At 56.1% G+C, this 232,848-nt stretch overlaps 9 protein-coding genes across 35 annotated transcripts; 2 read left to right on the top strand and 7 right to left on the bottom strand.

Annotated features, from left to right (window-relative positions):
- Window positions 1–5,138: 5,138 nt before the first annotated feature.
- TRIM56 (tripartite motif containing 56) lies at window positions 5,139–14,362 on the bottom strand. Of its 2 annotated transcripts, none has more exons than XM_081552251.1 (3): window positions 13,815–14,362; window positions 12,832–12,974; window positions 5,139–12,722 (listed from the first exon to the last, which is right to left on the bottom strand). In XM_081552251.1, the coding sequence occupies exon 3, from the start codon at window positions 12,719–12,721 to the stop codon at window positions 10,454–10,456; it is 2,268 nt and encodes a 755-aa protein (XP_081408377.1). In that variant the 5' UTR covers window position 12,722; window positions 12,832–12,974; window positions 13,815–14,362; the 3' UTR covers window positions 5,139–10,453. The 2 variants fall into 2 exon arrangements, with proteins under 2 accessions (XP_081408377.1, XP_081408376.1); XM_081552250.1 differs by having other exon boundaries at window positions 12,832–12,942; window positions 13,815–14,164.
- Window positions 14,363–40,291: 25,929 nt separating this feature from the next.
- LOC145532008 (mucin-12-like) lies at window positions 40,292–57,765 on the bottom strand. The gene is made up of 12 exons (XM_081556216.1): window positions 57,666–57,765; window positions 49,092–49,587; window positions 48,577–48,678; window positions 47,990–48,117; window positions 47,725–47,789; window positions 44,771–44,922; window positions 44,339–44,410; window positions 44,058–44,220; window positions 43,185–43,346; window positions 42,473–42,549; window positions 40,836–40,924; window positions 40,292–40,651 (listed from the first exon to the last, which is right to left on the bottom strand). The coding sequence occupies exons 2-12, from the start codon at window positions 49,366–49,368 to the stop codon at window positions 40,610–40,612; spliced, it is 1,329 nt and encodes a 442-aa protein (XP_081412342.1). The 5' UTR covers window positions 49,369–49,587; window positions 57,666–57,765; the 3' UTR covers window positions 40,292–40,609.
- A 15,077-nt stretch (window positions 57,766–72,842) lies between these two features.
- Window positions 72,843–97,234, bottom strand: LOC145532260 (mucin-3A-like). The gene is made up of 13 exons (XM_081556910.1): window positions 97,097–97,234; window positions 92,793–92,875; window positions 77,349–78,115; window positions 77,143–77,244; window positions 76,101–76,216; window positions 75,938–75,996; window positions 75,165–75,313; window positions 74,717–74,782; window positions 74,191–74,353; window positions 73,829–74,005; window positions 73,662–73,744; window positions 73,327–73,379; window positions 72,843–73,158 (listed from the first exon to the last, which is right to left on the bottom strand). The coding sequence occupies exons 1-13, from the start codon at window positions 97,232–97,234 to the stop codon at window positions 73,117–73,119; spliced, it is 1,998 nt and encodes a 665-aa protein (XP_081413036.1). The 3' UTR covers window positions 72,843–73,116.
- Window positions 97,235–104,115: 6,881 nt separating this feature from the next.
- LOC145532006 (mucin-3A-like) lies at window positions 104,116–190,742 on the bottom strand. The gene is made up of 13 exons (XM_081556213.1): window positions 190,478–190,742; window positions 170,023–170,296; window positions 109,606–110,369; window positions 109,403–109,504; window positions 108,319–108,434; window positions 108,146–108,204; window positions 107,373–107,521; window positions 106,925–106,990; window positions 106,377–106,539; window positions 106,024–106,206; window positions 105,849–105,937; window positions 105,497–105,549; window positions 104,116–105,327 (listed from the first exon to the last, which is right to left on the bottom strand). The coding sequence occupies exons 3-13, from the start codon at window positions 110,315–110,317 to the stop codon at window positions 105,286–105,288; spliced, it is 1,734 nt and encodes a 577-aa protein (XP_081412339.1). The 5' UTR covers window positions 110,318–110,369; window positions 170,023–170,296; window positions 190,478–190,742; the 3' UTR covers window positions 104,116–105,285.
- Window positions 190,194–196,056, top strand: ACHE (acetylcholinesterase (Yt blood group)). Of its 15 annotated transcripts, none has more exons than XM_081556208.1 (6): window positions 190,194–190,277; window positions 191,388–191,548; window positions 191,887–192,973; window positions 193,598–193,818; window positions 194,619–194,788; window positions 195,711–196,056. In XM_081556208.1, exons 2-6 carry the CDS (start codon window positions 191,505–191,507, stop codon window positions 195,830–195,832), a joined length of 1,644 nt encoding a protein of 547 aa, XP_081412334.1. In that variant the 5' UTR covers window positions 190,194–190,277; window positions 191,388–191,504; the 3' UTR covers window positions 195,833–196,056. The 15 variants fall into 15 exon arrangements, with proteins under 15 accessions (XP_081412334.1, XP_081412326.1, XP_081412324.1 ...); XM_081556200.1 differs by having other exon boundaries at window positions 193,334–193,818; XM_081556198.1 differs by having other exon boundaries at window positions 193,334–193,818; window positions 194,920–196,056.
- Window positions 196,057–196,339: 283 nt separating this feature from the next.
- On the top strand, window positions 196,340–197,296 carry UFSP1 (UFM1 specific peptidase 1). Its single transcript, XM_081556214.1, has one exon. It carries the CDS (start codon window positions 196,340–196,342, stop codon window positions 197,144–197,146), a length of 807 nt encoding a protein of 268 aa, XP_081412340.1. The 3' UTR covers window positions 197,147–197,296.
- A 248-nt stretch (window positions 197,297–197,544) lies between these two features.
- On the bottom strand, window positions 197,545–211,260 carry SRRT (serrate, RNA effector molecule). 6 transcript variants are annotated; one of them, XR_014072911.1, is made up of 20 exons: window positions 210,986–211,260; window positions 210,579–210,718; window positions 204,952–205,080; window positions 204,565–204,711; window positions 204,124–204,312; window positions 202,126–202,295; window positions 201,814–201,998; window positions 201,529–201,627; window positions 201,332–201,449; window positions 200,966–201,123; window positions 200,582–200,643; window positions 200,394–200,472; window positions 199,908–200,096; window positions 199,354–199,527; window positions 199,106–199,259; window positions 198,751–198,944; window positions 198,391–198,561; window positions 198,122–198,211; window positions 197,890–198,016; window positions 197,545–197,752 (listed from the first exon to the last, which is right to left on the bottom strand). XR_014072911.1 is itself a non-coding variant. In XM_081556187.1 (20 exons), the coding sequence occupies exons 2-20, from the start codon at window positions 210,698–210,700 to the stop codon at window positions 197,677–197,679; spliced, it is 2,655 nt and encodes an 884-aa protein (XP_081412313.1). In that variant the 5' UTR covers window positions 210,701–210,718; window positions 210,986–211,260; the 3' UTR covers window positions 197,545–197,676. The 6 variants fall into 6 exon arrangements, 5 of the variants coding, with proteins under 5 accessions (XP_081412313.1, XP_081412316.1, XP_081412314.1 ...); XM_081556187.1 differs by having other exon boundaries at window positions 198,122–198,247; window positions 198,405–198,561; XM_081556190.1 differs by having other exon boundaries at window positions 197,545–197,696; window positions 198,122–198,247; window positions 198,405–198,561.
- A 914-nt stretch (window positions 211,261–212,174) lies between these two features.
- TRIP6 (thyroid hormone receptor interactor 6) lies at window positions 212,175–215,972 on the bottom strand. Of its 4 annotated transcripts, none has more exons than XM_081556192.1 (9): window positions 215,762–215,972; window positions 215,384–215,649; window positions 215,167–215,292; window positions 214,535–214,921; window positions 214,126–214,219; window positions 213,849–214,018; window positions 212,960–213,138; window positions 212,578–212,698; window positions 212,175–212,445 (listed from the first exon to the last, which is right to left on the bottom strand). In XM_081556192.1, exons 1-9 carry the CDS (start codon window positions 215,868–215,870, stop codon window positions 212,314–212,316), a joined length of 1,584 nt encoding a protein of 527 aa, XP_081412318.1. In that variant the 5' UTR covers window positions 215,871–215,972; the 3' UTR covers window positions 212,175–212,313. The 4 variants fall into 4 exon arrangements, with proteins under 4 accessions (XP_081412318.1, XP_081412319.1, XP_081412322.1 ...); XM_081556193.1 differs by having other exon boundaries at window positions 215,384–215,511; XM_081556196.1 differs by lacking the exon at window positions 214,535–214,921 and having other exon boundaries at window positions 215,384–215,511.
- A 390-nt stretch (window positions 215,973–216,362) lies between these two features.
- Window positions 216,363–229,717, bottom strand: SLC12A9 (solute carrier family 12 member 9). Of its 4 annotated transcripts, XM_081552966.1 has the most exons (16): window positions 229,050–229,717; window positions 227,387–227,433; window positions 225,068–225,266; window positions 224,727–224,949; window positions 224,384–224,518; window positions 223,929–224,060; window positions 222,999–223,307; window positions 222,057–222,164; window positions 221,827–221,938; window positions 221,145–221,302; window positions 220,950–221,032; window positions 220,659–220,783; window positions 220,310–220,502; window positions 219,974–220,148; window positions 219,601–219,747; window positions 216,363–217,641 (listed from the first exon to the last, which is right to left on the bottom strand). In XM_081552966.1, exons 4-16 carry the CDS (start codon window positions 224,905–224,907, stop codon window positions 216,755–216,757), a joined length of 2,745 nt encoding a protein of 914 aa, XP_081409092.1. In that variant the 5' UTR covers window positions 224,908–224,949; window positions 225,068–225,266; window positions 227,387–227,433; window positions 229,050–229,717; the 3' UTR covers window positions 216,363–216,754. The 4 variants fall into 4 exon arrangements, with proteins under 4 accessions (XP_081409092.1, XP_081409093.1, XP_081409091.1 ...); XM_081552967.1 differs by lacking the exons at window positions 227,387–227,433; window positions 229,050–229,717 and having other exon boundaries at window positions 225,068–225,825; XM_081552965.1 differs by lacking the exons at window positions 225,068–225,266; window positions 227,387–227,433; window positions 229,050–229,717 and adding an exon at window positions 225,704–225,825.
- Between the last annotated feature and the right edge of the window lie 3,131 nt (window positions 229,718–232,848).

Genomic DNA, 232,848 nt, shown 5'->3' with positions numbered 1-232,848 from the left:
TTATTTATTTTTATACGTTCTTCATCTTGCTTATTCACCCAAGAGCCCCCGTGCTCTCATACCACATCCATATTACAGATGAGGGACGGCGGTTCAGAGAGGTGAAGGAGCCTCTGCAGAGGTCACCTGCTTAGCCAGCGGAGAGCTGGGGTTAAATGGGGATCTCCTCGCCTTGACTCCCGTTCTTTTAGGAGAGGGAGGAAGAAGCCAGGAGGGAATGCACATGTGATTGTGTGTTAGGAGAGGGGCCTCGGGGTGGAGAGGTGGACGGGGACTCTCCTGGAGGGCTCTGCTGCTCGCCCACGCCCAGCATCTGCCCTCGGGGCGGGGGACAGACTTGCCCACTGTGATCCTCTGCTAAGGATTAAATAGTAGGAAATGAGCTTCAGGGAAATTCCAGGCTTGATTCTCTAATGAGGCAAAAGTTGGCATGATGCCCTTCCCAGGAACACCCTGACAGCAAGTCCCCCACCCCTGTGTACTTGGCTAGAGAGCGGGCATACACCTCACGTAAACAAACCGGCACAGATGCCCGGCAGGCCCGGCCACAGGCACAAACCACACGTGGGGCGTGGCACTGCTTCTCAACATCTGGGCACAGATTCTTCGTGACACACCTCAATCCAGCTTCCATCTCCCCCGATGAACCACTTCCAGCTGATACTCAGACATCCCAGTGTCCTTCCCTTCCTCTCCAGCCGCCTCCCCCAGGCCTCCGATGAAGGAGACCAACGGCGCAGGGTCTCCCTGAGCATGGATGCATGTGTTCTCAAGTCTCTGCCGCCTTTCCCCTGCTGCCTGGTGTTCTCCGGTCTCGATTCTCTTCTCCTGGGATCTCACAGGAGCCAGCGGCTGGCCTGGGGCCAACTCCCAGCACTCTCCCTGGGGGTGATGATGCTCACAATCCCTTCCCGGGAACCATACCCCAGTCCATCTCTCCCTGGAGATGTTTTACTTTCTATCTGCCTTTCCACTAACTTCCCATGTGACACCACTGCACCCCTCCAAGACATACCTCTGGCCCCGAGTACAGCTTCTTTTCAGCTCTAAAAGACTTTTCCTGGAAGAGATCCACGGAGGCACAGGAGCTGAGAAGGGAACTGGGGAGCCTGGCCCCCCTGCCTGTGCCCATCAGGGCCGGCCTGGAAAGGAGACAGTGCCTGGAGCCCTCATGCCTAGGGTTGCGTAGGGCCTTCCCTAGGTTCTAGCTCAGCTCCCACAGACAATTGACCTGGGGAGTTCCGCCTGCCCTGGGCTTGGGCCTGGGAGCCTCCCACGTGGTCTGAGGGGTGTTAGTGGTGGGGGCCAGCTGCAGGAACAGTACAGCCCTGGGCCGGGTCTGCAGGTCCCAGGCAGGGAGAGCCAGAACCAGGCTCCTCCATGGCCTGCCCTCTGCTCCCGTGTCTCCATGGTTCTCCTGCCAGGAAAAGTCTATCTGCTGACAAGAAGCTGTACTTTGGGTGGGAATGGAGTCGTGTAGGAAGTTGGTGGGAAGGGAGAGAAAGAAAAAAAGCCTCACCCAGGAAAGATGGACTGGGATGGGTTGCAGCGAAACGTAAAAAAGAGAAATGAGTTGTTTTTTTCTTTCCCTTTCCTGAGAACAAAGTCGATAAAGAGAACAATGATCAGGCCTGAATAATCCTAGTTGTTGTTGTTGTTTTTTAACTTTGGACTTCCCCAGTGGCTCAGGCGGTAAAGAATCTGCCTGCAATGCAGGAGACTCCGGTTCGATTCCTGAGTCAGGAAGAGCCCCTGGAGAAGGAAAGGCAACCCACTCCAGTATTCTTGCTGGGAGAATCCCATGAACAGAGCAACCTGGCAGGCTACAGTCCATACTTCAACTGCTCCTAACTCAGCTTGTCTATAACTAAGTTTGCTTTTCTGCCCTCTAACTCTGCAGGAGCTACACTTTGCACCTATTTTCCTTTGACTCTATGCCTAATACATCCTGTATCTGGTGTTTACCCTTACAACATCCTTCCCCTTACGTCAGAAAGAAGGCCACAGAGCCATGGAACTGCCAGACTCAATTACTGGGTTACTGATATCAGCCTATGACTGTTTTTTGACAAGATCCAAACATCTTTGTTCCTCTTCACTGACCCCCCACTGCGAGCCCTCATCTTATATAAGACCCCTAGACTCCTCCCCTAAAGGACTTCCCTGTAGCTCAAACGGGTAAAGAATCTGCCTGCAATGCAGGGTTCGATTTCTGGGTCGGGAAGATCAACTGGAGAAGGGAATGACAAGCCACTCCAGTATGCTTCCCTGGAGAATCCCGTGGACAGAGGAGCCTGTCGGACTACAGTCTGTGGAGTTGCAAAGAGTCAGGCATGACTGAGCGACTAACACACACACACACACACACACACACACACACACACACAGACTCCTCATGGAAGGTGGGCACAGTTCTTGAGGCACATGAGCCTTCTGGGTTCCCCTTTCCTCTGGCTGAGAGTTAAAACCAACTTTCTATTTCCTCCAAAGCTTGTCTCCATATTTTTTATTCAGCTTCAGTGGGTAGAGAAAGCCAAGATTTCAGCCAGCAACAGATGTGGCTCCCAGGAAGGCGTCGTGTGCCTCACCTCGCCAGGGAGTGGTAGATAGTTGGCCCCAGGCCAGCCGTAGGTGGAATTGACCTCTGGCCAGCTCCTGGTGATCCCGTTTACATAATCTAACCTCACCATCCCCATCTTTAAATCAAGGGTGATAATAATATGTACCTGCTGGACTTTAATACACGTAAATGCAGAGCAGATGGAGAGAGACATGCCTCTCAGAGGAAATGTTCACACATAACCATTCATGTGTGCATTTATTCACTCATTCAGAGTCTACTGCATCCCAGGCACTACTCTACAGGCATAGGACGTGTTAGTGCCAAAACAGGCAAAATGCCCCGTCCTGGGGCTTGCACTGTATCTGGGGCAGAAACTGGGGAAGGGGACAAAACAGTAAACCATTAGCGGGATAAACAATCCGATGAAACAGCGTGCTGGGAGGTCAAAGTGCTATGAAACAAAGACAAAGTACCGAGGAGTGAGATTACCATCTTTTTTTTCCAGAATTTGGATCATTTCAGTGTTACTCACGCTTCCTCTTAAGGAAAAGGGATAAATTCTTTCTGCCTCCGGGGCTGCCCCAGCAGCATTTCCAGCTCCTCCCCTTGTTCGATCCAAAGATGTGAGTGACAGGGATGAGGTTTTAGCGCAAATTCACTCATTCATTCTTTTCCCTCACCAGTATTTACAGAACAACTGATTATGGAATGTTCAGTGTGAATCAGAAGTTCTTGACCTGAAGGGTTTTGCAGGTGAGAATGTGTATGAATAATCGAGGTGAGAAAGTGGTCAGGGCGGCCAGAGATGAGAGGGAAGCGGGCGCTGGAGGGGAGAAGCAGGCGGTCTGAGTACAGCCACCCTGTGCGTGGACCTCCGGCCTCCACGCTGGTTTCGGGGCCTGTTCATTGGCTCCTTGCTTTGGCTCTGTTCTTCCAATGAGACTGTCCCTAATGCAGGGTTCAAGGCAGAGGAAATAGACGCTACTCTTTCTGAAGGGGAAGAGACATTTTCTGAGTTGACCCGGAAGCAAAAGCAAGACCCCGGAGCCCTGCTCCCCTGACTGTAGTGACGAAGAGAGATGCTGTGACCATCTGTCCAGCTGTGTACCCGGCCCTGCTTCCCCGCCCTGCAGAGTCTGTGGCTTGGCCACTCGCAGATGGGCCCACGGCCGTGAGCAGAGGCAACGGGCCTGCTGCCTCCAGGTCGGTGACTTCTCCAGTGCAGAGACCCAGGTTTGAGGGAGGAGGCTCGGCCACATGGCTGGGGACCGAGGCCACACGTTTCTGACCACAGGCGCAGACGCTCCGCCTTGGGGCTTTGGAGCTAGAACAAGCTGTTCTCCCAACACTCAGCGCTCACGTGGACCTGCAGGCCCTCCTGCGCCCGGCCCCCTCAGCTGCTGAGTCACCCTCCCCAGGGTTCACAGAGGCGCCGGTCCAAAGCCAGGCTGAGTCACTAGATGATGAATTGCAGAATTCCCATTCAGGCTGTCACCGCAGCAGTGGTGGTGGGCCCTCATCCCCACCTCCTGCTTCCCCACCGGCCACTTAGAGCATTCTCTTGTCACGTGTCATGCCTGCTCCATCTTGGGGAGTGGGTGCTCTGGCAATGAGCACAAGATGGTTTTGGGGTGCATGGGGCATTTCCATGCTTCCCTTTCTGTGTCTAGATTCTGGACCTGTTTGGGGATGGGTCCTGGCATGTTAGCTCAGGGAAGAACCTCGGATCTCGTTTCGTTCAGCTCTCTCATCAATGAACGAGGAAACAGACACGGGCTTAGGATTCAGAGGTGTTCGAAAGGGCAGCTTTGGGGTCAGACACAAAATCTGCTTCTAATGAGCAAACCCTCCCAGGTCTAGGGTTCTGCGTCTGTTAACGGTGTTGGTGGTGGCCACTTCCATTCCGGTGGTCGATGGACATGAAGCACAGGGAGGCGACACTCGGTAACTGCTGTTTGATCCCTGCATTTGATGGAGAGGACAGAGGTTGAGTGAATTAGAAGGACGGACCGGAGATCTTCCTTCTTCCTGCTCAGGACTCAAGAGGGGAGGGTCAGGGATTCCTGGAGGGACTTTGGACAGCAGGTCAGAGAGGGTAGGTTTAGCCAGTAGGCAGATATTCCTAGAGCCTGGATACCTCCCAGCCCGGCAGGGGCCACTGTGGAGTCAGACACGCAGCGGGTCAGATGGAGTCCGCAAACCAGAAAACAAGCAGAGACAAGTGATGGGCAGAGCCACCCTGACCTGTGCCCTCACTCACCTCCTTCACACACAACTTCAGGGGTCCTGCTGGGCCAGATCACCTGCTGAGTCCCTCCCACGGAACGTGAGCCTGGAAGATGCAAACTTCTCCCCAGAGGGCCAAGGGCCCCTCTGTCCTACAGAGGCAGGAGTGGCCCAGGATGAGGACGGGGGACCACAGATGATGACAGGGCCTATATTCGTGAGCCTGAAATGTCTCCAAGGACTCCGGGTAGCATCTTTGCAGTTACAGCAGCGAGGGCCATAGTATCTGATTCCCTTCCCTACCTGGGTGTTGATCGTTCCCCACATGCATGAACCACCTGAGAAAAGGTTCACATTTTTCAAAAGACTTTATTAAGAAACAGGAAAAAAAAAGATATAAAGTACACAATCAAAGGAATGCAAGAGTTCACAACATAGCTTCTTCAGGCCAGTGGCAACTAAGAAATATTTGCTGGGCCGACACCAAGGGTACAGAGGCCCCAATTCCATTTTCAATCCCATTTCTCTTGGCTGCTAACCCAACCAGTTCAAAACTTCCTCCAAAGAGAAGTCAGATTGCCTTCCAAAACCTCCCCAAACTACTTCCCAATTGCCTTTACGGCCCTTCTCTGCCTGGTCCCAGACTCCTCACCTAGGCTTCGGGTGAGATCAGCCAGACCCTGCTGAGCCTTCTCCACTCTACCAGTCACTCTGTGGTCCCCAAATCTATTTCTGTTCCCATCTGGATTCATTTAACTAAACTACATTCATGAACCAGTTGGGCTGGCTTGTTCTGTTGCCTTTGGTCAAGTTACCTATTTTTCTAAGCCTACATCTGAACTTGATCTTTCTCCTGCTGGGAACAACTTCTTGAGCAGTGTCTCTGGCAGCTCCCTGCCCGTTAGTCCAAGGCTACTTTCTCCCCCAGACAGAACTCTGCACCCCTGTCCAACCTCCACTTAACTTCCAGGTGGCTCTAGGTATCAGCTAACCCATCTGGGTGGTGGTTTAGTTGCTAAGTTGTGTCTTGACTCTTGAGGCCTCATGGACTGTAGCCCACCAGGCTCCTCTGTCTATGGGATTCTCCGGGCAAGAATACTGGAGTGGGTTGCCGTTGCCTTCTCCAGGGGAATCTTCCTGACCCAGGAAGTGAACTCTTCACCACTGAGCCACCAGGGAAGCTCGGGAGAGATGATCAAAATACTTTGATACTGGTACACACTTATCACAACCTGTCCAGCTCAGGTCACCAACCTCATCAACTTCCTTGGAAGATTTCTGACTTCTCTCGGACATCGGCCCCACTGGAATATTATCTCTATAGATTATTCTATGAATGGCTTTATAGATACAGTAATAATAAGACTATGGCAAAAGGAGACCAACTCCCTCCCAAATTGTTATCTTCTCTTACAAAAAAAACACACAAAAAACTGGGTTACTCTTGCCATTTCTTCTACATGTTAGTATACAGGTTAGTACAGCCTGATTCTCAGCTGGCTTTTAGGAGCAGAACTGAGCCTTAGCAAGCTGGCCATTGGTCCCTTCTGCACCTACAGTCACTGTTGAGTCTTAGCAAATGGCTTCTTCAAATCAACGCTGGAAAGCAGAACTGAAGAGTCTCCTCCAACAGAGAAGCAGGTAACAGCTCTACCCAGACATTCTCGAGCCTTTCCTCACAATACATGCATGCAACATCCCCTTTCAGGCTTACCCTGACAGAAAAGCATTAAGTCAGTACTATGAATACAAGTCGGTTAAAGTTTTTTCCAACCAAGACCTCCAGTTTGAGCTTTAGGGAGTACAAAATTCTTCTCCATGCCTCTCAGCCAGTCCTCACGACAACCCTGTGAGGTGGGCACGGTGGATATTATGATGGGGATTTTACTGATGTAGAAACAGGTCCAGAGAGGTTAGGGAGCTCGACCAATACCACACAGTTGTTTAGCTAGAAGAAGGTGAACGTGAAAGCCGCTCAGTCCTGTCCAACCCTTTGCAACCCCATGGACTATACAGGCCATGGAATTCTCCAGGCCAGAATCCTGGAGTGGGTAGCCTTTCCCTTCTCCAGGGGATCTTTCCAATCCAGGGATTGAACCCAGGTCTCCCGCATTGCAGGCAGATTCTTTACCAGCTGAGCCACCAGGGAAGCCAGCACTCAACCCAGATCTCCACTGCTTCACTCATTTTCCTTTTTTAGGCACAAAAATATGAAGGAGGTTCTCTACTGCCTTTTTCTCTACCCAAATGGCATCCTCCTTTTGTACACAATCTGGGGAGTCCCAAACAGGAAAAGGAATGATGGATCAAGTTAACTGTCACAGTCCCATGCGGGGGTGGGATGGCGGGATGTCATATCTTTCATGATGTTCCTGATTTCTTAACATCTGTAGTTGAACCAAGAACTCTTTCTCCCAGTGCTGGGTGGTGCTTTCACCACCAGGATTTGTTAGGATCCCCAGGTCACAGTTGGGAGGCTGGGGATTTTCCTTCCAAAATGATGCTCAATGCTGGACTTCCCGTCCATTTCACATTTCCCCAGTGCCGTGTGCCTTCCCACCTCGACCGCGCCCTTCACCGGGAAAACGCAATACTTCTGTCAATCGTCCCAAGCCCGACTTCCCAGGACTCTCATAGTGTCCCCTGCAACTGCTTCATCTTTAGAACATCTGTGGGATTCTCTTCCTGTATCCAGGTGGTGTTTCCCCTCTGAAGTTCTCTATTCCCACCTCCTGGCTGGAGCCATTCCACCAGCCCGGCTCTCTGCACGCGGTTCCCATGCAGCACTGCAAAACTGTTGTCCTAACCTGAAGGTATTTATCCCTTAGAGGCCAGAATGCCCCAGGACACATAAGCAGGACACCCCGATTTCATCTCTTTTGTGACTCAGAGCTGAGTCATGCTCCCGGAGGTTTAGGATAGGCTGAGTCCACAGTGCCCCCTACTGGAGACTTCCCACAAGCCAAGGTTTTGGACACCTTGGTGGGTCCCATTGTTTACTAGACATCAATTCGCTCCACAGATGTTTACTGAGCACCTACTAGGAGCCGTCACCGTGCTGACTCTGTAGAGAGGGCTGCAAAGAAGACAGAAACAGTCTCCCCACTGGCGCAACTCATCCTATACCACCTGGTTGCAGTTGATCTGAATGAGTTGGTGAACTCAATAAGACCGTCTCCTGCCTCTGGACACTCCACAATGACAGATCATCCACGGGGATCGCCTGACCATGCAAACCTTCCCAGGGCAGATTCCATGGTCAGTCACCAAACAGGCCCCTGAGCTGCTGGCCTTTCCTCCGTGCTGGGTCCAGACCCACTGGGCTTCTCCCCCTCGCTCCTGCTCCACCTCTACTCCCACCACAACAGTCTCATTTATTCTGACATTCATTCACAAATCCAGGAGTTATGCTTGAATATCATTTATAGAGGTGTATTTTTCTGCAGTAAACAGTTAAGCATATATGTTATCTAACAGACAACAGTAACTGAAGTAGAAATGTGCATATGTGAATAACAGCATGAAATAACTCAAAAAGAACCCAAACTCCCCTGTCACTATTTACACATTTTGAACCTGTTTACACTCAGTAAACTATTCAGACATGCTTTTACCTTATTGCTATAATGATGTGATCAGAAATCCAAAAGCTTTTTTTTTTTTGCTTATGATTGCATCACAGAACATCATACTCGTCTAAATAGTTCTCATAGTTGTCATACGTGAAGGCAGTAACTCACTGTCCTGCTAGACCACAATCAACTTGGCTATGCCTTCCAGAGCTGTTTCCTGTCAATGACTATAATATACAGCGTGGTCACAAATACCTATCTGCAAATCCTTTTTCTTTTTCAATTCTTTTCCCAGAATGTATTCCCCAATGTGAAGTAACTTCATCCTACAATCATTTCTTTGACTCCTGTCAAGTCCTGCCAAACCGATCTCCAGGAAGCAGCATTTATCATGCCAGGAGCCTATTTCCCCATGACATAGCTTCAAAAATATGGTTTTGATGAATGCAAGTGGTTGATTTTATTTTTCATTTTATGTGTCCTGGCCTGTGTGGATTCCCTTCTGGGGACCCAACTTATTTGGTCCTTTGACCAAATAGATCTCTTTAAGTCACTGTATACCCTGGAGACTCAGCTCTCAGATCAACGCTCTGTAATTTCCTCCCCTCATCGATTTTTCCTTTAATCTTCATTATTATTTGCTGTGCACACATCTCAAAATTTTATATAATTGAATCCCTCCACTCGACATTGATTATGTCCCCCTTCACTTCATGAAACAAACCAATGACTTCCCTGGAAAAAGATTTTCTTTTCCTTCCACCTAAAGTCCTATACTTCCCATCTGGACTTGTCCAAAATCTCTCTGGTTCCTGTGACCACTCACGGTCCCCATGATCCTTACATTAAGATTCCCTTTGGTCATCTCTCAACAGCCCCTGGCTAATCATGGCCACCTCAGTTCCACCACTGCCACGGCCCATGCAAAGGGCCTGTGGTCATGGCTCACTTCTGACACCATCTCTCCATGCGATTTCCACTCCTCCGCCCATCTCAGCCCCACTATTGACTTCTCAGGTCTTCCAACTGGTTTGGCCCCTGAGTTCCACACCTAGCCTCTAGGATTAGGTGTTCCCCACCCATAATAGCAATACAGACAAATGCTTTTAACACCTTAGTTCAGCCAGAATTTCTCAAAAGGAATTATGCTGGGAAACTAAGAAGGGGCTAAAAATAAACTCCAGGAAGTATTAAGATATCAAAACAGAAGAGACTTTATATTCTTCAGAGGTCTGACCTCAGGCTGGCTTGGAGGTGAGGGGTGGGGAAGTTGAGGGGTAAGCCCCAGGGTGTCCCCTTCTCTCACACTAGGAACCCTGTGTTTTAAACTCCAGCCCTACCAGGCTCCATTTTCTAACAGCACATTCCCTTCGTGGGCTTTAAGGTAAACATCCATTGCCCTAGGGCAGTGTCTGTACTTGGTTCCCCATGAAGCCCACCCCATTATTCACTGGGGGATGCCACTATCGGAGGAGGAGCCTCAATTTCCCGGCTGTGGCTGAAGGCAATGAATGACCTCAGCCCTTCCATCTCTGCAGTGAAAGATGCCATTGACTGCCGGGTTCAAAATCTCAGGCCCCTGCTCACCTAGCCTGTCCCCTTCCAGTTGGAGAAGAAAGGGTTCTCAGCTCTCTTCTGCAAAATACATAATCGACATACCCTGAGCCCTTCTTGGCTCCAAGGACAATCTCTACCCACCTCCCCAAGCTTCTCCCTGGGCCACCCCATCAGGAATGGTTTTGAAGAAGAACGCAAATAAGAACTAGTTTACACATCTTGGAAACCTACAGTCTATAGTAGCGGCAGTGGCAGTCACCCTCCCCCCCACAATCCAAAAGCAGGAGGCGTTAATGCCCAGCACCTCTCCAACCTCTCCTCCTCTGCTTCTGAGAATTATGGTCATGCCAACCCTGCTTGGTCCCTATCCCTGCACCCGAATAGGGTCTGGCACTTCACATTGTGAAAAGCTGTCCACCCCTGCCCTCTGAGAAAATGCCCTTGGCCGCCACATCTCCTGGGCGGCCGTGCCTGCCTTCTCCCCACCTCATTTCCTTCCCCCCACCACCCAGTCCCCCCCCCCAGTCCCAGCCCTTTAACTGTCAAGAGGGCGGACCCGAAAGACATGGATGGTACCATTACTGAGGGACACGACCAGGTACCTGCCATCCACCATGGTGGTCACCCGGGGCTTTTCCAGGCCGTGATAGGCCGTCAGGAAGTCGCCAAGCAGCGAGCCCTTCGGATCGAGGATCACCACCTTGTTGACCTCGCGAAGGGTCAGAAAGATGTAGCCTTTCTTATCCACGGACACGGAGCCCGGCTGGCAGCCATGTAGGCCGGGCCCTCGGTACTCCCCAACCACCTGACCCAGCCCATCACAGACCACCAAGCTATTCTGCTGCCAATCGGACCCTACAAAATGGCCCTGGGGGCTGGTGGTCAGGAACACCAGTGCCCGAAGGCCCCGGTTGGCCTTGCCCCCGGGGATGAACCGTGTGGCCAGGCTGCCTTCCATGTTGTACACCTCCACGTGGCCGGACACGCTCACCGCCACCCGGTCTCCGCTCGGCATGGCAGCCACAGCGTGGCTGGCCTGGCAGAGGCTCAGCGCCCGGCGCCACTGCACCTCGCCGTTGTGGTTGATGAGATAGAGCCGCGCAGCCGCTGAGAAGGCCACGGCGTCCTGCAGGGCGGCCACGCTGCAGGGAGAGCAGCCCTCGGGCACGGGCACCGCGCCCCTGTAGTCACCATTGAGGGAAAAGCGCTTCAGGGCCCTGTTCTGCTCATCCGCCACCAGGATCTCCCGGGAGCCAAAGGGACAGAGCCCAGTGATCCGGGGGGCGCGCTTGTCCCCCGGCATCCGCGTGGGGAAGCTGCAGAAAAAGATAGGCCTGGAGAGGAGGCCAGAGCCCTCCAGGTTTGGCCCGGGGGCAGGGCTGGGCTCCCGGGAGATGGACTTGAGCCTGCCTTTGAACTTCCTCTTCTTGTTGGATCTGCCACCCCTCGGGGACTGGGTTCCTCCATCTTCCTGGGGTGTCTGGGCTCTGCCCTCTTTTGGGGCCTTGGCTCCATCTTCTTGGGGAGTCTCAGCTCTCTCCGCCTTGAAGGGCTGGGCTTCATCTTCTTGGGGTGTCTGCGCTCTGTCCTGATTTGGGGTCTGAACTCCATCCCTGCTCTGGGGCTGGGTTGCATCACCTCCCTGGCTTCGGGCTCCATCCTTCCCGCTGTCCTTCTGCAGCTGCTGCTCCTCAAAGGAGAGCGTCAGCAGGTGGCAGTTCTTGTCTAGGAGCCCAGGATGCAGTTCCAGCTGGGGCAGCAGGCAGGGAGCGGGCCCAGGCACCCAGGGACAGCCCTGCAGCTGCCGGAGCCGCTGGGCGATCGCACCCTCCAGCGAGAGGATCTCAGCCTCGCGCCCCAGGCTGAGCACCCGACGGGCAAAGGCGGCTGCCTCCCTGGCCACCTGCTCCTGGCCCTCCAGCTCCCCCAGCCGCTCCCGAGCAGCCTCCTCGGCAGCTTCCACGTGGGCCCGCAGCTGCCCAAGCACCTCCTGCTTCTGGGCCAGGAGGGCCCTGAGGACCCCCTCGGCCGCCTCCTCCACCTGTGTGACTACCTTGGCCGCCTGCTCCCGCAGCCGGGCCAAGGCTTCCTTTTCGGCCAGCCGGGTGGCCTCCAGCTCGGCCAGGTTGCTGTCCACGCCGGCCAGCAGCTCCTCGAGGCCTGGCCTCCGGGCGCGCACAGCCTCAGCCAGGGGCAGGCAGGGGTGGTCCAGGTGGGGGTCCAGGCGACACTCTCGGCACAGCAGCTGGGAGCACGGCTGGCACAGGAAGCGCAGGGCCTCCCCCGGGTGCTGGGGACACTGGGCCGCCTGGCGCTCCCGGGCCTCCTCGTCATACCAGCCCGCCCTGTAGCCCACTAGATCCACCACCCGGTGGCTGTGGGTCTGCCGGGTGCACCGGTGCCCATCGGCACAGGCCTGGCACAGGTCGTCGGCGCAGTCCAGGCAGCGGGCAGTGGCTGGCCCCCCGGCGCTGGCGCCCCCCATCAGGGGGCACAGGGCGCAGGCCGGCTTCCCTGCCCTCAGGTCGCCACCGGCCCGGGCCTTCACCAAATCCAGGAGTCCGTTGACGAAGAAGTTGGTCTTGAAGGCGGCCACGCCCGTGGGCGGCACAGGCACAGACTCGCGGCACTCGGGGCATCGGAGGTGGCCACCCTCGGCCAGCTGTGCCAGGCAGTCCTGGCAGTAGGTGTGCAGGCAGGGCAGCGTTTTGGGCACCTGCAGTTGCTCCAGGCAGATTTTACAGGCCAGGAAGTCACTGCTCAGGGCCTCCAGGAGGGAGGGTGAGGAGCCCTGGGAAACCATTCTGCAAGCAAGAGGTCGAGGTCAGAGGTCAGAGGGCACTCCTGAAGTGGCTGCCCTCTGCCCTCCCACCTCTCCCCCATACTCAAGCCCCACCAGGTCTGGGGTCTCACCTGAATGGCCAGGAATTTTATTACCGTCTCTGGAGCTAAAGAACCGCCTCCCTCCTCTGTACAGACATTCAGAAATGTGAAAAGGTAAAGGTTGCCTTCGCTGGTCAGGCCCTGCAAGATCCAAAGAGACCCAGAGGCTGGGCCTGAGAGAGCCCATGGGGTAATGATGGGTGCCCCTGCCCGACCACCCCACTCCGCCGTTGACGGGCCTTGTGGCACATGGGGTGAGAGTCTGGTGTGAACAGATCCTGGGGACCCTGCTGGGTGTGAGCTGCTGGGTGGGGGGGGGGGCAAGGAGGACACAGCTGAGGGTCCAGGTGGGCAGAGTCCCCTTGACTCCTGGCAGGTGGGGCAGAATAATGGGCTTCAATTGCTGGGGCCCCAAGTCCCAGGGCCGGGAACACCTGCCTCCTGGACCCACCCCCTCCCCCACAGCAGCATCACAGGAACTGGGGGCCCCCCACTTCCTGCCCCGACTGCCCCACAATGGGCTCTGGAGAAGTCAGAGGGGCGGCTGAGGGCAAGGGGCTGTCAGGCTCTTTCCTTCCAGCTGCTCAAACTCGGGTCCGAGCCCCGGCTCCCCCAGCCCTTTTCTTTCCGCCTGTCTTGCTGCTGGAGGCCTCCTCCTTTCCGAGGAGCCTCTGGAGGGTCGGAGTCACGTGAGGCTCCGTCTGTGAATGCCCCCAGCATCCGGCACAGTGGCCAGTGAAATACTTGATAAAGAAACTTGGGGCGTTTTCCCTAAACTTCCAGAAAGTAGGGGCCGGGGTTGGAGGGGGGACCGGGCAGCGCTGAGAGAGTGGGAAGGGGGTCTTCCCAGGGAGACCTCAGCTCTCCGGCCCCGGAGAGGGAGCCTCCCCTCTCCTCCCGCTCTCTGGGTCTCCGTCCCCCTCCCCTCCCTTCCTCTTCCTCCGGCCGTCTCCCTTCCCCCACCCCCTCCAGTCCACCCCTCCCTGCAGCCGCCCCCCAAGCCCCCTCCTTACCTAGCTTGGGCTCCAGGACCCAGAGCTGGGGGACCCCCCCGCCCCGCCCCTCAGAGGCCCTGATGCGGCCGTTGCCGGGCTCCTGAAAGAGAAACAAAACTGAAACTAACTGTACTTCTGCAACTTCCGTCCCAGGCCCGGGACACGGACTAGAACGGCCGCAGGCCCCGCCCTCTTCCCTCCCCAGCCTGGACCTCTTCCTCGGGGGGCCCTCCCCCACCGGCGGGGCACAGTCCCCGCCCGCAGGCTCCCGGGCTTCGTGGGGGCCGGGTCAGCTTTCGCGGCTGGAGTCTCCGAGGTCTGCCTTCCGTTTGAGCCTGGGGATTTGCTCAGCCTGCTGAGTGTCTGTCGCAAGGGCAGGGCAGCTGCCTGAGGATATATCCTCTGAGGGAAGAAATGAGAGATCTTAGGTGATTCTTGGAGACGCCGGGTAACCAGAGCCCCGGCCTCAGGCCAGGCTTCCAGGGCTGACGCATATTTGCAAATCCAGCCCTAGGTGAGGTCCTTCTACCACAATTCTCTGCTGAGATTCGGAAGGGGGTCGAACTGAGGAATGGGCGAGGGCTTCCTGGAGGAGGTGTCCCTTGAGCTGCGTCAGAAGAGTGCAAAGGGGTTGGGGATCGCCAGAGAAGAACTCAGGGAAGGGCATTCCAGGAACTGGGAACAGCAAGTTCGTGGGCCCGAAGGAGTGAGATACCACATACTCTGCTGGGGCTCCCAAGTAATTCAGGATGATTTGTGGGAGAACTTATGGTTGCCAGGGGGAAGGATGGGGGAAGAGATAGGGAGTTTGGGCACAAACATGTATACACTGCCATGTTTAAAATGGATAACCAACAAGGTCCTACTGTATAGCATAGGGAATTCAATGTTAGGTGGCAGCCTGGATTGGAAGGGAGTTTAGGAGAGATTAGATACATGTATATGGGCTTCCCAGGTGGAGCAGTGGTAAGTAAAGAATCCACCTGCCAATGCTGGAGATGCAGGAGATGCAGGTTCTATCTTCCAGGGAAGATCCCGTGGAGTAGGAAATGGCAACCTACTCCAGTACTCTTGCTTGGAGAATTCCATGGACAGAGGAGCCTGGCAGGCCACAGTCCATGGGGTCACAAAGAATCAGACATGACTGAGCACGCACGCACAGATACATGTATATTTATTACTGAGTCCCTTTGCAGTCCACCTGAAGTTATCACAACATTGCTAATTGGCTGTACCCCAATACAAAATTTAAAAAGTTAAAAAATAAAAAAGGAACGATGTGTGGGAAAGGGACATGTCAGTAGTAGCAGATGATGTCACCAAGGAGGCAGCGGCTGGATCATAGAGAGTCTTAATGGTCTACATGACAGAGTCTGAGACTTATCCCCAAAGCCAAAAGAAGCCATTGAAGGATATTTCCCCCAACACCTTCTGGAAATTATGAAGCACAAAGGAGTCGAAAGAATTGCAACAAACACTCCCATGTCTATCCCCTAGTTTCTGCAGTTAACACCTTGCCATAGTTGATTTGTTACACAGCTACCCAGGTAGGCATCCATTATTCACAGGGACGGGATTTCAGGAAGAAACACAACCGGTGAGAACTCACTCTGGCATCAGCCAAGAGAACAGAGGGGCGCTTGTTTTCCAGGTGGAAAGCGGAGGGGTCTAAGCTGACACAGCGCCACTAGGGGCAGGGTGGGGTTGGAGGAGGGGAGCCTCAGGTGTGAGCAAGCTGGTGCAGGTGACAACAGCTTGGGTCTTGTAATTGGCCCTGTGAGGGAAATGACAAAAGGAGAGTAGGAAGCCCTTCGGGTTTTGCAGGCCTGGAGGTCAACACAGAGGGCTCAGCGGGTGATAACCCGGGCTTGTGACTTTTCCTGACTTTTCCAGTGAATCTGTGGTTTTGATGAAGTTCGCCCAACAGGGTCCAAAGTGAGAAGAGCAGGGCTGAGATGGCACTAGGAAAACATGTTCAAGGGCAAGTGGGGGAAGGGCCTCGGGCGAGAAGAGGCTGAAGGGTACTTCCAGAGACGTAGGTGGAAATCCAAGAGAGAGAAGGCCCCATGAGCCTTGGCTGGAGGATGCTGCATCTCCAGAAGGGGGAGGCAGTCATCGCGGCCGAATGCTGCAGACTGGACGGTCAGCCATGACGAGCACAGAAAAACATACTGACCACGTGTGTCCCTAAGTGTGTGTACACGCCTGCACATGCGTACAGACCCCGTGTGTGCTTGTCTGTGCACAGTCAAGGAAGATTTTCTGGATGGCTACCTAGTGGCTCAGTGGTAAAGAGCCAGCCTGCCAATGTAGGAGACGTGGATTCGATCCCTGGGTCTGGAAGATCCCCCGGAGGACAGCATGGCAACCCACTCCAGTATTTTTGCCTGGGAAATCCCATGGACAGAGGAGCCTGGTAGGCTACAGTCCATGGGGCTGCAGAAGAGTCGGACATGAAACAGCAACAGCTGCTAGATAGCATGCCATATACATGTGCAATAAACAAAGATCAACAAGATAGTTTGCCCACCCATGGGCAGTTTATAATCTCTGGTGATCCAGTGGTTAGGACTCTGTGCTTCCACTGCAGGCAGCATGGGTCCAATCTTTGGTTGGGGAACTAAGATACTCCTGGAGTGGGTTGCCATTTCCTTCTCCAGGGGATCTTCCCAACCCAGGGATCAAACCCACATCTCCTTCATTGGCAGGTGAGTTCTTTACCCCTAAGGCACCAAACATAACCCGATTTAATCCTCACAGTAACCTCATTAGGTAGAGTGTTCTTGCCACACAAAGTGCTGCGGCAACACAGAGGGAAAGTCTGATTTCTCCTGGAATAGTGGAGGTGGTGATGGTGGTTGTGTGGGAATCAGGAAGACTTCATGAAAGAAGCAGCATTATAATGACTGCTCTCCCCTCACCCCAAACATTGAACAATTGTTGAAAGTGCCTACAGTGTGCAGCAGACCCCAGGAAATTGGTTTCTTCTCCTTGAAATCAGGCATCAAAAGCAAGGGATAACTCAGCTTTCAAATGAGTGATTAAGCGTTACCATGGAGACCTGTGGAGAAGGAGGAGTTCCTGCCAGATGCTGGGGGTTCCTCAAGAAGCGTTGTTCTGATAAGATGGGAGTGCGGGTGGGTGGAGGGATGTGGCAGGAGATGGGAGCATGCAGGCAGAACAAACTTCACAATTTCTTGTTGAGAATCCTGAAAGATCTTAAGGTAACGGGGAGCCATTATAGAATTTCTATTAGGCAAGTTTGCATTTTGTTCTGCAGGCACTTGGGGGTGAGATTAAAAGCAAACGTTTTTGATCTTAATTTACACAAATATGCATAATTTAAAATAAAATTTAAAAGACTCATATCATCATTATAACAAAATAACTTTTTTTTCCTATGTGCATTTCCTCTGGTCTCTGCCCATGTAAGTATGTTTTACACAACTGTATATATATATTTATACATATTTGACACAGTTGTATTTATACTGTACATGTACCTTTTGTCTACGTGTCAATCACAGCACACATGCGTCTCAGGGTTGGGAAATTCTCCTGAAGCATTTTGTTGATTCTCTCCCCTCTGCTTTCTCCGTTTTCCCATCTGGAACTTCCATCATTCAGATGTTGCATCTTCCAGATGGTCTTCTAATTTTATATTTAATCTTTTTTTTTTTGTACTACGTTCTGGGAGGTTTCCTCTAACTTAAACGTTCAGTCCTTGTGCTTTTTCAAATGTGCTGTCACAACGCTAATTCATGAGTTCCTTTCATCGGTTACTTCTCTGAAGATGTAAATGATAGTGTTGTTAGTGTCGCTGCTGTGGTTGGTGGTGGTGCTGGGTGTGATGTGTGTGTGTGAGACAGTTTTCTTCGTCTTGCACAGCATCTGTTACTTCCAAGTGGCGGTTTCCTTCCCCCCTCTTTCCCTTCCTTCCTCCTTCTTTAGGTGACTGTAGTATTTATTGTTTTATAGTTTCTTTTGTTTGTTTTTTAAATTGTTTTATATTTTTAAATTAGCTTTCTGAGGGATAATTTACGTACAATGAAAATCATCAATTTAAATGTAGAGCTCAATGAGTCTTGCCAATGTGTACAGTTAAATAATTACCAACACAATTACACTATGCAATAGTACAATATAAAAATAAGGAAATTGACATTGGCATGATGCTGTGAACTTGACTACAGACCTTATTCAGATTTCACCAATTTTCACATGTACTCAAGTGTGTGTGCACATGTTGTGTACGTGTGTGCTCAGTTGCTCAGTCGTGTCCGACTCTTTATGACCTCAAGGACTGTAGCCTGCCAGGCTCCTCTGTCCATGGAATTTTCCAGGCAAGAATACTGGATTGGGTTGCCATTTCTTATTCCAGGGGATCTTCCCAACCCAGGAATAGAGCCCCCATCTCTTGCGTCCCCTGCATTGGCAGGCGAATTCTTTACCACTGCACCACCTGGGTATTGTGTATTAATTCTATGCAATTTTATCACAAGTATAACCACCATGCAACCACCACAGTAATCAAGACACAGAACTGTCCCATTAACACAAAGAAACTGTTCCTTCTGTACTGCCTTCTCTCGTGTTAAAAATATTTTTATTGGGACTTCCCAGATGGTCCAGTGGGTAAGAATCCACCTTCCAATGCAGAGGGCACAGGTTCTATCCCTGGTCAGGGAACTAAGAGCTCACATTTAGTGGGGCAACTGAGCCCAGGGGCTACAACTAGAGAACCCAATTAGAGAAGCCCCTGCACGCAGCAGCAAAGACCCAGAGCAGCCAAAATATATATATATAAGGTGTAACTGATAAATTTTTTAAAGTATTTCTGTTGTATTATTTTAATTCCACGTTTCTATGTTTCTAAGCTCATTTCTTAGTGATTGCTCTAGGAACTGCAATACACATATTTAATTTATGAGAAACTATTTCAGATTTATAATGACTTAAATCCAATAAAATATAACAATGTAGTTCTATTTCTTCCCCTTCTTTATTCTATTTTTGTCAAATCTATTACATCTACGTGTGTTAAAAACCCAACAATACAGCCCTATAATAATTATTTAAACAACTTCATTTTTAAAAGACAGTAAGGGAAGGAAAGGTATAGATCAGTGTTTTGTATTTACCCACGAGTTTACCATTTCCTGTATTCTTCTTTCCTGCAAGTTAAACCTACCATCCAGGGTCCTTCCTTCTCAATCTGAAGGACTTCCTTCTGTAAAATAGGATGGCTAGCAACGATTTCTGTTTGTATTTATCTGAGAATGTCTTTATTTTTTTAATTAAATTTTAAATGAGAAATTTATTTAAATGTGTTTAACTCAAAGAGAAAACCTTTCCTTAAAAGGAGTTTATCACTAAAGACACATTACCGTACATGTAACAGCTACATACTTTAAAAAGTTACAAAGTGGCCCTTGATTTTTATAATGACAAACGAAAAACACTGAAATTCTCCAAACAAGTTATGCGGATTTTATTATTATTATTATTTTTTGTTGAATATCAAAAGCTAATAACCTTTTGAAATATGAAGATGTCTCCCCTGGTTTTTACTTTCTGCCAGCTCCCCTCAGTTTGCCAGAGGAAACGGACACGCAGGTCTCACAGGACATTGTTGTTCAGTCGCTAAGTCGTGTCCAACTCTTTGTGACCCCAAGCTTCCCTTTCCTTCACTATCTCCCCGAGTTTCCTCAAATTCATGACCATTGAGTCAGTGATTCTATCTAACCATCTCATCTCACAGAATACTTAGCAATATTTCCCAGAAAAGTATCATTAAAAAGAACCATTCCATTCTGGAAGTAGTTATGCTTCCAAAATAGTTTCAAATGAAATTATTGGATAATAGTCACTTAAAAGTAAAATTATAGAGGCAGATCCCACCTGGGGCCCTGCGACAACGCGGGCTGGCTGTCTGCTTTAGGTTTGCGTGCATCCTAAACCCACCAGGCTGGAGGTGTCCCCTTTCTCTGAGAAACATGACTGATGCTTATCTCTTGCTCCAAAGGAATCCTTCCTCCCACTGTCCAAGCAAGTCAGGTCGCAGTCTCCAGATGCCTGCTCACCCTCTGTATGTCAAGCTGCCAACACAGTCCCAATTTTCTTGTTGGTGTGAGTCTTGAAGTCACTCAGTCTTATAGCAACCAAAGTTGCTCTGAGTCATTCAAACTCCATCTGATCACTGATCAGCCAGCCATGGTAGCCCAGCACCAAAGACCCTGGGATCAGATGCCCAGTGACAGCAAAACCTGCCTGGCAACCCAGGTTGATAGTCGGTTCCTTTTACCTTTCACACTCCTCGACTTCAGTAATACTTTTTTTTTTTTAATCTATTTTTTTTTTTAAAAAGGTCCCAGCCTCACAGTGATAAAGAAGACTGCTCCTTGATAGTCAGAACCTTGTAAAATGTCGGGAGCATCTCTAAGATAGAACTTCACTTCCAGTCATAGGCGCTGCAGGCGACATGTGTGAAGGGACTTTCTTGGCCTTGATCCTAGACTCAGGAGAAAAGGGCAAATAATCAAGACTTTTAGATGTCCAAGCCAAGATTCCTCTAGAACATTTGCACATAAAAGTTAAGCTTTTCATCTTATTTTGTGCAATACCGCATACTTGAAGAGGTTCATTCGCTTAAATGTTCACCTCTTGCTGCACCTATGCAAACAGTCAGGCCAAAATTCAAGGAGGGACCTATGACTATTCTGACTATTCAAACTGTTGATCACTCCTTTCTCAGAACTTGCTCTGCTCTCGACTGCTCCTCCCCTTCCCTCTGGGGCCACGCCCCTTCTCGGGGAGGGAGCGGGGTGGTCCATTCTGGTCTCTGCGAGCCGGGGCGAGCCCTCGGCTCCCCGCCCCATCCATGCTGAGCTGCCGTTCCCGCCTAGGCCCACCAGGGGGAGCTCTATCCCTGCTGAAGCAGCATTCTGGACACGGTCCATCGCCTCGCGGTGGGTACAAACCACCTCTCCTTGTTTCTGGGCTTTGCTAGTGTCTGTCAACCTGTGGGCTGCCCTTGCCAATCATCAGAGGCCCTTACCCCCTTATTCTTATACACCCCTTCCTGCATACTCCCTCTTATACTAGATTCTCTCTCTCAAAGATTCCTTTCTCAGATGCGAAATCTAAAAGAACCCCCCAAATGTCATTAATCAACATATATGATATTTTAATAATTATAATGAATGCAAAAATACATCATGAACAAATTATCAAAAATTTAAGTCAAGACGGAATCGGTATTACTGATTTTTTTCCTTGGGTCTCAGGCTTCAGTCTGGCTCAGCCGGCACGGCTGGGTTTCACCCCCCACCACTTAGTGAAGGACGTGGCTTCTGTTTTTGCCTCTCCCCTGCAGAATCACCTTTCTTCCCGCCCATGGATGCTTCTTGAGCATATTTCCTGTCTTAAAAGAAAACCAGTCCCCCGCCTGCCCTCGCCTGCCCTACCATTCTCTGCCTTGTTTTCCTTTTTCTCTGGAACTGACTACAATTGGGCTTTTGTTCTCAACACTCCCTGGGAAGCGGCTATGGTCAAGGTCACCAACGACCTTCACCTCGTCTGTGCTCCTGTTATTCCGCGTCTGGCAGAGTAGATCCACGCTCCTTGAAACTCTTTCCTCTTGGCGTGTCCGCCTCCTGGATCCCTGGCTGTCTTCCTACTCCCTTCGCCACGTCTTCTCTGGATTTTCCTATCTTCCTGACCCTAAACGTCAGAGGCACTTGCAACCATTCCCTCACACTGCCCAGGGCAGAGGGAGAAGAGTCATAAATCTCAGTATTTAAAGCCTTTAATGGTTAGCCCGATCATTCAAGAGATTCAGACAAATAGCTGTCACTCACCATTCCAAGTGTGAGAAGGTGGTAAGATCCAGGAAAAGTACCTAGTGGAAAAACAAGTGGGAAATGCCCACCCAGTGTTCGCATTAATGAGATTTATGTGACCTCTTGCGATGTGATTTAGATGGAGAAATATATATTGGATCTTTGTCCACAGTTCCAGGGACAGAGCTCCTAAAATCTTTGGAATTTCCTAAGTGATTAGAGCCTTGAAAGTGTCTTTTGTTAGGTTCCAAAGATAACTGTTGGACCTCACCTAAGGTTGGGGGCTGGTTGCCTGAAGAACCAACCAGGTGGTTAAAGGGTTGAAACTTTCAGTCCCACCTCCCTGACCTCCAGGGAGGGGAAAGGGGCTGGAGGTTGAATCAACTGTCAATGGCAGTGATTCAATCAATGATGCCTACGTAATGGAACTTCCATAAAAACCCCAAAGGACATGGTTTGGAGAGCTTCCAAGTTGGTGAACCAGAACTCTTCCACATGCTGCTGTGCCAGCCCCAAATTTCATGGGGACAGAAGCTCCTTTATTCAAGAACTTGTCCTGCGTATCTCTTCATTTGGCTATTGATTCATATCTTCTATTATCCTTTGTAATAAACCAGTAATCTATTGAATAAATATTTCCTGAGTTCCTTGAGCTACTCTAGCAAGTTAATTGAACCTAAGGAGTAAGTCATGGGAACCTCTGATTTATACCTAGTTGATGAGAAGTATAGATGACAACCTGGACTTGGGATTAGCATCCGAAGTGGAGGGTAGCCTTGTGGGAGTGAACACTTTACCTGCAGAATCAGACACTGTCTGTCTCCAGGTAGACAGTGTCAGAATTGAACTGAATAGTAAGACACACCCAGTTGGTGTCAAAGAATTGCTTGTTGATATGGGGAAAGCTCAACACACACACATCGGAGGTTGATGCTCAAAACCTTTACTCCTTAGAGAAAAGGCTTAAACTCCCTTGAGGGACTTTAAAGAAGATTTAAATAAAAGGCAAAATATACTATCTTCATGGATATGATGACTTAGCACTGCATAGATGACAATACTCCCCAAGTTAATCTATTAAATGTAATCCTAAATTTATATGGCAGAATAAAGTCCTTATATGGTTAAGAAAATGTTGAAAAGGAGGACTCACTTTACTAGTTTAAAAAAATATTTTATAAAACTGAGGTTAAAAAAAAATAAAAAACAACAACCAACACCACACTGATACTTGTGTTGGCAATGGAATAGAAGTGAGAAGTCAGAATTAGATCTGTGTGAATGCAGCTACTTGGCATATGGAAGATATGACACCAAAAATCGATAGGGGAGTTAGCTGTTGGCAGATGCCACTGGGAACACCGTCTCACCAAATGTAGGAAAAATCAAGCTGGATCCCATGCTCACTGAATAATGGTCTCCCAAAAATGTCCGTGGGCTTCCCTGCTGGCTCAGATGGTAAAGAATCTGCCTGCAATACAGGAGACCTGGGTTTGATCCCTAGGTCAGGAACATCCCCTGGAGAAGGGAATGGCAACCCACTCCAATATTCTTGCCTGGAGAATTCCATAGAGGAGCCTGGTGGCCTACAGTCCATGGGGTTGCAAAGAGTCGGACACAACTGAATGACTAACATCTTCACTTTCACTTCAAAGATGTCCACATCCTAATTCCCAGAACCTGTGACAATGTTACTTTCCATGGCAGATGGGATTTTGTAGAAGTGATTAAGTTGTAAAAGTGAGAGATTATCTTGGAGAAGGGAAAGGCTACCCTCTCCAGTATTCTGGCCTGGAGAATTCCATGGACTAGATAGTCCATGGGGTGGAAAAGAATCAGACACGACTGAGCAACTTTCACTTCACTTCTTATCTTGGGTCCAGTCTAATCACATGATTCCTTCAAAGTGGAAAACCTTACCTGTGGTCAGAGGGAGAGAAGCATGGCATCCTTTTTTCTTTTATTTGGAATAGAGGAAAGGGCCACAGGCCAAGGAATGCAGGTGGCCTCTAGAAATTGAAAAATGCAAGCAAATAGATTCTCCTTAAAATCTTTAGAAGAGAATAGCCCTGCTAATACCTAGGTTATAGCCCCCCAAAAAACTCATTTTGGACTTTTGAGCACCAGAACTGTAAAATAATTAATGTGCACGGTTTTTAAGTCACTAAATTTATGGTAACTTGTTACAGCAGCAATGGGAAGCTAATGTAGACCTCTTACTCACCATATACAGAAGTGAACTCCCAATAGGTCCCAACCTAAATGTGAAAAATAAAATTACAAAACTAACAGAAGATTGTGCAGGAAAGCATCTTTGAGATTTTTGTTTAGGAGGAGACTTTTTGAACTGGAGCTTCAAAACACAAACCAGGTATAGGACAAAAAATTTTTTTCTGTTCAACAAAGGGCACTGTAGAGACAATTAAGATATAGGCATCCAGCTGGAAAAAGACACCTGCAATATCTGAAATTGATGGAGGGTTCGTAATCAATAAACTCCTGCAAATCAATTTTAAAATGACAAACAACCCAAAGAAAAATAGGCAAAGATTATGAGAGTGGGAGGCCCCTGATGGTGATTCTGATCCTCACCCAAGTGTGTTGCAAGAGAAGAGCTGTGCTGTGGATTGAATTGTGCCTCCTACCCCATTCCTATTTGGACTCCGCCCTAAGTTCCACTACCCCAGCGTGGGACCTTGTTTGGAAATAGGGTCTTGCAAATATAGTTAGTTAAACTGAGATGAAGTTACAGTGGAGTTCACTGGGCCCTCATCCAATAGGACCGGTGCCCTTATACAAATGGGAAATTTTGGATGCACACAGGGAGAATGCCATCTGAAGACAAAGGCAGAAGGGGTGATGCTTCTACAAGCCTAGAAATGCCAAGGTTGCCAGCCAACCATCAGAAACCAGGAGAGAAGCAGGGAACAGATTCTTCCCCAAGGCTCGCAGAAGAAAACAACTCTGCCAACACCTCAATCTTGACACCACTTCTGAACTCCAGAATTGCTACAGAACACATTTCTGTGTGTTAGCTGCTCACTTTGTGGTGCTTTGTTATGGCAGCCCTGGGAAACAAATACAGGGGAGTTAGCCTCTCCTTGGAGTGCTTGTGGGGAGGCATCTTGATCTGGTGCCTGGTGAATGAGTCTTGGGGGATTAACCGGGCTGAGGGAGGGGCTGTTCCCAAGAAGAACATCAGGCTTCCTGGGCTCAGCCTGCTCTCCAAGTTTAAGAGGGGAGGAAGGCACAGGAAATGCTTGGTTGCTCTAGCATCAAATCAGGCGTCCCTGACTTATTGGACCAAATCCCAGGCCTGGATATTCTCAGCATCAGTCTCTGCAGTGCAGACAGCCCCATTCCAGTAAGGGAGGAAGATGAGGAGAAAACAGCTGAATATCTGTACCTTCCTCCCCTTCCTCAGCTCTGGGCATGAGAGAGCCAGCAGCTGAAGAAGACTCTTGAGAGTTCCTTGGACAGCAAGGAGATCAGACCAGTCAATCCTAAAGGAAATCAACCCTGAATGCACATTGGAAGGACTGGTGTTGAAGCTGAAACTCCAATACTTTGGCCACCTGATGTGAAAAGCCAACTCGTTGGAAAAGACCTTGATGCTGGGAAAGATTGAGGGCAGGAGGAGAAGGGGACGACAGAGGATGAGATGGTTGGATGGCATCACCGACTCAATGGACATGAGTTTGAGCAAACTCCGGGAGATGGTGAAGGACAGGGAAGCCTGGTGTGCTGCAGTCCATGGGATTTCAGAGTCAGACACCACTGAGTGACTGAACAACAGCAAGAAACAGGATGGGAGGGAGAGAGCAGAGTCAGCAGCCTGCCATTTTATCTTGCAAACCAGAGCTGCTGGGGTTCCTGCAGCCACAGCACAAGAACCTCGTGACCTCCCCCAAGATCAGTGCTGGTGATCTCTACTCTAAACACACACAGGGGTCTCCGAGGGTGGGGTCTGAGGCTGGGGGGTTGCTGATGGTGGACTGTCAGCCTTTAACTTGGCCAGGAGCGGCCGCTCGACCAGGGCCCAGTGAGAGGGTGCTATGGGTACTCCGCCTCTGCCCGCTGTCCTCCTGCTCCGTCCTGGCTGCCCCACCACCACACCCACACATCCCCACTCCTCGCCTTCAGCCTGATTGCTGCTCTTGAGTCACCCCCACTCCCATGACTGGGCATGGGGCTTGTTTTCTCTGAATTTCCTGCTCCATACACTTCTCCGGGCCCCAGTTGCTCCTGACCTTAGCAAACTCCAGCCCTTGGGGCTCCATCTTGGTGCTGGCTGACCTGTCCTCCCCACCCCCACCCTCCACTGCCTCCCCGCCCTTGGCTCTCTCCAGGAGGCACTGAGCTAATCAGGCTGATTATCGCCCAGGTCCAATTCCACTTTTCTTGGCTACGACACGCAGTAAATTTCCTCAGCCGCCAGGCTCCCCTGCGAGCCCTGCCTCTTGTCAGGCAGCCCGACTTAGGAAGCCGCCAGCTCCCCGCCTGCTGCCTGCCGTATCATCACAGATGAATCAGGCTTGCCCAACCTGGGGGTGTAATCTAAACGCCATCGACAGTCACATCACCCTCAGCAGCAAAACACAACTGTCACGTCTTCCCGGGCCTAGTAAAATCTCTGGGATTCTAAATGCCAGACCCTTGCTATTATTCTAAAGATTATACTATAATCTTTTAGAGCTGCATTTTAGAGGAAGCTTTGGAAAATCTCCCTCGTCTCTACACATTCTGAGAGTGAGCTAGTTTGGCGCTAGTCTTAGTTTATCATCAGGAGATAGTCTTTGAACTTCCAGCTTTATTTTATACTTGACCCATTCCCAGGGTCTCTGAGTATCTGAAAGTGATCTGGAAAGATCCAGAGAAGGAGAAAGAAGGAGATGAGGATGTTTACTTATCCCCAAACCCCAGCCCCCACTGTGATGAAAGAAGAAGCTCTTCTGACCGTTCCTTCTTTTCCAGTGAGGGCATGTCTTGGCTGTGAGAGTGAAGGAAGTACAAGTGCCCTGTACTTGCATGGCCTGAATTGGTTCTAGGGCTTCATTTCAAACACGGTGCTTTCTGTAAGATGGGCGATACCTATGTATGATGCGATCAGAAAACAAAGAAGAATTCCGGTTTGTCACGTTGACACAAGTCCAGAAGGAGGCTGAAGAAGGATGGATGAATGCGGCAGGAGATGCTTTTAAAGACTTTGTGGAGATGGGTCTTGATTCAATTAAATTTAACAAGCATTAATAGCATCTTCTGTGCACATGGCACAGTGTCAGGCATTGTGGGAGCAGAGAGGGGAACAAAGACACGACCTCACCCTGAGGGGACAGACATAAGGGAAAATTATGAATGTGATGTAAGAAGTATATATAGCAGTGTTAGGGAGTGCTGTAGATTGAAAACTTGTGCACCCCCTGCCCCAACCCCCAGTGTGATGCTTTTTGGAGATAGGGCCTTTGGGAGGTGGAGTGAGATGAGGTCATGAGGGTAGGGCCTTGGCCTGGTGGGATTAGAGCTCTTAGAAGAAGAGACACCAGACAGCTTGCTTTTTTGCTCCCTCCCCCACCTCTGGTGTGGGCATGCACAGAAAAAGTGGTCATGTGAGCATATGGCTAGCAAGGGGCCTTCTGCAAGCCAGGAAGAGAGCCTTCACCAGAAAGCGATCTTGTCAACCCCCTGATCTTGGACTTCCAGCCTCAGAATTGTGGGAGAATCAAACTTTGTTGTTATAGCCACCCAGTGTATGGTATTTTGTTGTAGCAGCCAGAGCTAAGACAGAAAGACATAGATGAGAGCTATTAATTGTGAAGTTGTATCAAAAAGGGCTTCCTGGAGGAAGTGGAGCTGGAGTTTCAGGATGAGTCAGGTCCTAGAGAGGAAGATGTGGGAAGGTTTGCAAAAAGATAGCTGTCTTTGAACCAGGAAGTGGGCCCTCACCAGACACAGAATCTGTCAGCTCCTTGATCTTGGATTCCCCAGCCTTAATGTCTGTTGTTTTTAAGTCACCCAGTTCCATGGAATTGTGTTATAGAAGTCAGAATGGACTAAGACAGCCCAGTTTTAGGAGCTAGGTAGTTTGATGGCAAATATGAAAAAGAATCAAGTGAAGGCTCAAGATCTCTCATGGGGGAGAAACTGAAAGATGCTTGCAGATGCTCCAAATGTCCACGAGGGGGCAGCAGAGCTTAGCCTCTTTCTTAGGTTAAGGTCTAACTGGTATGGCCTGTGGGAGACACCTTCCATAACAAAATGAATCCTGAGCTGTATGGCAGGAACAGTAATAAAACATTCTAAAAATGTTACAAATGACATCCTTAAGGGATGCTTTACCAGCAACCTAGTTTTTAAACAACAGAAGGCAAAATTGTGTCAAATATAATTCCCAAATGTAACTCAGGGAGTTGATGAGAAAGCTGGAAAGAGAACCCAAGACTCTATCTTTTCAGATCTATGCAAAGACACACGAGCCCATTTCCAGAAAGAGAACTTAGTTCTCTTGCATGAGGAAGTGCATATCTGTATCATGTGAGTATGTGTGGTCCTGCTTCACTTGTGGCATCCTTGGGGCTCAGCAAATGATGATGGGGGAGGTCAGGGACTGGCATGCTTCCTGGCTTTAGACTTCCTTCTTGTCATCTTGAGGCCAAACTTATCAGAATCTATATCCCAGAGGAGAGGAGGAGAGAGAGACTGGCAGGTGAGAAACAGAAGCTTGCATAGGGCATTGACTGGAGAATGGTCTGGGAACCATGAAAAATTTAATGAAGTTGTTTTTCTTGTTTTTATTTATTCAATAGAGATTATGATATGTACTAACAAAAAAATCAGAACTTGCAGATAAAAATAAGAACTTAAAAATACTCATAATACTATATATTAAAAGAAAATGTTCTATGCTTAAAAACATATGTTTTACATAACAATGGAATGCAGTGACTCTTACACGAGCATTTGGTTTAATGGCAAGTTCAGTCCAGTGTTTAAGCGATCTCGGCTCTAAGCAAAAGTGATTGGGGCGCTGTCCTTGGTGCTGAAACTGAGCTGGCCAGGTGGAACAACCTTCCTGGAATGAGTGTGAAGGCTGCACCTATCGGAGCTTCCGTGGTGTTTCTGTTTGAGAGTTTCCCAGCACTGTGGTTTATCTCCTCTTCCCCCTTGGTAAGTACAAGCGGAGAACAGAAAGACAGGTCGGACCATCACCTTCAGAAAGATGACCAACACCAGTTGTGGCCCCTGCAGTCACGGCCTTTGCCGTGAGAGTAATTGTTCCAGGCATATTTGGGTCTCTCTTGCCTTTTCTTCTAATCTGTTTTGAATTGAGATGAGTCTGAAATCCCTTTCACAGACCCTGGTTGCTTCCCTTCCACCCTTGAAGGATCTTTCTTAAGGCCCCAGAAGGCAAGTAGTCATGGACTATAAAATCTGGTTCCTTTGCTAGCCTACTGAGGGTTGTTCCAATCCCTTTGCATGAATGTGCCCCCTTCTCAGTACCTCCAGAGCCTCAGTACCTCACTTTATAGCTCTTCCATAGCTACTGGCACTGGGGGTCCTCTTGGGATACACACCCTCCTCCATCCCAGACACTCTGTCCTCCCTGAGATCTGAAGGAGAGAAAGGGAAGTTAGTCTCCTGAAACTATAATTCTCCTTCCTATTCTAGGTAGTCCTTCAATCTCTCACAACTTCCATGAGTTCACCCACTTTTCTCTAGAAGGGCCTTGGTGCCTCAACCACATCGCTTGTCTAACAGCCTAGAAATTTGGCATCAGGACTTAATACAAATAGAAGCAAAGCAAGAAGCTAAGGGTAGGGGATGAGGTCTTATAAGTGTTCAGGGGGGTGGAGATAATGTCCAATTGTGCAGCTGTAAGAAAGGGAGCTCATGCCCAATTCAGGAGCTGGATTTCAGGGAAGTTAGTAAATACACATGACTAAGTCCCTTCCAATGGAATGTGAGCAAAATGATGGATGCCACTTCCAGACCTGATCCATACAACTTCCTTGATGGTACTGATTGCCCTTCCAAGTAGAGACACATGGTGAGGAGACCCAAGGGAATAGTGAAGACTCTGAAGAAGGAACCTAGATCCCAGAATCACCACATGGAGGAAAGCTACCTGCCAATCAGGAGCACGGTTACAGAAGCAAGAAAAAAAATCTTCTATTATGGTTGAGCAATTGTATATTTGGGGCATATTTGTTGCAGCATATTTTAAAATATCCTAACTGGGGTGAAGTTTAACCCCAGGAACAAGTATTCAATAGAATTACTCTTGTCTTGTCCTTGATCATGTCCAACTCTTTGTAACCCTTTGGACTGTAGCTGGTCAGGCTCTTCTGTCCATGGGATTTTTAAGCAAGAATACTGAAGTGGGTTGCCATTTCCTCCTCCAGGAGATCTTCCTGATCCAGAGATCGAACTTGCGTCTCCTTTGACTCCTGCATTGTAAACAGATTCTTTACCTGCTGAGCCATCAGTCATCCTAAAGAAGTTCAGATCTTTAGTATTAATATTTTTGGATCAAATAATCTCCTTACATTGGGATTTAATATGTTTGTAACACTCAAGAGAATTTAGCCTATTGGAATGTCCACCTTGATTTAGTTTATAACTGAGTGATTGATTTAGACTTCTAATTTTACATTAAAATCTTGCTGAGGTTGTAAACAGTGTTAGAACACTTAAGAGAACTTGAGATTCATCATGCTGTTCTGTGCTGTGCAGGTGCTCAGTTGTGTCTGACTCTTGGTGACCCCGTGGACTGTAGCCTGCCAGGCTCCTATGTCCATGAGGTTTTCCAGGCAAGGATACTGGAGTGGTTGCCATTTCCTTCTCCAAGGGTCATCATATAGGTGCATTTAATTTATTGGGTTTGTAAAATTAAGTGTGGAGAAAGCTTTAAAAAATACATTTAATTATATTAGATTTATGGAGTTTCTTGGGTAGTTGGAAAGCTTTTGCTTATTCATCAAAAAAGATGGAAATCTTTAAATAGGAAATGTAATGTATTAATTTTATAAATGCAACTGAAAACGTTTCATGGAATTTGACTAGCCAAGAATGTGCTCAGTTGCTTCAGTCTTTTCAGTCGTGTCCAACTCTTTGCAACCCTATGGACTCCAGCCCGCCAGGCTCCTCTGTCCAGAGGATTCTCCAGGCAAGAATACTGGAGTGGGTTGCCATGCCCTTCTCCAGGGGATCTTCCTGACCCAAGGATTGAACCTGTGTCTCTTTTGTCTCCTGCATTGCAGGCAAGTTCTTTACCCACTAAGCCACTTGGGAAGCCCAAGAATGTAAAATAGATTAAACATTAAGCAAAGGCTTTCACCAACGTGATTGTCCTTCTGCTTCTGGCCAAAATAGAGTAACAAGATTCCTGTCACTAGTCAGCTGGCTAATCAGTTAAAATAGTGAGATTATCCTGGATTATCAGCGCAGGCTCAGTATTATCACATGAGTCCTTAAAAGCAGAGGAAAGAGCAGAAAGGAAATCAGAAAAATTCAAAGCATGAGGGCACGCCGATGCTGGCTCTGCAGGTGGAGGGAACCTCCTGGCAAACTCACTCCTGCCAATAGCCTGAATCAGTTTGGAAGTGGATTCCTCCACGGAGCCCCCAGCAATGAACATGGCCTGGCTGACTCCTTAATTTCAGCCTGATGAGTGTCTAAGCTAAGAACTCAGCGGAACCACCCCTGTGCCCAGAATTCTGACCCACAAAACTATTGGATAGTCAAAGGGTGTTGTTTGAACTAAATGTGTGGTACTTTGTCAGGGTAGAGATCGACAACCAATAGGGTCAGGTCTTGTCCTTTGTTAAAGGGAATCTGAATTTCCTTGTACAAGCGACCTTGGATGGGTTTTTGAATGTACCTGTGGGGTAAATTCCTAAACATCAGAATTGCCCAGTGAAAGAGCATAAGTAATACTGTGTTACTTCTTTCTATAGAATGGTACCAGTTGCACTGCCTCTACCCCTCTATGGCCGTGCCTGTTTCCCACACCCAGTATGCTAGCTAGCTTTTTGATTCTTGGGAACCGTTACATATTGAAATGCCCCTTCACCCCTCAAAAAAGGATGAATTGAAATTCTAGCCCTCAGTACCTCAGGATGTGACCTTCTTTGGAGACAGGTCTTACAGAAGTAATGAAGTTAAAATGAGGTCATTAGGATAAACCCCATCAACTTAAAAAAAATATTCACAACCTAAAAGTTGAGAGTTATGTTTTATTCGGTGGGAATTTTTAGGACTTCAAGTCTGGAGGCAGCATCTCTAGTAACTCTGGGAGAACTGCTCTGAGGAGATTGTTATAGCCACGCGCTCCGGGAAACAAGCTCACTCAGAAGGACGATGCAGATAGTGAAGTGCAGTTTATTACCCCGGCGGGCCCAAGGCAGAGTCTCCTCTTAGCCAAGGACCCCGACCAGCATTTGTGAAAATCTTTTATACCCCATGTGTACGTGTCTGAACCCACCACCCCAAATTCCTTGTGACTTACATAAGCAAAAGAAAGGTAAATACAATCACAATAACCCCATCATTCATGTGTTATGTGTTCGGTCAGTAATCAATAAGCCCTAGGTTACATTCCAAACAGTCAATAATCAATAAGCCCGAGGTTACAGAAAAAAATTTATGACCTGTCCGGAGGTAGGGGGATCAGTGTATGTTTTCTCTTAGGTGATGAGTAACCTGGATACGATCTTCAAGATTCCCCTGTCCAGCGGGGGTCTTATCCTTCTATTGTCGTTTCCACAGGCACTAAGCACAGAGTTCTGAGTCCATTGGAGAGGTGGCCGAACGTGATCAGCATGAACAGGCCTAAGATGGAGTCCAGGCCCCATGAATTCCTTCTTCAAGATGAAAGCAGGAGCCAGGTTGCACAAAAGTTTTGTGACAAAGGGCAGCTAGTCTGAACATCAAAAGATGATTGATAATTAAAGAAAACCAGATACCTCAGTTTAAGGAATTTAGCACTTTTCTATGTATGGGAATGGCTTCCCTGATAGCTCAGTTGGTAAAGAATCTGCCTGCAGTGCAGGAGACCCCAGTTCAATTCCTGGATTGGGAAGATCCCTTAAAGAAAGGAATACCCACTCCAGTATTCTGGCCTGGAGAATTCCATGGACTGTATACTCTATGAGGTCGCAAAGAGTTGGACACAACTGAGTGAATTTCACTATGTATGGGAAGGGCTTCTCGGGTAGCTCAGTGGTAAAGAATCCACCTGTCAATGCTGGAGACGCAGGAGACACATGTTGTATCTAGGAAGCTCCCCTGGAGAAGGAAAGGGGACCCCGCTCCAGTATTCTTACCTGGAGAATCCCATGGAGAGAGAGGTCTGGCGGGCTACAGTCTATGGGATCACAAAGAGTCAGACGTGACTGTGCCAGAGTCCAGCTCCGACAGCCAGGGAAGCACTGAAGGGATGAACGGGGTTGGCAGAGAAAATGATGCAGTCTCTCACTCAAAGCAATGGGCTGCATGTTTATTTTAAGCATCAGGTTTTCTTTTATACTTTTACAAAAGCATTAGGTCAGAGGTATGACATCTTCAGTTTCCCCTCACCCATATTTACTGTCTCCATAAATCATTGATGTCCTTCAGAGTTCCCTCTTAAGTGTCCTTGTGATAACATTGTAACTCAAGTTTGTCTCTGGGCTGTATATCACATTCCTCAGTTTATTTCTTATCTCTCTAAATCCTGTTATCCCCTAGTAACTTAAGCTCATCATCTCCTAAAAAGGCTTTCAGCTATTAGTATCTCTAAAATATCTAGTTTCCATAAGCTATAGTAAAATATGCCAACACTACAACATATCTTAAACTTTTAGCTTCTAACTATTCTTTATTATTCCTAACCCCTAAACTCAGCAAACTTGTTTTGCCATAAACATTCCCCTTACAAGCAGGTTTCAGATAACAATGTTTCCCATGGCCTCAGGCTGCAGCCTATGTGCTCATCCTGGAACATTCTTTGTAAAGATCCTTGAACAAATGTCAATAGTTAACTTTATGGATTATAACATTCTTTCCAGCCAACTCAACCAGAGGAAGGAAAGGACAAGTCAGAATCACAAGACCTAACTCCTTCATCCCGGGACCGTGCCTGCGGGATGAGGAGAGGGGGTTGGGGCCGTGCCTCCATTTTGTCAGTAATGCCTAACGCGGCTCCCGACATGACTGAGCCACAGAGCATGTATGGGAAGATGCAAGAGTCTGGGCTCACTAAAATCATTCCTTTCATATGCATCTCAGCTGTTGGGACCAGTGTCCTGCGTTTTTCACATCCTGTGCCTCCTTTCTCAGGGTTACTGTAGGGGTAGGGAGGGCTGCAGCCTGATGGCTGCCGGATAGCAGGTATTTCCTGAGGTATCTCTTTCCTGAGGACTCAGGAGCTCACAACTGAGAGCTGCTATCTCTGATGCCTGTGACATCCTTGTGTACTGAGAAATACTCCATTTCTCAGTTCAGTTCAGTTCAGTCACTCAGTCGTGTCCAACTCTTTGCAACCTCATGGACTGTTGCACACCAGGCTTCCCTGTCCATCACCAACTTCCAGAGCTTGCTCAAACTCATGTCCATTGAATCGGTGATGTCATCCAACCATCTTATCCTCTGTGTCACCCTTCTCCTCCTGCCTTCAATCTTTCCCAGCTTCAGGGTCATCTCTAATAAGTCAACTCTTGGCACCAGGTGGCCAAAGTATTGGAGCTTCAGCTTCAGCATCAGTCCTGCCAATGAATATTCAGGACTGATTTCCTTTAGGATTGACAAATGATCTCCTTGCAGTCCAAGGGACTCTAAAGAGCAACACCACAGTTCAAAAGCATCAGTTCTTCGGTGCTCAGCTTTCTTTATGGTCCAATTCTCATATCCATACATGGCTACTGGAAAAACCATAGCTTTGACTAGATGGACCTTCGTCAGCAAAGTAATGTCTCTGCTTTTTAATATGCTGTCTAGGCTGGTCATAACTTTTCTTCCAAGGAGCAAGCATCTTTTAATTTCATGGCTGCAGTCACCATCTGCAGTGATTTTGGAGACCAAGAAAATAAAGTCTGTCACTGTTTCCATTGTTTCCCCATCTATTTGCCACGAAGTGATGGGATTGGATGCCATGATCTTTGTTTTCTCAATGTTGAGTTTTAAGCTAGCTTTTTCACTCTCCTCTTTCACTTTCATCAAGAAGTTCTTTAGTCCTTCTTCACTTTCTGCCATAAGGGTGGTGTCATCTGCATATCTGAGGTTATTAACATTTCTCCCATCGATCTTGATTCCAGCTTGTGCTTCATCCATTTCTCACCATAGTCCAAAATGACTGGTGTCCTTCTCAAAAGGGAAAGTTTGGACACACACAGGCACACGGAGAAGGATGAGAAGATGGAGACAGAGATCAAAGTGATATGGCTGCAAGCCAAGGAACACCAGAAGTGAAAGTGTTACTTGCTCAATTGTGTCTGACTCTTTGCAACCCCAAGGACTGTAGCCCGCCAGGCTCAGGCTTCTCTGCCCATGGGATTCTCCAGGCAAGAATCCTGGAGTGGGTTGCCATTTCCTCCTCCAGGAGATCTTCCCGACCCAGGAATTGCAGGTAGATTCTTGACTGAGCCACCAGGGAAGCCCTAAGATCGAATCACCAGAAGCCAGGGGAGCAGATCCTTCTCTGCTGCCTTTGGAGGAAGCACAGCCCTGCTGACACCTTGGCTTTGGACTTTTGGCCTCTGTAACTGTGAGCCAATAAGTTTCTGTTATTTTAAGTCATCTGTTTGTGATACTTCGTTGCTACAGCCCTAGGAAACTGGTAGAGCCAGGAAATGGATTAAAGATAGGACTGCCATGTAGTTTGATTTTTTTGTTTGTTTGTTTTGCTTCTTCGATCCCTGGTAGGGGAACTAAGATCCCACATGCTGGGAGGGTGGCGGGTGGGCAGCTAAGCTGGCTTGCCACAACTACTGAACATGCACATCTCAATTAGAGAGCCCACAAACCACACAATAGATTCCGAGTGATGAAACTGAGAACCAACGCAGTCAATAAATAAAGACCACATTAAAGGAATGCAGGCCTTCACACACCCGAAACCTTATCAGCAACCCCACCCTTGAACCATTACTATTAAGTAGCAGTTGCTCAGTCTTGTCCGACTCTTTGTGATCTCATGAACTGTAGCCCGCCAGGCTCAGGCTCAGAAGACCCAGGTTCGACCCTTGGGTTGGTAAGATCCCCTGGAGAAGGGAATGGCAACCCACTCCAGGATTCTTGCCTGGAGAATCCCATGAACAGAGGAGCCTGGTGGGATACAGCCTGTGGGGTAGCAAAGAGTCAGACATGACTGAGCAACTAACTTTTTCATTTCTATAAAGCTTCTCACCAAATCCCTCCCAGGTTGGGACATGGTTTCCAAGGGCAGAAGCGCACCTTTTCCCTGTTTGTCTGGCAAAGCAATAAAGCTGTTCTTTTTTAATTTACCCAAAAGTCTGTCTCTGAGTTTCAGTTCGGCCTCAGGGCAAAGAGGCTGAGTTTTTGGCATCATCCCCACCCACCTATCTCCTTGCTTCCCGTTTGGGCCTCCACACCAAACAGTCCTCTACATCACAGCTAGAGCGATTGCTTCAAAACACATTCGTAAGTGACTTCTATGCTGCAAACTCCTCGGGGCTTCTGTTACAGGTTGCATGGTGTCCCCTCTCCCCAGATTCATACAGTGAAGTCTTAACCCCTAGTACCACAGACTGTGACATTGGGAAATAGGTCATTGCAGATATAATTAGCTCAGATGAGGTCACACTGAAGTAGGGTGGGACCTTAATCCAAAATGACTGGTGTCCTTGTGAAAAAGGGAAGTTTGAGCGCAGACACAGAAGGCCACTTGACAGTAAAGGGAAACAACAGGGTGATGTGGCCACAAGCCAAAATTGACAGCCAACTACCAGAAGCCAGGGGAGGAACCTGGAACAAGCCTCCCCCGCTGACCTCAGAGAGAGCACAGGCCTGCTGACAGCTTGGTTTTGGACTTCTGGCCTCTGTGACTGTGAGGCAATAAATCCCTGTTGTTCTAGGCCACCCAGGTTGTGGTGATGTGTTAAGGCAGTCACAGGAAGTGAACACACTTTCTGATCACCTGTCGCTGCCAGGGTGGGTTTGAGGGGAGATAAACTAGTGGAGACCCCCCAGGAGAGCTCCTCAGAGGAGGAGGGCCTTATTCCGGGTGGGACAGGGGTGTGGGAGGGATAGAGGCTTGGGTCTAACTTCCCCAGACTGTCTCAGCAGGAGGACGAGAGTAGGACATCGGTGGAAACAGGGACCGTGGGCAAGTGAGAGGGCCCAGGTAGGATGGGGGGTGGGCCGGGTGAGGCTAAGGGGGAAGGTGGAAAGGACAGAGGGGCCTGCTGTAGGCAGAGGGCTTAGCAACCAGTCCTGGGTCCCATTCGTGCCGTGTGTGGGCAAGGAGAAGGCACTTGGCAAGTCTGGACTTGCCTGCCCTGGGCTGAAAGGACATTGTGTTTCTTTCATGTCCAATATAACCGGGGTGTGCTGCAAGGGAGGGCAGCGGGAGTGGGTGTCTCTGCTGGGACAGGGCAAGGCCAGGCAGAGGCCACTAGAATGTTTCTTAAGGCCCTTGTAGCCTTGTAGCCTTGTAGCCTTGTAGCTTAGCCTCTCAGCCATGTAGCCTGAAGGAGTATATGTGGCTCTGGGTCCCCAGAGAAAAACATGGGAGAATCAGATGCCACTCAAAGCTGGCCAGGGGTCTCCAGACCAGTGGATGCCAGGGGCAGAGAGAGGATCACAGAATCCAGGAGGAGAGTCTGAAAGGCTCCATTTCACAAAGGGGGAGACTGAAGCCAGAGTTGCAATGAGTCCCAGAGTCCAGAATGTGGTTGGAGGCTAAGGGGTGATGGGGGAAGGTGGGGAGAAAAGAAGAAGAAAGGGAGAAGGAAGGGAAGAGAGGGCCAGAAAGAGGGCATGGAGGAGCAGGGAGAAAGGGAAAGGGCAGGGGGGCAGAGGGATGAGAGGGACCCGGAAAGATCTTCCCTAAGGTGTGTCACGGGGCCCCAGATGCCACCATTGTCTGGAAGGCATTGAAAATGCCAGGACTGGGAGAGAGGGTGTTATTCTTACTACTGATAAGATATCAGCTTCTGGTGATGTTATCCTAGGAAAATCTGTGCCAAGGGATGACAGAGTTCAAATCAGTGATGAATCTGCCCTTTAGAGCAAGCCAAGCCACTGTCCCACTCTGCCCAGCCTCCCTCCCCCTCTTCCCACCTCCATCCTCTTCATTGGCCCCCTCAGCTCTCAGGTTGGCCCCCAAAGAAGACCTTGCCTCCTGCGGGCAGGTTTGGACCAAGGAGGCCATGGTCTCCCTGATTACGCTCAGGGGTGCTTTCTCCCCCTCCCCCACTCCATTTCCGCCTTGAAGGAGAGTTGTTCACGGTCTGCGGCAAAGGGACAGGACTCCCCCCACCAACCCCACCCAACCCCTGCTTCTGGGGCCGTGAGCTCAGGGCAGGACAAAGTCCAGGATGTGGCTGCTTGAATGACATTGGCAGGGCCCAGTGTGAACCCCCATGTCTGCCCCCAGCTCCCTTCCCTCCCCACCCAGGCAATCCCAGGATGACAACCCAAGGGGGTGGGAGTCCTGCAGCCCACAGTTTGATTCTGACCTTTGTCCCCTTCCTTTTTTCTCTGGGGGCAGGTGAGGGGCAGAGGGATCCTAGAGGGTCCAGCTAGGACCCGCTATCATCTTCTGCTGAGTTGAGCCCAGTTCCACTGCCATAGAGCCCAGAAAGGCTGAATTGGAAGGAGTCCTAGAGGCCCCAACCTTTGTTCTTCAGGGGGAGAAACTGAGGCCAGAGATGACCTGAGTTGCCCCGTGGAACACAGCTGCTTCCAGGCAGGTTTAGAGTTAGGGTTAGGTTAGGTAAGATTAGGGTTTGTTCCCAAACCGTATCTTGTGCCCATTTGGCTATAGCAGTAGCCTTTCTCCTGGTTCTGCATTGTCTGACAGCTCTGTGACATCCCTGGGGCACAAGGCGGGGATAGGGTGATGCAGAAATGTTCAGGGCAAGAGTTGGAAAGAGCAGAGGTGTGAGGCATTTGAAGAGCCGACTCATTGGAAAAGACCCCGATGCTGGGAAAGATTGAAGGCAAAAGGAGAAGGGGGCGATAGAGGATGAGATGTTTAGATAACGTCACCAGCCTGAGGGGCATGAGTTTGAGCAAACTTTGGGAGATGGTGAAGGACAGGGAAGCCTGGCGTGCTGCAGTCGATGGGGCCACAAAGAGTCGGACACAACTGAGCAACTGAACAACAACAACAACAACAAAAGAGCGAACCTGGGCATCTGGGGCAAGGGTAGGAGGGCAGAGGGGAGAGGAGGGGCACACTCACAGGGTAACGACAGATCCCACCACTGGCTGAGCATCGTCATGTGCCTGGGGTTTAGTCTGGGGGCTTCTGTCTGCTTCTCCAGCCCTGACAAGTCAGCTTTCTTATTCTCCATTTTTGGAACGGAAACTGAGGCTCCGAGAGGCCAACTCAGGTAAGTCCTAAAGCCCTGGCTCTTCCTCCGGACCTCACTGGGGAGGAGAGAGAAGGCGGAGGGCAGGAGGCTGAGAGTACCCCCGCCTGGGCCCCTAGGACGCAGCCCTTCCTGGGTGTGGGCAGGTCCAGGACCCTGCAGGGCTGAGGCTCTGAGAGCAGTGGGTTGGGCTGGGGGTCAGTCACCATGGAGAGAGGCAGGAGCTGAAGGGACAGAGGCAGCAGATGGAATGTCATTGTCACCAGTCTCGATTTCAGAGCCTGGCGGGCAGCACATCTGCCCTTCACCCTTCAGGGAATTGGTGAAACAAACGTTGGTCAAGGAACCCCAGAAATAAACAGGCCCCAAGCCCTTTGGTCCCGGAGACGCTGGAGAGCTGGGGCCCACCTAAGGCAGTCTGGGAAGCTTCACTGATGACTGGGAGTGCGTGAAGCCCTGTTTCAGGCCAAAGGGCAGAGGGAAGGGGAGGTCCTCCCTGGCCAGACAGCCCACAGGCACACAGATCTGTCAGGCACAGGGCCTGCAGCGGCCTGGAAGAACTAGGGGGCCCTGGAGGGAAGCGGAAGGTAGAGGAGAGGTTGACCCTGAGCTTGTGGAGAGAGGGTGCCTTGCTTTTGACTTCAACCCCAAGATTGGAGACCCCCTCCCCTCTTCTCGAGCTGGCTTTACTTCTGCTCAGGGTACCCCACTAGGTCATGGGTGCAGGCCAGTGCCCAGCCCCAGGAGGGCTGAGAGTTCTTGGGTCTGGGGGGTTCGCAGGTAAGCACAGCCCCTGGAGTCACCTGGAGTGACCTTGGGCCCTCTCAAGGTCAGCAGGGCAACATGCTCACTCTTCCACCTTCTGGGGACTCCCGCTCCTCCTTCCCTTGGCCTGAGGTCCACTCCCGGATGTGACCCCAAGCTCAGCTGCCGCAGAGCCCTCGGGCAGAGGAGGGCCTGATCCGGCTTGGAGCAGACGAAGGGTCCCGGGCTCCACACGTGGGCTCGGGAAGGGGCCCAGATGTGGCGTCCAACCCTGCAGTGCTCTTCTGAGAAGGACCTTCCCAGACTCGCAGGCCCCCCTGCAGGGGAGGGGAGGAGACAGCTCGGCCATGCTCAGCTCTATGAGACTTGTTCCTTTATTGGCAGAAAAGTTCCTGCATTGGTGTCACAAGTGGAGTGAACAATTGGAGTAAACTCAGGTGGAGTAAACACAAGTGAAGTAACAAGATGCCTCGGGGCTCCTGGCTGGAGGGCGAGGGAGCAGAGGGCATTCGCAGCAGTGAGGACGGGGCAAGCCCGCTCGCTCTGAGAGGGCCATCCTCGGGCCTGATGACTTCAGGTTTCAGGTTCCTCTTGGCAGTCCGGGGCCAGTGGAGGGCTCTGCTGGGCGCAGCCTCGTCACCCAGATCTGAGTGAGGGGTGGCAGTCCCTGTCCCCATCACTGAGCAGTTGTCACCACTGTGGGCCTCTGAATGTGGAGCTGGGGAGGGTGGGAGAGAGGAGGTGAGACCGACGGGGAACCCAGTGATGGCTGTGTCCAGGGGGAGTGAGCTGCCTCTGGGCCGAGGGGGGCCCACCCTCCCCAAGCAGCCCCAGGCAGTGGATGGAGGGGAGCAGCCCCTAGCTGAGGGCGGTGGGCAGGGAGTTGGGGGTTCCTGAGTCACCTCTGTAGTGGGGTCCACGCTCCTCAGGGAGGGCTGGAAGTTTCTGTAGATGTTTTCAAGGCCAAACGTGTCCCCCTTCAGATCTTGACCTGTAGGGAGAGGTACTGGGGTGAGAGTGAGCCTGGGGGAAGCCGAAGAGATACACAGGACGGATTGTTCGTAGTAAAAGGGATGGGCTTGGGCAGTCGGCCCTGAAGCTGCGCTAAACTCCCTTCCCACTGCCCGTCCGTCCTTCCCCCAGCCCAGCTCATTGGAGACGCGGAAGGGGGGTTGGGGAGGTGGCCGAGGATGATGCAGGGACACGAAGGGGCAGGAGCTGCCTTCCAACAAAAGTCAGGGCCAGGTGAGTGGGTCCCCAAGGAGACACTTGGTTTAGGTGGGGTAGGAGGGCGAGACTGCCTGGGGTCAACAGGCACACTTCCTCATAGCAACGGTAGCAATAACAGACAGAACCAACTGTGCCTGGAATCTTCTTGTGTGAGTTGGCATGAGCCCAACACCCACTGTCTCCGTCATGCAGATAAACTCACTCCTCAACTTTCAGAATCGGGTTCCAGGTCTGCCTGGCATCTTCCTGAACGTTCCTTTGCTCCCTCCCTCAAGATCCTCCCCCACCGTCTGCCCTCCTTACCCACTCTCCCCCCAATGTGGGCTGAGCTCAGCTGACTCCCCAGCGCTGCCAGTAAGCCGCAGGCCTCTCTGCAGACTTCAGACTGGCCAGATCTGGGGTATCTCCCCCTCTGCACTTAACTGCCCCTCAGTATACCCCACCTGCGGCTTCTCCCCACTGCACCCCGTCTCCGTCATCCCCTCCCAGAGCCTGCAAACGACAGGCCCTGCCCAGCTAGCTCACTGGCATCTGAACTATGTTGTCTGCTGTCCACACCTCCTGGTCCCCACCGTCCCCGCACTCAGCCTCATCATCCCTGGCCTGCATTACTGTGCTGTTCCCTCCCTGAACACCCCACTTTTGTGCGTCCCCCTCAAATCCTCCTGAATGAGCCACCCAAAATGCACGTCTGGTCCCCCTCCCTTCAAGCTCCTCCAATTGGCATCCCCCCTACACCATGGTCCACTGACCAGTCCTGACCTAGCTGTGTCATCCTCCCATCCCACTGACCCACCCTTGGTTCCCTACAGGCCACATCTTCCCCACCTCCACGCCCTTTCTTAAGCAGGGACCCTTGCCTGGAAAGCCCCTCTCCCTTCCCGTCCTGGGACAAGGCCTCACTTGACCATGGCCCTTCATCCCACTGTGTGAGTGATACACTGGGGCTGGGCTGAACTCATGGGAATCTCTGTGGAAGGACCATGTGTGAACTGGATCTTGGAAACAGTGGGATGGAAATGTGCAGAGATTCAGACAATCAGAAGCAGCACAGTCTCTGCAAAACGGTGGGCCACAGACTGGAGCGCAGGGAACTTGATGGGGAGAAGCCAAGTAAAGGCTGGAGGGTCAGCAGGGCTGCCCGTGGGGACTTGGGGTCAGGAGGCTGCAGACTGGCTGTTGCAGCAGATGCAGGACTGGCTGGCAGGACGTATGTGCGTGTCACTCACAACCACTGGGAGTCTGACTGGCATTTCTCCACCCCACCCCACCCCCAGCCTGCCCTGCCTTGGCCCCTGATAAGATCTACCTTCCCAGACGCTTGTGTTCTCAAAACTGCCAGGGTAGCCTGCATCTTGCCACTCTCGAGACATGTTGTACTCTTGCCTGCCAACAGAAATGACATGAACAGCTGATGACGGAGAGGTAGGGGAAGGGCTCAGAGACCTCTGGCCCTCGGCTTCCAGAAGAGTCTGCTCTGGCCAAGCCCTGAGTCAGGGAGGGAGGGGCCTGCCCCCAGTGGCAGGGGTAGAAACCGAATATCATTCCTGGGGATGTCTCCATCACCTGTTCCCTCCACCCCTCAGAGGGCCTCAGTGACCTTATCCGTGAGCTGGGGGCATCGGACTAGAGTCAGGACAGTTCCCTTTGCCGGCCAGCCGAGCTCTGTACAGAACGCTGCTCAGTCTCTTACAGCTGGGAAGCGAGCGATCATTCCCAGCATCCTAGTGTGACAGTGCTGCTCTGTGGCAGCCAAGGTGATAAGAAGCACCAGGTAATTTCATTACACAATCCAGTTTCAGTCCATAAGTCTCTGTTTCCATTTCTCTGCCAAGCGGATATGTCTTATCAGATCTGCAGGCTGCCCTCTGCTAGACGCAGAGCTGGGAGGGACCAGCAGGAACTAGGAGGGACACGGGGGCAGGGGGCAGGGCCTCATCCACCTCTGTTGGGCCTCAGCAGGGCCTCAGGATTTTCTGACTATGGTTCCCTCTCCTCCAGGCCCAGCCCCAGAAGCTCACCTGTGCAGTTTTCTCTGGGATCGGCTGAGTAAGAGGATCAGGACCACCACCAAGACCACCAGGAGCGCTGCCACGGCTCCCACGATCCCATATACCATGCTCTTGCTGGTGCTGGCTTCACAGGTCTCCCCCGAGTACCAGTGTGTGTCTGAGTTCAGGCATCTGGGGACACACACAAGCTCAGGCCAGTCCACCAGCTTCCCTCACCCACCCAATTTCTGCCCTGCCGCCCCCTGCCCCTGAAAAAAAAAGATCAATGTCAAAGCACAGGAAACCATCTTACCCATTGAGGGCAGTTGCTGGGCACCCTCCCTGACTCCGCAAGTCTAAGGGGTGGTGAGTGGGTGCAGGGACCACAGATCCACAGAGGAGAATCTGAGAGGGCTGGGGACCTCGTCCCACGCATGTAATGTTCATCCACTTAATCGCTAAGCACATCATTGCTAAGAAGCTGGCACTTGGATGGCCTGTCACCATGTTTTATATTTTGTACTTTAGTTTAAGATGTAGTGCGCCAGCAAGGAGGTGATAATGGCATGGTGGCATGATGGCTGGGATGTTGTTAAGGACGTGAATGATAGATAGAGAGAGAGGTCCACAGATACAGATTTGCAATTGATAACTGGAACTTTTTCAGAAAGGGGACTGCTTGGTTCTATGAGACCTGTGTCTGTAACCTGACCCTCCCACTCCCTCTGATGGGAGCAGGAGGTGGGAGACCTGGGCAGAGGAAAGAGGGATGTAGAGGCGGGGCTGGAGGTGCCTTGTGAGCTCTGTCCACCCTCACCCTGCACCCTTGGATGACCTTCAGGGAGAGTGGGACCCTACCACTAGAGAGGGCAGATGCTGGCCTTAGAAGAAACCAGCACTTACAGACAACGGGGGCCACTTTGCTGCAGCTGGCACCTGCCATGGTGACAGTCCATTTCCGACTTCGTCCCTGGGGTGCAGTTGGTCACACAGGCCGGCTTCCCATCCAGCTCATCCAGGTAGTAGAATTGGGCGAATTCCTTCGCAGCATTCTTAGCGCATTGCTCTGGGGGCAGGTGGGGGGGCGGGCAGGAAGTGTCAGCCAGGTGAACCTGTCCCTAGGCCCAACCCCCACCCCCACCCCTGCCTCAGGTTTACTGTCCACTCTCCATGGGGCTGCTCACCTTTTGGGTCAAAGTCGACCTTCATGGTTTTCACTTTGGTGACTGTCTCATCGTAGCACAGGAGTGAGAGGTCTGCCCAGGGTGGTGAAAAAGAACAAAACAGATGTGCCTCCCCCCGCCCGCTGAGGGCAGTCAGCCTCCCCTTTCCTCCTTGCTGTGGCCAAGACTAGTAGGTGCAGCTGAGGCTGTGAACTGGCTCTGAGGGGGTCACTGGGGCTGCTGACCACCTCAGCCCGGGACTGAGAGGGGCTGCCGGAAGCAGCACAGAATATGGGGAAGGTACTCGGGCTTGACCTCTGGATTCCTCGAGGGAGGTCTCTGGAGTTCCAGAAGAGACGAGAGATGCAGGACATGGGGGTGGGCCTGAGGCCTCCCTAAGGGGCCCCGCCCATCCTTTCCCCACCAACATCAAGGGGTTTTCGGGGGGCTTACTTTTGCAGTCTTCAGAATTCCCGTGTAGCTGTCTGGTCTCATTCATAATCTTGGCCCTTATGATATTAGTGAGGTTTTCAAACAGCTCCAGGTACCCCGAAGTGTAGTTGGCCTCCATGATGACTTCGTGTTCCACCACGACGCTGCCACGACTGGAACCAGGAGTCATCAGTCAACCCTTGTTGCCCACCCTCCCAGCAAGTGGGGCCCAAGAAGCAAGAAGGGTGATGAGAAACAATTAGTCATGTGACCCAGGGGCGGGACAGAACATAGACTCTTCCCTCCAGCAGTTAACAACCTAGAGGGAGGCTACAATATAAGCCTGTAATTACAATATATGCCAATGGGTGAAATTCATCCCTAAAAATGGAGGCTGTTGGGCAAAGACGTGGAGGAATGGAACCCTTTGCATCATTGGTGGGAAAGCAAACTGGTGCAGCTACTGTGGAAAACAGTATGATGGTTCCTCAAAAAATGAATTATAGAATGATCATGTGATCCAGCAATTCCACCTCTGGGTATCCACCTCAAAGAATTGAAAGGAGGGGCAGGAGGAAATATTTGTACACCCATGTTCATAGCCATGTTATTCATAATAACTAAACAGTGGAACCAATCAATCTAAGCACTCATCAGTGGATGACTGGATTAACAAAATGCAGTCTGTACATACAATGGAATATTATTCAGTCTCTAAAAGGAAGGAAATTCTGAGACATTCTGCAACATGCATGAACCTTGAGGACATTATGCTAAGTGAAATAGGCCAGTCATAAAGGGGATGAATACGATGAGTATTTTTGAGTAGTAATATGAGATCCCTGAAGTAATCAAATTCAGGATAGAGATAGAAGGCAGCATGGTGATCGTCAGAGGTGGGATGAGGGGGAATTGGGAGTTATTGTTTAATGGGTACAGAGTTTCAGTTTGGGAAGACGAAAAAGTTCTGGAGGACTTCCCTGGTGGTCCAGTGGTTAAAAATCCACCTGCCAGTGCCAGAGACACAGGTTCAACACCTGGCCCGGGAAGATTCCACATGCTGTGGGGCAACTAAGCCGAAGACTACTCAAATCCGCTTGTGCTAGAGTTCATGCTCAGCAACAGGAGAAGTCATGCAATGAGAAGCCCATGTGTCACAGTGAGAGAGCAGACCCTGCTTGCCGCAGCTAGAGAAAGCCCCCCGCAGCAATAAAGACCCAGTCAGCCAAAAAAAAAAAGAATTAAAAAGTTCTAGAGATGGACAGTGGTGGTGGTTGTACAACAATGTGAATTTACTTAATGCTGCTAAACCATATACTTAACAGGGTAAATTCAGTGGCTAATGACAGATTTTATGTTATGGGTATTTCACCACAATGAAAATATTTTAAATTTAAAAATTTAAGACAGAAGCTAATGGATTATATTTTATATTAAATGTAAACTTTTAGAAATGAAGAAACATGAGGGCACTTTAGAAATGTTGGATTCCAACCCAGAAGCTTCTTGTTAGATGCTCAGCAATGCTCTGAGCAGAGAGCTCCTGAGACAAGGTCCATTACTACCCACAGTCCTTGTGACAGAGAAGTCAGAAGCAGGGCCCCGGAGGACATAACTCAACAAAGTCCTGAGTCAGAATGGAGACAGAGACCCTGGATTTGAGGCTGGGTGGGGGTGGAGGATGCTGGGTTATGGAACCCCATGGGTTCTTGATATGTTGGTAACTGACATGCCCCAGGCTCCTTCCCCACCCTTCTGTCTGCTTCTCCTGCCCATCCGTTAAATATGGATGCTTCCCATGCTTCTGTCCAGGGACAGCTTCACTTCCATGCTGTGACAATTGCCCCAGCCATCTGGTCTACTCCCTGAGCTTCCAGTGATGCCTATCTAGGGATGTCAACGCCAATGTCCCTGCTATAGACCCTTCCTATCATACATTTGACCATCAGCTGCTCCATCATTCCACATGGCTGGGCCCCAGGCACTTGAGGCTTAACAAGGCCCATGTCAAACTCATCATCTTCTTCCACCATCCTGCTCCTCCTTACGTTCTTCATCTCAGCCAAGGGCAACCCACACTCCCAGCAGCCCAGAGATCTGGTGTCATTCCTCCTTTTCTCCAAACACCCATCAAAATCCAATGATCTGCTGGTCCTGCCTCTTAAAGACCTTTCACACTGGACTATTTTCCTTCTTCATTAACACCTCTCAGCCCCGGGCTACTACTGTCTCCCTCCTCTGTCCATCCATTCTCAACCCTGCAACCAGATTGCAGCGTTTACTCTGCCACGTGGGCCACAACTGCTGATGCTTCACATGTAAATGAGCACGTGTCACTTTTCCAACACCCTCTCCCACCACAGCCCCTTTGTCTGCAAGAAGCCAAGTGTGCTTTATGTTCCTAGGAACTGCGCTCCTTTCTCTTATCTGTAGGCGTGACATGGATTTCCTCTTGTAACACTCTCCCCCTCCCTTGCCTCTAGTTGGCCCATTCCTCATCCTTCAAGCCTCAGCTTAGCTGTAACTTCCTCCAGGAAGATTTCCATCAGTCTCACTGACCCTGCACTCAGGACCTCTCCCTCTGTACCTCATGTGTCCCTTATCATAACTCTAGCCTCAGTAACTGAGTTATCATAACTACCATAACTCTAGCTACCATAACTCTAGCTACCATAACTCTAGCTACCATAACTCTAGCTACCTGTGCTCTGCCCTTCTAAGCTCCATGAAGAGCAGAACACAATGTTCCCAGCACCTAGCACAGGGTAGACTTCCAATATTAGCTTGATAAATGGATGAATGCTGAATGAATGAATGCATGGTCTCAGAGCCCTCGGGTGTTGCCTTTGAGCTGGAGGCCTTTCTGACCCAGCCAGGTACTGATACTCTAACCGTTTATGATAGGAGGAGGCAGAAGAGCAGGCAAGAGAGAAGAGCTTCCCACAGTCTATAGACCTTCCCACCCCCATACTCACAGCAGTCTTATGACATTCACGCCTCTGTATTGGGGAAAGTTGTTGCCCCTGTAAACTTTATCCATCTGAAAGAAACAAGACAGCTGAGTTCATAGAAGCCTGGAGTGTGCAGCAGCCCCTGTTCTCTGTGCTGGGGGCAGTCCCTCAGAACCTCTTTTCCCCAAGGAGTCCCTGTACTAGCCCATAGGAAAGAAGGAAGGAGTTGCATAGGGATGTCCCCTCTACAGGATTCACATCAGGGAATCTAGGCTTCCTCTCCTCTTACCCGACTCTTGAATACTTGAACGAAGTTCTTGTATGCATCGGAGGATTTGTCATTTAGGTCATCTGTGAAATTCCTGTTAGTCACTTTCACTGTCAGGTCTACAGTGGCATTGATTTTTTGGGGGGGTTCTATGGAAACAGGGCATATTATGCATAAGACAGCAACCTCACAGTAATGCCTTCCAGAAATGGCTAATTCTTCATTTGTTGGCTTTGTGGGAGAGGAGAAACTGTGTAGGGAGGCAGACGGAAACTCAAAAGGCAGGTAGGAATACCTGAAACATCTGCCCCTTGTCTCTGAATACCAGGAGGAGCTACTGGTCAGAATCTTATATTCAGTGAGACCTGACTGGAGGGCACCAGATGATCATTCAGATGAGAGAGGCAGGTTAACTAGTGAAAAGGGCTCAGAAGTGGGATGCGGAAAATCCATGCTCTACCTGCGTTTTGGCCTGGGTGAAAGTCACATTTTCTCCTCTACCTGCACAATTAGGCAATGGTAGCAAATGAGCCTTCCAATGGTGCCCTCCTATTTTGAATGGTTAAGGGATGTGGAGATGATCTACAAGTCTCAGAAAAGGTCCTTACCTATGAAGAAGTATTCCATGAGGGATTTACACTGGTAACCAGAGTAGCCTTGGGCACAGACACATTTTTTTCCGTTCCAAGTGCCCCCATTGTAGCACTGCACTGCAAAGAGGTAGAACATTCCAGAGGTTACCATGGAAGCCCAAGACACAAAACACCAACTCTTTTTCCAAGTCCCATCATTCAGACATAGCACTGAAAGATGGAAATGGGACTAGATGATCACGCTGCAACTGAGAGCCCTCTGCCACCATTTCAATCCCCAGGAGATAGTGGGGCAAAGAGAAGGAGCAACAGAATGGAAGGAAGCAAGAGGTGAAAGAGGACACTCAAAGAAATCAAGAGTCCTACAGCTCAAAAGAGAGGCACACCATCCACTTGGATGATGTATACTGGCAACAAGATGGCCCTGGAAGTGTGGAACAAGACCACAAGGAGGACAAAACCGATTAGCTGATAAGGGAGATGAGAGATGAGCAGGAGGAGCCCGTAGAGTGACAAAGAAGTAGACTTACATGGTGTTGTAGTTGAAGAGTGGGTTGTCCTCACAGTTGTCTGTGTCCTAGTGAATGGGGGATGCAGGGTTGACCTGGTACTGAATCCAGGGACTGGAGCACCAGTGGAGCCAGGTGAAGTGGAGGACACAGAAGGAAAGCCAGAAGTTGACTCCTCTTTGGCAGTCAGGGTGGTATGTTGTGAGACCACAGTGTGGGTGGACATCTCACTGGGGCTTGATGAGGAAGGACTTGCACTGTTTGTACTGTGCAAAGAATGGGTAGAGAATGATGACATGGACCCGTCTGAGGAGCTGGTGTAGAGAGTGGATTCCAGAGAAGAAGATGTGGTCGTGTGTCCATCACCAACGGAAGTGGTTAAGGATTCTCCAGGCCTTGATGTGGACGCAGAAATTTCATTCCCTACAGTAACAGTGCTGTTCAAGGTGCCTGTAGGTTTTGATGAATCAGGCGTGGAAGTAGCAAGAGTGAGTTCCTCTGTGAGGCCTGTGATTGTCTGTGTGGAGACAGAGGGGGTGGTAGACAGCAGGCTGGGAATTGAAGAGGAAGCTAGGCTACTACTATGACTGGGATAGGAAGTTGACATAGAAGATTCAGAAATGGTTGAAAGGACGGAGGACATCTCTGTAATTGTTGTTGTACTGAATCCAGTGCTGGAGGTGGTGGTAGAAAGTCCCTCAGAATTTGAAGGTATATAAAATGTTGAGGTGTAAGAGGAGACTGTGTGTGTTGATGGTGCTGAGACTATTGTGGACACAGTGGCTTCAGGAGTAGAATATGTGGTCCTTTCTTCATCACCAGTGGAGGAGGTGATGGATTCAGCTGGACTTGAAGTGGACACAGCACTTCCATCCTCTTGAGAAATTGTCAATGTAGGTAAGTCCGTGACTTGAGAAAAATCAGATATGGTGTTGTGATCTGTGGATTTCTGAGTGACAAAAGTGGTAGACTGTACTGAACCAGATGAGCTGGAAAATGTCTCTCCAGTGCTAGATGGGGCTGTAGAGCTCCCAGCAACTCCTGTGTGGGAACTCTCAGAAGAAACACTAGATGCAGACCACCCAGAAGTAGTGGCAAAACTCCCAGGGCGTGTGGTGGGGGAACCCTCAGAAGACACAGTGAATTCAGACAGACCAGAAGTGGTTAGGGAGGACATGGGAATTGTGGTATGGTAACCATCAGAAGACACCATGGATTCAGATGGACCAGAAGTAGTGGTAGAGCTCCCAGGTACCATGGTGTGGGAACCTTCAGAAGACACTGAGGATTCAGACTGACCAGATGTGGTGAAGGAACCCCCAGAAGAGATTGTGGATTCAGACTGACCAGATGTGGTGATGGTGCTCCCAGGGACTGTGGCGTAGGAACTCTCAGAAGAGACTGAGGATTCAGACTGAACAGATGTGGTTTGGGAACTCTCAGAAGAGACTGTGGATTCAGACCCACCAGAAGTAGGGGGGGAACTCCAAAAGACTGTGGTGAGGGAACCTTCAGAAGACAGTGTGAAGTCAGACCCACCAGATAAAGTTGTGGAGCTCCCAGGGACTGTGATGTGGGAATCCTCAGAGGAGACTGTGGATTTAGACAGACCAGAAGTGGTTGGGTAGGGCATGGAAACTGTGGTATGGGAACCATCCAGAAAGACTGTGGATTCAGACTGAGAAGATGTGGTGATAAAGTTCCCAGGAACTGTAGTGTGGGAACCCTCAGAAGAGACTGTGGATTCTGACTGAACAGAAAGAGTGGGGGAACTCCCAAGGACTGTGGTGAGGGAAACTTCAGAAGAGATTGTGGATTCAGACTGACCAGATGTGGTGTGGGAGTTCTCCGAAGAGACTGTATATTCAGACTGACCAGATGTGCTGACAGAGCTCAAAGGAATTGTGATGAGGGAACCCTCAGAAGAGACTGTAGATTCAGACTGAGCAGAAGTAGAGGTGGAGCTCCCAGGGGCTGTGGTGTGGGCACCCTGAGAAGAGACTGTGGGTTCAAACTGACCAGATGGGGTGGTTAAGCTCCCAGAGATTGTTGAATGGAAACCCTCAGAAGAGATTGTGGATTCTGACTGAACAGAAGGAGTGAGGGAACTCCCAAGCCCTGTCGTGAGGGAGCCCTCTGAAGAGACAGTGAATTCAGACTGTCCAGATGTGGTGTGAAAATTGTCAGAAGAGACTGTAGATAAAGTGAGATCAGATGTGGTAGTGGAACTCCAATGGACTGTGGTGAGGGAGGCCTCAGAAGAGATTGTGGGTTCAGTCTGACCAGATGTGGTGAGAAAACTCCCAGGGACTGTGGTATGGGAATCCTCAAAAGACACTGTGGATTCAGACACACTGGATATAGTGGGGAAACTCCCAAGGACTGCGGTGAGGAAACTCTCAGAAGAGACTGTGGATACAGACTGACCAGATGTGCTGTGGAAATTCCCTGAAGAGACTGTATAATCAGACCAAGAAGATGTGGTGGTGGAGGTCCAAGGGAATATGGTGGGAGAACCATCAGAAGTGACAGTAGATTCATACCAACCAGAAGTAGTAGTGGAGCTTCCAGGGACTGTGGTGGGGGAACCCTCAGAAGAGATTGTGGGTTTAAAATGCCCATATGTGGTGACAAAGCTCCCAGGGACTGTGGTGGGGGAAGGCTCAGAAGACACTGTGGATTCTGACAGACCTGATGTGGTGATGGAGCTTCCAGGGACAGTGGTGGGAGAAGGCTCAGAAGAGACTGTGGATTCAGACTGACCAGATGTGGTCTGGGAACTCTCAGAAGACAATGTGGATTCTGACAGAAATGATGTGGTGGTGGACTTCCCAGGGCGTGTGGTGGAGGATCCCTCAGAAGAGATTGTGAAATGAGACTGACCAGATGTGGTGTAGGAACTCTCAGAAGAGACTGTGGATTCAGAGTGATCAAAAGTGGTGGTGGAACTCAGTAGGACTGTGGTTTGGGAACCCGCAGAAGACACTGTAGATTCTGACAGACCCGATGTGGTGATGGAGCTTCCAGGAACTGTGGTGGGAGAAGACTCAAAAAAGACTGTGGGTTCAGACTGACCAGACGTGATGATAACACTCCCAGGGATTGTGACGGGAGAAGCCTCAGAAGAGACTGTGGATTCAGAGTGACCAGGTGTGGTGTGGGAACTCTCAGAAGACACTGCAGATTCTGACAGAACTGATGTAGTGGTGGAGCTTCCAGGGACTGTGGTGGGAGAAGACTCAGAAGAGACTGTGGGTTCAGACTGACCAGATGTGGTGGTGGAGCTCAGTAGTACTGTGGTTTGGGAACCCTCAGAAGAGACTGTGGATTCAGACTGACCAGATGTGGTCTGGGAACTCTCAGAAGACACTGTGGATTCTGACAGAACTGATGTAGTGGTGGAGCTTCCAGGGACTGTGGTGGGAGAAGACTCAGAAGAGACTATGGGTTCAGACTGACCAGATGCGGTGGTGGAGCTCAGTAGTACTGTGGTTTGGGAACCCTCAGAAGAGACTGTGGATTCAGACTGACCAGATGTGGTCTGGGAACTCTCAGAAGACACTGCGGATTCTGACAGAACTGATGTAGTGGTGGAGCTTCCAGGGACTGTGGTGGGAGAAGACTCAGAAGAGACTGTGGGTTCAGACTGACCAGATGTGGTGATAACACTCCCAGGGACTGTGGTGGGAGAAGCCTCAGAAGAGACTGTGAATTCAGATTGACCTGATGTGGTATGGGAACTCTCAGAATACACTGTGGATTTTGACAGACCTGATGTGGTGATGGAGCTTCCAGGGAATGTGATGAGAGAAGCCTCAGAAGAGACTGTGGATTCAGAGTGACCAGATGTGGTCTGGGAACTCTCAGAAGACACTGTGGATTCTGACAGACCGGATGTGGTGGTAGACCTCGCAGGGCCTGTGGTGGAGGATCCTTCAGAAGAGATTGTGGAATGAGACTGACCAGGTGTGGTGTGGGAACTCTCAGAAGAGACTGTGGGTTCAGACTGATCAAATGTGGTGGTGGAGCTCAGTAGGACTGTGGTTTGGGAACCCTCAGAAGACACTGTGGATTCTGACAGACCTGATGTGGTGATGGAGCTTCTAGGGACTGTGGTGGGAGAAGCCTCAGAAGAGACTGTGGATTCAGAGTGACCAGGTGTGGTGTGGGAACTCTCAGAAGACACTGCGGATTCTGACAGAACTGATGTAGTGGTGGAGCTTCCAGGGACTGTGGTGGGAGAAGACTCAGAAGAGACTGTGGGTTCAGACTGACCAGATGTGGTGGTGGAGCTCAGTAGTACTGTGGTTTGGGAACCCTCAGAAGAGACTGTGGATTCAGACTGACCAGATGTGGTCTGGGAACTCTCAGAAGACACTGCGGATTCTGACAGAACTGATGTAGTGGTGGAGCTTCCAGGGACTGTGGTGGGAGAAGACTCAGAAGAGACTGTGGATTCAGAGTGACCAGATGTGGTCTGGGAACTCTCAGAAGACAATGAGGATTCTGACAGAACTGATGTAGTCATGGAGCTTCCAGGGACTGTGGTGGGAGAAGACTCAGAAGAGACTGTGGGTTCAGACTGAACAGATGTGGTGATAACACTCCCAGGGACTGTGGTGGGAGAAGCCTCAGAAGAGACCGTGGATTCAGAGTGACCAGATGTGGTCTGGGAACTCTCAGAAGACACTGTGGATTCTGACAGACCGGATGTGGTGGTAGACCTCTCAGGGCCTGTGGTGGAGGATCCTTCAGAAGAGCTTGTGGAATGAGACTGACCAGGTGTGGTGTGGGAACTCTCAGAAGAGACTGTGGGTTCAGACTGATCAAATGTGGTGATGGAGCTCAGTAGTACTGTGGTTTGGGAACCCTCAGAAGAGACTGTGGATTCAGACTGACCAGATGTGGTCTGGGAACTCTCAGAAGACACTGCGGATTCTGACAGAACTGATGTAGTGGTGGAGCTTCCTGGGACTGTGGTGGGAGAAGACTCAGAAGAGACTGTGGATTCAGACTGACCAGATGTGATGATAACACTCCCAGGGATTGTGATGGGAGAAACCTCAGAAGAGACTGTGAATTCAGACTGACCTGATGTGTTATGGGAACTCTCAGAAGACACTGTGGATTCTGACAGAACTGATGTGGTGGTGGACCTCGCAGTGCCTGTGGTGGAGGATCCCTCAGAAGAGACTGTGGATTCAGACTGACCTGATGTAGTGTGGGAACTCTGAGAAGAGACTGTGGATTCAGACTGATCAAATGTGGTGGTGGAGCTCAGTAGGACTGTGGTTTGGGAACCCTCAGAAGACACTGTGGATTCTGACAGACCTGATGTGGTGATGGAGCTTCCAGGGACTGTGGTGGGAGAAGCCTCAGAAGAGACTGTGGATTCAGAGTGACCAGGTGTGGTGTGGGAACTCTCAGAAGAGACTGTGGGTTCAGACTGATCAAATGTGGTGGTGGAGCTCAGTAGTACTGTGGTTTGGGAACCCTCAGAAGAGACTGTGGATTCAGACTGACCAGATGTGGTCTGGGAACTCTCAGAAGACACTGCGGATTCTGACAGAACTGATGTAGTGGTGGAGCTTCCAGAGACTGTGGTGGGAGAAGACTCAGAAGAGACTGTGGGTTCAGACTGACCAGATGTAGTGATAACACTCCCAGGGACTGTGGTGGGAGAAGCCTCAGAAGAGACTGTGAATTCAGATTGACCTGATGTGGTATGGGAACTCTCAGAATACACTGTGGATTTTGACAGACCTGATGTGGTGATGGAGCTTCCAGGGAATGTGATGAGAGAAGCCTCAGAAGAGACTGTGGATTCAGAGTGACCAGATGTGGTCTGGGAACTCTCAGAAGACACTGTGGATTCTGACAGACCTGATGTGGTGGTAGACCTCGCAGGGCCTGTGGTGGAGGATCCTTCAGAAGAGATTGTGGAATGAGACTGACCAGGTGTGGTGTGGGAACTCTCAGAAGAGACTGTGGGTTCAGACTGATCAAATGTGGTGGTGGAGCTCAGTAGGACTATGGTTTGGGAACCCTCAGAAGAGACTGTGGATTCAGACTGACCAGATGTGGCCTGGGAACTCTCAGAGGACACTGCGGATTCTGACAGAACTGATGTAGTGGTGGAGCTTCCTGGGACTGTGGTGGGAGAAGACTCAGAAGAGACTGTGGATTCAGACTGACCAGATGTGATGATAACACTCCCAGGGATTGTGATGGGAGAAACCTCAGAAGAGACTGTGAATTCAGACTGACCTGATGTGGTATGGGAACTCTCAGAAGACACTGTGGATTCTGACAGAACTGATGTGGTGGTGGACCTCGCAGTGCCTGTGGTGGAGGATCCCTCAGAAGAGACTGTGGATTCAGACTGACCTGATGTAGTGTGGGAACTCTGAGAAGAGACTGTGGATTCAGACTGATCAAATGTGGTGGTGGAGCTCAGTAGGACTGTGGTTTGGGAACCCTCAGAAGACACTGTGGATTCTGACAGACCTGATGTGGTGATGGAGCTTCCAGGGACTGTGGTGGGAGAAGACTCAGAAGAGACTGTGGGTTCAGACTGACCAGATGTGGTGATAACACTCCCAGGGACTGTGGTGGGAGAAGCCTCAGAAGAGACTGTGGATTCAGACTGACCAGATGTGGTTTGGGAACTCTCAGAAGACACTGTGGATTCTGACAGACCTGATGTGGTGGTAGACCTCGCAGGGCCTGTGGTGGAGGATCCTTCAGAAGAGATTGTGGAATGAGACTGACCAGGTGTGGTGTGGGAACTCTCAGAAGAGACTGTGGGTTCAGACTGATCAAATGTGGTGGTGGAGCTCAGTAGGACTGTGGTTTGGGAACCCTCAGAAGACACTGTGGATTCTGACAGACCTGATGTGGTGATGGAGCTTCTAGGGACTGTGGTGGGAGAAGCCTCAGAAGAGACTGTGGATTCAGAGTGACCAGGTGTGGTGTGGGAACTCTCAGAAGACACTGCGGATTCTGACAGAACTGATGTAGTGGTGGAGCTTCCAGGGACTGTGGTGGGAGAAGCCTCAGAAGAGACTGTGGATTCAGAGTGACCAGATGTGGTCTGGGAACTCTCAGAAGACACTGTGGATTCTGACAGACCTGATGTGGTGGTAGACCTCGCAGGGCCTGTGGTGGAGGATCCTTCAGAAGAGATTGTGGAATGAGACTGACCAGGTGTGGTGTGGGAACTCTCAGAAGAGACTGTGGGTTCAGACTGATCAAATGTGGTGGTGGAGCTCAGTAGGACTATGGTTTGGGAACCCTCAGAAGAGACTGTGGATTCAGACTGACCAGATGTGGCCTGGGAACTCTCAGAGGACACTGCGGATTCTGACAGAACTGATGTAGTGGTGGAGCTTCCTGGGACTGTGGTGGGAGAAGACTCAGAAGAGACTGTGGATTCAGACTGACCAGATGTGATGATAACACTCCCAGGGATTGTGATGGGAGAAACCTCAGAAGAGACTGTGAATTCAGACTGACCTGATGTGGTATGGGAACTCTCAGAAGACACTGTGGATTCTGACAGAACTGATGTGGTGGTGGACCTCGCAGTGCCTGTGGTGGAGGATCCCTCAGAAGAGACTGTGGATTCAGACTGACCTGATGTAGTGTGGGAACTCTGAGAAGAGACTGTGGATTCAGACTGATCAAATGTGGTGGTGGAGCTCAGTAGGACTGTGGTTTGGGAACCCTCAGAAGACACTGTGGATTCTGACAGACCTGATGTGGTGATGGAGCTTCCAGGGACTGTGGTGGGAGAAGACTCAGAAGAGACTGTGGGTTCAGACTGACCAGATGTGGTGATAACACTCCCAGGGACTGTGGTGGGAGAAGCCTCAGAAGAGACTGTGGATTCAGACTGACCAGATGTGGTTTGGGAACTCTCAGAAGACACTGTGGATTCTGACAGACCTGATGTGGTGGTAGACCTCGCAGGGCCTGTGGTGGAGGATCCTTCAGAAGAGATTGTGGAATGAGACTGACCAGGTGTGGTGTGGGAACTCTCAGAAGAGACTGTGGGTTCAGACTGATCAAATGTGGTGGTGGAGCTCAGTAGGACTGTGGTTTGGGAACCCTCAGAAGACACTGTGGATTCTGACAGACCTGATGTGGTGATGGAGCTTCTAGGGACTGTGGTGGGAGAAGCCTCAGAAGAGACTGTGGATTCAGAGTGACCAGGTGTGGTGTGGGAACTCTCAGAAGACACTGCGGATTCTGACAGAACTGATGTAGTGGTGGAGCTTCCAGGGACTGTGGTGGGAGAAGCCTCAGAAGAGACTGTGGATTCAGAGTGACCAGGTGTGGTGTGGGAACTCTCAGAAGACACTGCGGATTCTGACAGAACTGATGTAGTGGTGGAGCTTCCAGGGACTGTGGTGGGAGAAGACTCAGAAGAGACTGTGGGTTCAGACTGACCAGATGTGGTGGTGGGGCTCAGTAGTACTGTGGTGGGAGAAGACTCAGAAGAGACTGTGGGTTCAGACTGACCAGATGTGGTGGTGGAGCTCAGTAGTACTGTGGTTTGGGAACCCTCAGAAGAGACTGTGGATTCAGACTGACCAGATGTGGTCTGGGAACTCTCAGAAGACACTGCGGATTCTGACAGAACTGATGTAGTGGTGGAGCTTCCAGGGACTGTGGTGGGAGAAGACTCAGAAGAGACTGTGGGTTCAGACTGACCAGATGTGGTGGTGGAGCTCAGTAGTACTGTGGTTTGGGAACCCTCAGAAGAGACTGTGGATTCAGACTGACCAGATGTGGTCTGGGAACTCTCAGAAGACACTGCGGATTCTGACAGAACTGATGTAGTGGTGGAGCTTCCAGAGACTGTGGTGGGAGAAGACTCAGAAGAGACTGTGGGTTCAGACTGACCAGATGTGGTGATAACACTCCCAGGGACTGTGGTGGGAGAAGCCTCAGAAGAGACTGTGAATTCAGATTGACCTGATGTGGTATGGGAACTCTCAGAATACACTGTGGATTTTGACAGACCTGATGTGGTGATGGAGCTTCCAGGGAATGTGATGAGAGAAGCCTCAGAAGAGACTGTGGATTCAGAGTGACCATATGTGGTCTGGGAACTCTCAGAAGACACTGTGGATTCTGACAGACCTGATGTGGTGGTAGACCTCGCAGGGCCTGTGGTGGAGGATCCTTCAGAAGAGATTGTGGAATGAGACTGACCAGGTGTGGTGTGGGAACTCTCAGAAGAGACTGTGGGTTCAGACTGATCAAATGTGGTGGTGGAGCTCAGTAGGACTGTGGTTTGGGAACCCTCAGAAGAGACTGTGGATTCAGACTGACCAGAAGTGGTCTGGGAACTCTCGAAAGATACTGTGAATTCTGACAGAACTGATGTGGTGGTGAAGCTCCCAGAGCCTGTGGTAGAGGAACACTCAGAAGAGACTGTGGATTCAGACTGACCAGATGTGGAGACAAAACTCCCAGGGACTGAAGTGGAGGAAATCTCAGAAGAGACTGTAGATTCAGACTGGCCTGATGTGGTCTGGGAACTCTCAGAAGACACTGTGGATTCTGACAGAAATGATGCGGTGGTGGAGCCTCCAGTGACCGTGGTGGGAGAAGTTTCAGAAGAGGCTGTGGGTTCAAACTGACCAGATGTGGTGTGGGAACTCTCAGAAGACACTGTGGATCCAGACTGATCAAATGTGTTGATGGAGCTCCAAGGGCCTGCGGTGGGCCATCCCTCAGCAGAGACTGTCGTTTCAGACTGACCTGATGTGGTGTGGGAACTCTCAGAAGACACTGTGGATCGAGACTGATCAAATGTGGTGGTGGAGCTCAGTAGGACTGTGGTTTGGGAACCCTCAGAAGACACTGTGGATTCTGACAGAACAGATGTGGTGGTGGAGTGCCCAGGGACTGTGGTGGGGAAAACCTCAGAAGAGACTGTGGATTCAGAGTGACCAGGTGCGATGTGGGAACTCTCAGAAGAGACAGTGGATTCAGACTGATCAAATGTTGTGGTGGAGCTCCGTGGGACTGTAGTTTGGGAATCCTCAGAAGACATTGTGGATTTTGACAGACCTGATGTGGTGGTGGAGCTTCCCGGGCCTGTGGTGGGAGAAGCCTCAGAAGAGACTGTGGGATCAGACTGAGCAGAAGTGGTGGTGGTACTTCCCAGTGTGGTGGTGACAGAACTTGCAGAAGAGACTGAAGATTCAAGTGGACCAGAAGTGGTGATGGAATTTTTAGAGACTGTGATGATAGCAGAAGTTTCTGTGTAATCTGTTGTTGTCATCCCTGAAATAAAAGAGATTGTAGTTTGTCAGGACTTGAAAGCGATGCAGTTCTTTCATTTTTGATGTATGTGGTTTCAAAGGACTATTATTTTGAACAAATATGAAATGTGTGTAGAGAGTGTCTTTATTGAATGTTGGTCACTGTTTGTCTAGAGTCTTGAGTGGTGCTTGATTCACTAGGACCAGAATATACTGAAGCTTTTATATTATCAATGGTATTTAAGGAGGCAGATGGAACTGAAAGATTTGATAATTCTTAGATTGTTTTAGGAAAAACGAATTGCCTTCTAGTCAATATGGCTGATTGTCCATCACCCTAGAAGTGTAGGTGTCACCAGGACTTGTGGGGGCATTTTTGGTTGAGATGTTTGTAGAGAACATCATGAGTTGGGAAAACTCACAGATGATACTACTATGGTCTATGATTTTGTTATTGCATTTAGTGGCAGTCTGTCCCAGCCTGCCTGGGACATAGCTGGTCAGTCTGTTACACTGAAGCATGGCTTTCCTTTCCAAGGGTTTAGGAAATGTCAGGGCATCTGTAGATTTGGACAATTTACCAATGGTGATCTAGAAATTTGGTCTCTTCTGTTAAATATAGAAAATTTTTCAGAGCAAGATATTAATATCACTAGCAATATTCAGGGAGTTGATTGTGATTTATGACTTGAATTATTAGTTATGGCTGTGGCTGTGGATTTTGACAAATCTGCATGTTTATACACACACACACACACACACACACACACACACACACGTGCATGCTCAGTGGCTTCAGCCGTGTTTGACTCTATGTGACCCTATGTACTGTGGCCTGCCAGGCTCCTCTGTCCTAAGGATTTTCCCAGCAAGAATACTGAAGTGGGTTGCCATGTCCTCCTCCTGATCCAAGGATGGAAACTGCATCTCCTGCAACTCCTGCACTGCAGCAGATTCTTTACTGCTAAGCCACTGCTGCTGCTGCTGCTGCTGCTGCTAAGTCGCTTCAGTTGTGTCCGACTCTGTGCGACCCCATAGATGGTAGCCCACCAGGCTCCCTTGTCCCTGGGATTCTCCAGGCAAGAACACTGGAGTGGGTTCCATTTCCCTCTCCAATGCATGAAAGTGAAAAGTGAAAGTGAAGTCTCTCAGTCGTGTCCGACCCTTAGCGACCCCATGGACTGCAGCCTACCAGGCTCCTCCGTCCATGGGATTTTCCAGGCAAGAGTACTGGAGTGGGTTGCCATTTCCTTCTCCAGCTGAGCCACTAGGGAAGCCTATATATATATACTCACACATACCTATATATATACACACACATATACCTATATATCATTTTTCTCAATCCATAGTGTCATCTACAAACACTTTAACTGAGAATGCCTCCACATCAAGTATATATGTATACTTTTGCCCAGTATTGCCTGTATATTCCTCCCTGGGCACCCTGGGACATGTGCGTCTCCTTGGGTATCTGTCATAAATTCTAGCGGATAGTTGTACTCACAAGTGCCCCCTGCACATTCCTTTTGCCCCTCACATTTTGTGATCTGCAGGCCACATGATCCCCTTCCATCCTCTGGCCAGTACTTAGTCATACAAGTCTCTCTTCCCATCCTTTACATCAGAGATTCCTCCTCTACCCCAACACTTCCTACTGACCCTGAAGCAATAGGAGAGCTAAGGCAGTCACCCGTTACCCTGGACAATTCATCGCCTGTCCTCTCTCTCCAGATACACTTACAGAGGGACTAGCCACTCTACTGGAATGCTGCCACCTCTGCCTCTGGCTGTCCTGTGTTCATCACACCTGCCCAGGTGAGCTCTTCCTCCCCTCGCTGGTCCCACAGCCCACTCATTGAGTTGCAACTCTCTAATAATGGGAGCTGGGCTTGCACCCTGGGGCTGGAGGGCTTCTTTTGTGTTCTCTGGGCCACTTAGAACATGTGGCTGCACGTGTGGAACTTATTTTCCTATGTAAGGTGGGACTATAACCCCTGGCTCCCCTTCACTCTGCCTGTAAGATGAATAAGATCAAATTTGGAAAGGATCTTTGAGACAGTTACACCATAAATCTAGGAATTATTAGCAATTCCACAGGACAGTGTACAGGAAACTTCCTAGAGAGGTCAGGGAATGTGGCCTCTCGCCCCTCCTATCAGTCCCCCACTCCTCTGCAAAGATACCCCGGGGCTGCATGTTTCTCATCTCTCAGGAAGGTGGTCTTCAGCCCCTGGCAGAGGGGACAGTGGAAGCCATCAGGGCAGCAACACCCTCTACCATCCCAGATGCTCCCATTTTCAGAGGGTCCTTAAAGAGGCAGAGAGTCTCAGGGAGAGACCAGGAGCTGGACCAGGACTGGAGGCCATGGGAGTGGACCATGCCATTCACACCAATGGTTCTGGATCATTGGCTTTGCAGAACTTCCATCAGAACTTTAGGGGAAAAGTGATATCAAATCATTGATTAAGGTGGTTCAAATCAAAGGTGCCATAATGCCTATGATTTGTAGGATTCTAAATTAATGTAAAAAACTTGACAAGATTGCTTGGTTGTTTTTAGGTCAGTAGATATGTTTGTTTTGCCCAGTTCTCTTGCACAGAGCTGACTCATTAGAAAAGATCCCGATGCTGGGAAAGAGTGAAGGCAGGAGGAGAAGGGGATGACAGAGGATGAGATGGTTGGATGGCATCACCGACTCAATAGACATGAGTTTGAGCAAGCTCTGGGAGATGGTGAAGGACAGGGAAGCCTGGCGTGCTTCAGTGCATGGGGTCGCAAAGAGTTGGACACAACTGAGCAATTGAAGAGCAACAACTTGCCTACCAAGGCGAAGAGAAGGGGCTGAACTGAGAGGCTGCCAAGGGTGGAGGTGGGGGCATCCTTGAGCCTTGGGTATAGGAAGGATCAGAAAGAGAGAGAGAGTATTGAGGGCTTTAGTCAATCCAAAACAGAGTGTAACGTAGCTCAGAGTAAACCCAGGCTGGTGGACGAATGGGCCCCCACCCCTCAAGGATGCTCCTGGCCCTCCCCCGACCAGTGCAATTCTAGAGCAGTTGAGGCCCATTTAAGGGACACAGACGTCAACGGGGGTAGGGAGGGGGAGGAGGAGGGAGAGAACTGTCCCTCTGCCTTTCTCGGAAGGCTTCAAAATGAAAATAAAAGCCAAGGTATCTTTTTCCTTCCTTCTTTAAAAAGAAAGGGTTTTGTGGACTTAGGTATTATAAGTTTTACCGGACATTTTAAGTTATAAAAGTAGACTATTTTTGTTGTGACACATCGAGAATGAGAAAGCATATAAAGGCAATTTATGATCCCTAACTGAATCATAAGAATGAGAAGAGGTGGGGAGAGGTGACATTTATTGGCTGCCTATCAAATTCCTGAGTAGTCATATCACACTGTAATTCAATGACCGTGTATGTAATTGCCTTTGTTCCTTTCTGATAACAGAGGAAACACTTCTGCCATGTTCAGCCTGACCCAGAGCAGATGCTCCATGAGGAGGTCTTGGATAAAGGAGTGAATGAACACTGAAAAGTCTGTCCAATACTTTTTGCTAGTTGTTTAATGTCATCTCGGGAGGAAGACGTGACTATTCCTGTTCACAACAAATTGAGGTTCTAAGGGTTAAATATCTTCCAAGTTCACCCAAATGGTAAGATAGAATTCAAGCACAACCTGAAGGTAGCTTTTACTTTTAGCATAAGGAAGGTGTTTGCAAAGAGGAGAAGAACAAGGAAAAGGTTTCAAGTCTAGGGAACAGCATGTGGGGAGGCTCAGAGTACATGTTTGGATTGAAGCTGGATGCTGAGAGACCAGAGGAGGCAGAGGGAAGGCTGGCAAGGTGAGTGTGAAGCCAGCTCTGGATTTGACTCAGCAATAGTGAAGAGTGTCCAGAAAAGGCCATGGTCAAAACTGTGCATTAGGAGCAGAACCTGGAGAAAAGGGGTGATGAGGGCAGGGGAAGATTAAAGAGCCCACAGTAGTACCTTCACTGGGGGCCCCAGTGAAAGCCAGGACACATGTTGGCACAGTCTCTGAACAGGCTTTCTTTTGTCTTTATTCTTGAATCCACACCATTTACTCCAGTTTGCTGCCACTCACATGTTCACTATAGTTGCTGACCAGCTTGACTACCCCAGTTGCTGTCCATTTCACCAGTTTGCCCTTCCTCCTGGAATCTCTCATCTCCTTCAGATTCTAAGACACCATTGCCTCCTAATCACCCTTTTTCTCCTCCCTGGTGCTGTTCTTTCCTGTTCAGTATCTAAGTGAGCAGAGTAGAAAAGACTCTGATGCTGGGAAAGATTGAAGTCAAAAGGAGAAGGGAGCAGCAGAGGATGAGATGGTTAGATAGCATCACTGATTAAGTGGACATGAATTTGAGCAAACTCCGGGAGATAGTGAAGGACAGAGGAGGCTTGTGTGCTGCAGTCCATGGGGCCGCAAAGTGTTGGAAGTGACTTAGCAACTGAACAACAACAACAACAACAACATCTAAGTGAAACTCTTAAGATAAAGGCTCTGCCATATCCCTCATCTTCCCAGCAGCAATCCCCTCTGTGCCCAAGGCTTTAACTCATTTCTGGGAGGGACAAGGAAAAGGCACCCTAGGGAACTCCCCAGGTAGTCCAACGGCTAAGACTCCCTGCTCCCAATGCAGCGGTCCCGGGTTCAATCCTTGGTCAGAGAACTAGATCCCACATGCCATAACTAAAGATCCCAACTGCTGCAACTGAGACCCAGACCAGCCAAATAAAATAAATACATAAATATAAATATTTTTAAAAAAGAAGTAGGCCCCCTAGACAGCGCTGCCCTGGTGAAGTGCTTCAGAACTCTCCCAGCCCCAAATTCTGGTGGCCACAGCATCTCCAAAGGATGTGGCAGAGAACTTGAGCAAAGTCCTTTTCAGAGTCAACCTCCAGGGTCAGGGGTGTTCCACTAGGAAGCTGAGCCAAGGAAAAACACAGAAGTTCTCCAAGGGAACAATTTACATGGTCAATAAGCCTACAAGAAAAAAATGGTCAACTTCACTAGAAAGCAAAGATTTTCAAAACAAAGCAAGACACTATTTATCTTTACTTATCACATGGCATCCCCTCTGTGATGTTAAGTGATGTAGCTGGTATTGGTTGGGGAATAAGATGCTGATGGATGTTTACTTAGTATCTTATTTCTAAAGGATAATTTGAAAATGTACCTTAGGGATCATGGGCTGAGTCATACCATTTCAACGATTCCTCTTCTAGTTACTAACCCTGAAGTAAAGAAATTTGATGCAGATTTTTGTTAAAAAAAATTCTTTATAGCAATGTTTATTACATCATTATCTATTATAATGAAAAATTGAGGGAAACCTGTCTAAGAATAGAAGAATAGGAGACTGGTTAGATGGCTCGGGTGTTCCATAAAATTGAATGTTGATCAGTCATTAAGATAGAAACTGCCCATAGAATAAATCTAGTTATTTGGAAAAAGACCAAAATGTTAACAATGTTTCTCTGAGTGGTAGGCTTAAGAGAGATTTTCCTCCTTTGGTCTGTCCATATTTTCTGAATGTTGTGCCATAAATAGGCATTCCTGATATAATGTTTAAACACAGTAAAGGTATATGCTATAAAAATAAAACCTTAGGTGCGCCCTGCACTTTGGAGAACCCAGGAAAAATCACTAATAATTCCCAGGCTGGGATTCCCCACACTCTTGTGGTCAAAATGCTTAACAAAAATGATCATAATGTCATTTTTGTGTTGCTAGAAAATGTCACTTTAGTGTTACACTAGCCATCCAAGACATCAGGTCTCCTATCAAACAAGTAAAATTTGGTACTTTCTTGCCTCTTATTGCCTCTTTCTTTAAAACATAATCATTTTAGGGATTTCTCTAGTGGTCCAGTGGTTAAGAGTTCATCTTCCAATGCAGAGGACTCAGGTTCAATGCCTGGTTGCAAACTAAGAATCTCACATGCTGTGGGGCAACTAAGCCCACACACCACAAAGAAGATCCAGTTCAGACAAAAAAATAATAATAAACTAAATTATTTTTAAAAAGATAATCATTTGAGTTAGGCAGCTGGTTTGCCAGGCAAGTTTTTCACTCTGTGACATTCTTGAGGAAAAGCCCTCAAAAGCACCTTGGGACAAATCTGAAGACCACCGCCTTGATATGAGATGGTCCCCGCCTACTATAATACCTTCAAAACACATTTCTGCTTGTAGTGACTCAGCGAGATCCATGGGAACAGTCCTGAAAGGTGGAGTGTGGAGTGGGGGGCACACCTGTCAGGGCAGGTGCTACCCAGGTTCAGGATCTCATACAGTTAACCTCTCTGAGCTTCCACTTCCTCCAGAAAATGGAGATGACTGATGCCTGCCTTCACCACTCTGCTCATTCTAGAATATTCTCCAAGAGAAGCAGTGCGGCGACCACTATGCTGTGTCACTCAGTCCTGGTGTACTTTCAGCCCTGCCATACACAACCTCAGTGACTTGGGCCCATCTCGTTTTCTGTAAAGTCATTCTCACCTGGCAGAGTCATCACAGAGGTGACACTGGGTAGGGGCCACTTTGGCTCTGTCCCCAACCCCCTGCCCTGCACACACCTGTGGAGAATGAATGGGCTTCCTGGTTTTCTAGCATCAGCAGCCAGTGCCACCTGCCCCTTCCCACTGGCTCCCTGAAAAGACAGCAGTTGCTCTGATTGCTGCAGAAGCATGGTGTAGAGGGTTGGATTGTGTTTTGCCAATGCAGGAAATGTGGGTTCAATCCCTGGATTGGGAAGATCCCCTGGAGAAGGAAATGGCAACCCACTCCAATATTCTTGCCTGGGAAATCCCATGGACAGAGGAGCTGGTGGGCTGCAGTTCATTGGGTCACAAAGAGTTGGACACAACTTAGCCACTAAACAACAACAATAAAAGGTATGTCCAAGTCCTAACACTTGTATGCGTGAGTGTGACCTTATTTGGAAATACAGTCTTTATAGATATAATTAAGTTAAGGATCTCAAAATCAGATCCTTCTAGATTTAAGTTGGGCCTTAAATCCAATGACTGGAGTTCTTATAAGAGAAAGGTAAGGGGCATTTGACACAAATTCAGGGGAGAAGGCCATGAGAAGACAGAAGCAGAGACTAGAGTGATGCCACACAGCCAAGGAACGCCACAAAACACCAGAATCCAGAGGGGGCAATGAGAACCTTCGGAGGGATCAGACCCTGGTGGTGTCTCATTTCAGACTTCCGACCTCCATCACTATGAGAGAATACACTTGTGTTGTTTGAAATCACCAAGTTTATGGTAATTTGTTACAGCAGCCCCAAGAAACTAACACACACAGACACTCCCACATGGAGCAAGTGGTAAAGAAAGTGGGCTCTGGAGCCTGACACTGAGGGTTCCCACCCCAACTCCTCCACCTGATGGATGGAAACCTTAAACTACTTAGTTCATGTCTCCGCGCCTCAGTTTGCCTGTGTACAAAATGGAAATCAGTAGCAGTACTTCTTTCCAGGGTTGCTGGGAAATTTAAAATGAGATAACAGATATCATTTAGAACACTGTTTAGCACATAGTAGGCCCTCAATGAACACCAGCAATTTTGAGCATTAGGGTCATACTCAGGCTACGGGGTGGAGAAGAAAATGGCATCTTCTTGCCTGGAAAATCCTGTGGACAGAGGAGCCTGGCAGGTTACAGTCCGTGGGGTCGCAAAGAGTCAGACACGACTGAGCCGCTGAGCACAGGCTACAAGGAGCTGTGGCTTTCCGAATTGTTAGACCCAGAGGATCCAGTCATCAGTATTCCAGTTACGTCCATAGCTATGTATGGCTTTGTTGGTTCTGAAATTGTCTAAAGTGTTTGAATATCTATTACCGTTGTTGTTGTTTAGTCATTAAGTTGCGTCCAACTCTTTGCGGCCACTCTCCAGGCCAAGGCTCAGCACCAGCCTTAGGTTGTGGTTCTTTCTGCCCCATTCCTGTGTTTCCATCTAATAAACAAGACTATAAACTGGCTTATTCATCCTGTCTGGTTCAGAGCACCTGCCTGGGCAGAGCCAGGCCTCCTGTGTTTGCTGAATGAGTAAGTTTATTACTCTGCATAAACATCACTTCCTTTTAATTGCTCTAAATTTACATCACCTACATTCCAAAGGTTACCCCTTTGGCTATTGTGAACAAATCCATTCTGGTCTTCGCCACAGTTTTATACATCGAATGTTTCCACTTCCACTTTGGCCTTTCTAGGTTCCAGAACTCCCCTGACCACTTGTGGCCCCTGAGGCAGTCCTTCCAAGAGAGACACTCTGTCCCTGTTCCCTGCTGCCATTCTGAGCAGCTCACCTCCCCTCCCCTCCCCTTCCTAGGAACACTTTGGAACTTCACGTCCACAGGACAGGACAGACTCCAGTCCTCATCATAGGAACTCTGTGGCCCCTGCAGCAGTGGAGAATGGAGAATCTAGACCATGTCCCTGACTTTGTCCTCCTTCCTGAGCCCAGACCTCTAGGAAAGCTCCATCCAGAAATTCCATGCTCACCCCAAGCTCATCAGGCCTGCCTAGAGCCCATTGTCAATCACCAAAAAGAGTCTCTTGCTTCTTGAGTCACACAGGCTCTAGAACTATCTATCTTGGTGCCTCCACAGCCCATCCTCAGGAGGAAACTCCTCTCCATTTCCAGGGGAGTTGGATTCCAAGATGGATCCTCAAGGCCTCCTGCCAGTGTTAGGGGAAGCACACTGGCAGAAACCACCCACCCTGGCCATACGCCGTAAGCATTTGCATGTTATTTCATGACAGGAGGTCCTGGTAAGGAACATGGAACTAACAAGCCACCACCAACCAGAAGAATTAGGGAAAGGTCAAAAGGAGACACTACAGGTCGAATCATCTCCCAGAATCCTTCTCTCTGGCATCCATCTTGGCTGAGCCACTAGGAAGGACCCTGGGTCAGAATGGTTGGCCAAAGACAGCCTGGAAACTAATCCCATCACCATAAAACCTGAGCCAGGGAGCCACGTGGCAAAGCAGTCCTCCTGGGTTCCCTTACCCTACTGCTCTGCACCCGGACACCCCTTCCCAATGAAGTCTCTTGCTTTGTCAGATCGTGTGTCTCCTCAAGCAATTCAATTCTGAGTGATAGACAGGAGCCCACTCTCAGGCCCTGGAAGGGGTCTCCCTTCCTGCAAAACCAGGTTGGTCCTCAATGTATCTGTCTTACCAGGGTGACCCACCCCTGCTCTGTTCTTGGATGTTCTCTGGTGTCTAAAAGCCTCCACCTGGTTTTAATGCTCCTGTCACCTAAAGATGCTCCTGCACCAGTACGCTTTCCCCACCGGGCACGTGCCCCTCGCCTTCAGGGCATTCCTATACCTTGACTCCCCTGCACAGCCCTGCAGTGTTCTTCTACTTTCTCCGGCTGGCATTCCTTGTCCCTACTGTTCACTTGTCCAAGACCTCATCAGTCTTCATGGTGGGAACTGGGGAACCCAGAGGAGGGAGCAGATGAGAAAGAAAACCACAGATGCCACCACTGGTGTCTGCTCTGATGTCTGAACCCCTCCCTGAGAACCCAGAATACATGCAGGGGGGTGGAGGTACTGCAGAGGGCTGAGGGCCTCCAGTGTGGGCTCAAAGGCAGCACAAACCTAGAGTTAAATGAGTGAGGTCATGGTGATCGTCATATGATTACCGGTCACACTGTTCCCAGGTTAAGTCACTCACCCTCTTCTCCGACCCTTGCTTTCCTATCTGCCTTCCTTTCCTTTCACAATCTTCCTAATAAAAGTCACACAGACTGCATGCTGTGAAATGTCTTTGTAAATAGCAGATCCTTCTTTGAGTCGGGGGCGGTGGGCCTTGGGGTGTCCTCAGACTTGGAGTCCCCTGGAATAGTCCTACTTGCCTGACCTCTTCATGCCTGACGGCTGTCTGCACGTATCAGAGATAGACACTTTTTGACTCCTTAGTGTGCTAATGGATCCAACATAATGCTTTCCCTCGCAGTTATGAGCATCTTGCCAACAAGGGTCTTTGCTCGTGTGGGTGCGATCTCTAAGGCATGGCAGGAGGCACAGAGGCAACGCGCTTGCTGACTTCTGGGTCCTTCCTCACCGTCATTGTCCTCAGCTTCTGCCTGGGGAGCTGGGACAGGCGGACCCCTCCTAAGGCTGACCCCCACCTTAGCTTCCTTTTCTCTGTATATTACCTTAATACTAATATGTCTGTAATTAACGTATTTTCATAATGTCCTTAAATCCACACAGTTTACACCCCCAGTCCTGCCTCCTCTCCCCTCAGGTTCTCCCAGCCAGAGCCACTACCCCCAACACGTCCTGGTAGAGGAGAAGGAAGTGCATCAAGGCATGGTGGACTGAGGTCGCCTCTAAGGACCTAAGTTCCCATGTGGGTTATCTCAGAGCTGCCCTTGAAGACCTCCAGAGACCCCCCCTCAACCTACAGTTCCCTACCCTCAACCCACTTGTGACCCCTCACCACATACCCTGCAGGCCCTTCAACTCAAGCGATGCCACTTTCGACTGGTACCTTGGGCTCACTCCCCCTATGCCCCTCACGGGAGCATTCACTTTGCCCACCCTTTCCCCCAGGGGTGCTTCCCTGTTGCTAGGGAATCAGAAAGTCTGAACCCATGGGAATCAGCTTATAACCAGTCTCTTCCCAAACAAATGGCCGTGACAAGGTTTTTTTGTTTATGTTTGCTTTCTGGTTGCCCTGCGCAGCTTTCTGGATTTTGCTTCCCTACTTGGGGACTGAGCTAGTGCCCCCGGCAGTGGAAGCCCAGAGTCTTAACCACTGGACTACCAGGGAAGTCTCTCCATGACAAGGTATAACAAGGACCTCAGAGTCTGCCTCCCCCTCAAGCCCTTCCACGATCTCTAACTAGGGGGGCTGCCCCTGGCCCCCCTGAGACTCTCCCCAGGCCAGGAGGGAAGCTACTGGACACCCAGTGGGCTCCTGCCCTCCCGGCCAGGACCTGTGCAGTGTCTCCATGAAGTCTGGAAAGAGCTGACCCGACACTTGGGCCGATGCAACCCCCAGTATGAAGGCAGGGGGAGACCACCACCCAGATGAAGAAAAAGCCCCCTTGGGGGTTCCAGTGAACCATGAACAACAGAGCACAGCCCAGGCCCCTCCCTCCACACCCTCGGGTCTCCAGAGTGACCCTTTTAGTTCCTAAAGACAGGATAAGGTCATGGCCAGGGTGTCCAGCCCTTGAGCAGCTCCCTCCTCTGAAAAGAGAGGGAAGGAAGACAGAAGGGAGGTTAGCCCCCTGCAGCCCTGCCTGAGGCCAGCGCACACCGGGACCACTGGGAACCAGGGCCGGGTCTCACTCACCTGATGAGACGGATGTGGCAGTGGTCGTGGATGTGGCAGTGTTGGGCACCCACAGCCAGAAAAGCATCGGCAGGATCCAGGTCACCAGCATCTCCCTGAGCGTGAGGCCCTGGCTGCAGGGTCTGCCCACATCAGGAGAGACTAAGAAATGAGTGCCTCCCAGGGAGGGATCAACTATATAAAGGACCCTGGAGACCTTTGTTTTGGGAAGGACAGTGTCTGGCCCAGGGTGGAGGTAAGGATATGGGGCTGAGTAGGTGACACATGCTGACCACAGGGAGGTGGCCAAAGGGCAGTGGGGCCACCCTCCTCCTCTCTGAGACCAGAACCGCCCTCCACAGGGTCTCTAGGAAGCGGAAGCCAGAGTCACGGGTTGGGCAGGGCAGGAGGGAGGGACAGGCAGTCAGAGGTGTGAGGTGCATGATGGTTGCCAAGAGGCAGGGGCAACAAATGCCAGGAAGATGGTGACTGTGGAGGGAGGGGTGCCAGAGCCCTGGCAGGAGCTGTGGGACAGGCCAGGTTGAGGGAAGAACCCTCCACCTTTGCTCCTGAGAGGCCTCCCTCCTTTCCCCGTCATCCACCCAGTGCTGGCCCCTTCCGAAGAAGGGCAGTGGCTTCCTCCCCCAGGCCAGCTCTGATCACTAGTGCCTCTCCCGGGTGGGGCTGCCTCTCACACCTGAGGCTTTATGGTCCTGGTCTCCACCCTCACAGTAGCCACTGCCAGTACCCTCTTCTGTCCTGAATAAAAGTCCCAGGGGCTTTCTGACACGCCCACCCAAGGAAGCAGGTTGTGCCAGCCCTGACCCCCCTCAGCTCTGGTCTGACGGGCCTGGCTGCCCACAATAGTTGGAACAAGAGGGTCCCAGGTATGGCAGGCTCTGGCAGGAGTGTGTCTGCCACCGAGGCTTCTAGTCTCAAGGTCTTTGGGGATGCTTGGCTTATCCATCAGAGCCAAAGGCGGCTCTGAACATTGTGGCCAGTGGCAGCGGTCACCACTCTGGCGGGTGACCCCACCGGAGTCACCCACCACCCGAAGCCAGCTCTGAGCTCTTAACATTAAGGGGCACAGACGACAAACCCCACAGGCTCCCACCCCCTGCTCCCACCCGCTCCCTGACAAAATGGGTCTTCCAGTCTTTACATTCCCTTTGAAGACAGTCAGGGCCCTTGAGAGCTGGACAAAGAACCCTTCCTTCCTCAGTGGGAGGAACCAGCACTCCTAGGAGCCCCCCACAACGTCTCTCAACCAATGGGAGCATGAGAAAAACAAAGGCACAGAGCAGGTTTTTTGTTTGTTTTGTTTACAACAAATATTACATTATGTACAGTTGGGTGAACTGGAGACTTGCAGACTTCCTGTCCCTAAGTGAGGTTTTCCTGCAAAGGAGGCTGGGCTTCTGGCTTCACAGGTTATAGCAGAGATGGGGGTGAACCAGGGAGAGGAAGGGGTAGGGAGAGTTAAGGGAATGGGGAGGAGGGGCTGAGGGAGCTTTCCCACCTCAGGGCCCCACCTCCCCTCATCTTCAGGGACCTGGGAACCTACCTGCCACCCCCCCACCCACTGGGATCCAGGGCCCTTAGGGGTGACAGGAAGGATGGGTTCTCAGGATGGGGGACCTGGCCTAGGGAACACCAGTTGGGGGTCCTAAGATGCAGAGGGCATCTGTACCTACCTAGGGAGGGGTGGTGGGGAGGAGGGAGGATTTACCAGTGGGGCATGGAGATGTGGGGGACAGAGGGAATTTAGGGTTGAGGGCAGGAAGATGAGGAAGGGGAAAGTATGGAAACAGGGAGACACAGGGCTGGCTGCGGGAGTGTGGGGGAGGAGGGACTTAAGAAGAAGTGGGTTCAGAGGGGAGAGGGTTAAGAAGTGGTGGAGGGGCACAGCAGGGAGTTACAGAAGGACAGGGTAGGAGGCTGGGACAGGCTGCAGGCTGCTTACAGGTACCACGGGAGGACCTGGCTGGCAGTATGGATGCACACAGGAAAAGGAGAGGCGGAGGCCTGAGCCTCGGGGAAGGGCATGGGGACTGGGCATGTGAGTGAAGCCATATGAGCATGAAGGCCAACAGGAAGGTGCATTGGGACAGAGGCCGGACCCAGGACACCTGGTTTCACTATAACCAACAGGAAGTATCAGGAGGAGTGGGCCACTTGCATTTTACAGGTGACAAAACTGAAGTTTGGAGAAGTTACTGATTTGCCCAAGGTCCCACAGTGGAAGAGCCTGGATTTGAACTGGGCCTCCAGGTGGGTTTCACCCAAGTTGGGGGAAGGATGCGGGTAGGCGGAGGTCTGTTATGCCCTAGGAAACCAGGAGGCTGAGCCGCACGAGCCCGCAGCCATCTCTCCAAAGGCAGTGCAGATGGTTCTCTCCGCTGTCTGGGCAGGTGGAGAGGGCAGTGTGGGCTCACAGTGAGGACGAGGTCACCTCAGGTCTGTGAATATGTACCTGCCATAGAATTCACAAGACAGGGAGTGAGAACAGGGACCCACCCTGCAGGGGCCTGGCTAGGAGGTCACTGCCTCCTGTCCTAGCCAGCCCCCTGCCCTGGGAGAGGGGCATCAGGAGCTGGACCTGTGACAGCTCCTTACCATCAACCCATCCCCGACCCCTCACCCTGGCATTGGTGTCCACGGTGTCCAAGGCCACAGGGAAGTTTTCTTCGTTAACTAGAGAGAGAGAAAAGAGAACGGGGGAGGAAGAGGAAGAGATGGGGAGTAAGAGGGGGAGGAAAGGAAAGTGAGGAAGGCAGGGCCTCAGGGGGCTTTCAAGCCCCTGGGCCTGCCCTGCGGGGAGGGCTTATGCAGGACCTGGGCCTCAGAGGGGGGCACCTGGAAGCAGCGAGGGCAGGAGGTAAACGCCTGTCTTGGACAGAGAAGTCCTCTGGTCTCCCCGGGAGGAAATGGTGCCCTGGGAAGCACCCCCCACCTTCGCCAGGAGTCAAGACTCACTGTCATCTTCAAAGCCCGAGTTAGAAAAAGTCCCCGCAGTGTTCTTATCCCAGGTCTCGAACCACTTCCTGTCGTCCCTGGACCTGCCAGAAGGGCGCGCGTCGTCAGGGCAGGGTAACCTGGTCCGGGCGCCCTTCCCCTCACCCATCCAGCCCCAGCTCACTCACCTGCCTCGGCCTTGCCTGTCCCTCCTCCGGGAGCGCACGACGAACACGCTCAGCGCCACCACCAGCAACAGCAGAAGCAGGGCCCCGGCTCCCGCCAGGCCCCCGACCAGCGCCTTCCAGGAGATGGCCACCTCGCAGCGCGGGCCCAAGAACCAGTGCGTGTCCGTGGAGAAGCAGCTGGGAGAGGGGGTCACAGGTCCACACCCTCACCACCTGCAGGGTCTGGTCCACCCGCGCCCCTGGACCATCCTGGTCCTGGCAGGTGGGCGGGGCTCCATCCTAGGGCAAGTGGGTGGGGCCTCTGGCGGGGCCGGCGGTTGGGGGTCAGGGATTGGCCCAGCTGGCTGTGGGCGGGGCCTCACCGGCAAGAAGGACCACTCCTCTGCAGAACGCATTGGCCCTGATGGCAGTCAATGGCGCCTTCCACGCCCGGCGTGCATTTGGTGACACAGCGGAGCTGGTTCTCCTCCAGCAAAGGGAAGTAGAAATCCTCGTAACCTTTGGCAGCAGCGCGGCGACAGATGGCTGGGGGGGGGGTAGGTAGGGGGTTGCAGACGTAAAGATCTCATCCATTCTACTCTGGGGCCTGGCTATAGTAATTCTGAAAATGGATAGAGGACTGCATTTCCACTGGTGGCGTGTCGGCGGGTAGACCGTGGGATTCGATGAGTCCAGGGTTGGCTCGTCACCCTCTCCTCACCTTCTCTGTTGATCCTTCCCCACGTGGAAGCTACTAACAAGGACCTGAGAGGCAGCCCTGCCAGGTCGGTACCACTTGCCTCCCCAAAAGGTCTCCCCTCCTCCCTAGGGAATTTCAGTGGATAGATGTCCCTTGTGGGAGGGGTCCCGGCCACCTGGGGCCACTCAGCCCTTTGCCCCACCTCTCACCTTCAGGTGACAGCTCCGTCCTGGTATTGTTGTCCACCTTGATGGAGTCAGGCTTAAAACACAGGACTGGGGGGCCACAGGCACAGGTGGAATCGGGGGAGGCACAGGAAGGGACAGAGAGCGCTCTGTCAGTGTGGGGGAGGTTTGGATGGGCCATGAAGGAAGGCTCCTCTGGCCTCCCTCATGTCCCCTGAATAGCCAGGGGTCCTCAGCCACCCGGGAAACTGAGCAGCTCTCTCCTCCGCAGCTCCTAGGTTCTGACTACCCTTCCTTAGGCTCATCCTTGACCCAGTTTTCCGTGGACCTGTCTCTCTTCTCCTCTCCTGCCTGAGGTACCACAGAGCTGACACCTGCCCCCCGTAGACCCCTGTGTGAGTTGGAGCAGGCTGGGATGGTGGCTGTGACCCTGATCCCTCCCTCCAGCCCCAGGCCCCCAGCCTCTGTTCACCCTGGTCATTCTGGCAGCTGTTCCCATCCTGGCTGACATTCTGGAGCTCCTCCTTCAAAGCCACCTTCACCTTCTCATACTCCTCCTCCAGCTGGATGCTGAAGGGTAACTCCAGCAGGACTAGATAGTCCACCACGATGCTGCCATTCCTGGGGGCAGAGGTGGGGTGCAGAGAGCCTTAAAAGATGCTCAGGCCCAAGCCACGATACAACTGTAGAAGGGCATTTCCAGACCAGCCACAGCTATGCAGGTGTTAGCAGGAAGGGGCAGAGGCAGTGAGATGAGATTCCAGACTGATTATGTCCAGAAGGGGCTGCTAGCTTCTCTGCCTTGGGCAGCCTGGGTAGTCGAGACAAGGAATGATTGACATTCTCTTTGTGTCCCTCAAGCCATAATCAAACCGGGCCCTCCTGGGCTCTCTGCCTCCCCCTTGCTGACCCGTCCACTATATCACGTGCCAACCAGAGAGACCAGCTATGGTCCAGACACCAGGCACCAAGCCTCAGGCACCACCTCCCTGTAGATCCCAATCACTCTGCATCCAACATGCTTCAAGGGGAGGGGAGACATCCCTCCTATAGAGAAATGAATCCTGAAAGTGATCCCCAAACACCTTCCATGGAGTAGTTTTCTTGCCTCCTCCGTCCATCCCTGTCTTTATGACATCGAATGATTCCAAAAGCAAGGGATGGCTTCTTTGGCCCTTTTCTGTGCTTCCTGCCACCACCACACACACTTGACAGTGCCTCCACATCCCCGGAAAGGGGTCCTACCTCAGAGAAAGGATCTGCACCTCCTTGAAGCCCTGCACGTTTTGGTAAATCTTCTTCATCTGAAATGCCAAGGATCCCATCTGAACTTCCAACCAGAGCACACCCCCAGGCCCAAGCTACACTCCAAGGGCATACCCCTGAATTTTCCCCCCTTCCTGCTCACCTGATCCTGGAAAGCTTTTGTGAAATCCTTGTAGACCTTAGAACTGTTGTCATTGAGGTCCGGGGAGAACTCCTGGTTGACAGACACCTCCATGCCCACTTCAGCGTCCACCTTGTCTGGGCAACATGCCTTGCTCTGGTCATTTCACAATCCATTCCTGTCTAATGTCAGTACCACCACCCCAACCCAGAAGATGCTCACATGGACCCTCTCCATGTTCCCTGAGGATTGACTGAATAGCAGGAGAGAGATAGGTAGGAATTCTGGAAGGTGTTGTTCCAAGATGTGAGAAACACTGGAAGTTGGGGTGTCCAGCAGTCAGTTCTGTAGTCTCTCGGCTCCCCCAGTGTGAAGCAGAACAACAAAGGTGTCTATGTCTAGTCCCCAGAACCTGGGAATATGTTATGCTACATGACGGGAAGCAATCAAAGTGGCAGATGGAACTAAAGGTACTAATCTGCTGATTTAATATTGGAAAATTAACAAGGAATATCTGGTGGGCCTAGTATAATCATAAGGTCCATAGAGAGAGGAGGAGGGAGGCAGAAAAGTCAGAATCACTCAAAGAATGATGTAAGTATGGAAATAAGGAACAGACATGCAATGCTGCTGGCATCAAAGGGAGCCAGGGGGCCTTGTGACAAAGAGGATGGGCAGCTCTCAAGTCTGGGAAAGGGCAAAGGAATGAATTCTCCCCTAGGGCCACCAGAAACACCTAATTTTAGCCCTTCAAGACTCAAATCAGGCTTCTAATCAACAGAATTGCAAAATAATAAATTTGTATTGTTCATCTGCTAAGTTTGTGGTAATTTGCTACAGGAGAAATTAGAACCTAATACAACTCCAAGCAACACAAACTGGGAGGAGATGTCAGAAAAGAGAGTGACCCCAGCGACCTCCTGGAGGTAAGGGTGGAGAGTAGTCATCGTCTGGGGTTGAGGAGAGCACGAGGGAGAAAGCAGGGATGAAGAGATTTGGCAAAATGATTGGGCCCATTTGAGGCAGTGGCACCTCCTGAGCGAAAGTGCAGAGAGCAACTCACCCATATTTATCTCTTCCACAGCGAATTCGCACTGGGGGCCACTGAAAGTGCTAAGGCAGGAGCAGCGGCCCTGTGTCCAGGTACCACCATGCATACAAGTGCCTGGGTAGCAAGCGAAAAGGGGAAGTTCAGGCCAGGACTGACCTTGGTCATGGGAATTTAGCAGGAGAGGGAGGAGAGGCAACAAGGAAGCAGGTGATCCAAACCTGGGCTGGTGGTCTCCCTGGACTGTGTGGTCATCTGGGTTGTGGTTGAAGTTGTCCTGGATGACACAGTGGTGGAGAGAGTCTTGGTGGTGCCCGCTGGTATCCCTGAAGTTCTGCTGATGGGTGGGCTGGGGGTTGTCAACTTGCTTGTAGTCATCACGGAAGATGAAGAGCTGCTACTTGGTTTCATGGTCAGTGGGAGGCTAGTGAAGCCCGTTACACGTGGGGTAGTTACTAAGTTGGTGCTGATCCAGGTCCCAGTGGTGGATCTTTGTGTGCCCGGGAAAACCGTGCTAATGGGAGTGGTTCCGGTGCTGATAGAACTAGGAGCAGCAGTCTGGTTGGTGGGGTGAGTTTCCAGAGTGGAAGCAGAAGTGTCCGGTTTTACAGGGAACAGAGTCATCATGGTTGTGGAACTGGGAGAGGTGGCCATCTGAGTAGTAGAGGTAAAAACTGACAACGGGATGGTGGGTACAGAGGTAACTTCAGTATTCGGACCCACTTCGATACATGGTGTAGTGGGAGAAGCGGACACTATTGTAACTGATATGGATTCTGGACATGGGGTGGTGGAAGACAGAGTCAGCATGGTGGTCGTTCGGGTAGGAGAAGTCATTAGGGAAGTCACGGTGGGGGAAGTTCTTGTCGTTTCAGTTGATGAAAAAGTAGGCAAGGTAGTAACAGAAGGAGAGCCTGTGTTTTCTGTGCTGGACATTTGAGAGGAGGTAGAAAAAGAACTACTTGTCGTGGGGACCGCTGAGCTTGGGCTAGTAGAAGACAGAGATGATATAGTTATTGCAGGTATTGAAGAGGAGATGATGGTAGCAAAAGGGGTACTTATCGCATTCGTAGAAGTACTCAATATGGGGAAAGCTGAAGAGGGAGAAACGCCTGAAGTACCGAGTGCTGTTACGGAAGTGGGTGTTGTTACCATGTTTGTGGTCCCAGTCTTGACAACTTCCGTGGTTGAGGGAGTGCTAGAAGATGCTGTGATCAAGGTGGCAGGGGGAGATGTATATGTGGGGGTGGTGACTTCAGTTCTGGTTGTGGTAAAAGTCCCAGTCGGAGATGAAGGGGTGGGTGTGGACTGGGTGGCAGGGATTGTGGGTAGGGTAAACAGAGGGGTGGTGTCTGTGGGTTCAGTGGGTACTGGCTCTGTGGTTGGGAAAGATGGAAATGATAAAGGCGAACTGGATGCTGTCAAGGTACTACTGGTCACTGGAGTAGAGACTGGAGATGTCTGAAAATGGACTGTCCTTGTTTGAGTGACTGAGGGTGTGATTGGAGAAACAGAAGTAATCTCTGTCGAGAGAGACTCTACAGAAACGGTACCAATAGGAGTAACTGTGGTTCTCAAAGTAGATGAAGAAAGCAGGGTTGTGTCCCTCGTCTTGGCTGTTTGTGTAGATGCTGGAGTTGAGGACAGTCCCATGGAACTGGAATGATACGTATATGTATCAGTGGTAGTGGATGCCAAAGTGGTTTCAGCTGTTTGCTGCATTGAATTAGACGTGCTCAAGGCAGATGAGGTGGTACTGTCTGCCTGAGTGGACCTGGTAGTGCTGGTAGGCACGAGAGAAGGGCCTAAAGATGTAGCTGGCATGCTGGTAGAGAGGAAGGGACTTGCTGTACTTTGGGTGGAAGGGAACATGGATGTGTCACTAGGCCTAGTGGCCAAGGTTGTGACGATATTAGAGACTGTGTCTGTATTATGGGTAGTGGGGGAAAAGGGGATGATATTTGTGGTGGTGGGTGAGGGCATAGACGGTGCAAGTGTGGAGCTGAGGTCAGGCTTGGAGGTGGAGGAACCAATGGGATTCGTGGATGTGGACGGGGTGGTGGCTGGTGTCAGGGTAGATGCTTCTGCACTGACAGAGGATGTAGATACTGGCGTGGATGTCTGCAGGATGGTGGAGTCAGGGAGGGATGCAGTGAATGCAGACGTGGCCATGGTCCCAGTGGAGTAGGTGGTTGAAGAGGTGAGGATTGGAGTGGTTTGTCCTGTTGCGGGGATGAGTGTGGTCACCAAGTGTGTGCTAGCAGCCTGGGTGGTTTCTGTAGTGGAGGGAAAGGACAGAGGGGTTGTGATCGTGGTAGGGGCTGCAGTGCCTGTGGGAGTCGTGATTTCTGTCGTGAACCTGGTGGGAATACTGGTGGGAGGTGAAGGAACAGAAGTGGTGTACGGAGTGGAGATCTTGGTTGTCAATGTGGATAGAGGGCTTGTGTTTCTGGTGGAAGTGGAGGCTGGCTCTGTGGTTGTGGTGGGAGTGGATGAAGGCACACTCGTGGACGATGTCAAGGTATTGGTGGCGATGGGCGTAGAGGTGGTGGATGCTGGAGAATATCGTGTGCTGGTTGAAGTGGAAGACGATGTGACTGATGGCAGAGAGGGCACCTCCGTGGTGACAGACTGGCTAGAGGTGTCACTGGGAGGAGTCACTGTGGTTGTGTGCAGTTCCCCGGTGCTTGTGGCAGGTGAGGTGGTACTTTCTGCCTGAGTGGTCCTGGTAGTGCTGGGAGACATGGAAGAAGTGCCTAGAGATGTAGCTGGAGTGCTGGCAGAGGGGAAGGGAGTCGCTGGGATGCGGGTGGTAGTGAACGTGGATGTCTCATTAGGCACAGTGACTGAGTTTGTGACAACACTGATGGTAGTGTCTGTATTAGGGGTGGTGGGGGAAGATGGGATGTTATTTGTGGTGGTGGGTGAGGGGCTAGACAGCGCAAGTGTGGAGCTGAGGTCACCTGTAGAGGTCAATGAGCCAGTGGTACTCGTAGATGTGGACTCAGTGGTTGCTGGTGTCAAGGTAGGGGCCTCTGTACTGACAGAGGAGGGAGGTGCAGTCGTGGATGTCTGCAGGATGGTGGAGCCAGGGAAGGATGCAGTGGATGCAGATGTGGCAGTGCTCCCCGTAGAGTAGGTGGTTGAAGAGGTGAGGATTGGAGTGGTTTGTCCTGTTGTGGGGATGAGTGTGGTCACCAAGTGTGTGCTAGCAGCCTGGGTGGTTTCTGTAGTGGAGGGCAAGGACACAGGGGTTGTGGTCGAGGTGGGGGCTGCAGTGTCTGTGGGAGGGGTGATTTCTGTCGTGGACCTGGTAGGAGTACCGGTGGGAGGTGAAGGAACAGAAGTGGTGTAGGATGTGGGGATACTGGATAGAGGGCTCGTGTTTCTGGTGGAAGTGGAGGCTGGCTCTGTGGTTGCGGTAGGAGTGGATGAAGGCACACTCGTGGACGATGTCAAGGTATTGGTGGCGATGGGCGTAGAGGTGGTGGATGCCGGAGAATATCGTGTGCTGGTTGAACTGGCAGACGATGTGACTGATGGTGGAGAGGGCACCTCCGTGGTGACAGACTGGCTAGAGGTGTCACTGGGAGGAATCACTGTGGTTGTGTGCAATGGCCCGGTGCTTGTGGCAGGTGAGGTGGTACTTTCTGCCTGCGTGGTCCTGGTAGTGCTGGGAGACATGGAAGAAGTGCCTAGAGATGTAGCTGGAGTGCTGGCAAAGGGGAAGGGAGTCACTGTGATGCGGGTGGTAGTGAACTTGGATGTCTCATTAGGCACAGAGACTGAGTTTGTGACAACACTGATGGTAGTGTCTGTATTAGGGGTAGTGGGGGAAGATGGGATGTTATTTGTGGTGGTGGGTGAGGGGCTAGACAGCGCAAGTGTGGAGCTGAGGTCACCTGTAGAGGTCAGTGAGCCAGTGGTACTCATGAATGTGGACTCAGTTGTGGCTGGTGTCGGGGTAGGGGCTTCTGTAGTGACAGAGGAGGGAGGTGCAGTCGTGGATGTCTGCAGGATGGTGGAGCCAGGGAAGGATGCAGTGGATGCAGATGTGGCCGTGCTCCCCGTAGAGTTGGTGGTTGTAGAGGTGAGGACCGGAGTGCTTTGCACTGTTGTAGGAGTGAGTGTGGTCACCAAGTGTGTGCTAGCAGCCTGGTTGGTTTCTGTAGTGGAGGGCAAGGACACAGGGGTTGTGGTCGAGGTGGGGGCTGCAGTGTCTGTGGGAGGAGTGATTTCTGTCGTGAACCTGGTAGGAGTACCGGTGGGAGGTGAAGGAACAGAAGTGGTGTAGGATGTGGGGATACTGGATAGAGGGCTCGTGTTTCTGGTGGAAGTGGAGGCTGCCTCTGTGGTTGTGGTAGGAGTGGATGAAGGCACACTCGTGGACGATGTCAAGGTATTGGTGGCGATGGGCGTAGAGGTGGTGGATGCCAGAGAATATCGTGTGCTGGTTGAAGTGGCAGACGATGTCACTGATGGCGGAGAGGGCACCTCCGTGGTGACAGACTGGCTAGAGGTGTCACTGGGAGGAGTCACTGTGGTTGTGTGCAGTGCCCCGGTGCTTGTGGCAGGTGAGGTGGTACTTTCTGCCTGCGTGGTTCTGGTAGTGCTGGGAGACATGGAAGAAGTGCCTAGAGATGTAGCTGGAGTGCTGGCAGAGGGGAAGGGAGTCGCTGGGATGCGGGTGGTAGTGAACGTGGATGTCTCATTAGGCACAGTGACTGAGTTTGTGACAACACTGAAGGTTGTGTCTGTATTAGGGGTGTTGGGGGAAGATGGGATGTTATTTGTGGTGGTGGGTGAGGGGCTAGACAGCGCAAGTGTGGAGCTGAGGTCACCTGTAGAGGTCAATGAGCCAGTGGTACTCATGAATGTGGACTCAGTGGTGGCTGGTGTCGGGGTAAGGGCTTCTGTAGTGACAGAGGAGGGAGGTGCAGTCGTGGATGTCTGCAGGATGGTGGAGCCAGGGAAGGATGCAGTGGATGCAGATGTGGCCGTGCTCCCCGTAGAGTAGGTGGTTGTAGAGGTGAGGACCGGAGTGCTTTGCACTGTTGTAGGGGTGAGTGTGGTCACCAAGTGTGTGCTAGCAGCCTGGGTGGTTTCTGTAGTGGAGGGCAAGGACAGAGGGGTTGTGGTGGAGGTGGGGGCCGCAGTGTCTGTGGGAGGGGTGATTTCTGTCGTGGACCTGGTAGGAGTACCGGTGGGAGGTGAAGGAACAGAAGTGGTGTAGGATGTGGGGATACTGGATAGAGGGTTCGTGTTTCTGGTGGAAGTGGAGGCTGGCTCTGTGGTTGCGGTAGGAGTGGATGAAGGCACACTCGTGGACGATGTCAAGGTATTGGTGGCAATGGACGTAGAGGTGGTGGATGCTGGAGAATATCGTGTGCTGGTTGAACTGGCAGACGATGTGACTGATGGTGGAGAGGGCACCTCCGTGGTGACGGACTGGCTAGAGGTGTCACTGGGAGTAGTCACTGTGGTTGTGTGCAATGGCCCGGGGCTTGTGGCAGGTGAGGTGGTACTTTCTGCCTGCGTGGTCCTGGTAGTGCTGGGAGACATGGAAGAAGTGCCTAGAGATGTAGCTGGAGTGCTGGCAGAGGGGAAGGGAGTCGCTGGGATGCGGGTGGTAGTGAACGTGGATGTCTCATTAGGCACAGTGACTGAGTTTGTGACAACACTGAAGGTTGTGTCTGTATTAGGGGTGGTGGGGGAAGATGGGATGTTATTTGTGGTGGTGGGTGAGGGGCTAGACAGCGCAAGTGTGGAGCTGAGGTCACCTGTAGAGGTCAATGAGCCAGTGGTACTCATGAATGTGGACTCAGTGGTGACTGGTGTCGGGGTAGGGGCTTCTGTACTGACAGAGGAGGGAGGTGCAGTCGTGGATGTCTGCAGGATGGTGGAGCCAGGGAAGGATGCAGTGGATGCAGATGTGGCCGTGCTCCCCGTAGAGTAGGTGGTTGTAGAAGTGAGGACCGGAGTGCTTTGCACTGTTGTAGGGGTGAGTGTGGTCACCAAGTGTGTGCTAGCAGCCTGGGTGGTTTCTGTAGTGGAGGGCAAGGACAAAGGGGTTGTGGTGGAGGTGGGGGCCGCAGTGTCTGTGGGAGGGGTGATTTCTGTCGTGGACCTGGTAGGAGTACCGGTGGGAGGTGAAGGAACAGAAGTGGTGTAGGATGTGGGGATGCTGGATAGAGGGCTCGTGTTTCTGGTGGAAGTGGAGGCTGGCTCTGTGGTTGCGGTAGGAGTGGATGAAGGCACACTCGTGGACGATGTCAAGGTATTGGTGGCGATGGGCGTAGAGGTGGTGGATGCCGGAGAATATCGTGTGCTGGTTGAACTGGCAGACGATGTGACTGATGGTGGAGAGGGCACCTCCGTGGTGACAGACTGGCTAGAGGTGTCACTGGGAGGAATCACTGTGGTTGTGTGCAATGGCCCGGTGCTTGTGGCAGGTGAGGTGGTACTTTCTGCGTGAGTGGTCCTGGTAGTGGTGGGAGACATGGAAGAAGTGCCTAGAGATGTAGCTGGAGTGCTGGCAGAGGGGAACGGAGTCGCTGTGATGCGGGTGGTAGTGAACTTGGATGTCTCATTAGGCACAGAGACTGAGTTTGTGACAACACTGAAGGTTGTGTCTGTATTAGGGGTAGTGGGGGAAGATTGGATGTTATTTGTGGTGGTGGGTGAGGGGCTAGACAGGGCAAGTGTGGAGCTGAGGTCACCTGTAGAGGTCAGTGAGCCAGTGGTACTCGTAGATGTGGACTCAGTGGTGGCGGCTGTCAGGGTAGGGGTTTCTGTACTAACAGAGGAGGGAGGTGCAGTCGTGGATGTCTGCAGGATGGTGGAGCCAGGGAAGGATGCAGTGGATGCAGATGTGGACGTGCTCCCTGTAGAGTTGGTGGTTGTAGAAGTGAGGACCGGAGTGCTTTGCACTGTTGTAGGAGCGAGTGTGGTCACCAAGTGTGTGCTAGCAGCCTGGTTGGTTTCTGTAGTGGAGGGCAAGGACACAGGGGTTGTGGTCGAGGTGGGGGCTGCAGTGTCTGTGGGAGGAGTGATTTCTGTCGTGAACCTGGTAGGAGTACCGGTGGGAGGTGAAGGAACAGAAGTGGTATAGGATGTGGGGATACTGGATAGAGGGCTCGTGTTTCTGGTGGAAATGGAGGCTGCCTCTGTGGTTGTGGTAGGAGTGGATGAAGGCACACTCGTGGACGATGTCAAGGTATTGGTGGCGATGGGCGTAGAGGTGGTGGATGCCGGAGAATATCGTGTGCTGGTTGAACTGGCAGACGATGTGACTGATGGTGGAGAGGGCACCTCCGTGGTGACAGACTGGCTAGAAGTGTCACTGGGAGGAATCACTGTGGTTGTGTGCAATGGCCCGGTGCTTGTGGCAGGTGAGGTGGTACTTTCTGCCTGCGTGGTCCTGGTAGTGCTGGGAGACATGGAAGAAGTGCCTAGAGATGTAGCTGGAGTGCTGGCAAAGGGGAAGGGAGTCACTGTGATGCGGGTGGTAGTGAACTTGGATGTCTCATTAGGCACAGAGACTGAGTTTGTGACAACACTGATGGTAGTGTCTGTATTAGGGGTAATGGGGGAAGATGGGATGTTATTTGTGGTGGTGGGTGAGGGGCTAGACAGGGCAAGTGTGGAGCTGAGGTCACCTGTAGAGGTCAGTGAGCCAGTGGTACTCATGAATGTGGACTCAGTTGTGGCTGGTGTCGGGGTAGAGGCTTCTGTAGTGACAGAGGAGGGAGGTGCAGTCGTGGATGTCTGCAGGATGGTGGAGCCAGGGAAGGATGCAGTGGATGCAGATGTGGCCGTGCTCCCCATAGAGTTGGTGGTTGTAGAGGTGAGGACCAGAGTGCTTTGCACTGTTGTAGGAGTGAGTGTGGTCGCCAAGTGTGTGCTAGCAGCCTGGGTGGTTTCTGTAGTGGAGGGGAAGGACACAGGGGTTGTGGTCGAGGTGGGGGCTGCAGTGTCTGTGGGAGGAGTGATTTCTGTCGTGAACCTGGTAGGAGTACCAGTGGGAGGTGAAGGAACAGAAGTGGTGTAGGATGTGGGGATACTGGATAGAGGGCTCGTGTTTCTGGTGGAAGTGGAGGCTGCCTCTGTGGTTGTGGTAGGAGTGGATGAAGGCACACTCGTGGACGATGTCAAGGTATTGGTGGCGATGGGCGTAGAGGTGGTGGATGCCAGAGAATATCGTGTGCTGGTTGAAGTGGCAGACGATGTCACTGATGGCGGAGAGGGCACCTCCGTGGTGACAGACTGGCTAGAGGTGTCACTGGGAGGAGTCACTGTGGTTGTGTGCAGTGCCCCGGTGCTTGTGGCAGGTGAGGTGGTACTTTCTGCCTGCGTGGTTCTGGTAGTGCTGGGAGACATGGAAGAAGTGCCTAGAGATGTAGCTGGAGTGCTGGCAGAGGGGAAGGGAGTCGCTGGGATGCGGGTGGTAGTGAACGTGGATGTCTCATTAGGCACAGTGACTGAGTTTGTGACAACACTGAAGGTTGTGTCTGTATTAGGGGTGTTGGGGGAAGATGGGATGTTATTTGTGGTGGTGGGTGAGGGGCTAGACAGCGCAAGTGTGGAGCTGAGGTCACCTGTAGAGGTCAATGAGCCAGTGGTACTCATGAATGTGGACTCAGTGGTGGCTGGTGTCGGGGTAGAGGCTTCTGTAGTGACAGAGGAGGGAGGTGCAGTCGTGGATGTCTGCAGGATGGTGGAGCCAGGGAAGGATGCAGTGGATGCAGATGTGGCCGTGCTCCCCATAGAGTTGGTGGTTGTAGAGGTGAGGACCAGAGTGCTTTGCACTGTTGTAGGGGTGTGTGTGGTCGCCAAGTGTGTGCTAGCAGCCTGGGTGGTTTCTGTAGTGGAGGGCAAGGACAAAGGGGTTGTGGTGGAGGTGGGGGCCGCAGTGTCTGTGGGAGGGGTGATTTCTGTCGTGAACCTGGTAGGAGTACCGGTGGGATGTGAAGGAACAGAAGTTGTGTAGGATGTGGGGATACTGGATAGAGGGCTCGTGTTTCTGGTGGAAATGGAGGCTGCCTCTGTGGTTGTGGTAGGAGTGGATGAAGGCACACTCGTGGACGATGTCAAGGTATTGGTGGCGATGGGCATAGAGGTGGTGGATGCCAGAGAATATTGTGTGCTGGTTGAAGTGGAAGACGATGTGACTGATGGTGGAGAGGGCACCTCCGTGGTGACAGACTGGCTAGAGGTGTCACTGGGAGGAGTCACTGTGGTTGTGTGCAGTGCCCCGGTGCTTGTGGCAGGTGAGGTGGTACTTTCTGCCTGCGTGGTCCTGGTTGTGCTGGGACACATGGAAGAAGTGCCTAGAGATGTAGCTGGAGTCCTCGTAGAGGGGAAGGGAGTCGCTGTGATGCGGGTGGTAGTGAACGTGGATGTCTCATTAGGCACAGTGACTGAGTTTGTGACAACACTGAAGGTTGTGTCTGTATTAGGGGTGGTGGGGGAAGATCGGATGTTATTTGTGGTGGTGGGTGAGGGGCTGGAAAGCACAGGTGTGGAGGTGAGGTCACCTGTAGAGGTCAATGAGCCAGTGGTACTCAGGAATGTGGACTCAGTGGTGGCTGGTGTCGGGGTAAGGGCTTCTGTAGTGACAGAGGAGGGAGGTGCAGTCGTGGATGTCTGCAGGATGGTGGAGCCAGGGAAGGATGCAGTGGATGCAGATGTGGCCGTGCTCCCCGTAGAGTAGGTGGTTGTAGAGGTGAGGACCGGAGTGCTTTGCACTGTTGTAGGGGTGAGTGTGGTCACCAAGTGTGTGCTAGCAGCCTGGGTGGTTTCTGTAGTGGAGGGCAAGGACAGAGGGGTTGTGGTGGAGGTGGGGGCCGCAGTGTCTGTGGGAGGGGTGATTTCTGTCGTGGACCTGGTAGGAGTACCGGTGGGAGGTGAAGGAACAGAAGTGGTGTAGGATGTGGGGATACTGGATAGAGGGTTCGTGTTTCTGGTGGAAGTGGAGGCTGGCTCTGTGGTTGCGGTAGGAGTGGATGAAGGCACACTCGTGGACGATGTCAAGGTATTGGTGGCAATGGACGTAGAGGTGGTGGATGCTGGAGAATATCGTGTGCTGGTTGAACTGGCAGACGATGTGACTGATGGTGGAGAGGGCACCTCCGTGGTGACGGACTGGCTAGAGGTGTCACTGGGAGTAGTCACTGTGGTTGTGTGCAATGGCCCGGTGCTTGTGGCAGGTGAGGTGGTACTTTCTTCCTGCGTGGTCCTGGTAGTGCTGGGAGACATGGAAGAAGTGTCTAGAGATGTAGCTAGAGTGCTGGCAGAGGGGAAGGGAGTCACTGTGATGCGGGTGGTAGTGAACGTGGATGTCTCATTAGGCACGGAGACTGAGTTTGTGACAACGCTGATGGTTGTGTCTGTATTAGGGGTGTTGGGGGAAGATGGGATGTTATTTGTGGTGGTGGGTGAGGGGCTAGACAGGGCAAGTGTGGAGCTGAGGTCACCTGTAGAGGTCAATGAGCCAGTGGTACTCATGGATGTGGACTCAGTGGTGGCTGGTGTCGGGGTAGGGGCTTCTGTAGTGACAGAGGAGGGAGGTGCAGTCGTGGATGTCTGCAGGATGGTGGAGCCAGGGAAGGATGCAGTGGATGCAGATATGGCCGTGCTCCCCGTAGAGTAGCTGGTTGTAGAAGTGAGGACCGGAGTGCTTTGCACTGTTGTAGGGGTGAGTGTGGTCACCAAGTGTGTGCTAGCAGCCTGGGTGGTTTCTGTAGTGGAGGGTAAGGACAGAGGGGTTGTGGTCGAGGTGGGGGCTGCCGTGTCTGTGGGAGGGGTGATTTCTGTCGTGGACCTGGTAGGAGTACCGGTGGGAGGTGAAGGAACAGAAGTGGTGTAGGATGTGGGGATGCTGGATAGAGGGCTCGTGTTTCTGGTGGAAGTGGAGGCTGGCTCTGTGGTTGTCGTGGGAGTGGTTGAAGGCACACTCGTGGACGATGTCAAGGTATTGGTGGTGATTGGCATAGAGGTGGTGGATGCAGTAGAATATAATATGCTGGTGGGAGTGGCAGACAATGTGACTGATGACGGAGAGGGCACCTCCGTGGTGACAGGCTGGCTAGAGGTGTCACTGGGAGGAGTCGCTGTGGTTGTGTGCAGTGCACTGGTGCTTGTGGCAGGTGAGGTGGTACTCTCTGCCTGAGTGGTCCTAGTAGTGCTGGGAGACATGGAAGAAGCGCCTAGAGATGTAGCTGGAGTGCTGGTAGAGGGGAAGGCAGTCACTGTGCTCTGGGCACTCATGAACATGGATGTTGTACTTGGCCTGGTGGTTGAACTTGCTTCAACACTGAAGGTTGTTGTGTCTGTATCTTGGGTAGTGGCAAAAGATGAAATGACATTTGTGTCTGTGCTTGTAGGTGAGGTGCTAGACAGAGTTAGTGTGGAGATGAGGTTGGTGGCAGAAGTCAATGAAACAGTGGTACTCCTGGATGTGGGCTCAGTTGTGGCTAAGGTGGTTTTCCTTCCTGTAGATAAGTCGGTTGAAGATGTGATACCTGGTGTTCTTTGTGATGTTATTGATGTGGGTGTTACTATTTTTGTAGTCCTAGTCTTATCTATTTCTGTAATTGAGGTGGTTGGCAATGTTGCTGTAATTGAGGTGACTGGGTTTGACATATAGGTGGGAGTGTTGATTTCTGTTGGGGTCGTGGTCATAGTAGTAGTGGGAAACGGAGGGGTGGAGGTAGCCTGGGTGGTAGTTATTATCAAAGTGGATAGAAGGGAAGTGTTTGGGGTTGTAGTCAGTACTGGTTCTGTGGTCAGAGCAGGTGAAGACTGAGGCTCACTGATGGGTGATGTCAAGTTATTGGTAGTCACTGAAATGGAAATAATGGTTGTCGTATAATTGACTGTATTTTTAGGTGTGTCTGATGATGTGATTGGGGGAGTAGAAGTAATCTCTGTTGTTAGAGACTCTGTAGAAACATCAGTGGTAGTAAGAAATGTGGTTTTCCTGGTGGAGGAAGCATAAGATGTTGGGTCCCTTGTCTCGCCTATTTCTGTAGTGGCTACAGTGGTGGAGGGTGGTCCCTTGGTAGTGGATGTCATGTGTATATCAGTGCTGGTTGGTGCAGGGCTGGATTTCGATGTGGTAAATGTGGCAGGACTGGTTGAGGACATGACTGGAGAAAGTGAAGTAACTGAGGCAGTGAGAGCTTCTGTGGGAACGTCAGTCATTGGATTAAATGTTGTTTTCATGGAGCCCATTGGGTTCACAGGAGTTGTGTTTGGTGTACCTGTTCCAGTGGTTGCTTCAGTAGCAGCAGATGTAACTGGTGTTGTCGGTGTTGTTAACATATCAGTTGAAGTGAGTGCTGGGGTGGTGGCTGTGGATGTTTTAAAAGTACTGAGCATGTCTGGAAGTGAAGTAGTGGTCGTAATCAAGGTACTACCAGTGGTGGGTGAGAAGCTTTTGTCAGTTACTGTTGTTATCAAGGTGTTCCTAGCAGTCAGAGAAGGGGTAGTAGCAGAGGTAGGCACAGTTGTTGCGGTAGGAGACGCAGTTGTGTGGACACTTGTAGCGGCTGGGGTAGTCCTTTTAGTGGAACCAGTCACAGAGGTAATCAGAGTATCTGGGGGTGTGTGTGCGGTTGGGACAAAGGAGGAGGGTGGGGCCGTGGTAGTGGGAGTTTTCCCTGGAGTGGTGACTGGGCGGGGGTGGGTCACGGCTGAGGTGACTGTCTTGGTTGTTGACTCGGGATAAGTACTGGTGATGGTTGTCCGTGGTGTCTCTGTCCCTCGTGTGGTGGTGTGAGAGCTGGGCGAGGACACCTGGGTCTGGCTCACGCAGGTGGTGGTGGGGTAAGTGGTGGTGACTATGAGGCTTGTTGGATTGGTGCATTCTGCCGGGCTCATATAGACGATCATGGTAGGTGGGCTGGTTTCAACCTTGAAGACAAACTTGGACATGGGGCTTGCTGGGGGGTTGGGATTGATGAGTGATTTGAGCAATGTTTCAGACAGGGATTTCGAGTGGGGGGAGGTGCTGATAGTCTTGGGTATGTTTCCCCTAGCATCAGGAGTGGGAGAAGTTTTGGGGGTGTTCAGTGGCCAGTTCGCTGTGCCTTTGGAGTGTGGGGAGTTCCTCAGAGCAGTGCGCCAAAGCTCATTAGGGGTGGATGTAGCCGTGGCTGAAGTTCCTGTATTGGCGGTAGAACAGAGGAACACTTTGGTAGGTTGGCCTGTCACCTTAACACCATATAGATGACTCACTGCCCCATGTTCCAGATATGTGTCACAGAAGGTAGGAAGTGCCACCAGTTATTCCTCCATCAGAGCACTTTTGCACCGGTTTCCTTCCAGATTCTAAAGGCCAACCTCTGTCTACTCCCCGGGGCAGCCTCGCCAAGGGGAATTGGAATGGGAAGGAACCCTTAATCCTTTGCCCACGTGTCTTCCAGCCTTGGGATTGAGACAGACAGGGACCTGGACCCTTCACTGCAGTGCTGCAATGATTTCACCGAGACACACCTCTCCTCGGGCAACAAAATAATATGGGACTACTGTGCTACACTGTGCTTCGTCACTCAGTCGGGTCTGACTCTTTGCGACCCTGTGGACTGTAGCCCTCCAGGCTCCTCCGTTCATGGGATTCTCCAGGCGGGAATACTGGAGTGGGTTGCCATGTCCTCCTCCAGGGGATCTTCCCAACCCAGGTCTCCCACATTGCAGGTGGATTCTTTACTGTCTGAGCTACCAGGGAAGCCCGTGTGGGACTATTATATAGAACTAAAATAACTGGATGCATTGGCAGTAGGGGCAATATTATGGACAAAAAATACAAAGAGACCAAAAACTCAAGCGCCATTTTTAAAGAGCCCAGAACAAAGAAGCAAAAGCAGGAAGTCAGAAGCAAAGAGCAAGGTACTGCACATGCCACCTTCACACAACGCCACTTAAGCGGTGGGCAAAACACCTAAGCTACCCCTCTGGCCCATCCCCTGGACACACATGTACCCTCACCCCACACAAGGTACAAGCTTGCCTCCCCTTCCTCAGGGAGTTATTAATAGCAAGCAAGGGAACCTGCTGTTTAATCTCACTTCCCCCTTCTGCAGCAGAGGCCCCAGTAAAGTCTTGCCTGAAATTTTGGTCTGGCCTCTTGTCAATTGCTATGGATTGGAGAAACCCAAGAACCCTGGTCAGTATCAGGTTCAGCATGCTACCTGCTCCCAGAGCCTCTCCCATCCCTTCCTCCTCACACACCCACATTCCCCTTACTCTGCTCCCTCCTCCCACCTTCACCTGCTGCCCAGAGTCTTCGTCCCTTCTGGTGCTGTGCCCCACCCTCTGGCCCACCTCTGCCCCTCTCCCTGTGACCCACTGCTGTCTGGGTTGACTCTCCTCTTTGGAGAGAGAGACAGAGAACCCAGCCAAACCTGGGCTGAGGATGGGGACCCATCATGGACTTTGGGAGACAGGATTGCAAGGGAGAGCAGAAAGTTGCCAAGAGAATCCCAAAGGGGAAGATGGAGACTGAAGCTCAGACTTCACTGAGTTTGAGGGGCAAGGAGACTGGACCACATGCAGGCTGAGGGATAGGACAGAAAAGGAAACTTCCAGAAACACCTCGGCAGGCAGGCATGAGTCCTGGAGACTTTAAGGTGCAGCTTTGAGTATTGATGATAAACATAGATACATTTCCTATCATCTATTCTATTTAAGCCAAGGGATTAATTAGTTTACAAACACAAGTCCGTCCCTACAGATATTGTCAACCCCACCTTGTAGGTGGTAAGAGTGAGGGTCAAAGATCTCATGATGCTGAGGGTGACCAGCAGACACAGCAGTTACAAGCAGGAAACACCCAGACCTCCTGCCCTCTCGGGGTTAGCGTCCTCAACTAGACTCAGCACATCTTGGGAGCCATCAGGATCTACCCCCAAGGCAGGATCACCCTGCCAAGGATAGCTGTGTCCAGAATGTGGGCTGGGTCGGGGTGGGAGAATCAGGGGCAGAGCTGGAGGAGGGGCCCCCATGACCAGAAGTGGAGACACCCCCGAGAAAGGAGGGATTTCCAGGGCAGACGCAGGGCCCTCAGGAGGGCTGAATGGACAGAAGTAAAGGGAGGGAGGGAGCTTCCCCAGGGACTCAGTGGTAAAGACTCTGCCTGCAATGCAGGAGACGCAGGAGGCGTGGGTTCAATGCCTGCGTTGGGAAGATCCCCTGGAGAAGGAAATGGCAACCCACTCCTGTATTCTTGCCTGGGAAATCCCACGGACAGAGGAGCCCGACAGGCTACAGTCCATGGGGTCACAGAGGCAGACAACACTGAAGCGACTGAGCAGGCACGCACAAGGGAGAGAGAAGAAGCATCAGAGCTGGGGGAGCAGGAGCAACAGGACGAGGGGGGCTCCGAAAGCTGAGTCCAGGTGGGAAGAGCACTCTCCAGAAAGAGGGTATCCCATCCAACTGATGCACGCCGACCCCTGCAAACGTCCTCGGTCCCAGGGGGCAGAGCAGCACCCCTGGGACCCAGCTTCCCTCCCTCCTCCTGCCTTGGTTCTGCCCGCACAGAGAGCTCTGAGGGACCCCTCCTCTGGCACCTTAGACCTCAGAGTCCCCTCCCCTACACACACATGCCCTGCCCTGGGACATCAGGATGGTCTCCGCAGCCCTCCCGCACCGCACCTCCTCACCTGTGGACCCCAGGAAGGCTCTGAGCATCCAGAGGAGACGCAGCACCCTGAGCAGCTGCATGGGTCTGGAGGCGCCGCGGAGGCTGGGAGCAGGGCCAGCGCCAGCACGGGGGACTGCAGTGGGGAGGCGGCACCAGATGAAGTTATCTGCCCTGCTGGGTGTGGGAGCTAAGCATAGCTTCACCTTTGCACAGCTCCACCTACCCCCTTTCCCCCTACCCCCTCCCTGGATCTGATGTTGTTGCAGGGAGGGTGGACTACCTAGAAGATAAGACAAGCCCAGGAGGTGTCATCAGGGAAGAGCTCCAACCCCAGCCTGCCTGGGCCACTCAGAGCAGTTCCTAGGACATTGCCCTTCCCTCTGCCGGCCCCCCACCAAGAGCTAGCAACACTGGACAGAGAACTCACTTGGCCAAGACCTTGGACTTTGGAGTCTGGGGCCTCTCCTCAGTTTCATTTCCAGCTGCAGTGGGGAGGAGTACCAAGGTGGAAACTTGTTCTTCTTTACTCCCTCCACTCTCACTCCTTCCATTTCCAGTCCATGAGGGAGGGATGGTAGGGGCAGAGGGGGCAGATCTCTGCTGCTGCTGGGTTTTAAGACTTTCCACAGGTTGACCCACTCAACAATGTGTTGTTGGTCCAGCTGTTCAGGTGGGTTCCCGCAGCCATGAGGTCAAACCACATGTGCTTCCAGGTCATTTTCCCCTGACCCTTTAGAGCCCATTAGGATAGCCCCTTTGGCTTTCTGAGCCCCTTCTCCGTCTCTGGTCTTTCCCCCAGCCTGCACCCATTCCTGGGATTTGTCTATTTCCACCAGATCAGCAAAGGGTTGCCCAATGTCATAAATATCATGAGTCACAACTGGGCTCAGCATGGCTTAACCCTTCCCACACCAGGTAGTGAGGGCAGATGGGAGCATCTTAGCTCTCATTCCTGCAGTGAAGGTGGTCCAATCAGGGCCTTTGAAGACAGAGGCATAGGCTGCCTGTCCCATTCCCAACTCTATGAATTTGTTGTACCTCTTCTATAGATTTCCAGGGTCCCACATACCCAGGAAGGTCCCCGTTATTGGGCAAGCCCCCCAGCAGGGTAGAATAATCTGATCTATAAGGGAGTGAGGACCTTGAACCTCCCTGCCTCACTGCCAGCAGCGTGCTGGATTGTCAGATGATATTGACTGATTCCATACTTTGTCTCTTCCTCCCTTGGATCAGTGAAACCATTGCTCCTCAGATCCCATGCCTGCTAACTTTGCTAACTTTCCTTGGTCTTTGGCTGGAATTTAGCACCTATATCCATAAGCTCAGCAGGTGTGTATTCTGTCACCATGAAAATTTCCTGAATTGGGGGCATACCCCCCTCCCCACAACCCTGTCTAGTGGTGCTGTAGCTATGCTTCTGCATTCCTTTGTATTTGACTCTGGTAATAGCTGCACGGGGCTTCCCTGGTGGCTCAGACAGTAAAGAATCTGCCTGCAGTGCAGGAGACCTGGGTTCTGTCCCTGGGTAGAGAAGATCCCCTGAAGAAGGAAATGGAAACCCACTCCAGTATTCTTGCCTTGAAAAATCCCATGGACAGAGGAACCTGGTGAGCTACATTCCATGGGGTTGCAAAGCTGGCCACAACTGAGCAACTAATACTTTCAACAGTTACACAGCTTTGTGAATATACTAAAAACCACTGAGTTGTATACATTAAAAAGCTGAATTGTATAGTCCAGCTCAATAAATAAATGTTTTTAAAAACTAGTAAATATTGGGTGGGGATGGGAGTGAGGAAAATATTAGAAGATACTGTTCTCAAGAGCCTTTTTTGAAAATAAAAACACTAAAAGAAAAAAATCAGTCAACCGAAAGTCAGCCAAGAGATGAATGGATAAACTATTAACTCTGATCACTGAATCTCTATAATAGATGAAGTAAAACTAAAAACAATGTGAGGGCTATGGTTAAAAGACAATGCTTCCATTATAAAACCAAACAGCATAAAAATAATGTTTTGTTAATTGGGAGGGGAAGAGGAGGTATGACTTCCTTACCTTTTACAGCCAGAGATTTATATACATCATTTAAAACTGACTAATGAGTAATAAACTTACAAAAGTATCTAACAATACAAAGGTAAATATTAAGAAAGGTAATAAGATAAACAGTACGGTCCTACTGTATGGCACAGGGAACTATATTCAGTACCTTGTAATAGCCTATAATGAAAGAGAATGTGAAAAAGAATATATATATGTATAACTGAGTCATTTATCCAGTACACTGGAATCTAAACCAACATTGTAAATCAACTATACTAAAAAATCTAAAAAATTCAAAAATGAGAAGATAATATATACAAGCAAAGGAAGTGAAGGATGCGAAGCCAGAAGAAGAAAACTATCAATATATTGATCTCATTATTGCTCATAGTGGGGAATTACATTGTAAAGAAACAGAATTACATTTATAATATAAATTCCATATTCTATAACAGTGACCATGTTATAGCCACGCGCTCCGGGAAACAAGCTCACTCAGAAGGACGATACAGATAGTGAAGTGCAGTTTATTACACCGGCGGGCCCAAGGCAGAGTCTCCTCTTAGCCAAGGACCTCGACCAGCATTTGTGAAAATCTTTTATACCCCATGTGTACGTGTCTGAACCCACCACCCCAATTTCCTTGTGACTTACATAAACAAAGGAAAGGTAAATACAATCACAATAACCCCATGTTCAAACAATCAATTATCAATAAGCCCGAGGTGACAGAAAAAATCTGTGACCTGTCCAGAGGTAGGGGGATTAGTGCATGTTTTCTCTTAGGTGATGAGTAACCTGAATACAATCTTCAAGATTCCCCTGTCCGGAATGGGTCTTATCCTTCTATTGTCTTTTCCAAAGGCACTAAGCACAGAGTTCAGAGTCCATTAAGAGGTGGCCGAACATGATCCGCACGAACAGGCCTAAGATGGAGTCCAGGCCCCATGAATTCCTTCTTCATTCCCCCCTCTTGATGCTCCTAGTTTTCGTAATGAGCATCATTCATTGTGATATATTGTACTTTAGCCCTCTGGCCACCCACATGAGAGAACGCTATCAACCTCCGGGTTACAAAGTTCACAAGACATTGTAAGAAGCAGGGCCCACAAAGCAGTATGATTAGAACTATTATGACTACAGTAACAATAGTTTTCCACCAATCTCCCTTTACCCAGGACAGGACCGAAGTCCAAAAGGGAATATTTTCATCAGACATGGCTTTCACTTGATTTTGCGTATCTTCCAAGGCAGTAGATACATTTTTAGACAGGTCAGGGATGTATACACAACATTCGACTTTAATTATGGCTCAAGTTCCTCCCTGGGCTGTTGTATGTCTAATGCCATCCTATTTTGAATTATTGCCTTCTTCATCTGAATTTGTTCTTCGTTCAAGGCTTGAATGGCTTTTGTATTGTCTAAGAGGGCCTGTTTAGTGAAATTAGTTAAGGCCTCCACCTTAATCATGATATCCCTTGTCCCTACAGAGGGTATAAACAAGGCAGCAAGATAGTCATACCATTGGAACACAGATCTTGTCCATCTTGCATGCAGATAGGGCAGGTTTACTGGAGGTTGGTGTAGGCTAGGCTTAATACTGCCATGGGCAAAAGCAAATCCCAGTGTGCAATGCCCTACCCAGCCAACTGGTAACCATGGCCATAAGTTAAGCCCACAGAGCCACTGGGTCCCGTTGGGGGCTACCCAACGGATTCCAGGATTATATTTCCAGTCGGAACGGGGCCACTGAACTGACTGATTGGGGTGATAGGTAACTTCTATAATTTGTTTACATTGTTCAGGAGACAAATAACCCATATATTTTAATTCTTTTGGGTCTAGGTGGCGGTCTCCAAATCCAACTTTGTGTTCTTTTTGTTCCCAACAAATAGTAGCGGGAGCAATCAACTGTCCTTTCTCAGGAGTCATCCAGAAATATTCATCCCAGACCTGGTAGTATTGCTCAAGGTACCTGGAAGCCTGTCCCCCTTTTGTAAGGGAGCCCTTCTCTTTTTTATTTTTCATATATGAGGTATAAACTCTTGTTACTTCCATAAGACTAGTGTTCATATTAAATGTAACCCCATGTCCCTGGCCCATTGATGGCTTTTTCTTACACCAGGAGAGCAAAGAAAGGTTATGATTGGTGAGAGAAAGGAAAGTTCCCTTTTGTTGTTCCAAGAAGGAGCACAGTGGTATAAAGTCTCCATAACGAAGTGGCAACACCCACCAGGGGAGTCCGTCCATAACTGACAGGGGCATAGCCCCACATACCCAACAGTCGGAGGAGTTGTGGAAGTCTGCGTAGGAATGTGCCCATGAGATGAAGACATTGTCCTGTGCAGGAACAGTGGTCAGGTTCAGAACTGCGTTGGTGAGGCCGAGTAGCAGGAGTCGTTTACCCAGCTCCATCCTAGAGAGGGCTCATCTGGGACCTCGTTTTCTTCTTTTTCTTTAGAATGATCTTGGTTTCCCGTGGGTTGGTGGGGTCCTTCTGGGTGGTCCACTCGGCGTCTTCCGAGTCAGCGTGGTATGCCTTCTTCACTCTGGTGTGATGGATCCAAGGGGCAATGCTTGCAACTTTAACTGCGGTAGGGGTGGTTAAAACAACGGTGGAAGGACCTTTCCATCGGGGGGCCAGTGAGTCATGTTTCCAGTCTTTCACCCATACCTGGTCCCCTGGTATAAACTCATGCATCTGCTCCCCCAAGGGGAACGGTATTCTTTCTTGCACAAACTTAGTTACTTGATTAATTACCTTACCTAGTTGTTCCATCTGCTGTGATATCCCATCTCCCCTTACCTGGAGTATATCAGTTGTTACTTGTCTTATTATGGGAGGAGGCCTCCCATACACAATTTTGTAGGGAGAGTAGTCGTGGGACCGTGGGGTCATCCTGAGTTTGAGCAAGGCCATGGGAAGTAAATCTACCCAGGAACAGTCAGTTTCTATAATCCATTTAGAAAGTGTCTCCTTTAGTGTCCGGTTAGTTCGTTCTACCATTCCGGAGCTCTGAGGCCGGTAGGCGGTGTGTAACTTCCATTTTATATTCATGGCTTTGCCCTCCTCTGTATTGTAGTCCCAATTAGGTCTGTCAGTGGGGAAGGCTTGCTCTATCCACCTCCCTGGGTTAGCAGTGCCCTCAGGGATCATCCCCTGTAACCATTTTTTTGCCTCAGTGTTGATCCTATATCTCTCTTCTATACTGAAGAGAGATGCTAGTAATTGCATTATATCGTCCCAGGTTGGTCAGTGAGTGTGGAAAATAGTCTCCATCTGTCTAGTCATGCCCTGGTGTTCCACCGAGTAAGAAGGGGCGTGTTTTTGCCAGTTCAGTATATCGGTTGATGAAAAGGGTTGATAGTAATAGGTTACAGGAGCTTGGTGATAATTACCGTCCTCCCCTATCATTGAGGGTTGCTGAACTTCTCTCAGGGGCATCTGTAAGAGTATTCTTCCCTCTGGCTCTTTGGCAGAATGGAGCCTTTGTTTAATTCCAGTGGTTCCTTCCCCTTGTCTGGGAGTACTTACTGGGAGTGGAGGGTAGAGTTTAGGGAACGTAGAGGCAGTATCCGGGGTGGTAGAGTCCGGTGGGCTCATTGTCCCTCCAGCTGAGGCTGGAGCCTGCCAAGTGGGCAGCTCTACAACATGTGGAGCTGTTGGGACAGCTGAGGAGTCCAGGAGGCTTACCAGTCTCAGGCTGGTTCCTCCAGTTGGGCCTCCAGCGGCCGCAGTGATACTAGTTGGCGGGACCATCATCCAATACGGCGGTGGGGGAAGTTCATCTCTTTCAGGGTCCTGTAAAATTTCCTCCTCATCCTTGGTTACCTTTTGGGCCATCAAGATTTTTCCTTCCCCGCCATGAGCATAAAAACGGGCCCATTTGGGGGGGTCTTGGGCTATTCCCAGCCAAGAGTCTATGTACGGGAACTGATCGGGGTGTCCAGGCTTTCCCGTAACTATAGCATAGACTGCCTTTATGAGATTTAAGTCCATAGTTCCCTCTGGTGGCCAGCCAACTCCCATGGAAGGCCATTCGACTTCACAAAGGGTACGGAGCCGGCCGGGTGTCATTTTTTCCCCATAGTCTCCATCGAACCCTTTCTTAAAATTCTTAATCATATTCTCCAATACAGTGGCCTTAGATCCGCTTCCTCCCATTTTCTTACCTCTGGATTTCCCTGTCCCAGGGCCTTCCCGAGAAGCCAATCTACTTGTTTCCACTGGTAGGGGAGATGATGGGTCACACAGAAGATGGGTACCTCCTGGGGGAGGGCAGAATACGAGCACACGGAATTCAATATCTCCTTCCTAAAACCCTGTGACGACCGTTCGGCACGTTCCCTAAGACGGTGTGGACACAGCTCCTAACTGGCTTTCTTAAACCCTAAGTTCCCTTTCTTTATCCCTGGCACGGCCGTCAACCCGAGTGCCGAGTAACTATTGTCGCCAACCTAAACCAGTTTCCTATGCGTCTCCCTTCTGGTCCCTCCCAGGGGGGTGATCAGGCCCCCTCTTCCACCCTACCGGGTGGGTTCCTCCCTACCTGAGCGCTCAGTTCCCTTGCTGCTGTTCACTACCTGCCAAAGCGAAGAAATCGGGTGTTGAAAGGCTGAGTTCTTCCAGAGGGGCGAGGCGCCTTCCCCCCTCTAGGAGATTCAAGCTACAAAGCCTCGGGGTGGCCTCAAACGAGACCTGTCTCCTCAAAGTGAGGAGTTTCCCGGCCAATGCACCAAATATTATAGCCACGCGCTCCGGGAAACAAGCTCACTCAGAAGGACGATGCAGATAATGAAGTGCAGTTTATTACACCGGCGGGCCCAAGGCAGAGTCTCCTCTTAGCCAAGGACCCCGACCAGCATTTGTGAAAATCTTTTATACCCCATGTGTACGTGTCTGAACCCACCACCCCAATTTCCTTGTGACTTTCATAAACAAAGGAAAGGTAAATGCAATCACAATAACCCCATGTTCAAACAATCAATTATCAATAAGCCCGAGGTGACAGAAAAAATCTGTGACCTGTCCAGAGGTAGGGGGATTAGTGTATGTTTTCTCTTAGGTGATGAGTAACCTGAATACAATCTTCAAGATTCCTCTGTCCGGAGTGGGTCTTATCCTTCTATTGTCGTTTCCAAAGGCACTAAGCACAGAGTTCAGAGTCCATTAGAGAGGTGGCCGAACATGATCTGCACAAACAGGCCTAAGATGGAGTCCAGGCCCCATGAATTCCTTCTTCAACCATAGTAAAATTGCCTGATATTCCAAATTGTCAGAAGAAACATACAGAAAAGAAAGCAGAATCCAAACAATAAAAGTATTTTTAAGTTATAAAGCATTCTGCTGCTGCTAAGTCGCTTCAGTCGTGTCCGACTCTCTGCGACCCCGTAGACGGCAGCCCACCAGGCTCCGCCGTCCCTGGGATTCTCTGGGCAAGAAGACTGGAGTGGGTTGCCATTTCCTTCTCCAACGCATGAAAGTGAAAAGTGAAAGTGAAGTCGCTCAGTCGTGTCTGACTCTTCGCAACCCCATGGACTGCAGCCCACCAGGCTCCTCCATCCATGGGATTTTCCAGGCAAGAGTACTGGAGTGGGTTGCCATTGCCTTCTCCATTATAAAGCATAGGGGGAAAAATGTGAGGAAAGAAAACAGCTGTCATATAAATAAAAAGAAAATGAATTTAGCTTAGTGGCTTCCCTGGTGGCTCAGATAGTAAAAAATTCACCTGCAATGTAGGAGACCCAGGTTTGATCCCTGGTCAGGAAGATCCCGTGGAGAAGGAAATGGCTACCCACTCCAGTATTCTTGCCTGGCAGGCTATAGTCCGTGGGGTCGCAAAGAGTCAGACACTACTGAGCGACTACACGTTCACACAGTTTTTAAAAAGACTTTAATATTGGCATACAAAGGAAAATTCAACTCTATTGTATACAAAAGACACATCTCAGACAGAGTGATTCGGAAACTTTTTAAAAAACACTTTAATTTGATTGGAGTATAGTTGATTTACAATGCTGTGTTAGTTTCAGGTGTACAGCAAAGGGATTCAGTTATACATATATCATTGTTTTTTAGATTCTTTTATCGATTCAGAAAATTTTGATGGCCAAACGTTTCCTAGACAAGCACAAACAAGAAAGCAAAAGTCGTAATATTAATTGATTTCTTCTTCTTCTTTTATTCTTTCATTTCTTTCTATAAATTTTTATTATTTTTCTTTGGAATATCCGCTGGGGCAACCAAGGCTAACGGTTTGGGCAATCTGAGTGTGAGCAGTTAGAGCACAATGTTTTGAAAGGAGCAAAGATCCACTGTGTTGATCACAGACATGGTTGCAATACAAAGGAAAAGAGGGAAAAAATCCAGGGACTGAATGTATCCTGGTTATAATTCTTACATTAAAATTTCATTGTTTAATCGCTAATCGAGTCCGACTCCGCGATCCCATGGACTGTAGCCTGCCAGGCTCTTCTGTCCATGGAATTCTCCAAGCCAGAATACTAGAGTGGGTTGCCTTTCCCTTCTCCAGGGGATCTTCCCAACCCAGTGATCGAACCAAGTCTCCCTTATTGCAGGCAGATTCTTTAGCAACTGAGCCACAAGGGAAGCCCAAGAATTCTGGACTGGGTAGCCTATCCCTTCTCCAGCAGATCTTCCCAACCCAGGGATCGAACCCAGGTCTCCTGCATTGCAGGAGGATTCTTTACCAACTGAGCTATCAGGGAGGCCTTAAAGAGGCGGTTAAGTCATTTATGTAGATCAGTTCTTCTGGGTCTTTGTCTTCCTTCAGACCAGTTATCTGGTTTCTTTTTCCACATCTGATTTACCCGGGGTGGGCACCTACCCCTCAGCCAAGACGGATCTCAAAGTGAAGGCTTCTGGGAGGAGCAAGACTCATGGCCTGGAGATATCTCCTGACTCTTGACCTCCAAAGAGCCTTGTCCCCAAAGCAGCGTAAGTGGAGATTCCTTAATCCTTTACTCAAACAGGGTTTTGCCCTTCTTTGTCCCTGCCATGACCATTACCTTAGGATGTTTACAAGAAAAAAAAGGCCAGCTATTTACCCAGTTTCTGTTGTTACTTCCTTTTCCGAGGGCAAATAGGAGGCAGATTGTAAATGCCTTAACTGGAGCCCATTTAACTCTTGTCTCAGGAAATTCTAACAGTTTTAAGTATCCAGCCTGAGGCCCACTTCTTGGTGTCCCGGGAAATGCAAACAGAAGGCCAGTTGTAAATGTCTAACTGGGAGCCCTAAGGACACTCAGAAAGGAGAAAACTACCTGTGATTTAGCAGTTATCACAGACTGCAGCCATTCCCTACCAGTGAGCCCCAAGGGAGCCCAGGATGTAAAACAAAACAAAACAGGTTACTGGCCCTGGATTGCTGAGATGGATATGAGAGGAATGATTTCAGGGAGCCCAGACTCTTGCATCTTCCCATACATAAAAAAGCGCTAATTTCCCTAACTTGGGATCTCTGACTTCCTTTAATTAACAATAATCTTTTGCTGTTGAGACTACCTGCCCTTTGTTGCAAAACTTCCATATAACCTGGCTCCTCCCTTAACCTCCTCAGAGAAGTTCTCTCAGGGTTACTTGAGATGCTGTCTCCCAGGCTTGTAGTCCTCTAAAAATTCCCACCGTATAATACATAACTCTCGACGTTTAGATGGTGAATATTTTTTAAGATGACACTTGGTAAGAAACTGCCAAACTCTTCTCCAGAGTGTGGCTGTAGCGTTTTGCGCCTTGGCAGCAATGTATAGGAGTTTTGCTCCTCATCCCCATCAACACTTTACCAACTGTCAGTGCTTTTTAATTTTAGCCATTCTCATAGGTGTGTAATGGTACTTCATTGTGGTTTTAATTTGCACTTCCTTAATGACTAGTGATGTTGAACATCTTTTGATTTTCTTACTTACTACTTATATATCCTCTTTGGTGAAGTATATGTTCAAGTCTTACTCATTTTTTAGTTGTTTGTTTTCTTATGGTTGAATTTTGACAGTGCTTTATGTATTCTGAATACAAGCTCCTTGTCAGATATATGATCTGTGAATATTTTCTCCCATTTTGTAGTTTATTTCGTTCTCTTAACAGTGTCTGTCAGAGAGCAAAAGTTTGAATTTTGACAAAGCCCAATTTATCAATTTTTTCCTTCTACAGATGGCATTTTGGGTACCATAAAAGATGTGTTCTAATGGCAGGGTGTACAATTCACAATGATTATAAGAAAGTTATCTATGTACCAATTTGCAAAGCATTAATGTTTTTAGAGCCATATTTATACAAAATAGAAGAAGGAACAGACAGAAGCATATGAGTAATAGAAAACTAATTCATTTCTCTCAGCCCAGGAAAAATCAAATGGATCAAAAAAGAAATAAATGTAGAAAGGGTTTGATAGACTCAAAAGAGCCTAGATAACATGATAGGCCAAGTCCGATTGATCTATATAATGAATACTGCATTCTGAAAACAGAGAATAGATCTCTTTAGCAGCTGCCAATAGAACATCCACAAACATTACTATGCATTAGACCAAAGAAAGAGAACACATTTCTCTCTAAGCCAAAAGAATTAGTATTGCATTAGTGGTCAGGGAAGGGTCAGAGAGTTGGGGCCTGGGGCTGTGCTGGACTGTGGGTCCTCTGAGCTGTTCAGAAAACGCTAACCTTTTCTGACCGCAGCCGAGGTCTGGGTACCCCATGCCCTCAGGCCCTGGCCTGGCAGAGGAAGGCAGTATCCTGCTGTCATCTCCTGCTGTCTGAAAAGTTCTCTGGGTGTGGGAGTGGGGTGGAGGTGTGAGGTCCCTGGAAACTGCAGAGAGCATCACTTGTCCTTCTCCCCCAGAGTTCATCCTGCCCTGGCTCTCGCCCCTCAGAATGCTGGGGCAATACCCTAGCAGCTCTCACCCTGACCCCATGGTCTTATGGAGTCTCCAGGTCTTTGGAGGAGCTAGGCTTACCCATTAGAACCAATGGCAGCTGACCTAACCAGAGTCACCCATCTCCTTGAGCCAGCCCTGAGCTCTTAACGTCAGGGGCACAGACAACAAACCCAACAGACTCCCACCCCCTGCTCCCACCCGCTCCTTGAGAAAAATGGGTCCTCCAATCTTGATGTTCCCTTTGAGGATGGTCATGGACCCAGAGAGCCAGCCATGGACCCCTTCCTTCCTCAACGGGAGAAACCAGCACTCTGAGGCCCTCCTACAACATATCCTCTGATATCCTTGCTCCTCAATTGATTGAAGAGACCAGAGCATTAGAAAGAAAAAGACATACAGCAGTTTCTTTGAAAATGCTATATTAAACTACAATGCTATATTATGATCAGTTGGGTGAACTGGAGATTTGCAGACTTCCTGTCCCCAAGTGAGGTTTTCCTGCAAAGGAGGCTGGGCTTCTGGCTTCACAGGTTATAGCAGAGATGGGGGTGAACCAGGGAGAGGAAGGGGGAGGACAGGTGGGGGAAGGGTAGGAAGTAGGGGGGCACTAAAGGGAGAGGAGGGAGAGTTAAGGGAATGGGGAGGAGGGGCTGAGGGAGCTTTCCCACCTCAGGGCCCCACCTCCCCTCATCTTCAGGGACCTGGGAACCTACCTGCCACCCCCCACCCACTGGGATCCAGGGCCCTTAGGGGTGACAGGAAGGATGGGTTCTCAGGATGGGGGACCTGGCCTAGGGAACACCAGTTGGGGGTCCTAAGATGCAGAGGGCATCTGTACCTACCTAGGGAGGGGTGGTGGGGAGGAGGGAGGATTTACAAGTGGGGCATGGAGATGTGGGGGACAGAGGGGATTTAGGGTTGAGGGCAGGAAGATGAGGAAGGGGAAAGTATGGAAACAGGGAGACACAGGGCTGGCTGCGGGAGTGTGGGGGAGGAGGGACTTAAGAAGAAGTGGGTTCAGAGGGGAGAAGGTTAAGAAGTGGTGGAGGGGCACAGCAGGGAGTTACAGAAGGACAGGGTAGGAGGCTGGGACAGGCTGCTTACAGGTACCACAGGAGGACCTGGCTGGCAGTATGGATGCACACAGGAAAAGGAGAGGCGGAGGCCTGAGCCTCGGGGAAGGGCATGGGGACTGGGCATGTGAGTGAAGCCATATGAGCATGAAGGCCAACAGGAAGGCGCATTGGGACAGAGGCCGGACCCAGGACACCTGGTTTCACTATAACCAACAGGAAGTATCAGGAGGAGTGGGCCACTTGCATTTTACAGGTGACAAAACTGAAGTTTGGAGAAGTTACTGATTTGCCCAAGGTCCCACAGTGGAAGAGCCTGGATTTGAACTGGGCCTCCAGGTGGGTTTCACCCAAGTTGGGGGAAGGATGTGGGTAGGCGGAGGTCTGTTATGCCCTAGGAAACCAGGAGACTGAGCCGCACGAGCCCGCAGCCATCTCTCCAAAGGCAGTGCAGATGGTTCTCTCCGCTGTCCGGGCAGGTGGAGAGGGCAGTGTGGGCTCACAGTGAGGACGAGGTCACCTCAGGTCTGTGAATATGTACCTGCCATAGAATTCACAAGACGGGGAGTGAGAACAGGGACCCACCCTGCAGGGGCCTGGCTAGGAGGTCACTGCCTCCTGTCCCAGCCATCCCCCTGCCCTGGGAGGGGGGTCATTGAGAGCTGGACCTGTTACAGCTCCTTACTATTGATCCATCCCTGACCCCTCACCCTGGCATTGGTGTCCACGGTGTCCAAGGCCACAGGGAAGTTTTTGTCATTAACTAGAGAGAGAGAAAAGAGAACAGGGGGAGCAAGAGGAAGAGATGGGGAGTAAAAGGGGGAGGGAAGGAAAGTGAGGAAGGCAGGGCCTCAGGGCTTCCTGGGCCCCTGGGCCTGCCCTGCGGGGAGGGCTTATGCAGGACCTGGGCCTTAGAAGGGTGCGTGGAAGCAGCGAGGCAAACTCTAGGGCAGGAGGTAGATGCCTGTCTTGGACAAGAGAAGTCCTCTGGTCTGTCCAGACCGAAATGGTGCCCTGGGAAGCACCCTCCAGCCCCCACTTTCTCCATGAGACAAGACTCACCTCTTCTGTCATCCTGGAAGCCAAAGTTAGAAAAAGCAGGTTTTGCACTCTCATCCCAGGTCTCGAACCGCTTCCTGTCGTCCCTGGACCTGCCAGAAGGGCGCCGCGTCGTCAGGGCAGGGTAACCCAGTCCGGGATGACTTTCCCCTCACCCATCCACCCCCAGCTCACTCACCTGTCTCGTCCTTGCCTGTCCCTCCTCCGGGAGCGCACGACGAACACGAACACGCTCAGCGCCACCACCAGCAACAGCAGAAGCAGGGCCCCGGCTCCCACCAGGCCCCCAACCAGCGCCTTCCAGGAGATGGCCACCTCGCAGCGCGGGCCCGAGAACCAGTGCGTGTCCGTGGAGAAGCAGCTGGGAGAGGGGGTCACAGGTCACATCACCTCACCACCTCCCGCGCCAGGACAATTAGTGCCCCTAAACAACCCAGGTCCTTGCAGGTGGGCGGGGCTCCACCAGGAGGCGAGTGGGCGGGGCCGGCGGGACTTGATGATTGGCCCAGCTGGGTGTGGGCGGGGCCTCACCGGCAAGAAGGACCGCTCCTCTGCAGAACGCATTGGCCCTGATGGCAGTCAATGGCGCCTTCCACGCCCGGCGTGCATTTGGTGACACAGCGGAGCTGGTTCTCCTCCAGGAAAGGGAAGTAGAAATCCTCGTAACCTTTGGCAGCAGCGCGGCGACAGATGGCTGGTGGGTAGGTAGGGGGTTGCAGACGTAAAGACCTCATCCATTCTACTCTGGGGCCTGGCTATAGTAATTCTGAATATGGATAGAGGACTGCATTTCCGCTGGTGGCGTGTTGGCGGGTAGACCGTGGGATTCGATGAGTGCAGGGTCATTAGTGAGTGGGATTAGTGAGTGTAGGCCCGTCACCCTCTCCTCACCTTCTCTGTTGATCCTTCCCCACGTGGAAGCTACTAACAAGGACCTGAGAGGCAGCCTTGCCAGGTCTGTACCACTTGCCTCCCCAAAAGGTCTCCCCTCCTCCCTAGAGAATTTCAGTAGACAGATGTCCCTTGTGGGAGGGGTCCCGGCCACCTGGGGCCACTCAGCCCTTTGCCCCACCTCTCACCTTCAGGTGACAGCTCCGTCCTGATGTTGTTGTTCACCTTGATGGAGTCAGGCTTAAAACACAGGACTGGGGGGCCACAGGCACAGGTGGAATCGGGGGAGGCACAGGAAGGGACAGAGAGCGCTCTGTCAGTGTGAGGGAGGTTTGGATGGGCCATGAAGGAAGGCTCCTCTGGCCTCCCTCATGTCCCCTGAATAGCCAGGGGTCCTCAGCCACCCGGGAAACTGAGCAGCTCTCTCCTCCGCAGCTCCTAGGTTCTGACTACCCTTCCTTAGGCTCATCCTTGACCCAGTTTTCCGTGGACCTGTCTCTCTTCTCCTCTCCTGCCTGAGGTACCACAGAGCTGACACCTGCCCCCCGTAGACCCCTGTGTGAGTTGGAGCAGGCTGGGATGGTGGCTGTGACCCTGACCCCTCCCTCCAGCCCCAGGCCCCCAGCCTCTGTTCACCCTGGTCATTCTGGCAGCTGTTCCCATCCTGGCTGACATTCTGGAGCTCCTCCTTCAAAGCCACCTTCACCTTCTCATACTCCTCCTCCAGCTGGATGCTGAAGGGTAACTCCAGCAGGACTAGATAGTCCACCACGATGCTGCCATTCCTGGGGGCAGAGGTGGGGTGCAGAGAGCCTTAAAAGATGCTCAGGCCCAAGCCACGATACAACTGTAGAAGGGCATTTCCAGACCAGCCACAGCTATGCAGGTGTTAGCAGGAAGGGGCAGAGGCAGTGAGATGGGATTCCAGACTGATTATGTCCAGAAGGGGCTGCTAGCTTCTCTGCCTTGGGCAGCCTGGGTAGTCGGGACAAGGAATGATTGACATTCTCTTTGTGTCCCTCAAGCCATAATCAAACCGGGCCCTCCTGGGCTCTCTGCCTCCCCCTTGCTGACCCGTCCATTATATCAGCTGCCAACCAGAGAGACCAGCTATGGTCCAGACACCAGGCACCAAGCCTCAGGCACCACCTCCCTGTAGATCCCAATCATTCTGCATCCAACATGCTTCTATGGGAGGGGAGACATCCCTCCTACACAGGAATGAATCCTGAAAGTGATCCCCAAACACCTTCCATGGAGTAGTTTTCTTGCCTCCTCCGTCCATCCCTGTCTTTATGACATCGAATGATTCCAAAAGCAAGGGATGGCTTCTTTGGCCCTTTTCTGTGCTTCCTGCCACCACCACACACACTTGACAGTGCCTCCACAGCCCCGGAAAGGGGTCCTACCTCAGAGAAAGGATCTGCACCTCCTTGAAGCCCTGCACATTTTGGTAAATCTTCTTCATCTGAAATGCCAAAGATCCTGGCTCACATCTGAACCTCAAATCAGAGGGCACCCCCGGGCCCAAGCTCCACTCCAAGGTCGTTTGAGTTTTGCATTTTCCCCCCTTCCTCCTTACCTGATCCCGGAAGGTGTTTGTGAAATCCCTGTAGACCTTAGAACTGTTGTCATTGAGGCCCGGGGAGAACTCCTGGTTGACAGACACCTCCATGCCCACTTCACTGTCCACTGTATCTGTACACAACATGCCCTGCTGTGGTCACTTCAACGTCTGTTACTGTCTGACGTCACCACCATGACCCTAACCCAGAAGCTGCTCCCACTGCCCCTCTCCATGTTCCCTCCCTGAGGACTGACTGAATAGCAGATGGGAGAAAGGTAGGATTTCTGGAATGTGTTGTCCTGAGATGTGAGACATACTGGAAGTTGGGATGTCCCGCAGTCAGTTCTGTAGTCTCTCTCTAGTCTGCCCCAGTGGGAAGAAGAACAGTGGCCCCAAAGGTGTCTATGTATAATCCCCAGAACCTGGGAATATATTATGCTACATGACAAGGAGGAGCTAGAGTGGCAGAAGAAATTAAGGGTACTAATCAGCTGACTTTAATATGGGAAAATTAACGTGGAATATCTGATTGAGCCCATTGTAATCACAAGAGTCCTTAGCAGGGGAAGAGGGACTCAGAAGAAGTGGGAAGAAGGACTCAGAAGAAGTGAGACCACTCAGAGGATGATGTTAAGTATGGAAAAAAGGAACAGACATGCAATGTGGCTGGCATCAAAGATGTAGCCAAGGGACCTTGAGGAAGAAATGTAGGAGGCTGGAGAATGTGGAAAGGGCAAAGAAATGGATTCTCCCCTAGGGCTACCAGAAAGAACCCAGCCCTAGCCAACACCTTGATTTTAGCCCTGCAAGACTCAGGTTGTACTTCTAACCTACAAAATTCTACAGTAATAAATTTGCATGGTTCATCTGCTGAGTTTGTGGTAATTTGATACAGTAGAAATTAGAACCTAATACAACTCCAAGCAACGCAGACTGGGAGGAGGTCCTAGGAAAGAGAGTGGCCCCAGTGACCTCCTGGAGGTGAGAGTGGAGGGTAGGTATGGCATGGGGTAGAAGAGAGCATGAGGAAGAAAACAGGGAGAAAGAGATTTGGCATTAAAGCGACACATCCCAAGAGAAAGTGCAAGAAGCAACTCACCCAGATATATCTCTCTGGCGGCCAACTCGCAGCGGGAGCCATAGAAAGCTCGGGGACAGAAGCAGCGGCCCTGCGTCCAGGCGCCACCATTGTCACAAGTGCCTGGGTAGCAAGTGAAAAGGGAAGTTCAGGCCAGGACTGACCATGGTCATGGAATTCAGTAGGGGAATGAGGGGGGGTAAGAAAGAGGCAGGAGATCAAACCTGGGCTGCCGATAAAGCTAGACTGTGTGGTCATCTGAGTCGTGGTTAACATTGTCCTGCGAGATGTATGGGTAGAGACAGTCTTGGTGTCCACCGGTATCCGTGGAACTCTGGTGATGGGTGGGCTTTGGGGTGTCAACTTGCTTGTAGTCATCGTGGAAGATGAAGATCTCCTTCTCCGTTTCACGATGCGTGGGAAGGTAATGAAGCCAGGCACAGGCCGAGTATTTACAAAGTTGGAGTTGATCCAGGTCCCACTATTAGGCCTTCGTGTGCTCGGGAAAACCATGTTGATGGGAATTCTTCCAGTGTTGATAGAATGAGGAACAGCAGTCTTGTTGGAGGGGTTAGTGTCTAGCATGTGAGGAGAAGTGCCCAGTTTGTCAGGGAACAGAGTTGTCATGCTTGTGGAATTGGGAGAGGTGACCATCTCAGTAGTAGAGGTAAAAACTGATAATGGGACAGTGGGCATAGAGGTAACTTCAGCATTCGGACCCACTTCGATACATGGTGTAGTGGGAGAAGCAGACACTATTGTAACTGATATGGATTCTGGACATGGGGTGGTGGAAGACAGAGTCAGCATGGTGGTCGTTCGGGTAGGAGAAGTCATTAGGGAAGTCACGGTGGGGGAAGTTCTTGTCGTTTCAGTTGATGAAAAAGTAGGCAAGGTAGTAACAGAAGGAGAGCCTGTGTTTTCTGTGCTGGACATTTGAGAGGAGGTAGAAAAAGAACTACTTGTCGTGGGGACCGCTGAGCTTGGGCTAGTAGAAGACAGAGATGATATTGTTATTGCAGGTATTGAAGAGGAGATGATGGTAGCAAAAGGGGTACTTATCGCATTCGTAGAAGTACTCAATATGGGGAAAGCTGAAGAGGGAGAAACGCCTGAAGTACCGAGTGCTGTTACGGAAGTGGGTGTTGTTACCATGTTTGTGGTCCCAGTCTTGACAACTTCCGTGGTTGAGGGAGTGCTAGAAGATGCTGTGATCAAGGTGGCAGGGGGAGATGTATATGTGGGGGTGGTGACTTCAGTTCTGGTTGTGGTAAAAGTCCCAGTCGGAGATGAAGGGGTGGGTGTGGACTGGGTGGCAGGGATTGTGGGTAGGGTAAACAGAGGGGTGGTGTCTGTGGGTTCAGTGGGTACTGGCTCTGTGGTTGGGAAAGATGGAAATGATAAAGGCGAACTGGATGCTGTCAAGGTACTACTGGTCACTGGAGTAGAGACTGGAGATGTCTGAAAATGGACTGTCCTTGTTTGAGTGACTGAGGGTGTGATTGGAGAAACAGAAGTAATCTCTGTCGAGAGAGACTCTACAGAAACGGTACCAATAGGAGTAACTGTGGTTCTCAAAGTAGATGAAGAAAGCAGGGTTGTGTCCCTCGTCTTGGCTGTTTGTGTAGATGCTGGAGTTGAGGACAGTCCCATGGAACTGGAATGATACGTATATGTATCAGTGGTAGTGGGTGCCAAAGTGGTTTCAGCTGTTTGCTGCATTGAATTAGACGTGCTCAAGGCAGATGAGGTGGTACTGTCTGCCTGAGTGGACCTGGTAGTGCTGGTAGGCACGAGAGAAGGGCCTAAAGATGTAGCTGGCATGCTGGTAGAGAGGAAGGGACTTGCTGTACTTTGGGTGGAAGAGAACACGGATGTGTCACTAGGCCTAGTGGCCAAGGTTGTGACGATATTAGAGGCTGTGTCTGTATTATGGGTAGTGGGGGAAAAGGAGATGATATTTGTGGTGGTGGCTGAGGGGCTAGATGGCGCAAGTGTGGAGCTGAGGTCGGGCTTGGAGGTGGAGGAACCAATGGGATTCGTGGATGTGGACGGGGTGGTGGCTGGTGTCAGGGTAGATGCTTCTGCACTGACAGAGGATGTAGATACTGGCGTGGATGTCTGCAGGATGGTGGAGTCAGGGAGGGATGAAGTGAATGCAGACGTGGCCGTGGTCCCAGTGGAGTAGGTGGTTGAAGAGGTGAGGATTGGAGTGGTTTGTCCTGTTGTGGGGATGAGTGTGGTCACCAAGTGTGTGCTAGCAGCCTGGGTGGTTTCTGTAGTGGAGGGCAAGGACAGAGGGGTTGTGATCGTGGTGGGGGCTGCATTGCCTGTGGGAGTGGTGATTTCTGTCGTGGACCTGATAGGAGTACTGGTGTGAGGTGAAGGGACAGAAGTGGTGTAGGGAGTGGAGATCTTGGTTGTCAATGTGGATAGAGGGCTCGTGTTTCTGGTGGAAGTGGAGGCTGGCTCTGTGCTTGTGGTAGGAGTGGATAAAGGTACACCCATGGACAAGGTCAGGGTATTGGTGGCAAAGGGAGTAGAGGTGGTGGATGCGGGAGAATATAGTGTGCTGCCGGGAGTGGCAGAGGATGTGACTGATGGCAGAGAGGGCACCTCCATGGTGACAGGCTGGCTAGAGGTGTCACTGGGAGGAGACACTGTGGTTGTGTGCAGTGCATCGGTGCTTGTGGCAGGTGAGGTGGTACTTTCTGCCTGAGTGGTCCTGGTAGTGCTGGGAGACATGGAAGAAGTGCTTAGAGATGTAGCTGGAGTGCTGGCAGAGGGGAAGGCAGTCGCTGTGATGTGGGTGGTAGTTGAGGTGGATGTCTCACTAGGCACGGTGACTGAGTTTGTGACAACACTGAAGGCTGTGTCTGTATTATGGGTGGTGGGGGAGGATGGGATGTTATTTGTGGTGGTGGATGAGGTGCTTGACAGCGCAAGTGTGGAGCTCAAGTAACTTGTGGAGCTCAGTGAGCCAGTGGTACTCGTGGATGTGGACAGGGTGGTGGCTGGTGTTGGGGTAGGGGCCTCTGTACTGACAGAGGAGGGAGGTGCAGTCGTGGATGTCTGCAGGATGTTGGTGGCAGGGAGGGATGATGAGAATGGAGATGTGGCTGTGTTGCTGGTGGAGTAGATGGTTGAAGAGGTGAGGGCGGTGGTACTTTGTGATGTTGTTGGGATGAATGTGGTTAACGAATGAGTATTAGAGCCCTTGGTGGTTTCTGTGATAGAAGTAGTGGGCACAGTTGTCATGGACGTGGACGAAGTGTACGTGGGAGGGGCGAGCTGCGTGGTGGAGCCGGTGGGAGTGCCGGCGGGCGGCGAGGGGCCGGCCGTGGTGTGGGTGGTGGGGAGTGTGGTCATGTCGGTGGGCAGAGGGCTGGTGTTCGGGGTGGAGGCGGAGGCTGGCTCTGTGCTGGGGGCAGCTGGAGGGGAGCGAGGCACCCCCGTGGACGAGGTCAGGGTATTGGTGGCCAGGGGAGTCGAGGTGGTGGACGCGGGAGCATAGAGTGTGCTGCTGGCCGTGGCGGAGGATGTGACTGACGGCGCAGAGGGCACCTCCGGGGCGACAGGCTGGCTAGAGGTGTCACTGGGAAGCGTCCCCGTGGTGGTGGGCTGCGCGGGCGGCACACTGGTGCTCGGGGCAGGTGAGCGGGCACCCTCGCTCGGTGTGGCCCTGCTACTGCCAGAGGCCGGGGAGGAGGCGCCTAGCGATGTGGCTGGAATGGTGCTGGAGCGGAAGGGAGTCGCCGTGCTGTGGGGAGTGGTGAAGATGGAGGTGGCGGCCGGCGTGCTGGCCGAGGTTGCCTGGACAGGGAAGGTGCTGTGTGTGTGGTGGGTGGTGGGGCCGGAGGAGGTGGTCCCGGTGGTGGGGGTGGCCGCGGCCGCGGCCGTGGCCGTGGGTGTGGGTGTGGGTGTGGCTGAGGTGCCGGGCAGAGCGAGTGTGGAGCCGAGGTGGTCGGCGGAGGTGGCGGTGGATGGACCCGCGGGACCGCTGGATGTGGCCTCGGTGGTGGCGGGCGCGGAGCTGGGGGCTCCCGTCCTGACAGAGGAGGCAGGGAGACTCGTGGATGTCTGCAGCGGGGCGGAAGCCGGGAGTTGTGAGGTGAATGCGGACGTGAGGGTGCTCCCGGTGGAGTAGATGGTGGAAGAGGTGAGGACCGGAGCGCTTGGCGGTGCTGTGGGCATGGGTGTGGTCACCAGGAGGGTGCTAGCAGCCCCGCTGGTGTGTGCAGCGGAGGCAGAGGGCAGAGTGGCCGTGAGGGAGGTGGCCGGGGCCGCGGTGTCCCTGGGAGTGGCGAGCTGCGTGGTGGAGCCGGTGGGAGTGCCGGCGGGCGGCGAGGGGCCGGCCGTGGTGTGGGTGGTGGGGAGTGTGGTCATGTCGGTGGGCAGAGGGCTGGTGTTCGGGGTGGAGGCGGAGGCTGGCTCTGTGCTGGGGGCAGCTGGAGGGGAGCGAGGCACCCCCGTGAACGAGGTCAGGGTATTGGTGGCCAGGGGAGTCGAGGTGGTGGACGCGGGAGCATAGAGTGTGCTGCTGGGCGTGGCGGAGGATGTGACTGACGGCGCAGAGGGCACCTCCGGGGCGACAGGCTGGCTAGAGGTGTCACTGGGAGGCGTCCCCGTGGTGGTGGGCTGCGGGGGCGGCACACTGGTGCTCGGGGCAGGTGAGCGGGCACCCTCGCTCGGTGTGGCCCTGCTACTGCCGGAGGCCGGGGAGGAGGCGCCTAGCGATGTGGCTGGAATGGTGCTGGAGCGGAAGGGAGTCGCCGTGCTGCGGGGAGTGGTGAAGATGGAGGTGGCGGCCGGCGTGCTGGCCGAGGTTGCCTGGACAGGGAAGGTGCTGTGTGTGTGGTGGGTGGTGGGGCCGGAGGAGGTGGTCCCGGTGGTGGGGGTGGCCGCGGCCGCGGCCGTGGCCGTGGGTGTGGGTGTGGGTGTGGCTGAGGTGCCGGGCAGAGCGAGTGTGGAGCCGAGGTGGACGGCGGAGGTGGCGGTGGATGGACCCGCGGGACGGCTGGATGTGGCCTCGGTGGTGGCGGGCGTGGAGCTGGGGGCTCCCGTCCTGACAGAGGAGGCAGGGAGAGTCGTGGATGTCTGCAGCGGGGCGGAGGCCGGGAGGGGTGAGGTGAATGCGGACGTGAGGGTGCTCCCGGTGGAGTACATGGTGGAAGAGGTGAGGACCGGAGCGCTTGGCGGTGCTGTGGGCATGGGTGTGGTCACCAGGAGGGTGCTAGCAGCCCCGCTGGTGTGTGCAGCGGAGGCAGAGGGCAGAGTGGCCGTGAGGGAGGTGGCCGGGGCCGCGGTGTCCCTGGGAGTGGCGAGCTGCGTGGTGGAGCCGGTGGGAGTGCCGGCGGGCGGCGAGGGGCCGGCCGTGGTGTGGGTGGTGGGGAGTGTGGTCATGTCGGTGGGCAGAGGGCTGGTGTTCGGGGTGGAGGCGGAGGCTGGCTCTGTGCTGGGGGCAGCTGGAGGGGAGCGAGGCACCCCCGTGGACGAGGTCAGGGTATTGGTGGCCAGGGGAGTCGAGGTGGTGGACGCGGGAGCATAGAGTGTGCTGCTGGGCGTGGCGGAGGATGTGACTGACGGCGCAGAGGGCACCTCCGGGGCGACAGGCTGGCTAGAGGTGTCACTGGGAGGCGTCCCCGTGGTGGTGGGCTGCGGGGGCGGCACACTGGTGCTCGGGGCAGGTGAGCGGGCACCCTCGCTCGGTGTGGCCCTGCTACTGCCGGAGGCCGGGGAGGAGGCGCCTAGCGATGTGGCTGGAATGGTGCTGGAGCGGAAGGGAGTCGCCGTGCTGCGGGGAGTGGTGAAGATGGAGGTGGCGGCCGGCGTGCTGGCCGAGGTTGCCTGGACAGGGAAGGTGCTGTGTGTGTGGTGGGTGGTGGGGCCGGAGGAGGTGGTCCCGGTGGTGGGGGTGGCCGCGGCCGCGGCCGTGGCCGTGGGTGTGGGTGTGGGTGTGGCTGAGGTGCCGGGCAGAGCGAGTGTGGAGCCGAGGTGGACGGCGGAGGTGGCGGTGGATGGACCCGCGGGACGGCTGGATGTGGCCTCGGTGGTGGCGGGCGTGGAGCTGGGGGCTCCCGTCCTGACAGAGGAGGCAGGGAGAGTCGTGGATGTCTGCAGCGGGGCGGAGGCCGGGAGGGGTGAGGTGAATGCGGACGTGAGGGTGCTCCCGGTGGAGTAGATGGTGGAAGAGGTGAGGACCGGAGCGCTTGGCGGTGCTGTGGGCATGGGTGTGGTCACCAGGAGGGTGCTACCAACCCCGCTGGTGTGTGCAGCGGAGGCAGAGGGCAGAGTGGCCGTGAGGGAGGTGGCCGGGGCCGCGGTGTCCCTGGGAGTGGCGAGCTGCGTGGTGGAGCCGGTGGGAGTGCCGGCGGGCGGCGAGGGGCCGGCCGTGGTGTGGGTGGTGGGGAGTGTGGTCATGTCGGTGGGCAGAGGGCTGGTGTTCGGGGTGGAGGCGGAGGCTGGCTCTGTGCTGGGGGCAGCTGGAGGGGAGCGAGGCACCCCCGTGGACGAGGTCAGGGTATTGGTGGCCAGGGGAGTCGAGGTGGTGGACACGGGAGCATAGAGTGTGCTGCTGGGCGTGGCGGAGGATGTGACTGACGGCGCAGAGGGCACCTCCGGGGCGACAGGCTGGCTAGAGGTGTCACTGGGAGGCGTCCCCGTGGTGGTGGGCTGCGGGGGCGGCACACTGGTGCTCGGGGCAGGTGAGCGGGCACCCTCGCTCGGTGTGGCCCTGCTACTGCCGGAGGCCGGGGAGGAGGCGCCTAGCGATGTGGCTGGAATGGTGCTGGAGCGGAAGGGAGTCGCCGTGCTGCGGGGAGTGGTGAAGATGGAGGTGGCGGCCGGCGTGCTGACCGAGGTTGCCTGGACAGGGAAGGTGCTGTGTGTGTGGTGGGTGGTGGGGCCGGAGGAGGTGGTCCCGGTGGTGGGGGTGGCCGCGGCCGCGGCCGTGGCCGTGGGTGTGGGTGTGGGTGTGGCTGAGGTGCCGGGCAGAGCGAGTGTGGAGCCGAGGTGGACGGCGGAGGTGGCGGTGGATGGACCCGCGGCACGGCTGGATGTGGCCTCGGTGGTGGCGGGCGTGGAGCTGGGGGCTCCCGTCCTGACAGAGGAGGCAGGGAGAGTCGTGGATGTCTGCAGCGGGTCAGAGGCCGGGAGGGGTGAGGTGAATGCGGACGTGAGGCTGCTCCCGGTGGAGTAGATGGTGGAAGAGGTGAGGACCGGAGCGCTTGGCGGTGCTGTGGGCATGGGTGTGGTCACCAGGAGGGTGCTAGCAGCCCCGCTGGTGTGTGCAGCGGAGGCAGAGGGCAGAGTGGCCGTGAGGGAGGTGGCCGGGGCCGCGGTGTCCCTGGGAGTGGCGAGCTTTGTGGTGGAGCCGGTGGGAGTGCCGGCGGGCGGCGAGGGGCCGGCCGTGGTGTGGGTGGTGGGGAGTGTGGTCATGTCGGTGGGCAGAGGGCTGGTGTTCGGGGTGGAGGCGGAGGCTGGCTCTGTGCTGGGGGCAGCTGGAGGGGAGCGAGGCACCCCCGTGGACGAGGTCAGGGTATTGGTGGCCAGGGGAGTCGAGGTGGTGGACGCGGGAGCATAGAGTGTGCTGCTGGGCGTGGCGGAGGATGTGACTGACGGCGCAGAGGGCACCTTCGGGGCGACAGGCTGGCTAGAGGTGTCACTGGGAGGCGTCCCCGTGGTGGTGGGCTGCGGGGGCGGCACACTGGTGCTCGGGGCAGGTGAGCGGGCACCCTCGCTCGGTGTGGCCCTGCTACTGCCGGAGGCCGGGGAGGAGGCGCCTAGCGATGTGGCTGGAATGGTGCTGGAGCGGAAGGGAGTCGCCGTGCTGCGGGGAGTGGTGAAGATGGAGGTGGCGGCCGGCGTGCTGGCCGAGGTTGCCTGGACAGGGAAGGTGCTGTGTGTGTGGTGGGAGGTGGGGCCGGTGGAGGTGGTCCCGGTGGTGGGGGTGGCCGCGGCCGCGGCCGTGGCCGTGGGTGTGGGTGTGGGTGTGGCTGAGGTGCCGGGCAGAGCGAGTGTGGAGCCGAGGTGGTCGGCAGAGGTGGCGGTGGATGGACCCGCGGGACGGCTGGATGTGGCCTCGGTGGTGGCGGGCGTGGAGCTGGGGGCTCCCGTCCTGACAGAGGAGGCAGGGAGAGTCGTGGATGTCTGCAGCGGGGCGGAGGCCGGGAGGGGTGAGGTGAATGCGGACGTGAGGGTGCTCCCGGTGGAGTAGATGGTGGAAGAGGTGAGGACCGGAGCGCTTGGCGGTGCTGTGGGCATGGGTGTGGTCACCAGGAGGGTGCTAGCAGCCCCGCTGGTGTGTGCAGCGGAGGCAGAGGGCAGAGTGGACGTGAGGGAGGTGGTCGGGGCCGCGGTGTCCCTGGGAGTGGCGAGCTGCGTGGTGGAGCCGGTGGGAGTGCCGGCGGGCGGCGAGGGGCCGGCCGTGGTGTGGGTGGTGGGGAGTGTGGTCATGTCGGTGGGCAGAGGGCTGGTGTTCGGGGTGGAGGCGGAGGCTGGCTCTGTGCTGGGGGCAGCTGGAGGGGAGCGAGGCACCCCCGTGAACGAGGTCAGGGTATTGGTGGCCAGGGGAGTCGAGGTGGTGGACGCGGGAGCATAGAGTGTGCTGCTGGGCGTGGCGGAGGATGTGACTGACGGCGCAGAGGGCACCTCCGGGGCGACAGGCTGGCTAGAGGTGTCACTGGGAGGCGTCCCCGTGGTGGTGGGCTGCGGGGGCGGCACACTGGTGCTCGGGGCAGGTGAGCGGGCACCCTCGCTCGGTGTGGCCCTGCTACTGCCGGAGGCCGGGGAGGAGGCGCCTAGCGATGTGGCTGGAATGGTGCTGGAGCGGAAGGGAGTCGCCGTGCTGCGGGGAGTGGTGAAGATGGAGGTGGCGGCCGGCGTGCTGGCCGAGGTTGCCTGGACAGGGAAGGTGCTGTGTGTGTGGTGGGTGGTGGGGCCGGAGGAGGTGGTCCCGGTGGTGGGGGTGGCTGCGGCCGCGGACGTGGCCGTGGGTGTGGGTGTGGGTGTGGCTGAGGTGCCGGGCAGAGCGAGTGTGGAGCCGAGGTGGTCGGCGGAGGTGGCGGTGGATGGACCCGCGGGACCGCTGGATGTGGCCTCGGTGGTGGCGGGCGTGGAGCTGGGGGCTCCCGTCCTGACAGAGGAGGCAGGGAGAGTCGTGGATGTCTGCAGCGGGGCGGAGGCCGGGAGGGGTGAGGTGAATGCGGACGTGAGGGTGCTCCCGGTGGAGTAGATGGTGGAAGAGGTGAGGACCGGAGCGCTTGGCGGTGCTGTGGGCATGGGTGTGGTCACCAGGAGGGTGCTAGCAGCCCCGCTGGTGTGTGCAGCGGAGGCAGAGGGCAGAGTGGCCGTGAGGGAGGTGGCCGGGGCCGCGGTGTCCCTGGGAGTGGCGAGCTGCGTGGTGGAGCCGGTGGGAGTGCCAGCGGGCGGCGACGGGCCGGCCGTGGTGTGGGTGGTGGGGAGTGTGGTCATGTCGGTGGGCAGAGGGCTGGTGTTCGGGGTGGAGGCGGAGGCTGGCTCTGTGCTTGGGGCAGCTGGAGGGGAGCGAGGCACCCCCGTGGACGAGGTCAGGGTATTGGTGGCCAGGGGAGTCGAGGTGGTGGACGCGGGAGCATAGAGTGTGCTGCTGGGCGTGGCGGAGGATGTGACTGACGGCGCAGAGGGCACCTCCGGGGCGACAGGCTGGCTAGAGGTGTCACTGGGAGGCGTCCCCGTGGTGGTGGGCTGCGGGGGCGGCACACTGGTGCTCGGGGCAGGTGAGCGGGCACCCTCGCTCGGTGTGGCCCTGCTACTGCCGGAGGCCGGGGAGGAGGCGCCTAGCGATGTGGCTGGAATGGTGCTGGAGCGGAAGGGAGTCGCCGTGCTGCGGGGAGTGGTGAAGATGGAGGTGGCGGCCGGTGTGCTGGCCGAGGTTGCCTGGACAGGGAAGGTGCTGTGTGTGTGGTGGGTGGTGGGGCCGGAGGAGGTGGTCCCGGTGGTGGGGGTGGCCGCGGCCGCGGCCGTGGCTGTGGGTGTGGGTGTGGGTGTGGCTGAGGTGCCGGGCAGAGCGAGTGTGGAGCCGAGGTGGACGGCGGAGGTGGCGGTGGATGGACCCGCGGCACGGCTGGATGTGGCCTCGGTGGTGGCGGGCGTGGAGCTGGGGGCTCCCTTCCTGACAGAGGAGGCAGGGAGAGTCGTGGATGTCTGCAGCGGGGCGGAGGCCGGGAGGGGTGAGGTGAATGAGGACGTGAGGCTGCTCCCGGTGGAGTAGATGGTGGAAGAGGTGAGGACCGGAGCGCTTGGCGGTGCTGTGGGCATGGATGTGGTCACCAGGAGGGTGCTAGCAGCCCCGCTGGTGTGTGCAGCGGAGGCAGAGGGCAGAGTGGCCGTGAGGGAGGTGGCCGGGGCCGCGGTGTCCCTGGGAGTGGCGAGCTGCGTGGTGGAGCCGGTGGGAGTGCCGGCGGGCGGCGAGGGGCCGGCCGTGGTGTGGGTGGTGGGGAGTGTGGTCATGTCGGTGGGCAGAGGGCTGGTGTTCGGGGTGGAGGCGGAGGCTGGCTCTGTGCTGGGGGCAGCTGGAGGGGAGCGAGGCACCCCCGTGAACGAGGTCAGGGTATTGGTGGCCAGGGGAGTCGTGGTGGTGGACGCGGGAGCATAGAGTGTGCTGCTGGGCGTGGCGGAGGATGTGACTGACGGCGCAGAGGGCACCTCCGGGGCGACAGGCTGGCTAGAGGTGTCACTGGGAGGCGTCCCCGTGGTGGTGGGCTGCGGGGGCTGCACACTGGTGCTCGGGGCAGGTGAGCGGGCACCCTCGCTCTGTGTGGCCCTGCTACTGCCGGAGGCCGGGGAGGAGGCGCCTAGCGATGTGGCTGGAATGGTGCTGGAGCGGAAGTAAGTCGCCGTGCTGCGGGGAGTGGTGAAGATGGAGGTGGCGGCCGGCGTGCTGGCCGAGGTTGCCTGGACAGGGAAGGTGCTGTGTGTGTGGTGGGTGGTGGGGCCGGAGGAGGTGGTCCCGGTGGTGGGGGTGGCCGCGGCCGCGGCCGTGGCCGTGGGTGTGGGTGTGGGTGTGGCTGAGGTGCCGGGCAGAGCGAGTGTGGAGCCGAGGTGGACGGCGGAGGTGGCGGTGGATGGACCCGCGGGACGGCTGGATGTGGCCTCGGTGGTGGCGGGCGTGGAGCTGGGGGCTCCCGTCCTGACAGAGGAGGCAGGGAGAGTCGTGGATGTCTGCAGCGGGGCGGAGGCCGGGAGGGGTGAGGTGAATGCGGACGTGAGGGTGCTCCCGGTGGAGTAGATGGTGGAAGAGGTGAGGACCGGAGCGCTTGGCGGTGCTGTGGGCATGGGTGTGGTCACCAGGAGGGTGCTAGCAGCCCCGCTGGTGTGTGCAGCGGAGGCAGAGGGCAGAGTGGCCGTGAGGGAGGTGGCCGGGGCCGCGGTGTCCCTGGGAGTGGCGAGCTGCGTGGTGGAGCCGGTGGGAGTGCCGGCGGGCGGCGAGGGGCCGGCCGTGATGTGGGTGGTGGGGAGTGTGGTCATGTCGGTGGGCAGAGGGCTGGTGTTCGGGGTGGAGGCGGAGGCTGGCTCTGTGCTGGGGGCAGCTGGAGGGGAGCGAGGCACCCCCGTGGACGAGGTCAGGGTATTGGTGGCCAGGGGAGTCGAGGTGGTGGACGCGGGAGCATAGAGTGTGCTGCTGGGCGTGGCGGAGGATGTGACTGACGGCGCAGAGGGCACCTCCGGGGCGACAGGCTGGCTAGAGGTGTCACTGGGAGGCGTCCCCGTGGTGGTGGGCTGCGGGGGCGGCACACTGGTGCTCGGGGCAGGTGAGCGGGCACCCTCGCTCGGTGTGGCCCTGCTACTGCCGGAGGCCGGGGAGGAGGCGCCTAGCGATGTGGCTGGAATGGTGCTGGAGCGAAAGGGAGTCGCCGTGCTGCGGGGAGTGGTGAAGATGGAGGTGGCGGCCGGCGTGCTGGCCGAGGTTGCCTGGACAGGGAAGGTGCTGTGTGTGTGGTGGGTGGTGGGGCCGGAGGAGGTGGTCCCGGTGGTGGGGGTGGCCGCGGCCGCGGCCGTGGCCGTGGGTGTGGGTGTGGGTTTGGCTGAGGTGCCGGGCAGAGCGAGTGTGGAGCCGAGGTGGACGGCGGAGGTGGCGGTGGATGGACCCGCGGGACGGCTGGATGTGGCCTCGGTGGTGGCGGGCGTGGAGCTGGGGGCTCCCGTCCTGACAGAGGAGGCAGGGAGAGTCGTGGATGTCTGCAGCGGGGCGGAGGCCGGGAGGGGTGAGGTGAATGCGGACGTGAGGGTGCTCCCGGTGGAGTAGATGGTGGAAGAGGTGAGGACCGGAGCGCTTGGCGGTGCTGTGGGCATGGGTGTGGTCACCAGGAGGGTGCTAGCAGCCCCGCTGGTGTGTGCAGCGGAGGCAGAGGGCAGAGTGGCCGTGAGGGAGGTGGCCGGGGCCGCGGTGTCCCTGGGAGTGGCGAGCTGCGTGGTGGAGCCGGTGGGAGTGCCGGCGGGCGGCGAGGGCCCGGCCGTGGTGTGGGTGGTGGGGAGTGTGGTCATGTCGGTGGGCAGAGGGCTGGTGTTCGGGGTGGAGGCGGAGGCTGGCTCTGTGCTGGGGGCAGCTGGAGGGGAGCGAGGCACCCCCGTGGACGAGGTCAGGGTATTGGTGGCCAGGGGAGTCGAGGTGGTGGACGCGGGAGCATAGAGTGTGCTGCTGGGCGTGGCGGAGGATGTGACTGACGGCGCAGAGGGCACCTCCGGGGCGACAGGCTGGCTAGAGGTGTCACTGGGAGGCGTCCCCGTGGTGGTGGGCTGCGGGGGCGGCACACTGGTGCTCGGGGCAGGTGAGCGGGCACCCTCGCTCGGTGTGGCCCTGCTACTGCCGGAGGCCGGGGAGGAGGCGCCTAGCGATGTGGCTGGAATGGTGCTGGAGCGGAAGGGAGTCGCCGTGCTGCGGGGAGTGGTGAAGATGGAGGTGGCGGCCGGCGTGGTGGCCGAGGTTGCCTGGACAGGGAAGGTGCTGTGTGTGTGGTGGGTGGTGGGGCCGGAGGAGGTGGTCCCGGTGGTGGGGGTGGCCGCGGCCGCGGCCGTGGCCGTGGGTGTGGGTGTGGGTGTGGCTGAGGTGCCGGGCAGAGCGAGTGTGGAGCCGAGGTGGACGGCGGAGGTGGCGGTGGATGGACCCGCGGGACGGCTGGATGTGGCCTCGGTGGTGGCGGGCGTGGAGCTGAGGGCTCCCGTCCTGACAGAGGAGGCAGGGAGAGTCGTGGATGTCTGCAGCGGGGCGGAGGCCGGGAGGGGTGAGGTGAATGCGGACGTGAGGCTGCTCCCGGTGGAGTAGATGGTGGAAGAGGTGAGGACCGGAGCGCTTGGCGGTGCTGTGGGCATGGGTGTGGTCACCAGGAGGGTGCTAGCAGCCCCGCTGGTGTGTGCAGCGGAGGCAGAGGGCAGAGTGGCCGTGAGGGAGGTGGCCGGGGCCGCGGTGTCCCTGGGAGTGGCGAGCTGCGTGGTGGAGCCGGTGGGAGTGCCGGCGGGCGGCGAGGGGCCGGCCGTGGTGTGGGTGGTGGGGAGTGTGGTCATGTCGGTGGGCAGAGGGCTGGTGTTCGGGGTGGAGGCGGAGGCTGGCTCTGTGCTGGGGGCAGCTGGAGGGGAGCGAGGCACCCCCGTGAACGAGGTCAGGGTATTGGTGGCCAGGGGAGTCGAGGTGGTGGACGCGGGAGCATAGAGTGTGCTGCTGGGCGTGGCGGAGGATGTGACTGACGGCGCAGAGGGCACCTCCGGGGCGACAGGCTGGCTAGAGGTGTCACTGGGAGGCGTCCCCGTGGTGGTGGGCTGCGGGGGCGGCACACTGGTGCTCGGGGCAGGTGAGTGGGCACCCTCGCTCTGTGTGGCCCTGCTACTGCCGGAGGCCGGGGAGGAGGCGCCTAGCGATGTGGCTGGAATGGTGCTGGAGCGGAAGTAAGTCGCCGTGCTGCGGGGAGTGGTGAAGATGGAGGTGGCGGCCGGCGTGCTGGCCGAGGTTGCCTGGACAGGGAAGGTGCTGTGTGTGTGGTGGGTGGTGGGGCCGGAGGAGGTGGTCCCGGTGGTGGGGGTGGCCGCGGCCGCGGCCGTGGCCGTGGGTGTGGGTGTGGGTGTGGCTGAGGTGCCGGGCAGAGCGAGTGTGGAGCCGAGGTGGACGGCGGAGGTGGCGGTGGATGGACCCGCGGGACGGCTGGATGTGGCCTCGGTGGTGGCGGGCGTGGAGCTGGGGGCTCCCGTCCTGACAGAGGAGGCAGGGAGAGTCGTGGATGTCTGCAGCGGGGCGGAGGCCGGGAGGGGTGAGGTGAATGCGGACGTGAGGGTGCTCCCGGTGGAGTAGATGGTGGAAGAGGTGAGGACCGGAGCGCTTGGCGGTGCTGTGGGCATGGGTGTGGTCACCAGGAGGGTGCTAGCAGCCCCGCTGGTGTGTGCAGCGGAGGCAGAGGGCAGAGTGGCCGTGAGGGAGGTGGCCGGGGCCGCGGTGTCCCTGGGAGTGGCGAGCTGCGTGGTGGAGCCGGTGGGAGTGCCGGCGGGCGGCGAGGGGCCGGCCGTGGTGTGGGTGGTGGGGAGTGTGGTCATGTCGGTGGGCAGAGGGCTGGTGTTCGGGGTGGAGGCGGAGGCTGGCTCTGTGCTGGGGGCAGCTGGAGGGGAGCGAGGCACCCCCGTGGACGAGGTCAGGGTATTGGTGGCCAGGGGAGTCGAGGTGGTGGACGCGGGAGCATAGAGTGTGCTGCTGGGCGTGGCGGAGGATGTGACTGACGGCGCAGAGGGCACCTCCGGGGCGACAGGCTGGCTAGAGGTGTCACTGGGAGGCGTCCCCGTGGTGGTGGGCTGCGGGGGCGGCACACTGGTGCTCGGGGCAGGTGAGCGGGCACCCTCGCTCGGTGTGGCCCTGCTACTGCCGGAGGCCGGGGAGGAGGCGCCTAGCGATGTGGCTGGAATGGTGCTGGAGCGGAAGGGAGTCGCCGTGCTGCGGGGAGTGGTGAAGATGGAGGTGGCGGCCGGCGTGCTGGCCGAGGTTGCCTGGACAGGGAAGGTGCTGTGTGTGTGGTGGGTGGTGGGGCCGGAGGAGATGGTCCCGGTGGTGGGGGTGGCCGCGGCCGCGGCCGTGGCCGTGGGTGTGGGTGTGGGTGTGGCTGAGGTGCCGGGCAGAGCGAGTGTGGAGCCGAGGTGGACGGCGGAGGTGGCGGTGGATGGACCCGCGGGACGGCTGGATGTGGCCTCGGTGGTGGCGGGCGTGGAGCTGGGGGCTCCCGTCCTGACAGAGGAGGCAGGGAGAGTCGTGGATGTCTGCAGCGGGGCGGAGGCCGGGAGGGGTGAGGTGAATGCGGACGTGAGGGTGCTCCCGGTGGAGTAGATGGTGGAAGAGGTGAGGACCCGAGCGCTTGGCGGTGCTGTGGGCATGGGTGTGGTCACCAGGAGGGTGCTAGCAGCCCCGCTGGTGTGTGCAGCGGAGGCAGAGGGCAGAGTGGCCGTGAGGGAGGTGGCCGGGGCCGCGGTGTCCCTGGGAGTGGCGAGCTGCGTGGTGGAGCCGGTGGGAGTGCCAGCGGGCGGCGACGGGCCGGCCGTGGTGTGGGTGGTGGGGAGTGTGGTCATGTCGGTGGGCAGAGGGCTGGTGTTCGGGGTGGAGGCGGAGGCTGGCTCTGTGCTGGGGGCAGCTGGAGGGGAGCGAGGCACCCCCGTGGACGAGGTCAGGGTATTGGTGGCCAGGGGAGTCGAGGTGGTGGACGCGGGAGCATAGAGTGTGCTGCTGGGCGTGGCGGAGGATGTGACTGACGGCGCAGAGGGCACCTCCGGGGCGACAGGCTGGCTAGAGGTGTCACTGGGAGGCGTCCCCGTGGTGGTGGGCTGCGGGGGCGGCACACTGGTGCTCGGGGCAGGTGAGCGGGCACCCTCGCTCGGTGTGGCCCTGCTACTGCCGGAGGCCGGGGAGGAGGCGCCTAGCGATGTGGCTGGAATGGTGCTGGAGCGGAAGGGAGTCGCCGTGCTGCGGGGAGTGGTGAAGATGGAGGTGGCGGCCGGCGTGCTGGCCGAGGTTGCCTGGACAGGGAAGGTGCTGTGTGTGTGGTGGGTGGTGGGGCCGGAGGAGGTGGTCCCGGTGGTGGGGGTGGCTGCGGCCGCGGACGTGGCCGTGGGTGTGGGTGTGGGTGTGGGTGAGGTGCCGGGCAGAGCGAGTGTGGAGCCGAGGTGGACGGCGGAGGTGGCGGTGGATGGACCCGCGGGACCGCTGGATGTGGCCTCGGTGGTGGCGGGCGTGGAGCTGGGGGCTCCCGTCCTGACAGAGGAGGCAGGGAGAGTCGTGGATGTCTGCAGCGGGGCGGAGGCCGGGAGGGGTGAGGTGAATGCGGACATGAGGGTGCTCCCGGTGGAGTAGATGGTGGAAGAGGTGAGGACCGGAGCGCTTGGCGGTGCTGTGGGCATGGGTGTGGTCACCAGGAGGGTGCTAGCAGCCCCGCTGGTGTGTGCAGCGGAGGCAGAGGGCAGAGTGGCCGTGAGGGAGGTGGCCGGGGCCGCGGTGTCCCTGGGAGTGGCGAGCTGCGTGGTGGAGCCGGTGGGAGTGCCGGCGGGCGGCGAGGGGCCGGCCGTGGTGTGGGTGGTGGGGAGTGTGGTCATGTCGGTGGGCAGAGGGCTGGTGTTCGGGGTGGAGGCGGAGGCTGGCTCTGTGCTGGGGGCAGCTGGAGGGGAGCGAGGCACCCCCGTGGACGAGGTCAGGGTATTGGTGGCCAGGGGAGTCGAGGTGGTGGACGCGGGAGCATAGAGTGTGCTGCTGGGCGTGGCGGAGGATCTGACTGACGGCGCAGAGGGCACCTCCGGGGCGACAGGCTGGCTAGAGGTGTCACTGGGAGGCGTCCCCGTGGTGGTGGGCTGCGGGGGCGGCACACTGGTGCTCGGGGCAGGTGAGCGGGCACCCTCGCTCGGTGTGGCCCTGCTACTGCCGGAGGCCGGGGAGGAGGCGCCTAGCGATGTGGCTGGAATGGTGCTGGAGCGGAAGGGAGTCGCCGTGCTGCGGGGAGTGGTGAAGATGGAGGTGGCGGCCGGCGTGCTGGCCGAGGTTGCCTGGACAGGGAAGGTGCTGTGTGTGTGGTGGGTGGTGGGGCCGGAGGAGATGGTCCCGGTGGTGGGGGTGGCCGCGGCCGCGGCCGTGGCCGTGGGTGTGGGTGTGGGTGTGGCTGAGGTGCCGGGCAGAGCGAGTGTGGAGCCGAGGTGGACGGCGGAGGTGGCGGTGGATGGACCCGCGGGACGGCTGGATGTGGCCTCGGTGGTGGCGGGCATGGAGCTGGGGGCTCCCGTCCTGACAGAGGAGGCAGGGAGAGTCGTGGATGTCTGCAGCGGGGCGGAGGCCGGGAGGGGTGAGGTGAATGCGGACGTGAGGGTGCTCCCGGTGGAGTAGATGGTGGAAGAGGTGAGGACCGGAGCGCTTGGCGGTGCTGTGGGCATGGGTGTGGTCACCAGGAGGGTGCTAGCAGCCCCGCTGGTGTGTGCAGCGGAGGCAGAGGGCAGAGTGGCCGTGAGGGAGGTGGCCGGGGCCGCGGTGTCCCTGGGAGTGGCGAGCTGCGTGGTGGAGCCGGTGGGAGTGCCAGCGGGCGGCGACGGGCCGGCCGTGGTGTGGGTGGTGGGGAGTGTGGTCATGTCGGTGGGCAGAGGGCTGGTGTTCGGGGTGGAGGCGGAGGCTGGCTCTGTGCTGGGGGCAGCTGGAGGGGAGCGAGGCACCCCCGTGGACGAGGTCAGGGTATTGGTGGCCAGGGGAGTCGAGGTGGTGGACGCGGGAGCATAGAGTGTGCTGCTGGGCGTGGCGGAGGATGTGACTGACGGCGCAGAGGGCACCTCCGGGGCGACAGGCTGGCTAGAGGTGTCACTGGGAGGCGTCCCCGTGGTGGTGGGCTGCGGGGGCGGCACACTGGTGCTCGGGGCAGGTGAGCGGGCACCCTCGCTCGGTGTGGCCCTGCTACTGCCGGAGGCCGGGGAGGAGGCGCCTAGCGATGTGGCTGGAATGGTGCTGGAGCGGAAGGGAGTCGCCGTGCTGCGGGGAGTGGTGAAGATGGAGGTGGCGGCCGGCGTGCTGGCCGAGGTTGCCTGGACAGGGAAGGTGCTGTGTGTGTGGTGGGTGGTGGGGCCGGAGGAGGTGGTCCCGGTGGTGGGGGTGGCCGCGGCCGCGGCCGTGGCTGTGGGTGTGGGTGTGGGTGTGGCTGAGGTGCCGGGCAGAGCGAGTGTGGAGCCGAGGTGGACGGCGGAGGTGGCGGTGGATGGACCCGCGGCACGGCTGGATGTGGCCTCGGTGGTGGCGGGCGTGGAGCTGGGGGCTCCCTTCCTGACAGAGGAGGCAGGGAGAGTCGTGGATGTCTGCAGCGGGGCGGAGGCCGGGAGGGGTGAGGTGAATGCGGACGTGAGGCTGCTCCCGGTGGAGTAGATGGTGGAAGAGGTGAGGACCGGAGCGCTTGGCGGTGCTGTGGGCATGGATGTGGTCACCAGGAGGGTGCTAGCAGCCCCGCTGGTGTGTGCAGCGGAGGCAGAGGGCAGAGTGGCCGTGAGGGAGGTGGCCGGGGCCGCGGTGTCCCTGGGAGTGGCGAGCTGCGTGGTGGAGCCGGTGGGAGTGCCGGCGGGCGGCGAGGGGCCGGCCGTGGTGTGGGTGGTGGGGAGTGTGGTCATGTCGGTGGGCAGAGGGCTGGTGTTCGGGGTGGAGGCGGAGGCTGGCTCTGTGCTGGGGGCAGCTGGAGGGGAGCGAGGCACCCCCGTGAACGAGGTCAGGGTATTGGTGGCCAGGGGAGTCGAGGTGGTGGACGCGGGAGCATAGAGTGTGCTGCTGGGCGTGGCGGAGGATGTGACTGACGGCGCAGAGGGCACCTCCGGGGCGACAGGCTGGCTAGAGGTGTCACTGGGAGGCGTCCCCGTGGTGGTGGGCTGCGGGGGCGGCACACTGGTGCTCGGGGCAGGTGAGCGGGCACCCTCGCTCTGTGTGGCCCTGCTACTGCCGGAGGCCGGGGAGGAGGCGCCTAGCGATGTGGCTGGAATGGTGCTGGAGCGGAAGTAAGTCGCCGTGCTGCGGGGAGTGGTGAAGATGGAGGTGGCGGCCGGCGTGCTGGCCGAGGTTGCCTGGACAGGGAAGGTGCTGTGTGTGTGGTGGGTGGTGGGGCCGGAGGAGGTGGTCCCGGTGGTGGGGGTGGCCGCGGCCGCGGCCGTGGCCGTGGGTGTGGGTGTGGGTGTGGCTGAGGTGCCGGGCAGAGCGAGTGTGGAGCCGAGGTGGACGGCGGAGGTGGCGGTGGATGGACCCGCGGGACGGCTGGATGTGGCCTCGGTGGTGGCGGGCGTGGAGCTGGGGGCTCCCGTCCTGACAGAGGAGGCAGGGAGAGTCGTGGATGTCTGCAGCGGGGCGGAGGCCGGGAGGGGTGAGGTGAATGCGGACGTGAGGGTGCTCCCGGTGGAGTAGATGGTGGAAGAGGTGAGGACCGGAGCGCTTGGCGGTGCTGTGGGCATGGGTGTGGTCACCAGGAGGGTGCTAGCAGCCCCGCTGGTGTGTGCAGCGGAGGCAGAGGGCAGAGTGGCCGTGAGGGAGGTGGCCGGGGCCGCGGTGTCCCTGGGAGTGGCGAGCTGCGTGGTGGAGCCGGTGGGAGTGCCGGCGGGCGGCGACGGGCCGGCCGTGATGTGGGTGGTGGGGAGTGTGGTCATGTCGGTGGGCAGAGGGCTGGTGTTCGGGGTGGAGGCGGAGGCTGGCTCTGTGCTGGGGGCAGCTGGAGGGGAGCGAGGCACCCCCGTGGACGAGGTCAGGGTATTGGTGGCCAGGGGAGTCGAGGTGGTGGACGCGGGAGCATAGAGTGTGCTGCTGGGCGTGGCGGAGGATGTGACTGACGGCGCAGAGGGCACCTCCGGGGCGACAGGCTGGCTAGAGGTGTCACTGGGAGGCGTCCCCGTGGTGGTGGGCTGCGGGGGCGGCACACTGGTGCTCGGGGCAGGTGAGCGGGCACCCTCGCTCGGTGTGGCCCTGCTACTGCCGGAGGCCGGGGAGGAGGCGCCTAGCGATGTGGCTGGAATGGTGCTGGAGCGAAAGGGAGTCGCCGTGCTGCGGGGAGTGGTGAAGATGGAGGTGGCGGCCGGCGTGCTGGCCGAGGTTGCCTGGACAGGGAAGGTGCTGTGTGTGTGGTGGGTGGTGGGGCCGGAGGAAGTGGTCCCGGTGGTGGGGGTGGCCGCGGCCGCGGCCGTGGCCGTGGGTGTGGGTGTGGGTTTGGCTGAGGTGCCGGGCAGAGCGAGTGTGGAGCCGAGGTGGACGGCGGAGGTGGCGGTGGATGGACCCGCGGGACGGCTGGATGTGGCCTCGGTGGTGGCGGGCGTGGAGCTGGGGGCTCCCGTCCTGACAGAGGAGGCAGGGAGAGTCGTGGATGTCTGCAGCGGGGCGGAGGCCGGGAGGGGTGAGGTGAATGCGGACGTGAGGGTGCTCCCGGTGGAGTAGATGGTGGAAGAGGTGAGGACCGGAGCGCTTGGCGGTGCTGTGGGCATGGGTGTGGTCACCAGGAGGGTGCTAGCAGCCCCGCTGGTGTGTGCAGCGGAGGCAGAGGGCAGAGTGGCCGTGAGGGAGGTGGCCGGGGCCGCGGTGTCCCTGGGAGTGGCGAGCTGCGTGGTGGAGCCGGTGGGAGTGCCGGCGGGCGGCGAGGGCCCGGCCGTGGTGTGGGTGGTGGGGAGTGTGGTCATGTCGGTGGGCAGAGGGCTGGTGTTCGGGGTGGAGGCGGAGGCTGGCTCTGTGCTGGGGGCAGCTGGAGGGGAGCGAGGCACCCCCGTGGACGAGGTCAGGGTATTGGTGGCCAGGGGAGTCGAGGTGGTGGACGCGGGAGCATAGAGTGTGCTGCTGGGCGTGGCGGAGGATGTGACTGACGGCGCAGAGGGCACCTCCGGGGCGACAGGCTGGCTAGAGGTGTCACTGGGAGGCGTCCCCGTGGTGGTGGGCTGCGGGGGCGGCACACTGGTGCTCGGGGCAGGTGAGCGGGCACCCTCGCTCGGTGTGGCCCTGCTACTGCCGGAGGCCGGGGAGGAGGCGCCTAGCGATGTGGCTGGAATGGTGCTGGAGCGGAAGGGAGTCGCCGTGCTGCGGGGAGTGGTGAAGATGGAGGTGGCGGCCGGCGTGGTGGCCGAGGTTGCCTGGACAGGGAAGGTGCTGTGTGTGTGGTGGGTGGTGGGGCCGGAGGAGGTGGTCCCGGTGGTGGGGGTGGCCGCGGCCGCGGCCGTGGCCGTGGGTGTGGGTGTGGGTGTGGCTGAGGTGCCGGGCAGAGCGAGTGTGGAGCCGAGGTGGACGGCGGAGGTGGCGGTGGATGGACCCGCGGGACGGCTGGATGTGGCCTCGGTGGTGGCGGGCGTGGAGCTGAGGGCTCCCGTCCTGACAGAGGAGGCAGGGAGAGTCGTGGATGTCTGCAGCGGGGCGGAGGCCGGGAGGGGTGAGGTGAATGCGGACGTGAGGCTGCTCCCGGTGGAGTAGATGGTGGAAGAGGTGAGGACCGGAGCGCTTGGCGGTGCTGTGGGCATGGGTGTGGTCACCAGGAGGGTGCTAGCAGCCCCGCTGGTGTGTGCAGCGGAGGCAGAGGGCAGAGTGGCCGTGAGGGAGGTGGCCGGGGCCGCGGTGTCCCTGGGAGTGGCGAGCTGCGTGGTGGAGCCGGTGGGAGTGCCGGCGGGCGGCGAGGGGCCGGCCGTGGTGTGGGTGGTGGGGAGTGTGGTCATGTCGGTGGGCAGAGGGCTGGTGTTCGGGGTGGAGGCGGAGGCTGGCTCTGTGCTGGGGGCAGCTGGAGGGGAGCGAGGCACCCCCGTGAACGAGGTCAGGGTATTGGTGGCCAGGGGAGTCGAGGTGGTGGACGCGGGAGCATAGAGTGTGCTGCTGGGCGTGGCGGAGGATGTGACTGACGGCGCAGAGGGCACCTCCGGGGCGACAGGCTGGCTAGAGGTGTCACTGGGAGGCGTCCCCGTGGTGGTGGGCTGCGGGGGCGGCACACTGGTGCTCGGGGCAGGTGAGCGGGCACCCTCGCTCTGTGTGGCCCTGATACTGCCGGAGGCCGGGGAGGAGGCGCCTAGCGATGTGGCTGGAATGGTGCTGGAGCGGAAGTAAGTCGCCGTGCTGCGGGGAGTGGTGAAGATGGAGGTGGCGGCCGGCGTGCTGGCCGAGGTTGCCTGGACAGGGAAGGTGCTGTGTGTGTGGTGGGTGGTGGGGCCGGAGGAGGTGGTCCCGGTGGGGGGGGTGGCCGCGGCCGCGGCCGTGGCCGTGGGTGTGGGTGTGGGTGTGGCTGAGGTGCCGGGCAGAGCGAGTGTGGAGCCGAGGTGGACGGCGGAGGTGGCGGTGGATGGACCCGCGGGACGGCTGGATGTGGCCTCGGTGGTGGCGGGCGTGGAGCTGGGGGCTCCCGTCCTGACAGAGGAGGCAGGGAGAGTCGTGGATGTCTGCAGCGGGGCGTAGGCCGGGAGGGGTGAGGTGAATGCGGACGTGAGGGTGCTCCCGGTGGAGTAGATGGTGGAAGAGGTGAGGACCGGAGCGCTTGGCGGTGCTGTGGGCATGGGTGTGGTCACCAGGAGGGTGCTAGCAGCCCCGCTGGTGTGTGCAGCGGAGGCAGAGGGCAGAGTGGCCGTGAGGGAGGTGGCCGGGGCCGCGGTGTCCCTGGGAGTGGCGAGCTGCGTGGTGGAGCCGGTGGGAGTGCCGGCGGGCGGCGAGGGGCCGGCCGTGGTGTGGGTGGTGGGGAGTGTGGTCATGTCGGTGGGCAGAGGGCTGGTGTTCGGGGTGGAGGCGGAGGCTGGCTCTGTGCTGGGGGCAGCTGGAGGGGAGCGAGGCACCCCCGTGGACGAGGTCAGGGTATTGGTGGCCAGGGGAGTCGAGGTGGTGGACGCGGGAGCATAGAGTGTGCTGCTGGGCGTGGCGGAGGATGTGACTGACGGCGCAGAGGGCACCTCCGGGGCGACAGGCTGGCTAGAGGTGTCACTGGGAGGCGTCCCCGTGGTGGTGGGCTGCGGGGGCGGCACACTGGTGCTCGGGGCAGGTGAGCGGGCACCCTCGCTCGGTGTGGCCCTGCTACTGCCGGAGGCCGGGGAGGAGGCGCCTAGCGATGTGGCTGGAATGGTGCTGGAGCGGAAGGGAGTCGCCGTGCTGCGGGGAGTGGTGAAGATGGAGGTGGCGGCCGGCGTGCTGGCCGAGGTTGCCTGGACAGGGAAGGTGCTGTGTGTGTGGTGGGTGGTGGGGCCGGAGGAGATGGTCCCGGTGGTGGGGGTGGCCGCGGCCGCGGCCGTGGCCGTGGGTGTGGGTGTGGGTGTGGCTGAGGTGGCGGGCAGAGCGAGTGTGGAGCCGAGGTGGACGGCGGAGGTGGCGGTGGATGGACCCGCGGGACGGCTGGATGTGGCCTCGGTGGTGGCGGGCGTGGAGCTGGGGGCTCCCGTCCTGACAGAGGAGGCAGGGAGAGTCGTGGATGTCTGCAGCGGGGCGGAGGCCGGGAGGGGTGAGGTGAATGCGGACGTGAGGGTGCTCCCGGTGGAGTAGATGGTGGAAGAGGTGAGGACCCGAGCGCTTGGCGGTGCTGTGGGCATGGGTGTGGTCACCAGGAGGGTGCTAGCAGCCCCGCTGGTGTGTGCAGCGGAGGCAGAGGGCAGAGTGGCCGTGAGGGAGGTGGCCGGGGCCGCGGTGTCCCTGGGAGTGGCGAGCTGCGTGGTGGAGCCGGTGGGAGTGCCAGCGGGCGGCGACGGGCCGGCCGTGGTGTGGGTGGTGGGGAGTGTGGTCATGTCGGTGGGCAGAGGGCTGGTGTTCGGGGTGGAGGCGGAGGCTGGCTCTGTGCTGGGGGCAGCTGGAGGGGAGCGAGGCACCCCCGTGGACGAGGTCAGGGTATTGGTGGCCAGGGGAGTCGAGGTGGTGGACGCGGGAGCATAGAGTGTGCTGCTGGGCGTGGCGGAGGATGTGACTGACGGCGCAGAGGGCACCTCCGGGGCGACAGGCTGGCTAGAGGTGTCACTGGGAGGCGTCCCCGTGGTGGTGGGCTGCGGGGGCGGCACACTGGTGCTCGGGGCAGGTGAGCGGGCACCCTCGCTCGGTGTGGCCCTGCTACTGCCGGAGGCCGGGGAGGAGGCGCCTAGCGATGTGGCTGGAATGGTGCTGGAGCGGAAGGGAGTCGCTGTGCTGCGGGGAGTGGTGAAGATGGAGGTGGCGGCCGGCGTGCTGGCCGAGGTTGCCTGGACAGGGAAGGTGCTGTGTGTGTGGTGGGTGGTGGGTCCGGAGGAGGTGGTCCCGGTGGTGGGGGTGGCCGCGGCCGCGGCCGTGGCCGTGGGTGTGGTTGTGGGTGTGGCTGAGGTGCCGGGCAGAGCGAGTGTGGAGCCGAGGTGGTCGGCGGAGGTGGCGGTGGGTGGACCCGCGGGACCGCTGGATGTGGCCTCGGTGGTGGCGGGCGTGGAGCTGGGGGCTCCCGTCCTGACAGAGGAGGCAGGGAGAGTCGTGGATGTCTGTAGCGGGGCGGAGGCCGGGAGGGGTGAGGTGAATGCGGACGTGAGGGTGCTCCCGGTGGAGTAGATGGTGGAAGAGGTGAGGACCGGAGCGCTTGGCGGTGCTGTGGGCATGGGTGTGGTCACCAGGAGGGTGCTAGCAGCCCCGCTGGTGTGTGCAGCGGAGGCAGAGGGCAGAGTGGCCGTGAGGGAGGTGGCCGGGGCCGCGGTGTCCCTGGGAGTGGCGAGCTGCGTGGTGGAGCCGGTGGGAGTGCCGGCGGGCGGCGAGGGCCCGGCCGTGGTGTGGGTGGTGGGGAGTGTGGTCATGTCGGTGGGCAGAGGGCTGGTGTTCGGGGTGGAGGCGGAGGCTGGCTCTGTGCTGGGGGCAGCTGGAGGGGAGCGAGGCACCCCCGTGGACGAGGTCAGGGTATTGGTGGCCAGGGGAGTCGAGGTGGTGGACGCGGGAGCATAGAGTGTGCTGCTGGGCGTGGCGGAGGATGTGACTGACGGCGCAGAGGGCACCTCCGGGGCGACAGGCTGGCTAGAGGTGTCACTGGGAGGCGTCCCCGTGGTGGTGGGCTGCGGGGGCGGCACACTGGTGCTCGGGGCAGGTGAGCGGGCACCCTCGCTCGGTGTGGCCCTGCTACTGCCGGAGGCCGGGGAGGAGGCGCCTAGCGATGTGGCTGGAATGGTGCTGGAGCGGAAGGGAGTCGCCGTGCTGCGGGGAGTGGTGAAGATGGAGGTGGCGGCCGGCGTGGTGGCCGAGGTTGCCTGGACAGGGAAGGTGCTGTGTGTGTGGTGGGTGGTGGGGCCGGAGGAGGTGGTCCCGGTGGTGGGAGTGGCCGCGGCCGCGGCCGTGGCCGTGGGTGTGGGTGTGGGTGTGGCTGAGGTGCCGGGCAGAGCGAGTGTGGAGCCGAGGTGGACGGCGGAGGTGGCGGTGGATGGACCCGCGGGACGGCTGGATGTGGCCTCGGTGGTGGCGGGCGTGGAGCTGAGGGCTCCCGTCCTGACAGAGGAGGCAGGGAGAGTCGTGGATGTCTGCAGCGGGGCGGAGGCCGGGAGGGGTGAGGTGAATGCGGACGTGAGGGTGCTCCCGGTGGAGTAGATGGTGGAAGAGGTGAGGACCCGAGCGCTTGGCGGTGCTGTGGGCATGGGTGTGGTCACCAGGAGGGTGCTAGCAGCCCCGCTGGTGTGTGCAGCGGAGGCAGAGGGCAGAGTGGCCGTGAGGGAGGTGGCCGGGGCCGCGGTGTCCCTGGGAGTGGCGAGCTGCGTGGTGGAGCCGGTGGGAGTGCCAGCGGGCGGCGACGGGCCGGCCGTGGTGTGGGTGGTGGGGAGTGTGGTCATGTCGGTGGGCAGAGGGCTGGTGTTCGGGGTGGAGGCGGAGGCTGGCTCTGTGCTGGGGGCAGCTGGAGGGGAGCGAGGCACCCCCGTGGACGAGGTCAGGGTATTGGTGGCCAGGGGAGTCGAGGTGGTGGACGCGGGAGCATAGAGTGTGCTGCTGGGCGTGGCGGAGGATGTGACTGACGGCGCAGAGGGCACCTCCGGGGCGACAGGCTGGCTAGAGGTGTCACTGGGAGGCGTCCCCGTGGTGGTGGGCTGCGGGGGCGGCACACTGGTGCTCGGGGCAGGTGAGCGGGCACCCTCGCTCGGTGTGGCCCTGCTACTGCCGGAGGCCGGGGAGGAGGCGCCTAGCGATGTGGCTGGAATGGTGCTGGAGCGGAAGGGAGTCGCTGTGCTGCGGGGAGTGGTGAAGATGGAGGTGGCGGCCGGCGTGCTGGCCGAGGTTGCCTGGACAGGGAAGGTGCTGTGTGTGTGGTGGGTGGTGGGTCCGGAGGAGGTGGTCCCGGTGGTGGGGGTGGCCGCGGCCGCGGCCGTGGCCGTGGGTGTGGTTGTGGGTGTGGCTGAGGTGCCGGGCAGAGCGAGTGTGGAGCCGAGGTGGTCGGCGGAGGTGGCGGTGGGTGGACCCGCGGGACCGCTGGATGTGGCCTCGGTGGTGGCGGGCGTGGAGCTGGGGGCTCCCGTCCTGACAGAGGAGGCAGGGAGAGTCGTGGATGTCTGCAGCGGGGCGGAGGCCGGGAGGGGTGAGGTGAATGCGGACGTGAGGGTGCTCCCGGTGGAGTAGATGGTGGAAGAGGTGAGGACCGGAGCGCTTGGCGGTGCTGTGGGCATGGGTGTGGTCACCAGGAGGGTGCTAGCAGCCCCGCTGGTGTGTGCAGCGGAGGCAGAGGGCAGAGTGGCCGTGAGGGAGGTGGCCGGGGCCGCGGTGTCCCTGGGAGTGGCGAGCTGCGTGGTGGAGCCGGTGGGAGTGCCGGCGGGCGGCGAGGGCCCGGCCGTGGTGTGGGTGGTGGGGAGTGTGGTCATGTCGGTGGGCAGAGGGCTGGTGTTCGGGGTGGAGGCGGAGGCTGGCTCTGTGCTGGGGGCAGCTGGAGGGGAGCGAGGCACCCCCGTGGACGAGGTCAGGGTATTGGTGGCCAGGGGAGTCGAGGTGGTGGACGCGGGAGCATAGAGTGTGCTGCTGGGCGTGGCGGAGGATGTGACTGACGGCGCAGAGGGCACCTCCGGGGCGACAGGCTGGCTAGAGGTGTCACTGGGAGGCGTCCCCGTGGTGGTGGGCTGCGGGGGCGGCACACTGGTGCTCGGGGCAGGTGAGCGGGCACCCTCGCTCGGTGTGGCCCTGCTACTGCCGGAGGCCGGGGAGGAGGCGCCTAGCGATGTGGCTGGAATGGTGCTGGAGCGGAAGGGAGTCGCCGTGCTGCGGGGAGTGGTGAAGATGGAGGTGGCGGCCGGCGTGCTGGCCGAGGTTGCCTGGACAGGGAAGGTGCTGTGTGTGTGGTGGGTGGTGGGGCCGGAGGAGATGGTCCCGGTTGTGGGGGTGGCCGCGGCCGCGGCCGTGGCCGTGGGTGTGGGTGTGGGTGTGGCTGAGGTGCCGGGCAGAGCGAGTGTGGAGCCGAGGTGGACGGCGGAGGTGGCGGTGGATGGACCCGCGGCACGGCTGGATGTGGCCTCGGTGGTGGCGGGCGTGGAGCTGGGGGCTCCCGTCCTGACAGAGGAGGCAGGGAGAGTCGTGGATGTCTGCAGCGGGGCGGAGGCCGGGAGGGGTGAGGTGAATGCGGACGTGAGGGTGCTCCCGGTGGAGTAGATGGTGGAAGAGTTGAGGACCGGAGCGCTTGGCGGTGCTGTGGGCATGGGTGTGGTCACCAGGAGGGTGCTAGCAGCCCCGCTGGTGTGTGCAGCGGAGGCAGAGGGCAGAGTGGCCGTGAGGGAGGTGGCCGGGGCCGCGGTGTCCCTGGGAGTGGCGAGCTGCGTGGTGGAGCCGGTGGGAGTGCCGGCGGGCGGCGAGGGGCCGGCCGTGGTGTGGGTGGTGGGGAGTGTGGTCATGTCGGTGGGCAGAGGGCTGGTGTTCGGGGTGGAGGCGGAGGCTGGCTCTGTGCTGGGGGCAGCTGGAGGGGAGCGAGGCATCCCCGTGGACGAGGTCAGGGTATTGGTGGCCAGGGGAGTCGAGGTGGTGGACGCGGGAGCATAGAGTGTGCTGCTGGGCGTGGCGGAGGATGTGACTGACGGCGCAGAGGGCACCTCCGGGGCGACAGGCTGGCTAGAGGTGTCACTGGGAGGCGTCCCCGTGGTGGTGGGCTGCGGGGGCGGCACACTGGTGCTCGGGGCAGGTGAGCGGGCACCCTCGCTCGGTGTGGCCCTGCTACTGCCGGAGGCCGGGGAGGAGGCGCCTAGCGATGTGGCTGGAATGGTGCTGGAGCGGAAGGGAGTCGCCGTGCTGCGGGGAGTGGTGAAGATGGAGGTGGCGGCCGGCGTGCTGGCCGAGGTTGCCTGGACAGGGAAGGTGCTGTGTGTGTGGTGGGTGCTGGGGCCGGAGGAGGTGGTCCCGGTGGTGGGGGTGGCCGCGGCCGCGGCCGTGGCCGTGGGTGTGGGTGTGGGTGTGGCTGAGGTGCCGGGCAGAGCGAGTGTGGAGCCGAGGTGGACGGCGGAGGTGGCGGTGGATGGACCCGCGGGACGGCTGGATGTGGCCTCGGTGGTGGCGGGCGTGGAGCTGGGGGCTCCCGTCCTGACAGAGGAGGCAGGGAGAGTCGTGGATGTCTGCAGCGGGGCGGAGGCCGGGAGGGGTGAGGTGAATGCGGACGTGAGGGTGCTCCCGGTGGAGTAGATGGGGGAAGAGGTGAGGACCGGAGCGCTTGGCGGTGCTGTGGGCATGGGTGTGGTCACCAGGAGGGTGCTAGCAGCCCCGCTGGTGTGTGCAGCGGAGGCAGAGGGCAGAGTGGCCGTGATGGAGGTGGCCGGGGCCGCGGTGTCCCTGGGAGTGGCGAGCTGCGTGGTGGAGCCGGTGGGAGTACCGGCGGGCGGCGAGGGGCCGGCCGTGGTGTGGGTGGTGGGGAGTGTGGTCATGTCGGTGGGCAGAGGGCTGGTGTTCGGGGTGGAGGCGGAGGCTGGCTCTGTGCTGGGGGCAGCTGGAGGGGAGCGAGGCACCCCCGTGAACGAGGTCAGGGTATTGGTGGCCAGGGGAGTCGAGGTGGTGGACGCGGGAGCATAGAGTGTGCTGCTGGACGTGGCAGAGGATGTGACTGACGGCGCAGAGGGCACCTCCGGGGCGACAGGCTGGCTAGAGGTGTCACTGTGAGGCGTCCCCGTGGTGGTGGGCTGCGGGGGCGGCACACTGGTGCTCGGGGCAGGTGAGCGGGCACCCTCGCTCGGTGTGGCCCTGCTACTGCCGGAGGCCGGGGAGGAGGCGCCTAGCGATGTGGCTGGAATGGTGCTGGAGCGGAAGGGAGTAGCCGTGCTGCGGGGAGTGGTGAAGATGGAGGTGGGGGCCGGCGTGCTGGCCGAGGTTGCCTGGACAGGGAAGGTGCTGTGTGTGTGGTGGGTGGTGGGGCCGGAGGAGGTGGTCCCGGTGGTGGGGGTGGCCGCGGCCGCGGCCGTGGCCGTGGGTGTGGGTGTGGGTGTGGCTGAGGTGCCGGGCAGAGCGAGTGTGGAGCCGAGGTGGACGGCGGAGGTGGCGGTGGATGGACCCGCGGGACGGCTGGATGTGGCCTCGGTGGTGGCGGGCGTGGAGCTGGGGGCTCCCGTCCTGACAGAGGAGGCAGGGAGAGTCGTGGATCTCTGCAGCGGGGCGGAGGCCGGGAGGGGTGAGGTGAATGCGGACGTGAGGCTGCTCCCGGTGGAGTAGATGGTGGAAGAGGTGAGGACCGGAGCGCTTCGCGGTGCTGTGGGCATGGGTGTGGTCACCAGGAGGGTGCTAGCAGCCCCGCTGGTGTGTGCAGCGGAGGCAGAGGGCAGAGTGGCCGTGAGGGAGGTGGCCGGGGCCGCGGTGTCCCTGGGAGTGGCGAGCTGCGTGGTGGAGCCGGTGGGAGTGCCGGCGGGCGGCGAGGGGCCGGCCGTGGTGTGGGTGTTGGGGAGTGTGGTCATGTCGGTGGGCAGAGGGCTGGTGTTCGGGGTGGAGGCGGAGGCTGGCTCTGTGCTGGGGGCAGCTGGAGGGGAGCGAGGCACCCCCGTGGACGAGGTCAGGGTATTGGTGGCCAGGGGAGTCGAGGTGGTGGACGCGGGAGCATAGAGTGTGCTGCTGGGCGTGGCGGAGGATGTGACTGACGGCGCAGAGGGCACCTCCGGGGCGACAGGCTGGCTAGAGGTGTCACTGGGAGGCGTCCCCGTGGTGGTGGGCTGCGGGGGCGGCACACTGGTGCTCGGGGCAGGTGAGCGGGCACCCTCGCTCGGTGTGGCCCTGCTACTGCCGGAGGCCGGGGAGGAGGCGCCTAGCGATGTGGCTGGAATGGTGCTGGAGCGGAAGGGAGTCGCCGTGCTGCGGGGAGTGGTGAAGATGGAGGTGGCGGCCGGCGTGCTGGCCGAGGTTGCCTGGACAGGGAAGGTGCTGTGTGTGTGGTGGGTGGTGGGGCCGGAGGAGGTGGTCCCGGTGGTGGGGGTGGCCGCGGCCGCGGCCGTGGCCGTGGGTGTGGGTGTGGGTGTGGCTGAGGTGCCGGGCAGAGCGAGTGTGGAGCCGAGGTGGACGGCGGAGGTAGCGGTGGATGGACCCGCGGGATGGCTGGATGTGGCCTCGGTGGTGGCGGGCGTGGAGCTGGGGGCTCCCGTCCTGACAGAGGAGGCAGGGAGAGTCGTGGATGTCTGCAGCGGGGCGGAGGCCGGGAGGGGTGAGGTGAATGCGGACGTGAGGGTGCTCCCGGTGGAGTAGATGGTGGAAGAGGTGAGGACCGGAGCGCTTGGCGGTGCTGTGGGCATGGGTGTGGTCACCAGGAGGGTGCTAGCAGCCCCGCTGGTGTGTGCAGCGGAGGCAGAGGGCAGAGTGGCCGTGAGGGAGGTGGCCGGGGCCGCGGTGTCCCTGGGATTGGCGAGCTGCGTGGTGGACCCGGTGGGAGTGCCGGCGGGCGGCGAGGGGCCGGCCGTGGTGTGGGTGGTGGGGAGTGTGGTCATGTCGGTGGGCAGAGGGCTGGTGTTCGGGGTGGAGGCGGAGGCTGGCTCTGTGCTGGGGGCAGCTGGAGGGGAGCGAGGCACCCCCGTGGACGAGGTCAGGGTATTGGTGGCCAGGGGAGTCGAGGTGGTGGACGCGGGAGCATAGAGTGTGCTGCTGGGCGTGGCGGAGGATGTGACTGACGGCGCAGAGGGCACCTCCGGGGCGACAGGCTGGCTAGAGGTGTCACTGGGAGGCGTCCCCGTGGTGGTGGGCTGCGGGGGCGGCACACTGGTGCTCGGGGCAGGTGAGCGGGCACCCTCGCTCGGTGTGGCCCTGCTACTGCCGGAGGCCGGAGAGGAGGCGCCTAGCGATGTGGCTGGAATGGTGCTGGAGCGGAAGGGAGTCGCCGTGCTGCGGGGAGTGGTGAAGATGGAGGTGGCGGCCGGCGTGCTGGCCGAGGTTGCCTGGACAGGGAAGGTGCTGTGTGTGTGGTGGGTGGTGGGGCCGGAGGAGGTGGTCCCGGTGGTGGGGGTGGCCGCGGCCGCGGCCGTGGCCGTGGGTGTGGGTGTGGGTGTGGCTGAGGTGCCGGGCAGAGCGACTGTGGAGCCGAGGTGGACGGCGGAGGTGGCGGTGGATGGACCCGCGGGACGGCTGGATGTGGCCTCGGTGGTGGCGGGCGTGGAGCTGGGGGCTCCCGTCCTGACAGAGGAGGCAGGGAGAGTCGTGGATGTCTGGAGCGGGGCGGAGGCCGGGAGGGGTGAGGTGAATGCGGACGTGAGGGTGCTCCCGGTGGAGTAGATGGTGGAAGAGGTGAGGACCGGAGCGCTTGGCGGTGCTGTGCGCATGGGTGTGGTCACCAGGAGGGTGCTAGCAGCCCCGCTGGTGTGTGCAGCGGAGGCAGAGGGCAGAGTGGCCGTGAGGGAGGTGGCCGGGGCCGCGGTGTCCCTGGGAGTGGCGAGCTGCGTGGTGGAGCCGGTGGGAGTGCTGGCGGGCGGCGAGGGGCCGGCCGTGGTGTGGGTGGTGGGGAGTGTGGTCATGTCGGTGGGCAGAGGGCTGGTGTTCGGGGTGGAGGCGGAGGCTGGCTCTGTGCTGGGGGCAGCTGGAGGGGAGCGAGGCACCCCCGTGGACGAGGTCAGGGTATTGGTGGCCAGGGGAGTCGAGGTGGTGGACGCGGGAGCATAGAGTGTGCTGCTGGGCGTGGCGGAGGATGTGACTGACGGCGCAGAGGGCACCTCCGGGGCGACAGGCTGGCTAGAGGTGTCACTGGGAGGCGTCCCCGTGGTGGTGGGCTGCGGGGGCGGCACACTGGTGCTCGGGGCAGGTGAGCGGGCACCCTCGCTCGGTGTGGCCCTGCCACTGCCGGAGGCCGGGGAGGAGGCGCCTAGCGATGTGGCTGGAATGGTGCTGGAGCGGAAGGGAGTCGCCGTGCTGCGGGGAGTGGTGAAGATGGAGGTGGCGGCCGGCGTGCTGGCCGAGGTTGCCTGGACAGGGAAGGTGCTGTGTGTGTGGTGGGTGGTGGGGCCGGAGGAGGTGGTCCCGGTGGGGGGGCTGGCCGCGGCCGCGGCCGTGGCCGTGGGTGTGGGTGTGGGTGTGGCTGAGGTGCCGGGCAGAGCGAGTGTGGAGCCGAGGTGGACGGCGGAGGTGGCGGTGGATGGACCCGCGGGACGGCTGGATGTGGCCTCGGTGGTGGCGGGCGTGGAGCTGGGGGCTCCCGTCCTGACAGAGGAGGCAGGGAGAGTCGTGGATGTCTGCAGCGGGGCGGAGGCCGGGAGGGGTGAGGTGAATGCGGACGTGAGGGTGCTCCCGGTGGAGTAGATGGTGGAAGAGGTGAGGACCGGAGCGCTTGGCGGTGCTGTGGGCATGGGTGTGGTCACCAGGAGGGTGCTAGCAGCCCCGCTGGTGTGTGCAGCGGAGGCAGAGGGCAGAGTGGCCGTGAGGGAGGTGGCCGGGGCCGCGGTGTCCCTGGGAGTGGCGAGCTGCGTGGTGGAGCCGGTGGGAGTGCCGGCGGGCGGCGAGGGGCCGGCCGTGGTGTGGGTGGTGGGGAGTGTGGTCATGTCGGTGGGCAGAGGGCTGGTGTTCGGGGTGGAGGCGGAGGCTGGCTCTGTGCTGGGGGCAGCTGGAGGGGAGCGAGGCACCCCCGTGGACGAGGTCAGGGTATTGGTGGCCAGGGGAGTCGAGGTGGTGGACGCGGGAGCATAGAGTGTGCTGCTGGGCGTGGCGGAGGATGTGACTGACGGCGCAGAGGGCACCTCCGGGGCGACAGGCTGGCTAGAGGTGTCACTGGGAGGCGTCCCCGTGGTGGTGGGCTGCGGGGGCGGCACACTGGTGCTCGGGGCAGGTGAGCGGGCACCCTCGCTCGGTGTGGCCCTGCTACTGCCGGAGGCCGGGGAGGAGGCGCCTAGCGATGTGGCTGGAATGGTGCTGGAGCGGAAGGGAGTCGCCGTGCTGCGGGGAGTGGTGAAGATGGAGGTGGCGGCCGGCGTGCTGGCCGAGGTTGCCTGGACAGGGAAGGTGCTGTGTGTGTGGTGGGAGGTGGGTACGGAGGAGGTGGTCCCGGTGGTGGGGGTGGCCGCGGCCGCGGCCGTGGCCGTGGGTGTGGGTGTGGGTGTGGCTGAGGTGCCGGGCAGAGCGAGTGTGGAGCCGAGGTGGTCGGCGGAGGTGGCGGTGGGTGGACCCGCGGGACCGCTGGATGTGGCCTCGGTGGTGGCGGGCGTGGAGCTGGGGGCTCCCGTCCTGACAGAGGAGGCAGGGAGAGTCGTGGATGTCTGCAGCGGGGCGGAGGCCGGGAGGGGTGAGCTGAATGCGGACGTGAGGGTGCTCCCGGTGGAGTAGATGGTGGAAGAGGTGAGGACCGGAGCGCTTGGCGGTGCTGTGGGCATGGGTGTGGTCACCAGGAGGGTGCTAGCAGCCCCGCTGGTGTGTGCAGCGGAGGCAGAGGGCAGAGTGGCCGTGAGGGAGGTGGCCGGGGCCGCGGTGTCCCTGGGAGTGGCGAGCTGCGTGGTGGAGCCGGTGGGAGTGCCGGCGGGCGGCGAGGGGCCGGCCGTGGTGTGGGTGGTGGGGAGTGTGGTCATGTCGGTGGGCAGAGGGCTGGTGTTCGGGGTGGAGGCGGAGGCTGGCTCTGTGCTGGGGGCAGCTGGAGGGGAGCGAGGCACCCCCGTGGACGAGGTCAGGGTATTGGTGGCCAGGGGAGTCGAGGTGGTGGACGCGGGAGCATAGAGTGTGCTGCTGGGCGTGGCGGAGGATGTGACTGACGGCGCAGAGGGCACCTGCGGGGCGACAGGCTGGCTAGAGGTGTAACTGGGAGGCGTCCCCGTGGTGGTGGGCTGCGGGGGCGGCACACTGGTGCTCGGGGCAGGTGAGCGGGCACCCTCGCTCGGTGTGGCCCTGCTACTGCCGGAGGCCGGGGAGGAGGCGCCTAGCGATGTGGCTGGAATGGTGCTGGAGCGGAAGGGAGTCGCCGTGCTGCGGGGAGTGGTGAAGATGGAGGTGGCGGCCGGCGTGCTGGCCGAGGTTGCCTGGACAGGGAAGGTGCTGTGTGTGTGGTGGGAGGTGGGTCCGGAGGAGGTGGTCCCGGTGGTGGGGGTGGCCGCGGCCGCGGCCGTGGCCGTGGGTGTGGGTGTGGGTGTGGCTGAGGTGCCGGGCAGAGCGAGTGTGGAGCCGAGGTGGACGGCGGAGGTGGCGGTGGATGGACCCGCGGGACGGCTGGATGTGGCCTCGGTGGTGGCGGGCGTGGAGCTGGGGGCTCCCGTCCTGACAGAGGAGGCAGGGAGAGTCGTGGATGTCTGCAGCGGGGCCGAGGCCGGGAGGGGTGAGGTGAATGCGGACGTGAGGGTGCTCCCGGTGGAGTAGATGGTGGAAGAGGTGAGGACCGGAGCGCTTGGCGGTGCTGTGGGCATGGGTGTGGTCACCAGGAGGGTGCTAGCAGCCCCGCTGGTGTGTGCAGCGGAGGCAGAGGGCAGAGTGGCCGTGAGGGAGGTGGCCAGGGCCGCGGTGTCCCTGGGAGTGGCGAGCTGCGTGGTGGAGCCGGTGGGAGTGCCGGCGGGCGGCGAGGGGCCGGCCGTGGTGTGGGTGGTGGGGAGTGTGGTCATGTCGGTGGGCAGAGGGCTGGTGTTCGGGGTGGAGGCGGAGGCTGGCTCTGTGCTGGGGGCAGCTGGAGGGGAGCGAGGCACCCCCGTGGACGAGGTCAGGGTATTGGTGGCCAGGGGAGTCGAGGTGGTGGACGCGGGAGCATAGAGTGTGCTGCTGGGCGTGGCGGAGGATGTGACTGACGGCGCAGAGGGCACCTCCGGGGCGACAGGCTGGCTAGAGGTGTCACTGGGAGGCGTCCCCGTGGTGGTGGGCTGCGGGGGCGGCACACTGGTGCTCGGGGCAGGTGAGCGGGCACCCTCGCTCGGTGTGGCCCTGCTACTGCCGGAGGCCGGGGAGGAGGCGCCTAGCGATGTGGCTGGAATGGTGCTGGAGCGGAAGGGAGTCGCCGTCCTGCGGGGAGTGGTGAAGATGGAGGTGGCGGCCGGCGTGCTGGCCGAGGTTGCCTGGACAGGGAAGGTGCTGTGTGTGTGGTGGGTGGTGGGGCCGGAGGAGATGGTCCCGGTGGTGGGGGTGGCCGCGGCCGCGGCTGTGGCCGTGGGTGTGGGTGTGGGTGTGGCTGAGGTGCCGGGCAGAGCGAGTGTGGAGCCGAGGTGGACGGCGGAGGTGGCGGTGGATGGACCCGCGGGACGGCTGGATGTGGCCTCGGTGGTGGCGGGCGTGGAGCTGGGGGCTCCCGTCCTGACAGAGGAGGCAGGGAGAGTCGTGGATGTCTGCAGCGGGGCGGAGGCCGGGAGGGGTGAGCTGAATGCGGACGTGAGGGTGCTCCCGGTGGAGTAGATGGTGGAAGAGGTGAGGACCGGAGCGCTTGGCGGTGCTGTGGGCATGGGTGTGGTCACCAGGAGGGTGCTAGCAGCCCCGCTGGTGTGTGCAGCGGAGGCAGAGGGCAGAGTGGCCGTGAGGGAGGTGGCCGGGGCCGCGGTGTCCCTGGGAGTGGCGAGCTGCGTGGTGGAGCCGGTGGGAGTGCCGGCGGGCGGCGAGGGGCCGGCCGTGGTGTGGGTGGTGGGGAGTGTGGTCATGTCGGTGGGCAGAGGGCTGGTGTTCGGGGTGGAGGCGGAGGCTGGCTCTGTGCTGGGGGCAGCTGGAGGGGAGCGAGGCACCCCCGTGGACGAGGTCAGGGTATTGGTGGCCAGGGGAGTCGAGGTGGTGGACGCGGGAGCATAGAGTGTGCTGCTGGGCGTGGCGGAGGATGTGACTGACGGCGCAGAGGGCACCTCCGGGGCGACAGGCTGGCTAGAGGTGTCACTGGGAGGCGTCCCCGTGGTGGTGGGCTGCATGGGCGGCACACTGGTGCTCGGGGCAGGTGAGCGGGCACCCTCGCTCGGTGTGGCCCTGCTACTGCCGGAGGCCGGGGAGGAGGCGCCTAGCGATGTGGCTGGAATGGTGCTGGAGCGGAAGGGAGTCGCCGTGCTGCGGGGAGTGGTGAAGATGGAGGTGGCGGCCGGCGTGCTGGCCGAGGTTGCCTGGACAGGGAAGGTGCTGTGTGTGTGGTGGGTGGTGGGGCCGGAGGAGATGGTCCCGGTGGTGGGGGTGGCCGCGGCCGCGGCCGTGGCCGTGGGTGTGGGTGTGGGTGTGGCTGAGGTGCCGGGCAGAGCGAGTGTGGAGCCGAGGTGGACGGCGGAGGTGGCGGTGGATGGACCCGCGGGACGGCTGGATGTGGCCTCGGTGGTGGCGGGCGTGGAGCTGGGGGCTCCCGTCCTGACAGAGGAGGCAGGGAGAGTCGTGGATGTCTGCAGCGGGGCGGAGGCCGGGAGGGGTGAGGTGAATGCGGACGTGAGGGTGCTCCCGGTGGAGTAGATGGTGGAAGAGGTGAGGACCCGAGCGCTTGGCGGTGCTGTGGGCATGGGTGTGGTCACCAGGAGGGTGCTAGCAGCCCCGCTGGTGTGTGCAGCGGAGGCAGAGGGCAGAGTGGCCGTGAGGGAGGTGGCCGGGGCCGCGGTGTCCCTGGGAGTGGCGAGCTGCGTGGTGGAGCCGGTGGGAGTGCCGGCGGGCGGCGAGGGGCCGGCCGTGGTGTGGGTGGTGGGGAGTGTGGTCATGTCGGTGGGCAGAGGGCTGGTGTTCGGGGTGGAGGCGGAGGCTGGCTCTGTGCTGGGGGCAGCTGGAGGGGAGCGAGGCACCCCCGTGGACGAGGTCAGGGTATTGGTGGCCAGGGGAGTCGAGGTGGTGGACGCGGGAGCATAGAGTGTGCTGCTGGGCGTGGCGGAGGATGTGACTGACGGCGCAGAGGGCACCTCCGGGGCGACAGGCTGGCTAGAGGTGTCACTGGGAGGCGTCCCCGTGGTGGTGGGCTGCGGGGGCGGCACACTGGTGCTCGGGGCAGGTGAGCGGGCACCCTCGCTCGGTGTGGCCCTGCTACTGCCGGAGGCCGGGGAGGAGGCGCCTAGCGATGTGGCTGGAATGGTGCTGGAGCGGAAGGGAGTCGCCGTGCTGCGGGGAGTGGTGAAGATGGAGGTGGCGGCCGGCGTGCTGGCCGAGGTTGCCTGGACAGGGAAGGTGCTGTGTGTGTGGTGGGAGGTGGGTCCGGAGGAGGTGGTCCCGGTGGTGGGGGTGGCCGCGGCCGCGGCCGTGGCCGTGGGTGTGGGTGTGGGTGTGGCTGAGGTGCCGGGCAGAGCGAGTGTGGAGCCGAGGTGGTCGGCGGAGGTGGCGGTGGGTGGACCCGCGGGACCGCTGGATGTGGCCTCGGTGGTGGCGGGCGTGGAGCTGGGGGCTCCCGTCCTGACAGAGGAGGCAGGGAGAGTCGTGGATGTCTGCAGCGGGGCGGAGGCCGGGAGGGGTGAGGTGAATGCGGACGTGAGGGTGCTCCCGGTGGAGTAGATGGTGGAAGAGGTGAGGACCGGAGCGCTTGGCGGTGCTGTGGGCATGGGTGTGGTCACCAGGAGGGTGCTAGCAGCCCCGCTGGTGTGTGCAGCGGAGGCAGAGGGCAGAGTGGCCGTGATGGAGGTGGCCGGGGCCGCGGTGTCCCTGGGAGTGGCGAGCTGCGTGGTGGAGCCGGTGGGAGTGCCGGCGGGCGGCGAGGGGCCGGCCGTGGTGTGGGTGGTGGGGAGTGTGGTCATGTCGGTGGGCAGAGGGCTGGTGTTCGGGGTGGAGGCGGAGGCTGGCTCTGTGCTGGGGGCAGCTGGAGGGGAGCGAGGCACCCCCGTGAACGAGGTCAGGGTATTGGTGGCCAGGGGAGTCGAGGTGGTGGACGCGGGAGCATAGAGTGTGCTGCTGGGCGTGGCGGAGGATGTGACTGACGGCGCAGAGGGCACCTCCGGGGCGACAGGCTGGCTAGAGGTGTCACTGGGAGGCGTCCCCGTGGTGGTGGGCTGCGGGGGCGGCACACTGGTGCTCGGGGCAGGTGAGCGGGCACCCTCGCTCTGTGTGGCCCTGCTACTGCCGGAGGCCGGGGAGGAGGCGCCTAGCGATGTGGCTGGAATGGTGCTGGAGCGGAAGGGAGTCGCCGTGCTGCGGGGAGTGGTGAAGATGGAGGTGGCGGCCGGCGTGCTGGCCGAGGTTGCCTGGACAGGGAAGGTGCTGTGTGTGTGGTGGGTGGTGGGGCCGGAGGAGGTGGTCCCGGTGGTGGGGGTGGCCGCGGCCGCGGCCGTGGCCGTGGGTGTGGGTGTGGGTGTGGCTGAGGTGCCGGGCAGAGCGAGTGTGGAGCCGAGGTGGACGGCGGAGGTGGCGGTGGATGGACCCGCGGGACGGCTGGATGTGGCCTCGGTGGTGGCGGGCGTGGAGCTGGGGGCTCCCGTCCTGACAGAGGAGGCAGGGAGAGTCGTGGATGTCTGCAGCGGGGCGGAGGCCGGGAGGGGTGAGTTGAATGCGGACGTGAGGGTGCTCCCGGTGGAGTAGATGGTGGAAGAGGTGAGGACCGGAGCGCTTGGCGGTGCTGTGGGCATGGGTGTGGTCACCAGGAGGGTGCTAGCAGCCCCGCTGGTGTGTGCAGCGGAGGCAGAGGGCAGAGTGGCCGTGAGGGAGGTGGCCGGGGCCGCGGTGTCCCTGGGAGTGGCGAGCTGCGTGGTGGAGCCGGTGGGAGTGCTGGCGGGCGGCGAGGGGCCGGCCGTGGTGTGGGTGGTGGGGAGTGTGGTCATGTCGGTGGGCAGAGGGCTGGTGTTTGGGGTGGAGGCGGAGGCTGGCTCTGTGCTGGGGGCAGCTGGAGGGGAGCGAGGCACCCCCGTGGACGAGGTCAGGGTGTTGGTGGCCAGGGGAGTCGAGGTGGTGGACGCGGGAGCATAGAGTGTGCTGCTGGGCGTGGCGGAGGATGTGACTGACGGCGCAGAGGGCACCTCCGGGGCGACAGGCTGGCTAGAGGTGTCACTGGGAGGCGTCCCCGTGGTGGTGGGCTGCGGGGGCGGCACACTGGTGCTCGGGGCAGGTGAGCGGGCACCCTCGCTCGGTGTGGCCCTGCTACTGCCGGAGGCCGGGGAGGAGGCGCCTAGCGATGTGGCTGGAATGGTGCTGGAGCGGAAGGGAGTCGCCGTGCTGCGGGGAGTGGTGAAGATGGAGGTGGCGGCCGGCGTGCTGGCCGAGGTTGCCTGGACAGGGAAGGTGCTGTGTGTGTGGTGGGTGGTGGGTCCGGAGGAGGTGGTCCCGGTGGGGGGGGTGGCCGCGTCCCCGGCCGTGGCCGTGGGTGTGGGTGTGGGTGTGGCTGAGGTGCCGGGCAGAGCGAGTGTGGAGCCGAGGTGGACGGCGGAGTTAGCGGTGGATGGACCCGCGGGATGGCTGGATGTGGCCTCGGTGGTGGCGGGCGTGGAGCTGGGGGCTCCCGTCCTGACAGAGGAGGCAGGGAGAGTCGTGGATGTCTGCAGCGGGGCGGAGGCCGGGAGGGGTGAGGTGAATGCGGACGTGAGGGTGCTCCCGGTGGAGTAGATGGTGGAAGAGGTGAGGACCGGAGCGCTTGGCGGTGCTGTGGGCATGGGTGTGGTCACCAGGAGGGTGCTAGCAGCCCCGCTGGTGTGTGCAGCGGAGGCAGAGGGCAGAGTGGCCGTGAGGGAGGTGGCCGGGGCCGCGGTGTCCCTGGGATTGGCGAGCTGCGTGGTGGAGCCGGTGGGAGTGCCGGAGGGCGGCGAGGGGCCGGCCGTGGTGTGGGTGGTGGGGAGTGTGGTCATGTCGGTGGGCAGAGGGCTGGTGTTCGGGGTGGAGGCGGAGGCTGGCTCTGTGCTGGGGGCAGCTGGAGGGGAGCGAGGCACCCCCGTGGACGAGGTCAGGGTATTGGTGGCCAGGGGAGTCGAGGTGGTGGACGCGGGAGCATAGAGTGTGCTGCTGGGCGTGGCGGAGGATGTGACTGACGGCGCAGAGGGCACCTCCGGGGCGACAGGCTGGCTAGAGGTGTCACTGGGAGGCGTCCCCGTGGTGGTGGGCTGCGGGGGCGGCACACTGGTGCTCGGGGCAGGTGAGCGGGCACCCTCGCTCGGTGTGGCCCTGCTACTGCCGGAGGCCGGGGAGGAGGCGCCTAGCGATGTGGCTGGAATGGTGCTGGAGCGGAAGGGAGTCGCCGTGCTGCGGGGAGTGGTGAAGATGGAGGTGGCGGCCGGCGTGCTGGCCGAGGTTGCCTGGACAGGGAAGGTGCTGTGTGTGTGGTGGGTGGTGGGGCCGGAGGAGGTGGTCCCGGTGGGGGGGGTGGCCGCGGCCGCGGCCGTGGCCGTGGGTGTGGGTGTGGGTGTGGCTGAGGTGCCGGGCAGAGCGAGTGTGGAGCCGAGGTGGACGGCGGAGGTGGCGGTGGATGGACCCGCGGGACGGCTGGATGTGGCCTCGGTGGTGGCGGGCGTGGAGCTGGGGGCTCCCGTCCTGACAGAGGAGGCAGGGAGAGTCGTGGATGTCTGCAGCGGGGCGGAGGCCGGGAGGGGTGAGGTGAATGCGGACGTGAGGGTGCTCCCGGTGGAGTAGATGGTGGAAGAGGTGAGGACCGGAGCGCTTGGCGGTGCTGTGGGCATGGGTGTGGTCACCAGGAGGGTGCTAGGAGCCCCGCTGGTGTGTGCAGCGGAGGCAGAGGGCAGAGTGGCCGTGAGGGAGGTGGCCGGGGCCGCGGTGTCCCTGGGAGTGGCGAGCTGCGTGGTGGAGCCGGTGGGAGTGCCGGCGGGCGGCGAGGGGCCGGCCGTGGTGTGGGTGGTGGGGAGTGTGGTCATGTCGGTGGGCAGAGGGCTGGTGTTCGGGGTGGAGGCGGAGGCTGGCTCTGTGCTGGGGGCAGCTGGAGGGGAGCGAGGCACCCCCGTGGACGAGGTCAGGGTATTGGTGGCCAGGGGAGTCGAGGTGGTGGACGCGGGAGCATAGAGTGTGCTGCTGGGCGTGGCGGAGGATGTGACTGACGGCGCAGAGGGCACCTCCGGGGCGACAGGCTGGCTAGAGGTGTCACTGGGAGGCGTCCCCGTGGTGGTGGGCTGCGGGGGCGGCACACTGGTGCTCGGGGCAGGTGAGCGGGCACCCTCGCTCGGTGTGGCCCTGCTACTGCCGGAGGCCGGGGAGGAGGCGCCTAGCGATGTGGCTGGAATGGTGCTGGAGCGGAAGGGAGTCGCCGTGCTGCGGGGAGTGGTGAAGATGGAGGTGGCGGCCGGCGTGCTGGCCGAGGTTGCCTGGACAGGGAAGGTGCTGTGTGTGTGGTGGGTGGTGGGGCCGGAGGAGGTGGTCCCGGTGGGGGGGCTGGCCGCGGCCGCGGCCGTGGCCGTGGGTGTGGGTGTGGGTGTGGCTGAGGTGCCGGGCAGAGCGAGTGTGGAGCCGAGGTGGACGGCGGAGGTGGCGGTGGATGGACCCGCGGGACGGCTGGATGTGGCCTCGGTGGTGGCGGGCGTGGAGCTGGGGGCTCCCGTCCTGACAGAGGAGGCAGGGAGAGTCGTGGATGTCTGCAGCGGGGCGGAGGCCGGGAGGGGTGAGGTGAATGCGGACGTGAGGGTGCTCCCGGTGGAGTAGATGGTGGAAGAGGTGAGGACCGGAGCGCTTGGCGGTGCTGTGGGCATGGGTGTGGTCACCAGGAGGGTGCTAGCAGCCCCGCTGGTGTGTGCAGCGGAGGCAGAGGGCAGAGTGGCCGTGAGGGAGGTGGCCGGGGCCGCGGTGTCCCTGGGAGTGGCGAGCTGCGTGGTGGAGCCGGTGGGAGTGCCGGCGGGCGGCGAGGGGCCGGCCGTGGTGTGGGTGGTGGGGAGTGTGGTCATGTCGGTGGGCAGAGGGCTGGTGTTCGGGGTGGAGGCGGAGGCTGGCTCTGTGCTGGGGGCAGCTGGAGGGGAGCGAGGCACCCCCGTGGACGAGGTCAGGGTATTGGTGGCCAGGGGAGTCGAGGTGGTGGACGCGGGAGCATAGAGTGTGCTGCTGGGCGTGGCGGAGGATGTGACTGACGGCGCAGAGGGCACCTCCGGGGCGACAGGCTGGCTAGAGGTGTCACTGGGAGGCGTCCCCGTGGTGGTGGGCTGCGGGGGCGGCACACTGGTGCTCGGGGCAGGTGAGCGGGCACCCTCGCTCGGTGTGGCCCTGCTACTGCCGGAGGCCGGGGAGGAGGCGCCTAGCGATGTGGCTGGAATGGTGCTGGAGCGGAAGGGAGTCGCCGTGCTGCGGGGAGTGGTGAAGATGGAGGTGGCGGCCGGCGTGCTGGCCGAGGTTGCCTGGACAGGGAAGGTGCTGTGTGTGTGGTGGGAGGTGGGTACGGAGGAGGTGGTCCCGGTGGTGGGGGTGGCCGCGGCCGCGGCCGTGGCCGTGGGTGTGGGTGTGGGTGTGGCTGAGGTGCCGGGCAGAGCGAGTGTGGAGCCGAGGTGGTCGGCGGAGGTGGCGGTGGGTGGACCCGCGGGACCGCTGGATGTGGCCTCGGTGGTGGCGGGCGTGGAGCTGGGGGCTCCCGTCCTGACAGAGGAGGCAGGGAGAGTCGTGGATGTCTGCAGCGGGGCGGAGGCCGGGAGGGGTGAGCTGAATGCGGACGTGAGGGTGCTCCCGGTGGAGTAGATGGTGGAAGAGGTGAGGACCGGAGCGCTTGGCGGTGCTGTGGGCATGGGTGTGGTCACCAGGAGGGTGCTAGCAGCCCCGCTGGTGTGTGCAGCGGAGGCAGAGGGCAGAGTGGCCGTGAGGGAGGTGGCCGGGGCCGCGGTGTCCCTGGGAGTGGCGAGCTGCGTGGTGGAGCCGGTGGGAGTGCCGGCGGGCGGCGAGGGGCCGGCCGTGGTGTGGGTGGTGGGGAGTGTGGTCATGTCGGTGGGCAGAGGGCTGGTGTTCGGGGTGGAGGCGGAGGCTGGCTCTGTGCTGGGGGCAGCTGGAGGGGAGCGAGGCACCCCCGTGGACGAGGTCAGGGTATTGGTGGCCAGGGGAGTCGAGGTGGTGGACGCGGGAGCATAGAGTGTGCTGCTGGGCGTGGCGGAGGATGTGACTGACGGCGCAGAGGGCACCTGCGGGGCGACAGGCTGGCTAGAGGTGTCACTGGGAGGCGTCCCCGTGGTGGTGGGCTGCGGGGGCGGCACACTGGTGCTCGGGGCAGGTGAGCGGGCACCCTCGCTCGGTGTGGCCCTGCTACTGCCGGAGGCCGGGGAGGAGGCGCCTAGCGATGTGGCTGGAATGGTGCTGGAGCGGAAGGGAGTCGCCGTGCTGCGGGGAGTGGTGAAGATGGAGGTGGCGGCCGGCGTGCTGGCCGAGGTTGCCTGGACAGGGAAGGTGCTGTGTGTGTGGTGGGAGGTGGGTCCGGAGGAGGTGGTCCCGGTGGTGGGGGTGGCCGCGGCCGCGGCCGTGGCCGTGGGTGTGGGTGTGGGTGTGGCTGAGGTGCCGGGCAGAGCGAGTGTGGAGCCGAGGTGGACGGCGGAGGTGGCGGTGGATGGACCCGCGGGACGGCTGGATGTGGCCTCGGTGGTGGCGGGCGTGGAGCTGGGGGCTCCCGTCCTGACAGAGGAGGCAGGGAGAGTCGTGGATGTCTGCAGCGGGGCCGAGGCCGGGAGGGGTGAGGTGAATGCGGACGTGAGGGTGCTCCCGGTGGAGTAGATGGTGGAAGAGGTGAGGACCGGAGCGCTTGGCGGTGCTGTGGGCATGGGTGTGGTCACCAGGAGGGTGCTAGCAGCCCCGCTGGTGTGTGCAGCGGAGGCAGAGGGCAGAGTGGCCGTGAGGGAGGTGGCCAGGGCCGCGGTGTCCCTGGGAGTGGCGAGCTGCGTGGTGGAGCCGGTGGGAGTGCCGGCGGGCGGCGAGGGGCCGGCCGTGGTGTGGGTGGTGGGGAGTGTGGTCATGTCGGTGGGCAGAGGGCTGGTGTTCGGGGTGGAGGCGGAGGCTGGCTCTGTGCTGGGGGCAGCTGGAGGGGAGCGAGGCACCCCCGTGGACGAGGTCAGGGTATTGGTGGCCAGGGGAGTCGAGGTGGTGGACGCGGGAGCATAGAGTGTGCTGCTGGGCGTGGCGGAGGATGTGACTGACGGCGCAGAGGGCACCTCCGGGGCGACAGGCTGGCTAGAGGTGTCACTGGGAGGCGTCCCCGTGGTGGTGGGCTGCGGGGGCGGCACACTGGTGCTCGGGGCAGGTGAGCGGGCACCCTCGCTCGGTGTGGCCCTGCTACTGCCGGAGGCCGGGGAGGAGGCGCCTAGCGATGTGGCTGGAATGGTGCTGGAGCGGAAGGGAGTCGCCGTGCTGCGGGGAGTGGTGAAGATGGAGGTGGCGGCCGGCGTGCTGGCCGAGGTTGCCTGGACAGGGAAGGTGCTGTGTGTGTGGTGGGAGGTGGGTCCGGAGGAGGTGGTCCCGGTGGTGGGGGTGGCCGCGGCCGCGGCCGTGGCCGTGGGTGTGGGTGTGGGTGTGGCTGAGGTGCCGGGCAGAGCGAGTGTGGAGCCGAGGTGGTCGGCGGAGGTGGCGGTGTGTGGACCCGCGGGACCGCTGGATGTGGCCTCGGTGGTGGCGGGCGTGGAGCTGGGGGCTCCCGTCCTGACAGAGGAGGCAGGGAGAGTCGTGGATGTCTGCAGCGGGGCGGAGGCCGGGAGGGGTGAGGTGAATGCGGACGTGAGGGTGCTCCCGGTGGAGTAGATGGTGGAAGAGGTGAGGACCGGAGCGCTTGGCGGTGCTGTGGGCATGGGTGTGGTCACCAGGAGGGTGCTAGCAGCCCCGCTGGTGTGTGCAGCGGAGGCAGAGGGCAGAGTGGCCGTGAGGGAGGTGGCCGGGGCCGCGGTGTCCCTGGGAGTGGCGAGCTGCGTGGTGGAGCCGGTGGGAGTGCTGGCGGGCGGCGAGGGGCCGGCCGTGGTGTGGGTGGTGGGGAGTGTGGTCATGTCGGTGGGCAGAGGGCTGGTGTTTGGGGTGGAGGCGGAGGCTGGCTCTGTGCTGGGGGCAGCTGGAGGGGAGCGAGGCACCCCCGTGGACGAGGTCAGGGTGTTGGTGGCCAGGGGAGTCGAGGTGGTGGACGCGGGAGCATAGAGTGTGCTGCTGGGCGTGGCGGAGGATGTGACTGACGGCGCAGAGGGCACCTCCGGGGCGACAGGCTGGCTAGAGGTGTCACTGGGAGGCGTCCCCGTGGTGGTGGGCTGCGGGGGCGGCACACTGGTGCTCGGGGCAGGTGAGCGGGCACCCTCGCTCGGTGTGGCCCTGCTACTGCCGGAGGCCGGGGAGGAGGCGCCTAGCGATGTGGCTGGAATGGTGCTGGAGCGGAAGGGAGTCGCCGTGCTGCGGGGAGTGGTGAAGATGGAGGTGGCGGCCGGCGTGCTGGCCGAGGTTGCCTGGACAGGGAAGGTGCTGTGTGTGTGGTGGGAGGTGGGTCCGGAGGAGGTGGTCCCGGTGGTGGGGGTGGCCGCGGCCGCGGCCGTGGCCGTGGGTGTGGGTGTGGGTGTGGCTGAGGTGCCGGGCAGAGCGAGTGTGGAGCCGAGGTGGTCGGCGGAGGTGGCGGTGGGTGGACCCGCGGGACCGCTGGATGTGGCCTCGGTGGTGGCGGGCGTGGAGCTGGGGGCTCCCGTCCTGACAGAGGAGGCAGGGAGAGTCGTGGATGTCTGCAGCGGGGCGGAGGCCGGGAGGGGTGAGGTGAATGCGGACGTGAGGGTGCTCCCGGTGGAGTAGATGGTGGAAGAGGTGAGGACCGGAGCGCTTGGCGGTGCTGTGGGCATGGGTGTGGTCACCAGGAGGGTGCTAGCAGCCCCGCTGGTGTGTGCAGCGGAGGCAGAGGGCAGAGTGGCCGTGAGGGAGGTGGCCGGGGCCGCGGTGTCCCTGGGAGTGGCGAGCTGCGTGGTGGAGCCGGTGGGAGTGCCGGCGGGCGGCGAGGGGCCGGCCGTGGTGTGGGTGGTGGGGAGTGTGGTCATGTCGGTGGGCAGAGGGCTGGTGTTTGGGGTGGAGGCGGAGGCTGGCTCTGTGCTGGGGGCAGCTGGAGGGGAGCGAGGCACCCCCGTGGACGAGGTCAGGGTGTTGGTGGCCAGGGGAGTCGAGGTGGTGGACGCGGGAGCATAGAGTGTGCTGCTGGGCGTGGCGGAGGATGTGACTGACGGCGCAGAGGGCACCTCCGGGGCGACAGGCTGGCTAGAGGTGTCACTGGGAGGCGTCCCCGTGGTGGTGGGCTGCGGGGGCGGCACACTGGTGCTCGGGGCAGGTGAGCGGGCACCCTCGCTCGGTGTGGCCCTGCTACTGCCGGAGGCCGGGGAGGAGGCGCCTAGCGATGTGGCTGGAATGGTGCTGGAGCGGAAGGGAGTCGCCGTGCTGCGGGGAGTGGTGAAGATGGAGGTGGCGGCCGGCGTGCTGGCCGAGGTTGCCTGGACAGGGAAGGTGCTGTGTGTGTGGTGGGTGGTGGGTCCGGAGGAGGTGGTCCCGGTGGGGGGGGTGGCCGCGTCCCCGGCCGTGGCCGTGGGTGTGGGTGTGGGTGTGGCTGAGGTGCCGGGCAGAGCGAGTGTGGAGCCGAGGTGGACGGCGGAGTTAGCGGTGGATGGACCCGCGGGATGGCTGGATGTGGCCTCGGTGGTGGCGGGCGTGGAGCTGGGGGCTCCCGTCCTGACAGAGGAGGCAGGGAGAGTCGTGGATGTCTGCAGCGGGGCGGAGGCCGGGAGGGGTGAGGTGAATGCGGACGTGAGGGTGCTCCCGGTGGAGTAGATGGTGGAAGAGGTGAGGACCGGAGCGCTTGGCGGTGCTGTGGGCATGGGTGTGGTCACCAGGAGGGTGCTAGCAGCCCCGCTGGTGTGTGCAGCGGAGGCAGAGGGCAGAGTGGCCGTGAGGGAGGTGGCCGGGGCCGCGGTGTCCCTGGGATTGGCGAGCTGCGTGGTGGAGCCGGTGGGAGTGCCGGAGGGCGGCGAGGGGCCGGCCGTGGTGTGGGTGGTGGGGAGTGTGGTCATGTCGGTGGGCAGAGGGCTGGTGTTCGGGGTGGAGGCGGAGGCTGGCTCTGTGCTGGGGGCAGCTGGAGGGGAGCGAGGCACCCCCGTGGACGAGGTCAGGGTATTGGTGGCCAGGGGAGTCGAGGTGGTGGACGCGGGAGCATAGAGTGTGCTGCTGGGCGTGGCGGAGGATGTGACTGACGGCGCAGAGGGCACCTCCGGGGCGACAGGCTGGCTAGAGGTGTCACTGGGAGGCGTCCCCGTGGTGGTGGGCTGCGGGGGCGGCACACTGGTGCTCGGGGCAGGTGAGCGGGCACCCTCGCTCGGTGTGGCCCTGCTACTGCCGGAGGCCGGGGAGGAGGCGCCTAGCGATGTGGCTGGAATGGTGCTGGAGCGGAAGGGAGTCGCCGTGCTGCGGGGAGTGGTGAAGATGGAGGTGGCGGCCGGCGTGCTGGCCGAGGTTGCCTGGACAGGGAAGGTGCTGTGTGTGTGGTGGGTGGTGGGGCCGGAGGAGGTGGTCCCGGTGGGGGGGGTGGCCGCGGCCGCGGCCGTGGCCGTGGGTGTGGGTGTGGGTGTGGCTGAGGTGCCGGGCAGAGCGAGTGTGGAGCCGAGGTGGACGGCGGAGGTGGCGGTGGATGGACCCGCGGGACGGCTGGATGTGGCCTCGGTGGTGGCGGGCGTGGAGCTGGGGGCTCCCGTCCTGACAGAGGAGGCAGGGAGAGTCGTGGATGTCTGCAGCGGGGCGGAGGCCGGGAGGGGTGAGGTGAATGCGGACGTGAGGGTGCTCCCGGTGGAGTAGATGGTGGAAGAGGTGAGGACCGGAGCGCTTGGCGGTGCTGTGGGCATGGGTGTGGTCACCAGGAGGGTGCTAGCAGCCCCGCTGGTGTGTGCAGCGGAGGCAGAGGGCAGAGTGGCCGTGAGGGAGGTGGCCGGGGCCGCGGTGTCCCTGGGAGTGGCGAGCTGCGTGGTGGAGCCGGTGGGAGTGCTGGCGGGCGGCGAGGGGCCGGCCGTGGTGTGGGTGGTGGGGAGTGTGGTCATGTCGGTGGGCAGAGGGCTGGTGTTCGGGGTGGAGGCGGAGGCTGGCTCTGTGCTGGGGGCAGCTGGAGGGGAGCGAGGCACCCCCGTGGACGAGGTCAGGGTATTGGTGGCCAGGGGAGTCGAGGTGGTGGACGCGGGAGCATAGAGTGTGCTGCTGGGCGTGGCGGAGGATGTGACTGACGGCGCAGAGGGCACCTCCGGGGCGACAGGCTGGCTAGAGGTGTCACTGGGAGGCGTCCCCGTGGTGGTGGGCTGCGGGGGCGGCACACTGGTGCTCGGGGCAGGTGAGCGGGCACCCTCGCTCGGTGTGGCCCTGCTACTGCCGGAGGCCGGGGAGGAGGCGCCTAGCGATGTGGCTGGAATGGTGCTGGAGCGGAAGGGAGTCGCCGTGCTGCGGGGAGTGGTGAAGATGGAGGTGGCGGCCGGCGTGCTGGCCGAGGTTGCCTGGACAGGGAAGGTGCTGTGTGTGTGGTGGGTGCTGGGGCCGGAGGAGGTGGTCCCGGTGGTGGGGGTGGCCGCGGCCGCGGCCGTGGCCGTGGGTGTGGGTGTGGGTGTGGCTGAGGTGCCGGGCAGAGCGTGTGTGGAGCCGAGGTGGACGGCGGAGGTGGCGGTGGATGGACCCGCGGGACGGCTGGATGTGGCCTCGGTGGTGGCGGGCGTGGAGCTGGGGGCTCCCGTCCTGACAGAGGAGGCAGGGAGAGTCGTGGATGTCTGCAGCGGGGCGGAGGCCGGGAGGGGTGAGGTGAATGCGGACGTGAGGGTGCTCCCGGTGGAGTAGATGGGGGAAGAGGTGAGGACCGGAGCGCTTGGCGGTGCTGTGGGCATGGGTGTGGTCACCAGGAGGGTGCTAGCAGCCCCGCTGGTGTGTGCAGCGGAGGCAGAGGGCAGAGTGGCCGTGATGGAGGTGGCCGGGGCCGCGGTGTCCCTGGGAGTGGCGAGCTGCGTGGTGGAGCCGGTGGGAGTACCGGCGGGCGGCGAGGGGCCGGCCGTGGTGTGGGTGATGGGGAGTGTGGTCATGTCGGTGGGCAGAGGGCTGGTGTTCGGGGTGGAGGCGGAGGCTGGCTCTGTGCTGGGGGCAGCTGGAGGGGAGCGAGGCACCCCCGTGAACGAGGTCAGGGTATTGGTGGCCAGGGGAGTCGAGGTGGTGGACGCGGGAGCATAGAGTGTGCTGCTGGACGTGGCAGAGGATGTGACTGACGGCGCAGAGGGCACCTCCGGGGCGACAGGCTGGCTAGAGGTGTCACTGGGAGGCGTCCCCGTGGTGGTGGGCTGCGGGGGCGGCACACTGGTGCTCGGGGCAGGTGAGCGGGCACCCTCGCTCGGTGTGGCCCTGCTACTGCCGGAGGCCGGGGAGGAGGCGCCTAGCGATGTGGCTGGAATGGTGCTGGAGCGGAAGGGAGTAGCCGTGCTGCGGGGAGTGGTGAAGATGGAGGTGGGGGCCGGCGTGCTGGCCGAGGTTGCCTGGACAGGGAAGGTGCTGTGTGTGTGGTGGGTGGTGGGGCCGGAGGAGGTGGTCCCGGTGGTGGGGGTGGCCGCGGCCGCGGCCGTGGCCGTGGGTGTGGGTGTGGGTGTGGCTGAGGTGCCGGGCAGAGCGAGTGTGGAGCCGAGGTGGACGGCGGAGGTGGCGGTGGATGGACCCGCGGGACGGCTGGATGTGGCCTCGGTGGTGGCGGGCGTGGAGCTGGGGGCTCCCGTCCTGACAGAGGAGGCAGGGAGAGTCGTGGATCTCTGCAGCGGGGCGGAGGCCGGTAGGGGTGAGGTGAATGCGGACGTGAGGCTGCTCCCGGTGGAGTAGATGGTGGAAGAGGTGAGGACCGGAGCGCTTCGCGGTGCTGTGGGCATGGGTGTGGTCACCAGGAGGGTGCTAGCAGCCCCGCTGGTGTGTGCAGCGGAGGCAGAGGGCAGAGTGGCCGTGAGGGAGGTGGCCGGGGCCGCGGTGTCCCTGGGAGTGGCGAGCTGCGTGGTGGAGCCGGTGGGAGTGCCGGCGGGCGGCGAGGGGCCGGCCGTGGTGTGGGTGGTGGGGAGTGTGGTCATGTCGGTGGGCAGAGGGCTGGTGTTCGGGGTGGAGGCGGAGGCTGGCTCTGTGCTGGGGGCAGCTGGAGGGGAGCGAGGCACCCCCGTGGACGAGGTCAGGGTATTGGTGGCCAGGGGAGTCGAGGTGGTGGACGCGGGAGCATAGAGTGTGCTGCTGGGCGTGGCGGAGGATGTGACTGACGGCGCAGAGGGCACCTCCGGGGCGACAGGCTGGCTAGAGGTGTCACTGGGAGGCGTCCCCGTGGTGGTGGGCTGCGGGGGCGGCACACTGGTGCTCGGGGCAGGTGAGCGGGCACCCTCGCTCGGTGTGGCCCTGCTACTGCCGGAGGCCGGGGAGGAGGCGCCTAGCGATGTGGCTGGAATGGTGCTGGAGCGGAAGGGAGTCGCCGTGCTGCGGGGAGTGGTGAAGATGGAGGTGGCGGCCGGCGTGCTGGCCGAGGTTGCCTGGACAGGGAAGGTGCTGTGTGTGTGGTGGGTGGTGGGGCCGGAGGAGGTGGTCCCGGTGGTGGGGGTGGCCGCGGCCGCGGCCGTGGCCGTGGGTGTGGGTGTGGGTGTGGCTGAGGTGCCGGGCAGAGCGACTGTGGAGCCGAGGTGGACGGCGGAGGTGGCGGTGGATGGACCCGCGGGACGGCTGGATGTGGCCTCGGTGGTGGCGGGCGTGGAGCTGGGGGCTCCCGTCCTGACAGAGGAGGCAGGGAGAGTCGTGGATGTCTGGAGCGGGGCGGAGGCCGGGAGGGGTGAGGTGAATGCGGACGTGAGGGTGCTCCCGGTGGAGTAGATGGTGGAAGAGGTGAGGACCGGAGCGCTTGGCGGTGCTGTGGGCATGGGTGTGGTCACCAGGAGGGTGCTAGCAGCCCCGCTGGTGTGTGCAGCGGAGGCAGAGGGCAGAGTGGCCGTGAGGGAGGTGGCCGGGGCCGCGGTGTCCCTGGGAGTGGCGAGCTGCGTGGTGGAGCCGGTGGGAGTGCTGGCGGGCGGCGAGGGGCCGGCCGTGGTGTGGGTGGTGGGGAGTGTGGTCATGTCGGTGGGCAGAGGGCTGGTGTTCGGGGTGGAGGCGGAGGCTGGCTCTGTGCTGGGGGCAGCTGGAGGGGAGCGAGGCACCCCCGTGGACGAGGTCAGGGTATTGGTGGCCAGGGGAGTCGAGGTGGTGGACGCGGGAGCATAGAGTGTGCTGCTGGGCGTGGCGGAGGATGTGACTGACGGCGCAGAGGGCACCTCCGGGGCGACAGGCTGGCTAGAGGTGTCACTGGGAGGCGTCCCCGTGGTGGTGGGCTGCGGGGGCGGCACACTGGTGCTCGGGGCAGGTGAGCGGGCACCCTCGCTCGGTGTGGCCCTGCCACTGCCGGAGGCCGGGGAGGAGGCGCCTAGCGATGTGGCTGGAATGGTGCTGGAGTGGAAGGGAGTCGCCGTGCTGCGGGGAGTGGTGAAGATGGAGGTGGCAGCCGGCGTGCTGGCCGAGGTTGCCTGGACAGGGAAGGTGCTGTGTGTGTGGTGGGTGGTGGGGCCGGAGGAGGTGGTCCCGGTGGTGGGGGTGGCAGCGGCCGCGGCCGTGGCCGTGGGTGTGGGTGTGGGTGTGGCTGAGGTGCCGGGCAGAGCGAGTGTGGAGCCGAGGTGGACGGCGGAGGTGGCGGTGGATGGACCCGCGGGACGGCTGGATGTGGCCTCGGTGGTGGCGGGCGTGGAGCTGGGGGCTCCCGTCCTGACAGAGGAGGCAGGGAGAGTCGTGGATGTCTGCAGCGGGGCGGAGGCCGGGAGGGGTGAGGTGAATGCGGACATGAGGGTGCTCCCGGTGGAGTAGATGGTGGAAGAGGTGAGGACCGGAGCGCTTGGCGGTGCTGTGGGCATGGGTGTGGTCACCAGGAGGGTGCTAGCAGCCCCGCTGGTGTGTGCAGCGGAGGCAGAGGGCAGAGTGGCCGTGAGGGAGGTGGCCGGGGCCGCGGTGTCCCTGGGAGTGGCGAGCTGCGTGGTGGAGCCGGTGGGAGTGCCGGCGGGCGGCGAGGGGCCGGCCGTGGTGTGGGTGGTGGGGAGTGTGGTCATGTCGGTGGGCAGAGGGCTGGTGTTCGGGGTGGAGGCGGAGGCTGGCTCTGTGCTGGGGGCAGCTGGAGGGGAGCGAGGCACCCCCGTGGACGAGGTCAGGGTATTGGTGGCCAGGGGAGTCGAGGTGGTGGACGCGGGAGCATAGAGTGTGCTGCTGGGCGTGGCGGAGGATCTGACTGACGGCGCAGAGGGCACCTCCGGGGCGACAGGCTGGCTAGAGGTGTCACTGGGAGGCGTCCCCGTGGTGGTGGGCTGCGGGGGCGGCACACTGGTGCTCGGGGCAGGTGAGCGGGCACCCTCGCTCGGTGTGGCCCTGCTACTGCCGGAGGCCGGGGAGGAGGCGCCTAGCGATGTGGCTGGAATGGTGCTGGAGCGGAAGGGAGTCGCCGTGCTGCGGGGAGTGGTGAAGATGGAGGTGGCGGCCGGCGTGCTGGCCGAGGTTGCCTGGACAGGGAAGGTGCTGTGTGTGTGGTGGGTGGTGGGGCCGGAGGAGGTGGTCCCGGTGGGGGGGCTGGCCGCGGCCGCGGCCGTGGCCGTGGGTGTGGGTGTGGGTGTGGCTGAGGTGCCGGGCAGAGCGAGTGTGGAGCCGAGGTGGACGGCGGAGGTGGCGGTGGATGGACCCGCGGGACGGCTGGATGTGGCCTCGGTGGTGGCGGGCGTGGAGCTGGGGGCTCCCGTCCTGACAGAGGAGGCAGGGAGAGTCGTGGATGTCTGCAGCGGGGCGGAGGCCGGGAGGGGTGAGGTGAATGCGGACGTGAGGGTGCTCCCGGTGGAGTAGATGGTGGAAGAGGTGAGGACCGGAGCGCTTGGCGGTGCTGTGGGCATGGGTGTGGTCACCAGGAGGGTGCTAGCAGCCCCGCTGGTGTGTGCAGCGGAGGCAGAGGGCAGAGTGGCCGTGAGGGAGGTGGCCGGGGCCGCGGTGTCCCTGGGAGTGGCGAGCTGCGTGGTGGAGCCGGTGGGAGTGCCGGCGGGCGGCGAGGGGCCGGCCGTGGTGTGGGTGGTGGGGAGTGTGGTCATGTCGGTGGGCAGAGGGCTGGTGTTCGGGGTGGAGGCGGAGGCTGGCTCTGTGCTGGGGGCAGCTGGAGGGGAGCGAGGCACCCCCGTGGACGAGGTCAGGGTATTGGTGGCCAGGGGAGTCGAGGTGGTGGACGCGGGAGCATAGAGTGTGCTGCTGGGCGTGGCGGAGGATCTGACTGACGGCGCAGAGGGCACCTCCGGGGCGACAGGCTGGCTAGAGGTGTCACTGGGAGGCGTCCCCGTGGTGGTGGGCTGCGGGGGCGGCACACTGGTGCTCGGGGCAGGTGAGCGGGCACCCTCGCTCGGTGTGGCCCTGCTACTGCCGGAGGCCGGGGAGGAGGCGCCTAGCGATGTGGCTGGAATGGTGCTGGAGCGGAAGGGAGTCGCCGTGCTGCGGGGAGTGGTGAAGATGGAGGTGGCGGCCGGCGTGCTGGCCGAGGTTGCCTGGACAGGGAAGGTGCTGTGTGTGTGGTGGGTGGTGGGGCCGGAGGAGGTGGTCCCGGTGGGGGGGGTGGCCGCGGCCGCGGCCGTGGCCGTGGGTGTGGGTGTGGGTGTGGCTGAGGTGCCGGGCAGAGCGAGTGTGGAGCCGAGGTGGACGGCGGAGGTGGCGGTGGATGGACCCGCGGGACGGCTGGATGTGGCCTCGGTGGTGGCGGGCGTGGAGCTGGGGGCTCCCGTCCTGACAGAGGAGGCAGGGAGAGTCGTGGATGTCTGCAGCGGGGCGGAGGCCGGGAGGGGTGAGGTGAATGCGGACGTGAGGGTGCTCCCGGTGGAGTAGATGGTGGAAGAGGTGAGGACCGGAGCGCTTGGCGGTGCTGTGGGCATGGGTGTGGTCACCAGGAGGGTGCTAGCAGCCCCGCTGGTGTGTGCAGCGGAGGCAGAGGGCAGAGTGGCCGTGAGGGAGGTGGCCGGGGCCGCGGTGTCCCTGGGAGTGGCGAGCTGCGTGGTGGAGCCGGTGGGAGTGCCGGCGGGCGGCGAGGGGCCGGCCGTGGTGTGGGTGGTGGGGAGTGTGGTCATGTCGGTGGGCAGAGGGCTGGTGTTCGGGGTGGAGGCGGAGGCTGGCTCTGTGCTGGGGGCAGCTGGAGGGGAGCGAGGCACCCCCGTGGACGAGGTCAGGGTATTGGTGGCCAGGGGAGTCGAGGTGGTGGACGCGGGAGCATAGAGTGTGCTGCTGGGCGTGGCGGAGGATGTGACTGACGGCGCAGAGGGCACCTCCGGGGCGACAGGCTGGCTAGAGGTGTCACTGGGAGGCGTCCCCGTGGTGGTGGGCTGCGGGGGCGGCACACTGGTTCTCGGGGCAGGTGAGCGGGCACCCTCGCTCGGTGTGGCCCTGCTACTGCCGGAGGCCGGGGAGGAGGCGCCTAGCGATGTGGCTGGAATGGTGCTGGAGCGGAAGGGAGTCGCCGTGCTGCGGGGAGTGGTGAAGATGGAGGTGGCGGCCGGCGTGCTGGCCGAGGTTGCCTGGACAGGGAAGGTGCTGTGTGTGTGGTGGGTGGTGGGGCCGGAGGAGGTGGTCCCGGTGGTGGGGGTGGCCGCGGCCGCGGCCGTGGCCGTGGGTGTGGGTGTGGGTGTGGCTGAGGTGCCGGGCAGAGCGAGTGTGGAGCCGAGGTGGACGGCGGAGGTGGCGGTGGATGGACCCGCGGGACGGCTGGATGTGGCCTCGGTGGTGGCGGGCGTGGAGCTGGGGGCTCCCGTCCTGACAGAGGAGGCAGGGAGAGTCGTGGATGTCTGCAGCGGGGCGGAGGCCGGGAGGGGTGAGGTGAATGCGGACGTGAGGGTGCTCCCGGTGGAGTAGATGGTGGAAGAGGTGAGGACCGGAGCGCTTGGCGGTGCTGTGGGCATGGGTGTGGTCACCAGGAGGGTGCTAGCAGCCCCGCTGGTGTGTGCAGCGGAGGCAGAGGGCAGAGTGGCCGTGAGGGAGGTGGCCGGGGCCGCGGTGTCCCTGGGAGTGGCGAGCTGCCTGGTGGAGCCGGTGGGAGTGCCGGCGGGCGGCGAGGGGCCGGCCGTGGTGTGGGTGGTGGGGAGTGTGGTCATGTCGGTGGGCAGAGGGCTGGTGTTCGGGGTGGAGGCGGAGGCTGGCTCTGTGCTGGGGGCAGCTGGAGGGGAGCGAGGCACCCCCGTGGACGAGGTCAGGGTATTGGTGGCCAGGGGAGTCGAGGTGGTGGACGCGGGAGCATAGAGTGTGCTGCTGGGCGTGGCGGAGGATGTGACTGACGGCGCAGAGGGCACCTCCGGGGCGACAGGCTGGCTAGAGGTGTCACTGGGAGGCGTCCCCGTGGTGGTGGGCTGCGGGGGCGGCACACTGGTGCTCGGGGCAGGTGAGCGGGCACCCTCGCTCGGTGTGGCCCTGCTACTGCCGGAGGCCGGGGAGGAGGCGCCTAGCGATGTGGCTGGAATGGTGCTGGAGCGGAAGGGAGTCGCCGTGCTGCGGGGAGTGGTGAAGATGGAGGTGGCGGCCGGCGTGCTGGCCGAGGTTGCCTGGACAGGGAAGGTGCTGTGTGTGTGGTGGGTGGTGGGGCCGGAGGAGGTGGTCCCGGTGGTGGGGGTGGCCGCAGCCGCGGCCGTGGCCGTGGGTGTGGGTGTGGGTGTGGCTGAGGTGCCGGGCAGAGCGAGTGTGGAGCCGAGGTGGACGGCGGAGGTGGCGGTGGATGGACCCGCGGGACGGCTGGATGTGGCCTCGGTGGTGGCGGGCGTGGAGCTGGGGGCTCCCGTCCTGACAGAGGAGGCAGGGAGAGTCGTGGATGTCTGCAGCGGGGCGGAGGCCGGGAGGGGTGAGTTGAATGCGGACGTGAGGGTGCTCCCGGTGGAGTAGATGGTGGAAGAGGTGAGGACCGGAGCGCTTGGCGGTGCTGTGGGCATGGGTGTGGTCACCAGGAGGGTGCTAGCAGCCCTGCTGGTGTGTGCAGCAAACACAGAGGGCACAATCCATGGCAGCGTGTGTGTATAGTTCTCCCCTGTCACTAAGTCTGGAAATGGTTCGTTGATTATAGAATATAGTTTGTTTTTGTTTGTTTCTGATACTGTGACTGTGTGACTTGGTCTTTTATGTGTCATGAGGAACTTCCCTGAACTTTTTCTTTTATCAGTCACTGGCATTATTTGATCTGTTTTTGTGCTTTCTGTCGTTGAGTTGATGGTCATTGTTTTATTTGTTGTTGTTTTGTTGTTCTTTTCTGAAAGAGACCTTTTCATTCTTAGTGGGTTTCTTGGTTTTAGAGAGGTAGTTTTTGTCCTCAAGATATTTCCAATTCTCCATGTTATTGTAGGTGTAGTATTGTTTGTGTTCACTATTCCTAATATATTTTTAATAGTGTAGCTTGTGTGGGAAAAATCAGTATCATTTTGCCGTGTTTTCAATAGTCTGGATAGAGTCACTTTGGAATCATTGTCATTCATTGTTTTCATTGTTTTAGTGCTTTGCCTGGTTTGGGGTTTTGTGGTTGTTGGTAATGTGGTATTGTCCCCCTTACTGCCAGAATATAGGATTATTTTTGTGGTTGTCTGTGTCCATCTAGAGTTAGGGAAGTCTGAGGTTATTGCAGATGTTTCTGTGCTTCGTGTTTTGGAACCAGTTTTAAATATGTTGCCTAGAGTACTCTGTGGTGTGGTCGGCGTGAGTGTGGTTAACATGTATGTGTTCAAACTCTCACTTGTTTTTGTCGTGGAAGGAGTGGGCAGAGTGGCTGTGGTTGAGGTTGCATGCTCTGCAGTGTCCGTGGGAATGGTAATTTCTGTTGCGGAGCCAATGGAGTTGCTCTTGTGAGTTGAAAGGATAGCAGTGGTGTGGGTATTAGGGAATCTGGTAGTCAGAGTGGATAAAGGGTTCCTGTCTCTGGTCAAAGTGGAGGCCTGCTCTGTGGCTGAAGCAGACAGAGACTGATGCTTACTGATGGGTGATATCAAGGTACTGGTGGTCCCTGAAGTAGAAGTAGTGGGTGTTGGATAAATGACTGTATTTGTGAGAGTATATGATGGTGTGACTGGGGCCGCAGAAGTAATCTCTGTTGTTAGAGACTCTGTAGAAACATCAGTGGTAGTAAGAAATGTGGTTTTCCTGGTGGAGGAAGCATAAGATGTTGGGTCCCTTGTCTCGCCTATTTCTGTAGTGGCTACAGTGGTGGAGGGTGGTTCCTTGGTAGTGGATGTCATGTGTATATCAGTGCTGGTTGGTGCAGGGCTGGATTTCGATGTGGTAAATGTGGCAGGACTGGTTGAGGACATGACTGGAGAAAGTGAAGTAACTGAGGCAGTGAGAGCTTCTGTGGGAACGTCAGTCATTGGATTAAGTGTTGTTTTCATGGAGCCCATTGGGTTCACAGGAGTTGTGTTTGGTGTACCTATTCCAGTGGTTGCTTCAGTAGCAGCAGATGTAACTGGTGTTGTCGGTGTTGTTAACATATCAGTTGAAGTGAGTGCTGGGGTGGTGGCTGTGGATGTTTTAAAAGTACTGAGCATGTCTGGAAGTGAAGTAGTGGTCGTAATCAAGGTACTACCAGTGGTGGGTGAGAAGCTTTTGTCAGTTACTGTTGTTATCAAGGTGTTCCTAGCAGTCAGAGAAGGGGTAGTAGCAGAGGTAGGCAGGGTTGTTGCGGTAGGAGACGCAGTTGTGTGGACACTTGTAGCGGCTGGGGTAGTCCTTTTAGTGGAACCAGTCACAGAGGCGATCAGAGTATCTGGGGGTGTGTGTGCGGTTGGGACAGAGGAGGAGGGTGGGGCCGTGGTAGTGGGAGTTTTCCCTGGAGTGGTGACTGGGCGGGGGTGGGTCACGGCTGAGGTGACTGTCTTGGTTGTTGACTCGGGATAAGTACTGGTGATGGTTGTCCGTGGTGTCTCTGTCCCTCGTGTGGTGGTGTGAGAGCTGGGCGAGGACACCTGGGTCTGGCTCACGCAGGTGGTGGTGGGGTAAGTGGTGGTGACTATGAGGCTTGTTGGATTGGTGCATTCTGCCGGGCCCATATAGATGATCATGGTAGGTGGGCTGGTTTCAACCTTGAAGACAAACTTGGACGTGGGGCTTGTTGGGGGGTTGGTATTGATGGGTGATTTGAGCAATATTTTAGAAATGGATTTCAAGTGGGGGGAGGTGGTAGTAGTCATAGGTATATTTTTCCTACTCTTAGGAGTGGGAGAAGTTTTGGGGGTGTTCAGTGGCCAGTTCGCTGTGCCTTTGGAGTGTGGGGAGTTCCTCAGAGCAGTGTGCCAAGGCTCATTAGAGGTGGATGTGGCCATGGCGGAAGTTCCTGTATTGGCAGCAGAACAGAGGAACTCAGTGGTAGGTTGGTCTGTCACCTTAACACCACATAGGTTACTCATCTCCCCATGTTCCAGATACGTGTCACAGAAGGTAGGAAGTGCCACCAGTTATTCCTCCATCAGAGCACTTTGGGGCCGGGGTCCTTCCGGGCTCTAAAGGCCAACATCTGGGGACTTCCCTGGTGATCCAGTGGCTAAGGCTCTACGCTCACAATGCAGGGGAACCAGGCTCGATCCCTGGTTGGGGAACTAGATCCCACGTGCCACAACTAAGAGTTCGCAAGCCACAACTAAAGATCCCACGTGGCGCAACGGAAAGATCACATGTGCCGCAACTAAGACCGGACGGAGCCAAATACACAAATATTTTAAAAAGTATTAATAAATGAGGGCTAAAACATCTGTCTGCTCCCCAGGGCAGCCTCCCCATGGGAAGTTGCAGTGGGGACACCCTTGATTTCTTGGCCACCTTGTCTGAGTACTGACCTCACAGTCCTGGAATGGCGGTGCTGAGCACGCAGGTTCAGCAAAGGTCCTACCTGCTCCCAGCACCTCTCCCATCCCTTCCTCCTCACACACCCACATTCCCCTTACTCTGCTCCCTCCTCCCACCTTCACCTGCTGCCCAGAGTCTTCGTCCCTTCTGGTGCTGTGCCCCACCCTCTGGCCCACCTCTGCCCCTCTCCCTGTGACCCACTGCTGTCTGGGTTGACTCTCCTCTTTGGAGAGAGAGACAGAGAACCCAGCCAAACCTGGGCTGAGGATGGGGACCCATCATGGACTTTGGGAGACAGGATTGCAAGGGAGAGCAGAAAGTTGCCAAGAGAATCCCAAAGGGGAAGATGGAGACTGAAGCTCAGACTTCACTGAGTTTGAGGGGCAAGGAGACTGGACCACATGCAGGCTGAGGGATAGGACAGAAAAGGAAACTTCCAGAAAGAGACACCTCAGCAGGCAGGCGTGAATCCTGGGAGACCTTAATGTGTAGCTGTGAGTGTTAATAACAAATATAGATATGTTTTTGAGACTTCCCCGGTGGTCCAGTGACCTGAGACTGCACGCTTCCAGGGCAGGGGGCTGGGTTTGATCCCTGGTCAGGGAACTAGACCCCTCAAGCTGAAACTAAGACACGGCGCAACCAAATAAATAATATTCTTTTAAAAAAGGTGCCGAAAAGATATAATTTCTATTACCTATTCTATCTTGATTAACTAGTCTACAAACATGAGCCCTTCTCTCTACAGATACAGTATCTGCAACCCCATTTTACAGGTTACCACTCTCACCAGAGTGAGGCTCAAAGATCTCATGATGCTGAGGGTGACCAGCAGACACTGCAGTTACAAGCAGGAAACACCCAGACCTCCTGCCCTCTCGGGGTTAGCGTCCTCAGCCAGACTCAGCACATCTTGGGAGCCATCAGGATCTCCCCCCAAGGCAGGATCACCCTGCCAAGGATAGCTGTGTCCAGAAACGTGGGCTGGGTCGGGGTGGGAGAGTCAGGGGCAGAGCTGGAGGAGGGGCCCCCATGACCAAAAGTGGAGATGCCCCAGAGAAAGGAAGGGTTTCCAGGGCAGACGCAGGGCCCTCAGGAGGGCTGAATGGACGGAAGTAAAGGGAGGGAGGGGGCTTCCCCAGAGACTCAGTGGTAAAGACTCTGCCTGCAATGCAGGAGACGCAGGAGGCGTGGGTTCAATGCCTGCGTTGGGAAGATCCCCTGGAGAAGGAAATGGCAACCCACTCCTGTATTCTTGCCTGGGAAATCCCACGGACAGAGGAGCCCGACAGGCTACAGTCCATGGGGTCACAGAGGCAGACAACACTGAAGCGACTGAGCAGGCACGCACAAGGGAGAGAGAAGCATCAGAGCTGGGGGAGCAGGAGCAACAGGACGAGGGGGCTCCGAAAGCTGAGTCCAGGTGGGAAGAGCACTCTCCAGAAAGAGGGTATCCCATCCAACTGATGCACGCCGACCCCTGCAAACGTCCTCGGTCCCAGGGGGCAGAGCAGCACCCCTGGGACCCAGCTTCCCTCCCTCCCCCTGCCTTGGTTCTGCCCGCACAGAGAGCTCTGAGGGACCCCTCCTCCAGCGCCTTAGACCTCAGAGTCCCCCCCACTACACACACATGCCCTGCCCTGGGACATCAGGATGGTCTCCGCAGCCCTCCCCCACCGCGCCTCCTCACCTGTGGACCCCAGGAAGGCTCTGAGCATCCAGAGGAGACGCAGCACCCTGAGCAGCTGCATGGGTCCGGAGGCGCCGTGGAGGCTGGGAGCAGGGCCAGTGCCAGCACGGGGGACTGCAGCGAGGAGGCAGCACGTGTGCACAGCAGCACCAGATGAAGTTATCTGCCCTGCTGGGCGTGGGGGCTGAGCATAGCTTCACCTTTGCAGGGCTCCACCTTCCCCCTCTCCCCCCTCCTCCGTGTATCTGATGTTGCTGCAGGGAGGGTGTACTACCTAGAAGATAAGAAAAGCCCAGGGGGTGTCAACCGGGAAGAGCTGCTGGTGGCCCAACGCCAGGATGCCTGGCCCACTCAGAGCAGCTCCTAGGACACTTCCCTTCCCTACCCTTGCCCTGCCCTCCACCAAGAACTAGCAAAACTGGACAGAGAACTCACTTGGCTAGGACCGTGGACTCTGGGGCCTCTCCTTAGTTTCACTCCCATTGGTTTAGATGGTAAAGTGTCTGCCTGCAATGTGGGAGACCTGGGTTTGATCCCTGGGTCAGGAAGATCCCCTGGAGACGGAAATGGCAACCCACTTGCCTGGAAAATCCCATGGATGGAGGAGCCTGGTAGGCTACAGTCCATGGGGTCACAGAGTCGGACACGACTGAGCGACTTCACGTTCACTTTTCACTTTCTTGCCCTCGGGGGAGAGGAAAATGTGTTCTTCTTCACTCCCTCTGCCCCTCACTCTTTCCCCTCTCCATCTTGCCCTTAGCATGACTCAGGGCTATGACCCCACCACTTGAGCTGGGGAACAGTGCAGAATTTCATCAGAAGTCATTTTAATATCTGAGGACTTGGTCCAGGTCTCAGAAAAGGAAACGCAAATGGCTAGTGGAAACAATCAAATAAAACGACCACTTTTGACCTAGCAGATTAGCAAGTACTAGGAACTTTGATTCTATCCAGTGTTGGGCAAAGTGGGAAGAATAAACACTTTTACCTGGCTGGCAGGAGTACAAGTGGGTTGGGCTGCTTTAAAAAGGCAATTTGGTGGCATCTATTAAAATTTTAAATGCACGTTCAAGGACCCAGTAATTCCAACTTTCCATCTCTGTGTTCAAGAAACACTTTAAGGAGGCATTCATGAGAGTGTTTATTGCCATCCAGTTTATTGCACTTCCAGTAGAAATTGGAAACAACCCAAATAGCCCTCCATAGGAAACTAGAAGGACTATGGACAAGTCATAACATAGACTACCATGTTCAACCATGTTCAAATCAAAAATAATGGTACTGTCATGGCAAAGCTCTAAGAATGGTTTATGCAGTGAATCCAGTATACAGTTTTGTTAAAACACACACATATATGTTTCCTATGAATACATACACACATGTATACACATACATATGCATAAGTGCATTCAAACTTTGGAAAGAGACTCACTTACTCCAATAACAGAGGTAAGGTTAGCTCAAAGAAACATAAAGGAACTAATGTTGGGAATGATTGTCAGGCAACTCTGGCCCTATCTGTAGTTTTTACTTGGACAAGCGTTGTCTCCTTGACCAGACTCTAGCCTGGCCCCCCTGAGTCTCCTTCCCTGCTAAGCCTCAACCTTGAACTATAAAGGCTTGTACAGACACTAACATAGTTTCTAACCACTCAAGGTCCCTAGGATGACCCCAGCCTTCCTTAAATGTGCTGATCTAAGAAAACTCAAGGCTGTCAGAAGAACTTACTAATTGTTCTAGCCAACAGCTGAGGATAGTGCTCCTGTCACCTGGCCTTTGTGAAGGATAGGAGCCTAAATTTATAAGAACGAAGAAGAATGCATTGCTCATGCACACGTGCTCAGTCGCTTCCGTCATGTCCGACTCTGTGAGACCCTATGAACTGTAACCTGCCAGGCTCCTCTGTCCATGGGATTCTCCAAGGCAAGAATACTGGAGTGGGTTGCCATTTCCTACTTCAGGGGATCTTCCCGACTCAGAGATCGAACCCCATTCTCTTGTGTCTCCTGCTTTGGCAGGTGGAGTCTTTACCGCTGAGCCACCTGGGAAGCCAGGTAGCAAATCAAGATGAGTTTCACATGGACTACTCACCCCTTTGGGGAATTTTTCACTTTCCCAACACTGCTGAGCCCTTGCTTGCTCTCTTGCCTACACCTTCACTCTCCCTTTAAAACATCACGCACACGTGCTAAGTCACTTCAGTCACATCCAACTCTTTGTGACCCTATGGACTGTAGCCCACCAAGCTCACCTGTGCATGAGATTCTCCAGGCAAGAATACTGAAATGAGTTGCTATGCCCTCCTCCAGGGGATCTTCCTGATCCAGGGTTCGAACCCATGTCTCATATGTCTCCTGCATTGGCAGGCGGGTTCTTTACCACTAGCGTCACCTGGGAAACCCTTTAAAGTATCACTTCTGTGCAAATCTAGTGGAATTCAGTTTATGCTAGACTCTTTCCTATTGAAATAGTATATTACTGATTAAGATCTGTCCTTACCACTTTAATGTCTGGCTTTGTTTATCTTTGACAACTTGGAAAATATATTATGTTTTTAAAGGTAATTAAAAAATACTTTAGAGGAACTTTCTGGGAAGGCTGTGGGCTAGGACACACCAGGGCTTCATCTTCCCAGCTAGACAACAACTGCATTAGCAGAATCTGTCTGATCTAACTATTTTGGAATTTTAGAGTCTGTTGAAGGCTTGAAACTTGCAGGGGAAGACCTGGATGGTAAATTGCAAATTTTGGTCAATTTTAGTTCTTAGCACAGTAGCAGGTACCCATTCAACACCTCCAGCCACATGGCAGGCAGCTATGCCTGTGTTCCTGGCGTTGCTCACACACAGCTTGTGGGAGCTAGGGTAGGCAAAAAGGACCATGTACTCCAAATGTCAAGGATCTGTGCTCTGATCCACTGATTGCTGCTGATCACATAAGTTCAGGAAAAGAGGTAGATGGCCATAGTTGTTGCACTTCTCCTGCATTCTTACAAGCCCCTCCCTCTCCACCTGAAACGACTTCTGGGTGATTCAAAGGGCCAACAGCCCTCCCCCCTTCATTTTTTGTCTTTTCTCCTTTTGAGAGTCAGATATTAAAGACTAGGACGTTCAAAACAACTGCATATATGGGGAAGATTTGAAAGTGGCCATGCATGCCCAGGGGAAGTATTAAAAAGACTTGACAAGATTTTAATTTATATATTATGCTGAGATCCTTGGCACAGAGACAGAGCACAATAATCAAAAAATAATAACAAAATAATAAAACGAAAATAATAAAAGAAAACAGCAGACCCTAGGGAAGGAGGAGAATCTGATTTCCAGAGTTGCCACACTATTAGATTCAAATATTTATTGTTCAACAAGAAACAAAACATTAGCAAACCAAAGCTGTGGTACATATACACAATGGAATATTACTCAGCCATTAAAAAAATACATTTGAATCGGTTCTACTGAGATGGATGAAACTGGAGCCCATTATACAGAGTGAAGTAAGCCAGAAAGAAAAACAACAATACAGTATACTAATGCATATATATGGAATTTGAAAGATGGTAACGATAACCCTATATGCGAGACAGAATAAGAGACACAGATGCATAGAACAATTTTATGGACTCTGAGGGAGAAGGTGAGGGTGGGACGTTCTGGGAGAATAGCATTGAAACATGTATATTATCATATGTGAAACAGAACACATTCCTTGTTCGATGCATGAGACAAGGGCTCAGGGCCGGGGCAATGGGATGACCCAGAGGGATGGGATGGGGAGGGAGGTGGGTGGGGGGTCCAGGAAGGGGAACACATGTAAACCCATGGCTGATTCATGTCAATGTATGGCAAAAACTAGTACAATATTGTAAAGTAATTAGCCCCCAACTAAAATAAATAAATTTATAAAAAAAAAAAAAAGACTTCCGGATAAATGTTATCCACATTTGATAAGTGAGGAAGGCAATTAGCAGGTTAAAATTGTTAAGTAACTGGACCAAAGTCTGGGGAGCTCTGATTTTAGACTCCATCTTCTTTCTTGCTGCCTTGTGGACACAGAGGCAGAGTGCTCTCTGACTCACACCTCCCCCATTTATTAGTCTGACCTTTGGAAATTGGCTTGACCCCTCTATCCCTCAATTTTAGCATCTGTCAAGAGGGGATAAAAATAAAGGTGCTTGCTTACCCGAACTCAAGTGTCTGTGAGTGAAATATCGTCAAAAACAAAAAAAAATGGATTATATACCATGATCAAGTGGGATTTATTCCAGGGATGCAAGAATGAGGCCATATCTGCAAAACAATCAACATGATACACCACATTAACAAAGTGAAAGATGAAAATCATATGATCATATCAGATGCAGAAAAAGCACTTGACAAAATTCAACAACTTAAGATTGTTTAAAAACCTCTCAATAAAATGGGTATGAAAGTAACATACCTCAGCATAATAAAGGCCTTCTAATGACACATCCACAGCAAACATCATACTCAATGGTGAAAAACTGAAAGCTACCTCTTTAAGATCAGGAACAAAACAAAGATGCCCACTCTTGCTCCTCTTATTCAACATAGTATTGGAAATCCTAGGCAAAGCAGTTAGGCAAGAAAAAGAAAAGACTCCATATTGGAAGAGAAGAAATAAAACTTTCACTACTTGCAAGTGACATGATTTTATGTATAGAAAACCCTAAAGACTCCACCAAAAAACTATTTGAAAAAATAAATGAATACAGTTAAGTGCAGGGAATGAAACCAATATACAAAAACACGTTGCATTTCTATATTCTAACAACAAACTAACTGAAAAATTAAGGAAACAAACAACAAACTAACTGAAAAATTAAGGAAACAATCTCATTTATAATCATAACAAAAGAGTAAAATACCTAGGAATAAATTTAACTAAGTGAAAGACCTGCACAAGGAAAACTGTAAAACATTGCTGACAGAAATCGAAGAAGACACAGAGAAACGGAAAGATATTCTGTGCTCATGCCCCATACAGCCATCCCCAAGTTCCCTTCAGTTGACCCCAGTGTGCCATACGCATATTCATTTTTTAAAGGTATTCTGTACTTATGGATTAGAAGAATCCACACTGTTAAAATGTTCATACTACCTAAAGCAATCTACAGATTCAGTGTAATCCCTACCAAAACCCCAACAATATTTTTCATAGAAATAGAACCAAATGTTCTAAAATGTATATGGTACTACAGAAGACTCCACCAACCTGTTCTCTGTATCAGTGAGTTGTGTTTTGGTTTTAGATTCCACATCTAAGTGAGATCATGCAGTACTTGTCATTTTCTGCCTGAGTTATTTCACTTAGCATAATGCCCTCAAGGTCCATCCACATTGTTGCAAGTGTCAGGATTTTCTTCTTTTTATGGCTAAATAATATCAGATTGTGATATTAGAACAATATATATATATACACATTTCCTTTTCCATTCATCCATGAATGGACATTTCTCTGTCTTGGCTATTGTAAATAATACTGCAGTGAATATGAAGGTGCAGGTATATTTTCAAATTAGTGGGTTATCTTCCTTGAATGACTACTCAGAAATGGGAATGCTAGATCATATGGTAATTCTACTTTTGATGTTTCCAAGGATCCTCCCTACTCTTTTCCATAGCGGTTGCACCAATTTACATTCCCACCAACAGTGCACAGGGGCTCCCTCTTTTCCACATCCTCTCCAACACTTGTTATCGCTTGTCTTTTGATAACAGCCATTCTAATGGGTGTTAAAGTGATATATCACTGTAATTTTGATTTGCATATCCCTGGTGATCAATGATGCTGAGCACATTTTCTTGTACCTGTTGGCTGTCTATGTATCTGTAGTACGTTTATGATATAGGAACGTCACAGGTAAAATGCTTTTCAGTATATTTTTTTAAACTTCTGTTTCCGTGTGAAGTTTGTTCCTTGTGAAATTTTCCCCATTAATCAATATCCCCCTTCTCTCCTCACCCCGCTTCTCTCTTCTTCCTTGTTTTATGTATGCACAGTGATTCCTAAGAAAGGAGTACCTAGCTCACCCTAGTCATGTACCCAAGATCATAAAGTGGCATTTCCAGTGGCAGCCAGTTCTGTTCTTAACTTTCGTGTTGGCAGTTTTATTTTATCACCACCGCTTTAATGTAGTTCCTATAAATCCATTATATAAGCTTTATGATTCAACGCAAACACTCTAGCCTGAGAAAAAGAAAGTGGGGGGTGGGGGGACGGGGAGGGAGTAAGAGAACAAGAGTTTGCCAGTTTCTGTTTGCAATATGACAACATTATTGCCATCATTTTCATTCTAGTGAGGACTAATACCCTAATTAATTCCAGTATGAGATTTATCCTCTTAGGAGGAATGCTCCCAGTAAGTTAGAGGAATGCATGCCACCATTTATCGATTTATGAGTTTTTTAAAAAACCTCACAGGAAGCTTGTGCACGTATTTCTAACATGACAGCTGACTTCTGAGGACTGTGTATAAGGAAGACCAAGTCAGCCTGAGGACTTCTGCAGGCTCCCCAAAACAATTTCAACTCAAGGAAATTTAATCTCACCTTTCCCCAGCATTTATTTCTTCTCTTAGTCACCTTCCTAAAGTCTGGTGTATTAGAAAGTTCTGTTAACACTAGCCTACCTGATACAGTCAGTCCAGCAACAACTATAAATATGGAGGGCACTATTGCCCTACTACTTATAATGCCAATGGGCTTCCCTGGTAGCTCAGCTGGTAAAGAATCCACCTGCAATGCAGACCATGGTTCGATCCCTGGGTTGGGAAAATCCCCTGGAGAAAAGAATGGCTACCCACTCCATTCTGGCCTGGAGAATTCCATGGACTGTATAGTCCATGGGTTTGCAAAGAGTCGGACACGACTGAGCGACTTTCACTATAATGCCAACAGAATACTGAACAGTAAACACTCAACTAAAATGTAACTGAAGCTTTGGACCAAAACTGATGAAACTGAAAGACCTGTGTGTGTTGAGTATCCCAGACCATAATCTGTCACTCAGTTTTTACTTCCTATTAGTTACAGTCTTGTTGCTTCGAAGCTCTTGGGGTTTTTTGTTTGTTTGCCTTTGTATTCTGGTTGGAAACATTGCTTTTGTAAAACTACACATTTTATAAATACAAATTTGCTCTTAATAGTGAAAGTTACTCAGTCATGTCCAACTCTTTGTGACCCCATGGACTATACACTCCATGGAATTTGCTCTTGGGATTTGGTTTTTTGTTTGTTTGTTTAAAAAATTAATGCACAAGTCATCTTATGGCTTTGATGAACCTCAGTTCTTGCTGAGTTTGGGGTTTGTTTTTTTTCAATTCTGATATCTAGACCAACTTCCAACTCAAACCACATTAAGAAACCCTTTTGCTTCCAAGTCTTAGGAATGTTTCAGAAGTTAAAACTGTTTTTTCCATGTCGGTGATCTTAAAAACTATCCTTTTTGTTGTTTAGTCACTAAGTCATGTCTGACTCTTTTGAGACCCCATGGGCTGTAGCCCACCAGGCTCCTCTGTCCATGGGGTTTCCCAGGCAAGAATACTGGAGTGGGTTGCCATTTCTTTCTTCAAAGAATCTCCCCCACCCAGCAATCAAACCCCATCTCCTGCACTAGCAGGCAGATTCTTTACCACTGAGCCACCAGGAAAACCTTAAAAAAAAAAAAAAAAACTATCAGAAGTTTTTATTCTAATAGTTCTATTCTCTAACTGCAGTCTGAAGTAGCTATAGCATCTAGCCTTGGTGAACTGGTTCAAGTGTGCATTTTATTCAAAAGTAAAATTTAAGATAAAATATATACTAAACACATAGATATCTAGAAACTTGGCTTGTGGTACACAACGATGGATTACTCAGTAACTGTTATAGGTAGCTTTTGGGTCACACTTTTCATCTCTGGGTAGTGCTTTTACAATTCATTCCACTTTTATGACGTGAATGAATCCCATATTTTAAAAAATATTACCAGGTCCAGTACCATTCTTACACTTTAAACTACAGGAAATTTCATTTAATGGGTTTAAAATAAAACATTGTTGATTGGACTGTTAAAAACAAACTGCTATTCCTCAAGTTTACATGGAACATTCATTCACCAAGATAGACCACATTCTCAGCCATAAAACACACCTGAACATATTTAAAATAGAAATCATACAATGTCTGCTCTCAGACCACAGTGGAATTAAACTGGAAATCACTAATAGAAAGATAACTAGAAAAACATCATACTACATGGAGATTAAACAACCCACTTCTAAATAACACGAGTCAAAGAAGAAATCTCAGGAGAAATTTAAAAATATTTTGAACTAAATGAAAATGGAAATATGATTTATCAAAATTTGTGGGACACAGTGAAAGTAGTGCTTTAGAAGGAAATGTATAGCATTGAATGCATGTATTAGAAAAGAAGATCTAAACTTAATCATCTAAGTTTCCACCTTAAGAGTTCAGAAAAAGAAGAGCAAGTTAAATCCAAAGCAAGCTGAAGAAAAGAATAAGAATTAGAGCAGAAGTCAATGTAACTGAACACAGGAAATCAGGAGAAAAAAATCAACTAAGCAAAAGCTGGTTCTTTGAAAAGATCAAAAAGTCAATAAGCCTCTAGCCAGGCTAACTAAGAAAAAGAGAGGGACTTCCCTGGTGGTCCAGTGACTAAGACTTCACACTCCCAATACAGGGGGCCCAGGTTCAATCCCTGGTCGGGAAACTAGATCCTATATGCCACAACTAACACCCAGCACAGCCAAATAAATAAATAAAAATAGTTTTAAGAGAAAAAGAGAAAGGGCACAAATTACTAATATCAGAAATGAAAGAGGGGACATCACTACAGATCCCCTGGACATTAAAAAGATAATAAAGGAATACTAAGAATAACTCTATGCCCACAAATTTGATAACACAGATAAAATGGCTGCTGCTGCTGCTAAGTCGCTTCAGTCATGTCCAACTCTGTGCAACCCCATAGACGGCAGCCCAACAGGCTCCTCTGTCTCTGGGATTCTCCAGGCAAGAATATTGGAGGGGGTTGCCATTTCCTTCTCCAATGCATGCATGCATGCTAAGTTGCTTCATTCATGTCCAACTCTGTGCGACCCCATAGACCGCAGCCCTCCAGGCTCCTCTGTCCACAGGATTCTCTAGGCAAGAGTACTGGAGTGGGTTGCTATTTCCTTCTCCCCAGATGAAATGGACTGGTTTCCTTTTTGGTTTAAAAACTAAACGCCATACATGCGGGGCAAGGAGAGACTGAAAGAGTGACCACTGCAGTGCCCAGGTGGGATTGCATACTGTCAAGGATGTTGGGTTACTCTTGAGATACAGTGACTTGGTTAGTGCAGTAACAGCGTGTCCTGTGAGTTCTAAACAACACCCAAGGCAACCAAGAGTCTGGGGCCATCCACTAGGGTTCCAGCTGGTGAGGAATTGATCAACCAGTGCCCTATGAGCTGGGATGTGGAGAAAAAAAAGATGGCCTCAGACCCTTGCAGGCAAACCCAAATGTCCTTTTGTTACTGAAATGTATGCGTGGGGGGTTGGCTGCTCGCCACTCAAAAGCCAGTAAACAAGCCAGGTTGATGAAAAGGAAAGTTTGCTTTATTTCAGATGCCGGCAACTAGTGGGGGGGGGGTGATGGACATCTGCCCAAAGGCTGACTCTCCCCACCCCCGACAAGCAGGGAGTGAGAGCTTTTATAGATGGGGGGGGGGCAAGTGGCGGGAGGGGTCCATGCAAAAACAGCACAGTCATCTCTAATAGTCACTTTCAAATCGGTCATCAGTGGTCTGACTAGCATCACCTTGGTTGTTTTAGGTACGGTTAATCTTTAGTTCCAAGGTGTACCTGTTCAAATTTCTTTGCAGTCAATTCTCAGAACTGTGGCAGCTCAAGTCCTGGGTACAGTCTTGTCATCGTGTAGTTAACTTTTCCACCTCGTATTTTGGTATCTACGACAGCTCACAGGATATGGCTCAGAATATTACCTATAGCCCTTGAGAAAGAACTAAGGGTCCTTGACTATGCTTAGTGACTACATTATTATTATTTAGTCTCCTTAGACTGTTTTCCTTTGTTTCAGCATTTTTCACTTCTCTGATTAAACTTATTTTTTGACTAAAGTTTTCCACCGGCAAAAGGCAGGCAGAAGACATGGCAAGGACCGTAGAGTCCTGCTCCGTTTCACTTTCCCACCACACACCCTGACCCCAACAAGTGCCCACTCATGAATCATCCGCCTCTTGGCTTCCCATTGTCCAAACCATAGGGTTAATCTCTTTAGAACAGCCCAGCTCAAAGAGCTAACAACCAGGGTTCATGAGCCGTCACCAGCCAGACCACTATGAGGTCAGCCCGTTGGCGGCTGTGGTTTGCTCCCTTCTGAGAGCTCCACCTGGAGAAGCACGTGTACGCTTCTAGGAGCTGTGACTCTGTGGGAGTGTATGGGGTTTCTGTCCCCTTCCAGAGCTGGGACCAAAATCCTAGGGGACTCCTCCCCTTCTGCTGTCTGTGCCACAGTGTCTGAGCCATACCTTCCAGAGACACAGACCCATCTAATACAGACGGCAGCCCTGCTGGAGAGATACCCTGAGCTATTTCACTGGTATTTTGCCTTCTCAAAAGTGGTTCTCTGCTCTGATCCCCAGTTCCATATGTACCTTTCTTTACCTGGCAGCACAAGGAGGGACGAGCCTACCAGCTCCCAGTTGCTATTTTCCTTCAGCTCTGGTTTGATAAACCTAGAGGCAGAATTCACTGATGGAGGTGGCAGAGTCTGACCTTGCAGGATGCCAAAGGATATGTTATTTGTATTGTGTGTTGTGTCGCTCAGTCGTGTCTGACTGTTTGAGACCCCATGGGCTGCAGCCCACCAGGCTCCTCTGTCCATGGGGATTCTCCAGGCAAGAATACTGGAGTGGGTTGCTACGCTCTCCTCCAGGTGATCTTCCCAACCCTGGGATCGAACCCAGGTCTCCTGCATTGCAGGGGGATTCTTTACCGTCTGAGCCACCAGGGAAGCCCAAGAATACTGGAGTGGGTAGCCTATCCCTTCTCCAGGGGATCTTCCCGACCCAGGAATGGAACCAGGGTCTCCTGCATTGCAGGCGGATTCTTTACCGGCTGAGCTACCATGTTCTTTGTATTAGGAGAAAAGAACAAGACTGTACCCCTGAAGGCTCTGCTGGAGTAGGTGGGGCCTCAGGGATGCTGGGGGCAGAGGGCGCAGGTCTGATCTGTTGTTCAGGTTTTGTTTTTTATTTAGCTGTGCCAGGTCTCAGTTGGGGCACACAGATCTTTAGTTGTGGCATGTGGGATCTAGTTTCCTGAACCCAGACCTTTTGCACTGGGAACATGGAGTCTTAGCCACTGGACCATCAGGGAAGTTCCTGTTGTTTGAGTTTTAAGACTTTCCACAGGTTGACCCACTCAACAATGTGTTTTGGTCCAGCTGTTCAGGTGGGTCCCCGCAGCCATGAGGTCAAACCACATGTGCTTCCAGGTCATTTTCTCCTGACCCTTTAGAGCCCATTAGGATAGCCCCTTTGGCTTTCTGAGCCCCTTCTCCGTCTCTGGTCTTTCCCACAGCCTGCACCCATTCCTGGGATTTGTCAGTTTCCCCCAGATCAGCAATGGGTTGCCCAACATCATAAATATCATGAGTCACAACTGGGCTCAGCATGGCTAACTCTTCCCACACCAGGTAGTGAGGGCGGATGGGAGCATCTTAGCTCTCATTCCTGCAGTGAAGGTGGCCCAATCAGGGCCTTTGAAGACAGGGGCAATGCACAACTAAGACCCAGTGCAGCCAAATAAATAATGGATGTCCCAGGTGGTCCAGTGGTTAAGACTCCATATTCCCAATGCAGGGGGCCTGGGTTCACTCCCTGGTCAGGGGACTGGACCCCCACATGCTGCAACTGAAGATCAGGCATATTGCAACTAATACCTGGTACAGACAAATAAATAATTTTAAAAGGGTGGGGGCACATAAACCGCCTGCCTCATTCCCAACTTCCTATGAATTTGTTGCACCTCCTCTATAGATTTCCAGAGTCCCATATGCCCAGGAAGGTCCCTGTCATTGAGCAAGCCTCCCTGCCAGATAGAATAATCCAACCTCTAAGGGAGTGAGGACCTTGAACCTCCCGCAGGCTTGTCAGAGGCTAGAGTGTCTGGTGCTGTACATTTTCTCTGCCTCCTGCCGGGTCAGGGAAACCATCACCTCTCATATCCCATGGCTGCACCAACCATGCCTGCTAACTTTCCCTGGCCTTTAGCTGAAATTTGGCACCTATATCCAAAGCTCAGCAGGTGTGTATTCTGTCACCACGAACATTTCCTGGATACATGTCATTTAAAACTAATTAACAAGTACTAAACTTATAAACCTACTTAACAGTTCAAAGGAAAATGTTAAAACAGGTAAGAAGATAAACAATAAGGTCCACTGTAAGGCACAGGGAACTATATTCAGTATCTTGTAATAGCATATAATGAAAAAGAATGTGAAAATATGTGTATATATATATATAACTGAATCACTTTGCTGTACACCAGAATCTAACACAACACTGTAAAACCACTATACTAAAAAAACTAAAAAATTATAGGATAAAAAGATAATAAATAGAAACAAAGGAAGGGCGGGAAGGCAGAAGAAGAAAAGTATCAAGATATTGATCTCATTATTGCTCATAGTAAGGAATTAATTCCTAAAGAAACAGAATTACAGCTATAAGTTACATATTCTATAACACTAACCATTGTTAAATAACTTAATATTCCAAATTATCAGAAGAAACATATACAATATAAAGCAGAGTCCAAACAATGAAAGTGTTTTAAGGTATAAAAAATAGAGGAGAAAATGTAAGAAACAAAAAGCTGTCATATAAATAAAAGAAGATGAATTAAGTTCACCTATATTTCGGAAAGACTTTAACATTGGCACGCAAAGAAAAACCCAACTCTGCTGTATATAAAAGATACATCTCAAAGTGATTCAGAAACTTTTTTGAATATTTTAATTTTATTGGAGTACAGTTGATTTACAATGTTGTGTTAGTTTCAAGTGTACGGCAAAGTGATTCAGTTACGTATATACATATGCTCGCTGTTTTTAAATTCTTTTCTCAATTCAGAAACTTTTGATGGCCAAAAGTTTCCTAGGCAAATGCAGATGAGAAAGTGAAGGTCATAATATTATTCTCGTTTATTATAATCCTTTTATTCCTTACTTCCTTTCTATAAATCTTTTTTCCTTTGGAATATCTGCCAGGGCATCCAAGGCTAAGAGTTTTGACAGTCTGTGTGCTAGCAGTTAGAGCACAATGTTTTGAAAACAGCAAAGATCCAGTCTGTGGATTCACAGACACAGTTGCAATACAAAGGAAAAGAGGAAGAATCTAAGAACCAATGAGTATCCTGGTTACAACACTTACATTAAAATTACAGTGAGAGGGGCTGCAGGTTCAATCCCTGATGGGGGACTAGGATGCCACATGGCACATGGCGAAAAAACAAAACAAAGACCTCCCTCCAGCACTCTTTGTGTCACAACCTCTTCCCGCCCCTAGCTTCTGAAAACTACTAATCTGTCCGCTATTCCTGCAGCTTTGTCTTTGTGAGAAGTCATATAAATGAAGCACTTGAGATTGGCTTCTTTCACTCAGCATAATGCATTTGAGAGTCATCCAAGTTATTGGTATATCAATCCAGGCTTCCCAGGTGGCACTAGTGGTAAGGAATACACCTGCCAATGCAGGAGATGCAAGAGACATGGGTTCGATCCCTGGGTTGGGAAGATCCCCTGGAGTAGGAAATGGCAACTCCAATATTCTTGCCTGGGAAATCCCATGGACAGAGGAGCCTGGCAGGCTACCGTCTCTGGGGTCGCAAAGAGTCAGATATGACTGACTGAGCACAATAGTTCTTTCATTTTATTGCAGACTTATTCTGTGGCATGGCTATACCACAGTTTATTTATTCATTCACTGCTAGATGAACATTTGGATCGTTTCCAATGTGTGGCACTTCTATGAGAACAGAAAATTTCACTTTTCTAGTGCCAACACCCAGGAGAGGGATCGATGGGTCATATGGTAAGTCACAGAAGAGGAGACTGGCTCCAAAGCATGCCAACTCCATCACAGGCCAGAGTTCCCATCCAAAACCCAGGGCCTCCTCTTACCAGTTGATGAAAGAAAGCAAACGCTTAACCTCTCTATGTGTCAATTTCAGTTTCCTGTCTGTTATCTTGTAAGGATTACAGGGTGTATCCCTTTGGGATGTTGTGAGCAAGAATTAAATACGATGATGCTTTGCCAAGCAGTCAGGCCAGTGGGTAGCAAACAAGTCCCCAGTAAATGCTGATGTGGAAGTAATGCTGAGTTTGGGCTACTCACCAATCCCACTCGGGTGTCCCCAATGTTGTGGATGTTCAACTTGGGACTCCAGCTGTCCAAAGGACCACTGGCCATGCGGCTAACTCTTCAGTCAGCCCGACAGGCCCTGCTGTCCTCTGCAGCACTCCTGGGTCCAATGCTCAGTGTCCATGGACCACAGCCAGGTTCATTCAAGGAACGTTTGCTGATACCTGCAGGGCAGCCAGGAGCAGCTGGGAACACTTACAGGAGCTCCCTGGGTGTCAGACATAGATGGTACCTCATTCAACCTCACCAGCTGTTCCCAAGGAGTCAGCCAAGATGTGTTGCTAACATTTAAACCAAAGCCATCATCAGGGTTGGCTGGAGCCTGTTTGAAACTAGGACCTGAGAAGGCAACAGGTCAGTGCTCCAGGATCCATCAGATGGGTGCTGAGTCACACTCCTAGATCCTGAGTTCCTTCAGGATTCTGACACAGAGCAGATAAATGATAACCTGGGGCTAAATGCATTCACTGTGAATTAAATTACACATTTCACTTCTTTCGGAACCTGTATGTTTCTGGATAGAAATCAGTACCCGAGAAGTGTACTGATGTTTATAATTAATCAATCTGGGGTACAAGATATGAAACCCCCACTCCACCCTGCCCTCAGCTAGGAAAGGAAGGAGAATAAAGGATGTTTGATGAACTGCATGGGAAATACTGTAAACTAGTTAAATATCAGGCTTCCCTGGTGGCTCAGCAGTAAAGAATCCGCCTGCCAACGCAGGAGATGCAGGTTTGATCCCTGGGTCAGGCAGATCCCCTGGAGGAGGGCATGGCAACCCGCTCCAGTATTCTTGCCTGGGAAATTCCATGGACAGAGAAGCCTGGCGGCCCACTGTCCATAGGATGGCAAAGAGTCAGACACAACTTAGCAACTAAACAAGTTAAACAGTTAACAGAAATGTGAAAATAAAATTAGACTATCCAGAGACTGACTAAAAGTGTGAAATGCTCAAAACTACCAAAAGAGGGAAAAAGTACAAACAGGATGAATGAATGAATCCAACGAGGAATCATGAAATGATGTAACTTGGAGCAAGAATGAATTTTAGGCCAACCTTCAGATAGGGTCGCAGGGCAGGGGAGAGAGGGGAGGAAGGTCTCTTTCTTGCATAGCTCAGGATCCCAACTCTGCTGGTCAACCACCCGGCTTAATGCAGGTTGGGGCAGAGGTCACGTCAGGCGCCCTCCAGCCTGAGGTGGGGGCGTGCACCTAGAGGACGTCCTTGGCCTGAACTCGCGGCACAGCCTCGCTTTGGGCACGAGCATGGGAGTGATGGAAGGACCTGAGTGCGAGCTCAGCATCTGGAACCCCTTTGTCACCCTCATCCCCACCCCCAGCACGCTCACCAGCCTCCTCCGGGACAGGGAGCACGTCACCGAGTCCCTCAGTTCATTGCTACCAGCAGCTGTGGCAGCAGCACCCCAGCCTCCGCCAGATCCTTGCCCAACGCCCAAGAACCAATACATATCCCTGGAGAAGCAACCAGGTTTAGCAGAGGTCCCAAGTCACAGAAATTGCAGGGCGGGGATGTTCATGAAAGAAGTGGGATGGTCAGGATTCCCTAGAGGTCTAGTGGTTAGGACTTCCTGCTTTCACTGCCCTGGGCTCAGGGTTCAATCCCTGGTTAGGATCTTATATCCCGTAAGTCCTGGGGTATGGCCCAAAAAAAGGGGGTGAGGATGGGGGTATGGGGTGGGGGGATATCATCCCTGAGTTGAAATATTTTAGAAGTGTGTTTCAGTCTTGCACTGACAGAGGCGAAGGAGGCCATCGTGGGGTTTGGCAAACCTCAGTATCCCTGGTATCTGCTCCCCCTTCTTCCTTAGTATCAGGACAGCCAAATTTTAGATGAGTACACAGTCATCTAGAACAAAAACTACATCTCTGAACTTCCTGTATAGCCAGTTATGACCTTAGGATTAAGTTCTGGCAAGTGGGATATAAACTGAAGTGCTGTGTCTGTAATTCCCAAGGAATGTCCTTAAAGGGAAGAGCAATGCCCTTTTCTTCGGATCTTCCTCCTTCCTGCTGGCTGGGAATGTAGATGTGATGGCTGATGCTCCAGCAGCCATATTATACCATGCAGTGGAAGTTACATACTGAAGACAGGTAACAAAATTCTCTGTAAAGGAACCAGGTCCCTGATATCGAGAACAGCCCGCCAACCCTGAATGGCCTGCTTCTGGGTCCCTTTTATCTAAGAGAGAAATGCTACTGCTACGTCACTTCAGTCGTGTCCGACTCTGTGCGACCCCAGAGACAGCAGCCCACCAGGCTCCGTCATTCCTGGGATTCTCCAGGCAAGAACACTGGAGTGGGTTGCCATTTCCTTCTCCAATGCATCAAAGTGAGAAGTAGAAGTGAAATTGCTCAGTCATGTCTGACTCTGCGCGACCCCATGGACTGCAGCCTACTGGGCTCCTCCATCCATGGGATTTTCCAGGCAAGAGTACTGGAGTGGGTTGCCATTGCCTTCTCCAAAGAGAGAAATATATTTCCATTATATTTCATTCAAGACATTTTAGTGTGGTTTTCTGTCTCACATACCTGAACGAAATCCTAACCGATAAACAGAGGACACGAAAATCCTTTTTGTTGGCAGAGGTGAGGCAAGGACTATAATGGAAGTAGGGGTCCCCTGTGTTAGCAAATGTGGAAGACAGAGGTGCAAGGGAAGTAGAATTGGCATCACTGGTGGTAGGAGCCTGATTGATTCCTGAATAAACAGACATGGTGAAGGAAGAACTGGATCAGGACATCTCTGTAGTGGTGGTTATGCCTGTGAGTGGGATCACAGAGGACACTGGGGAGGTGACCATGTTGGACTAGGGAGGGACAGGTGTCATGGCTAGACAGGTGTGGTCCCCATGTTGACAAAGGTTGGGGAGAGGCTCAAGGTAAAAAGAGGAATTGTTCCCAGAAGTTCTATCCAATTTAAAGAACAGGCTCAAGTCCTTGTCCATCTAGCTTGGTGGCCAGAGGACTCCCTGTTAGTTCTTATATCCGTTGACTGCCCACAGCACCTCCTACTGACCTACACAGCCTGTTGATCCCAAGGAAGTCAGTCTGGCCCCACTGGGGGGGCACCTCATCCAGCATTTGTCCTCCCGTGGTCCTTTCCTCATGGATCTGCCCTGGTCACTTGTTAAAAATGCCTACTTAAGGACTCCACTTAATACCCAATGGGTCAGCCCCTCTAAGTGGCCCTGTGATTCTGACATACACTTGGGTCCAATCCACCTTTTGACAAGTTGGGACACTGAGGCCCAGAGGAGTGGGGCCCCTGCAGAAACTTCCCTGCCAGTCAGCAGAACACTGAGTGAGAACCCGGTCCAGGGCTGGCTCCAATGCCCTGTGGATCTCCCAACACCTGCACCCTTTATCCTGGCTCTCTCTGGTGGTCCGCTGCTAATTTTAAAATTCTCTGAGATGGGGACACAACCTGCATGGTCTCCTCCATCCTCACAGTCCTAGGACAGACTGCAGGCTGAGGATGCCGGGTGGCTCCTCGCACATCTCCCAGAGCAGGGGCCTCTTTCTGCAGCACCTGCTGCTCAGGCACAGGGCCTGCGAGCCCCAGACCCCACGAAGACTTGCAGATTCCTCTGACTGGACATTCAACTTCCCCCTAGCGCCTGGGGAAGCACAGTAGGGGCTCCAAGAACAGAACACCCTCCTCGGATCCCCCACCTACCCCCCTACCGGCCTGCCTGCCTGCCCTTCCTTCCATCTCCCTACCGCAGCTCTGGCCCTGCCCTCCCCACGCCTGGGGTAGGAGGAGAGAGTGATGACATAACGTTGCAACCCCTTCCCGCCCCCAACTCGAGCATCTTCAGAGGCAACTTCCCCTTCCCTATCCTACTGGCTGACCTTCCATATTCCACCCCCTCCCCCCAAAAATAAAGTTCTGACTGGCTTCAGAAAGCTCCACAACCTGCTTTGGCCTTATTGGCCATGGATTACTCCACAGGTACTGCCCCACAAGTGGGCAAGCGCAGGCAGTCCACTCTGAGAACACGCCCTTGTCTTTTCACTTTCTAAGCTATCACTAGTTCACAACCCCAGGCTATAAGCTGTGCTTCACCTCCTTTATCTCCGTGCTCCAGCCTAGGACCTCATGACTAGAGAAGTCAAGTGAGGCGCCCGCGTGGCACAGACGGTTCGGGAGCTGCACCCCCACCACCCGCAAAAGCCTCTCGTTTCCGAGGCCGGAGCCGCTGCATTCCGCGCCACCTGGTGGCCGCCGCCCGCAAATCGAACGTGGACCCAGCACCGTGTCCCGCGCTAGCAAAGGCCGGTGTTTGTTCCTGCGTGATGGGCGGGCAGACTGGGGGCCGCCCAGCTTGGAGAGCCGTGAACGAGCGGCCCCGGGCGGGGCACGGCTCTAGATTCCCGCGGTCCTCGCGAGACCCCGAGACCCCGCGCCCTGCCCCGCCTCCCCGGCCCCTAGCGACCGCTGACTGCGACTTAGGGCGCTGAGGAGAGCTCGGCGGCCAAGTGAGCGTACGCGCGCGCGCGCGCGCGCGCCCACGCCACGCATCGCCCCGCACTGCCGCGCGCGCGCGCGCGCACGCTCACCCCGAAGCTCGCCCGCGCCGGCCGTTCTCCCACGCAGTGAACGGGCCGCGGGCTCCCGAGCTGGCGGCCCCAGGAGAGGAAGGGGCTTACGTGCGGCGCGCTCCCGTGAGCACACCGCTGCCCCCTTTTTCCACCTCACCTCGGGCGCGGGGACGCCGCTGTGGCCGCACCGTCCCCATGGGTGACTCCCTGTAGGGCGGGACCTGGGTGGGGGGAGGGGGGAGAGTGGTCTGTGCTGCCCAGGCCCCTCTGACCCGGCTAGGGGCGCCCGGGCCAGGCCGCTCCCACCTGCCGGCCGCGGCGACCAATGAGAGCCTGGCCTGGTGATGTCATGCCCCGAGCGGACCCTCGTGACGAAAGCCCGAGGTCACCCGTCAGGGAACCGGCGCGAACCCACCCGCGGGGGTTCCGGAAGTTTCCACTGCGGCAGCGGCGGCGGCGGAATGCTGCCTCGCCCCGCAGCCTCTCCGCGTGCCACCACATTGGCCTTCCTTGTCGGGCGTCCCCGGGTCACCTCTCCCTCCCGCGAGGGGTCTCCTCCCTCTTCGGGGGTCCACTTCCTATCCCGTACTGATCTCCTGTTAACAGCCTCATTCCCACAGGTGTCACCTTTCCTCCACTAGTGTTACCCGGCCCCCTCAGAGGGTCGTCAGCCAAGTTTTCGCGTGCTGGTCCTCCCACGCCACCCCTGCGCTGTCGTGGCCAGGGATGCTCATTTATTCGGCCCCCAGCCCCGACTTGTCCAAGTGCCCGTCTGTCCGTCCGTGAGTGTCGGTCACTGCGTTTGTCTCCCGCTGTCACTGCAGGAGGCCGTCCGCACGTGTCTGTCTCCGCGGGCTTCTTCTGTCCGTCTGCCTGTCCCTGTGGGTGTCTGCTCCGCCGCTGAGGCTCTTTCGGTGGTGTCTGTCAGCGAGTGTCTGTCCGTCTGTCGGCGTCTGTCACTGGAGTCCGTCTGGGCCCCGGGGTCTCTGGGTCTGGGCTCGGAGGGAGGGAGAGGGAGGGGAGGTGGCAGCCGGGGGAGGCGGGGAGGGGCGGGGGCGGAGACAAGGGGCGGGGGCGGGCGGGGGCGGGCGGGGGCGCCGAGCGGCCCGGAGGGGGTGTGTGCGGGGGGCCGGAGGCGGCGGCTGTCAGAGTCGGCTCAGCCTGCGCCGGGGAACATCGGCCGCCTCCAGCTCCCGGCGTGGCCCGGCCCGGCCCGGCCCGGCCGCCTCAGGTGAGTCTTCCGCCCCACCCGGGACCCCCACCACCACCACTCCGGGCAGCGGTCCATTCCGCGGCCCGGGTACAGTGAGCTCCCCGAGGGACCCAGGCCCCCAAACGGGACGCCCCCCTCGCCCCGGAGCCTGCCCAGCGACGCCCCCCGCCGCCCCACACTCATCCTTAACTCTTCCCTCGCCGCCGCCGCATACTTACGGTTGCCCGCGCTGGAGACGGCAGCCCACAGGGCCCGCCGCTGACTCTGCTCCCGGATTCCTGTGGGGACCCCCGACCGCTGCTGCCCCTGCTCTCTCCCAAGTCCGGAGCCCCCCGGAAGATGCCCCCAGCTTGGGGGCGGAATCTGAGCTGCGCAGGTTCCTGGAGTGCGGCTGGGTCCTCCGGGATCCCGCGATCCCAGTGCCCCTGCGCAGCGCCAGCCGAAGCCCCCTCCCAGACGCAGGCGTCCCCCTCCCGCGGGGACTCCGTCTCTATTTTGGGGACAGGGGAGGCTTAGCGGAAGCCCCGAGTTATAATTAGCCCCACTCGGGTTTCCTAGTTAATCTCCATCACCACCACCCAGCTCAGAACGGCGAGGGCTGGGTGAGGGGTGACCGGCGGGAGAGGGGGGGAGTTCCGACCCGGGGAATTTTGATCCCTTGGCTGGAGATGCCGGAACCGCAGCAGCTGCTGCCCCAAAATAGCGCCCCTGCCCCTGCAGCCGGGGATCTCCGGAGCTTCGAGAATACAGGCGTCCCGGCTGGCCCTTCAGACCCCTCGGCAATGCCCGCGAGCCCCCAGACCCCCACCCCAAGTTCCCGGCTCCTGGACTCGGGGCGGGGAGCGCCGTCCTTTTCTCGGTCTCTACTGCCCCCCGCCGGCGGCAGCGTGCACCGTAGCATCGGATGGATGGAGGACTTGAGTCCTGGGGGGCCAGGGCTGGCGAGCCTGTTGTCTAAAGCTAGGCGAGCGGGGTGCGCAGTAGACGGGCACACGCCGGTACCAGTGCGCTGTGTCAGACAGTGGATGAGGCGGGGCTGGGTGGGGCAGGGTATGGAGTAGGCAGGATTTGGGGTACCCCGGGGCCTGTAACTCCCACACCGTGAATGCCCAACCCATACCCCTCCAGGGCCCGGCCCTGGCCAACTGCGGGAGAGGCTGCGCCTTCACGCCACCTCAAGTTCCCCCATCGGGCGCCTCCCGTCAGTGAGGGCCCCGCCCCTGTCGGTGGCCTGGGCCTCTAATTATGGTGCCTCCACTGGGCCCAAGGCGGTCCACTGGGGGAAGGAGGTGAGGGCAGTGGGTTCTGCCTGGCGGGAGGGTATTGCTGGGCAGGTCTGTCTCTGTTCCCTGCATTTGTCTGTGTGTGTGTGTGTGTGTGTGTGTGTGTGTGTGTGTGTGTGTGTGTGCGCGCACGCGCGCCTGTGCCTGATCTCTGTCCCCTCTAGCTTCTTCTATGTCCTTGTCTCTGCCTGTCTTCCTCCCTCTCTCCACTCTCCTCCTCTCTGCCAAACTGCCCCACCTCCTCTGCCGCTCAGTGATAACCCCTAGGCAAGAGTGTTACCTAATCATCTCCTCCCTCCTGGCAGCCTTGAGCCTTCACCCTCTGCCTTTCTTTCTCCCAGCAGACGCCTGCCTGCCCTGGCAGCCATGAGGCCCCCGTGGTGTCCCCTGCACACACCCTCCCTGGCTTCCCCGCTCCTTCTCCTCCTCTTCCTCCTGGGAGGAGGGGCAGAGGCCGAGGGCCCAGAGGACCCAGAGCTGCTGGTGATGGTGCGTGGGGGCCGGCTGCGGGGCCTCCGCCTAACGGCCCCCAGGGGCCCTGTCTCTGCTTTTCTGGGCATCCCCTTCGCAGAGCCACCTGTGGGCCCCCGTCGCTTTCTGCCACCGGAGCCCAAGCGGCCCTGGCCAGGGGTGCTGAATGCCACGGCCTTCCAAAGCGTCTGCTACCAATATGTGGACACCTTGTACCCCGGCTTTGAGGGCACCGAGATGTGGAACCCCAACCGTGAGCTGAGCGAGGACTGCCTCTACCTCAACGTGTGGACACCATACCCCCGGCCTTCGTCCCCCACCCCTGTGCTCGTCTGGATCTATGGGGGTGGCTTCTACAGCGGGGCCTCCTCCCTGGACGTGTACGATGGCCGCTTCCTGACCCAGGCCGAGGGGACTGTGCTGGTGTCCATGAACTACCGGGTGGGCGCCTTTGGTTTCTTGGCCCTGCCAGGGAGCCGGGAGGCCCCAGGCAATGTGGGGCTACTCGATCAGAGGCTGGCACTGCAGTGGGTGCAGGAGAATGTGGCAGCCTTCGGGGGGGACCCAACGTCAGTGACTCTGTTTGGGGAAAGTGCAGGTGCCGCCTCCGTGGGCATGCACCTGCTGTCCCCACCCAGCCGGGGCCTGTTCCACAGGGCTGTGCTGCAGAGCGGGGCACCCAATGGGCCCTGGGCCACGGTGGGCGTAGGAGAGGCCCGCCGCAGGGCCACACTGCTGGCCCGCCTCGTGGGCTGTCCCCCGGGTGGGGCTGGTGGCAATGACACAGAGCTGGTGGCCTGCCTGCGGACACGGCCAGCTCAGGATCTGGTGGACCATGAGTGGCACGTGCTGCCTCAGGAAAGCGTCTTCCGCTTCTCCTTTGTGCCTGTGGTGGACGGAGACTTCCTCAGTGACACACCCGAGGCCCTCATCAATGCTGGAGACTTCCATGGCCTGCAGGTGACTAGTGGCTAGTGGGTGGAGCTGGTTCGTCTAGGCCTGTTCTCCCACCTGCCCCTCCCCTTGGGGACCCAGGCATGAGGGTGCCTCCAGACCCACTCCCAAAGGCCCGGGCTTCTGGGCCCCATGGCCCCCTCTTCTTCCCTGAGGGCTCCATCCCAGGGTGGTCAGAGGGACAGAGAGGAAAGGAAATGTGGGTATATTTTCTCTTTCTCTCTTTCCCTTCCCCAATCTCAAACTCTCTTCCTCCCTGGTTCTGGGTCTATAACTCTTCATCTCTCTGGCTCTTTGTCCATCTGTTTCTGTCTGCCTGTCTGTCTGTGCTTCCCCTCCCCCGACCCCTCCATCCTGTCCCCCCAGGTGCTGGTGGGTGTGGTGAAGGATGAGGGCTCCTATTTTCTGGTTTATGGGGCCCCAGGCTTCAGCAAAGACAACGAGTCTCTCATCAGCCGGGCCCAGTTCCTGGCCGGGGTGCGGGTCGGGGTCCCCCAGGCAAGTGACCTGGCTGCCGAGGCTGTGGTCCTGCATTACACAGACTGGCTGCACCCTGAGGACCCAGCACGCCTGAGGGAGGCCTTGAGTGATGTGGTGGGCGACCACAACGTTGTGTGCCCTGTGGCCCAGCTGGCTGGGCGACTGGCCGCTCAGGGCGCTCGCGTCTATGCCTACATCTTTGAACACCGCGCATCCACGCTCTCCTGGCCCCTCTGGATGGGGGTGCCCCACGGCTACGAGATCGAGTTCATCTTCGGGCTCCCCCTGGAACCCTCGCTCAACTACACCATCGAGGAGAGAACCTTTGCCCAGCGACTGATGAGATACTGGGCCAACTTCGCCCGCACAGGGTCAGCGGTGCTGAGGGAAGGAGGGCCTCCAGAAGCCAGGGATAAACAGAGAGGGGGAGATAAGCAGGCACAGAAACAAAGGGCCAAAGAGAGAGGGCAAGTTCACAAAGGAAAGGAGACAAAGAGGGAGTGAGAGAATGATAAAGGAGACCCCGAGAAGGGAAGGAGGAAGGCAAGGTCCTGAGGATACAAGGACAGAGCGGAGGGATAAAGGAGTCACCGTAGCAGATAGGAGCATGGACTGTAGAACTGGATCAGCTGGACTGGTGATGATTTTATTAGCTGTCTGATGAAGGGGACCATAAATATCCCCATTACCTGGGTGTCAGCAGAAGTAATGATGTTCCTAGAGCTATGACTGGGCCTGGTTATAGAGAAAGGGCTCAGTAAATCATAGCAATTTTTTAAATGGGAGAAACAAAGATGGAGCAGAAATAATTGAGGGTAAAGAAGAGGAACAATGGGGAGTTCCCTGATGGTCAGGTGGTTAAGACTTCGGGCTTCCACAGCAGAGGGTGTGGAACTATTGCATGCAGAGTGCGGCCAAAAAAACCAAAAACAAATCCCAAAGAACAAGAATAGGAACAACAGAAAGAGGGAGGGCAGGAGGAAGGGAGAGACCCTAGAGGACAGAGCACACTGGAAAAGAGAAAGGATTAACGAGGTGGTGGGAGGGAGGGGATGGGCTCTCCCGGGAGCTTAAGAGGGCAGGGCAGGGGTCAGGAAGCAGGCTGTCACCTCCTACTCCCCATCTCCATTCCCCAGCCCCCAGGGGCTGAGCCTCCCCTTTCCTTCCACAGAGACCCCAATGACCCCCGGGACCCCAAAGCCCCACAGTGGCCACCGTACACGGCAGGAGCGCAGCAGTACGTGAGCCTGAATCTGCGGCCGCTAGAGGTGCGGCGAGGGCTGCGAGCCCAGGCCTGCGCTTTCTGGAATCGCTTCCTGCCCAAACTGCTCAGCGCCACCGGTACGCCGGGGCCTGCGGGCAGGGGCTGGGCGGAACGGGGCAGCGGGTGGGGAGGGGCGTAAAGGGACGTGGAGAAGGAGAGAGAGGGGACTGGGAGCCGGCCGGGTGTAACCCCTCTCTTCTCCCCCCAGCCTCGGAGGCCCCCTGCACCTGCTCAGGCCCCGCCCACGGGGAGGCGGCCCCGAGGCCCAGGCCCGGCCTCCCCCTGCCCCTCCCTCTCCTCCTCTTTCTCCTCCTCTCCCCGCTCCTGCGGCTGTGACCACGGCCTCTCCCCTCTCCGGCCTCAGGGCCCCCCACCCCCTCCTCTAAAGAGTGGTCGGATCGTGGGGAAGGGCCTCATTCAGGGATCTCCGACCCAGCGCCCCCTCCCTCTCCAAACCGAGAAACTGAAACTAGACAGGGAAGGGCGGGAGGAGGGGCGGGGTGGCGGTACACCTACGACCCATCTCAGGGACCCACACACCTTCATTGTTTAAATGGAAATGAAAAAGCCAATTTTCTTTTATTTTTTATAAAATTATTCTCTGGAGCCTGAGCTCGGTGTTGGGGGGTGAGGGAGGCCCTGGGGCTAGATAGCACCCCCTAGTGGAGCTATAAACGCCAACCATTTCTGTCTCTTCTCTTTTCCCCACCAACCCACGGACCTCCTCCTCTGATCCCTTCGGTCCTCCTGTCTTCCGGTCATCTTTTCCCCTCCCTCCTCCTTACCGCCATCCTTCTCTGGCTCCGCCTCTACCCTCGCCCGCCCTCTGGTCTTGTCTTTCGCATATTCTCCTGATCCTCTTTCCACCACCCCACGTGGTCGCCTGCATTCTCCTTGTCCTCTCTGAACTCACGCTATCCCCTCTCCAACCCCTGCATGTCCGTTCCCGTTCTTCCCCATGTCCTACCCCCACCCACTTGCCGGGCACTCTGGCCGCAGACACGCTGGACGAGGCGGAACGCCAGTGGAAGGCCGAGTTCCATCGCTGGAGCTCCTACATGGTGCACTGGAAGAACCAGTTTGACCATTACAGCAAGCAGGATCGCTGCTCAGACCTGTGACCCAGGCGGGACCCCCACATCCCCTGCCCTGCCCCCTCCGCCTGGCCCCTCAGCTGTATATACTATTTATTTATGGGCTGGGATATTACACGGAGGATCCCTAGACCCTGCTCACCCACCCCCGACTTCCCCGTGGGGCTCCCGGCCCTCTGCATGCCTCAGGCCGAGCCCCCTCCCCCGCGGTGCCTTTGCCCTCTGGGCTGCCAATAAACTGTTAACAGCCACGGGAGTGTGCGCGACTGGGGAGCCGGGGTCCGGCAGAATGCTACAACCACTGGGGCGGAGTGAATAAAGGGGTGGGTGCTAAAGTCGGAGCGGGGAGAGGATGCTGGAAGCAGCATACCGTCTTCCCAGCCGCCGCAGCCGGTAGGGCCCGCCCCGCGAGTGGGAGCTCACGCCTGCGCAGTGAGGCCAGCGGCGCGGGCGCGGCGGTGCATTGTGGGAGACCCAAGGACCTGCTTGGTCCTCACCGCCGCGATCGCGCCATGCGCTGCTACCCGGGGCCAGATGAGCGACCCCGGGGCCCTTGCGCAGGTGCTGCCTGCGGTCAGCCCTAGACTTGGGGCAGAGAAGAAAGCGCTGGAACCTGGAGTTCGCGCCGCGCTGCCTGGAGGACGCACCTGTCTGGCCCGACAACCGCCGCTCCCGCCCACCGCCCTGGAGCTGCTGAAGGACGTCCACCTGGGCCTGGCCCCGCCTGGCCGCGGCCCCACTCGCCTTGCCCTCCTCTCTGGCCACTACCTCTACTACCACTACGGCTGCGACGGAGTGGACGACCGCGGCTGGGGATGTGGCTACCGCACTCTGCAGACGCTGTTCTCGTGGCCAGAGGGCCGGCCCGTGGGCGTACCCAAACTGGCTGCAGTGCAGGCGGCCCTGGAGGACATGGGCGACAAGCCCCCCGGGTTCCGGGGCTCTCAGAGCTGGATCGGCTGTGTAGAAGCCAGCCTCTGCCTGGACCATTTCGGGGGTCCCCAAGGGCGACTGTGTCACGTTCCCCGTGGAGCAGGGCTTCAGGGGGAACTGGAGAGGCTGTACTCCCACTTCGCAGGGGGCGGGGGCCCTGTAATGGTTGGCGGGGATGCAGATGCCCAGTCCAAGGCTTTGCTGGGAGTATGCCTGGGCCCAGGTACCGAAGCCTACGTCCTGGTGTTGGACCCTCACTGCTGGGGTGCTCCGAAGAACCCCCATGAACTACAGGCTGCTGGTTGGGTGGGCTGGCAAGAGGTAAGCACAGCCTTTGACCCCCACTCCTTCTACAACCTGTGCATGACCAGCTGTAACTCAGAAGAGCAGAACTGTGCCCTGGACTGAGGCTAAGTTCCCAGCACTGAGCAGCCTCTAGCCCTGTACACATTCATCCACCCTCATTTCAGAAGCAGAGGCTGCCTAATGTCAGACCCCCAGGAAGTCCCAGCAAAGCCTGGGACCTTTGTTGTCAATAAAGTGGCAAGACCCAGCTAACCACGGCCCCAGCAATTTTGGGGGAGAATTCGGGGAGGTCTATATTGTAATATGTATACATATATATATATATTCTGCCTGCAATGCAAGAGACCCAGGTTCGATCCCTAGGTCAGGAAGGTCCCCTGGAGAAGAGCATGGCAAGCCACTCCAGTATTCTTGCCTGGAACGGACAGAGGAGCCTGGTGGGCTACAGTCCGTGGGGTCACAAAGAGTGAGACACGAACAAGCAATGAACACTTCATATATACTAAGCCAAGAGTCACCACGCAAGTGCTTTTACTGGCAGTAGGGCTGAACGTACAAAAACTTCTCAGAGCTGGATAAGACAAGGCAGTCACAAGTACAGATGATACCAGGAGTGAGGAAAAGTAGGTGAGTCAAAAGAAGTCCACGTCATCTGGAGCATCCAGGTCACGGTATTCCACAATGGCCCGTGGGTCTCCACGGACCATCCTGTGCGGTCAGAAAGAGTTAAGATGGGGTTAGAGTTGAGGGTCTCTGAAAGAGTTAAGATGGGGTTAGAGTTGAGGGTCTCTGAAAGGGAGTTTCCAGAGGGCCAAGAAAATGTAACCATCTTAGCCCATTCTCACCTGTTTCGAGGTTTCCCAGGGTAACCTCCCTGGCCTCGGAAGGCATCATAGTTCCCTCGGCCAGCACCATAGGGAGCGTGGGGGTATGGGGGTCCTCCTGTGGGGACTGCAGGGCGAACAGCACCAGCTAGGAAAAAGATCAGGAGAGTGGAAACACTGTGACCTCAACTATACCCTAAATTTTCTTTCTCCCAGCCCCAGTTCAAGTACTTCAACTCCCTCTTACACTTACCTCCATAGCCCAAGATGGGGGGCCTGGGCTGACCATAGGGCATCAGGCCCTGGGGAGTCTGGTGTGGGTAGGGAAGTCCCGGGGTCAGACCTGGGGGGAGTACAACAAGGACAGGAACATGAATTACTGCGGGGGGGGGGGGGCGGGGAAGAGGAGAGACAACTAGCTTTTGGTAATACGGCCTGAAAGTGGGGGAGAAACTTAGGTCTTACCAGTTAGAACCAGGAGTCTTTGAACAATCAAGGGACAGGGATGGGGCAGACCCTCACGGATCGTATCTTACTCTGGGCAGGGCCTGGTGGCTGAGCCGGCTTGATCTCGGGCAGAGCAGGGCGCTTGGCATCAGTGAGAAAGTTGTTAAAAAAGGCCACCTCCTTCTTCACTTCCTCAATCTTTTCTGCATGCTTATTGAAGATATGTTTACGTACAAACTCGGGGCCCTGGGTGAAGCGAGGAGGGGATCAGGACAGAGTAAAGTGTGAGCTCCTTCGCTGCCCAGACCCAAGCTTCAAGGACAGTCCTCCCCTCTCCAATCCCAGTGAGCACTTCCTCCCCAGGCTTGAGGAGGCTTCCTGGCTCAACCCTCTCTTCCCACTGCCCTAACAACACAACTCTCTGTCATCACAGACCTTGAATTTCTTGCCACTGAGAGGGCATAGCCACTTATCCTTGCCCAGTTCCTGGGTGTTGGAGGTCACAAACTTTTCCACTTCCTGTTCAGGGTCTTTGCGACCCATCTTCTGGGCCTCTTCCTCTGAGAGAGATTCTCGCACACTCAGCAGTGGAGTCAGTTTCTCCTCAAATGTCTTCTGCCACTCTAGGACTGCGGTTGGGGTACAGACAGGAGCAGGTTGGAGAAGGGAGCCAGGAGGAGGGGATCGGAGGAGAGGGTGGCAGAGCACTACTACCAGAGCAGAGCCGAGGCCAGAGGCAGCCGAGAGCAAGAGAAACCAGGGTGGGAGCGGTGCGGAGCGGGGAACTCACCTTCCCCGTGACTGATGCGGTTGGGTGGCATGGGCCCTCGAACGTGGATGATGCCACAACGGTTGGGCATTTCATCCTCATTGGGGTACTCGCATGTGTTATAATAATCCAGGGAATGCACGATGCGCAAATAGAGGAGGAGTTTGTCCAAAACCTAAGAAAAAAGAGAAGCGGTGGATTCACTGCTCCTGCCCCTTTACCACCCGAGCCAGGCCCTCCCACGCCCCATGCTCCACCCCGACTGGCACCTTGATCAGCTTCTCATCCCGTTCCACGTTGATTTCTGCGGGGTTCCCTTCCTTCGGAGGCTCCTCGGGAGGGGCGCCCCCACTGCTTCCCAGCAGCTCCTCCTCCTCAGCGCTCACCTCCTCAATCAGGTAGTCAGTGATATTCTTCAAGATCGGGTTCTGCGAGGGCAGACTCTGGAAGGGTGAGAGATGAGGTGAGAGAGGCAGACAGAACTCTGCAGGGCAGCCTAGGAACCTTCGCATTTGAAAAGGCAAAGTGGGGCAGAAAGGAGTTCAGGACTCAGCTGGCCTGTTACCTCTCCCTTATTATATTTTAATATTTTGTATTATATTTATAATATAATATTACATTTACATGTCTGTTCTGCCTTAGCCCATAAATAATCACTACCGTCAATCTGTTTCATTGGAGCTGAAGGTGCTGCCCAGGAGAAGGGCAAAGACGTGGGTGGGTACAAGGGGTCAATGCTACAGATCAGGTAAGGCCAGACGTGCCCACATTTAATGAGGTGGTACCAGCGGCCTTTTAAAAAGCTTCAGGAGCTGTCACTGACCGCTGGCAGGGGAGGCGTCCCAGGCTCTGAGGCCCAGAGCTGGGTCCTGTCATCCAGTGTATGGATCAGCTTGGCTGCCAGCTTGATGTCGTTGCGCACGATTTGCTTGTGCTGGGTGATACCATTGATGTTGCGGACGCGTCGAGTCAGGTCTCTGTTCACGCCAGGGCTCAGCTCACACTCCCGGAGCTGGAGGGAACAGAAAGCTCACCAACTCGCCTGAGAAAAGCCACTAGAAGACTGGCCCAACTGAGCACGCTAGTGATCAGACCGAGTCCCCCTGAGGACAGGGACCAGGATGTCTTGTTCACTCCAACAGTCTCAGAGCCACACCCAGAGACAACTGCATGCAGTTCACGTGAGCAGACAACATGGATGAAATAAGGATTGGATGCATGAGGCTGTCAATGAACAAAGGAACGAGACTGTGCGGAGCGTGCGAGGCCCTACTTTCTCTTCCTCAACAGCCCCACTCCCAGCACTCACTCGGATATTCTGCAGGTTCCAACAGATCTCCTTAATGTTCACGCTGCGGTCAAAGGTCACCCAACCACGGCGGAAAAACCTGAAGAAGAAAATGCCCACGTAATCCTGGGATGGAGGTGATGATGGCCACTCATCTTCCCTAGACCTTTCCCCAAGGTATCCAGGGTCACGCCTCCCCCCCACCTCACCTCCTCTCCGGCTGGGGCTCCGATAACGCCACACGCATGAAGCCTGGATATCGTTTACAAAGCTGGAAAAGCAGAGAAACAGAAACCCTACCTAGTGATTCAACGATTTACTTCTTCCTCCAATCCCTATGTCCTCAGAACCCTGGGGAACTGCCTTTTCATCTTTCTTTGGACTAGGAAAAAAACAAAACAAGGGCTTAGGAATAGCAGCAGTTGAAAGCAAATGCTGCAGTCAGGGCCGGCCTCTTTGAAGGGTGTGGGCCCAGGAGAAAGGGACCTCCCTGTTAGAGAAATAGGGACGTGTGTACATCAGAAGCAGTGCCAGGTTCCCTTCTCCCTGCCGTCCCCACCCAAAGCCTGGGTGTCATCCCTGCCCCCACTCACAGAAATGATCTCAGCCTGGGAGATGTTGGGCGCGATGTTGCGCATGAAGAGAGAGCACGTCTTATGCAGGGGTCGGGGTTTGCATTCCAGCCCAGGGGCGTCCTTAGGCTTCTCCCTCTCTTCTTCCTTGGGCTTCTCCTTTTCCTTGAGTGTTTCATCTATGCAGGAGGCAGTGGGAGTTGGCGAAAATTTAATGTTGGGTGAGGGGAGGATAGAGAAGTTACAGAGAAGTTGTAAAGCCTCCCCCGACCAGTCTCTCCCAAAAGGCCCCCCCTCCTTATCAATTTCACCCACCTCTCGCCTCCACACCAGCCCCCTCACCCTCCCCAGCACCATCAGTAGGAAGAGACTGAAAATAAAACCTACCAGCCTCCTCCTTCTCCTCCTCGGCCTGGCCACTTTCAGACTCTGACTCCGACTCGGACACACTGCCTTCATCAAAGCTGTCATCGCCACTGTGCTTCCTATTTCGCTTTTTGCTGCTCTGTGAGACCCACAGCAAGAAGGGGAGTCAGGTACCAGGACCCAGCCCCGACTGCAACCATGTCCAAGCGAGAACCTACCTTTTTGGCTTCTTTCTCAGAGTCTTCCTTCTTCTCTTCTTTGTCCCCATCACCTTCAGACTTCTTAGTTTTGTCATCACTAGAACTGTCATTTTCAGCCTATATAGGTAGATAAATCACCAGGAACATCGCTCTCCTTCAGCCTTTTTCAGAGGGCCCTGCCCACCCTCCAGCAGCTCAGCCCACAAGTTCACCTCTCGCCCACCCAATACCCCACCCCGTCAAGCGGCTCCATTTCCCGCCCCCAGGCCTCATAGACAGCACCAGAAGCCCCAGCACTGAGACCTGTTTGCCGTCTTCTTTCTTGTCATCCTTTTCATTGGCCTTGCGCTCTCCGTCGCCCAGGCCTGGTCCAACCCGGCCTTCCTCTTTCTTGCTGGGCTCCCCAGGCTTTCCTGCCTGTTCCTCCTCCTCCTCCTGCTCCAGGATCCGCAGATCATTCTCTGTACCTCCTTCCATCTTAATCACAGCTACCAACACAGGGAGCAGAGGTCACAATCCAAGGGTCCTTGCCTTCTGCCTCTGGCTTTCTATCAATTTTCATCTTCAGCCAAGACCCTGGTCACCAGACAAGTCCACCCCTCCCAATCCACACACCTGCATCCAGCATCTTGACAATGGCGTCAGCTTTGTCTATGTCTAGCAGAAGATTATCAAACCAGCCACTCTCCATGAGGGACAGGAACACCCTTAGTCGGTTTTGCAGGGCCCCTCGGGCCTCCTGCCGACGCTTCCCCACCTCATCTGGGTGGTACTTAGACCGAAACCTGAGAAGGGGGGAGGGAAGAGCCAAACAGTCACTGGAGGCCAGAGCCAGGGCATGGGGAGGGGCCCAGGAAAGTCAGGGCACAGCCCCCATCCTCTCACACCCACAGAAGATCATAAAAGCGGAGATTTTATGGAAGGGGTGCACCTGAAACCACCCAAACCCCCCGAAAGGAACCAGAGGTTATGCTCTGAGAAGATCTGGGGGAGAGCCAGGAACTAAGAGCTCTGGATTATGGAAAGAGTATGACTACAGGGGGAGTCAGGGCTGGAGGCAGACTGACTGCCCCAAGTGTCTGGGAAACACAAATTTTAAGGAGTGTAGTTTCCCACAGCTTCCCAGGGTAACACTAAAGAAACAGTAGGTCCCAAAGAACCTCCCTCTCCTTGCCAACCCCAAACTAGAATCATGAAAAGGACTGCTCCCACCAGCTCCCTCCATCCCTTGGTGGAAGACAGGGAAACCTGAAATCACCAGAAAGGAAAAGCCACAAAAGGCAGGACACCTTTCTCCCCCCTAGGGAAGATAAGCAGCTGGTGAAGGGACAGGGAAAGACCAAAGGGAGAAACTGAGGTGCCCTTATAATCTCAGGTACTGCCCACAGGGGTCAAGAGAGGACAGGGATAGAGGGTTAGGGTAGAGAATGAAAAAGAAAACACTTAAAGTAGGACCCTGGGCAGGAGGGGGCGGGGAGGACAGAAGAAATTAGGATATGCAAAGAAGAAAGGGCAAAGTGTGAGAAAGTCCCAGAACAAAAACAAGGAGGAAAACTAAAGACCAAACGAAAACTAGGAAAAAACAAAAACCAGTGGAAATAAAGTGTTAGACAGGAGCAAGAACGGAGACAGAGAAAGGATGAAAGGTTTATGAGCGAGTAAGACAAAGACATGGGTTAAGAAGAAAGAGGAGACAGTGACAGAACAGAACCACAAGTTGAGCAGAAGAGGAAGGGAAAGCCGCAGGCGTCACCTCCAGGATCTTTACCTTGGCCGCTTGGTCAAACAGAGCTCAAGATTTAACTAGCCGCGCCCAGGGCCCATGCTGGCTGGTGGGCCACCGGCTGGCTCCTGGCTGGGGCGCCCGGCCCGGGTGCCCCACCCCCGCGGGACTCCGCGGTGGGGGCCCTGACTGACTAGCTGCCTGAGCAATCACATTCAGCTAAACCGCTGCATTGTGCACAACGGTGCCCTGCCTGTCTGCCTGGCCCGGGCAGCGCGGTCAGCCCAGGGGGCTCATGTATGGGCTGGGTATGGTGGGGGTGGAGGTGGGTTTGCTCCGAGCTCCGTCGATGAGCGGGTGTAGTTCCCAGTTCTGGCTCTTTTCAAGGAGGAGGAGCAGAAAGAGGATGAGGAGGAGGAGGAGCAGGAAGGGGGGAAAAGATGGTTGATTAAAATTAAAACATCCACAAAAGGAAAAAAATCAAAATTCTTTTTCTGTCAAATGATCCTGAGAGCTTTGCTTTTCTTGTCTGGATTCACTCGTTGCTTTTGGGAGGACGCCACCGCCACACAGGGTACCGGCAATCAGGGATGGCGGTGACCCCACAGCAAGGGGGAGGTGGTGCGTCTGCTGCCCCAAAGGAACAGGTGGCTCTGGCCAGCTGCCTGGAGGTGGCTCACTCACCGAGGACGGCGGGGAAGGGAGATGGGGGGGGCTGTGGCGGACATGGAGGTGAGGAGACCCATCAGCCAGGGCTGGCACACTCCCCTCCCCCGCCCCCAGAAGTGCTGGATTGGGGGAGATGGGGAGAGGACAGGGCTGCAGGCTCCACTGGCGGGGCCAGGGGAAACATGCCAGGGATGGGACGGCAGGCGAGGAGGGGCACTCACCACTCCTCATCCTTGTGAGCCAGGAAGAAGTCCTGCATCTGCTGCCTCCGGAAGTCCAGCTTGTAGTCGTTGTAGCGCTTGACCGCCTCAGTCTCATCCACAGCGTCATCCAGAGACAGGAGGAACTCCTTGAAGGTCTTCATCACGGGGGGCGGCACGCCCAAGTCAATCTCTGCTATGCTGCCCAGCCTGGGGGGGCAGGGGGATGCGCCAGTCAGGAAGTCTTGAATGTGGGAGAAGAGGGTGGGGAAATGGGGGGTGCCAAGGCAGCCAGCTGCCCTCTCCCTTTGCCCACCAGGACCATCACCCGAGGCACCAACGGCTGCCACTGCCCACTGGCGCTCTTGTGTGCCCAACCCAGTTCTCCCGGCTTCAGCCACCCCAATCATCCCCAAGTGTGGACCCCCTTCTCCCGGGCCCCCCCGGAAGCGCAGGTCTCACCTGGCCTGGATAGGCAGAACAGGGTGCTGCACGATGTGGACGTCTGGGTGGCCCCAGGGCTGAGGGGGGCCATAAGCTGGGCCCCCACCCCCCCCAGCATAGGGCATCTCATAGCCACTGTGGTATGGGTCAGAGCTGTGCTCATCCCTGAGGGTGGGGGACACAAAAGTCAGACGGAGAAGGCAAGCATCTCTCCAGAGGACAGAGGATGGGACCGAGGGAGGGGTGCACGTGGACTGCGGTCTCTCCCACATGGGCTTAAAGGGACCAAAAGAGATGACTTGAGGGGAAGTCTGAGCAAAGGAAATGACCGAGAAAGTTCTCAGCAGAAGTGAGGGAGGAGAGCTGAGGCCCGGAGAGAAGACAGAGAGACTGTTGCCATCTCACCAGTCTCGCCGCATGCGCTTCTGTGGGGGGCTGAGTTCATGTCGGGGAGGGGAGAAGCGCTCTCGCCGATTCCGGTCATAATCACGATATTCGCCCCGACTGCGGCGCTCCCGGCCACGGTCCCACTCTCTGGAGGTAAGAACAAGTGGCGGTAAATACGACGACACAGCTGGGTATCCCAAGATCACACTCCTGGACGCGCTCTTTCTATCCTATCTGAGTTGTTGTTCAGTCGCGAAGTCGTGTCCGACTCTTTGCAACCTCATGGACTGCAGCACGTCAGGCCCCTCTGTCTTTCACTATCTCTTAGTTTGCTCAAATTCATGTCCACTGAGTCGGTGATGGTCTCTAACCTTCTCATCCTCTGCTGCCCCTTCTCCTTTAGCCTTGAATCTTTCCCAGCAGCAGGGTCTTTTCCAATGAGTCGGCTCTTTGCATCAGGTAGCTGAAGTACTGGATCTGAGACACCCAAACTAAAAGCTGGAAGCTGTATTCCAAAACAACCCTCTAAGCGGAACGACTTGTCTACTTCCATCACTTAAGCCACTACCCACAAATTGATGGCTCGTCAACTCTTCCTCCAGCCTGGCCTTTTTTCTGAACTCCAGACCAACGTTACCAACCCCTATTATTGTCATCTCCAATTCAACGTGATCAGAATCAAGCCTGTTATTTCCATCGCTATGGACCCAAACTTGCCGCCCCCCGCCCCCACAGTTTCCCACTTTCAGCTGTACCAACAGATTGCCCCGCATCCAGTTATCCAGGGTCACTCTCACTGCTAACTTGTTATCAGCTTATTAATTCTCTGCCTCAAACCCGACGAAGGCTGTCCTTTTCTCTGCCATTCCCATAAACTCAGCCCAGGTCCATGTGCCCTGGTCCTGGCCACTTCTCCTTTTAAATGAAGCCTTGGTTTGTATTCCCTACCTCTGGTCTCTCCTCTTCCTCCTCTCCAAGGTCAAAGGGCTCTATCTCAAACACATATGCGAACATGTCATGCCCATGCTTAAATTTAAAACTTCGGTTCCTGGCAACCATTCCAGATTCTCTACCAATCACCAGTGAACCCCATCTCCATCTTAACAAAAGAAAAGCCTCTGCTATAACCCAGTAGTTCTCAAACTTTTCAGTCTTGGGACCTCCTTACACTCTTAAAAATTAAAGAGCTTTTGCTTATGTGAGTTATATTTATCAACATTTAACTGCATTCAAAATTAGAACAGAAAAAAAAAACTATTAACTTTGAAGTTACACAGTAATACAAGTCATGTATCTGTACAAGAAATGGCTATTTTCCAAAAAAAAATTTTAGTGAAAAAAGCTGCACTTTTTCATTTACAAATGTTTTCAAGGTCTAGCTTAATTTTAAAGGAAACAACTGGGTTCTCAGGGTATATGCTTCTCCATTCAACCTTATGTTAAGATACATTGTTTGGTTGGAAAACGTGAAGATCTGGCCTCACAGTGATATGTACTTGAGAAAGGGAGTACTTTAATAACCTTTTCAGATTATTGGGGATATTCTGCTTCTTTGGTTTGGCTGTGCCATGCAGATTTTGAGATCTTAGTTCCCCAATCAGAAATCCAACCTGGGCTCTCGGCAGTAACAGCTTAGAGTCCCCAACCACTGGACTGCCAGGGAATTCCCTATCACTGTTTTTGATACTCTCCAAAACTTGGCAAGAGATAGTATCTTAAAGGCTAGTTGCAATGTTGAATCTGAAACCAAATCAATGAACATTTTGTACTCTGCTACATTAAAGTTCATTGTTCTACTTTGCTCTTTTAATGGACCTTGGCACATCTCCTTACACAGTATTAAAATATAATCATTTAGTATCACTACCTATCTCACCATAAATCTTTAAAGCAATGAGAAACTAACAAACTGACATTGTAGATAGAAGTTTTCCAAAATTTTAGTTTTCACTGGAAAGTCCCACTTTCTTATTGGCAACAAAACTGACAATTTTCCTTAAAGTAACAAGTGGTTAGACAGCAGCACCAACTCAATGGATATGAATTTGAGCACACTCCACGAGACAGCGGGGAACAGAGGAGCCTGGCGTGCTACAGTCCATGGGGTCACAGAGTCGGACACGACGACTGAACAACAAGAATAGCAAGTTCTCTTAGCTTTTATTCCCAAGAAAACGTCTACCAAAAACCCAAGTATGAATAAGCACTGTTTGACAGCCATCCGTTCAGGTAAAAAACAGAAACAGCATCTCACAGGGTTGGGGAGGAGGGATCAGGGCTGTTAATTCAGCTCACAACTCAATCCCACAAAAGCTCCTCCTCAAGATAAACACTATACTACAGGCGTGCAGGCTTAGTCGCTCAGTCATGTCTGATTCTTTTCAACCCTATGGACTCTATCCTGCCAGGGTCCTCTGTCCATGGAATTTTCCAGGCAAGAATCCTGGAGTGGGTTGCCATTTCCTACTCCAGGAGAACTTCCCAACCCAGGGATCTAACCCCATCCTTGCAGCCGGATTCTTTACCACTGTGCCACCTGGGAAGCCCAGGTGATACTATATGCAGAAGTGGTTTATGCATACTTCCTATTCATCACATGTATTAAAAACTATATTAAGAAGTTAATCTAACTTAATAAAGTTTAAAATTGTTATTGCTTCATCAATGACAGTACATGAAACTTTTTATTAAAAACTGGTACCAATGCTTTGATTTGTGCTAGGGCACCAGCAGTTTTACTCACCACTGCTAGAGCACCAAATGTCAATACAGTGAAAGCAACAATACTAACTTAGCATTACTATAAAAAGTTGCAAGCTAGTAACAAATGCTTGGAGAGGGTGTAGATAGAGGACCTCCCCCCTACACTGCTGGCAGGAACCTAAGCTGTTTCCAGCCACTATGGAAAACAGGATGAAGGTTCCTCAAAAGACTGATATCACACTTCCCATATGATCTAGCAATCCTGCTTAGTCACTCAGTCGTGTTCGCCTCTTTGCGAACCCACAGACTGCAGCCCGCCAGGACCCTCTGTCCATGGGGATTCTCCAGGCAAGAATACTGGACTGGGTTGCCAAGCCTCCTCCAAGGGATCTTCCCAATCCAGGGATCGAACCCAGATCGCCCACACTGCACGTGGATTCTTTACTGTCTGAGCCACCAGAGAAGCCCTATTCCTGGGCATACACTCAGACAAAACCGTAACTCAAAAAGATGCATGCAACCCTATGTTCGTAGCAGTACTATTTACAGTAGCCAACACATGGAAACCTTCTAAATGCCCACCTACAGAGGGATGGACAAACCAACATGGTGTATAGTATTCACAAAGGAATGCCACTTAGCCATAAAAAGGAATGAAATAATGCCATTGTAGCAACATGGATGGACCTAGAGATTATCATATTAGGTGAAGTAACTCAGAAAGAGAAAGACAAACACTATTATCACTTACATGCCGAATCTAAAATATGACACAAACGAACATATCTATGAAACAGAAACAGACTCAGATATAGAGGACAGACTTGTGGTTGCCAAGTGGGGAGGAATTGAGTGGGAGTTTGGCGTTAGCAAGTGCAAGCCATCATATATAGAATGGGTAAGCGACAAGTTTTACTGTATAGCACAGGAAATTATTTAGTACTCTGTGATAAACCATAATGAAAAAGAATTTTTAAAAAAGAACAAAAATTTTAAAAGACAAAAAACAGCTGTAGGCTCATAGACCTCTGAGGGATTTTGAGAACCACTACTCTAAAAAAACTAGAACATACGTTCTTTTCTGTGAACATTATGTCCCCAACTCCACGCTGTACACCACACCTGTGTCTGAGGAATTCCCACTAACCTTTCCAAACCTTGCTAAGTGTCCCTTTCCTGTCAGCCTCCCACACACCACCTCCACCACTTCTCCCCTCCCTCAGATCTGTTCCCTCAACATTTCACGTCTTCATCATGACCTCTCATAGATGAATATATTCACTTACAGCACATACCCAAGGCCATTTTGCCCCACACTCCAAGCCCCAGACTGTCAACTCTTTAAGGACAATAACTATCCCTTGGCCATCTTCAGAATTCAGAAGAATGCCTTTACTTGTCTTCTGACTTTTTTTACACCTTTATTTGCATTAATTTTTTGCGGCATTTATTCCCGGGCCGTAAGTTTTTGTTCCTTCAGTTTCTTCTGAGATATCTTTTTCTTCTGGGCGGCCTCCTTTTCTGGTTTAGGAACAAGCTGTTCTTTTTCAGTAAGGATCATCTCAGCATGGCAAGCAGAGCTCATGTACAGGGTGATCCAACACTCAAGGTTGGATCACCCTGTACATGAGCTCTGTAAGTCCTGCATAACATCCTGGGGGCTTTGCTCACCTGGATGTGCTCAATAACCACAAAATCTACATCTAAGCCCACAAGTTCAGCATTACTCTGCATTTTTGAGCATGTGCAGTAAAAATTCAGCACTCTCTCTGGGCCACCGACCCTGTGTCCAGCCTCACTGCTTGGCCTGTGCACACCTACCAACTCCACCGTTACGACAGAACGGCACACACTGCTTCTTTAAAGCGACATCCTTCAGATACTTAGTGGGTTTTCAGATATGCAGACCCTTAATTGCCTGGGCAGTTTCATGAGTGTTCTTAAAGTGAACACGAACATTTGACCCTCCTGATCTGTATGACTTTGTGGGGTTTTCTGGGTCAAGTGAATAGCGCACCATTTTTAGAGGTCACCCCAGGCTGCTTACCAGAAGAGCGTCTTCTGACTTTCTTAGAAAAATAGTAAAGAAAACAAGGTGCCGCAGACAGTCTCCACAGTGAAGAGATACGTTGAGTGAAACACTGAACAGCTTACTAAACTTCTTTTTCAAGATGACACTGAATGAATAAATGCTACCTCAATAAGCCACCTCAAACTTTTTTTCTGATAACCTGTTTCCAAATCAAGTCTGTGATATCAACTCACTGACTAGATACTTGTGATGTTCCTTAGATAAAAATCTTCCTCAATTCCTCTAAACAGCAACTATTTAACGGAAAAACCTCAACTTTAATCTACTCCAGAACATCCCAGAAAGCTAATCACTAGCTACGTCAAACCTAATCAATTAATCCCATCCATGGATCACGGATGGCATCACCAACTCAATGAGTCTGAGCAATCTCCAGGAGTTGGTGATGCCCGGGGAAGCCTGGTATGCCGCAGTCCATGGGATTGCAGAGTCCGACCCTACTGAGCAACTGAACTGATCACTGTTCAAAGAACTCTTTCTGATTCCAGGCTACACTATTACAAGAAATTTAATCATATCCTGATAGAGAACTAGTCTGACAACCTCTCCAATCAAGACAATTCTGTATTATTACTTTTTTTCAGACAACTTTCTGGGTGTATAATTTACAAACAATAGAATGCACACATAAACACTGCTTTTTCCTACTCAAAGTCTTACCTCTGTTGCTCTGATCTTCTGGACATTTCAAAAATTAAGCCACAGAGCAATTAGGTCGAACCACATGAAACGGTCAAGAACGAGCGATTTCATATGGCTTGACCTAATAAAGCTTTAACGAAAATGCAATGAAACCTGAATGTCCGACAATAAAACCGGGAGACGAAATCAAGAAAAAACTGTGTCTTACCGGTCATTCCAATCATCCCCTCGACGTCTTTCATCTCTCTCCCGGGAACGGTCGTAGTCGCTGCGCTCTCGTCTAAACTTGTCCCTGCGCCTTCGATCATACTCGTCATCACTGTCACCCATGGCGCTGGCTGAGGGAGCCTGGAATCCGGAGAGGGATAATCTGGGGGTTCAACAATGACGACAGGCGCAGGGGACCCCACCCCACCCGCCTTGGCAGCAGCATGCCCGCCTCCCTCCACAAAGGCCAGCCCTCCGCCGACCCCGCCATCATAAGGCCGCGGCCCCTGCAGCTGGAGGCCTCTGGACTCTACAGTCGCCCCAGCGGCCTCCCCGCCCAACCGCAAGCCCCTCTCCCTGCTTCCCGCCCCTGCCCGACTCTTCCCGCTCCAGGCCCCTCCCCCTCACCTGGGAGCGGTCGCGGCCGTTAGTCTCGCGGTCCAGCCAGCAGGTTCTCTGGGAGATCTGGGCCCGCCCCTTGCCTCGGGCGCGCGACCGGGACGGCGAGGAAGGTGAGAGGGAGACTAGGGGCTCTGGGCGACGGGGCCGAATAGACGCGAAGAAACCGGGACAGCCGAGGATGGACGGTCGGCGCGCGCAGCTCGAGCTGCGCCTGCGTCACCCGCAGACCAGCGCAGGAACCACACACTTCACCCAGCAGGGCCTGATGGAGAACTAACTCTGAGAGGGAAAGGCGGGGAGCACCGGGGGCTGATGGGAAGGGGCGGGCACCCAGAAGTCTCGCGCGCTCTGCGGGACGAGAACTGTGCGAGCGAGAGGAACTACGGGAGCCGGGTGGGACCGAGCCTCGGGAGGGCGGTAGACCCCCCTCCCCCCTCTGGCCGTGAGGGAGTGCTTCCTCCCGCCGAGGTCGGAGGTCGCGCTTCCCCGGATGTATCCGAAGTCTAAACCAGTTGGCATTCAGCCACTTTCCCCCTATGTTTAATCGCGGAGCCCACCGACTTCATCAGGAATGGTTCTCCCTTGCGCAGGGGAGAGGTTTAGAGACTCCTCCGTTTTCGCGGATACAGCAACCATTTTAAAGCATTTCCCACCATTTTGTGATCCCACCAGAGAACCAGCCTTTATTGGTCGTCAGTATGCGCTACCTGCAAAACCCATTGTTCCTGCTCTTCTTCCACAAAGGCACCCCATCTTTAAGTAAAAGTGGCAGACCCCAACCAGCACCTTTATGAGATCGGTTGTAGGTTGTGATCCTGACCGCCAAGCAGGATCTGGGCTGCCCCAGATTAAATGCACCACCACCCCAGGGATAACAAAAAAGTCCTTGTTCAGTGAGTTGAGTGTGAAGACTTTAGGAAATGCTGCCTTTCTTGCACATACTGCAGCCTTGTTCCCAGGGTTTGGGGGCGGGTTGGTGGGGAGTGTCTTTACAGAAACTACTTTTAAAAGAGTGTACAATGCAGTTGCAAAAAACTGGCCCAGGAGTAGGAAGACCCTTCTGATCTTGGTTCTGCCATTTGGGAACGATGCAACCTGAGGCGCTCACTTCTCAGCTAAAAATGCAGGCCAGTCACCACAGCCTGCTTGTGTTAGGCTGATGTGAGAATTTCAGATGAGACAACAGACTTCAAAGTGTTTTGTAAACTCTGGCGGGATTGTTATTTCATGACTGGAGGACGAGGAGACAGCATTTGGTGACAAAGTTATAAAGGTAGTTGTCAGGGAGGGTGGTGGATGGGAAGGGAGGGCACAGCAGGTGCTCCTGGGGAGACTCAGCAGTCAGTGGTGACGGTGGCCGAGAGCTCCTGGATACGCCAGGCACTGCAGGCCTTGCACAAGATGTGCCCATCCAGCGGGTAGCAGCCCTGACACTCACCCTCAGAGGAGAGCAGCAGCCCACACTCCTGTTCAGAAAGAAGCAACAGCTTTCCATCAGGCCCGGACCTGTGAGATCCTTCTCCATCATGCTTTACCACACCCAGCACCCTGGACCCCAATAACCCTCCCCCCCGCCCCTGTTGCCCAGGCCCCCCTACCTCACACTTGTAACAGCCAATGTGAAAACTGCGATCCAGAGCTACGATTCGCACGGTCTCCTCCTGACCTGGCTCAGGCATGATGGCCCCACCACATACTGAGCATCTTGGGGCAAACTTCCTGGGGGCGGAAGGGAACCCAGGAGGCTGTCAAACCCCAGGGTTGGAGGGGACTAACAATGGAGCCCAGAGAAGGTGGGACGAGGGAGGGGACGAGAGAGGCCAAAGGTAGGTAGGGTTTTGGATCTCAGGGAAAGAGAGAATGAGGCACAGCCAGGGTTGCCAAACAGGAGAGGCTGGTACTGCGATAGGAAGGAGATGTGAGGAAGATGGGAAAGACCAGCCCAGACATCCTGAGACAGAAGCTGGGGACCTGGCTGACCTGTGGAAGTCCTCAATGCAGTGGATCTGGCTCGTGGCATCCACAGTGAAAGGAATGCCATCGAGGCCGCGGTGGCAAACCACACAGGTGAAGCAGCCCGGGTGGTAGGCCTTCCCCATAGCCCGCAGAATCCGGTCCAGGATGGGCTGGGAGCACGTGGAGCACTTCTCCAGGGTGGCCTGGCAGGAAAGAGGGTAGGAAGGTCAGGGGCTGGGGAGACCCACAGGAGCGCTTACAGGCATCCGGCCAGCCCACCCATCTTATTTCTGTAGCCCCCTGCATGGGATTCGGTGAAAGGTGACCTTGAACAGATCTGAGTACTGACCCCAGCACTGCAGCTTCCTGGACAAGTTACTTAACCTCTCTGAGCTTCATTTTCCTTCAGTAGTAGTATCTGCTTCACCGGGATATTGTGGGAATTTAGCACCTTCCTGTAAATCTAAAATAAATGCCTGGGACTTCACTAGTGGTCCAGTGGTTAAGAATCTGCCCACCTAGGCAGGGGACGTGAGTTCGATCCCTGGTCTGGGAAGATCCCATATGTCTCAGAACAACTAAGCTCATGCATCACAGCTACTGAGCCTACACTCTAGAGCCCGTGGTCTGCAACAAGAGAAGCCACCACAATGAGAAGCCCACGCACCGCAGCTAGAGAAAGCCAGCTGGCAACAACGAAGACCCAGCGCAGCCAAAGATAAATAAAATAAATGCTTCACACGTATGAGGGAACATCGTCCTTCCTCTCCAGCAGCCAGTGTATAGCTACTTGCTTCATTCATCCCTTCTTCTCGTTTATCAGTGTCAGTTCCCCTGCTTCAAGCCCTATTCCTCTAGTTTCCAACTAATTTATTGTAGTTGGATGGGAGCCCTCCCGGCCCCCACCACTCACCACATAGCAGCTCTCACAGTACGCCCTCCTCTCCACGGCATAGAAATGCTGGCCCCGGAGCTGGGCCCGGCATGTAGAACACGCAAAGCAGCCCACGTGGAAGACGCGATCCAGGGCCACCACCCCGGCACCATCCCCGACCACGTCTTCTCCACAGCCACCACACCGGCCTGGGGACGGGGAGGGATAGTGTCAACCTCCTTACAGGCCGGGAAGCCGGATCTGCTGTCCATCTGACGCTGCAGTCCCACCTCCCCGAGGTCGGGGGTCAGCTCACCAAAGTACTCCCCACTGGGCGGGTGGTTCATGTCGTGCACCAGCTTCTTGGTCAGCCTCTCAAGCTCCTCCTCGGGAGGCTGGCTCAGGGGAACCTGGGAGGTGAGACTCAGGGGTTTGGCCCTACCTCTAGCTCCCAGCGCTGTCACCAAGGGTCCCAAAGGTGACCAGACCGTACTACGCCGAAAGCTTATCAGAGAACAAGTCCCAGCCCAGGGTCCAGGGGAGCCCCTCTGGGAGCCAGGGTGTAGATCTAGGCCTCTCCTTCTTTTAGCCCTGACCTGCCCCACATCCACAGGGGATCCAGAGCCCCAACATCCCAGACCTCCGACATTAACCACCCCCGCACCCCACCCAGTCAACATCCAGTTGTCTTTGATGGACCCAAAATCCCAGGGCCCAGGGCTTACCTGGGACCCGCACCCGCCTCCTCTTGCGCCTGCAGGGCCAGAGACCCCCGCAGCCTCCTCCTTAGCCCCCGACCCTGGCTCACGGTGACTCCTGTAGCCAGCCCCCCAGACTTCACCTCGGCCTGGGAGAGGAAAGTGGGGGCCAGGGGAGGGCCCGGAGGCCTGAGAGGCCCCCCGCCTGGGAGGGCCGCAGCCTCTCACGGGTTGTGCCACCTTCACTTGCACAGGGAAGGCAGGGCCGGCAGGGGTGCTGGCCGTAGCATAGGAGGCCGGAGTGGGGCTCCCATAGGGGGACCCTGGGAGCAGCGGGGGAGGAAGCGCCCCTCCATTCGGCCTCAGGGGACCTGAGCCTGAGCGGTAGGCAGGGGGCTCAGAGGGCTCGTAAGCCTGGGGAGAGACGCAGAGGGGGAGTGAGCTGGGCCCATTTCCAGGACACCCATCTGTAGGCACCCCCCCACCCCTTGGGGCACCCAGGCAAGAACCAGCTTTGACAAAGGCCGAGAGTGAGCATCCCTCACATGGAGCTTGTGGGGGGGGTAAGGAATGGGGGGGGATTCAGAGTAGGGATCAGGCTGTGGGGGGAGGGGCAGAGGACAAGGATGAAAGGGGCAGGAGCAGGACAGGGGAGTCACCTGCTGGTCAGGCCGCCGCGGGGTGTGACTTCGACCCCCATCCAACTCAGCCAGCATGCTGGTCAGGGAGTCTATCTCAGCATCCAGACTTCCCGGGCGCAAGCCCCCCCTGTCTGGAGGGAGGCCCTGGGGAGGGAGCAAAAAGCAGGGAGAAATGCGATTCACACGGTCTCCCCTCCTGCCCTGAATCGCCCCATCCCCCAGTGCCCGTGCTCACCTGTGAGTGCTGGGGTGCTCCGTGGCACCCCACCCAGGCCAGCCCCCGGTCTTCCGGTCCCCCAGGGGTCTGGTAACACTGCTCAGAGGGGAGGGGGCAAAAATTGACCCGGGAGTGGGGCTGGAGCGCTGGGGTGAGGGAAGAGAGAGCCAAGGTGGGGATGAGAAAGGACAGGGTGACGACGCTTGCGGAGGCCACCGTCTTGGGTCCCTCTTCGCCCCTCACCCTGCACCTGGGGTCCGAGAATGGGGCCGGGGCAGGAAGGGCTGCGAGGGGAAGGGGCGGCAGGGGCCTGCTCAGCAGGGCGTGGACGCCACAAGGCAGACCTGAGAGCGCTGGTGGCCCAGGGGCCTGTGGGCCTCACTGGGGCTGCCTTACCTGCTCCGTGGGCCGGGGGCGGCCCTGAGGCCCCTCGGGGGAGCGCTCTCCCCTGAGGGGCTCTGGCGGGCTCCGGCTGCTTCGGGGGGAGCCAGGTGGGCCCGGACATGGTCTGAAAAGGGGTCTCCAGACAGCGGGTCGGGCCCCACAGAGCCCCGGGGCTCTGACTTGGATCCCTTCTTCCGTCCCACACCTCGCTTGGGACTCCAGGAAAGAAACTTTTTCTGGCTTTTTTTTTTTTCCCCTTCCTCCCCAATTTTGGGGATGGCCACGCCCCCGGTGACATCATCGCATTCCTGGGGGAGGGTCACGTGGCCCCCTAGGCCCTAAACTGCCGTCCCTCCCCGAGTCCCTCCCCGAGTAGGGCCCCCTCCTGCGAGCAGGGAGCGCTTTCCTCGGGAGCCCCAGAGTCCGGGGGCTGCCGGCAGCCTGCATCTCCACCAGCACCCCCCTACCCCTAGGCCGGCGCCCCGGGTCCCGCACGTGGCCCCCTCCCTGCTGGGAGTCTCTCCGGGGCCCCTCTGTCCCCATCCCCCATACAGATCTCTCCCTCTTTCCATCCCACATACCCACCCCCCTTCCAGAAATGCTCAGCCGGCTCTTAGTGTTTTGATCTTTTATTCACATTGAGCAGTTAGAAAAATAAAACAGAACAAAAACATCACAACCTCAGGGGTGGGGGGGGCTCTGTTGGGCAAGGTGAGGGGGGAGACTGAGGTAGCCTAGAGTCACAAGCGGAGACCCAGCCCCCGTCAAGGCACGGGTGAAGGGAAGGAGGCCCGCAGGGAGGGCCGTGGACTCCTTCCCGGGGAAGGTGGTGGGGACAGCTGCCCTGCGTTAGTAACTGCACCCGGGGCCAGGAGACCAGCATACCCTAAGACATCCACCAGCGGCAGAGTCCCACGTGCCAGGCTGGCGCAAGGCAGCCCTTCCCCTTCTCACCCTATAATCAAAGTGGGCCACCCGACCTGGACATTCTGCTTGGCGTGGGCATCAGAGATCAGTGCAAGTGACAGGGGTGACACCATGAATGAGCAGCGTGGGGCCCAGATCTCGGCTCAGAATTTCCAGGAGCGCCAGGTAGCGCAGGTAGCGGGCAGAATCAGCAGGCGGCCGCGGCAGGTACAAGAAGGTGAGGGCGGTGGCGGGCCCCACCTCACCATCCCCTTCCTCAGGCCCACCGGGCCCTCCTCTACCACGCCCCTGCTGGGCCCGAACCAGGGTGTTGGCGCTGCATGCCAGGGCCTCTGCCTCTGTGTCTCCCCGCCTGCCGTTCACAAAGTCCCCTTCCTCCTCCTCCTCCGGCTCCTCGGAGGCGGCCCCCTCACCCCACACCACCTCCCGCACCTCAGCCCGTATCCTCAACTGGCTCAGTAGTGCCCGCAGCCGCCCCTCGGCTGCCCCCGGGGCCTCCCGAGGCCCCAAGCACAAGAAGATCCGGAGGCGGGCACTGTGCCAGGCAGGCACCATGCCCAAGATGGTCGCCATTTGCAGCAGGAAGAGGCCACACACGTCCACGTAGCCGGGCCCGCCCCGGGGCCGCAGCAGGTTGAGGGGCCACACGTCCACGTGGTGCGGCTGGGAGGTGCCCCCAGACCCCCGGCTCAGCCGCTCGGGGGGCAGGGCCCCACAGGCCCGGGCCAGGACCACGTTCTTGTTCATCTTCAGGGCATCTGCCACTGTGGCCACGTAGTCCTGGGGACTGAGAGCCCGGGGGCTCCCAGGAGCCCGGGGTGGAGGGAACAGGGTGCTTAGGGCCGGGGCCCCGGCCTCCTGGGTGCTGTCCGCAGGCTCAGTGAAAGCCGGGTCAGTCAGGAAGTGATCCTGGGGTGCAGCATCGTCGTAGAAACCCAGGACCAGCGTGTTGGGCTTCATGCCACCTGGGGGGCAGAGAGGTAGGTGGGAAGGAACCCACAGGAATCAGATGGGTGGGCTGAGTTCACAGCATGCTAACAGGCGCCCACTCCTACCTGCTGACAGCGCCGTGTGTCAGCCATCAGGTATGACATGTGCATTGTGCTTGGCCTCTTAAAGCAACATTATGCACATTTGCATAATGACTTTCCATGTTCGCAAACACTTTCACATGCATTTATTTGATTTATCTCCGTGACTAATCTCCCCCACCGAAATAGGCAAAGTGCGCCCTAAAGATTGCTTTAACTAAGAAGTATTTCTGGTCCATGGCAGTAGGATGCATTCATTCCAGGCTTCAGCCGCACACCTTTTCGTGATGGGAGATAAGTCTGACTCCACTGGCAGATGGGACCCCCCGATTAACCAAGCTCATGGCCTCAACTCCCGGGATATAACGCTCAGACCCTGCTAGCAGAGGATGAGAGCTCAGGATGGGGGGCTGCACAATCTGTTTCTATGACTGCAGAGTCCTAACAATGGCCTGTCCAAAGCACTGTCCCCAGTGAGCTTACCATCTGCACACTGACCAGGGACCCCATCCTGTTGAAAGTACTTCATATTTTTAACTCATCAGATCCCTGAAGCAACACTATGAGGTAGAGACGATTACTCACCCTCTCTTACAGATAAGGAACCTGAGACCCAGAGCGGCGAAGTCACTAGCCCAAAGGCTCACGGCTGGTAGACACTGGGGCCAGCAAGTGACCATGATGTCTCGGGCACCAAAGCTCGTTCTCTTAGCCACTAAGTGGGTGGTGCACCAACCACAAAGCTCCTAGTCCCTGCTGACAGCTCCTGGGCTTTAGCATCTGAACAACCAATACGGGATGGGATCATTTCCCCTGTGGCAGGGTTGAGTTTACAGGAAGACTCAGAGCTCTTCTAAGACCCATTCTCAAGGCGCAAATGGTTTACTCAAAATCTACCAGGAAATCAAATTCTCCATGTGGGGAACTGACTGCTTAAAGGAAACCTTTCCCTTTTTATGTGAGTTATTTTCAGCAGGATGAATTGCATGAAAGGAGTAGTCTTTAGGTCCGGGCTCCCCCACAAAAGATGGGACTGGAGGAGATGCTGCAGGGTCTATCTGATACTATCTGATAATGCTTGCCAACACCCCTAGAACTCCTTACCAGGTGGGAACTCCAACCGATCTTGCAAATTAAACTAGTCACACCCCCTCCTGAGCATTTTCCAGGGCTCTGATTGACACCAACCAAGCAAGCAGGGCAATGTCCAACACCTGAACTTCAGCCAGACTGTAAGTGGGGCAGGAAGCATGCACTCAGGGAGCACTCAGGGAGGGCGCAAACCTTAGTCCCAAGACTGAGAAAGAAGGAGGCGGCTCAGCAGGGGTTTGGAGGAAGGTGGGGTGCCAGGCCAGACGACAGGGTCACAAAGCCGGGAACATTCCACTCCATCTGAGAGCATCAGCCACTCCCCTGCCACCCTTGGCACCCTTTATAGTGTGTGGGGGCCTCATTAGTTACGTCACTTCCCCCTTCCCTGCTCAAGGCTCAGCTGAGATACTGTCTCATCACAAAACCTTGTCCGCCACATCGGTGACCGCAGTCTTCCTCTTTCTGAACTCCAGTGGTTAGAAAGCATCTGCCCTGGATTTTGATGGGGGCAACGTCCAGCCTCAAATCCTTCTCCCATTGTCCCCAGGAAGACAACACACTCCTCAGAGCCTGTGCCCCAATCATGGGTCAGAAAGAAACCAAAAGAGCCGTGTCCTTCCATCTCTAGTCCTAAGGCAGTTCCTCGGAGACCTCCTCACACACTGTCTTTTATCTTTGAGAATCAAGTCCTGTCTGCACGAGACGGTGCATTCCTTTTGGAGTCTGCAATCTGTGGTTTACTCTCGTGGGGAGGGGAGCAGAGACCGAGAGGGGCCACGGAGGGGGCCCAGGGCAGCTCACCAAGACCGGAGATCCGCAGCAGATGCTGAGCCCCCTGGCGCACGGAGGGCGAGAGGGTGAGATCCACAAAGGCCTTCACTTGGGCCCGGTCCACCAGGCTCAGCCATGCCCCGTACTGCGGCTGTACGGGGTCCGAGGGCAAAGAGTCTGCGGAGAAGGCAGGCAAACACGTGTGGGCCAGACTCGTGTACTTTCTCGAGTCCAGATCCCACGTGGGCAGAAAAGAAGGGTCTGGGCAGGGACGTGGTCGGTAGGAAGGGCGATCTGGGAAGACCTCAAGAGGTCTCGGGGACACCAAGAACACAAACAGCATCTGGGAGCCAGAGGGAGAGAGAGAGGATGTTCGGGGGGTGGCGAGTGGAGGGCAACTGACCGAGGTCTCCCAGGGTGACATGGCCCAGCACATAGAGACCCCCTTTCTTGAGCTGGTTGGCCAATCGCAGCAGAGGCAGGGCGCCCCGGGGGTTCCCCACCAGGAGCAGCAGCTGCGGCCGCCAGAACTTCACATGGTCCTTCCGGACGTCCAGCCGGAGCAGGTACTTCCGCACCTGGGGTCAAGGGGAGGCGGTGGGAGGAAGGGCTCTGGCAGGCGTCCCCTTCCATCACCTGGGATTGGAATCAACCCGAGGTCTCCCCGGAGCAGGGGTGTTCCCAACCCGCCTCCTCCCCTCCCCAACCCGCCCCGCGCTCCCCCACCAGCTCCCCGGACCTGGTGGAAAAGCAGGGCCTGGCTGACGTAGCCCCAGCTGCTGGGCCCTCCTCGAGCCGTGAGCAGGGCAGAAAGCAGGCCCATGAGGAGCAGGGAGCCACCGGCGGCCCCGGGGCTGATCAGGAACATCATGAGCAGGCAGGAGGCCACCCCCAGCAAGCAGGTGTGCCAGGAGAAGAGGTTGAAGGTGGGGCTGGGGGCCGACAGAGAAGGAAGAGCGCTTGGGGCAGCCCCGACATCACATCATCACCTCTCCGCTCCTGCCCCAAATCTGCCCACTTGGTCCCAGGCCTTCCCATCGTTACTCCTGCCCTTCCTCTGGGGACACACAGGTGGCTCCTTCTCTCACCGGAAGTTGGGGGCCGAGGCCCACTCCAGGCTCAGGCAGGACAGGTCCACGGCAGCGTAGGCCACCAAGTAGAAGACGGTGACCACGGCGGCCAGCGTGTTCAGCTTTCCGGCCAGGAGCACCAGCTGGACGAGGACCGAGAGACTGGGCGTCCATTCCCACCCCCGTCAAACGCCAACACATCCTGCCTCCTCAGGGCACGTCTCCCCGCACGCACCCCTAACCCTTCCCGGTCCCAGGAGTGTAACAAGAGGCGCTGAGGGTGAGGGCAGCTTGAGGAGGCAGGCTTACCTGCACAAGGCCCCAGGAATACAGCACAGCTCCCCAGGGATTCCCCCCTTGGGATACCACCTTGGCCGGCGCCAGGATCAATCCTGTGCAAACAGAAAGGCGGCAGGCAGAAAGGTGAGCCCGGGGCCGAGCAGGGGACAGAGACAGACGCGGGAAGGTGCACTCAGAGACCCGCACGAGGCAGGGGAAGCCCACCAAAGAGGTCATCCTGGGCCAGGGCGTGGAGGATGCGGGAGGCACCAATGAGGGAGCTCATGGAGGCGGAGAGCGATGTGGCGTAGATCCCGATCAGCACCAGAGGGGGCCACAGGCTGATGGCTCGGAAGAAGCCATAGTCCTCCTGTAGCAGCACCCTACAGGCAAGGAGAGGAGGAGGAGGTAGGATATAAAGGTGCGTCCACCCCCAGGGACCTGATGAGAACAGTGCTCTCAACACTGGGCAGGTTCAGCACTGGGTGTTCTGGACTGACCCCAGCCCTGACCTCAAGGATCATACTGATAGATCGACTGGGCCTGGGGGTCAGACTGGGGCATTCACTGGTTGTCATTGGGCTGCTGTGGATTTAATCAGAGGGTGGACGTTCCCAGTGGTATAGGCACAAGAGGCCAAATATTTATAGAGCCACAAATTGACTAGCAAGCCCCACCCCCAGACCAAGTACTGACAGCAGCACCAGGCACGAAGCAAATGCTGGCTTCCGGTGGGCTCTTACCATGTAGCCAGCCCTCCCATTTCAGGCGTCAGCTCCGACTCACTCTCCATTTTCCACGCACCCCAACAATGTGGGCATCTCCCGCCCCCCAGCCAGTGCTTCACTTGGTGAACCAGGTGTGACGACTCTGTTCCCACACCCCACTCCACCCCGTGCCCGGGCACCTGTCACATGTGACGCTGGAGAGGAAGAAAAGCAGGATGTAGATGAAGAAAGTATAGGCAACAGCGACAATCGTGCCCAGAGGAATGGCCCGGCTGGGGTCTTTCAGCTCCCCTGGAGGGAAGGGAGCAGAGGGGGAGGGTCCTCCACCAGCCCCAGCATCCCTGAGCCCCCGCAGCACCTTGTAGGAGCACCAGGTGGCAAGGCAGCCCCCTCCCCCAGGGACGTTCACCTGACATGTTGGCCCCAGCCATGATGCCCGTGCAGCCGTTAAAAAGAACGGCAAAGACGCTGGCGAAGGTCATCATGGCCCCCGTGGTATAGTCCTTGGCGTAGCCAGCTGAGGAGGAGGGATCATTCCCAGGGACGAAAGGGTGTCAGCAGCCTTCCTAGGGATCCAGGCGTTTTGGCCCCGCCTCCCTCCCCTCCTATTCTAAAACACACTCCCTGCCTCCCCGCCACCCTGACCAGTTCACCAAGACCCCAGCCCTGACCCCTGTCTCTGGCCCTGGCTCAGCTGACTTCATCTCCTCCTTCTCCCCCATGCATCTCTGTTCTTCCCTCCACACCTTCATCCACGCTCTTCCCTAGATGCCTTCCCTCGCCCTCCTATCTGAATTTTCCAACCCCTGGGATTTCCCTGCTAGTCCAGAGGCTAAGACTCCAAGCTCCCAATACAGGGGGCCCGGATTCAATCCCCGGTCAAGGAACTAGATCTCACATGCCACAGGTAAGACCCACACAGCAAAACAAATACAAGTGCATTTCCCAGCCCCACTCAGGCCACTTCTAGCTCCACCGGCTTTCACTGACCCCCCCCCCCCACCCAGCCCATACCCAGGTCTCCCTCCTCTGGACTCCTCTGTGATTCTTATCTCCTTGAATCATACCCCATCCTAATATGCAATTTGTTTCCTGAATGTACATCTTATCTCTCCAATTATACAAGTTCCTCTAAGGCAGAGACTGTCTTGCGGTCATTCTTATGCTCCGCTGGGCCAAACACACAGCGGCCAACACACGCCCAACAGATTCTAATCAACTTGCACTGCTCCAGGTCCAGACCTCTCACCACTGATGATCTCTGACATCTGTTCTCATCCAGAGGTTCCAAGTCACCCCACCGGGCTCACCCCTTGCCCTGAGAACCCCAGGACCCCTGCACCCAGCTCACCATCCAGATTAGCCTTCAGGGTGCTGCTGTTGAAGCCAGTGAAGTGGCCGACCTGGGGCGGCAGGGAGGAGCCATTGGGGCCAGGCCGAGGGGCCAATGGGATGTCCCTGGGCCCCACAGCCACAAAGCTGACCAGCACAGAGGCCAGGGAACCGGAGACCAGCAGGAATGTGAGGAAGGAAGCCCGGGCGTAGAGGCCGGCCCCCAGTGTACAGACCCCACCCACCAGGCCCAGCAGCAGGGAGCCATAGAGCAGGCTCCAGCCGTAGCCCTGGGGCAGGACCCGGAGGCCACTGGACCCCGAGGCATCTGCAGAGAGGAAGGAACACAGTTAGATGGCTATGCCTCCAAGGAGGGACCTCAGTCATAACTCAGCAGGCAGAGACCCCATCTTTGGCTCACTTGTCCTCAGAAAGGCCATCTTTCCCACTCCCCCACCCAACTGACTCCCTTGGTGGCTCAGACAGTAACAAATCTACCCGTAATGCAAGAGACCCAGGTTCATTCCCCGGATCAGGAAGATCCCCTGGAGGAGAGCATGGCAACCCATTCCAGTATTCTTGCCTGGAGAATCCCATGGACAGAGGAGTCTGGCGAGCTACAGTCCATAGGGTCGCAAAGAGTCAGACATGACTGAGAGACTAACACTTCACCCAACTGTACTCCAGCATCCTAGCCCTCCCTGGGGGGTACCAGCAATCTTGCTTTGTCAATTTTCAGAGTCTCAGCCTGCCCTCCCCCCGCCGACTAGATGGCGAGCTCCTCATGGGCCAGGCCATTCTCTAGGATGTCTGCATGAGGCTGGGCACACAGCAGGCACTCAAGAAAGTGCGTCTCTCCCGGGAGAGGGCTTCTCCCCCTGCCGTGATCCCAGAATCCCAGACCCTGCAAATCCTTGGGGCCGCCCAGACCAGAGTGGGGAGCACAGACCAGCCCCGAAGACGTCAAGTATGGCCTCCACCAGCCCCAGCAGGGAGACGGCGCAGCCACAGACGTTAGCCAGGTAGAACATCAGGCCGATGCTGCCGCCAACCTCAGGCCCCAGAGTCCGACTGATCATGACTGAAAGTGGAAGTAGGGGGTGAGTGTTAAGGGAAAAGAAACTGAACCGGAATGGGAGGCAGGGCCCAGGCACAAAGCACCGCGCAGCTGGCCCTCCAGGCCTTGTCTCCCTGAACACATGGGACTGTTCCCAGAGGTAGTATGTCCTGGTGTGGCCACTCCCAAGCCACGTGACCTAAGGCCGCGCTGGTGACCTTCTCCATACCAACCTGTCCACTGGATGTTCATTAGAACTGGCCTGCCCCCCAGGAGATGCAGGGGCCCTCTCCTCCCCCCATAAGACAGAAGAGCCCAGACCACCGTCCACCCACGGTTGAGGATACAGTAGGCTCCGCCCCCTCGCACAGCTCCATTGGTGGCGATGGCACAGACAGAGAGCACGGTGAGGGCCAGGATGACGTAGGCAACCAGGAGCATGGCCAAAGCCTGAAGCAGACCAGCATGACCCACCACAAACCCTGGGACAGGAGTGGCAAAGCAAGTCAGACAGCGGCTCACCCCTCCTGCCTCTCCGGACCCGGACCCGGTCATCAGCTACCTCAGGGCAGAGCTAAGCCCAAGGCCACACGGAGCCCCTCTCCCAAGCCCTTCATTCACCAGCTTCTGCCAGGGCCCTTCCCCAACCTCATTCCAGTCCCACCCTCGAGTAAGCCAGCGTCAACTCACCAATCCTCAAGAAGACCACTATACTGAACATGGACAGGACTGTGGGCACCACCACACCCAGGAAGGTGGAGAGTTTCCGGGCCGGTGCCCCTCCAGGACCTCCGGCCCCATTGGCAGGGAAGGAAATCCCCTCCTCCCCCAGGAGCCGGTAGGCCAGCAGAGGAGAGTTCTCACTGGCCATGGTCGAGAGCGGGCAGAGGAAGCCACCAACGGGTTACCAGGCCTGTAAAGAGTTTGCTGAGTGGAAGCAGCTCTGTGGAGACTCCACAAAACACCTCTAATCAAGCACCCAGAACTTCCTCCAAAAGGAAACACACACACACACTCACACTCACACTTACCTTCACTAGCAACTCCAAGAGTTAATGGGGGCAGGGAGCCAGGCTGATCCTGGCCACTGCCCCACCAATGGCAGGCTCCAAGCCTCAGGACTGGGTACCAAGGCCCCTCCCAGCTCCTGGGGCTACCCCTTCCCCCATATCCCTGAGAGGAGGGATGGCAGTGGCTCTGGAAAGGTGCAAAGATCCTCCACCTTCTTAACTAGCAGCACAAGAGGAAGCAAATCCCTCAAAGGGGAAGTGAGTTATGGACAGGAGGCCCTCCTCAACCGTTCCTCCGGGGTCCTGAGCTGCCCCCCAAGATCCTCCATGCAATCACCTCAACCCCTGGCAATAGGAAACTTCTCAACCTTCCAAAGCCCCGCCCTCCATCAACCCTCTTCCCTCAGCCCATCTCAGACAACCTCCTCTCTCTTTAACCTCACCAGATTCCTCCCACCCACACAAGGCATCCCCCAAACTCTACCGTCCCCATCACTCCCCGAAGACCAAAACAAAAACATCATCGGCCGGCAACACAAGGTGGTCTTCCTTTCTGCACCGGTTCCTCCCCACTTTCTCCCCGGGGCGGGTTGGAGCGGGCCGAGATTCGCTTCTCCCCGGCCAGGCGCAACCGGGTGTGGCAGCGCCCTCACTCACCCACTGGAGGACGCAGCCGCTCGGGGGTGATCCCCGAGAGCGGGAGGGGTCTGCTACTGGCTGAGGGGGCCCTGGTGCCGGAAAAGACAGCTGCGGCTACCGGGATGCCAGGCCCGGAGCCTGCCCACCCCCAGCACACACGCGCCCCATTGGTCCCCGAGCCCGGCCCCGCCCCGTGGGCGAGCCCGGGGGAAGCCCCGCCCCACCGAGCTCACGCTGGCAGCGCGGCTCCCCGCCCCACGTGCGATCGGGGTGCTGCCTGGGGTCGCCCCTCGGACGCACGTCTCCGGCACGGTGTGGGCCACAGCTCCCACTGCAACCCATCACCCTGGTGCAAACGAGCGCCCGCCGCGTGGGCGGGGCCCCACTCGGAGCTGGGCGGTGACGCTACTGAAAGGGGCGTGCCCTGACGGCGGAAGGCCTCTGGCAGGTGGGCGGGGCCACGACACCTGGCCCAGGTGCGCCGCTAGGAAGGCGGGGCCCTTTAAGCCTACGCCTTAAGGGGTCCGCCTCTTTCAGCCTCCGGGATCCCCCGTCCAGTGCACCAGTTTCCAGCCCCAGCCCTCACCCCTGCGGCGCCCTCCCCTAGCGCCGGGTCCAGCCCACCGGCTGCTCTCCTCGCTTCCACCACCTGAGGGCGCCATTGGCGAGCCCTGGAGGCGCTGGCCTTGGTTCAGTCTCGTCCCCCGCCCGCTCTCGTGGTTCCCTGCAAGGTTGCCCCCTCCAGCAGGAATTACAGGACTTGTGAACCTTCAGGAGTCAGGATTCCCCTCCTAACTCTTTATGGCCTTCCCAGGTGGCTCAGCGATATAGAATCCGCCTGCAATGCAGGAGACGGAGACGCGGATTCAATCCCTGGGACGGTAAGCTCCCATGGAGAAAGAAATGGAAGATTCCCTGTAGATGAAAATGGCAACCCACTCCACTATTCTTGCTGGGGAAATCCCATGGACAAGAAAAGCCTGGCAAGCTGCAGTCCGTGGGCTTGCAAGAGTCAGACACCACTTAGTGACTAAACCACCATCGCCCACCTCAACTCTTTACAGGTACGGTCAACATTGGCACTATCTGGCAACATCACATCCGTAAACTGTAGATAGGCCCTCCTGCATAAGGTCGCTGTTCGAGTTCAATAAACTTGAATAGGCACTTGAGAACAATACTGAAATGTTCAACAAACTATCTGCATACCGTACTGTATTAAATATGCATAAGCACTTTGTGAGGTGGATCCTGCTATGATTTCTATTTTTCACAATAGGAAATTGAAGCTTGGAGAACTTCAGTAATAATTTCCTAACTTTCATAGAGGCCTTTGTGGTTACACTGTCATTTGAGCCTCAGGAAATGAACACTGCTTTTCCTGCCACTGGGCTTTGGCTGTAAATTAGCTGTAACGTTTCCCTAGGAGAGGAAGAGATTCAAACCAGTGCAAATGTGGCTTTGCCAGGCAGTGGTCTCATGAGCAGTAAACTGTGGCATTTTCATCAGTCATCCCTGCTACCCACGACACAGAGCTTGACTCCAGGGTCTCTCTCACATCCCTCCTATTACAATTTTTGCTTTCAATATCCGCATTGATGAGACTTCCAACACTCTGGGCTGGCACGTGCTTAAACTCCACTTCTGCATAGATCTCACCCTCCATCCCACCCAATGGTTACGCCTAGACTTTATCATTACCAATAACTGGACCTCTTCCTCTTTTCGTCCATCACTTCTAGTTATGCCTGTTGAGGAAAAGTATTAATCTGACATTTACTAAAACATTAGGGAAGACTTTATTCAGGGCTACTGCAATAGGTGTCAAGACACAATAGGGGAAAAAGAATGTGCTCAACTCCAAACACAGCAGAGAAAGCTGGGGATTTATAGCCAACAAGCAGAATGAGGGGGTCAGTGAATGGAAAATTACTAAGAGGAAGCACCAAGCATAGGGGGATTCTAGCTAAAGAGACTTAACAGGATCCTTGCTGAAGGAAGGCCAGGGTGATCAATTATGAAGGGTGGATGGATTCTCTCTGAACTGGGCTAGGCATGCCCAGCAAGGATGAGGGCCAAGGCGGAGGCCAAGTCCAGAAGAGGTTTCAGAAGAACCTGACTGAAGTTTGATGAAAAAGAGGGTCCTTGTCATGCCCTGACCCCAGCAATCCTCCACCTCACTGGACTCCCAATTCATTGATCCCGCTCTCTGCCCACTGCCCTCCACTCACTTCCCTTGTTACTCAGCTTAGAGTTCACAGTCAGTGAAAAGCACTGCCTTACCCCTCACTCACTTTATAACACCTTCCGGCAAAATCACAGCCCTGGTAAATGCAACTATCCTCTTCAGTCTCCTTTGCTGGCCCCTCCTCTTCTCTTAGAAGAACAGCCAAGAGGCCCCATTGGACCAGAGGCTCCATTGAGCACTAGAAGCTCAGTCCACAGATTTCTTTTAACCACTTACACCCACTCCCTTGGTGATCTCATCCAATCTCCTCTTTTGAAATACTTCCTCTATAGTAGTGCCGAAAAGGGTGTATCTCCAGCCCAGATCTCTACTCTGAACTTTGAACTGTATGTATGTCCAAGAACATGCTAACACCTGTGCCTGGACATCAAATGGGCAACTCAAACTTGGTATGTCAAAAATCCAACACCTGACCACAGTCCACTCTTCTTGTGGTTGTCCCACTTCCCCAGTTGCTCAGGTCAAAAACCTTGGGGTTATGTTCGAATACTCTCTCACACAACCCACATCCAACCCATAACAATTTCCTTGGCCGGTAGTTTTAAAATACAATCTGTATCCAACCGCAAATACTACACTAGCCCAGGTCACCATCATCTCTTGTCTGCATTATTGCAACAGCCCCCTAACTGGTGTGCTTGCTTCTGCCCTGGCCCCTACAGTCAATCCTAAAGGAAATCAACTCTGAATATTCATTGGAAGGACTGATGCTGAAGCTGAAGTTCCAGTACTTTGGCCACCTGATGCAAAGAGCTGACTGGTTGGAAAAGATCCTTGTGCTGGGAAAGACTGAAGGCAGGAGAAGGGGGTAACAGATGATGAGATGGTTAGATGGCATCATCAACTGAATGGACATGAGTGTGAGCAAACTCCAGGAGATAGTGAAGGACAGGGAAGCCTGGCAGTCTGCAGTCCATGGGGTCGCAAAGAGTCGGACACGACTGAGCGACAGAACAACTACAGTCTATTCTTAACAGATTAGTTATGCTAGTAAAGTAAGTGTCCGTTCAGGACGCTACCCTTTTCAAAACTGCCCAGTGGTTTCCCATTCTCCTCAGAATAAATGTCAAAGGCTCTGATACCTACGGTAACCATACCTACGGTAACCATACTTACTTCCTGATTCACTGACTACAGTCCGACTACCACAGTTTATGCCTGTTGCCTTGGCATATGTAGTAACAGCACCTCTTTAGCTCGGAAGTCGTCTATATATTACATGGGTACCTTACTCATGAAGCCCTACCGGATCTTCATCTCGTCCTCACCTCTCCTGACCTTGCCCCACAACGACCTCTGGGCTGGTCCAACCACAAGGCGCTATGAGCACACGCCCGAAGAGTCTCCTTTGTTTTCTGGACTCAAATATTATCTTCTTAGTGAAATCTTCTCTGCCAGTCCCACTTAAAATTGAACTACGCCTTCCTTCCCATCCCACTTTCCTATTTTCCTCTTCTGTCCTGTTTTTTTTTTCTCCATAGCGCTTAACACCATCTAATAAGTGTCGTTTACTGGTTTCTCGTGTTCACTGAGAAATATAAAGCTAAGCTCCACAAAAAGTTAAGCTCCCAATAGGAAGTTAAGCTGCACAAATCAGGAATTTCTCTTTGCTTCGCTGCTCTAGTTGTGGTACTTCTCACAGTCCCGGGAACCCGAATGGCCCTCAAGAACCATTCACTGACTGCTCAGGGAACCATCTCAAATCTAGGGCTTACTCCTCACGTGACTGCATTGGCCCCGCCCCGCCCGCTGGGACTGGAAGATGGCGGCGCCCAAGGGGCCTCAGAAAGAAGGCAACCAACGAGAGGGCGCCGGCTCGCTAGAGCGTCCGCGCCGCCGCCTAGTCTGCGGTTGCGTCCTGGCAAGGCGCGAATTCAGAGAGTATGTGTTGGTCTTCTTCCCCACCATTTTTAAAGGAGAAAGGAATTAACTAATCCTCAGAAAGTGCTCTGTCTGACTTGCCTGCCGTCTCCCTACCACTTGGGGTTCCCGGATCCGAGACTTGTAGGATGCCGTTGCGAGATTCAGTATCTAGGTTTTTCTCCCCTCCTTTTGGCTCCCGGGTCTACCTGTTACGACATCTCGGGGTATCCAGCCGGCCTCCAGTTCTAGGGATCCCCTAACACACACCCGGACCGCCCCTCAGAGACAGGACGCCCAATCCCCGCCTCCAGGTGCCCCACTCCGAGTTCAGGCTCTAAATGCTACCTCCCCGGAGATCCACCCTCTCTACTCCCGCCGTGAGCTCCCCAGGATTAAGTCGTGTGATTCCCGACCCCCCCCCTCCCCCAGGCCCCAGGGGCAGATGAGCCCTTGGCCACCGCCCCTCCAATTTCCTGCAGACCCAGCAAACAAAAGGCTCGGGAAGAGAGGCGAGGCTGAGCAGGGCGCCCTTCCTGCAGGAACAGCTGATGGAGCAAAATGACCCAGGAGGGAGAGGAGGGGAGGGATGAAATTCCAGGGCTCCTGGAGGACCAGAGCAGGAGGCCAAACTCTTGGATCTCGGGGAAGGAGGGAGGGAGTCCCGTAAAGTGGATGTGCAAGGCCCAGGCAGGACACTACAGTTTGCTGGGCTCTATGAGATCCCAGCAGTCCTGGTGGGGGTGATGTCAGCCGTAGGGAATGGAGGGGGTGGGGGGAACACTGGATTTCAGGTGAGCTCTCAGGCCCCTAGGCTGGAGTGGTGGGGGCTGGGAGAGGACTGAAGCCCTGCGTCATCTCCTCTGGGGCCCAGCCTACCGCCCCCTGGCCCGACCTGCTACCCTCGGTGAGGGCCCCACCCTGGCCTGGCTTCCTGCTCCTCCCCAGCCACGGAGCTTTCCCTGCCAAGCTCAGGAACCAGCCCGGGGGCTTCTGGTCTCTTCCGAGCTTTGGTAGCCTAGCCCCCAGACACGCAGAGTCCTTATATTCCCTCCTAGAGCCATTGCCCCTGCCCCCATCTCTGTCATGGACACAATGGTATGGGAATGGCCCTGTCCAGTGGGTGGGGGGATGCTGGCATGGAGAGGGGGCTTGGCCTCATATCCTGTCAGGCTGCCAAGGGAAGAGAGGAAACAAAAGACTTCCCCCTGCTGAGACAATGAGCCTCCCATTACCTCTCCCCCCTCCACTACCTCCCCACCCCTCCCTTTATGCTCTGGCCCCCAGCCTCCTAGCCTCCGTTATCTCTACCTCCTTGGCCTCGGGTAGCCTCAGCTAGCTTCGGCCCCTACGCTGAGCTCTGCCCTTCTCCTGCCTTCCTTCCGATCAGCTGGCACTGATGCTTGCTCCCAGTCCTGGCTGTTTCAGTCCCCTGCCACTCCATCAGTGCTCAGGGCCCCTTCTTCTGTCCCCAGAGCCTTCCCTGGCTGGACAAGGCTCTGGTGAATGTTAGGGGGTAAATTACACCCTCATTTACGGCTAGTGGGAAGTAGGGGCTCCAGGAGGGAAAGCATCCAAGGCCACCGAGAGAGGGACGTGCCCTCAGCCTGGCCTGTGTGAGAGAGGAAGGAGAGAAAGGGCACAGGTGTCCTCCAGGTCCTTGGAGGTGGAGCTGGAAGGCCACCCTGGTGCTGAGTGCCGAGTCTGGCCCACCTGCTGGCTATTAGCTGAGTGCATTGGACAGGTCACTTAACCTTCTGAGCCTGCCTCATTTTTAAAGTGGGTATCATAATAACGCCCATCCTGCCCCTCTAACGGGGTTGTTATGTTTTAAATACGCTAATGTTTGTTTGAGGGAAAAGAAGAGGAAATAGGTAGTAAAGCTTTCCTTAGTCTTCTCAATCTCTGCAGCTCCTCCACACCCCTCATTCCCACTCCCAGCAGTTTCCATCACCATCATGTGACAATAACTCCCAAACCAGTACCTCCAGCCAAAAAGCTCTCTGAGCTGCATGCAGACCCATTGAGCTCAGATCTAGTTGACTTCTGGCCCAGATGCCTGAAGGTACACAGGGATCTGAAACACAGCATGCCCAGCATGCCCCCATCCCTGCCCCTGTGTTCTCCCTTTTACTAGCTCCTATCAGATTGCCCTTGAGAGTCCCTTGGGCAGCAAAGAGATCAAGTCAATCAATCCTAAAGGAAATCAGTCCTGAATATTCATTGGAAGGACTGATAACTGAAGCTGAAGCTAAAATACTTTGGCCACCTGATGCAAAGAACTGACTCATTGGAAAAGACCCTGATGCTGGGAAAGATTTCAGGAGGAGAAGCGGATGACAGAGGATGAGATAGTTGGATGGCATCACCAACTCAATGGACATGAATTTGAGCAGGCTCTGGGAGTTAGCAACGGACAGGGAAGGCTGGCGTGCTGCAGTCCATAGGGTCGCAAAGAGTCGGACACGACTGAGCAACTGAACTGAACTGACTGACCAAGATGCCCAAGTCTGAAACTTGAATCATGTTTGATTTCAGTTTTCCTCCCTCTCCCAGCCAGGCTTCGGGTCCTGTCCACTCTAGTTCCCTGACATCTTTTGAATCCTCCCCCAACTCCAACACACACACACACACACACCCATGTCAGGCTTCGGGTCCTGTCCACTCTAGTTCCCTGACATCTTTTGAATCCTCCTCCAACTCCAACACACACACACACACACACACACACACACACCCATGTCAGTTCAAGCCCTCACACACACACACACACACACACACACCCATGTCAGTTCAAGCCCTCTCACACACACACACACACACACACACACCCATGTCAGTTCAAGCCCTCACACACATACACACCCATGTCAGTTCAAGCCCTCACTGTCATTTGAAGAACTCCATGTGGTTTCTCTGCCTTCAGTCTTGATCGATTTCAACCTATTCTCCAAAGTTGTACAAGCCAAGCAAGGACTTTCTATACTCATCTGACGATGTCACTTCTTTGCGTAAAACGCTTCTGGCTCGGACTTCCCTGGCTGGCAGTCAGGGT

This window comes from Giraffa tippelskirchi, chromosome 13, assembly GCF_054371585.1.
Source record: "Giraffa tippelskirchi isolate mGirTip1 chromosome 13, T2T-mGirTip1v1.2.pri, whole genome shotgun sequence".
Classification (NCBI taxonomy): Eukaryota; Metazoa; Chordata; class Mammalia; order Artiodactyla; family Giraffidae; genus Giraffa; species Giraffa tippelskirchi.
This window is presented reverse-complemented; position numbering and strand designations above follow the sequence as displayed.

Bases quoted from the DNA above. Each gene is read 5' to 3' on its own strand.
- UFSP1 (XM_081556214.1), top strand. From the start codon at position 196,340: ATGAGCGACCCCGGGGCCCTTGCGCAGGTGCTGCCTGCGGTCAGCCCT.
- TRIM56 (XM_081552251.1), bottom strand. From the start codon at position 12,721: ATGGTTTCCCAGGGCTCCTCACCCTCCCTCCTGGAGGCCCTGAGCAGT.
- TRIP6 (XM_081556192.1), bottom strand. From the start codon at position 215,870: ATGTCCGGGCCCACCTGGCTCCCCCCGAAGCAGCCGGAGCCCGCCAGA. The intron at 215,650-215,761 runs GTAAGGCAGCCC...TTCCCCTCGCAG, and splicing joins GCCCCCGGCCCACGGAGCAG to CCCTTCCTGCCCCGGCCCCA. The intron at 212,699-212,959 runs GTCAGCCAGGTC...TTCCGCCCCCAG, and splicing joins TGCATTGAGGACTTCCACAG to GAAGTTTGCCCCAAGATGCT.
- LOC145532006 (XM_081556213.1), bottom strand. From the start codon at position 110,317: ATGTCCAGCACAGAAAACACAGGCTCTCCTTCTGTTACTACCTTGCCT. The intron at 106,991-107,372 runs GTGAACAGAGGC...GTGGCCCCCCAG, and splicing joins CAGCTGCCAGAATGACCAGG to TCCTGTGTTTTAAGCCTGAC. The intron at 106,540-106,924 runs GTGAGAGGTGGG...CCTACCCACCAG, and splicing joins GACGGAGCTGTCACCTGAAG to CCATCTGTCGCCGCGCTGCT.
- LOC145532008 (XM_081556216.1), bottom strand. From the start codon at position 49,368: ATGTCATCATTCTCTACCCATTCTTTGCACAGTACAAACAGTGCAAGT. The intron at 44,923-47,724 runs GTGAGTATGGGG...TCCTGGTTCCAG, and splicing joins GTGAATGTCATAAGACTGCT to TCGTGGCAGCGTCGTGGTGG. The intron at 44,221-44,338 runs GTGAGCAGCCCC...ACCTGCCCCCAG, and splicing joins GGTCGACTTTGACCCAAAAG to AGCAATGCGCTAAGAATGCT.
- SRRT (XM_081556187.1), bottom strand. From the start codon at position 210,700: ATGGGTGACAGTGATGACGAGTATGATCGAAGGCGCAGGGACAAGTTT. The intron at 204,712-204,951 runs GTGAGATGGCAA...CCCCACCCTCAG, and splicing joins AAGCGCATGCGGCGAGACTG to GGATGAGCACAGCTCTGACC. The intron at 198,562-198,750 runs GTCTGTGATGAC...CGCTTCACCCAG, and splicing joins TCAGTGGCAAGAAATTCAAG to GGCCCCGAGTTTGTACGTAA.
- SLC12A9 (XM_081552966.1), bottom strand. From the start codon at position 224,907: ATGGCCAGTGAGAACTCTCCTCTGCTGGCCTACCGGCTCCTGGGGGAG. The intron at 222,165-222,998 runs GTGAGCTGGGTG...CCTCCTCCTCAG, and splicing joins CCTGAAGGCTAATCTGGATG to CTGGCTACGCCAAGGACTAT. The intron at 221,939-222,056 runs GTGAACGTCCCT...CCTTCCCTCCAG, and splicing joins GGCTGGGGCCAACATGTCAG to GGGAGCTGAAAGACCCCAGC.
- LOC145532260 (XM_081556910.1), bottom strand. From the start codon at position 97,234: ATGGAGCTGGGTAAACGACTCCTGCTACTCGGCCTCACCAACGCAGTT. The intron at 92,876-97,096 runs GTATGTGGGGCT...CCCTGCTCCCAG, and splicing joins ACAACTCCTCCGACTGTTGG to CCTCCGCGGCGCCTCCAGAC. The intron at 73,159-73,326 runs GTGAGGGGTCGG...ATTCTATGGCAG, and splicing joins CCGTGGACACCAATGCCAGG to GTACATATTCACAGACCTGA.
- ACHE (XM_081556197.1), top strand. From the start codon at position 191,505: ATGGTGCCTCCACTGGGCCCAAGGCGGTCCACTGGGGGAAGGAG. The intron at 192,974-193,333 runs GTGACTAGTGGC...CTGTCCCCCCAG, and splicing joins GAGACTTCCATGGCCTGCAG to GTGCTGGTGGGTGTGGTGAA. The intron at 193,819-194,618 runs GTCAGCGGTGCT...TTCCTTCCACAG, and splicing joins GCCAACTTCGCCCGCACAGG to AGACCCCAATGACCCCCGGG.